We start from the raw sequence: 288,358 nt of genomic DNA on the forward strand, positions 1-288,358 counted from the left end.
AATATAAAGGCACATTATTGCACAAATCAAACAACCCCCCCACCCCCGCCCCCCACAATCATCAAACATCCCACCCCCGCCCCCCACAAGCATCAAATACCCCACCCCTGCCCCCCACAAGCATCAAATATCCCACCCCCACCCCTTAAACAGGAACATAACTTTTGACCTTATGAATCAGGCCAACTTTTTTGTAAACTTCAAAAGTACTCGGCAAACATCGGTCGGCCATTGTAAACATCAAACCTGTTGTGCACAGGCATAGAAAGTGCCCAACTATCAGCATATAAATAAAAAAATAACACCCTAAAAACCCAACCTCCCCCCGCCCCCCTACCTACAAAAGTGCCCTTAAAGCAGCAATACTATTTCAAAATGAAATGTGGGTACTTGTGTATTGTACCCGATGGCATGCGATGCGACGCGATTTTGACCCCCTATACGATGAAAAATCGTATAAGCACCCTAAAGGGTGCTTTTGAGCACCCTAATGGGTGCTTACAATGTTAAATGCACCCCCACGCCACCCCCCCACTATAAACGTGAACCCGAAGCGTGGCGAGCCCGCGAGGGGCGGCGGTACGCGTCCTACGACCTTTTCATACCCCCACTATCCACGTTGGCGTGGAGTTGAGAATAGAATAGTGTGGCGAGCGCAGCGAGCCACCGAGCCCGAAGCGTGGCGAGCGGACGCGGATACCTTCACAGGTAAACGTGTCCCTTCACGGGCTTCACAGGTATCCGCGTCCCCGCGTCGCCATGCTTCGGGCTCGGTGGCTCGCTGCGCTCGCCACACTATTCTATTCTCAACTCCACACCGACGTGGATAGTGGAGGTGGAGGTAGGAAAAGGTCGTATGACGCGTACCGCCACCCCTCGCGGGCTCGCTGCGCTCGCCACGCTTCGGGTTCACGTTTATAGTGGGGGGGGTGGCGTGGGGGTGCATTTAACATTGTAAGCACCCATTAGGGTGCTTAACATTGTAGAAGCACCCATTAGGGTGCTTCTACAATGTTTCATCGCATCGTATGGCATTGTATGCCATGTACAATGGCATACAATTTGAAAATTGTATGCCATCGTACACTATCGAACGATATCGCGTCGCATCGCATACCATCGTATGCGTTATGGTATGCGATGCGATGGGCGCCGCCAAAAGTACCGAAATGTGCCCTTAAAACAGCAATACTATTTTAAACTGCCTATTGCAATTGCCTGTATACAGGGTATTCAGGTGAGCTATGCTCAGGGGCAGTAGGGCCTTGGTTAGCTGGGAGCATGTTGTTACCCACAAAGCGAGGCAGGATGTGTTCCAGGAACTGGAATTGACGGTCTTGGTAGCTGTGCAAGATGCGCTCTTGGTGACCCATTATCTGCGTTACGAAGGTCTGCTGCAGTTTTCTTTCTGCCTCGATGAAACGGAGTTGCCGGGCATCCTCCTGTCGCTGCATGTTGTTGTCCATGTCACGCAGTTCTTCACAGAGCACCCTGGTCATTTCCTGTGCTGCGAGCTCTACTTTGGTTGCTTTGCGCTTCGCGGTGGAACTGTATATACTGCAAGGGGAGTAAAAGAAGGAGAAAAAGGCATAAGAAAAAGCAGTGGTGTGATCGTATGTGTTTGTGGCCTACTCCCACCTACACTTGATACACTCTGCGACACCAAACTTTGCAGTGGACGGTTATGGTGGCTTATAGAGCAGCATTACTGTGTATTGGAATGCAAGTGCTTAGGACATTTAGGCAAGGATAAATACTTACTACTGGTGCGCATCACAGGGAGAGCTTTCTGCGGTGTCGCTTTGGGTGTGGCGGGCACATCACTCTCTTGGATGGTTTCTACACTGGTGCCGCTTCTGCTGTCATCTGCATGGTTAACGGAGGAGTTTAAATCGGTGTCATCTGGGACTAGTATCGGTGATGTTGGCCCAGGTTGGGTACTGTCCATCGAATGATTGTCTTCATCAACCACCGATGAGAGAGTGCCCGAGCTGAAGGATGACAGGCTGACGGGGTCACTCAGCGCAGTGTGGCCAAAACATGCTGTGCACAGCTCGTAAAAGATCCAATATTGCCTTGCAGCCCCGCTGTTATTCCGATTGCGGTCATGTATGCGGTAGAATTGTTTCTTCAGCCCCTTCAACTTGTTCACCACTTGCTGCTGGCTGCGGACGAATCCACGCGATGCCAGGACCTTGGCAATGTTGTGGTATATCTGGGCATCCTTCACAGTGCCTGTAATCTGGCGCAGGATCTCCTCTTCCCCACTGATGGCTAACAGCTCCCTCACCTCTTCATTCGTCCAAGACATGGCACCCGCACTTGCAGGGGTTCAAAACCCACTTTTGCCCACCTTGCAGGGGTTAAAACGCACTTTCCGCAAAAGCACATGCACTCACAGTTTCCCTGCACGCTGTTTGCTGCCTCTGGGCGTGTCTGGGAGCGTCCAGCACAACAGGAAGTTGCCCTGCTAGCAAATCAGCGTTAGCTGACATCAGCAGAGGCAACACGGGAAGCAGGGACATGTCCCTGCACCTTTCACACCAGCCAGTAGTCCGGGAAGGACCCGGGAGTAACCCTGGTACCTAGCCGGGTTGGATTGCCGGCAAATTAGCCCGGGATTTTGTCCCGGGAACCTTTCACACCAGCGCTAGTACCGGGTTGTTCCCGGACTGAACCCGGGAATTTAGGCTGGTGTGAATGGGGTATAATATAACCCAACAGCCTAATGAAGTTCCCTTATGAATGATGGATCCTGTCCATGTGAACGCAATACCGCTAATCAAAGGCTGAGCAATCCCCCTCTCCCCAATTACAAGGCAGGCAATACAACTCCAATATAAACAAACATTCAAATAGCAGATTGCCAGCACTTGAAGGAAAAATTAAGTTTAAACTTAGTCAAGACCACTAAAATCTAGAAAAAATATTAGCACTCTTTAACATACTTGCCTACCTGACCCTCTCCATGCGGGAGAAAATGCTCTGTTTCTGGACTTCCCTGGTAATGAATGATTTCCATCACCTGTGGGGAGTTAGGTAAAGCCGTTTCACCACAGGTGATGGCAATCATACATTACCAGGGAAGTCCAGGAACAGAGCATTTTTTCCCACATGGAGAGGGTCAGATAGGCAAGTATGCTCTTTAATGACCCAATCAATATATTGGATAAACTGCAGGAGCAGACAGGCCAGTATAGCAATATAACGAAAGACATTTGTGATTGGTCCAGTACGTAATCATCCACAAACAGGCTTATTTTTTAGCTCTAATACAAAAATGTGAACCATAAAAGTCCATTACAAATGATAGCCACTGTTTTTTGTGGATGAAACGGTTTCAGTGTGAAAGGTACTAACCCAGTAATGAATGTTTAATATACTGGATACAACTATGTGAAAGGGGTTTAACTTGCTCAGACCCGTTTTAAGAAATGTCTGTAGCAGGTTTTTCAACATGGGGCAATGTCGACAGGTCATTAGGTCGACATGTGCAAGGTCGACATGAGAATTTTCACCGTTTTTTTGAGCCAACGTGCCGATTAGGGCGTGGTGGGAGAATAAAATAGTGCGCAGCGAACCATACGAGGGGACACAGTGCTACATTCCAGTGTCCATGACGACTGTGTCAACATTCAGGCAAAAAAACTGAAAAACCCCATATAAACCTTTTGACTGTCGACCTAATGCTTGTGTCGACCTAATGACCTGTCGACCTTGTCCCATGTTGACCTAGACCCATGTCGAACTTTCAGCATGTTGACCTAGTGGTGTTGACCTAATAACTGTAGACCAACATGCTGTAGACCTAAAGCTAACATTACACCCTATTCCCTCAGAGCCAGAAGGCCCAATGAGGGGAAAAGTGAATCTTCATGTCTCCCTTGCTGATGCTTGGGGGGACCCCTTTTAATCCTTTACCCCCAAACCCAAAAGGCCCTTTAGGGATTCAGGTTCTTCAGGCTTTCTTCTGCCTCATGGCTCAAATTTTCCCCTTTTTCCCCAGGGTTGGTCAAAGCTTCCTGTTGGAAAGTGAGTATAGGACTATCTCCAAAATGAAAGAAAGGAAAAACATCCATAAGAGTGTTGTGTTGTCCAAGCCTTAAAAATCATGGCAAACAAAGGAGCAAAATGAGATGAGGTCAAAGGTGTAATAACAGTGCATACAAATGTGAAAAAAAGTAAAAAAATTATAATAGCCACAGCTCAGAAGCCAGGGGAAAATAAAAAAAATATTGTTGTCCCATCCAGGATTCCAGGGCAAAGGAAAAGTGGTGTAGCGTAGCCTGAAATATAAAGGACAGTGCAAAGTGACATACTATTGCAACACCAGTGCTTGTTCAGGCACCCTGATTCAGGAAACACCAGGGTCAAATAGCACATTGGGATTCAAGCTACCATACTCTTGGCCATGGTATCAAGCAATGGTCCATCACCTACTGGGGGAGTGTAAATGGTTATCTACTGTGGCGGCTGCAGCATAGCCCAAAATTCAAATAGAGGAGAAACTCCAACTGCAAGTGAATCAGTTTGGAATGACAGTTGGTGGCAGTTAATATGTCTCCTTTATTTGAATTTTGAACTGCACTGCAGCCCCCCTCTAGAGCCTCTCTGATTATCTACCCTTTAAACTGAAACTTATGCCGTGTTCTCACTGCAAGTGAGAAAGACACGGCTTTTACCCGGCATTAAAAAAGTTCTACCCGGGAATTTGCCTTTAAACACGGGTTTTTCGGCAGTGCGAACGGGTCAACCCGTGTCTGCATATCCGGATCTCAGACACAGGTAAAAAGAAGGGTTTTACCCTTGTATGAAATCCGGATATGCAACACGTTCACACTGCCAAAAATCCTGTGTTAAAAGGAAAATTCCCGGGACTACATGCTAGACTCGGGAATTTGGCTGCAGTGAGAACGGGGTATAACCTTTAATTTGACTCTCCTCACATGATTGCACATCTTAACTGATCTAAATACCTGTAGATACAGGTATTTCAATCCCTAACAACAAGAATGATTTTTATTACCAGTGATGGCTGCAGAGGAAAGGATGCAGCCCTGTCGGACTCAGTGGAGCCGCAAAGAGCGCTGTTTGTGCCACCTCCTACCTAGAATACAAATAATTGGGTAACAAAGGGAGCTGGCATTACTTGGCAGATTCCATTCTCAGGTGTCACTCCCAGAGAGGGTAGAACCAAAATGCTGGCTTCTGCACATTCTGCACCAGACGTATCAAGCTTCAAAAAGTGATAAAAATAAGAGAGATAAACAGCCAGCCAATCAGCTCCTAACAACAATGTTACAGGCTGGGTTTGAAAAATGTCAGGTAGGAGCTGATTGGATGGCTGTTAATCACTCTTCATTTTATATATTTTTTTAAGCTTAATACATCTGGCCCCCTGTCACAGAGGAAAAGTTGGCACTACAGATAGCCTAGTCTATGGGGGCAACATTTCCAGAGATGGAACAGTTATTCTGCTAGGCCACATCCCCTTTTGGGTCGGACGCATACCTGGCATGTGGGGAGAAATGGAGAGTGCTCACCAAGGAGTTTATTCAATGCGGCTGGCGAGGGGGGTTTTATGGCGAGGATGGCTTGTTTTGGGGGTGGATCGCCGAAAACAAGCCATCCTCACCATTTAACCCCTGCACCGGCCGCTCACCCTATTCAACGTTCCGGGGGAACCCTTGCGGTCACAGGACGGCGAGGATTTCTCCTAATTGGCAAGGTTCACAGCTAATGCACGGAGCCCGCTGCATTTAGCCATGAGCCTCGCCATTTTGGCGGCAGCACTCGCCGTTTCCACCTCACTGTAAAATCCCAGTGAGGTGGAAACGGCGAGTGCAGGGAGGTCTATTGAGTAGTGACCTGCAAGCTGTGACGGCAAGCAATCAGCACTGCTCACTGTCACAGCTCACTAAAGAGCATTGAATATACCTCCAAGTGTCACCAGACCAGGTGATTCCTCTGGGGAGCTCTAGCTTTAAGATAAATGTAAAATGGTAATAGAATAAATGTAACTGGAGGAGAGAGGAGGCACTGGCCATAGGATAATTGTAACGGGGGGGGGGGGGGGGGGTTACTGGCTACAGGATAAATGTAACTGTGGGGAACATTAACCATGGGAAAAATGTTACTAGGGAAGAGGGGACAATGTTTATAGGATAAATTAAACTAGGACACTGGCTAAAGAGTACATGTAACTGGGGCGAGCACTGGCATTAAAACAAATGTAAGTGGGGGCACTTGTTATAGGATAAATGCAACCGTGGCACTGGTTATAGGATAAATGTAACTCAGGGAGTGGAGGAACTAGTTATAGGCATAGGCGAAACTAGAAAGTTGGTAATGGGTGGTCTCAGTTCCATATTTCATAATTTAGAAAGAAATGGCATGGTATCACTGGAAGGGTTGGGAATGGTGGCCAACAGCCAGAATGGCAAACGACGTCTGGGAATGGCGGGCGATGCAAGATCCAGCAGGGGCAGGTGACCGGGAAGACAGGCTTTTATGGACGCACGCGTGACATTAGGTGCACACTGAATAAAAAGGGTGTATAATGCCTGTAGTAGTATCTTTGAGCATCCTCTACCCACCTATACTGGACTAAAGGAACCCGCCTTCTAGTGAGGTCGCCCCTTGCCAACATAGAGTGCAACATCCTCTAGCGGTGAACTTGCGCCATATGCCTGGTTAGAGTCTTAAGTGGTGACGTATACTATCTATTAAGCGGATTTGCACTCAGGGGGGTACTCTATTAATCTACTTCCTACAAAATGACTCATCATTATAGGAACAAGCGGGACCCATGTGTATTCCTGATACGGCTAGTGTAGACTAATCATTGTGTCAATTTTTTTATGAATTACTGTTTTATGTGTGTATACATTCAATTTGCGACTTATATTCCATCTATCCTCTGTTTTAAAAATTACATTTAGTGCTACTCATTTCTTCTTTTTGCTATTTAAGTATTGGGAACTGACTTTTCCTCAAGCAAGCGGGTACCGACAACACACCCCTAAAAAATGCCTGATATTTTACCCTGGTAAAATCTTTCCTGCAACTATACACATAGGGGGTCATTCTAAATTGATCAAAACAAGAAAAGAACAGAAGACCAGTTTCTCAAGATGCACTAACCCCTCCCTTGACAGTTTTAGGGGGTATTCAATCTTGGATCATGGCTGTCGAGCTGGCCTGACAGCCATAACCCTGTACCGTTCTCAGTCTGCTCGACCGAGAATTTGCAGGCGGGATTCAATGTACTGCCTGCACCGTGACGAGAAGGGGGGTGTGGCTGCAAGCTGCGCCCGGGAAGAGGCGAGTTCACGGCCAATTCCCTGCTTGTGAAGTCAGGCTCGTTCTGCCGAGATCCCCTGCTTAAAAAGGATGACAGATATCTTCCAGTTTGATAAGGTACATCTCCTATGATCTCTAATTTTGCTTCACTTGTAGGCGGCAGAGATGTGTGGTTAATGTTGGCAAGGAAAGCCATTGATAGAGGGTGGAATTAATTTTCACTATTGTGTACCTTCGGCACATACTCTGTTTATTTAAAACATAATGGGGCATCTTTCTGGCAAAGAGCACCAAAATATCTAGATAGGGCTCTTGTTATCATACCCCAGGTGCTCTAACTGTACCAGAGATCCATAGATTGACTCGTTTCCTCACTTCTAGTGTTCATTAAGTACCAAGAACAAAATACTGAGACTGCAATGGAAAAATGGGCACAGGCTTACCAAAACTAAACGGTTTAATTTCTGAAAAAAATCATTTCATGGTTGACAAATCTAGATTTATAATTCAGCATACAGATGGTAGGGTCATCGTTTGGCATGATGAAACTGGAATTGGAGAAAAGGTGTGAGATATGATTTCTTGAAACAAATTAATATTTTTTTTCAAATGACCAATGTTTGTATAGCATAGACTACCAGAATATGATTTCTGACCATTTGCATTCCTTTATGGTCAATGTCCACCAAACTTTTAATGTCGTCTTCCAGAAGAAGAATTTTGATTCAGTGACCCTTGGGGTGTAGCAGAGTGAAGTATTTGCAGCAGTAATGTGTAGTTGACAAATTTACAGCAACGTTATAATGCTGTCATCTCAGCATGAACTGTAGCAAAGGGAGAGCTTACCCAGTGCTAGAATGGTGTACCAAATAAAAAGGTAACTGATGAGATTTGCGCAACATTGTCAACACCATGCAGAAAATGCAGGTGTGGAAACATCAGGCATGATTCAGACCCATTCACTGGGCTGCTAAAACATACCTCCCAACTTTCGTAGACGCCGGGGAGGGACAGGGTGTGCGGCGAAGGTGCACTGCAAATTTTGGAGCGTGGAATATCGTAAAGGGGGAGTGACCTATACTCGCGATGCTGCCGCGAGGCCACACCCCCATTTTCCGCTGCGGTGGGGGCATGCCCCCAGCCCCTCTGCCTGCAAGAATAGATGCTGTGCGCATAACTTCTATTCACGGACGACAGGGGGGACTCACAACTGCCCGCCCACCGCTGCCGTGGGACACTGCCGGCGGCGGAAGGGACGCGGGAATGTCCCAAAATACCGAGACATTCCCGCGATAAGCGGGACAGTTAGGAGGTATGGCTAAAATGCAGAGCCCTGTGATCACATAGCCACCCCAGCAGAGTGAAAATGCACCTATAGGCAAGCCTACGAATGGGCTATGATATTATCACAGCCCTATGACAATATCCAAATCTATTCTCAGCATACTCACCATCGAATTATTCTCCCACTGTGTGCTGTGGCTGAGTAGCCTTGGACTTATACGGCCTACACACATGCCGATATTAAGGCATTTTCTAAGCGACTTTGCTTAGTTTTGCAAAGTTGCTTAGAAAATGCCCCTACATCGGTGTGTGTGTGGGGGCTATATCGACAGGAATGCGCGTACCCGCGCATCGCTGCCGCTGGCCGATATTGATGAGCAGTGTCCATCAATATCGGCATCGCCAGTGTTCTCTCACCGGAGAACACTGGCGCTGTCAGCTCGCTCAGCACACAGAGCTGACAGCTCGCTCTGTGTGTGGGCTGTCAGCTCTGTGTGCTATGCTATAGCGGCGCAGCACAGCCCGACCTAGCATAGCTAGGTCGCCCTACACATATCGCCATTACTCTGCGGCTGCGATGAAACAGGCAGATTGGGGCCGGAGCCAACGTCAGAGGGTCTCCCTGAAAATAGCTGTCCACACCTGCATTTTTTCCTGACACTCCCATGAAACAAATGCCAGCCACCTGGCAATCACCTTGCGTACAGCCAGTAAAGAAAAGAAGTTGCTGGCTTTCTTTGCAGGGCAGTGTTCGATAATCGCAGCCCAGTAAACAGGTCTGAATCATGTAAAATATATCACCTCATCAATCTTTAGGGAATTTTATTGCTTTTAAAAAATTATAATTGCGTAGTGTGTAAAGGAAATTGGATGCTCACTATACGGTTGACACCGTTTTAGGTGTCAGCAAAAAAAATAAAAAAATCCACTATGTATTGTTTACTTGTCTGTAAGAAGTGACCACTTCCTGCAAACGTATGCTTTATGCATGGACACACACATACACAAATACTTACAGTAAGAAATGTGATTTATTTATAAATAACATTCTGCAAATATAATTAGAACACAACACTGATTTATTTACACCACCTGTTGTTCTCTCAGCTATAACATAAATGTGTAAATAATGTCTGCCTGTAACTAAAGTGTGGACTTTCGTATAGAATATATAGGACAATGCACTACTTTAAAATAGATGGTTCGTATTAGAATTAACAGAGTAGTCCTTTAAAGTTTACCATATACAAGCTGTAGGTTGAGTTATCTTATATAGGAAACAGAAACCAAAAGGACACATCAAAGAAAATAATTAATGTTTTTACACAAAAAACACTCTCACACACACACCAACTGTATATAGTGCATACTAACCTACTCTCTAAGATACTGTTGGGGTATTCCCCTGTTTGGGGGAGGGCACTTTGTGAACAGTAACCTGTGGCATCACTAGGGGGTCACCTGAAGGAGGTGACACCAAAATGCTTGCTCCTCTGCAGTGACAGGAGCAGATGGTGGAGCCGATAGAGGAAGGTCAGGGCTGCCATCATGATGAACTACCAAGAGTAGGCATTGCAGCCTGAGATCTGTCCATTCATTAGTAGTGCCGCCTTAGGTGACCATTTATTGGGGTCTACCGCCTACCTTTGCTTTAGTGCTGGGTTAGGTACAAAGCAGCACTCCTGGTCTTGGTGACACTTCCCTACTGAAATCTCACTCCCAAGCTGATTCCCCGCTAGACTGGGCATGCACTACTGCTTGGTAATGGCTGCAGTGTGGTATTAGGCACAGTGGAGATGCCTGCAGCAGTGGTGGAATTGTAGGTAACAATCCTCTCAACAATGGCAATGTATAATATGATCATATAATAACAAGCACACTTTGACTTTTTTCACTGTTGCCCCTCTTGATGCCCAGCTTTACTCACCTCAACACAATGCAGGATTGTTGCTGTGTGAGGAGGGGCGCAAGCCCCTGTCTGCCATCAGAAATTTTGCCATGGCTGCCATCAGAAATTTTCAGGCCCGGGACTGACAAAAAAGTCAGTCCCGGCCCTCAAAATTTCTGATGACAGCCATGATGCAGTCTGTGAAGGCAGCCCAGCATCTATTTTATATATATAAAATTAGCTCCCTGTATTGTTCCTTTGTACGGCGCTGTGAAACACTTGTGGCGCCTTATAAATAAAATTATAATAATAATATATATATATATATAGATAGATAAGGTGAGTGTTAAGGTAAGTTAGTTTGTTGTACTGGTTGAGTATCCCGTATCCGAGTATCCGTTATCCGAATTATTCCGAAAACCATACATTCCAGAAAGTGAATAAAAAATATTTTTTTTTTGCTAAAAACTCACTGGGGACATTTGTAACAGCACTACTGGTGACATGATATGTAACTGGCACTATATATGTGCAAGAAAATGATTGCTTGGCATTCAAATTCAATATCTGAGATAGTACACAAATTTTGTTTCATGTTTTGAAACCTTGTTTTTTGAACAAATAAAATATATTTGTGTGTATTTTATGTGGTAATAAAATATATTTGTGTGTATTTTATGTGTTTATACAGCATACATGCAAGATACTTCAAAATACATAATTGAAATATTAAAATATTCCGAAATACGGAATAATCCGTTATCCAAAATTCTCCTGGTCCCGAGCATTTTGGATACGGGATACTCAACCTGTAGTGAGTGCTGGGCCCCCTGTGTTTGTATGTATACATATATATATATATATCGATGGGGGATGAATGATCCGTCACTCAGTAAAGACACATGCAATTGCTCCAGGTGACCCTGCCGTAAATAATACACAGGAAGATGCTCGCAGAGGAGCAGTGGCCGGCACTCACGGAGACTCTTCAAAGAAATCAGCAATCAACACAGCAGTGTTAAGTCAACGTTTCTGAGGTTTTTAATGTACCTCTTTCGTCAGGACAACAATAATCACAATAAAAGACAACATATAAATAGCTTACCCATTGACCCACATGATGCTCCTGCACGCTGCACCCGACGGGGAGTCGCGATGACGTCACAGGGGCGCGCCACGCACCGGCGTCACGACAGACAGCCCAGGGGGCGTGTACAGGGAGCCACAACAATACATCACCATGGGAACTGTAAGGAAACAGCGTAGATACACAGTTACAAATGGCTTTTAGAGCTGAATCTGACATATAACGCAATCTGGAATAGCAGGGTGGTAGCACAAATCAGAGTAAGAAACACAGGAATCAGTCTAGTAAAAACACAGAGGGCAGATTGTACAAGTGAAGAATGAAGGGCAGAAAGATAATTTTATAAGAAGCAATAAAGACTTTGTTTTTCATTAAGCCCTAATGGGGCCACTGTTTGCAATTTGTCTATCCAACGTGCCTCTCGTTGCAGCAATATCTTGCTGCGATCTCCTCCTCTGGTAGATGGGGGGATCCAATCTATCATTTTACATTTGAGTGATGCCAAGGAGTGATTCATAAGGATGCAATGCCTGGCTACAGGCTGTTCATTGCTTTTCCCCTCGATGGCCTTTCTAATGTTAGATCGGTGTAAAGCCATCCGCTCTTTAAAAGTGCGGATGGTTTTTCCCACATACAGTTTACCACACGGGCATTTGATGTAATACACCACGTGTGTACTAGAACAGGTAAGTGGGTAACGAATCAGGTATTTTTTCCCGGATCTAGGATGTGAGAAGCTGTCACCAGGCTCCAGGGAATTACACGTGGTGCAGCCTAAACATCTATAGTTCCCGGGTTTCCTGGTTAAAAAATGAGGGGTAGGAGTACTCTTAAAGGATGAAATATCGTTATGGACTACCCACTGCTTGATATTTTTGCCTATTCTATATCCTGGCATAATAGTTTTATTTTTAAGGGTAGTGAGAGAGGAGTCGTTACTGACTATAGGCCATAGAGATTTGGCCTTTAACAAAATATCAGTAGAGGTGGTGGAGTAGTCCATGGGGAAGATCATCCTATCTGAAAGATTATCCCTAGTGCGAGGATGTAGAGTGTTGGCTCTAGGGGTATTAAGGACCTTCTGTTTGGCTTCCAAAAGATTAGCCCAGCTGTATCCTCTTTTAAGAAATTTGCTCATCAAAGTATCCATCTCTGTTAGGGCATCACTTTCATTGGTGCATATCCGCCATATCCTGAGCAGTTGAGAAAAAGGCAAGCCTCTTTTTAAAGCCGGCGGATGATGGCTGTGGGCCTGCAACAATGTATTTCTCTCGACTGCTTTATGATATAAAGAGGTAACAATTTCATTTTGAACAATAGAGATGGAGACATCAAGAAAGTGAACATTCACATTGCTCATATCAAAGGTGAATTTGGTATCTGCATCTTTCTCATTGATGACAGACAGGAATAACCGCAATGCTTCCTCAGGACCAGACCAAAATAGGCAGACCAGACTAGGGATAATCTTTCAGATAGGATGATCTTCCCCATGGACTACTCCACCACCTCTACTGATATTTTGTTAAAGGCCAAATCTCTATGGCCTATAGTCAGTAACGACTCCTCTCTCACTACCCTTAAAAATAAAACTATCATGCCAGGATATAGGAGAGGCAAAAATATCAAGCAGTGGGTAGTCCATAACGATATTTCATCCTTTAAGAGTACTCCTACCCCTCATTTTTTAACCAGGAAACCCGGGAACTATAGATGTTTAGGCTGCACCACGTGTAATTCCCTGGAGCCTGGTGACAGCTTCTCACATCCTAGATCCGGGAAAAAATACCTGATTCGTTACCCACTTACCTGTTCTGGTACACACGTGGTGTATTACATCAAATGCCCGTGTGGTAAACTGTATGTGGGAAAAACCATCCGCACTTTTAAAGAGCGGATGGCTTTACAACGATCTAACATTAGAAAGGCCATCGAGGGGAAAAGCAATGAACAGCCTGTAGCCAGGCATTGCATCCTTATGAATCACTCCTTGGCATCACTCAAATGTAAAATGATAGATTGGATCCCCCCATCTACCAGAGGAGGAGATCGCAGCAAGATATTGCTGCAACGAGAGGCACGTTGGATAGACAAATTGCAAACAGTGGCCCCATTAGGGCTTAATGAAAAACAAAGTCTTTATTGCTTCTTATAAAATTATCTTTCTGCCCTTCATTCTTCACTTGTACAATCTGCCCTCTGTGTTTTTACTAGACTGATTCCTGTGTTTCTTACTCTGATTTGTGCTACCACCCTGCTATTCCAGATTGCGTTATATGTCAGATTCAGCTCTAAAAGCCATTTGTAACTGTGTATCTACGCTGTTTCCTTACAGTTCCCATGGTGATGTATTGTTGTGGCTCCCTGTACACGCCCCCTGGGCTGTCTGTCGTGACGCCGGTGCGTGGCGCGCCCCTGTGACGTCATCGCGACTCCCCGTCGGGTGCAGCGTGCAGGAGCATCATGTGGGTCAATGGGTAAGCTATTTATATGTTGTCTTTTATTGTGATTATTGTTGTCCTGACGAAAGAGGTACATTAAAAACCTCAGAAACGTTGACTTAACACTGCTGTGTTGATTGCTGATTTCTTTGAAGAGTCTCCGTGAGTGCCGGCCACTGCTCCTCTGCGAGCATCTTCCTGTATATATATATATATATATATATATATATATATATATATATATATATATATATATATATATATATATATATATATATATATATATATATATATATATATATATATGAGGAACAGAACACGGCACTCCAATATATTGCAAAAAACGTGAAGCAGGTTATTTATTTCAGCAACGTTGCAATATCATAACGATATTTTCATCAGCCTGATGAAAATATCGTTATGATATTGAAACGTTACTGAAATAATTAACCTGCTTCACTTTTTTTGCAATATATTGGATTGCCGTGTTCTGTTCCTCCTGTATACAATCAAAGTGGCTGTGCCGGACACCATGGATCATATCTATATATACAGGGCTATTTTTGTGCAGGCTCTAGCAGGAACTGTGGCCCTTATTCCAGTTCACTCTTTCTGACAAAATATTTCTAAGATGGACAAAACCATGTGCACTGCAGGTGAGGCAGGTGTAAAACCCCACCCAAATCTAATTATCTCTGCACAACACCTGCCTCACCTGCAGTGCACATGGTTTTGTCCATCTAAGAAATATTTTGTCAGAAAGAGTGAACTAGAATAAGGGCCACAGTTCCTGCTGGAGCCTGCACAAAAATAGCCTGTTTATATATATATATATATATATATAGCGGAGAATTTGTTCGGCACTCCGGACGAATCGTCACATACCGTGGTGCCTTCCTTCCAATAAACATACAGTCTGTGCCAAGGGCTTGTAACGGACCCAGAGGAATAAGGCGGCACTCCACGGATTTGAGTAAAGTTCAAGTGAGGATTTTATTGTCAGTAGACACAATACATGTTGCCAGTCGTCAACGTTTCAAGGCCACCTGGGCCTTTTCATCAGGACGTGCAAATCTGTGCATAAAGTGCGGTGCAGTGAAAAAAGATGCAGAAAAGTGAATATTCTTACCTATAAGTAGCCTTGTCTGTGTAGCGTGTTACAGCAGCCGCAGCGTCTCTGGGACCAGCTTCCGGGGACTCCGGGGTCCGCCCACTATGACGTGCGTCGGTTCCCCTGGTAACCCTGGACGCTCACCTCCCGTCAGTGCTTGTGCGGCTGTTTTGGAAAAGAAGACCAACATTCAATCGTTGGAAAGTGCTTGTGCAAATAAAACAGTGTTAAAAAATCATTGCGGCATACTTATAAAAGGGTGATGCAGGGGGAAAAGGTTAAAATATGGATGCTCTATAACTATGAAAAAATTTTTAAAAATCTGAAGGCGTACGGTCAATGAGGGGTATGCATGTAAGACTTGCTGCACTTTGTGGACTCATTTGCACACATAGGACGATATAAAAATGTATATAATGCACATAATGCACAGATTTCATAAAGCGCATGGATTAAAGCAGAAAAAATTGAAATCACATTTAGATACATTTAATAAAGGCATTCCAAGCCATTTTTTCATTTAACCTTTTCCCCCTGCATCACCCTTTTATAAGTATGCCGCAATGATTTTTTAACACTGTTTTATTTGCACAAGCACTTTCCAACGATTGAATGTTGGTCTTCTTTTCCAAAACAGCCGCACAAGCACTGACGGGAGGTGAGCGTCCAGGGTTACCAGGGGAACCGACGCACGTCATAGTGGGCGGACCCCGGAGTCCCCGGAAGCTGGTCCCAGAGACGCTGCGGCTGCTGTAACACGCTACACAGACAAGGCTACTTATAGGTAAGAATATTCACTTTTCTGCATCTTTTTTCACTGCACCGCACTTTATGCACAGATTTGCACGTCCTGATGAAAAGGCCCAGGTGGCCTTGAAACGTTGACGACTGGCAACATGTATTGTGTCTACTGACAATAAAATCCTCACTTGAACTTTACTCAAATCCGTGGAGTGCCGCCTTATTCCTCTGGGTCCGTTACAAGCCCTTGGCACAGACTATATATATATATATATATATATATATATATATATATATATATATATATATATATATATATATATATATATAAATGTGGTTAGCGACACTAACCATTAGGTGCTAGTGTAAGTCAAACAATTAAGCTGGAGCCCTGCATGGCTACAGTTGTGGTCAGCCGAGTATGCATAAATTAATGGATGACGCCAGCAGTCTGACAAAGAACGACAGTGAGGCAGGGTCGCCAACGTTTTTGTGCCTATATTAGCATTTTTGGCAGGACATAGCAATACCATTATTGCTTTGTCCACGGATGTAAATATCCCTCCAACAACATAAAGGAGGAGGTAACATTGTTGCCAATGGCTTTATTCAAAGAGATTATCAAACAGCATAAACATATATTATTGTGGATATTTATCCAAGTTTGTGTGAGCAGTGTACACATTGTGACTAAATATTTTTCTCCATGGAACAATTAATATAATAATGTATTTGGAGTACTGACCCAACATTTAGTATTTTAACATTGTTTTTTTTTATTATTATTATTGATGGGTCATTCTTTGCTTGAATGGAGGGGATAATTGGAGTTTTCCATTGTTGGGCTATAGCAGCCTTAGAGGCAATAAGTATATGGCCGAGGATACTACATGTGGATATGAGTAGTGAAATAAAGCTATCAAGGGTCTCAGGGGGACATGATAGCCTGGGATGCAGTCAATTTGCCGGCGGTCGGGATCCCGGCAGTCGGAATCCCAACCGCCGAAATCCCGAAACTTTCTCCCTCCAAGGGTGTCCACGACACCCATAGAGGGAGAATAAAATAGCGTGCCGAGCGTATCGAGGCACTGGGCCCGCTGCGTGGCGAGCGCAGCGAGCCCGCAAGGGGGGGCGCTCCACGTCCCCCCCCATGTCTGGATTTCGACGATCGGGATTCCGACCGCCGGCATTACATATCGGATCCGATAGCCTAGTACATTAAAAATTAGATTAAAAATTGCTGTCCAAAGTGCCTGAATGTGGGGACAGGTCCAAAAAATATGTAGGATGTCCCAGTCTGTCCACATCCCCTCCAACAGGAGGGTAAGGCTTCGGGTCAGATCTTGTGCAAGAATTCGGGGGTAAGGTACACTCTGTGAATGAGTTTGAGAAACCTCTCTGTGTGGGAGACGCATCTCGAGATTTTAAAACAGGAGGAGAAAATCCTCACCCATATTTCTGGGTCAAAAACATCATTGAGATCCCTTTCCCATTTAGTCTGGGAGGGAAATATCAGGCTCATGGACTTTGTTATAATATAGCCATACCATCTTGAGATGCTTCCCCTGCTTGATTTAGCGTGTATGAGAAGGTAAAGTTGTTTCAAGCAATTCCTAGGGGTCACGGATTTATTGTGGAATGTAGTGAGCCAACTTCTAATTTGAAGATATTTGGAAGCGCTCTTGGAGTTGAGAGAATGAAAGTAGGCTATTCTGTAGTTGAAGATCTGGAGAAACCCAAGGCCTCGTGCTATCCAAGAACTTAGGTCCAGGTTTGGGATCATAGACGCAATAGCCTGAAGAGACAAATATGGGGATGGGCCAAGAAGATCTAATTGGGTCTTACATAATTTGTGCCATAGGGATAAGGTGGTGGTAATTGCTTTGCATTTACTAGCTAAGGGAGGAATAGCCGATTGGGGGAGCCAAAGTAAGTCTAATAATTGAAAGGGAGTTATAACATTTTGTTCTATGGTGACCCATGGTTTAGGGAGATCTGTATTGGCCCAGTCTCTAATTTGGCTTAGGATGCAGGCTGAATGGTACTTTTCTAAATCTGGATACGCTTTTCCCCCTATTTCTTTTGGGGCAGTAAGAATAGATCTGGCAAGATTAGCTTTCTTTCCTCCCCAAACATACTTTGAGAGGATACGATTGAAATTATTACAAATTGATTTGGGAAAGGGGTGACGGATGGTTCTAAATACAGGTTGAGTATCCCGTATCCAAAATGTTCGGGACCAGGAGAATTTTGGATAACGGATTATTCCGTATTTCGGAATATTTTAATATTTCAATTATGTATTTTGAAGTATCTTGCATGTATGCTGTATAAACACATAAAATACACACAAATATATTTTAATACCACACAAAATACACACAAATATATTTTATTTGTTCAAAAAACAAGGTTTCAAGACATGAAACTAAATTTGTGTACTATCTCAGATATTGAATTTGAATGCCAAGCAATCATTTTCTTGCACATATATAGTGCCAGTTACATATCATGTCACCAGTAGTGCTGTTACAAATGTCCCCAGTGAGTTTTTAGCAAAAAAAATATTTTTTTTTCACTTTCTGGAATGTATGGTTTTCGGAATAATTCGGATAACGGATACTCGAATACGGGATACTCAACCTGTAAATACATGAGTCTGGGCAGGAGAATCATCTTGGCTGCTGCCATGCGCCCAATCCACGAGAAATCCCACAAAAGCCATTCCGTGGTTAAAGCCTCGAAGGCTCTAAGTAAGGGGTCGAAGTTACAGGTCATAAGGTCCGAGTCTCTAGCAAGATGTACACCTATGTATTTAAGAGATTTTTTTGCCAAGCATATTTGTAGTGGGCTTTCATAAATTGAATGGAGTCAGTAGAAATATGTAAAGGAAGGGCCTCTGTTTTGTTAGTATTTAGCTTAATGATTGTCTCTCAAACCCAGAATCGTCTCTTCCCCGGTTACAGACTAAAATGTCATCAGCAAATAGACAAACTTTGTGTTAGGTCCCCCCTATCAATGGGCCTGATATTAAGGGACCATTCCTAATATGTTCTTCTAGCAGTTCTATAGCAAGGAAAAGTATTAATGGGGAGAGGGGGCAGCCCTGTCTAGTACTGTTGGTTATGTCAAAATTTGTGGATTGGCAGCCATTGGCGAATACTTTAGCTGATGGACATGAGTATAGAGCTAAAATTGCGTCAAGAAAAGTGCCTGTAATATCAAACTTTTGTAGGGTTTGTTGCACATAGTTTCAGTGCAGTCTATCAAATGCTTTTTCAGCATCAAGCGAGAGCAGCAGAAGAGGCTGACCGGAACCACGGCAATGTTCAATAATATTTAGAATTGATGGGCCATTCTTGATAAATGAGTATTTGTGATTTAAGACATTTGTGTGTGAATTCTTCCCTGTCAGCCTATATTCATATATGTCAGAGTATATTAAGCTTGGAGTACTTCGTTGTTGTCTTGGTTCTTTTAGAGACCCATCGGGTCTATTTGACTATAGATTGTAAGCTTGCAAGCAGGACCCTCCTACCTCTATTGGTCTGTTTTTACCCAGTTTGTTTTATCGCTGTTGTTTCAAATTGTAAAGTGCAACGGAACACGCTGCACTATATAAAAAAAACTGTAAATAAATAAATATGCATTCACAGGAATGTCAGTTCTCCAGTTGCTTTAATTAATCACAGCTTATTATTTGAAGCTTTTTAAGCTCAACTGTGAAATTAGACATGGGATGCATTATGAAGAAAAAAGAACATATGGATTTCTTTTTTAAAACTTTGTCATTAAAGAACATTTGTTTTATAATTAGCTTTATTATGTATTTTTATCGCCTACAAGGCGTTACAGCTTAAGGTGGTACGCCACTTTTGCACCCTCTGATACTCTATCTCTATACTTCCCTGACTAACAGGAGGACTCATCTAGAGGTGCTGCAAATTATTCTCACACAACACCTACTAGGAGTTATCGATTTCTCATATATACAGAGAGAGAGAGAGAGAGAAAGAGAGAGAGTTGTGTTGCACTCGGCATGCCTTATGTATAATTGTACATATCTTTTGCCAGGTGTCTTCCAACAGCAAGCATACAGGATAGAAGAAGAAATGCAGCACTCTCTGGCTTTTCAGTAAAGTCAGACCTTTGATGTATCAACGTTCCGGTTTATTTAGAACCTTCATCAGGATAAGTGCAAACAACTGTACAGGTACTGTACATGTATAAATACAGAGTGAAGAAACCTCACCACATCCATGTGCTCCCCCTCCCTCACTCTCCAGTGATGTCATCACAGGTCGACAATGATTACTCATAGGCAAATGATAACAAAAGAGCTTTCTGAACTAACAGAATCAAGGCAGGCAGATAATGGAACAGTGATACATATTCAGTAACTTCTTACAGCAAGAGAAAACAAAAATACATATATACAAAGTATCAGGGTAAAGTAGCAGATTCAAACATTTCCCAGAGAGAAACTGGACAGGTCAAAGCAGGTCATGGCAAATGCTACTTTAAAAATATAAGCACTGTTAAATACAAATAAAGGCTGTAAGAAGTAATTAAACAGCAATTAAACACAAAGAGCACTGGAAAATGCATATTGTATACAGATACAGCAATTAATTGTCTTAAGGTCATAAATCCACTTATCCTCCCAGCAAAGCAAAGCCCGGTCCCTGGATGGGGGTGCACGCACACAAGACACTCGCGTGGCCCCCTCCATCAGCCCACCGCCGCCTCCCGTCGCTTCCCCGTCGCTCCCCCGTCGGTGCTGGCAGCACCCCCCCTAACACTGCCTGTCTCCCTGGGTTTCCACCATCAGATGCTGAGAGAAAGGGACAAGCATGTGCGTGTGAGATGCGTGCATGTCCACATCAGATGCAGCCCCTCTCAGCCAGCTCTTGCCAGTGGAGAGAGCTGGCAGTGAACGAGATCTGTACCTGTACAGTTGTTTGCACTTTTCCTGATGAAGGTTCTAAATAGACCAAAATGTTGATATATCAAGTTACCTGTGAACATCTGTAACTGGCACTACTGGGGACGTAATCAGTGGCTCTACAGGGGTGCAGCAGCACGGGGAAGAATGCTGTAAATGTGTGCCCTGGGCAGCCCTCTCATTCCTCCCTCCCCCCCAGACACCGGAAATGCTCAGGGTGCTGCCCTCTCACCCTGCCAAGACCATGGAAATGCACACCCTGTACACTGTCCCCCCCCCCCCCCCCAGATACCAAGGAAATGTCCCCCCAGATGTCGGAAATGCGGGGAAATGTCTGGGGACGGGGCTGCCATGGACGGTGATCCCGGGAGCAGCTGCAGCAGCTGGACCAGGTGAGCGGCAGACACCGCACAGCACACAGACACTTCGCCGTGCTGGGACACCATCGCTGCCTGACACTGACTGACAGGTGCGGGGGGCACCAAAATATTTTGGCTGTGGGCAGCAACATTTATAGTTATGCCACTGGACGTAATATGTAATTGCTTAGCATTTCAATTCAGTGCCTGAGATAGTACACAAACTTTTTCATGTTTTGAAACCTTGTTTCATGCACAAATAAAATATATTTGCGTGTATTTCATGTGTTTGATGTGCTTATACAGCTTAAATGGTTTTTGTGTTCACACATTGGTTCCATCATCAAGATACTGCATTGAGTGTAAAAATATTCTGAAATACATAAGAATCCGTTATCCAAAATACTTCTGGTCCCAAATATTTTGGATAAGGGATGCGCAACCTGTAATTATAACATTATATGTTATTTTCAGGGCCGGCACCACCACTAGGCAGCTCTAGGCATTTGCCTAGGGCGCCGGCACCTGGAGGGCGGCAGTTCGCCCCTCACCTGACCCCCATGTGCATATAGCTGTCGCTGCGCTGTCACTGTGTATAAAGCTGCTGCTGTCGGCGGCGGCGGGGTCCCTGGAGTGAATAGAGAATAACTAGCGCTATGCGGTGGCGCGGGAAGCGCTTCTGGGTTTGAAAACACTTAAAGCACGCTGATTGGCTGAGATTCAGCCAATCAGCGTGCAGCAAGTGTTTTCAAAATCAGAAGCGCTTCCCGCGCCGCCGCATAGCGCTAGTTATTCTCTATTCACTCCAGGGACCCCTGGACATAGTTGGACATTTACTGGGGACATTCACTGGGGAACAGTCAGCATCCTGGCAGTCAATGTAGTATCATCTCAACTGCTTTCAGAAGATCAGTGTCAGAACTACGAATGATTTAGGATGCCGGTACGGGAATCCCAGCAGACATGATCCCAATCGGTGAGTATGCGGATAGGGTTAGGATCAGGCTATGGAAGGGATAGGGGGTTGGTTTGTGGGGGGGAATAAGGGTTCAGCTGTAGGGAGGTCTTGAAACCAAGGGTGGTCTTGAAAAAGGTCCCTAAATGGACCGAAATGTCGACTGATGCACGATGTGTGAATAAAATGATCTTTTCTGGATGACTAACCAGCCTGGTGAGTGCTCTCTGCAAATTGACTATATATATAAATATATATATATATATATATATATATATATATATATATATATATATATATATATATATATATATAGTCCAGAGGGCTAAGCACACCAATCAAAGTGGTTACTGTCCCGGTGCTCACCAAAGACCAGCGTCGGTCAAATATAAAGATGAGTTCTCAGACACGAGAAGGCAGCACACGGTGAATGAATCAAACTCCGACAGGAAACTTGCAAGTTTCCTGTCGGAGTTTGATTCATTCACCGTGTGCTGCCTTCTCGTGTCTGAGAACTCATCTTTATATATATATATATATATATATATATATATATATATATATATATATATATATATATATATATATATATACAGGGCTATTTTTCAGCAGGCTCCAGCAGGAACTGAGGCCCTTATTCTAGTTCACTCTTTCTGACAAAATATTTCTTAGATGGACAAAACCATGTGCACTGCAGATGAGGCAGGTGTAAAACCCCACCCAAATCTAATTATCTCTGCACAAGTAACACCTGCCTCACCTGCAGTGCACATGGTTTTGTCCATCTTAAAAATATTTTGTCAGAAAGAGTGAACTAGAATAATGGCCTCAGTTCCTGCTGGAGCCTACTGAAAAATAGCCCTGAAAATGGTGAGGTGCCACTCTGCTAAATTTGCAGAAGATAAACTTCAATAAGACGGTGCCCCCTGCGAATAGGCCCTGGATGGGTGGTGGCGGCACTCGCTTTGAAATAAGGACACCAGACAACTGGATGATTTCCCCAACGTTTCAAGGCTGGTAAGCCTCTTTATCAAGGTGCAGAAATAAATATATATAAAAATGATCATTTTTGAACTTACAGTCTAGAGTTACACTCTATAATGCCCTGAAATATGCTGAAGTCAAGCTAAGGGTGGTTTTGCATTAGTCCTGTGGTTTTGCACGCTGCAAAGAGGGACATTAATCCTCCTCAACAGCTGACTACCAACAAGCTTGGACCTGGGTTGTATCTAGTGGAGTGTTATAGCCTATATTGGAGCAATTACCCCTGCTGACGTGGGTTTGTGAATCAGAAAAATCTATGATGTTGGACAACCTTATTTCCCCAGTTTTGAACCCAAAATTTGACCTTAACAATGAATAAATGTTTCTAGTTTGTCAGCCCTTTAGATTATGTCAAAAGTATTTTTCTATAATGATGACCTCATACTAAATATTTCTGGAATATGTACATGCATATAGCAACCAAGTATTATGTAACTGTGACAAAGTGTGAAACAATGAAACCATCCCTAGTCTAAAGCTATCATATTGCTCAGTGTCCCGTTGGATGAAAATGGGAGAAGAGGCAGGGGAAGTTGCTTGCTCCTCCGACTAGCGACCATTAGGGGGCTGAAAACGGGAGCGCACACCCGGCAATTTATTGCCGGTGCACACTCCAATCGCTGGCAATATGCCAGCAATTTTTGCCCGTGTGTACGCACCTATAGGTGGATGTGCAAGCTAAAATCTGTGCTAAGTGCTGATTCGGTGATAGATATGAGCCTCAAATAAAATAAATCTGAGTACTTTATCTGGGAGCAGAGGTATAAAAAAAGCAAGACATAAAATTTACCTCATTAGCATAGTGGTGCCAAGAGAAGGGGGGGGGGAGCGGTACTAATTACCTGGGCTCTGGTGGAGCTAGGCTGCACAGCCATGGAGCAGCCTGTAATGTGAGTGTGCTTTTCTGTATAGTGAAGCACTCTTCAAATATGGCAATATAAAGGCACTCACATGTGATATATATTGCAGGTGCTAAAAACAGCCATTATGTGCACCTGACACCTGCAAGTCCAATTAATCGCAGGGTTGCCGACCCTCCCGGAATTTGCGGGAGTCTCTCGAAAATCGGGTCCCCCCTCCCGGCCCCCAGAAGGGTGGGCAACATCCCTCCCGGAATCAGGGGGACCCCCACTGAGCCCCCCCCCCCCCCGATCGCGGCATTTAAATGCCGCAATCCGCGGGTCTCAGAGGAGGGGGCGGAGCTAAAATGGCACAATCATGTCATTTTAGCTCCGCCCCCTCCACGGAGATAAGTTATTTCGGCTATTTGACGTAGTGGGGGCGGGGCTTAATGACATCACCGTTAAGCCCCACCCCCGAACTCGTAATGAAAGATTCCTCTCCGGGCTTCTCCCGGAGAGGATCTTGTGCAAGTCGGCAACCCTGATTAATCGTACATGCAGCAGGTCCAATCTCCTGGATCGGATGGGATGTCAAACACATGCGATTTTGACACTTTTCATCTGATGTCTCATCCTGATCCATCAGATGAAAGGTGGCCAAACCGCACTAGTGTATGGCCAGCATTATATTTGGGTAAGTTATTTTGTTTCTGTGCAAGTTAAATACTTTATTTTTCACTGCAATTTATATTTCAGTTTTTAAGGGACATCTTGTAATACTAATAAACATGTATGTGAAAGGCACCAGGTCATGCCAAAACTTCCTATAGTTAACAACGATTTACTTTGTGATTGACTAGCATTCACCTGTGGTGTGATAGTCTGTACTGTGTACAACAGGAACACAAATCAGAACTGCGCCTTCATTAGTTTTTCCCTCCAAGCTTTGTATTATGTCACATATAAATAAGCTTAAAAGGAAAGCTATTTATTCTAAGAAAATAAGGGGCTGGGATAATAATAAATAAAATAAACTATATAGACAAACTAAATAATTTCTACTTTAAACAAAACTATACATTAACCTGTTAACCCTTTGAGTGCCAATATCTCTGTGAGAGATGTGCAAAATGTTGGCTAAAAATGCCAGCATCACTCACATTTGTTATAACATAAAATATGTTTTGTAAAAAAAATGATAATATTTCCTATATAAGGTAAACATTACAGGTCATTATGATGAATTAAAGTGTTTGCTTGTCTTTTTTCAATGTAAATTAGACCGTGAATATATATACAAAGGTGCCTTCCATGTTCCGTATTCATAGCAGTTGCTCACCTGTTGGAATTATTAGAATCAAGAAACTCCCCTTGTGTTTGATGCTGCAGTTAGACACATTCTGAAAAATAATGCACCCCATAACCCTAAGGATTGGCTACACTGGCAGGTTTTATTCACCCAGTGGTAAGAGGATCATTTAACTAACATTGCTTGTTTTGAAACTAAGGTGGAGCCCAAAGCTTGGAGAAAGATAAAGTGAAGAAATATAAAGGTTCAACCAATCAGATTTTAAGTCCCATTTAACAGGCTGTGTTTGAAAAATTACAGTTAAGAGCTGATTGGTTGGAACTTTTTTGAAAAAAAATCTCCCAAGAATATGTGTGATGCAATCTTTTTCAGTTTCTTAATGTTGACATTTAAACATCATTAATTAAACCACTGATAGTATAGGTTGGAGATTAACTGGCATTCCTAAAAGATGTTCTTCAATTATTTGGCCAAATTGTTTCATGTGATTAATGAATGATGAAAATCACATCTAATCTCACTGGAGCTAAATTTGGGCGTGGTCTTGGGTAAAGGGGGAATGGCCTACCACCATGACCCCCATTTTTATCATTTTTGGGGGTTTGACAAGCGCTCTCCTAGCGACTGGTCAGCCCCCTCATTACACTCCCTCCCTCCCTGCAGTGAAGATATTCCATGCGCTTGCGCACAGCCTCTCTTCAGCGATCACTGGCTGCTTTGCAGAGCAAAGGTGATCTCTAGCTCCCCCAAATGCTCCCCTGCCCATGGGACATTGCCACTTTTGGGAGGGTCAATGGGACAGTCTCCAAATAGCGGGACAGTCCCGGGACAGTAATCGGGACAGTTGGGAGGTATGTGAATATGAAGATCAGTGGATTTTTCCTAGGGGCTGCAGTGAACCACCAGTGATTGCAGTGACTCCCCACTGGAAACTCTGCTAATTACATGCTAAATGGTGATAGAAAGTCTTCCCATTAAAAGCCTTATCTGACAGCTTTAATATAGTTCTAGGGCTCAGGCAACGCAGTCACTAGAAGCAGCGGGGGAGAAGAGGGGTTGGTATGCGCATGTGCAAGTTTGCACGCCAGCGGTAATGTGCTTCTAGGGGCTGAAGCCGATGCAGCTCCTATAAGCCATTGTGACTACACAAGTCTGTAGGGGTTTTCTCATCTTCACCTTTACCGAGTTTTTTCTTTCTTTATTACCCCTTCCCTCACAGTTTTAAAGTTAAAGTGTGGTGGGCAGCACAGTGGGAGGTGCTGGTGGTGGGCAGCACAGTGGGAGGTGCTGGTGATGGGTAGCACAGTGGAGGTGCTGGTAGTGGGCAGCACAGTGGGAAGTGCTGGCAGTCCCCCTTGAGATGGCAGACAGAAGCTGTCACTGATTGTAAAAGTCTATATAGACAAATCTAAAGTATTATTTAGTACTGCATTGCAGGCCTCAGAGGGGTACTATTATACAGTACAATATTCATTTTTAATAATAAATATAATATATTTAAATATATATATATATATATATATATATATATATATATTTATATATAAAAATATATTAAAAACATCAAGTGTCAGTTTTATTGTGCTAACTCAGTCACCATTGTATATTGGTCTTAATGAATGATTACAACTGCTTTGCTTGGCTATTTCACTTTAGTCATTCAGAAGATCATTTGGAGAGTTTGCTTATCACTCTAATCAAAGCTCCATTTTCATCCTTCAGACGCTGGTTGTCAGATTTCAAGTCTGAGAGAACCTGAAAAGAAGTGGTACAATCAGTTAGGAATGCCTTTATATTACATAATGATGAAGCAAAGATGTAGATAATAAAGCATATGTGTTGCATAATTTTCTATATACTGTAGACGGTGTAATAACAGCACTGAGGTCGTGTGTTCGATTCCCACCATGGCCCTAACTGTGCAGAGTTTGTATATTCTCCCCGTGTTTGCATGGGTTTCCTTCGATACTGGGGGAAATGTATGGCCCGGAGAGTCCCATAAGTCCTGTATAGGGCTGAGATGTAAATCGTCCTGTATGGAACTACAATGATGTGCCCAATTGGGGCAGTAGGGAGGGAGGACCAGATGTGAAGATAAGGAGCGGCTTAAGCTGACACGGGTTGCCGACTCCCTCCGCTGGATGTACTGGAGCGGAAAAGGTCCTCTACCTCTACCTTACTGTAGGAATTTGTAATCCAAATGGAGCCAATGGAAGATGGTATTACCAGACTGGGATCTGTGGATGGCCCAAGGGGACCCCCAGGTCCTGGTGGGGCGTGATAGGTGTCTCCGATGTAGCAGATGGTGGGGAGGACTTGAAGATGTTAATCAGGAGCGGCCCAGGATGGCACAAATAACCGACTCCCTCCGCTGGATGTTGTTACCATATATAATTTTGTTTGCATAGAAATTGAATATTATTTTGATACTATAAAGTAATGTAGTGTAGCTATAAATTGAATATGTATATCATTTAAATGTTTACAGAATGTAGCAATATTTGTATTTAGGTAGTCTGTGCTGTAAGGAGTAAGCAATGTATACACTATGGGCCAGATCCCAGCCATCTGGAGAATGTAGCTGCTAGTACATCATCCAAGTTACATTGCAGGACAGACAGGACACTATTGTGTATTTTGACAACAAGAGTGTAAAATAGATTGATGCACAGGGAGAGACCAGAAACAGGAGATCTCGCAATGGAGATTACCACTAACGTCCAGACAAGCAGGAGACCCTGTCACCATTAGCATCCATAAATTTAATAACGTCATGAGAACAGGGAACTTCAATTCATGTATTTGGGATATAAGGAGAGAGATAGAGTAGACATTCACTCTCACAGACTCACAGACACACGGACAGTCAGCAAGAAACCCATTCAGTGAGTCAGGAGGAGAGATGTGAGACAGGAGCAGGAGAGAGAATGGAATAAATAAGCAATGGGCAGGAGGTGAGGTGAATCATAGGTAGCTATACCCATGTAACTTGTAAGTATGTCCTTTTATGTTAGTATCGTAGCAGTCTAAGTCTGTCAATTGTTTAATGTAATTTTATGTAATATAAGCAAGGAGGCGTATATATAAATATATATATAATAGCATATACATCAATTATTGTGTTAATGTATTCTGTATGGTTTGTTTTGCCTATAAATAAAATCCTCCAATTGGAGCTAAAATTACAAGTCTCGAACTCTCATATTTGGGGAATCAAATTATGACAAGTACTCTGCATATTGTATTGTAAGGTCTATTAGAATATAATTACAGATGTCAAATATATATGTTATTATATCAATCCAAGATATAATAAATATATTTTATATAATATTTCAATCTCAATAACCATTATTGGGATAAAGAGAGATATATGACCCCTAAAATAAAACTCTACAATGGCGACCGCAGCAGGACTTGTGAATTTTGGTATCTGATTGTATGATTATAATATTTATAAGGAGTAGCAGATGCGTGAAGCTGGCTACCTAACCTACAGAATCACAGTGAGGATGTATCTAGGAAAACGTAATACTATTGTGTATTTTTATCTTGCATTGTTTGTAGACCTAGAATAACGTATTGGTGAAACAGAACTGATATTCCATTGTTACCATTATCTGGGAGTGCACGCTTAGATACTGATAATATGGCATTATTCAGAAACATTTTTAACCAATACTATATTTACTAGGCTCAGCACAAGGGCATGTTAGCCTGCTGACACATTGCAAGATCACAGTGGGGTATGTTACTAAATAGGCACATGATAATTGTAAGGCCTAGAATAAAATAGAATGGAAATGAGCATTTCCAAATAAATGATAATTAGTACCAGATATTAGAGTTAACTTTGAGAATCCGGACACTCTCATTGGGAGGATATCTTGTGTACAAAAGTATAAATACAGCATTGTAAAATAAGTGCAATGTTGAAAATGAAAAGAGTTGCTGTAGCATTTAGGAAAATGCACAGAGCAGCGACTTTAGAAGTTAAGCAGGAATGTAAAGATAAATCAGGTTCACGTCTTAAGAGCGCATGCCTGAAAATGAATGCAAATGTGAATTCCTTCTTAAAATCCCTAAAGGTTAAGAAGTGTACTCAGAAGAATTCTGAGACAAAAGTAAATTTTCTGGCAGATTGTGAACAAACTGCCCAGATCTCTCATGAAGGGATCACAGAAGCACCCAGCAAAGTTGTTAGGAGCAGGGATGAGACCACAGAGGGGCTCATTCACAAACAGACTACAAAGTCTGAAATGGTCACAGATGCTAATCAGGGCTCTGTAATAGAGGAAGAAAGTAATACTGTGCCGGATGTACCTATCCTCAAAGCGCACATTACTACAAATAAGGCAGGAGCAATGAGAGATGTCCCCTGCACTGTTTTGATTAAGGGGGGAGATCAGTACAATAAGGAGAGTGATTCTGCAAAATCCACACTCATAGTCCCTATTGTGACAAAAGGAATTGTGTTGCCCTCAGGGAAAAGGGAACTGGCAATAACCTTGTATGCACACACTCCAATTGTAGGTAAAGTTGTCACAGAATTAAATGAGCAAATGTATTCAGCCACAAATATGTCTGAGCTGAGCAATGGCATGAATTTGAGCATGCATGATCACACAAAAGGTTCCACCATCTCTGTAACCCCCACACAGCAGTTAGAGACATCTAGTGGTGGAGCAAATGTCCACAGTCTTTCAGAGAGACCAAATGCAAAGTGTCAATCTAGAAACACCACACCAAGTTTCAGCAATGATACAAAGGGGGAAGTTTGCTAAGGGAAATTTGTGGAGAATGGGTGTATTTGTATCCAGAGATGGACTTGTTTTTGACGTTCACTATCCCGAGGGTGCGACAATTCGTATTCGTATTGATGTGCTATCGATGCGAGTGGGAATTGCCGTGTTTTCGGGATGGTGAATGTCGGAAGTGGGTGTATTTCTGGATACAAATACACCTATTTTTTGCAGGTTTCCTTTAGTAAATTTTCCCCAAAGTGTCACCAGGATGAATATGTTTTTGTACCCTGGAAACCTAACAATTTTGTTACAGATCTGGACAGGCAGAAAGCCCTCCTGAAACCTGCAAAAGGTTTCCGGCACGGATTAACAAGTTTCTCTCCCCACAAGAATATTTTCCAGGGCTGGCAAAATTCTCCAAGGCTGAAGAGTCGCACTGAACAGCAAGCACTGCAGATGGAGAAGTGCTGGATTCAGACCACTTCAGGGAGTGCAAACACAAGTCAGACGGTGGTATCACTTATTTTACTTTTAAAACCCAATGTAGCCATTGTTTGCTTTGAGAGGATCTCACATGTTAAACCAGCCCAGTTTTCCAAGTTAAATTTGCCCAGCATCATATATGCAGCAGAGTTTGTGCTGTCAATGACACACAAAACTACAGAAAGTAAAGACTGCCACGGACCAGCAACCATTGCTAGTTGTTAAGTCCTTAAAAGCATAGTTATGGAAAGTCTGCATCTGGCAGCATAGAGGAGAAAAATGGCACAAACCAGAAAACCTGGCCAGCAATGTTGGACCAGCAGATAGCACAAAAGATATAGCTAGCAAATGTCACACCACTAGCAATGATAGTAATTGTATTTCTTTTTGTTTCAATTTTAGTCCTGCACAGCAGCTTCAATACTGATGGACACAAAGTTTTAAAGAAAGCCCCAAGTCGCAACAACAACCTCTACTAAACCTTTTATTGCTGCAATTATGCAAAGAGCCAGTACCTTGCACAGCTTGTGTTTGTCATCCAAGGAGAATCCACAGTAGCTCTAAAAAAAACTGTCACATGGACAAAAATCAAAGGACTTTTTATTAGTTTATTTTTCTTTCTTCGGTCCTTCAGAGAAGGAAAAGGTTTAAATACAGCAACTATTATTTGTTTTCTGGACACATGGACAAAATCCCCTTTTCTCTTCTTCAGAAGTTCATTAACCCCCTCACTACAGCAATCATTGTTTGTTTGTTTGTCAGGACACTGTGATACATGCACATTCCATTACAGTGTGCATCATTCTAACCACCAAGTATGCAGAATCCTTTTGTACATACATTTTTTTTAATCGCCGATCAATTCACACATATGATCTTCATTCTCATGTTATTGTATATACCTTGTAAATATTTTATTTTTTCTTCATATGAGTATATGCTGATTATATATACGCTTCCTTCTTAAAAAGCTTCAAACTAATTTAAATATCAGACAAAGAATGGTATGCCTTACATCAAATTGTAAAAGAGAAACGTTTTGTTAGTTGTTGAGATGGACCAATCTCTTAATACAGACATAACCAAGTCTAAGAGAATGAATAATAGCATAGATGGGATATTGTAGTTATTTTATATGCACATGGCTGCATATTACACAACACTGGATGGCATTCGATATAGTCAAGCCCATTCTTAACAGATATCTAATATTTGTTTGAAGCAAAATCATAGTCATTTGTTGTATTGATAGGATGTTGTCATAGATACGTTAAATCAAAATATGTATTGATAGGATGTTGTCATAGATATGTCAAATCAAAATATTATTGTTAGTTATTGGATTTAGCTGGTGTATGGTTATTTTAGTTTAAGATAAGATAGTATATAGGAAGGTAGGTAAGAGATCAGAGACTGAATGGTAAATTATTATTTAGTGAGGAAATTTAGTATAAACGGAGTGGATCCTTTAGAATCTACCCCAGACATTTACCTGCCAATGCCTGAAGATAAATGTTCTTATCAACAAGTAAAGCAAAAATACTTGGTTAAAGTTTCAACTGCTGTATTCAACATCACAAACTGTTTTGTTCAACACAACGAGGTTGGGGTTAAAGAGAGACATGGACACTTATGATTGCAGCGCGATAATCTTAAAGGACGCACAAGGACACTTGTCACGATCACAGCGATAATCTTAAAGGACGCACAAGGACACTTGTCACGATCACAGCGATAATCGTAAAGGACATACAAAGCAAACTCGCTAAGGACTGCATTAATGAGGCTTATCAAAGGCCTGTGTTTTGCAAAACTGTGGTGAAGAAATTTATCAAGACCACAGCACTCCAAGGGCCACACATGTAAAGCAACATTTCAAGCAAGTCAACAGTGTCTATGAAGAATTCTACTTCTACGTCCACCATACTGCAAATGTAAAGTGTCTATGAAGAATTCTACTTCTACGTCCACCATACTGCAAATGTAAAGTGTCTATGAAGAATTCTACTTCTACGTCCACCATACTGCAAATGTAAAGTGTCTCCAAGAACTGCAACCCACACAGGTGACAGCCCTCAGCCAGGAAATCACTGTGAGCAACAGTACAAGGAAAGCGTCGTCACTCATCGACCAAACAACATCTACAAGGCAAGCTGCGGCGTGGCATATAACTGTCTGTAGCAATGAAAATATTTTCCTCATGAATACTGAATATAAATAACCTCTGTCCCTGGTCAAATTTAGTTATTATTGGGTAAATCAGGTTAATTAAATGAAGGATATTTCATACCAATGGTTAATTTATGTTTAGGATAGTTTGAAAAAGAAAGTTTGGAAATATATATGAAGCAATTATGATAATTTACTGTGTGACCAATCAAAATAATTTCTCATGGTCACAAGCGGGGGACTGTTACCATATATAATTTTGTTTGCATAGAAATTGAATATTATTTTGATACTATAAAGTAATGTAGTGTAGCTATAAATTGAATATGTATATCATTTAAATGTTTACAGAATGTAGCAATATTTGTATTTAGGTAGTCTGTGCTGTAAGGAGTAAGCAATGTATACACTATGGGCCAGATCCCAGCCATCTGGAGAATGTAGCTGCTAGTACATCATCCAAGTTACATTGCAGGACAGACAGGACACTATTGTGTATTTTGACAACAAGAGTGTAAAATAGATTGATGCACAGGGAGAGACCAGAAACAGGAGATCTCGCAATGGAGATTACCACTAGCGTCCAGACAAGCAGGAGACCCTGTCACCATTAGCATCCATAAATTTAATAACGTCATGAGAACAGGGAACTTCAATTCATGTATTTGGGATATAAGGAGAGAGATAGAGTAGACATTCACTCTCACAGACTCACAGACACACGGACAGTCAGCAAGAAACCCATTCAGTGAGTCAGGAGGAGAGATGTGAGACAGGAGCAGGAGAGAGAATGGAATAAATAAGCAATGGGCAGGAGGTGAGGTGAATCATAGGTAGCTATACCCATGTAACTTGTAAGTATGTCCTTTTATGTTAGTATCGTAGCAGTCTAAGTCTGTCAATTGTTTAATGTAATTTTATGTAATATAAGCAAGGAGGCGTATATATAAATATATATATAATAGCATATACATCAATTATTGTGTTAATGTATTCTGTATGGTTTGTTTTGCCTATAAATAAAATCCTCCAATTGGAGCTAAAATTACAAGTCTCGAACTCTCATATTTGGGGAATCAAATTATGACAAGTACTCTGCATATTGTATTGTAAGGTCTATTAGAATATAATTGCAGATGTCAAATATATATGTTATTATATCAATCCAAGATATAATAAATATATTTTATATAATATTTCAATCTCAATAACCATTATTGGGATAAAGAGAGATATATGACCCCTAAAATAAAACTCTACAATGTGGTAAAGCGGGATACAGTCCTCGACCTCAGCCTTGCTGCTGGGGCTTGGTAGTCCAATTGGACAGAAGATGGTAAGTGTGTGCACAAATAAGCACTTCCGGGTTCTTTAGGGATAACCAGTTTGGTATTCTGGATGGAGATAAAAAACCTCTGACAAAGCTGCCTGGAGCAGCGAAACTGGTCAGGACTCAGGTTTTTTATCTCCATCCAGAATACCAAACTGGTTATCCCTAAAGAACCCGGAAGTGCTTATTTGTGCACACACTTACCATCTTCTGTCCAATTGGACTACCAAGCCCCAGCAGCAAGGCTGAGGTCGAGGACTGTATCCCGCTTTACCACATCCAGCGGAGGGAGTCGGTTATTTGTGCCATCCTGGGCTGCTCCTGATTAACATCTTCAAGTCCTCCCCACCATCTGCTACATCGGAGACACCTATCAGACCTGGGGGTCCCCTTGGGCCATCCACAGATCCCAGTCTGGTAATACCATCTTCCATGGGCTCCATTTGGATTACAAATTCCTACAGTAAGGTAGAGGACCTTTCCCGCTCCAGTACATCCAGCGGAGGGAGTCGGCAACCCGTGTCAGCTTAAGCCGCTCCTTATCTTCACATCTGGTCCTCCCTCCCTACTGCCCCAATTGGGCACATCATTGTAGTTCCATACAGGACGATTTACATCTCAGCCCTATACAGGACTTATGGGACTCTCCGGGCCATACATTTCCCCCAGTTTGGTGAAATATGAATTTTAAGTGATTTTTAGAATAATATAATTGTATTCTGGCTATATGTATTTTAGATAATAAATCCTTTTGTACTAGATCAACCAATCCCTCATTTTTTTCACCCCACTCCACAGGTTTCATAACCTCATTTTTACATAATTTTTCATTAAGCGCAGCGCAACACCCTCTCTTTTTTCTTGTTTATCCAGTGCAGGACTAACTATCCTGTCTCAGAGCAGCAGCTAGGGAAACACAACTCTAGCCAGGCGCACCTGCACCCAGACCCACTTAGTGTGGTCGGGGTCACCTCCACCTTTTTTCCATTCCTTCGATACTGGTAGGTTAATTGGCTCCTAACAAAATTAACCCTAGAATGCCTGTATGTGCGGGTATATGTGGCAGGGAATATAGATTGTAAGCTCCACTGGGGCAGAGACCCATGTGAATGTTCAAACATTCTCTGTAAAGTGCTGCAGAATATGTGTGCCAGGGCCGGACTGGCCATCTGGCACTTCTGGCAAATGCCAGAAGGGCCGATGGCCTTGTGGGCCGGTTTTGTGAAGACTGCATGCCTCCTCCGCACCAGCCCCTGCGTCATTAGCATATTTAGACATCATTAGCATATTGAAGTGGAGGCGCTGGTGCGCAAGCGCTGCTGTCAATGTGTGTGGCTTGCTGCAAGCCCGTGGCAGGTGTTAGTATTTATTGCGCAAAGCTTTTATTTGGAGGCTTTTTAGTATTTATTGCGCAATTTACTGTGTGTGTGTGGTTTGTATATTGCTTTTCCTCCCTGTGCAGAAGATCAAAGTGAACAACATACAGCGCTCCCGATCATCCACGTTGTGCAGAGTGTACGGGTCATCCACCACTACTGTCACTGGACTCCTGTCCATCACTGTGTGCCTCGCCATCCTGCATGTATTTTGCATTTGACGTCATGATGCTGCAGCATCATGACGCTCCCGCACCTGACCTTCTGGCGCTGCCAATGCCATCCAGTCTGAGGGGGGAGTTGAATGGCCAGCCACGTGGGTGGTGTAGTCGGATCCATCCTTCTGTGCTGCCAGTGCCACAGACTGCAAGACTAGCTACTACTAGTAAGTGTCCTGTGCTCTTGATTTGTCTATGACAGTCTGTAATGGACATCACCATGTGTGTCATATTGTGTAATGGGCATTACGGTGTGTGTCATAATATGTAATGGGAAATACAGTGTGCAGCAATGTGTAATGGGCATAATGGTGTGTTCCATAATGTGTAATGCCTCCTTTTTGTGATGCCACGCCTCCTTTCCATGAAGCCATTCACCCTTATCACTGCACGGCTTCGCTGCGCAAGGGTCCAGCCTCCTGCAGGTGGGCCTGGGTGCTCAAAATGCCTGGGCTGATTTCTGGTCCCAGTCCTGCCCTGTTGTGTGCGCTATATAAATAACTGGACTTATATGTTAGTTGAGCGCCCACTAAGCTATTCGCTTAGTTTTCCGCATCCGCTCGCCATGCTTCGGGCTCGCTGCGCTCACCAGACTATATCAAATACACTCCATGCCGACATGGATAGTGGGGGTATGAGCGTACTAACTATAGTGGGTGCCCAACTAACATATAAGTACCATAACTGGTAATAAATAAGTACTCTAGTGATTTACAATTCTCAGATGGAAAGTATTTTGTCAACAGTATAAATTTTGAAAACACTGCAATATGTAGACAATGAATACCAATATGGTTGTAAGATTATTTAAAGGAATTTAACCATGCTGCAATTATAACTTTTGATCATAATGCTTTACCATCACTGTCATCTATCAGAGTTTGACATTAATTGGTACTATTAATAAGTGTAAATATTATATTTAATCTCATAGTACAATGGCAACACAGACTGCTTAGCATTACTGTCTCACAGCACTGAGGTCAGGGCCGGATTATAATTGGGGCACAAGGGGTCAGTACCCCTGGGCCCCCCTCTAGCTAGGGGCCCCCTGTTTTTTTAGCGAAAGGTTTTGTGCATGGGAGTGGGGTAGTGCTGCAGCTTCACCTATCTGCCAATGTGACAATGATTAATGGTGCTAAGCATCGGGAGCCAAGGCACACATTGCACAAGTGTGCAGTGCATTACTGGGAGTTGACTAAGTCCCATGACACTTTGCATCAGAGGGCAGAGACTGAGACATTTGTGCTGAGCTCTGATTGGTGGAGCTCATTACATGCTTCTCAGGCCCATGAAGAACAGCAGCAGCAGCCTAGTCATGGAACGGTTTTTAATCAGAGGCAGCACTGGGACTGTGAGGTCTCCTACAGAGTAAGGTGCAGAGGGAAAAACACAGGCTTTTCATGTGGTATGTATGTATGTATGTATGTATGTATGTATGTATGTATGTATGTGTAAGTGTGTATGTATATATATATATATATATATATATATATATATATATATATATATATATATATATATATATAATGTTAATTATGGAGAACTATTATTTTGTTTTCCAAGGGGAGTTCTTTCTCCAGTGCCGCGGAGTGGCAATGCGGACCCCCTATGCCCCGAGGTTGGCAAATTTGTATCTGGGCGAGTGGGAAGAAAATAACCCTGAAATGAATTGTGAATATAGTGGGAACATTAAATATTTTAAAAGATATATTGATGACCTGGTAATGGTATGGCATGGTGACAGAACCTCCTTTGAGACCTTTATGACCAAACTTAATATAAATACTTCTGAGTTAAGCGATAATAATCTGAGTTTCACTCATGTGGTTAGTGAGACCAGATTAGAATTTTTAGATTTGGTATTAGACTCTAGCAAGTTTTCTGTTGATGGCAAAGTGGACACATATACTCATGTGAAAAAAACATAGTAACATCTATGTGCACTATGAGAGTTGCCATTATAGGAAATGGTTAAGTAATATACCCAATTCACAGTTTTTGAGATTGCCTAAGAACTGTAGATCTGATGAAAAATTTAACAAAGTCAGATATGTTTAGCTCTAGGTTTAGGGAGAAAGGATACCATGATGACCTAATTCAAAGATGCAGAAGTAAAGCGGAATCTACTAATAGAGGAACTCTTCTTGAATATAAAAATCGACAAAAACATAAGAATAGGTTTCCAGTACCATTTGTTACAAAATATAATACTGATGGAAATAAGATTAAAGAAATTCTGGGGAAACATTGGGGGATTCTTAAATTGGACCACTTACTTAAAGCCACTTACTTAAGGATATTTTGCCCGATAGACCTCAGGTAGTCTTTAAGAAAGTAGATTTTGGCACATAGTAAGCTAAAAACATGTGGAACAACTGACTGGTTGTCTTCTGTGAAAGGTTTTTTCCTTGCAATAAATGTAAGGTGTGTAAGTTTGCTAGTAAAGACCGGACTAAGATTTTTAACATCAATAATAAGTCATTGGACATTAAGAGTAATATGTCCTGTCTGTCAAGTCATGTTATTTATTTTATCGAGTGTGGTTGTGGGAAAGGTTATGTGGGGATAACCAAACGTTTGTTAAAAAATACGTACAGTATATTAGAACATATGCGCAATATTCGTAATAATGTACCCCACCATAGTGTACCAAGACACTTTTCTGAATGTTGTGCATCCAACCTGAACAAGTTTACTTTAAGGCCATTGAACAAGTGACCCTTGATGAAAGGAGAGGTGACATTAATAAGAAATTAGGTATCCATGAAACATTTTGTATATATACGTTAGGAACATTGTCACCAATGGGGATGAATGAGGGCTGTAACATCACACCTTTTTTGCATAAACGCGTGTCGACTAGCTGCCGACTGACTCATGCTGTTGAGCGGTGCTCCATGAGTCTTGTCTATAGGCGGTTGGTAGAGGAAGACGCCCGTGTGCATTAGTGTTGTCAGCTCCCCGTAGTAATTAACCACTTTATCGGAGTAATGCTTGCTTTATCTTTTCTGTGATTTAATTGCAACTAAATATTCTCTTCTCTCTTCTTTTGTTCTTCCTCAGTGAGGTTACTATGGAATGTATATGAAACCATTTTATCTATGATATTACTTTTATTATGAAATTAATGAATTTATTCGATGTATAATGGCTTTTTATGTTTTTGTATAAATAAATGAATATTGTATGTATATTACATATTTTTGAGAACATGTTCCGGTCATATGTATTGTGGACATTTGTATATACTGTATGATTTTGTATTTTTATGTATTTCTTTTGTGTGTTATGTGAACATCGGCTAGGATAGATTAGTAATGTAATGATATTGTGACTGCATTTGCTTCTTTGAGGATTAGAAGTAATTGACGGCATTTGGTTAGTGCTAATTGAATGTGGCTATATAAGATCATGTAGCACTGGACCCCTTCCGTATAGCTGACACCTTCGCGGAATACTACGCTGAACTTTATAACTTAAATAGAGATTCGCACACTTCTCAACCGACAAAGGCAGGTATTAATGCCTTTTTAGATAGCATCAATTTGCCTGTGTTAGACTCTGGGACCTGCCGGGCCTTGGATAATCCCTGGACGTTGCTTGAGGTTGAAGCGGCAATAGATAGCCTGCCAAATGATAAGGCCCCCGGCCCGGATGGTTACCCATCAAATTTTTACAAATGCTTCAAGAAGGAACTAGGCCCAGTTTTGCTTAACGTTTTTAATGAGGCCTCTCTGACAAAAAGCTTTCCTAAAGAAATGCTTGAAGCCCGAATTGTAACGATCCCGAAACCTGGAAAAACTCCCACCTCAGTGCAGAACTTCCGCCCCATAGCCTTACTAAACACAGACCTAAAATTATACGCCAAACTGATAGCGAACAGAATGGCCCCCCTGCTACCGTCACTCGTAGGGGATGACCAGGTGGGTTTTGTCCCGGGCAGGCAGGGCCCAGACAACACACGTAGAGTGTTTGACGTTGTTGAAGTGTGTGAACGTAATAAAACCCCACTGCTTCTGCTTTCCCTGGACGCCGAGAAGGTGTTTGATAGATTACATTGGGAATACCTGAAGGAGGTGCTCTTAAGGTTCGGCTTTGGGGGGAGATTTCTGGACTCTATACTCGCGTTGTATTCATGCCCTTCCGCGAAGGTGTTTGTTAATGGCTGTCTCTCCTCTAGTTTTTCAATTTCTAACGGCACTAGACAGGGGTGCCCCTTGTCCCCGCTTATTTTTGTCCTGGCCATGGAGCCTCTTGCGGCTAGAATCAGGGCAGAAAATCGGATTGTTGGTCCGATTATTGGCGGCTTATCTCACAAAATATGCCTGTTCGCTGACGATGTCCTCCTCTGCCTACAAGAGCCTGAAGGATCTCTGCCTGCGTTGCACGAAGTTCTAGAGGCATATTCCTCAGTCTCCTATTACAAGCTAAACACGTCTAAGACAGAGGCTCTCCCGCTAAATATCCCTATTGCCTCTCTAGCCCGCATGAAGGACCTTTACCGATATGCATGGCAGGCGAAAGCAATTAAATATCTGGGAGTGTACGTTACCAAAGATACATATGTAAATGAATGTAACTATATGCCACTCCTGGGAGCACTCAGTAAGCTAATTTCGGAGTGGTCTATGCACGAAATCTCTTGGCTGGGTAGATTGGCGGCCTCAAAAATGATCCTCCTCCCTAAGCTTATTTATCTATTTAGAGCAATTCCTAGGAGACCTCCTAAATCCCTGTTCTGCAAATTTAATGCCCTGTTCACTAAATATATTTGGAAGGGCGCAAAACCCAGAATATCCAGGAAAATTATGGCTCTACCAAAAGTCCTGGGAGGAGTCGGTTATCCCGATGTGGAAAAATATTACTCTGCCTGTAGACTGAGCCAAGCTAGGGACTGGCTAGACACCAAGAAATTGAAACCCTGGGTAACCCTAGAAAATTCTTTAACATTGGGCGTCCCTTTGGGGGACCTCCTCTGGGTCCCCCCTCGGGCCGTTCCTAATAAAACTGGACTTTGCTCGGCCACTAAGACGACGCTGGAGGCGTGGTCGGAGGTGCTTGGAGACTGCGGGGAGATCAGCCTACCATGTGCTGAACTATCGCTATCCGCTATCTCTACATTTATCCCAAACTTAAGACTAGATACCTGGATGAGAGCGGGGATTACCTCTCTGGGGCAAATGGCAAGGGAGGGACATCTGCTGCAGTTCTCCACACTGCAGGAGGAACATGGGCTTCCTAAAAATGACTTTTATAAATATCTTCAGATACGCCACTGGCTTACGTCCATACATACCGGCCCCACGGCGATTCAACCGGCCCCCAAAATTCTCACATCCAGACTGTCACGCCAGACCCATAGGGGGGGAATCTCCCGATGGTACGACCACCTCATATCAAACACTAAACAAGGTAAGCTCCCAGCCCAGTTGAAGTGGGAAATAGACCTAAACGTCTCATTTACTGAAAAAGAATGGGACTCCATATTATACGCAGGCTTCAAAATGTCCAAATGCTTGACTCACGCCGAAATGTTTTTTAAGTTATGTCATAGGACATATTTCACACCCACTAGATTACACGCCATCTGGCCACATGTTTCGCAAATGTGCTGGAGACAATGTGGAGGGGTGGGTACTATACTACATGTGTTTTGGGATTGCCCAAAGCTGAGCCCACTATGGAATGAAATAACTTCCCTTATTAACACTGTTCTCAGAACCACGGTCCGGCTTGACCCAACGCTGGCACTCTTGCACCGCTCTGACTTGATTTCCGGCAGCGACCTGTACATCCTCAGACATATTCTAATTTCTACTAAAGCAGCTATTGGTCAATGCTGGAAATCAGTAGAGGTCCCATCGGCCCGGCAGATAGTTGATAAGATCCATAAACACTTCCTTTTCGAAACCACAAACATCCAATATACCTCAGCAGCCACTTCGATCCACTTGAAATGGCTTAAGTGGAGTGAGTATAGAGAATCCCAGGGTATGTCCCTTGCTGAGGATGACACCTGGACAGTCTTGACCCTAGACTCTCCGAACCACCTATAACATCCTAGACCTTATGCTATGCTTTGGAAGGTACCTATACACGGAGTGAATGCTGTCTTATGGAAATTGCTCTTTATATGCACCCCCCTATGTGTCTGTCTTTCTCTCTCTCTCTCTCTCTCTCTCTCTCTCTCTCTCTCTCTCCCTATACTTCTCTTCCCTTGTTTAAAGTTCCCTAAGTAATACCTGATAAATATAGGTCGTAATATATCTTGTATGAGCATTGCTACCATATTATCTATTATCTCTAATTCCAGTGCAATAGACTGAATTACATGTTCCAATGCCTATCTTATAGCTACTTGTTTGTAATATGTCTGTATGTATATCTGACCTAATAAAAATTTATTATTTAAAAAAAAAGATCATGTAGCACTGGAATGGACACACCCCCCTGATGAAGTCCATTGACGAAACACGTTGGGCGTGGCTCGCGAGAGCAGCTGTGTTTGGGACTGCGGCAATCTGACCATAGACGTGCGCAGCCCTTTTTCGTAGGGGGTGCACCATTGGAGGGGCGAGTTCATCACGCCTACTGGGCGTGTCCATCAAAGCCTACTGGGCGAGTCCATCACCGCCTACTAAATAGAAGGTGACTTATTTATGTATATGGGCTTCAGAATTAATCATTCCCATCACACACACTAGAAACAGGGACAGTGCGCGCTGCTAAAATTTACACTGTAATGGCCATTACACATAATGCCACACACCATAATGCCCATTACACATAATGCCACTCACCGTAATGCCCATTACACATAATGCCACACACCATAATGCCTATTACACATAATGCCATACACAGTAATGGACATTCCACATTATGCAGGGGCTTGACACATTTTTGTAAAATAGGGATAATAGGAACAGTGCGCGCTGAAGGCGCATGCCAAAAATTTACACCGTAATGCCTATTACACGTCACACACCCATTACATAGTATACCACATGCCATAATGCCCAATACACGTTATGCCACACACATTATACCAAACACTGTAATTCCCATTACACATTATGCCACAAACTGTAAGGCCCATTACATATTAAACCACACACTGTAATGCCCATTACACATTGTGACTCACACCGTGATGCCTGTTACACCTCACACTGTGAAGCCCATTACACGTTGCGCCTCACATTGTGATGCCCATTACATTTTGCACCTCACACCATGATGCCCCTTACACATTGACTCAGACCACGATGCCCATTACGACTCACACTGTGATGCCCATTACACATTACGCCTCACACCATGATGCCCATTGCACATTATGCCATAATGCCCAGTACACATTATACCACATGCCATAATGCCCATTACATATTATACCACACATTGCAATGGCTATTACATATGATGCCACATAAGTGTCACTGGGGGCCCCACACGCTGTACACCCTTCACCCATTTAATTCTACTCACCTCATCATTGGTCCGGCAGAGCAGTGGTAAAGACCACTGGGAAAATGGCTGCGTGGTGACCCATATTCACAGCATGCAGTGACCCATAATCACATTACACAGTATGTAGTGATGCAAATTCACATTACACAGCATGTATGAATAGGAATAATAGGAATAATAATTTATTGTCACTACAACATTAAAAAATGTACAGTGAAATTCACAAGGAAGAAAAGAAGAGAAGAAGGAAATACTCATAGTCAACATTCATATATCACAATTCAAACACAAAATAACAGATGGGAAAAAACTGTTCCACAACCTGCTAGTGCGGCAACTCAAGCACCTGTAACGCTTCCCAGAGGGCAACAGGGAGAAAAGAGAATAGCAGGGATGACTAGGGTCTAAAATGATTTTTTTAGCCTTCGCTTTCCCCCCTTCTTAAAAAAATGTCTTCCATCCTAGGCAAAGGTTGGCCAATGACCTTTTCAGCAGCCCTAACTATCCTATCTAGGGATCTACGATCAGAGCACTTTGAATTCCCATACCATACCGCAATGGCATAAGTCAACAGACTCTCGATTACGCAGCAGTAAAAGTTCATAAGCATAGGCCTAGATAGGCCGGCTGCCCGTAATCTTCGCAGAAAAAAAAGGCGTTGCTGAGCCTTTCCAACTGCCACTGCGGTATGTGTGGACCAGGACAGATCTTCCGAGAACGTAATGCCCAAGAATTTTGTATTTGTAACCCTCTACACCTCTTCACCATTTAAAATTAACGGATTAATAGTCGACCTTCTTGATCTTCTAAAGTCAATAACCACCTCCTTGGTCTTTTTACCATTTAGGAGAAGGTTATTAACCTCACCCCATTCAATTAATTTCTGCACCTCTAACCTATAGCTGTCTTCCTTTCCCCCACTGATCAAGCCCACCACTGTAGTGTCGTCGTCAAATTTGACAATAAGGTTGGACTCTGAATCTGAGAAACAATCAGAGGTGTACAAAGAGTACAAAAAAGGACTCAGAACACACCCCTGAGGGACACCTATGTTTAGGACAAGTTCTGACGAAGAAGTGGATCCCACCCTAACTGACTGAGGACGATTTGTCAGAAAGTCCAACAGCCAGTCACATACAGTATGGGAGGATTGTAACCTATCTCCCGGAGCTTCATGATCAACACCGCAGGCACAACGGTATTAAAAGCGGTGCTATAGTCCACAAATAATAATCTAACATAGGAGTCCTTAGTTTCCAAATGACAGAGAATCTTATGAAGGACAGTAAGAGCAGCATCCTCTGTGGATCGATTTGACCTATACGCAAACTGATAACGGTCAAATTCCACCAGGATTACATCGTTTAGGTGATGCAAGACCACTCTCTCAAAACACTTCATCACCAATGAAGTGAGGCAAGTCGTTCAAACAAGATACTCCCGCCAATTTAGGGACAGGAATAATTGTAGTGACCTTAAAACATTGTGGAACAACACAATACACTAATGATAAATTAAAGATCTTTGTAAAAATTCCTGCTAATTGATCAGCACAGGCACGTAAGACCCTACCTGGGATACCGTCTGGGCCAGGGGCTTTCCTAACATTAGTTTGCCTTAGGCACAACCTGACTTCCGATTCTGTTAATTCCAATGGGAAATCTGACCGCTTAAGATTTTTAACTGCAGGGATCAAATTCTCCTCCTCAAACCTGGCATAAAATTGATTAAACTCGTTCGCAGAAGGCCCATTGGATCTACAAGCACCAGAACTAGAACCGCTGCGATTTGTAATATGTTTAATCCCCTGCCACATTGCTCTAGCATCCCCAGATTCTTTAAAGTAGCCTTCTATTTTTGCCAAATAGGCCTTTTTTACTGCCCGGATGCCCCTCCTTAAATTAGAACGGGCAACTATGTATGCTGCTGTATCTTTAGATTTAAATACCTTATCTCTTGATCTTAACAGGGAACGAACCTCACTGTTCATCCATGGCTTCTCATTAGGAAATAAACGTATTCTCTTTTCCCTAGTAACACCCTCTATACAAAATTCGATGTACATCAACACAATGGAAGCCAGTGAGTCTACATCAATGCTGGAACCACGGATTGCCTCCTCAACAAATAGGTCCCAATCCGTGCATTCCAAACACCCCTGCAGACCCAACAAAGCCCCCTCAGGCCAAACCGTAACATTCTTAATAACTGGCCTAGACTTTTTAAGCACTGATAGATATTTTGGGACCAGGAATAATGAAGAGTGATCCGACTGCCCAATATGAGGACACAAAACAGTCTTGTAAGCGTCTCTGATGTTAGTATACACATGGTCCAAGATGTTATTGCCACGTGTCGGGACCTTCACATTTTGAACAAATTTGGGGAACACCAACTTTAGATTAGCCTGATTAAAGTCACCGGCAACAATGAAGGCGCACTCCGGATAAGAAGACAGTAGTTTGGAAACAACATCGAACAAGGAATCCAGTGCTATGGAAACATTGGCCTGGGGCGGGATATACACTGTGGCTACAAAGACCACAGAAAACTCCCGGGGCAGGTAGAATGGTCTACACCTTAATACGATGAATTCCAAATCAACTGAACAATAGGATTTAATCAAGCCTACATCCGAACACCAGTTGTTATGAGTGTATATACATAGGCCACCTCCTTTCTTTTTACCCGATTCAGATGTTCTATCGGCTCTAAACAAAGTCCTCCCAGGTAACTCAAATGGGCCGACAGGGTCATTCATACCCAGCCAAGTCTCAGTGAAAATCAGTAGAGAGCAGTTACTTAGCGGCTGTTAGCAGTCCATCCTCTGCCTGATTTCATCCAATTTGTTAGCAAGTGATCTAACATTAGCTAAGAACACACTAGGCAGGGAGGGTTTAATGGCTGACACCGCAATCTAGCCACAGTGCCAGACCTCTTACCCCTCTTCTGCTTTCTTAGCCTCCGTGGGTGCCGTGGGCAGTGCAAATGGTGGTATAGTTGCTTCCTTTGGTCACCAGCTCCGCTCCGGAATGGAGCTTTTCGCCCCCTGCCATCGTCATGTCGGCTACCTCTACTGCCGCCTCTGTCTCCAGGGAGGACAGACCCTGCTATCTCCCAATCTCCAGGCCCCCTGCTTGGTGCCGGAGACAGCAAGCCTGCCACAGCCTCCGCTTCTCCATACCCGGAAGCAGCACGGGACCCGGCATGCAGCCCGATAACCTCATCTCCCCCTGCGTCACCACACAGCGACACGCTAGGGAAGCCGCCGAGGAAGCCTGATGGACCCGCTGAGCCTCCAACGCTCCACCGCAGCCGCAGGAGCTCATGCTGGGAGTAGAAGATCCGGCCAAGGCACCCCTGGACTCCAATAAGAAGAACCAGGACCGTCCACTGCAGCACCCGCCAGCCCGTCCGCACGGAGCCTCTCACACACAGCTTCTCGCACACAGGTGAGTAGGTTTTCTCCCCCTCCTCCTTCCACAGCTGCTGCAACATAGTGCGCCGCCAACAGAGTGCTCTGGTTAACAGCTGCTGGACTCATGTAGTGATGCAAATTCACATTACACAGCATGTAGTGACCAGCTGCTGGACTCATGTAGTGATGCAAATTCACATTACACAGCATGTAGTGACCAATATTCACACTTAGTGACCGATATTCACATTACACAGCACGAAGTGACCCATATTCATATTATACAGCGTGCAGTGACCCATTTTCACATTATACAGCGAGCAGTGACCAATATTCGCAGGTAGTGACCCACATTCACATTACACAGCACATAGTGACCAATATTCACACGTAGTGACGCACATTACACAGCAAATAGTGACTAATATTCACACATAGTGACCCATAGTTACATTACATAGTGCGTAGTGACCCATATTCACATCACACAGTGCATAGTGACTAATATATGTATTATATGTATACGCTAGATGTACCCTAGGGGCAGTGTTGCAAGTAAGGGGGTACGGCGTGGTACGGAGTACCTGTAAGAAAGATGTTGCAGGTACGCAGTACCACTTACCCCCAGACCCACTGTCAATTCTATTTTTATTTTAAGTCTAAATATAATGCATCCGCAGTCCGCCCACCCAGCGTTATGATTGGTGCTGTATGCAACTACCGGCTACTGCTGATTTAGCCTTTCACATTGACAGGCATCAGCGGCGCCAACAGCATGAAGAGCAGGCTCCACAATTGTAAGCACAAGCTGCCCGGCTCTCCCCCAAGCAAGAGCCAACCCACCCCCAGTCATTCCCTGTTTCTCATTCCCTGTCTCCTGATGCCACGCCACTATTGTCATTTAGTCACTCCTCTAGCTTTGTGTGACCACGCCCCCTCATGACACATGGCCACGCCCATTTTTGGTAGAGGCTATCAGTACCACCAAGAAAAAAATTCTACTTGCACCACTGCCTAGGGGATATAGACGCAAGGGAACATATATTCGCTGAGCAGTGCAGCGCCTAGGCAGCCATCAGCTGCACCACTGGACCCCCAGGTGGGTAACAATATAGGCAGAGACGGTACAGTTATCACACAGGGAACACATACCCACCGAGCAGCACAACACCTAGGCAAACAAAATAGGCAAAATATTAAAAATTCTTCTTTACGGCACCACTGTTCGCCGCAACAGCCAGGCAGGCAACAATACAGCAGGGACAGTACGGTTATCACACAGGGAACACATACCTGCTGAGCTGCACAGCGCCTAGGCAGCCATCAGTGGCGCCACTGGTCACCGAATCAGCCAGGCAGGCAGCGGCGTAGCGATGGCAGAGCCAGTGGAGCACAAACTCTGGGCACTGATTGATCACCTGGCGCCGGAGCTGTGCACCGCCAGCCCGCCTGCCTGGCTGTCTGCCGCTATTTTTAATTCAAGTCTCCTGCTGGACCGAGGCGCTCGCCAATAAGCGCTTACAGTCCAGCAGCTAATTAGAAGCATTGGTGGCTGCTGGACTGCGAGCGCCTATTGGTTAGCGCCGCAGTCCAGCGGGAGACTGGCCCTCTTATGCATCTGGGGCTGGACACACAATTTCACTGCCCTGACGGAGGAGGAAATGAGAAGACAGGGGAACCTGCCCTGGCGCCGAGGCCACGAGTCAACCCTGCTCCCACAGGAGCTGAGGACAGGACCATGGTGCCGCCGGTGCTGAGACCCTGCTCCCATCAGAGCCTTGGAAGGGAGTGGTCTGCGCCGAATGACCGCAGCTGCAGGAGAGCTCCAGGCATATGCATCTGACTGGGGCGAGTCCAGCTACAATATGTACACAATGTACAGTCTATGCATGGTGGCAGTGTGTGTGTGTGTGTTTTGGGGCACAATGTGTGTATATGGGGTCACAGTGTGTGTGTGTATTGGGGCAAAGTGTGTGTATACAGTACTGTATGTGAATGAGGTGTGTGTGTGTTTTTGGGCACAGTGCATGTCTGTGTATTGGGTCACAGTGTGTTTATGAGAGCACAGCTAGTGACAGTGTGTGTGTGTGTGTGTGTGTGTGTGTGTGCAGGGGCGGATTTAGGGAGGAGGGCGCCCCTAGGCACAACAATAATGTTTACGAAGTAGGACAGTTTATAGGGGCAGTATCTGCATGTCCTATCCATTTACACTATTTAAGATGGAATATAGTACAGTACAGTGGATATTTTGCAGTTATTGGTACATTTTGGGCTGACAGTACTATCACAGGCATCCAAGTGCCGCCCCCAAACATGTGCCGCCCCTAGGCCGGTGCCTCACGTGCCTAATGGGAAATTCGGCTCTGTGTGTGTGTGTGTGTGTGTGTGTGCTAAATTACGGTCTTGCCCTAATCCTAGTTTTAGCCCTGCCAGTGCTGAGGACAGGGGGACCCATAGCACAGTAATTAGTGTGTAGGGTGATGAAGCATGAAGGGGCTTATTATAAAGTGATGCATTACAGTGTTTAGGGGGTATTATGTAGTGCAGGCTGTAGGATGATGCAGTGCAAGGTATAGGCAATGTGGAGATGTAGTGATGTAGTGCAGGGTATAGGTGGATGTAGTGTAGTGATGTAGTGCAGGGGATAGGGGGATTTAGTGTAGTGATGTAGAGTAGTTATGTAGTGCAGCATACGGTGACGCACAGTAAGGCTAGTTCACGCTATGAAGGGGCCATGTGACAGATGCGGGGGGGGACATGCCCGTGCTCCGGGCACCGTGGCACCTAGCTACATCACTGCAGGCAGGTAACAATACAGCAGGGACATTACAGTTATCACACAGGGAACACATACCTGTACAGCTGCACAGTGCCTACGCAGCCATCAGCAGTGCCACTGGTCACCGCATAAGCCAGGCAGGTAACAATACAGCAGGGACAGCACAGTTTTCACAGTTATTCGTGGGTGGTGTTATGCTTGCTAAGCATCTTGAAAGAGGCCCCCTGTTCCCCTCACTACGTTCTCACACACAGCCCACTCCCTCACAGTAAATGTCACACTCCCCAGTCTCTGCAAACATTACCTTCAGGCTTCAACCAGGAGCCTGCCCAGTGTTGTAGCTAGGTGCCACGGCGCCCGGAGCAAGGGCATGTTTCGCACCCCCCCCCCCCAATTTGTAGTAGGTGAGGCTCAACATTATACCACACACCGTAATGCCCATTGCACATTTTAGCAAACTTTGTAATACCAATTACACATAAAGCCACATGCCATAATGCCAATTACACATAAGGCCACACATGATGCCCATTGCATACAATATAACACACTGCAATGCCCATCACATACTATATAACACACCGTAATGCCCGTCGCATACTATATAACACGCCGTAATGCCCATCGCATACTATATAACACACCGTAATGCCCGTTGCATACTATATAACACACCGTAATGCCCGTTGCATACTATATAACACACCGTAATGCCCGTCGCATACTATATAACACACCGTAATGCCAAATGCATACTATATAACACACCGTAATGCCCATTGCATACTATTTAACAAACCGTAATGCCCATAGCATAATATATAACACACCGTAATGCCCATCACACACTATATAACACACCGTAATGCCCATAGCATACTATATAACACACCGTAATGCCAAACGCATACTATATAACACACCGTAATGCCCATCGCATACTATATAACACACCGTAATGCCAAACGCATACTATATAACACACATCGCATACTATATAACACACCGTAATGCCCATCACATACTATTTAACAAACCGTAATGCCCATTACACATTTAACACATAAGTGCCACTTACATACATGCTCGATGCCAGGGGCTTCATGCTCGATGCCAAGGGGGACTGAAATTGCTCGTTGCCAAGGGGGACTGAAATTGCTCGCAGGGAGGGAAGGTGGGAGTAATAGTGCGGATCAGGGAGGGTGGGAGTGATAGTGCAGAGCATGGAGGGATGGTGGGAGTAGTAGTGCGGAGCAGGGAGGGAGGGTGGGATTAGTAGTGTGGAGTGAGGGTAAGAGTAGTGTGGAACAGGGAGGGAAATTGGGAGTAGTAGTGTGGAGTGAGGGTGGGAGGAGTAGTGTGGAACAGGGAGGGTAGGAGTAGTGTGGAATAGGGAGGGAGGGTGGGAGTAGTAGTGTGGAGCCCCCCCCCCCCACCAGCTGTCAGGGGAAGTGTGCGGTCGGCACCCCCCCCAGCCGGCAAAGCAGTGGTGCAATCCGCGCACCCCCTGTCACCAGGCCTGCCCGCTCCCGACTCCCCACTGTGTCCGGGAGACACGCACGGTGCTGCTATTTAAAATTCACATCTCCCGCTGGACCACACTAGCTAATAGGCGCTGGCGGTCCAAGACTATTATTACTTAAACCACACCTGACTCTGCTAACAGTTTCTTTCACATACTACCTGAAACACAAGCTACTTTTCTGGGTGTGTGGAACACATCCTATACTCTGCAGCTCCCTCTCCATAACACTCCTACTCCATTGAGCGCTTTTGTCTATCTTTTTACTACTATCTTTCTGGTCCTATCCAGACATACAGCAGCTCAGTCATACGCATTCACATACCACTGTTGTCATATGGGTATTACAGATGTACGCCTCACTAGGGCAGAGAGAGCATCTCTTATACACAATTTAGAAAACAACACCCCCAAAATACCACCAGCTGACTTTTGTAAAAATGTCTGACAATTAGAAAAATGTATACAGATGGCCGCCTTTTAATTCCATCTCCATCTCCCTCTGATCTATCCACATCAATCCACCCTAATAGCCCCCCTATCGGGTACTATTCCTTTACCAGTGGATAGAGGACTGTTCATCGGCCACATCCATCCTAATATCAGAGGGGTTGGACCCACATAACCACCGGAGTCTGGCCTGCAAAATTCGAGGCCTACCACCGCATGAAACAAGAGACGCCATTACTGCCTCCCTTACAAAGCCTTCCCTGCACGTGCTATGATGTTGCTGCATAACATCTCACCTGACAAGGTACTCCTGAGGACACCGCTGCCACCCGTGTAGCCGCCTGCAGAGCGCAGTGCCTTTCCACGACTGGAGGCAGAGACGTGACGCGCGGCGACACTGACGAGACTGCCGGAGAGCCGTCAGCCGCAGGCTCCGTCTGATCCCCAACATCTGCTGTATCGGGCTGCCGGATCGAGGGGCTTAGGACCGCTGACTGCCAGGCGGGAGGCTTTGCGTCTGGTGAGGGCTGCTGCCTGTTCCAACGGGGTTGACGGATGCTGGCTGCGGGACTAAACTGCGCACCACACCACCTGCTTACCCGGGAAGACCCACTGCGGGGACCTGGCGGCCACGGACGGGGAAGCTGCTTTGGTTCACTGTCGCCCACTCCAAAACTGCCACTTCACATCCCTGACTGCTAGTGCCTAGTTCCCCCATGAACTGGCTGGAGCCAAAGCGGCACACTCTTGCAAGAGGTGAAAGCTACACACCGCACTGCATGAAAATCTACCTGCCTGTCCCCCGATTCACAGCCTAATACCCTGCAACAGCCCCTGGGACAGAGATTATCAACATTGAATAGCCCCCATTCACGCTGAGCATCGATCACAAGGACACCGAACCCACAGGCAACATATTACAGCCTGGCTTTAAGGGAGAGGAGGTGAAGGAAGAAGATAGCTCCCTGCAGAACAAAGACAGCAGGGTACTTCTGTACTTTCACGGCGCCAGCATGGCGCTGCGCGTCAGAGTCTTAGTTACTTAGTTAGTGGCGAGCGTAACCCGGAAGTACGCGCGGCGCCATGCTGGCGCCGTGAAAGTAAAGAAGTACCGACAGCAGTATACTGACTCCAGCCTTGCTCCTGAAATACTAAGTATCCCCATTTCGATATCTGTTGTCTGAGACTGTGTAAGAGCTTTGACAATACAGACTTACTCTGATCACTTAAACCTGCATATTGTCATAGACTCAGAGTGCACAATACTGGTACACTCTGCCAACTGCTGTAATTTAAGTACACCTATATATGTTCTATATATGTGAATGATACAGGCTGACCTATAACCTATATGTACCTAGCCACATTATATGTTGAAATGTAACCACTTGCATAGCCACATGTAATCTGTGCCCCCAAAAGCCGACCAGTGTTCCAACGATCATCATGCCTGCTGACATGATTCCTATGCTGTAAACTCTGAGTTTGAAGGGTAACCTATTAGCCTGGTACCAGGCAATTCCGGAAATATTCGCCCTATGGGATATGGACAAATTTATTCAGAAACCGTCCCACACATTTCAAAACATGGTTAAACAAAACAAACCAGGTCCTAAAACACAATACAAAAACCCACTGGTTCAGCACTCTGCCACCATGGAGGATTCACAATCCCCCTCCACACAATCAGATTCTCCTTCACCACAATCTGATACTCCTCCCCCTGAGATACCGTTCTTCCAGCAATTAGACAAAAAATTGGACACCATACAGGCATCCATGGATGCAAAACTAGATTCTATCCAGACATCTCTGGACTCTATAGTTACCAAGATTGACAAAAACACCAAAAGAATAGTCGACTTAGAGTCCAGAACAAGTGAACTAGAAGATTCTGTGGTGTCCATCCAAAACGCAACATACCCTATATCTGCGGCCTTAGAAGAAATGGGGCTTAAAATAGTGTTGATCTAGTGAATGCTCTCAAAGTACCTACTCCCAATGGGTCTATACAAATAGAGCGCTCACACCGCATAGGCCCAGAAAGGGCACCAAATGCATCAAAACCTAGACAAGTCATTGCCAAATTCTTAGATTTTAGAGATAAAGAAAATGTCCTTCGGCTCTACAGAAAAACCCCCTCACTAAAGCTCAGAGATTTCCCAGTATTGATATTCCAGGATTTTTCCGCAGCAGTATCTAATAAGAGGAGAGAATTTAGCCCAATATGTTAATATCTTTATGAGAACAAATACAAATTCACTCTACAATACCCAGCTAGGCTGAGAGTACTGTCAAACGGGAAAACCCTGACATTTAACACTCCCCAAGAGGCGAGGGAACACCTAAAACTCCCTCCAAACGACTGACATGCCAGAGGCAGGCATAATAATTTAAACTCCAATTGTTTAGCCTAATAGGGTATTGAGGTCTATATTCGGCCTTCCCCTGCTGGGTTGCTTTAGCTAGGGATATTTGGTCGGTTAATTATGCTTAATGTGCTGAGTGACTTATGTACTCAACATGGTTAATAGTTCTTATGTTTATTTTGTGTCCCCTATCTTACTCTTTTTCCCACTCTTTCTGCTTTTCCACTCTTTGCGCTGGGCCTCCGGGGCAGAACAACATGAAGAAGGAACAGAGAGGCCCGGCTTGCTGGGACCGGTTGTCTCCTCCATTATACATATCAGGCTCATCAAGACATCACTTTAAAGCAGGTATCGGATAATATGCCAAATTCACCAACACATACTACCACAATACATACTAGATGAGATTTCCGCATTCTATCATGGAATGTGGCCGGGTTAAATTCAGCTGTTAAACGCAAAAAAGTAGTAGCACATCTAAAATCTCTTAATGCAGACGTTATTCTATTACAAGAAAGACACTGGATTGCATAGCAGCACCATATACTAGCAAAAAGCGAGGAGTTGCAGTTCTACTGCACAAACGTCTGCAGTATGAGATATTTCACACAGACATTGACCCAGAGGGGCGCTACATAATACTGTCCCTAAAAATACATGTAGAAATATTTGCAATCATGAACACTATGCACCCAACTCCCCAAACTTACCCTTTTACACCAAAATATCTAACTTACTCAAAAGATACCCACAACCTTATATTAGGTGGAGATTACAACCTCCTATATGACTCTTCACTAGATAGATCCCCACCGCTCCCACAACGAATATCCAGGAAACGAGACGGTCTAACTATACTAATGTCTTCACATAACTTAATCGATCCATGGAGAACAATACATCATAATGACAAAGAATTCACTTATTTTTCCCACGTTCACCAATTATTTACAAGAATAGATCATTTCCTAATACGAGATTCCCTCCAACTAAGAATCACAGAAGCAAATATTGAAAACATACTGATCTCAGATCACGCCCCTATTCATCTGAATGTAAAACTCCAAACTCCTATAAATTCTAACTACACCTGGAAATTCCCGTCATACCTTTTATAAGCAAGAGGAGTTCCGCAAATTCCTTGAGTCAAAATGGAGGGAATACTCAGAAACTAATGAGTGCCACAAATCAAACCCGGTCCTCTTTTGGCCTGATTCCAAAGTGGTTATGAGGGGACACATTATTGCATATATATCCCATAGAAGAAAGGAAAGGAGAAATAAAATCCACAATCTCTCCACAAACCTAAACCAAGCATACCGCACCTACGTAGACAGACCAACAGAGAACAACAAAACAGAGTATTCCCGACACAAAGCCCTTATGGAGTCATACCTTAACCAGGAAGCCCAATTAAAAGTAGACTACAGCAAACAAAAGTATTTTAATTGGGGGCAAATCCGGAAAATTGTTGGCATATATGGTTCGCCAGCAGCAAAGAAAGAGATATGTAACACACTTAAAACATCAAACAGGCTACATCACCACCCACACAGACATTGCTAAACAGTTTCATACATTCTTTTCAAAGTTAAATTCTCTGCCAAATCCCCCTTCATCCCTGGCGGATGCTCTTTATGATGAGGCTGGACTTCCAGAGCTTTCAATGGAACAGAAAAAAAATCTTAGAGGCTGACATATCAGCGGAAGAACTAAGCGCAGCAATAAAAATCTCAAAACTAAACAAATCTCCGGGACCCGATGGGTTCAGCGGAGAATATTATAAAATCCTGAAACATGACATCATACCAAATCTATTGGAGCTGTTCCGGCTTCTTCATAGGGAGAACCCAAGCTATCCGGAGTTCAATGAGGCACATACCATTTTACTTCCCAAGCCCAACAAAGATGCAGAAAAAGTAGACTCATACCGCCCAATAACCCTGCTAAACCAGAACTTTAAACTCTTGGCAAAAATCATAGCTACTCGTCTTCAGACTTTAATGCCATCTCTACTAACACACCATCAACTAGGATTCACTCAAGGTAGACACTCTGTTCAGGGAGTAAGATCTGCGATAACGGCCATAGTATCCGCAACAGTTAACAAACAAAAACATAACATACTATTAAGCCTTGACGCGGAGAAGGCATTTGATAAAATTACCTGGGAACATCTGTATGGAGTACTTGAGCATAGGCAGTTTGGCACACGGTTTGTTAACATCATACGACTTTTTTATACTAATCCATCCACAAAGCTAATAGTTAATGATTTAATAGGAGAACCAGTTAAACTATACAGGGGTACAGGTCAAGGATGTCCCCTATCCCCCCTTCTGTTCAATCTGTCCCTAGATCCCCTAATACGACTGTTAGTCAACATGGCTTCTTTCCAGGGAATACGCATCGGTAACAGATCACTCAAAATTCTAGCATTTGCAGATGATCTCTTGCTATTTTTTGGAAATACGGAGGTTAGTCAAAAATAGAACAATTTGGAGCTATTTCGGGATTCACTATAAATGTACAAAAATCAACAGCCTTATCCTTATCAAATCAAACATGCCCTCCTTGGGCAAGCGCACTCAAATTAACATGGGCAACAACCAGTATCCCTTATCTGGGAATCCAACTTCCAAAGAATCTGAAACTATTATACAGACTTAATATATCTGCAATAATAGAAAAAGTTGTCACGGAACTGTGCCACTGGCAAGACCTACAACTATCCTTTTTAGGAAGAGCTCAGCTCATAAAAATGATATCGTTCCCTAAGCTACTTTACCCCCTCCAACTTCTCCTGGTCATATTGACCAGTAGAGACAAAATTAACAGTGCTTTCCGCAGGTTTATATGGTCAGGCAAAAAACCCAAGATGAGCCTAAAAATACTCCAAAAAAGCAAAAAAGAGGGAGGCATAAACTTCCCACATCTGGCATTATACAACCAGGCGGCAATTTGCAGATATATTAAGGATTGGGTAAACTCCACCAATAGCTACGCAAATTCTACACTAGAACAACAGCTAGTCCCAAACATACACCTCATAGCCCTCTTACATATGGATAAAAAAGACTTACCCCCTTTAACCCCTTACTGCCGCAGCCTGTTTTTGCCTTCCTGACAGAGCCCTTTTTTTTTCAAATCTGACATGTATCACTTAAGTGGGGATAACTTTTTTTTGCTTTTACTTATCCCAGTGATTTTGAGATTGTTTTCTCGTGACACATTGTACTTCAAGTTAGTGGTAAATTTTGGTCGATACAGTCTGTATTTTTTTGTGAAAAATACCAAAATGTCGTAAAAAAATTGAAAATTTAGCAATTTGCAAAATGTTAAATTTTCTGCTTGTGAGACAAATAATCATACCACTCAAAATAGTTAATAACTAGCATAGACCATATGTCTACTTTATGTTTCCATCATTATTTCAACCTCCTTTTAATTTTTTTGGACACTAGGAGGCTTAAAATATGAATAGCAAATTCTCAAATTTTCAAGAAAATTTCAAACACTGATTTTTTTAGGGACCAGTTCAGTTCTGATGTGACTTTGAGGGACTTGTATGTGAGACACCCCCATAAATGATGCCATTTCAAAAACTGCACCCCTCACAGTATTCAAAACAGCATTTTAGAAGTTTGTTAACCCTTTAGGTGTTTCACAGGAATTAAAACAAAGTGTAGGTGAAATTTCAAAATTTCATTTTTTTTTGCAGATTTTCAATTTTAATACATTTTTCTAAGGAACACAGTAGATTTTACTAGAGAAATGTGACTAAAAATTGATTCCCCCAATTCTTTTGTTTACATAAATATCCTATATGTGGCCCTAGTGTGCACGTTGACCAAACCACAGGCTTCATAATAGAAGGAGCACCTACTTGATTTTGGAGCCTCCTTTTTATGAGATTATTTTTTAGGCACCATGTAGGTTTCTAGGCACCATAAGATGCTAAAAGTTAGGAACCCCCCCACAAGTGACCCCATTTTGCAAACTACACCCCTCTGGGAATTCATCTAGGGGTATAGTGTACATTTCAAACCCCCAGGGGTTTCACCAATTGTGGTACAACTGGGCTGTGAAAATTAAAAATTAAATTTTTTACACAAAAATGCAGTTCTGGCTCAAAATTTTTAATTTTCACAAGGAATGAAGGAGACAAAGCACCCCAAAATCTGTGCCCCAATTTCTCCCGAGTACGGCAATGCCTCACATGTGACCAAAAAATACCATTTGGGTGCATGGCAGGACTCAGAAGGGAAGGAGTGATATTTGGATTTTGCAGCACAGATTCTGGTGGAATGTTGGTGGGTGCTATGTCGCATTAGCAAGACCCCCGAAGCACCAATACAGTGGAACCCCCCCACAAGTGACCCCATTTTGCAAACTACACCCCTCAGGGAATTCAACTAGGGGTATAGTGTACATTTCAAACCCCCAGGGGTTTCACCAATTGTGGTACAACTGGGCAGTGAAAATGAAAAATTAATTTTTTTACACAAAAATGCAGTTCTGGCTCAAAATTTTTCATTTTCACAAGGAATGAAGGAGACAAAGCACCCCAAAATCTGTGCCCCAATTTCTCCCGAGTACGGCAATGCCTCACATGTGACCAAAAAATACCATTTGGGTGCATGGCAGGACTCAGAAGGGAAGGAGTGATATTTGGATTTTGCAGCACAGATTCTGGTGGAATGTTGGTGGGTGCTATGTCGCATTAGCAAGACCCCCGAAGCACCAATACAGTGGAACCCCCCCACAAGTGACCCCATTTTGCAAACTACACCCCTCAGGCAATTCAACTAGGGGTATAGTGTACATTTCAAACCCCCAGGGGTTTCACCAATTTTGATACAACTGGGCTGTGCAAATGAAAAATTACATTTTTTTACACAAAAATGCAGTTCTGGCTCAAAATTTTTCATTTTCATAAGGTATGAAGGAGAAAAAGCACCTCAAAATCTGTGCCCCAATTTCTCCCGTGTATGGCAATGCCTCATATGTGACCAAAAAATACCAGTTGGGTGCATGGCAGGACTCAGAAGGGAAGGAGTGATTTTTGGATTTTGCAGCTCAGATTCTGGTGGAATGAATGGTGGGTGCTATGTGGCATTAGCAAGACCCCCGAAGCACGGTGAAATGATGAACCTAATAATCCATAGATGTGTGGTATATTTTAAAACACTCCTTTATACATAGGCCGGGTTTGTTGGGGCAAGTTTCACAGTGGAAAATAGTATCCTTTCTTATTCCCTTTTTATAGCAAACTTTGCACCTTTTTTGTGTCCTGCCCTTTTTTGCAGTGGAGGGGATTTCGTTAGGAAAATGCTGCCCTGGTACAATACGGGGGCCAGTACTAGAAGTACTGGGGCCCTCTGCCTGCTGGTTCCCAAATATTAGGCCCTTTATGACTTCCTCTTGAAAGTGCATAAATGTCCCCCTCTGGCTGGTAGAACGGAATAGCACGTAAGCGTTATACAGTGCCATCTGGATGATATACACGGCCAGCTTCTTGTACCAGATTTTTGTTTTCCGCAGGGCACTGTACGGCTTCAGTACCTGATCTGAAAGATCCACTCCGCCCATGTACTTATTGTAATCTAGGATACAATTAGGTTTTGAGGTGTGGGTACTGGTACCTCGTACAGGGACGGAGGTGGTACTGTCTCCATGAATTGTTGTCAGTATAAGGACATCCCTCTTGTCCTTATATTTGACCAACAACATATTTTCGGTGGATTGTGCCCTGCTTTCACCCCTTCTCAGTACTTGGGCAATGTGCATTTTTGGGAGGCCTCTTTGGTTCTTGCGCACAGTACCGCAAGCTGCTGTACCTCTTGAACCAAGGGCCTTAAACAGGGGGATGCTAGTGTAAAAGTTATCCACATAGAGGTGATAACCTTTATCCAGGAAGGGGTGCACTAAATCCCAGACAATTTTTCCACTAACACCTACGAGGGAGGGGGGGCATTCTGGTGGTTCAATTCTTGAATACTTCCCTTCATATACCCTAAACCTGTGGGTGTACCCTGAGGTGCTTTCACACAGTTTATACATTTTTATGCCATACCTTGCCCTCTTACTGGGAAGGTACTGGCGGAATTTAACCCTTCCTTTAAAATGTATAAGAGACTCGGCGATACAAATAAATTTTTCAGGGATGTACATCTCTGCAAATTTGGCACTGAAATGATCAATGACTGGCCTGACTTTGAATAGCCGGTCAAAGGTGGGATCATCTCTGGGTGGGCACTGTGCATTATCGGTGTAATGTAAAAATTTAAGGATTGTCTCAAAACGAGTCAGAGTCATGGCCATACGGTAAAGTGGGGTGCTGTACAGAACATCTGTACTCCAATATTGCCTAATTTCTGGCTTTTTTACTATGCCCATATGTAACACCAGACCCCAAAACGTCATCATCTCTACTGCATCTTCAGGGGTCCACCTAGCAAATGATGACGTGGGGTTTTGAGCAATAAACTGCTGGGCATATAAATTACTTTGGTCCACCATTAAATTTATAAAATCATCAGAGAAAAATAATTTGAAAAAGTCAATTTCTCTGAGACCTGTTGAATCAAATTGGATTCCTGGGATGGCCAAAAACTCAGGAACCTGGGGCTCAAAATTGTCTGGTGGTGGGGTCCATACGGGATCAATCATTTGGGGCGGGGTCTCAGCTGCTCTACGGGGGCGTCTTTGAGGGGGTCCCTCATCACTAGAGGAGGAAGATGAGGTTAAGACGAATCCTTCAAATTCCCCGCTTGCATCACTGGCTGTGTCAGAGTCAGAGGCAAGCATGGCATATGCCTCCTCCGCTGAATACATTCTTTTGGATGACTGGGATGACATTTGGGATGACATTTGGGATGCCATTTTTATTTTTGTGTTTCTGTAAGTGTAATGTTTCAACACGTGTATAGTGTAGGGGGGGTACAAACTTTATTTCAACACGGGGGGTATGTAGTGTGTAGTGTGTATGTAGTGTAGAAAAAAAAATACTTTATACAGGAATTTGATCCCAATAAAAAAAAAAAAATTAGATCAACCCTGTGGCAAAAATGCTGATCTGTGATGTACGTCACTCAGCAACTTCAAGGCAGCTTTTGGTACAACCTTGAAGGGGTAAAAAAAAAAAAAAAAAGGTCCTGCGCCAAAATTGAGCACAGATGTTGGTCAGTAACGTCCGTCACTGAACAGCGCTCAAAGGCAACAGGAATTTGATCCAAAAAAAAAAAAAAAATAGATCAACCCTGTGCCGAAAATGCTGATCAGTGATGTACGTCACTGATCAGCGCACAGTGGCCACAGGACACCCACAATATCACAGTGTGTGTAAAAAAAATTAAAAAAAGACCCCACAGCACCCTCAAAAAAAAAAAAAAGGTGATCAGTGATGCGATTACCAGTGAGGGGCAGCAGGTGCACAACCTTTGGTGCAACTGACAGTGCAACTGACAGCAACTGACAGGTATATATAAAAAAAAAACCCTGCACCCCCAAAAAGTTGCTGATCAGTTAATTTATACTGATCAGCACAAAAGGGGGGGGCAGCAGTCAGTTGCACAGGCAGCACAACCTTTGGTGCAACTGACAGGTATATATATAAAAAAAAAAACCTGCACCCCCAAAAAGTTGCTGATCAGCACAGATATACTGATCAGCACAAAAGGGGGGGCAGCAGACACAAAATATAGCACTCTCTATCACTCTCTGTCACTATCTCTCACTATCTGTCACTCTATGACACTGCAGCAGCAGCACACAGGAAGTCACAAGATCCAGGAAGCATCTAGCTGCTGGCAGCACGCTACCAGCGGTGATCAGGTAAGTATCAGGCAAGGATCAGGTCAGTATATCATGACAGATTGGCACGGTGACCGCTCTGCACGCAATTCCAGACCGGAATGGCGTCTGCAGCGCAGTCACCGTTAGTTTAAATCACGCGCCATGGCTGTGATTGGTCCGTCGGTCCGACGGACCAATCACAGCCTTGGGGGCAGGTGGGGTGACGTGACCACCGGTGACCCCCTCACACCCCCTCACACCCGGCGGTGATTGATCCCTGTGTTACCGAGCGTCTGATTCGCCGGTAACACAGGAAAACGCTGCGATTGGCTGTTCACATTGAACAGCCAATCGCAGCGATCGCCGACGGGGGGGAGGCATCGCCGCCCCCCCTGGGCATGCTGGGACATGTCTGCTGTCAGGGACAGCAGACATGTTTAAACTGTCACCGCGTCTATAGACGCGGTGACAGTTTAAAGTCATGACGTATATATACGTCATGTGTCGGGAAGTACATCCCGGCCATGACGTATATATACGTCAAATGTCGGGAAGGGGTTAATACAAGATAACCCGATCTTGATATCCTCTAGAGCGGTATGGTTCAAAATTTGTAAATCTTGGAATTTAAATCACAAAATATCTCCCTTTCTCCCATTTTTGTGCAACCCATCATTCCAAGAAGGGAAATTTCCGTTCCGATTATGGTCAAATTCAGGTTTATCATCTATAAAACAACTCATGAATACTGACACTCACAAACCCCTAACGATCTCCCACATTACGAACAAATATACATTTACTACTCCACACACACTAGCAATATATCAAGCACAACATTACACTCATGCAGTCCTTAGTGACCTAACAAGCAAAAACCTTTCCAACCCTCTAGACGCATGCCTCCTTCTACCTATTCAGACACCCAAGCTAATATCCCTCATCTATTCAGCCATTCGTACACCCATATTCTCACGTAACTTCAACACGGGCATTCATAAGTGGATTGAAATTTTTCCACACTTAACCTACCCGGATATATTAGAATCGCTAAAGCAATCATTAACCAACAAGCCAAATATATCTTACAAGGAAATGACATATAAAATGTGTTACCGGAGCTATATTTCCCCATCAAGGGCATCTCAGATTGGCATCACCTCCTCATCTTCTTGTCCTAAATGTACCCAATCCCACACAAACTGCTACACTGCTTTTGGGAATGCCCCAAAATACAAGGTTTCTGGAAACAAGTCACAGACTTTATAAACCAGACTATGAAAATAAAATTCACCATCTCCCCGGAGTGGATCCTTGGGGTAACAAAGTCTTTCCTACATAACAACTTAGAAGAGAAAAGTTCCTTTCTATAGCTGCTGGCGTGGCTAGAAAATCTATTTTGCAACAATGGATATCCCATCTCCCACCCTCTATGCAAATCTTTGAAGACAAACTCTTCTTCTTCAAAATGTCATGGTTAGGGACTCACACACACAACCAACAATCTCACAAACAACTCCTCAATATATGGGAAAATTACATAAAATCACACCCCTCAGACATAACACGACAACTGCGCATATGCCGGCCCTAAAACTATATACCCAAGGCTAGATGTGGCATACAATTCAAGATGAAATAAAACCCAACCCGAACCTGATTAAGCGGAGAGCTAACACAACATGGTCGCTCTGATGTAAGATTTGCTGAAACCCCGGGGACCGGCGCAACCCCCTTTCTCCCCCTTCTTTCCTTTCAACCTCCCTTCTTTCCTTTCTACCTCTAAGTTCCTAATCTAAATCCAATTTCCCTTTTTTTTCAAATGTATTCTATATAGTTTTGCTTTTTATCGTGTTTGACACAGCATACCTAAGTGTGAGACATCCGGCTGGGTACAAGAAATGCTTATCCAAAAGCACTTTATTGTAAAATTTGTATTCTACCTAATAAAAATTTATGGTAAAAAAATAAATAAAAAATGTATACAAAAAGAGACACCTATGTTGGTGGGATAGACAAATTCTGGAATGGTACCAGAAAAAACAACCTCATAACCAAAGGCCTAAGAATATAAAAAAAAAACACCCACCACATAGAAGACAATTCCTTCATGAACAAATGGGACACCATTCTACACAAATGCTCGAGTGACTTAATACAACTTGTGATAGAGCAGCAAAACACCGATCTAAGCACTCTCTCAACACAAATAGAGACGGCCAACAAAAATATTGAACCCTTCACCAAGGAGGAGGGATACCAAACAATAGAGGACATTACTAAATCCAGACTTACCAATAAAGAAAACATTGTCATTAAGTCCAAAATTCACAAAATACAATGTGACATCAATCTAAGACTACATCATACACAGAAACCACAGAAACAGAAAGCTATCCCTCATAAACAAGTTAACAACACATATCAAAAGAAAAAGACCCTTATACATACAGTACCGCAGTTACCTCAACCACTAACTTTTAAATACAAGAAAACACTGTTATATATAACGATACAGATTTGAAATACCAACAGTTCATGACAAAGATACACACCAACAAACAAGGGACACATAGCTTCTTAAGGCTATACGAACAGAAGCCTACTGATACCTCAGACAGTGATTGTTCCATTTCCACCGAAGACTCTGACACCTAGGGGCCTGTCTACAACCCCCTCAGGCAATACCTACAGTAACAAAGAAAAGGCACAGCATGTAGAACAAGATGAGGATGCAGAGGGGGCACACACACCAATAAAAACAAAAACAGACACCAACAGTGAAACAGAATTAGACACAAGTCAAATCTTCAATTTAAGTAACACCATTCTCACAACACCACAGAAGAAGGTACTCTCCAAAGGCCTTAAAATCGCTCCAACAAATAAGACCAACAAATTCAGTACATATTACGATTTACAATCATTTACCAGGAAATTATGTCTCAAGAAGCACTTCAATAGTAATCCCATCGTTAGGAATCATGAACACACAATTGACAAATACAAACACACACTCCTAAAACCACCTTCGACATTTAATCCGATACATCTTAAATCACATCACATAAAAACTTTTGAAACTCTGGTCATCAGAGACATGGATCACCTTGACGACACTAACAAACCAAACAATCATGCTAATCACACCAATAACCTCACCAAGAAAGAAAGGGAAGCGCTATGGGAATTAGAGTCAAACCAGCAAATCATCATTAAACCTGCAGATAAGGGGGGGGGGGGGGGGGTTGTAGTACTCAACAAGTCAGATTACACTGACGACACTACAACATACAAATTGCTTAAAGGCAACCCGACAGATGACTACAAACACAAACTTGACAGACTTCTAAAACAAGGTCGAGACACAGGTATACTGAACAAAATCGAACATACGGTACTTATGTAGTATCTGGGCGTCCGATTTAGAAATCGGATCGGATCGCATCGTATCGCATCGCATGCGACCAAATCGTATGCGATGCGATGGTCAAGATTTTTCCATAGGATTCAATGTTAAAATGGTCTGAGTCCATTTTAACATAGAATTCAATGGGAAAAAGGGGTCCTTTTCCTTTTCCCACTATCCAAGTGGGCATGGAGTTGGATATAAACCTGTGGCGAGCGTAGCGAGCCACCGAGCCCGAAGCGTGGCGAGCGTAGCGAGCCCCGCGAGGGGACACAGAATACTTTTTAAGAAATATGCGTCCCCTCGCGGGGCTCGCTTCGCTCGCCACGCTTCGGGCTCGGTGGCTCGCTGCGCTCGCCACGCTATATAAAATCAACTCTATGCCCACTTGGATAGTGGGGAAATGAACAGGACCTTCTTAACATTGAATCCTATGCAAAATCGCATCGAATCGCATCGAATCGCATCGCATCGCATCGCATCTGATTGTATGCCTTAAGGTAAGGCATACAATCACAAAATCGGAAGCCCAGATACTACATAAGTACCGAACATACATTTTTACAACAAGAACACCCCATCATTCCAGTCTTTTACTACCTTCCAAAAATCCACAAGGACATAAACAACCCACCAGGCCGCCCAATTATATCCGGTATCCAATCATTCACTTCCAACCTAGCTCAATACTCCGAAAGTTTCCTACAAGACATTGTAAAATCACTCCCCTCCTACATCAAAGATAACACAGACATTCTGAACACACTAAAAGACATTACATGGCAATCAGACTTCTGGCTAGCGACTAGTGACGTCACGTCCCTATACACAGTAATTAGGCATGATTAGGGACTTGAGAGCACCAAGTATTTCCTTGACAAACAACCAGATTTACAACTCGAACAAACCAAATTCATTCTTGATGCAATAAACTATAATCTACACCACAACTATGTATGGTTTAACAACTCCTTCTATTTACAGACAACAGGTACCGCCATGGGATCACGAGTGGCACCCAGTTATGCAAATATATTTATGGGCAAGTGGGAGGAGGACCACATTTGGAATTCGCATGGCTGGAGTGCCAACGTGATTCTATGGCGGCGTTATATTGACAACATTATTTTCATTTGGCAAGGTACTGAATCATCCCTCAACAACTTCACTACATATCTCAACCAAAACTATAGAAATTTACACTTTACTACTAACATCAGTCAAGATAGAGTACAGTTCCTAGACCTTGAAATATTCATAGACAAACTAGACTATTATTATTTAAACCACACCTGACACTGCTAATAGTTTCTTTCACATACTACTGCACTACGCATTTAAGGTGAGTGCTTGGTATTATACCTGAAACACATTGTTTAATGTGCAATATAGGTTAAAACAGGGTGCATGAGAGAATGTGACCACAATAAGACTAATTAATTTAAATTTTAACCTATATTGTATTGTTTATGTTAACCATTTCCCTAGATGATTAGTGACAGGTGTGTTGGTAACTGCTCACCTTTAATAGCATAGTCTGCTGTGAGCTTTAGACATATGTATTCTTATATCCAAACACATAATTACAGCAGGCATATATTTATGAAAAACATGAATATGAAATATTTTCATTCAGGCCCTGTGGGGCCAAGGTCCCCAAGCGGAAGATCCACTGTGCCTCACACCTCAAAAGTTTTTTTGACCTATCTCCCCCCCTAATAGAATAGGGGATGTGGTCAATCATCCTATAACGTATGGAATGTACTGCATGGCCCATCTCCAATATATATATATATATATATATATATGTATATATATTTCCACTTCATGTGTGATGGGATTAAAACCTTACTGACTCAGGGTGATCTGACTCTCTTAGCAAATTCTTTGTCCAGCCGTTACCCCAGATCCTGGTTTCTGGCTTCTCCTATGCTCCTTGAACCCATATTCCACATATAAAAAATTAACTTCTAAAACATTTGAGTAAGGGAGCCAAAGAAGCTGGAAATCTGTTACTCCTCTTTCTATAGCAGAGAGGTATTTAATTAATGCAATGCAAATGGTTGGTTTAATTTTGTCTTAATTTAATAAATTGGTTAATCTCACTTCCACCTGGTATATTTGGCTCACATTTAAGGAATCTGACTTATTAATTTTACTCAGGACCGAAACTAAGGTGGGGAGTTTGACTGGGGCGGTACACCTCTCAAACAGTAACGTAGGTGTCCGAAGAGGAGCTCAGTGAGGACTGAAACCTCACATGGAGCAAAGCCGTCACACAGGCCTTCCATAGTTCTATTGTCTCTACATGCTTGGAAACTCCAGGCAGACACCCTGCAGTCAATGGACCTGCTCAGAGCATCGCAAACACAAGACCACCCTAAGGCGGTCAGAGGGCGCTGCTGTGGGGTGTGAGGTCAAAGATAGAGCTGCTACTTGAGGGACTGAGTAGGTCCCTAGGTAAACAATAAAAAAGGAAAAAGAAAAGTAGCGCTCACCAATGAGGAATTAAAGTAAAAAACATTTAATGTACATATAAATCACAATAAAATTACATAGACAATACTAAGTAAAACCTCTCATATACGGCCCTTTGTGTGCCACTGTGTAGATATTGATTAGGATCCGCTCCTATAATACCGCCTAGAAAGTGTACCAATTTGGGGGTACAGTTCTTGTAAGGGAGTGATGGGTTAATTTTCCACTGGATTCAAAAAAGATGTTTGGAGGTAGATATAGTTACCACTGCGGGTCACCTGGGAGTCTTGTATCCATTTAGGATTGCATATGTAGCCGTGATCTCCGTTAGGTGAAGTAGATGAATCTTTTTTCTCTGCTTTAAGAATCACGATGGTATGTGGAAAGAGATGTAATTTTCCCAATAAGCAGTTTTCCAATGTTTTAGGAAGATGAAGGCGGCTGGTTGGATCCAGAAAGTACACAGTGCAATAATGGCAGTTTGGGGCCTTGAGAGTAGCAGCTTCCAACCTGTTTCACTGCCTCTAGGGGCAGCTTTTTCAAGGATATGCTGCTGTTAGTCCATTATGGGTATTTATACCTATGTTTAATTACCAAACATGGTGCACCTGTGTGTTGAAAAACATCTCATTGGTTTTTTCACATATCATTTTAGGATATAGAGGACAATAGAAGGCAACAGAGAAAAGAACTTTCATTCAAAATACAATTTCATGCAAATATAATAAGAACTAAGCTTAAAACATATTTAGGATGTAAAATATAAAGGCACGCTATTGGGCAAAAGTCGGGTGACTAAATTCGTATTTCCTTAAACAAATCATGTTTGCCATAGTAACGGGCCACATGCTGGAGAATCAGCCTAGTGTTAGTGTGGGGAGGGACTCTCTAAGGAAGAGGGGACTGGAACGATAGTGGCGTGCGTTCCAAGCCTCTTTCAAGTGATATAGCATATAGGAGTGACAAGAACCCGGAATGTCCTCCTGCCGGGTACATATACAGACAGAAGTCCTGGAACGCAAGCTGGGTTGCTAGGCAACCCAGCAACATAGATTAAAACGGAAGCATATCACTTGAAAGAGGCTTGGAACGCACGCCACTATCGTTCCAGTCCCCTCTTCCTTAGAGAGTCCCTCCCTATACTAACTATAGGCTGATTCTCCAGCATGTGGCCCGTTACTATGGCAAACATGATTTGTTTAAGGAAATATGAATTTAGTCACCTGACTTTTGCCCAATAGCGTGCCTTTATATTTTACATCCTAAATATGTTTTAAGCTTAGTTCTTATTATATTTGCATGAAATTGTATTTTGAATAAAAGTTATTTTCTCTGTTGCCTTTTATTGTCCTCTATATCCTAAAATGATATGTGAAAAAACCAATGAGATGTTTTTCAACACACAGGTGCACCATGTTTGGTAATTAAACATAGGTATAAATACCCATAATGGACTCACAGCAGCATATCCTTGAAAAAGCTGCCCCTAGAGGCAGTGAAACACGTCGGAAGCTGCTACTCTCAAGGCCCCAAACTGCCATTATTGCACTGTGTACTTTCTGGATCCAACCAGCCGCCTTCATCTTCCTAAAACATTGGAAAACTGCTTATTGGGAAAATTCCATCTCTTTCCACATACCATCGTGATTCTTAAAGCAGAGAAATAAGATTCATCTACTTCACCTAACGGAGATCACGGCTACATATGCAATCCTAAATGGATACAAGACTCCCAGGTGACCCGCAGTGGTAACTATATCTACCTCCAAACATCTTTTTTGAATCCAGTGGAAAATTAACCCATCACTCCCTTACAAGAACTGTACCCCCAAATTGGTACACTTTCTAGGCGGTATTATAGGAGTGGATCCTAATCAATATCTACACAGTGGCACACAAAGGGCCGTATATGAGAGGTTTTACTTAGTATTGTCTATGTAATTTTATTGTGGTTTATATGTACATTAAATGTTTTTTTACTTTAATTCCTCATTGGTGAGCGCTACTTTTCTTTTTCCTTTTTCCTGCTCAGAGCATCCCTAGAATGCTTCGGACAGAGCTCTACTGCCCAAAGTCGCAGCACCACCCCATAAGTCTGCCGTAATGACATTATGGGTTTAGGGAGCAGGGTAGACACAAGGCACACTGCTGTCCTGTAATGGTACTGCTCTTATTTATGACCCTCCCTGGAAGGCTTAAATTCTTATTTCTTTCTGCCAACATTTCTCTGACTATAGCTAAAATTAAAACTGTTGTCACTAGCATGTAGGTGGCCGCCCAGCACAGTGCAAGACTGCCCGGCATGCCGGGTCCCTCTCTGTGAAGTGATTGCATAATTTGCAAAATTTGCAATCACATCACACAGATGCAGGGCTGCCGAGAGGTGTGTGTGTGGGGGTACTAATTACCTGGGCCCAGGCTTGCTGTCAGGGGCCCTGGTCCAACTCCACCTTCCCCCTCCGTCCCTCCCGAGCAGCAGCACAAACCTACAGCATGTGCTGTGCTGACAGCAGGCTCAGCATGAGCGTCTCACTGACAGCGTGTGAGCTCATGCTGAGTCTGCTGTCAGCACACTAGCACAGCACATGCAGTAGGTGCGCTGCTGCTGCTACTGAGGGGGGGCAATAACCCCCCACCCCCTAACTTTCTCTCCCCTCGAACATTTTTTGGCCGTGGCCTAATCGCAGGAGGTGGCCACGCCTCCCACAATTAGGCCATGCCCCCAAAAGTTTCCCTGTACAGAAAATCGATTGCATCTTCCGGGCAGCCTTACCTGTGAAGAAAGGGGCTGTGCTGACAATTTTGGGTCACAGCGCACCCAGTGAGCGGTCCAGACTGCACCCCAATGCTCAACACCTTAGACTTTAGTCATATTTTTTTTAATGCGACTGTTATTTCAGGGCTTGTGAATGTGTTGCTACCACGCGTGTGCATGTTCAGATTAGCAAATATCGCCTCATAGCTATTTTTGATAATCAGCATTTACCGCTGAATTAGCCTCCTTTACCACAAATCTTCTCTGTCTCTCTTGTCACCTTTCATTTCTCTTCAACATTTGGAAATTGACTTCCTCCCTCACAATTTAATCTAACCCTCCCTCCTTCACTCTTACTTCCAACAATACTTCACTTACTGAGGTAGGAGAACAAACTTTGTATTTTTTTTCTTGTAATTTAATTTTATATTTATTCTTCTATATTTTTCATTAGAATTTATGCTTGCCAGAGTCACACAATTGTAGTTTTTGTTGTCCTACAGTATGTTCTGATTTATTGCCATGTGATCTAGGCTTCTCTGTAAGTAAAGAAAAACAAAAAATATTAATGCGCTTAATATTTTACCCCTTTTGATCCCTGCCGTGCCATTTTTACGGCGATCTAGTATGCACAGAGGAGTCTGAGAACTCCACAAGGCTGTGCTACTGCCGGCAGCAATGTGAAAATCACCAGAAAAATGGCCGCCACACCATTTTACTGGAGATCAGTGCATGCTCAGTAGGGTCTGAGTATTCCTACTGTACGGTGCTGCTCCTGGCAGAGAGAAGGGGGCCCAGCCAAAGGAGACTGCACACAGCCCTCCTCCTCTCTTAAAACGCCCCTGGTTGTTATGGTAGCAACATAACAGTAACAGACATAAAAGGGACCTACTGGAATAATATGCACTTAATACTGCCTGGAACACAGAGGGATAAAAGCATATAACAACAGGTAAAAATATAATTGGAAGCATGATAAGTACCATAGAGAATATACAATAAGGGTAGGTGACAGAACCTGAGAAGGGGAGGTCGCTGGAGCTGGAAGGGAATCCAATGCCCAGCGCCAAATCTATAGCTTGTCCCAGCATCTCCTCCCATCCCTGGACAATGATATGAGCTTCCAGATCCCAGAAAGTGCCAGCTTATTTGGGAAATTCCCAGATCGAAAATCCTGGGTAAGAACGATTTCCTCTGCAGCTCACCCAGGAAAGTCCCGCTAAAGCTCGGTACACACCTACAGATTTATCTGTCCAATGTGTCTGGTGAGAACAAAAATCTGGTAATGTATAATTATATATAACAGTCAACATTTGCTCCCTAATGCTGGAAAATGGACAAAAAATTATTATTTGGAAAATGTCTTTTAAAAAAAGCTGCAAAAGCTGCAAACCGCATTGGTTTCGGGCAACTGGATAGCTGATGCTGTGACACCTATTCACCTACAAAAGAAAATTCTTTCCAGTGACTCTACCAGCCCCTGTTTGGAACATCTTTGGGACTGAAATCGCCTAAAGGGTTTGTCTGGACTCCTCATCTGAGTACGACAAAATACCTTGTGGCAGAAAGCCACCTCTCTAATTCAGCCAGGATGAAGAGGAACCAGGACATCAACTATATTGAGATATCTTCCACATATCTCAATATAGGACAAGGACACTGTAAGAGTTGCAGTCATCAGGCTGTATGGTTGACTATTACTAACTTCATTGCATCACTATGCAATTAAAGGCCTTATTATTATTACTAATATTTTAATGTTATTATGATTGCAATAAATGTTTTTTAATATAATTTGCACATCTGAATCATATTAGTGCAACCTACCCCCTCTGTGTTTATTTGTCACACAGCAGGTGAGCATGGAGAGATCACCAACTGTCATATCTTCCACAGCACAATGGTGATGCATTGAAAATAGCAGGTGGATATTTTGTGGGTCATTCTAATTAATTTGTTTCCTGGCAAATTTGCTACGAAGACCAATGTTTTTATTCTGCGCATGTGTATAATAGCTTGTGCACATGTGCAGGGTCCCTGTGCAAAAGGCATACACAGGCCAGGGGCGTGTGGCTGTGGAGTAGGGTGTCACATGGTTCTAATGGTACTTAATATACATAAATCTATACATGGTATAATGGGAAGGTGATTACATTGTAAAACAGGTACAATTTTAGAGATATATTTAAAATCGTAATAGCTGTAATAAACTGTGATTTTAATTACATAGGAATTGGTTTTAAATTTACACACCTACAAAGTTGCACTTAAAGCACAATGGAATTTTGTGCAAATAAAAGCCAAGACTGCTTTAGTCAGAGCCTTTTCTAAACAGCTTTTTACACATATTGAGAAACTGGGCCTTATTCTAGTTCACTCTTTCTGACAAAATCCTTCTTAGATGGACAAAACCATGTGTGCACTGCAGGTGGGCAGCTGTAAAATGTGCATAGAGAATTACATTCGGGTGAGTTATTTTGTTTCTGTGCAGGGTAAATACTGGCTGCTTTATTTTTACACTGCAATATATGTAGATCTCACTTTGAAGTAAAACCCCACCCAAATCTAATTCTCTCTGCACAAGTTACATCTGCCCCAACTGCAGTGCACATGGTTTTGCCCATCTAAGAATGATTTTGTCAGAAACAGTGCCCACAGTCACACACAGATGTACAAATATCGCACACCCCAGTGTCACTCCCAGTAACTAAAGGGGGTCATACACTACAGTGATTTCTCTCCTCAGAGAAGTCGCCAGCTATCACTTATTGAGTTGCCCAGGAAAATTTATTTCTTCATGCTGTTTATATTTAAAAATGCTCTGCGTCACATGTTGAAATATCAGTAAATACAAACCACAAAAAGATTGTAAGCAAATGGGCATAAAAGTATGCAAAATAATGCTGTGTACACACGGTCCGATTTCCTTTCCGATGTTGACGATATAGTCAACATGGGATCGGCATCGGATCGGAATCGGATGCAGATCGCAAGGGTTTTAACCCTTGCGATCCAGATCCGATCCCGATGCGCGTTCACGTATCGGAAGACAGAAAGTCTTGGCTGCCTTGTCTATATAGTGCAGATCTGCACTATATAGTCAAGATAGGATGCAAATCGGATGTGCCTTAAGATCCTATCTAATAGGATCGTGGATAGGATCTTAAGGCACATCTTCCGTGTGTACACACGAGTGTACTTGGACATGTCCTATAACAGAAGCAAAAAAGAAACTTTATAACAGTAGTACAGTGTAGCAAATAAATGGTAGTTTGCATTAGCGACATTTGTGTAAACATGTCTTACTAAACTTTGCCTAGAAGTTTAGAGAGGGAGTTGGTTGAGATCTGCACACAAAAGAAGGATCGAAACCCTATTTGGTAAGGGTATATGCCGCTATATTAGATTCAACTAGCAGGGGTGCTATCCTTTGCGAAATACAAGAGGTTAAAATCTGTGACATACAACACATATATATATATATATAAGTGAAAAAAGGTAAGAATTAAGTCCTGAACAGACTTTAAAATATAGGTAGACAGGGCTGTGAGGTGTGGTGCTTGTTATTGGCTTGGGATTTATATAACCAGGATATATATAGAGATGGTAATATTATTTATATTTCCTTGTGGAAATAAGCCAATAAGAGGCATAATATAGACACACATACCCACAAGGAAATATAAATAATATTACCATCTCTGTATATATCCTGGTTATATAAATCATAAGCCAATAACAAGCACCACACCTCACAGCCATGTCTACCTATATTTTAAAGTCTATTCAGCACTTAATTCTTACCTTTTTTCACTTTGATGTATATATATGTTGTATGTCACAAACCATAGTGGGTGCATCCTGAATCCACGAATTAATAAAGATTAATAGGATTCCCCACTCAAGATATAAATTTGGATAATATTTCCATGAATATAATAATAAACCTAAAAAAATTATTTTGGAGTGCATCCCTTACAACTACTCTTTTCTCTTCTCTTTGTAAACTTTTGCCTATGCCAGAATAACTTTCCCACCACCATTTCTCCTCTCCAGTCAAAAGATTTTTTACATGCATACCGGTCTTCATAGCTGCATATGTATGACAAGTTATAATCAGTGTTAAACTTTTAAAATAAATAAATAAATCTTTTTAACTTCTAACTTTGTCCAACAAGAGTGTACACTAGCTTTATTTTCCAATTTAGGGGGGAATTCAACTTTACAGCATTGGAAACTTGCACAAAATTGTTCCCTACCCTATAGTTTAGCGAGGACGCTATAGTTTAGCGAGGAGTTTAATAAGAAACACAATCTGTCTTTAAAAGGGATAAACTATTATAAACCTAGGTTGAACTAGATGGACGCGCTGCCTCGGTGTCATCATTGACTCCTCCCTCTCTTTCACCCCCACATTCGCGCTCTCTCACAGTCTTGCCACTTTCACCTACACAACATCTCACGCATCAGACCATTCCTCTTCACTGACGCGACCAAAATTCTCATTCACTCTCTTGTCATCTCCCGCCTTGACTACTGCAACATCCTTCTCTCTGGGCTACCTCTCACCCACCTCACACCTCTCCAATCCATTCTTAACACTGCTGCTAGGCTCATCTTCCTCTCCTGCCGCTCTACCTCCGCCTCCCCCCTCTGTCTATCTCTTCACTGGCTCCCCATTCCTTTCCGAGTTCTCTTTAAACTCCTCACCACCACCTACAAGGCTCTCTCCTCCTCCACCGCTCCTTACCTCTCTTCACTGATCTCTATCCACACTCCCTCCCGTCCTCTTCGCTCCATCGCTGACCGCCGACTGACCTCTCACCTAATCACCTCCTCCCACTCTCGTGTCCAAGACTTCTCTCGCGCTGCCCCCCTGCACTGGAACAACCTCCCGCCACCCATCAGGCTTTCTGATTCCCTTACCTCCTTCAAGTGCTCCCTCAAAACCCACTTTTTTCGACTAGCCTATCCCTCCTCCTAACCTCTTTTGATCCTCCTATCCTGCCTCCGTTCCCATCCGTTCCTACTTATCCTATTGTTTTTCGTTCGTCCACCCACCTCCTTTTAGTATGTTAACTCTTATGAGTAGGGCCATCCTTCCTCACGTACTCACCCTACCGATTTACCTCACCGGTGCTCCTGTCCTGTTCTTCCCTTCCTCTACTTCATCTTCAATCTCCTCAACAATTTCGACACCTACTTCTGAACTGATGCTGATTTTAGTTCTACCAGCTATACCCCTATTTATGCTGTATTTCATCAACACACCCTGTATGTTACCTTGTAATTTGTTTTTTTGTTTGCTATGTACGGCACCGCGGACACTTTGTGGCGCCTTATAAATAAACGTACTACTACTACTACATGGACGCAAGTCTTTATTCAGCTTTATCTACTATGTAACTATGTAAGACATTTTTGTCTCCTAGCAAAGGTTGTGAGATGGGGTGTAATTGCAGGTGTTTAATGTTATAGGAATTTGCAGTGGTGTAGGTACCGTCAGGCAGACCTCGCAGCGACTTGGGGGAGCAAGCGCCAGCAGGGTCTGGGGGGGGGGGGGGGGCGCCAGCCCGGTGCACTGACATTGGGCTGCAATACTGCAGGCCGCGGGTGCCTGGGCGCTGGCTGAGCTGACACAGTCTGACTGTCTGTCTGATGCCCGGCACTGCCCATGTGTGCGGCATGAAGTTGCGTTGGCTACCGCTGGCCTGGCCTGTGCATTGACAGTGAGTGACACAAGAATGGATAAATCCCCATTCCCCCCTGAAGCTGTACACAGTAGCCAATGGGCGGGCGGGGGTGGGCTGGGAATCTGTAAACAGTAGCCAATGGGCGGGTGGGGGCGTGCTGGGACAGAGGGGAAGCAGGCTGAGCTGCAGCAGCAGCAGCCTCCGGGTTCTCCATTATGCGTGAGTCATCATCACGTCACACGCAGGCGAAACATGTGGAGAGGAGCCGGGAAGCCAGAGAGTGAGCAGCACGCGAGCAGTGAGCAGAGAGAGACAGTCGCAGTCCACTCCCAGAGTCCCAGACAGTCGTCACAGTCAGTGAGGCTGTCTGTCACTAACACTTATATAATATAGAGCTGTGTTTTTTTAATAAAGAAATGAATATATATATATAGGCACCGTGTGTTCACCAGCATTTACCTATTATTAACGGTGTGCTGCCCACTCTGGACTGTGCATATAGCAGTGAGGATTGCTACATTCTCTACGCTTGAGGCATTAGCACCTGTCTTTTTTATCTGACATCTTGGATCCTATCTCTATTGGGTACCTGATACCTACGTTGGGGGTACACATTTTTAGCATGGCAGAAGGCATCGATAACAGGGATGATGCTATGGCCGATTCCTTCAACATGGCTAAAGTAACCCAGGGCTTGGCCCTGTCATGCTCAGAGTCTGAGGCGGAGAACGTGCTTTTTACTGATATACTACAAGACGAACCACGCTCCTTGGAGATATTATATCGTGATTGGGTTCGTGTCAAACAATGTGAAATAGACTTTCACCTGCATGGTGTGACACTCAGTGACTACTATAAGAGAAAAATTATCCCAAGAGGTTTCCGGGTGCATAACTGTCCAACCATCGGCCGCTATAATAATAACTTTTGCAAACGGTGGATAGCCGTATTAAACAAGTGCAGTTATGACTTGATTCTGCTAGTTATTGAGGAGTCTGGCCGGGAATTGAAGTTAACCCGTGAGAAGCTAGCCTCCTTTGAAGCAGCCAACAAACAGTCCTTTGAGCATGATCCATCGCAGGACTGGCTTGTGAAATTACAGGCACAAGTGGACACTTATAAAGAAGAACTTTTATTATTTAAAAAACAAAAATTGTCCAAAGTTTTGGCTGACTACGACCAGAATCGGGTTTACCTGTGGACCAATGGCGGGCGGAATGATAATAAGCCTCCTCCCCCAGGACGTCCTAGGTTCCGAGCCCGCTACAATGACAGAGGACGCAGACCGGGCTTTGAGACGGCGTCTACAAGCGACTCTGACCATCCATCTTCCTCGACCCCTTTAGGGGTACGCACCCGGCGACAAATCCTCTTACCTGGAGGAAAAGAACTAGGCGCGGTGGCCAAAAAAACTGGAGCCGGCCGCGGCAGGGGAAGCAAACCACCCCCCTCCTTCAAGAAACGGTAATTAACCTTTCTTCACGTTCTTTCAGTCATGATGAACTCTCTGTTTTAAGTCACGGCTTGTCATACGTACCTACATGCCAGTTTAAACCATTTGAATGGGAGGTTGAGAAATAGGAATCGGCAACTCCATTTGCATGAACATTTCTCTAAACAACCCCCTAGTGACATTGTTTCTAGTGTTCCTCCGCAACTCTGTAAACTGCAGAGAAAGTCGACCTTTGACCCTATGAGTAACAATGCATCTTTAAAAACGTTTACCCGTATGCTTAAATCTCAAGTTGATGATGAAGTTGTTTCTGATTTGCCCAAACGTCATGTTATGAATACCGTAATTTATCTGTGGGTGAGTTTAAAGCATTAAAAACCTTGTCCTCCTATGCTGATGTCACGATTCGCCCCGCTGACAAAGGCAGGGCAATTGTGATACAGGATTTGGAGGTTTACAAGGCAGAAATTTATCGCCAGTTATCAGATGCACATGTATATGCTAAACTGGACGCAGATCCCACAGACAGATTTAAAGTGCTGCTGCATGATATGGTTTCCCGTGCTGTTAAGAGCGGGGTGATTGACCAGCAATTAGCTGATGCTTTGATTCCCAGGTATCCTTTGGTACCGTTACTATATACGTTACCAAAGGTTCACAAACATCTGACCTTACCCCCCGGCTGCCCTATAATCGCGGCCCGGGGATCGCTTTTTCAACCATGTGCCATTTATATCGACTCATTGTTACAACCTTGCATCACGAATTCTGAACATCATCTGATTGACACATCTGCTTTTCTTAATAAATTGATGGCAGTTAAAGATATTCCATCTGACTGTTGGCTATGTAGTATTGACGTGGGCAGCCTGAATACCATCATCCATAATAGGGAGGGTGTACTGGCTGTCCATCAATTGATTTCATCGCACCCATCATACACTGGCCCGGACCCTACATTTATCTGTGATCTTTTACAGTTGATTTTGACCTGTAATTTTTTCCTTTTTAACGGCCAGTTCTTTCTGCAGATGTCGGGGTGTGCGATGGGGTCCCCTGTGGCCTCATCGTACGCGAACTCCTACATGATGCGGACAGAACTGTCCATTTTCTTTTCTGATGTATTTATTGCTAACCGCATTAAATTTTTTGTGAGGTATATCGATGACCTGTTCCTCATCTGGACTGGCACTAGAGAGGAATTTGTGTCATTCATTGATACCCACAATGCCACTGTCAGTCCTATCAAATTATCATATTCCATCGATAGGCACTCTGTCAACTTTTTGGATGTGGCTGTGCATTGTTCTGAAGGTAATATTCAAACTACTTTATTTCAGAAACCCACAGATCGTAATACGATCTTGCACTCTGCGAGTCTGCGAGACCTTAAACCCCTTAAGGATGGTCTGCCATTCTAGCAGTTTCTGCGGGCATGCAGAATCTGCAGTTCTAATGAGGAGGCGGTTAAGCAGGTGCAACTGTTAAGCGATAAGTTTGCTGACAGGAGGTATGATGAATCCTTATTGTGTAAGGCACGTACTAAAGCTTTAGCTATTCCCCGTGATAAACTTCTTGATACTAGCACTAGACCAAAAAAATCCAACAAAATGCCATGGGTAAAACATTTTGATGTAGCCAGTAATGAAATCCGGAAAACATGTAAAAAAACTTTGGCCCATTGTTCAAACTGATCCTGATATGCAGTTACGTGATAAACAAATTATGCCATGCTACACTAGAGGACGTAATATTCGGGACTGGGTAGTGAAGCCTGATATTGTAAATAAAAACCCTCCCCTGTCAGGAACTCAGTTTCTTAGGTCCAAAAGCGGGTGCTTCAAGTGCTTGAACTGTATCACCTGCCGATCTTTGGTAGTAGGGGACAGTTTTAGACACCCGTATAGTGGCAAGAAGTTCCTTATTCGTCATAGACTCACATGTACTACTCGGTACGTTGTATATATGATTACTTGTCCTTGCGGACTCAGTTATGTCGGCAAAACCGACAGAACTCTGCGGGAACGGATGGCGGCACATCACTATGCCATTAGACTGGCGTTGTCTAATGGGCATAGTGATCAGCCAGTCTCTAGACACTTTTTGGATGCAGGACATAGCCTGGCTACTTTTAGATACATGCTCATTGATCATGTCCCGGCAGATATACGTGGAGGGGACCGCTCATTGAAATTATTGAAATGTGAATCAAGATGGATTCACCGATTAAATACGTTAGCCCCTTATGGCCTTAATGAGCACGCAGGTCTCCATGCATTCTTATGATTTATTATATGCCTCCATTTCTTGTATGTCAAATTTTATCATGTCATGTTCCCTTTAAGAAATCTGCCATATTCAACTTTGTAACTTCCCATATGTATAATATTGATGGGGTTGGGATCATTTGGTCTATTGCATTATGGTCGAAAGTCATTAGGTCGAATCCATTAGGTCGACATGCTAAAAGGTCGACATGACTCTAGGTCGACATGGGAAAAGGTCGACATGGTTCTAGGTCGAAAGGTCATTAGTTCGACAGGTCATTAGTTCGACATTGTCTATGTCGACATTCACAAGGTCGACATGGGGTTTTTCACTGTTTTTTTACCTGAATGTCAACACAGTCAACATGGACACAGTTTAAAGTGCACTGCATCCCCTCGCATCGCTCGCTGCGCTCGCAATGCGTCGGGCACGGTGCCTCGCTACGCTCGGCACACTATTTTATTCACGCATTGCGAGCGCAGCGAGCGATGCGAGGGGATGCAGTGCACTTTAAACTGCTGTCCATGTTGACTGTGTTGCTCAAAAAAACAGTGAAAAACCCCATGTCGACCTTGTGAATGTCGACATAGACAATGTCGAACTAATGACCTGTCGAACTAATGACCTTTCGAACTAGAACCATGTCGACCTTTTCCCATGTCGACCTAGAGTCATGTCGACCTTTTAGCATGTCGACCTAATGGATTCGACCTAATGACTTTCGACCATAATGCAATAGACCAAATGACCGCATCCCATATTGATGCCTCTGCCTTTTTATTGTGTGTATGGTTTTAGTCTGTATATGCTCTTGTAGTATTGTGGTCTTTATCCATTTTTTCTATATGTATTTTTATTCTCTTACAGGTGATGATCGCTGCTTGATGACGTGGTGTGAGCACGTCTGCAAGCAGTAATTGTTCCTGTGGTACACAGGTGTTCTTTATTAGGGAGGGGATAAAAGGTGTGTTCTAACCCTGTTGTGTTGTATTGCCTGATGACGATGTGAAATAAAAACATTGAAACATTGCAGTGACATGCCGTGTGGTGTGGAGTTTCTTCGAGTGCCGCCTGACAGAATTGTATCTGTGAGTTCCCAAGATATTGAGGAGCCCTATTGGAAGGCACCGTGTGTTCACCAGCATTTACGTATTATTAACGGCGTGCTGCCCACTCTGGACTGTATCACCCAAAGCCTGATCTTCAACTTGTCATCAGTTCCCCTCACACCTGCTGAGACTAAAATACTCAGCCGAGGGTTGAGCTTTGTCCCAACAGCGACACAAGATACGTTCCAACAAAAGGTGGACAATTACAAATTCCAAAGAAAATTGCACTTACGCGAATTCTTTGATAAACAAGGGAACAAAACGGAATCTGCACAAGACACTTTTTCTGCACTTAATAAAAAACTAGGCACTATTAGCACTTTCGACCCCCAATCCTTCAGCCCAACCCTCAAAACTTTTTCACGGATGATGGACTTAAAATGCACCAACGCCCAAACCACTCAACACAACAATGTGACGAAGGAAGAGAGGGAGGCTTTGAGAGCATTGTCCAACCGGAGGGACATAACAATAAGGGGAGCGGACAAAGGGGGTTCGATAGTGATACAGGACATTGCCACATATCGTGAAGAATGTGACCGTCAACTCCTGGACCGACACACCTATACCCCCTTGAGCAAAGATCCAACTTTGCAATATATTGCAGAATTGAATGCCCTACTGACTTCAGCGGTGGATAAGGGACAAATCAATGTGGATCTCAAGAAACGCCTTTTGAGACTCAAGCCAAAGACATCTTTGTTCTACACAATTCCAAAGATACACAAGGACGCCCAGAGACCCCCTGGCAGACCCATCATATCTGCCCGGGGGTCTCTGTGCGAACCCTTAGCTATCTACATCGATCATCATATGCAGGCCTGTGTACAGAGCACGGATACATATTTAAAGGATACTACCATGCTGCTACAAAAGTTGTCAAGTTTTACACATGTAGCAGATAATCTAACCATGGCATGTATTGATGTATGTAATCTCTATACATGTATCCCCCATGAGGAGGGGATAGAAGCTGCTAAAACCCTTATTATGGGCAACGTGCATTATACAGGTCCTGATATAGATTTCTTTTTGGACATTTTAAAGTTTACTTTGACTCACAATTGTTTTATTCATGATGGCAAATTTTTTAATCAGAACAGGGGTTGTGCAATGGGTTCTGCGGCAGCTCCGGTGTACGCAAATGCATTTATGCACAATGTGGAAAAACAGATCTTTTTCACACCTACTATGCGTCAGCACATTGCACTTTACTATCGATACATCGATGATATCCTGGTGTTCTGGACAGGACCCCAGGATATATTAATTAACTGCCTTGAGGCCCAAAATGCGTCTAGCAGCCCGGTAAAATTCACCTACAAACTGGACAACAAAACCATACAATTTCTGGATGTTCAGATTACAATAGAAGGGAATACCATCAATACCCAACTGTTCACTAAAGCCACAGATAGAAACAATGGTACTTATGTAGTATCTGGGCTGCCGATTTTTTGATTGTATGCCTTAAGTTAAGGCATACAATCAGATGCGATGCGATGCGATATCGCATCGCATCGCATACGATGCGATGCGATGCGATGACCCGATTTTTCCATAGGATTCAATGTTAAAATGGACTGAGTCCATTTTAACATGAAATTCAATGGGAAAAAGGGGTCCTTTTCATACCCCTACTATCCAAGTGGGCATGGAGTTGGATATAAACCTGTGGCGAGCGTAGCGAGCCACCGAGCCCGAAGCGTGGCGAGCGAAGCGAGCCCCGCGAGGGGACGGTATTCTGTGTCCCCTCGCGGGGCTCGCTACGCTCGCCACGCTTCGGGCTCGGTGGCTCGCTACGCTCGCCACAGGTTTATATCCAACTCCATGCCCACTTGGATAGTAGGGGTATGAAAAGGACCCCTTTTTACCATTGAATTCCATGTTAAAATGGACTCAGTCCATTTTAACATTGAATCCTATGGAAAAATCGGGTCCATCGCATCGCATCGCATCGCATGCGATTTGGTCGGGTGCGATGCGATGCGATGGACCCGATTTCAAAATCGGCAGCCCAGTTACTACATAAGTACCGAAACAATTTGTTACATCATGGCAGTTTCCACCCTATACATACCAAGTCTGGCCTCCCATATTCCCAGTACCTACGAGTATGTCGTATTAATAATAACACACAGGTGCGAGATCAACAACTAAAGGAGATGACAGCTAAATTCTTAGAGAGGGGCTACCCTCTTAGAGAACTGTCCAAAGCCAGAGATAGGGCATGCGCAAAAACACGAGAGGAACTGCTGTGTCCCAATGCAGAACACAATGATGAGAAAGCTGATATGTTAACATGGGTGACTCAATATTCCACCCAAACAACTGACATAGTAGCTAATGTAAAGTCATTGTGGCCTATGATTAGCACGGACCCGGATCTGAAAAGTCTGCACCAAACCAGGTTAATGCCCAGTTACAAGAGAGGCCCCTATATACGGGACCTGGTGGTCAAAACTGACTTAAGTAGGATCCCCAAACCCAGCACACAGCACTTTTTAAGCAGGAAGGCCGGCTGCTATAAATGCACGGGATGTGCAACCTGCAACCATATGTTGACGGGCAATAACTTCAAACATCCCCGTACAGGGAAGGAGTACAAAATAAAACATGCCCTCACATGTAGTTCCAAATATGTGGTCTACTTGCTGTCTTGTCCATGTGGGTTAAACTACGTGGGCAAGACAGCAAGACAATTCAAGGAACGCATGGCCCAACACAGGATGGCCATCAGGGCAGCGTTACTAGTGGGACATAGTGATCAGGCGGTGGCCAGACACTATGCACAGGCCCAACACAGCATGGCACAATTACGCTACCTCATCATAGACCATGTACCCATATGTCCACGTGGAGGGGACAGAGACAGACAGCTACTCCGATTGGAGAGCCGATGGATATACACCTTAAACACTGTCAACCCAGGGGGACTAAATGAGGCCATCAATTTTAACTGTTTCCTCTGAACATAAATCTAACTATGGAAACATGTGTAGAACAAAATAGCGGGGGGTCCATAGTAAAGTTGTGTGGAGAGACAGTACTGAGCAAGGATTTATAGGATGAATACACCACTAATAGTCACCCTTATTAAAAAAAATAAAACATTTTTTGGAAGTAAAACTTCTTTTAAACTATGTCACCAGCACTAGCACTTTATTAAGATATTAGGGACACAAGGATATGAGGGAAGGATATCACATTAGTGGTGCACACTGCCACCTTGTGGCTGTTTTGAACATTCCAGTATTTTATTGAACCATTAGAGTAACGACGTATTGGATGTCGATTTTTTATTTTATTTTATATATGTATTTTTCAAGTATGTCATGGTTTATCACTGTCATATGCACTGTTTTGTTGACACTCCTACTCGCATAACAGCGAGTCTTCATTCTTGCACGTTTTTGATTTGTTATTTTTATGCCCACAGTTCTGCCCTTACTCCTGACGGCTCCCAGAGCCGACACCATGTCACTTCCGGCCTTCTGACCGGAAGCAGCAGCGGGACACGGACGGTGAGCGTCGGGCGGCGGGGATGGACCTGAATAGCCGGTAAGGTATATATTTCACTCTTGTATGTACTACTGCAAATGTCCTGAAGACGGGCCCAGCCCGAAACGGCGTAGACAGTACGCAGTAAACTTTGTGTTACTACACCAGTCCCGGAGTGACGTGTTTTTGTTCCACTGTATGTGCTGGTGATTCATCACCCTCAGCGCGGGCACCCGGGCAAGATATTGTGCTGCACCTGTCAGCGGGAGGAGTTGCCGGACATTACCCCGACCTATATATATATATATATATATAATATATATATATAAATAAATATATGTGTATAAAATAAGTATATGGTGTGTATATATATATATATATATATATATATATATATATATATATATATGTGTGTCACTCTGGGTCTTGATAAGAAGCGTGATAATTAAGTGTTTATTGTCAACAGTGTTTCAGGCCTGCGCCCATCTTCAGGACAAGTTGTGTGTTCTGAAGACAGACGCAGGCCCGAAACGCTGTTGACAATAAAGACTTGAATTTTTATGTTTCTTATCAAGACCCGCAGTGACACCTTTCTATTGGTACACTGATGCCGCCTGCTTTTTTTTTTTAACCAAGAATGGGAGGGGGGTGATAGGCACCACACATTTTTTTGGCAGGGGGGAGCAGAATTTCCCTCACCATCTTTACCAAATCTATTTTATGTCTAAAATTGGGATGCGGTCATTTGGTCTACAGCATGATTGTCGACATATGAAAAGGTCGACATGGGTCTAGGTCAACATAGGAAAAGGTCGACATGGTTCTAGGTCGAAAGGTCATTAGTTCGACAGGTCGTTAGTTCGACAGGTCATTACTTCGACAATGTCTAAGTCGACAGTCAAAAGGTCGACATGGGGGTTTTCACTGTGCCGACAGCCGCTATTTCATGCCCTACCATCCACTAGGGCGCGGTGGGAGAATAAAATAGTGTGCCAAGCGCAGCGAGACATCGTGCCGGACGCATCGCGAGCACAGTGAGCGATGCAAGGTGATGCGGTGCACTTGAAACTGTGTCCATGTTCACTGTGTTGACATTCAGGTCAAACAACAGTGAAAAACCCCATGTCGACCTTTTGACTGTCGAACTAACAACCTGTCGAACTAATGACCTTTCGACCTAGACCCATGTCGACATTTTCCCATGTCGACCTAGACCCATGTCGACGTTTTCCCATGTTGACCTTATGGTGTCGTCCTAATGACTGTCGACCATTATGCTGTAGACCAAATGATCCCAACCCCTAAAATTACCAAGTATATTATATGGTTCAGTGATTTACAGACATAAGCTTTCAACTTTAATACTGTCCAGTACCCAAGGTCATCAGGAGATCTATCATAACTGATTGCCAATACCAGAAACCCATGCAAATACTATGCTGCTTGATGAAGGCTGTGGGTGTCCAAACAGGCTTGGCCACATTGTACATAATTCACCACCCTCCATCTCTGGGTCCCTGCCCATGCTGCATTTAATAATGTATTAATGAGAAGGCTTTTACCTTGAGATCATCCTCCATATCAGACATTCTACGCTCCAAAACTCTCTTCTCCTGCAAGAGTACGGGTGGGGGGGGGGGGGGGGGGGGGATGGGGATATATAAATGGTTTGTTTTCAACCCGCTACTAATTTACTGCAACAAAACAATAAAGCAATTGATACTTACTCTCTTTTCAGCCTCCAGCAGCCCAGCCTGACTTGATGACTGGTCCTGTTTCTGAAATAAACAACAAGTAAAATAGTGTAAAATTAAAAAATAAAGATAACAGTACTAATAAGTCTCACACTGCTTCATCACTTTCTTTCAACATGACAGATATGACCACTATCAGGCTGTGTGTAGTACTGTAAGTAGTGAAGCGAAAGTAGACCAACCAATTGCTGGCAAGATAAATATTTCATATAAATCCATTTGACTACCTACAGTTTAATAATGTGTTGCCCAGTCCAGCATTTTTAATTTTCCAATATTTTATTTGGGTGAGCAAGAAATACAACCGTAATGTAATTAGCAAGGCAAACATGAATATGACTTATAAGGTATAACTGTAGGGAGCCAAAAATGGCTGTGTAACATTCAGGCTAGAACAGTTATATCAGATATAAGTTGTAACTTGAAAACAATGCGAGATAATATACTGAAGGGGAAAGGGAAGGTGATGGTGTGTTGTTGAGGGCGAGCCTGGGCTGTTGGGAAGGGGTTGTGAATGAGAGGGGAAGTCTATAGGTACAGTTAAAAGGTGAGAGTTACTTAAGGCCAGGGAGAGGGATGTTATGGAAGGAGTACCACGGAGCCCATGTGGAGTGGAATTTCTTAACAAGGTATTCCATATTTGCCACGTACCAGATTCTATTTAGGAGTTCTTGGTGACTCTGTGTTGAAGGTACTTTCCAATTTCTGGCAATCTGGTATTTCGCAGAGCATGTAATGTGTAAGAAAAGTTTATTGGTTTCAGTAGGAGTGTGGTCGAGAGGGGCACATAGAAGGAAATTGACAGGTGTTGGAGGTGTGGGGGGGGGGTGAGTATTTGTGAAACGAGGGAGTGTACCATGTCCCAATATAACTGGATTACCGGGCAGGTCCACCAAGTGTGGTAAAATGTTCCTGGCTGGCCACAATTCCTCCAGCATAGGTTAGAAGAGTCTGGGTACATGCAGTGCAAGCATTCAGGGACTAGATACCATTTGTATGAGTTTTCCCTTATGGCAACGCTTATAGAGCATTTGGATATAGCAACCCATTCTTCATCGTCTAAGTAGCGGTCTAAGTCTGTCTCCCAAGCTTGCTCGTGGGGCTCTAGGTGTGAGGGCTGGTGTGGCGACAGTATCGAGTTATATAGCTGAGAGATGGCACCAGTGTCATTAGGTTGGTAAATACAGAGCCTTTCAAATGGTGAAGGGTTTTGGGGTGTGTTAGAAGTTTGGAGGGAGGTAGCAAAGTGGCGTAATTGGAGGTATTGGTAGTGTAGGGTATCGGGTATATTGTGTTTCCTTTGCAGGTCGGTAAATGTTTTTGGTGCGAATAAACCATATATGTGATGGAGTCTCGTGATGCCAACAGATGTCCATGGAGATGCTGCCGTAGTTGAGAGGCCAGGAGCAAAATAAATGTTGTTCCAAAGAGGGGTGAGAGGGGATGGATATGTGGTCAATTTGAGTTTTCTATTAAGTGTCCAAGGTTCAGAGGGTTATGTCGACGGTGGGAGGAATGAGGGCGGTATTTACGAAAGAACCAGGTCAGATTTGAGATTGGGGAGGTACCAATAAGGTTGCTTTCTAAATCCACCCACCGCTTGTAATTTCTTGGGGAGTGCCAGGCAATAAGTTTGTTGAGTCTAGTGGCTTGAAGATACCGCAAAAAAATTGGCATCCTGAGGCCACCATGTTGGGAGCGTTTGGCTAGGATGCTCTGGCGAATTCTCGATTTCTTGTGGTTCCATACAAATTTGCCTATTGTAGATTGTAAGGTGGCAATGGTTTTGGGGGGAATTGGGATCGCAAGGGTTTGGAATATATATAGTAGTCTGGGGAGAGTGTTCATTTTAATGGCGTTTATACGTCCGGTCCATGAGAGGTAGTAAGACTGCCATTTCTTAAGATCTTTATTGATAGATCTAAAGAGAGGGGGATAGTTTGCTCGGTAAAGTTTGTGATATGATTTAGTGATCTGTATACCTAGATATTTAATGGAGTCTCGTTTTCAGATAAACTTAAAGTTAGACTGGAGTAGGGTTTTGGTATGTCCCGGTAAATGAAGAGGAAGGGCTTCAGATTTAGTGTTGTTGAGTTTGTATCCAGAGCGGGATACATAGGTCCAGTCCAGCATTTTTATTGGTACAAAAAGCATACATAATTAATATATTTGGTAATATTTTTTTTAAACAATAGCAAGCTCAAAAACTTCAAGAATGAAGTCAATTAAAAAAATAGAAAGCAAAGAATTCATAACATGGATCACATTTCTTCTCTTTAACCAACATTGTCTGTGTGTTGTATAGAGAGGAATACACTATATAAAGACAAATACACTATGCTGTTTCTGCTCCAAAAATAGACCCAGCCCTAGGCATATGCAAGCTATGCAAAAGCCTGGGGCATTCAAGCCTGGCTAGGACTGGCAGGGATCCTACTTTGGTGCTGGCTACCATGATTGTATCTCTTAGGTCCAATTGGGCAGCTCAGCCAGGAGCCGGCAGAATTGGGAACTGACAAACTAGTTAACATAGGGGTAGGGTGGGTTTTTTAAGTACTTAGAAACCCCCAAACCTGACAACCACGCCACCCCCATACATTGGCCCAGCTGACTAATTTTATTTTTTAAACAAAGGAGCTGTACATGACAACTGCATCCTCATGTCCACAAAGCAGACAGTGGGCTGAATCTATGGGGAGCTGCAGAGCACAGCCCCTTTACAAGCAGCATTTCCCATAGGACTTTGAGTACTTGGCCGGGAGGAGCACTCTCTTCCTCTGTCCCAGCCGATAGCCACAGCTGCACTGTGTGTGTGTATGTGGCACAAGTGAGGGGGGTGCTGGGTGGCATCTGGAATAATTGATTACAGCACCATTCTGTGGCCTGTGTTTATGTGAATGAATATTTTAAGTGATGGAGGTGTTTTTGTTTGGGAACTTTTAAGTGAAAGAGGTGTGTGTGCGTATTAAGTGAAAGAGACTGTAATCGGGACAGTTGGGAGGTATGGGGTATGTGGTATGAAAGAGGAATGTGTACAGTGAAAGATGTGTGTGCATACTAAGGGCCTTATTTTGGTTCATTCTTTCTGACAAAATCCTTCTTAGATGGACAAAACCATGTGCACTGCAGGGGGGGCAGATGTATCATGTGCAGAGAGAATTAGATTTGGGTGAGTAATTTTGTTTCTGTGCAGGGAAAATACTGACTGCTTTATTTTTACACTGCAATATAGATCTCACTTTGAAGTAAAACCCCACCCAAATCTAATTCTCTCTGCACAAGTAACACCTGCCCCACTGCAGTGCACATGGTTTTGCCTATCTAAGAAGGATTTTGTCAGAAAGAATGAACCAAAATAAGGCCCTAAGTGAAAAAGGGGTGTGTTCAGTGAAAGAAATGGGTACTTATGTAGTATCTGGGCGCCCGATTTTTTGATTGTATGCCTTAAGTTAAGGCATACAATCAGATGCGATGCGATATCGCATCGCATCGCATGCGACCATCGGATGCGATGCGATGACCCTATGTTTCCATAGGAATCAATGTTAAAATGGACTGAGTCCATTTTAACATGGAATTCAATGGGAAAAAGGGGTTCTTTCATACCCCTACTATCCAAGTGGGCATGGAGTTGGATATAAACCTGTGGCGAGCGTAGCGAGCCACCGCGCCCGAAGCGTGGCGAGCGGACGGTATTCTGTTTACGCTCGCCACAGGTTTATATCCAACTCCATGCCCACTTGGATAGTAGGGGTATGAAAAGGACCCCTTTTTCCCATTGAATTTCATGTTAAAATGGACTCAGTCCATTTTAGCATTGATTCCTATGGAAAAATCGGGTCATCGCATCGCATCCGATGGTCGCATGCGATGCGAAGCGATGTGCCCGATCCGACCCGATTTCAAAATCGGGCGCCCAGATAGTACATAAGTACCAAGAAATGTGTGTGCAGTAAAAGAGGTGTGTTGGTGTATTAACTGAAAGAGGAGTAAGTGCACTGAAAAAGGTGTGTGTGCTTTGTGACAAGGAATCACATACACTGCATGTGACCGGAGGCCTGCCCTGCATTGTGGCTATGCCCTTTGGGTCCAGAGATGGTGGTTTCTGGTCTCACAGGACCTGACCAATAGAGGATTCCCTGTTACCATCAGTAACCACCTGTTTCTGAATTCACCCACTACACAGTTGGCAGGGATGTCGCTGCCATCACCTGACTCCTATGTGGCATCTGGAACCATGGATACCTCATCAGGCCCACACGCTGGCACCCGAGTACAACCTGCAAGGGTGTATGCATCGACACACTGCTCACACACACACACAACACTGCAACGAATTGGCTGGATCCCCACTGGTCACTGAACACAGACCAGGTCCTCTACAGTGGCAACTGTCAGAGGGCGGAGCTCAGGGACACTGGACCCTTTACCCAGTACAGCCAGAGAACAGGATTTATTGTTGTAATCCTATTGGTCGCAAGATGAAAAACGGTTGCCTTAAGGCAAAAGGTGTCTATTTGCTAAAAGTTCTGAAATTAACTCTTCTCCTATCTCTAGGAGGCACAGCAAATGGAAGATGTTACTGTTGGCATTTGAGTTTTACCCACAAGGTCAGGATCACCTCTGGAGCTATGCTTCAATCAGTAGGCACAGAGCCGGCCTTAGGCATAGGCAAACTAGGCAATTGCCTAGGGTGTTTGGAATGCCTAGGGGCATCAGCAGCTTCTGCTGATTAAAATGATATGCAGCATGCCTATATTCTGTGTGTGAGTGAGGCTGTATCTGCATATGAAATATTGTATTCATGGAAATCACTGTAACATAGCATTCCGTATGCAGGCACAGCCACAGTCGCACACAGAATATAGGCATGCCACATATCATTTTAATCATCAGAAGCTCCTTGTGTGTGCTGGTCATAACAATGCAAATAAGACAAATTTTCAGAAAAAAAGGCACCCAACGTTAGCAGAACTGGCCAGGAGCTGCATGGCCTATTGAGGCAAGATGTATGAGGAAACATCTGTATTCAAGCAGAGGCAGAGGTCACAGTGTTAGTGGCTGTGCGAGTGCTGTCTGCGGGTGGGTTGGTTGTGCAATAGTGTTCGGCATATGTGTAAGGGGCATTATGTGTGTCATGTATAAATGCATTTATAATGTGCGACATATGTGTAACAGGCATTATGTGTGTCATGTGTATAAAAGCATTAATAATGTGCAACATATGTGTAATGGGCATTATGTGTGTCATGTGTATACGGGCATTAATAATGTGCAACATATGTGTAAGGAGCATTATGTGTGTCTTTATGTGTATGAAGGGCATTAATAAAGGTTGGCATAATGTGTAAGGGGCATTATGTTTATAAGGACATTAATAATGTGTGTTATGTGTAAGGGGCATTACTGTGTGGTATTATCAGGGGTGTCTAGAGAAAGGGGTAGGGGGTACAAGTTACCCAGGCCAAAGTCTGATGGAAGGGCCCAGTGGGGGCCCCAGGCCCCCTCCCCTTAAGTGACAGCAGCAGCTGCAGCTCTTCTCCTCTGCCCAGCTCACACTGCTTTGTGCTGGGTTGCAGTGTGGCCATGGAGGTGCTTAAAATACAATATTTTCTCAGGATTTTTTTCTAAGGGTATAATGTGAATAATGTGAGGAGTAATGTAAATAAGGTAAAGTGGTACTACTGTGTGATGTAACGTGAATAAGGGACACCATTGCATGATATAATGTGAATAAAGTTGCACTACTGTGTGGCATAATTTGAATTGGGGGTACTATTGGGTGGCCATGCCCCTTCCCAGCAAGAACACACCCCTATTTTGGCTGCGCACCATATGTGTGCACTGTTCGATTTCAAATATTGCTGGTAGGAGCACCAAAATGATGACTGCTATGATGAGGGTTGATGGTGCTGGGAAAGGGGAGAAGGGTTAAAGGCGGAACTAGTGGCGGTGCTAGGGGGCACCAGCAAAAATCTTGCCTCGGGCATCATTTAGGCTAGGGCTGGCTCTGAGTAGGCACATGCTGGAAAGCTCATTTTGTTTGTTTAAAAAATATATTTTGACCGATGATTAGACCCTTATCACTACTACAATTAAGTGACATACCCACAACAGGAGTCATGCTAAATACAGGGTGGCCACACTGTATATAGCATGGGAGCTCTACCAGCCCAGTGCTGCACGTTCAGTTTAAAACACATTTTAAATGTGTCAAGCACTCATTGCCATTTAAAGCTGGAGTCGCAGCACAGTGATTAACCCCTTCAGTGCCAAGGCATCCATTTTGTCAATGTGGGACAGGGCTTCAGGCCACACTGTATATAGATAAAGTCTGGGTCTTTATTTTGTAGCAAGTAAATGCATACCAGGTTAACACCTCGGAAAGCAATGTTACAGCATCGCAGTGTTTTCCACAGATTTCACAATCAGGGTACACTCCGAATGTTATATTACATCACCCAGACGCTTTTCAGCATCGGAAGCCATGATCTCCTGTCATCTGGCCATCAGGCACTTTTGTCAAATGCCAGAGAGGCTGATGGCCAGATGGGCTGATTTCTTACCCCAAGGTGGAGGCTCCACTTCCCGCTCGGCGCACAGAGAAAGCTGCTGGACTTGTGGTGGTTCTGACGGCTCTCTGTGTGCCAATGGGGTCCAGGAGGGAGGGGGCATCACATGCCATTATGCCCTTTCTCCTGCTACGTTGGGGTGCCCAATACAAAACAACCATGTAGTACATGCATAGTACATTCCAACCATTATGATTAATGGGGTACATTGCTTATTTAAAGGCTCTTTCTACTGTCATGATCAAGAGTGCATTGTCCCAATTTGCCCAGGAGTTTGGAGGCAGGGCCGGACTGGCCATCTGGCAAATGCCAGAAGGGCCAGTGGCCAGGTGGGCCAATTGTCTGTCAGCTCAACACCGCCTTCTGTGGCCTGAACCACGTAATTTGCATATAACGTGGATTCCCGGCCCACAGCAGCACCCCCTGGAGCAGGCCCAGATTTACTGTGGGGCTCTGATCTTCCACTTCCGCTCTTAGCCTGTGCAGCATGAGGGAGCAGGTGTCTGTAGAGGGACGGCTGGCGCCGGCGGCTACACAGAATGCCTCTGATCATGCGGCCACTTGCAGGTCAGCTCACACAGCTCAGCTGCACCTCCCTTCCCTGCTGCACCACTACAAAGCAGAAAAAAGTAAGCAAGTGTTTTTAAACATTATTGTGTTTTGAACAGATGCCTGTGCTAGTACTGTATATATATATATATATATATATATATATATATATATATATATATATATATATAAATATATATCTAGATATACAGAAGTACCAACACACTCCCCATTCCTAAGGATGGGGTGCAAACAGCACCCACTTACCAGCATGGAGTGCAGTGGCCTGTGACCACACACTCTAGTAAATACAAACACAGGTGGCCCAGCACTCACTACAACAAACTGACTCACCTTAACATTCAAATAATCAATTAAATATATAATGGGGTTTTAGTTCATGAATTGATCAATGCATTTAAGCTTGCAGCCCATCGCCAAGAGACTCCATTTCACTGCAAGTCCTACCCTAACAACTGGTTTTCATGGGAACCTGGCAACTGATTGCACATCATAGCTAAAATGAACATGTGTTTTTTTCTTGGGTTAAAGCTCATCTGCCAAGTACCTTATGGCTTTTAAAGGTGAGACCATCCCAAACACAGCACCTGAATTAGTATTAAAGGGGCAGCTGTCACAGGTTTCAGGTAAATGAGCTTATCTAGGGTGCATGAGAAAGCTATGATCACAGTAACAGAGGTTAATTAAAAATCAACCCAAATATATATATAAAGTTTGGAAGGGCAGCACGTCCCAAACGTCAAAGTGTAACTTCCCCCGGTGCCAAGCCAAAACGTTACCGCAGTAACCTGGATACAGTGAAAGACAGGCGGCACCTGGAGTCTGTTCAAAATAAAGTATGACAACGCTGTTGTTGCAGTGATCAAACGTTTTCGATGCTATTTATTGCATCTTCATAAGGATGAAGATGCAATAAATAGCATCGAAAACGTTTGATCACTGCAACAACAGCGTTGTCATACTTTATTTTGAACAGACTCCGGGTGCCGCCTGTCTTTCACTGTATATATATATATATATATATATATATATATATATATATATATATATATATAGATAGATAGATAGATAGATAGATAGATACAGAAGTACCAACACACTCGCCATTCCTAAGGATGGGGTGCAAGCAGCACCCACTTCCCAGGATGGGGTGCAGTGGCCTGTGACCACACACTCTAGTACAAACACAGGGGGCCCAGCACTCACTACAACAAACTACAACCAACTGTTAAGGTGAGTCAATTTGTTGTAGTGAGTGCTGGGTCCCCTGTGTTTGTATTTACTTGAGTGTGTGGTCACAGGCCACTGCACCCCATCCTGGGAAGTGGGTGCTGTTTGCACCCCATCCTTAGGAATGGCGAGTGTGTTGGTACTTCTGTATCTATATATATATATATATATATTTGGGTTGATTTTTAATTAACCTCTGTAAAGCCATGTACACACAGGGGCAATAGGAGCTGAAATCGCTGGAAATATGGTCGCTGGCGACCATATTGCCAGTGATTGGAGTGTGCCCCGGCGATAAATTGCCAGGTGCGCACTCCCGTTTTCAGCCCCGTTCTAATCGCTGGTTGCAGGAGCTTGCTGACTAGTACTTGGATGGGAGACCACCCATGAAGATCATTACTGATTTGAATTACTGACTACTTTCCTTAATTCCTTTTGCATAGGCGCAACATCTTATCGGCTAGTTGGGCAGTATGCCTGGCATGGTATGTGTACAAGGCACCCTTATCTCTCTACAGACATACCACACTGGCACACCCAACCACGCTCGATCTTGAAGCTAAGCAGTGTTGCCTGGCCAGTACTGGGGAGGGAGACAACCCAGAAATACCAGGTGGTGTAATATAAGGGTTCAGGGCTGGTCCTTTATGATACTGCATGGCATCCTCTCGAACATCGCTGACTACATTGCTATATATACTATCTAGTGCATGGGCATTATTATAGGTCCCTATGGCGATTGCTGTCATCCTTGTTATTGTCGTTAGTAATGATTATGCCCCTAGTGTTGTCTACTGAAAAGATACAGTTATATAAGTATATATAACACTCTTTACAGTTTTATATATATTAAATCCCCCCTCTTTGTTGATATAATCAGTAACATTTTTTTTTACTTATATATTTCATGGTGCTCCTATTTGTATTGCATTGTTTATTCCTATTTTTACTTTCATTTTTATTTCTAATTTTTTTTATTGTTGTTTTTTGTCATTTTTATTTTTACTTTCATTCTTTTATATATATATATATATATATATATATATATATATATATATATGATTTATATATTTCTTATTTGCCTTTTATTTATTTATTTTATTTTAATTATTTATTTTTCTTTAAGCCTCTATTCTTAAGGGCCCCTTACACTTGTGAGATATTGTCAGATTTGACCCAATTCAGGTGGATTGGGTCAATTTATCTGACAAAATCTGCTGAGATTGATCCTCCTGCAAACAGGATAAATCTCGAGTCAATCAGGTCCAACTTGTTGGACAATAAGTTGGACAAGTGTAAGGGGGCCTTTACACTCAACACATTCTGCTTCAGCATTTCAACTGATGACAAAATTCTGGCACCAGTCTCCCTGCAGTAGTTGGGATGTCGGTGAATGTCGGCATCCTGACCCCTGGGATTCTGAACACTTCAAGATGTGACATTATAGTATAACATGTTTATGCAATTATTCTGCTTTTGTCTTCTATTTTTTTTGTATAATTTTTTTTTCTGATTTAGGCTATGAAAATAATTTGAAAAAAATCACTCAATTTAATAAACAAAATTATGTCTACTTTACCTTCACAACTCTTTCTAGCTTGGACTTAATGTTGGCAAGTTCCAATTGTGCCTCTCGAAGGTTGCTTTTGAGCTTCTCATTTTCATTGAAGGCACTCTCGTACATCTGATAAAGAAGCCGAATAAACACAAGAATCATATAGTGAAAAAGTTGTAAGTGAAGTATATGTATCTAAAATAAGTGGCCTAACAACATTTTACCAGTCATAGGGGCTCAATAATGAAGAAATGGATACTATACGCAGGGCTGTAACTAGGGGGGGGGCTAGGGGGTCACGCTCACCAGGCGCTGGAGGGTGGCGGCGCTAGTGTGGTGTCCCGGCAGCGTGGTCCCTGCGATGAGCAGTGGGGGTCCGGGGACTGGTGGGTTAACGCCAGGTCCTAGCGGGGGTCCGTTGACTGGAGAAGGTTAACTCTGGCTCCTAGCGCTGCCGGGCGGTGCGCGGGAAGCAGGTTTTGAAAAGACTTGCCGGACGCTGATTGGCTGAATTCAGCCAATCAGCGTCCGGCAAGTCTTTTCAAAGTCATCAGCGCTTCCCGCCGCCAGGCAGATAGTGAGTGAAGGCTGCCGCTACACCAGTCCCTGGACCCCTGGACGCTGCCAACCCCTGCTGGCTGCACACAGGTATGTTGGCAGCGGGGGTCCAGGGACTGGTGTAGCGGCAGCTTTCACATACACAGCCGCTCGCTATTTTCCTGGTGGCGGGAAGCGCTGATGATTTTGAAAAGACTTGCCGGACGCTGATTGGCTGAATTCAGCCAATCAGCATCCGGCAAGTCTTTTCAAAATCTGCCTCCCACCCACCGCCCGGCAGCGCTAGGAGTGTGAAGTGTTTTACACTCTTCATGCTATAATTGGCATATATATAAAAAAGAAATACAATATAAAAATACATTTTGCTGTTCTTTATTTCTTTGCTGTATACTGCACCCCAATAATATACACCACAAGTTGCATGTGTGATTGTTCGGCCTTCGCACAGCGGTTAGCTCACTTAGCATTCAAAACAAATTTTATTAAAGTAAAAAAATCCAAATACACTTTTCTCTTCTTTGTTCAATTTTTGTGTGTGTAGTTGCACCCATAGTATACGGAGTCTGTCAGAAGGTGTGTGTGTAATTGTTCAGCCTTCAAGCAGCTGTTAGCTCGCTGAGCATTCAAAACAAATTTAATTAATTAAAGTAGAAAAATCCAAATAAATTTTTCTCTTCTTTGTTACATTTTTGTGTGTGTAGTTGCAACCATAGATACAGAGTCTGTCAGAAGGTGGGTGTGTGATTGTTAGGCCTCTAAGCAGCGTTGTACAAGCTGTGCATTAAAAACAAATTAAATTTAAAAAATCCTAATCAATTTTTCTTGTCTTTCTTCATTCTTTGTGTGTACTGCACCCATAGTATACTGTCAGAAGCCATTTGTTTGGCTTAGCATAGTTATCCAGCTACCTCTGTGAAATCTTTTGCCCTAAAAACAATATTATGAGGTGTAAAGTGGTCAAAATTGTCTGAAAAGGGCTGGAAATTAATGTTATTGAGGTCAATATTACTCTAGGGACAAAAAAAAAACGCAAAAATGACATGATTTGGGCGTTTTTTGACCATTTAAAAAAAAATCCAAAGCTTTTCACCATCGCACGACAAAGCCAAATCCAAATCTTGACGACAAATCCAAATCTTCCGCCCCAGCGCTCATCCCTACATAAAACATGAGAACACCCTGTATATATGGTGAATAAACCAAAGCGTAGATTAATAATAACATTTCTTGCTGGCATCTCAGCTAAGGTTAAACAGCAACATGTTACTTTCAGAGCAGTAAAGCAAAGCTTCAAGTTAATTTTGTTAGTACAGTAAACTCTGGCTAGTAAATATTGTACAATTATCGAGTGGTAGTAAAATCACAGCCTAGTTGTGTCTCATCCAGGACAAGGATATTTTCATCTTAAAATAGTAAATAGTTTATTTATTTATTTACAGGTTCTTATATAGCACAGCATATTCGATTGTGCTTTACAGTTGTAGACAGTGATGGAACAAACTGGGTAACAACAGACAGACATGGAGGTAGGAGGGCCTTGCTGCAAGCTTACAATCTATAGGGATATAGGAAAGAAACCAAAGACAGGCACCAGTAATAACATAGCAGCCCCACCTAGTTGCAAGTCCAGAAGGGAAGCTATATAATACATAAGTGCCTCAGAGGGTTATGTGTGTGGTACTTAAATATAATAGGCTTGCCTGAAGAGATGAGTTCAGGGAACACTTGAAAGTTTGGAGGCTAGTAGAGAGTCTCATTGTGCGTGGAAGGGCATTCCATAGGGTGGGGGCAGCCCAATAGAAGTCCTGTAATAGTAAATGGAGCTAGTAATCCATACAGATACAGATGGAGCCTCTGTCAGCTTTGTGAGGCCCTGCCATCCATCGGAAGGGGGCGCGCGTGCACGAGGTGCTCGGATGCCCCGTTCCAAAGGAGCTCCCTGCTGCCATCCACGCCTCCCCGCTCACCATCGCCGGTCCCCACCGCCTCTCTGACCCCCCTAACCCTGCCCATCTCCCTGAAGTGGGATGGGCAGGGTTTCCACCGCCCAGCCGCCGAATGACTGGGACAAGCATGCGTATGAGACGCACGCACGTTCAGTCTGATGGAGTCTCACTCAGCCATCGCTCGTCAGCGGGGACATTCTGGGTTCTGGGAGTGAATGAGAGGGGTTCCATCCATAGTTGCAGATCTTGTGCAGAGCGGAGTAGTCAAGTTGAGAGATATTTAGAGATAAATAAAGAGATATACATTGCAGTAGTATGGTTAATAGCTTTAAATGTGAGTAGAAGTTTTTTTTATTGGATATAGCAAGATACAGGCAACCAATGGAAGGACTGGCAGAGCAGATCAGCAGGCAATGAACATCTTTCTAGAAGGATCAGCCTAGCAGCAGCATTCAAAATGGTGAGAGTCTGTTCTTGGGAAGACCAGTAAGGAGACTATTGCAATAGTCAATGTGGGATATATGAATGCATGGATTAGAGATTTAGCAGTGTCTTGCGTAAAATAAGGTCGTATTTTGGATATGTTTTTTCGATGCATGTGACATGATTTGGGGACAGACTGAATATGGGGAACAAAGGACAGTTAAAGTCGAGGATGACCCCAAGTCAGCGAGCTTGTGGGGTAGGGTAGATTGTCGAGTTGTAAACAGTTATGGAGATATCAGGATGGTAACTGCTCTTGGCTGGTGGGATTATAATTAATTCCATTTTGGAAATGTTGAGATTGAGGTGGCGATAAGACATCCAAGATGAGATGGCAAAGAGACTTGGCACAAAACCACTGTTGACAACTCTGGAGTTGATAGATAGATTTGCGTATTGTCTGCATTCAAGCGATACTGAAATTCGAAAGATCTGATTAGTTTGCCAAGAGATGAGGTATAGAGAAAAGTAGAGTACCTAAAACTGAGCCTTGCGGAACTCCAACTATCAGCGGTAGTAAAGATGAGATGGAATCAGAGAAACGAACACTGAATGATCAGATAGGTAAGATGAGAATGAGGAAAGAGCTGTATCATTAAGACCTAGGGAGTGTAGTACTTGTGAACCAGATGCACTAAGTTTCGAAAGTGATAAAATGGAGAGTGATAAACAGCCAGCCAATCAGCTCATAACTTCCATGTCACAGGCTGTGTTTGAAAAATGTCAGGCAGGAGATGATTGGTTGGTTGTTTATCACTCTCCATTTTATCACTTTTTGAAGCAGAAAGATCTAAAATAATGAGTATTGAGTAATGGCCTTTAGACCTAGCAGTGACCAAATCATTCACCACTTTAGTCAATGCAGTCTCTGTGGAGTGTTGGGTATGAAAGACTCACTGAAGTGGGTCTAATAGGTTGTGATAGTTAAAAAAGTGTGTGAGGCGAGAGTAGAAAAGTCTCTGGAGTCAGGGCCGTCTTTTCGTATGGGCTTAATGGGCACTTGCCCAGAGGCCCCAGGTGTATAAGGGCCCTATGCTGATAGCTGAGGATCCCCTTTTTCCAGGGATACCAGAATTTTGAAAATCGGCCCTGGGGAACTGGAGATATCCAACTTCAAAGCAGCAGTCCACATCCGACCTGTTCATTGCAATTTCCAGTCATATTTCTCAGGTTCTCTCTGACTAAAAGTTTTTCTGAGAGTATATTACAAAAGCTGGGACTCTCCCCTTTCTGTCGACATTAGCGGCTTGTCTCGATCATGCCCAGAACCAGAGATATCAGCCTTCCAGCAGCCGGTCCCTGCTCCAGCTCCAAACATCTGGTGTACAGTTTTATATTTTTGTCAATGGATTGCTCTGGCTCCTGATCTCTGATCCTCAAGTTCCCAGCACCTCCTGAAAGTTGGGACTCTAGGTTTTTATACTATTGAAGGCTAAGAAAAATCTATTTCCAGATAATGGCGATATCTGCAGTCAAACAAGCTGCCCTTCCAGCGGAAAATGACGAATATTAAGCCCACTCCATTATCCAACCCTCCCCTGCATATAAAACACCCCCTACCTCCCTGGAAGTCATTTACAAGGGACCCTTCATTCAGCTCAGTGCCCCCTTCCACACATTAGTGTTCACCCTCCCAGTAAAGGAGGAATTAGCAGAAGTTACTGCTCCAGGTCCTACATGTTGAATGGAAGATAGAACACCCCTGCCACCCGTGGGACATCAAAGCTGCTGCTGATAGCACCCCCCACCCCTAGGATGGGAGAATGCGTAAGGGCCCCAGTGCATTGCTTTGCCCAGGGGCCCACACTGCTGTTAAGACGGCCCTGTCTGGAGTAGCTTGGACAGGCATGGAAGCTGAGAGATAGGATGGTAGTTAGAGAGAGAGTTAGGGTCAGAATTTTATTTTTTCAGAATGGGAGTACTCACTGCATGTTTGTAGTAGATATTTTTATATGTGAAGAAATCACTCAGATTCCAAGATTTACCAGGGACGTGCGGTGAGGTAAATGGCTGAGGAGTCTCTGGCAAATACCAGAGCCAGATTTGCACACAATATATGAGCCTAGGGGTACATGCCGGCATTATACACATGTGCAGCAGAATACACTGCTGGAGTTTTGATAAGAGATGTTCAGAAAAAAAAGCCAGGTGAGGCCCTGACTTACCTGCCATAGACCTTTTACTCCAAAATTCATTAGAATAATAAAAATAAGATTTTTTTATATTTTATTTGTATTTTTGACATATTTTATCAATTCAAAACTCTGGCATATACGTTAGTATGACAGGAATCGCTGTGCCTCACCCTACCACATGCCACTGAGATTTACGCTACTGGTGTTCTAATTTACGTGACTGATTTCGTAGTTGTTTTGTTAACTTACGTGACTGATTTCGTAGTTGTTTTGTTAACTTGGAATGCCCTGGCTGGCATCTAAGCCTGTGCAGGGTGTAGTGGGAAGTTGGAGCCACTTTCTCAAGGGCTGTTTCAAGAGTCTGGTACAGGTGAGACTATGGCTTATTCATGGTTATACAGTATGAGACCAAACAAGATAAGTCATTTTCAATGGTAACTCTGTAAACATTAGAGATCTTCTTTCTTAATCCTGGGGCAATATTGTTCACCTTGTGTTTTAAATCTATATAATCTATATAATCCATATTAAACATTGTATTTAGATGTTATTTTGAACATTCAAAATACAGGCAACATTTTGCCCTTTTTACTTGTTGAAGTACTTTTCTGGGATTATACCCATTCATGTATCCCCGAACTTAACTCACCTGGAACAGAAATTTGCATGTGAACTGGCATACCCACAAAAATGCTGGGTATCCCCATGTGAATGCAGGTGGGCAGCTGTCTGCAGGGGGCGGGCGGCTCATGTCACAGTATGTCAGCCACCCACCAAGTTCTCGGACCTGGACGTCACGTGTCTAAGTCAGCCCAGACTGACTTAAGTTTGCATGCAGGGCAGAAATTATTTGATGGTTATGCAAAACATCCATTCGCAAAGTGGCGAGGACATTCACATGGCGGCAGGGCTTGTTAGAAGGCTCGCTAAGCAGCGAATTACCACTGTTTAGCGAGCCAACCAGAATCACCACCAAAGTTTCATAATATCTTCAATCAGACAGGCTATGATTTATTTTTATGTTCTGTTTATGTATTGCACAAATAAAACTAACCACTGCTAAATTGCTACTGAAACTGGATTGGTGTGCTGTTTTTCGGGCTGCTGTGTGTTTAAAGGTATCCCCTACCCTGGCTATATTACAGTATGTATTTATAAATCAAGCTTGTTTCAGACTAGCGGCTGTGTGCAGGCACCAATGGGCGGGCAGCATGCAGGGACCACCAGCCAGGTGGAAAATCCAGTGGAAGAGCTGTTTCCATTACTCATTACCTGGGAAAGACTCGCTAAAAAGGGTAAAAATCCTGGGTCACTTTACCTGGGATTTTTAACTTGTCACCATTTCCACTGACAGGTTGGTGCCGGTTGGTGCAGGTTCATGTGGATTTTTAGGTCGGTGGAAAAAGGGGTATTATGGTAAGAGGAGGCTTAAATAGGCCTGTGACTCAGGGGCGGAGATAGCGTAAGGCAGCCCCCGCTGCTGCTTGGGGGAGCGGGGGCTGCGAGGGCGCTGGTTGCCGGACAAGTGAGTGTGACAGACAGAGAGTCTGTCACACTACACTCAGTGGGAGCGGGTGCCGGACAAGCGAGTGTCCGGCACACACTACACAGTATGCGGATGTGTGTTGTGCCGACGCCGCCCGCCTGCCGCTGCTCGTGCGCTCGCTGGTCACAGACGAGTCAGCACGGGCGCGGCCATGACAGTGGATCTGTCATTAAAAAAAAAAAATTATTATTTGACGGGCGGGTGGGTTGCCCAATGGGAGGGAGGGAGTGCAGGATAAATATCCAATGGGAGGGCAGGCGGGTGGCCGGGAGCGCGGCCTTGTGGTGTCAATCAGCCTGAGGCAGGGGAAGCAGCAGTGTCTGCTGGTCCCTGCCTCAGCTTCAGCTGCTCCTATGCGTGTGACTGTGACGTCACACGCTGGAGCCTGGAGAGGCCAGAGGAGCCGAGAAGCCAGCTGCCAGCAGGAGAGAGAAAGTGTCCTAGTCATCCCACCCAGTCACAAACTTGTTAATAGCAGAGGTGTTTTTTTTTTTTTACACCAGTATTAATCACCTATACAATATATATATATATACTGTATAGGTGGGGTCAGGCGGCATGGAACATGTTCCCTTCCGTGGGCTGGCGGCTGGCGAATCTACCGCCAGCCCCTGCAAGAATGACGGTCACTCCATCTGTATGTATATATATACAGATGGAGTGCCCATCATTCTTACAGGGGCTGGCGGTAGATTTGGCAGCCGCCAGCCCCCGCTAGCCGCCGGAAGGGAACGTGCGCACCAGATGCGCATGCGTCCCCTTACTACGGTGCTCCATGTCGCCTGATCCCACCTTTCCGCTCCCCCCCCCCTAAACCTGCCCGTCAGGGTTCAAGTCCCCTGCCACCAGGAAAAGGGACGCGCGTACGTGTGGGACACTCGCACGTCCCAGTCTGATGGAGCGCCGCCTCGCTAGCGGGGGTGTTCTGGCGAGTCCCAGCGCTGGCTGAGAGGCGCTCCATATTTGTACATTGTGAACAGGCAGCGCTACTAGTGTCGGCAACTGGTGTGGACATATGTACAGGCAGCGCTACTAGTGTCGGCAACTGGTGTGGGCATATGTATAATCAGTACTGCTAGTGTCGGCAACTGATGTGGACATATGTACAGGCAGCGCTACTAGTGTCGGCAACTGGTGTGGGCATATGTATAATCAGCGCTACTAGTGTCAGCAACTGGTGTGGACAAATGTACGGGCAGCACTACTACTGTCTGCAACTTGTGTGGGCATATGTACAGGCGTCGCTACTAGTGTCGGCAACTGGTGTGGACATTATGTATAAGTTGTGATACTACTACTGTCGGCAACTGGTGTGGATGTTATGTACAGTATAAGTTGTGCAGCTGTCGGTAACTGTGCGTAATGGGCATTACAATGTTATTTGTATTTTTATATGGCCACGCCCCTTCCCAATGAAGCATCGCACATACATTTTGCCGCGCGCCTTCGGCGCGCTCTCTCCTTTTTTAAGTGTGATGGTGGGGCACTCGCCAATTCCCTTTCTGGCACAGGGTACCAAATGGTTGTTACGCCACTGGTTCTGTTGTGCTACTGAGTGTTGTAATTTGGAATGGGATTACTATTGTGTATGGTCCTTGTGAGATGACATGTCTCTCTTTCAGAGTGCACTGTATTTTTTACATGGGGGGGGGGGGGCGCCGCAAAATTTTATGGCAGGGGGGAGCAAAATTTATAGTTACGCCACTGCTGTGACTAGTTAGGTGACCAGTGTATAGAGAGTGACAGGGTCATGGAAACACTTTGTTGTTATGATTGCTGTAGCCACAATTTGATGTTTTTTTGTACCATCCCAACAAATGTTTAAATAAACTACAGCCCATACTCGCCTAACCTCCTAGAATGGGAGACTATGAGGAGGGAGTGGGGATAAATAATGTGATTTGCATAATGTGAGCCCCTCCTTCCTCAAGAGCAGAGAATTGTAGTATTTGAATGGCAAGCTGGGGAGATGAAGGGGAGACTCCTGGCCTAGCGGAAATGTGGGCCCCTTAGCATCTCCCCATTCACCATTTAAATACAGCGATTTGTGACTCTTCAGGGAGGAGGCTGGGGTAAAATGATAGTGACTGTGCTGGCCCCAAAGTGCCCCTGACAGTATCTTCTTCGGGATTATCCCAGAGAAGATAAATAAAAAGTAGGTACGTATGCTACAGCCCAGTGGTTCAACTCAACCTGTGTGGGCATTTGACTATTGTCGTGTGCGCCACAAGAATTTCTGTATAGGAGTCCAGACCAGTGATAACGGACCTTTTTGAAATCTTTTGCATTTTCTTCCTCAGTCTTACTCCCAAGTGATGCCAAGCGATTCTCCCGTCGAGTAGAGGCACTCACTCGAGCAGCACGGTCACTGTTATTGTCTGTTGAGGCAAGGCTAGAACTTCCAGAGTCTAACCTAGAATGACAAAATGGATTGCCTGAAAAACTCACCCATAATAATGTAATATGAACATTTTCATCTGTAATATTTCCAGTTGTCATATTAAAAGGGAAGTAAACATATACAGTTAATCTATATTAGGGCAGATGTATTAAGCCTTAACAAGAGATAAATGCAAGGGTGATAAAGAGAGATAAAAATCCAGCCAATTATCTCCTAACTGCCATGTTACAGGCTGTGTTTAAAAAAAAAAAGTCAGTAAGGAGTTGATTGGCTGGACTTTTATCTCTCTAATCACCCTTGCATTTATCTAGTGTTAAGGCTTAATACATCTGCCCCAATATTGGCTGTAGTCTTCCATACAGGGTTCACTTTACAACATGGTGATTTTAGCATATTTATCATTGTACAGGATTTTATGCAAGGGGAGGGGGGGGGGGGTAATCCCATTTTTTCCCACTGTCCCACCTGCAGGCAGCACTGGATGGGATAAAAAGTAGAACAACTGTGCTTTAGTTTCTCTGACTAATAATAATCACTGTATGGTTAGATATATTCAATGTATTTATTAAAATAACATATAATTAAACAATTGAATTAACACATTATAGCATCAATGGGATTCCCATGCAATCCTAATTAAAACTCAAATATCATGGCTCCTTTTGCTTTGTGTTTGTGGTATTAAATATACCTAGCTATACAATCAGGCCCGGCGACAGGGGGGGGGGTCAAGGGGGACAGTTGTGATGGGCCCCAGTGATCTGAGGGGCCCCAGAGCCAGACACCTCTCAGACCCCTCCATGCCGTGACTGTCCGGGAGCGCCAGAGGAGAGAAGTGCAGCCGCGCCGGGGGTCACACAGCTATCTTCTTCAGCGACCCCCTGATCGCAGCCTAGCAGCCTGTATACCCCCACTTTACCCCAGCATGTCATGGAGGAGGGTCCCCAGTCAGTGCACCGTGGCACAACATACCCCCTAATGCAGTTGGTGGGGGCTCCGCTGCCGCCGCTGCTCGATGCCCGCACAGCATTACTGGAACTGAGTGGAGCGGTAACGCGGCGGCTGCATCAATGACGGGAGGTGAGATTAGCCTGCAGTTCCGCTCTACCGCTGGGAGGCGCGAGCAGTGAGGTGCGGCAGGCTGGCAGTGCGAGTGTGACAGTCTCGGACAGTGTCCTGTGACCTGCCATCATCCTCCTACTGTCCACGGTGTCCTGGCTCCAGACTCCAGTGACAGTCCACCACGCAGACAGCAAATCAAAATTAAAAGTAAGCTGCTGGGCATACCTCATTTCTCAGTAAAAAAAATACACACAAATACATATATATACAGTGTGTGTATATATATATATATATATATATATATGTGTGTGTGTACTTTGTGTGTGTGTTTATGTATATATATATATATTAGAGATGTGCGGGCTCGGATTCCTCAGATCCGAGCCAGCACGGACGTCATCAATCCGGGCCCGGATACGAGCAGCGCTCGGCGCTTCCCGCCTGACTCGAATCCGGGCGCACGGGCAAAACGTCATCGCCCGGCGTCGGATTCTCGCGAGATCACGGAACCCTTAAATTCCGCAACCTCGCGCCGCCATCTTCACTCCAATCTCGGAGAAGGGTAGGGAAGGGTGTGCTGCTGCTGTGTGTGGTCTCTGCAGGGGCCCGTACTGTGTCTCTGCTCAGTGAACAAGACATCACCATTGCAAGGATGACTGGTGCTGTGTTCTGTCTCTCCTTTGTGCTGGGGCCTGCCTCTGCTGAGTCTGCTCCTGTATAGTCAGTCACAGTGTGATAGTCCACTGGTGCTGCTAGTGCCACTGCCTGCCCTGCACTGCCTAGTGTCTGCTGCAGTCTGCTCTCTGCTGTTGCCACTGGCTAGTGCCTACCAGTACCTATTGCAGTGTATAATTCCAGTGTGCTGTTGCCCCTGGCTACCAGTACCTATCACAGTATATAATTCCAGTTTGCTGTTGCCACTGGCAGTGGCTACCAGTATTTTATTTTTTGCAGTATATAATTCTAGTCTGCTGTTGCCACTGGCTACCAGTATTTATCGCAGTATATAATTCCAGTCTGCTGTTGCCTCTGGCTACCAGTATTATTTATCACAGTATATAAATCCAGTCTGCTGTTTCCACTGGCTACCAGTATTTATCGCAGTATATAATTCCAGTCTGCTGTTGCCGCTGGCTACCAGTATTATTTATCACAGTATATAAAAATCCAGTCTGCTGTTTCCACTGGCTACCAGTATTTATCGCAGTATATAATTCCAGTCTGTTGCCACTGGCTACCAGTATTTATTGCAGTATATAATTCCAATCTGCTGTTTCCACTGGCTACCAGTACTATCAGTCCAGGGGTGCCCACATGTGTGCTGTATCCATCCAGGGGTGCCCACATGTGTGCTGTATTTGTCCAGGGGTGCCCCCATGTGTCCTGTATCAGTCCTGGGGTGCCCGCATGTGTGCCGTATAATTCCAGGGGTGCCCCATGTGTCCCATACCAGACCAGGGGAGATGCCCTTTTTTTTTAATGAAAATTAAATTAAGGTGTTTTTTTTTTTTACTGCAAGGGCTGTTAAATGCGCTGTAGTCCAGGGGTGAGCCAAGAGTGCTGTATAATTCATGGGGTGTTGCTAAGTAAGGTGTGCTGCTCTTTTTTATAATTAAAAGAATACACATTTTTATTTTTACTGCAGGAATTTGTCTGCCGTATAATTCCATGCCTGCCGCCATGTGTGCCGTAACAGTCCAGGGGTGCCGCCATCTGTGCCGTATAATTCCATGTGTGCTGTATCAGGTCAGGGGTGCCACCATCTGTGCCGTATAATTTCTGGGGTAAGCCAAGTCTGCCGTATAATTCATGGGGTGCTGCCAAGTGTGCTGTATTAGTCCAGGGGTGATGCTAAGCATGCCATATCAGTCCAGGGGTGATGCTAGGTGTGCCGTATCAGACTAGGGGGATGCTAAGTGTGCCATATCAGTCCAGGGGTGATGCTAAATGTGCCGTATCAGTCCAGGGGTGATGCTACCTGTGCCATATCAGTCCAGGGGTGATGCTAGGTATGCCGTATCAGACTAGGGGGGATGCTAAGTGTGCCATATCAGTCCAGGGGTGATGCTAAATGTGCCGTATCAGTCCAGGGGTGATGCTACCTGTGCCATATCAGTCCAGGGGTAATTCTAGGTGTGCAGTATCAGCCTAGAGGGGATGCTAAGTGTGCCATATCAGTCTAGTGTTTGTGCCGCACACTTGTGTGGCTTATCATAGTTATCCAGCTACCTCGGTGCAACCTTTTGCCCTAAAAACAATATTGTAAGGTGTGAGCTGTTCAGAATAGACTGTAAATGAGTGGAATGAATGTTATTGAGGTTAATATAGCATAGGAGCAAAAAAAAAAAAAAATTATGCGATTTTAGCAGTTTTTATGCTGTTTTAACAAAAAAATCAGAACCCAAAACCCAAGAAATCCAAACACATAACACTTAGGAGGTGTTTTGGCAAAACCCATTAGAACCCAAAACCTCAAGGTAATCAGAACCCAAAACCCAAAACCCGAAAAGTGGACGGTGCACATATATATATATAGTGTACACGATGTGCGGCACTCGTAGCAAGAATAATCATGCAGAGTCAGGATCAGTAATCAGTATTACTGATCCTGACTCTGCGTGATTATTCTTGCTACGAGTGCCGCACATCGTGTACACTATCTATCCCCCTATTAGTGAGGGCACCGGGTGCAGTAACTTCTCAAGAGTGAGTGCCGGACCTACTGTATTCTATATATATATATATATATATATATATATATATATATATATATATATATGTATGTTAAGGCAAGGTGGCACACAAGGTTAAGGTGATGCATGTGGTGCAAGGTCCATACAATAATTTACAGCAGCACTTTTCTCCTTGGAAGGAAAAGAAAACCAGCACTCACGGTTAAGGTGAAGAAACGAGTGGTTTGTATTTCAAACAGTCATGTTAGTCAGCCAGCCTGTCAGCAGTCCCGACAGCTGTTTCGACCGGCAGCATGCCAGTCTTCATCATATGTACATATGTACTGTGTGTGTCTGTGTATATATATATATATATATACACACACACACACACACACATTATATATATATATATATATATATATATATATATACACACATATGTACAGTGTGTGTATATATATATATATATATATATATATGTACTGTGTGTGTGTGTATATATATATATATATATATATATATATATATATGTACTGTATATATGTATATATATATATAAATACACTATTTATGTGTCCTATTTTCCCGCATATGTATGATGTTAGGTTTTTTTTTCACCTTTTTCTGTATATATGTTTCTATATGGTTTGTTTAGATATTATGGGCGAAATGTAATAGGGTGTGATTTTTAGACATGTGCGATTTTTGGTCAAAAACGGCCGAAATCGCACATTTTCCAAAAATCGCACATTTAATAGGTTAAAAATCGCGGTAAAAATCTTTTTACCGCGAAACCGCACATTTTAAAAATGCGATTTTCAGTCACACTGAAAATCGCATCCAGATGTTTTCCCATTGTAAACTATAGAACTCGCATATGTAATAGGATGCGAGTTCTAAAGTCGCATATGGGACCTTACCAAAAAACGCAAAAAAATTAGACCAGCTTCTTGCTGGCGATTTTTACAGAACCATGCACAAATCTTTGTGATCTGTGCATGGTTCTGTCCAAAAAAAGGCTAAAAGTTAAAGCAGGGTTGCCGACCCTCCCGGAATTTCCGGGAGTCTCCCAAAAATCGGGTACCCCCTCCCGGCCCCCCGGAAGGGTGGGCAACCCTCCCGGATTCAGGGGGGACCCCCGCTGACCCCCGGATCGCGGCATTAAAATGCCGCAATCCTCGGGTCTCAGAGGAGGGGGCGGAGCTAAAATGGCACAATCGCGTCATTTTAGCCCCGCCCCCTCCACAGAGATACATGAATTTGGCGATATAACAGCATGGGGCGGGGCTTAGTGATGTCACTCATAAGCCCCGCCCCCTAAGCGGCTGCTGAAACTCTCCTCTCCGGGCTTCTCCCGGAGAGGAGAATCTTAAAGTCGGCAACCCTGAGTTAAAGTAAAAAAAAAAAACGGCGTGGGGTCCCCCCTCCTGAGCATAACCAGCCCCGGGCTCAAAGAGCCGGTCCTGGTTTCATAAAATCAAAGGAACAATCAAGTTGGGGTTCCCTGGATTTTATTAAACCAGCACCAGGCTCAAGGGCCGGTACTGGTTCCCAAAATACGGGGGACAAAATGACTGGGGGTCCCCCGTATTTCAAGAACCAGTGTGGCATCCCAGTTAGAACTGAACCCCGGGAGCGAGGGGTTAATAAAATAGGGCGCCAAAAGAACTGTGCCCCGGGCTGACTGACAGCCTGAGGGGACCAATAGGAGCTGCCGGATGTAGGAGGGGAGAGAGTGCGGCGCGGAGGACGGAGCAGGAGAGTCAGCGTGGGAAGGAGAAAGAGACAGCGTGGCAAGGGGAAGGAGACGGCGTGTAGCAAGTGGAGAAGGACGCGGGGACCCGACAGCGTGAGAAGAGAGGCAGCGGCAACTGAAGACCAGCAGGTGACGGAGCCGGCGCACAGCGGGAGAGTGACAGCGGGGATCCGGAGGTCAGCAGTAACAAGTGGCGGGACCGGAGAGAGCGCCTGAGTGCGGCAACGCTGCAACAGCAGCGCCCACACTAGTGTGCCCTCCGCCGCTGAAGAGACAGCCGCCAGCAGCAGAATCGGGACGGGCAGGAGCCTGCAACTGACTGCCGTATATCAGGTACTTTGCTCTGTGCCCCGCCAGCCCAGCCAGCAGTTAGCAGGCCCCCCACTGTGCCTGGCCAGCCAGTCAAACCCGCAGATCACCCCTGTGCCTCCATATTACTGAGCACCCCTGTGCCTCCATATAACTGAGCACCCCTGTGCCTCCATATAACTGAGCACCCCTGTGCCTCCATATTACTGAGCACCCCTGTGCCTCCATATAACTGAGCACCCCTGTGCCTCCATATAACTGAGCACCCCTGTGCCTCCATATGACTGATTCCCCCTGTGCCTCCATATGACTGATTCCCCCTGTGCCTCCATATGACTGATTCCCCCTGTGCCTGAGACATTGGATAGCACCTGACCCCGTTCAGGTCAGAGCCCCCTCCTAGTTTTCCGACCAGCGTGGGACCCTCCTGTTCTTAAAGGGACTACTAAAGGATCCTCGTCCCTTTTTTCTATTGCGGTGTGGAATTGTTCCCCCTGCAACGTGGAGTACAAACAGCATTTACTGTAGGAAAGGCTCGCAACAGCACCATCTTGTGGACAAAATAAGGAAGGTCCGGATGTTCATCCAAATGTTGGTTAGAAGGGTGTAAAGTGTTCTGTTATCGTATTTGATATATTGTGTTAGGTGATTAGAGTCACCAAGTAGTGACGGCGTTGCCAAGTGAGAGAGTTATTTCCTCCAGGGTGCCACTTGACGGCCGGGGGGATCAGTTCTCTCACTTCCCAGCGACGTGGTAAAGGGTCGTGAAAGGTTAAGTTATATATATTGTCCAGTTGTATAGTCAGCCACGTGGCTAGGCAGTATCCCTAGGTATTCTGTTATATCAGTAACTATTTTGCCATTGTGTATGTAATGTCCCCATTGGATAATTACTGTTTAATTACACTGTCCCGTTAATAAAACACAAGCAGTTGAAACTCTTTAGCGTCTTGCTCTACTTCCTGCGGAGGTGTGATCTTTCCCAACCGGGGCGGTGAAGAACCTGCGGGCGGAAGAGTTATCCAGGAACGAGAAAGGTAATCTCCAAGCAAGCCCCCAGAGTGCGGCCGCTCACACTTGGCGTCACGAACAGGATCCGGATCAGGTTGGGAAGACAACTGAGTAAGGAAAATAGATCAACCACCCATGCAACCACCCGTGCAGCCACCCGTACAGCCACCCGTGCAGCCACCCGTGCAACCACCCGTGCAGCCACCCGTGCAACCACCTATGCAACCACCCGTGCAACCTGCAATACCAGCACCGGCAGGAGAAATAGCACCGGGCAACGGGCTACAAGACCAAGCCACCGCGGCACCGACTACACCGATCACGCTCCCATACTATTTCGGAGCGTCGTGGCTACCCAGCTACAGCGGAGATACGAACAAGCCACCAAATACCACGCTCGTGGAATTTAAGAATAGGATTGAGATGACGTTCATGCTATATACATTGCACGAGCAGCAAAAAGTACAAATCCTAGTAGGACAGCTGACGGGATCTGCCCTCCGAGAAGTGATCTCATGGCCACCCGAACAAAAGAAGGAAGTGGCACAGATATTCAAGAAACTGTCGGTCATGTTTGAAACGAAAAGTTTACCAGAACTAAAACTAAAACTTTACGGGAGGAAGCAACACACCGGAGAGACGCTGCGGGACTACGCCCTCAGTCTGCAGGAAATGCGGAAAGCAATTCAAGCAATAGACCCAGAAGAGATGAGAAATGCAGACGAGACACTGACGGTACAACTAACCGAAGGCGCTAATAGGGAGAGTACACGTGCACAATTGAGATTACTACGGAGACAAATGACGGGCGCAACATTCGCCGATTTCAAAGAGGCTGCAATTAGCGTAGTTGGCAAACACACCGAACAAGAGGTGGAGTACCCTGAGCTGCTGGGTTTCCACGAACCACCGCATCTGCGGAAAACCCACTCCCCCGGCCCAGAAGGGGCGAAGAAGGACAAAGATATAGCAATACAAGCCGCACAGAATTTGCCGGAAGATCAGTTTAAGACCCTGCAGAAGCAGATCGAGAATCTCACCGTCGGTATGGCAGATATGCAGAGGGAGATGCGCCAGCGAGGCCGGCCACCGACCTACAACGATAGAGAATCGGGTTGGAGGACAGAACGACGCCGGGGGACGGGGAATCGCTGGGACCCCCCTAGAGAAAGCGGCCGACGAAGCACGGACCAATTCGACGGACAAGGGCGTCCCATATGTAGGAGGTGCCAAGAACCGGGGCACGTAGAGCGAAACTGCTACCGTCCAGAGGCTTTATCTTCAACACCCCGAGGCCAGGGCCCGAACCTCGGGGGGAACACCGGGAGTAGATCCAGACCCGGAGAAATGGTGGCCCCAATATGTCGGACAATGCCCGATGATTAGAGTCCTGATCAACGGGACAGAGACGCTGGCCATGATAGACACAGGGTCGCAGATTTCTACAATCCAACTGACCACCCTCCAAAAGCACTGGGGAAGAGAAACCCTACTTGCACCGCCCCCGTCGTGGCTACAATTGATTGCAAGCAACGGCTTGGGGATCTCGTGTACCGGATATTGGGAGGCCGACTTGAAGATCGGACAGACCTGTCTGCCCAAACAAGGGTACCTAGTAACCACGAGTGGAGAAGGGAAAGTGGCCCCCATTATATTAGGTATGAATATCCTCCAGCAATGCCCTGAAGAGTTAGTGACCATCCTACGGGGCGAGTTGACCAAAACTATACCACCAGCCACCTCTATCCTCCAGAAGACGATCAGAGTACTGCAAGGGCATCAAAGATTTGTCCGAAGGACTGGAGAAATCGGAAGGGTCCGACTGACAGAAAGTAGGCCCATCAAGCTTGCACCCAACTCAGAAACGATCTTGTGGGGGAAGACCCGATGTGGACCCAGAGGGTGCGAGTATGAAGCTCTGGTGGAGAACTGCGTGATTCCGGCACGACAGGAACTAGTGGTAGCCAGCACCCTGGTGAAAGTACAGAACGGAAGGGTTCCGGTGCGCGTATTGAACCCCCACAACCGCACCGTTAAATTGTATCGGAACCAACCATTGGCCACCTTGTGGTGGACCACTTTCCAAGACGTCATGCAACCCGCCGTAGTCGCAGAACAACTGGTGGCACGGGAGAGACAAGGGACGACGCCAGAGACCTGGTGGGCAGAAGTTCAGGTGGGAGACGCCACCACCAGTGACCAACACCGGGAGGGAGTGCTAGAGGTGGTGAGAGAAAACGCCGTCGCGTTCAGCAAAGACCCGGCCGAAATAGGGATAGTGGAAGGAATCCGACACCCTATACCTACGGGAGATGCCCGCCCTATCCGCGAGAGACACCGACCCATAGCCCCGGCACTGTACCAACCAGTAAAACAAATGTTGGAGGATATGATGAAGAGTGATGTCATCCGGGAGAGTCACAGCCCCTGGGCCGCGCCGATCGTGCTAGTAAAGAAGAAAGATGGGCAATTGCGTTTCTGTGTGGACTACCGGAAACTGAATAGTATCACTCACCGGGACGCTTACCCACTCCCGCGTATAGAAGAATCGCTCACAGCCCTCAGATCGGCCAAGTTCTTCTCTACATTGGACCTAACCAGCGGGTACTGGCAAGTCCAGATGGCCGAAGCGGATAAAGAAAAGACGGCCTTCATCACACCGATGGGGTTGTATGAGTTCAATAGAATGCCCTTTGGACTCTGCAACGCCCCAGCCACGTTCCAGCGGGTGATGGAGCACTGTTTGGGCCACAGAAATTTCGAAACAGTGCTCCTTTACCTAGATGACATCATCATTTTCTCCGACAGTTATGAGGCCCACCTGGTACATCTCCGTGAAGTGTTCCAGCAACTAGCCAGACACGGGCTGAAACTCAAACCCAGCAAATGCTTCCTCCTCAAGCCAGAAGTCCAGTATCTGGGTCATGTCGTCAACTCTGAAGGCGTCTCCCCCGACCCCGAAAAGATCAAGGCGGTCGCGGACTGGCCCGCACCCAGGACTGTGAAGGACATCCGACAGTTTTTGGGTTTCGTGGGATATTACAGGCGGTTTGTGAAGGACTTCGCGAAGATCGCTACCCCGCTAACTGAGACTCTCCGAGGGATACCCAAGGACGACTACCACAAGAAAACAGCGGTAGAGTGGACTAAGTCCCGCCAAGACGCATTTGAACAACTAAAAGAGACGCTGACTAAGGCACCCCTCCTCGCTTACCCCGACTACAGTCTACCATTCCGATTATACACGGACGCCAGTAAACAGGGACTAGGGGCGGTATTGGCCCAGACGCAGCACGGACAAGAGAGGGTCATCGCCTATGCCAGCCGAAGCTTGAGGAAAACAGAACGGAACGACGCCAACTACAGTGCGTTCAAGTTGGAGTTCCTGGCGCTGGTATGGGCGGTGACCGAAAAATTCCGGGACTACTTAGCCGCAACCCCATTCGTGGCAGTCACTGATTGTAATCCCCTCGCACACCAAGCGACCGCCCGCTTGGGCGCCTTAGAACAACGCTGGGCCTCTCGGCTGGCCAACTACCAGTATCGAGTAGAGTATCGGAGTGGGCGCTGTAACACTAACGCGGATGCCCTCTCACGATTACCCCTACCCCCGGAAGAAGAAATAGAGGATGATAGGGAACACGTCGAGCTCCCGACCTTCAATAGGTCGACCCAGAACCCTCCAACCCCAGAGGTAAATGCAGTTTCCGCCAGCAGAGGGGAAGAGGCTGCCGATCAAGAATGGAGAGAGTGGCAACAGCAGTGCCCGCACCTCCAGCGGATCCAGACCCTTCTGACCACCAACGCAAGTCCCGGAAGGGACGAGCGAGAAACGGCCCCAGCAGAATTCACCCAACTGTGGAGGCAACGCGAAAAACTGGAAGTGATTCGGGGTTTGCTGTACCGCCGGTGGATCGATCCAAAGTCGCATTGTGTACGGTACCAACTAGTTATCCCCCGACTGGCCACCAGAATCGTGTTACAGGCGTACCACGACCAATCAGGGCACTTTGGCGTCCAGAAAACCGAAGCAAATCTGAGGCAACGGTTCTACTGGCATAACCTCCGACAGGACGTGGAAGAGTGGTGTAGAGCCTGCGTAAATTGTGCAGTGAGGAAACCAGCCACAGAGCAAGAGAGGGCACCCCTTACCCCTATCCGCAGCAGCCGGCCGTTGGAACTAGTGGAATTGGATCACGTGAAGCTGGAGCCCAGCCAGTCCGGGTTCAACTACGCCCTTACTATCGTAGATCACTACACGAAGTTTGCAGTGGTGCTCCCAGTCCGGGACCTCACCGCCAGAACCACGGCCGAAGTGTTTTGGCGAGCCTTCGTCAGACCATATGGGTTCCCCCAACAGATTCTAACAGACCAGGGACCGTCCTTCGAATCCGCCCTCTTCCGAGAGTTGTGTGACCTATACGGGTGCAGGAAGATCCACACGACCCCGTATCACCCCCAAACTAATGGTTTGTGCGAACGAACGAACCAGACGTTCATCAACCTACTGAGGGCCGTATCGGTGGAGAAGCGGTCCGAATGGCCCACGCTATTGGCAGAGTTGGCGTTTATCTACAACAACACAACCCACAGCTCCACCGGATACTCTCCGTACTTCCTGCTATTCGGACGCCCAGGGAAGCTACCAGCAGATCTCAGCCTGAACATCCCGGACACCCCGGGTCACCCAGAACTGCACGCTCCCTGGGTGCAGGAACACCAGTCGAGACTAGCAGACGCCAGGGCCTTGGTCGACCAGAGATCGGAGCAAACTAGGGATCGCCAGAAGATCAACTACGACAGGAACGCACACGCCGAACTCATACCCGTTGGCACTCTAGTGTTCAAGAAGAATAATCGTCCAAAAAGTAAACTTGATGCTAAGTGGGAAACAGACCCCTATGTGGTGATGAGAGAGCCGCAGGATACGACAGCAGTCTACCTCATTGCCAAGTGTGATGGGACCCACTCTCAGTGGATCCACCGCAACCAGATCAAGACTCACCCGAGCCAGATCCCAGTTGTCGTTCAGCCTAGCAGCGAAGGCAGCCCAGAGAATGAAGATCCCGTCGCAAGGTGGGCCCGAGATCCGTTGGCGTTGATGCTAAGTGTTGGATGGTCCACGCCACCACCTCCGAACCTACCGCCTCAGAACAGCCTGAGAGTCGAAGCACCTGTGCCTGAACCCGCCGAGATAGCACCTCCGGAGGTTGGAGTAAGACGCTCGGTCAGGAGCACGCGAGGCGTGCCACCCCTACGTTACCGCCAGTAGTGCCGTTAGTAAAAAGGTGTATTGGTTAAAAATGTATATATTGCCGTGAAGTTGTCATTGTGTGAGTTAAGTGTATACCCCTTTCCGAGGGACAATGGGCGACTGGGCTCGACCGCCAGCCGCCGGGGACATCTTTATTTGTCCACAGACATTTATATCCGACCCAGTTGATGCCCGAGGACTGGCATCATTTAAGCCGGGAAATGTGTGGCATCCCAGTTAGAACTGAACCCCGGGAGCGAGGGGTTAATAAAATAGGGCGCCAAAAGAACTGTGCCCCGGGCTGACTGACAGCCTGAGGGGACCAATAGGAGCTGCCGGATGTAGGATGGGAGAGAGTGCGGCGCGGAGGACGGAGCAGGAGAGTCAGCGTGGGAAGGAGAAAGAGACAGCGTGGCAAGGGGAAGGAGACGGCGTGTAGCAAGTGGAGAAGGACGCGGGGACCCGACAGCGTGAGAAGAGAGGCAGCGGCAACTGAAGACCAGCAGGTGACGGAGCCGGCGCACAGCGGGAGAGTGACAGCGGGGATCCGGAGGTCAGCAGTAACAAGTGGCGGGACCGGAGAGAGCGCCTGAGTGCGGCAACGCTGCAACAGCAGCGCCCACACTAGTGTGCCCTCCGCCGCTGAAGAGACAGCCGCCAGCAGCAGAATCGGGATGGGCAGGAGCCTGCAACTGACTGCCGTATATCAGGTACTTTGCTCTGTGCCCCGCCAGCCCAGCCAGCAGTTAGCAGGCCCCCCACTGTGCCTGGCCAGCCAGTCAAACCCGCAGATCACCCCTGTGCCTCCATATTACTGAGCACCCCTGTGCCTCCATATAACTGAGCACCCCTGTGCCTCCATATAACTGAGCACCCCTGTGCCTCCATATTACTGAGCACCCCTGTGCCTCCATATAACTGAGCACCCCTGTGCCTCCATATAACTGAGCACCCCTGTGCCTCCATATGACTGATTCCCCCTGTGCCTCCATATGACTGATTCCCCCTGTGCCTCCATATGACTGATTCCCCCTGTGCCTGAGACATTGGATAGCACCTGACCCCGTTCAGGTCAGAGCCCCCTCCTAGTTTTCCGACCAGCGTGGGACCCTCCTGTTCTTAAAGGGACTACTAAAGGATCCTCGTCCCTTTTTTCTATTGCGGTGTGGAATTGTTCCCCCTGCAACGTGGAGTACAAACAGCATTTACTGTAGGAAAGGCTCGCAACAGCACCATCTTGTGGACAAAATAAGGAAGGTCCGGATGTTCATCCAAATGTTGGTTAGAAGGGTGTAAAGTGTTCTGTTATCGTATTTGATATATTGTGTTAGGTGATTAGAGTCACCAAGTAGTGACGGCGTTGCCAAGTGAGAGAGTTATTTCCTCCAGGGTGCCACTTGACGGCCGGGGGGATCAGTTCTCTCACTTCCCAGCGACGTGGTAAAGGGTCGTGAAAGGTTAAGTTATATATATTGTCCAGTTGTATAGTCAGCCACGTGGCTAGGCAGTATCCCTAGGTATTCTGTTATATCAGTAACTATTTTGCCATTGTGTATGTAATGTCCCCATTGGATAATTACTGTTTAATTACACTGTCCCGTTAATAAAACACAAGCAGTTGAAACTCTTTAGCGTCTTGCTCTACTTCCTGCGGAGGTGTGATCTTTCCCAACCGGGGCGGTGAAGAACCTGCGGGCGGAAGAGTTATCCAGGAACGAGAAAGGTAATCTCCAAGCAAGCCCCCAGAGTGCGGCCGCTCACACCAGCACCGGGCCCAACCAGCCAGCAGGGTAATGCCACAGCCGGGGGGAGACTTTTTATACAAGTCCCCCCGGCCAAAGCATTCAGCCCTCTGACCGGTCAGCATGGGCAGGGGTCCTGGGGGAGTGGGGACCCCGCCAAAGAAGGGGTCCCCCCCCCTCCAGAACTTACCAGCCCATGCTGAAGCCCGGGGCTGTCCTCGATGCCCCTGGGCTGTGGGCATCGAGCTGATGATTGGTGTAAAAAATAGATAAAATCCTATTGTGTATTGCTGTGGAACTATGAGTCCCAGCAAGCCTGCACCACATGCAGGGACTTGGAGAACCACAAGTCCCAGCATGTGGGGCAATAAAGGGCCAGCTGGGACTAGTAGTCCCACAGTAGTGCAAATAGTTAAAAAAGTACACAAACACACTGACAGTACAACTTTAATACACACCAAGCCCATTCATCCATACTCACCTATGTTGACACGAAGCTTCGGTCCCCTTGTCCAGTAGAATCCAGAGGGGAGGCTGTGGAGAGAAATCATTCTCACCACAGATGTCTTCAGCGCTTCCCCGGGAGCCCTGCAGCATTTTTCCCACGATCACCGTCCTCCGGACTTAGGGCGGGCCTAAGTCCCGGTCGGGGGGCGGAGCCCCAGATGTCAACAGAACACCGGACCGTGGGAAGAATGCTGCTGGGCACCCGGAGAAGTGCTGAAGACGTCTGTGGTGAGTATGATTTCTCTTCACAGCCTCCCCTCTGGATTCTACTGGACAAGGGGACCGAAGCTTCGTGTCAACATAGGTGAGTATGGATGAATGGGCTTGGTGTGTATTAAAGTTGTACTGTCAGTGTGTTTGTGTACTTTTTTAACTATTTGTACTACTGTGGGACTACTAGTCCCAGCGGGCCCTTTATTGCCCCACATGCTGGGACTTGTGGTTCTCCAAGTCCCTGCATGTGGTGCAGGCTTGCTGGGACTCATAGTTCCACAGCAATACACAATAGGATTTTATCTATTTTTTACACCAATCATCAGCCCCGGGCTTCAGCATGGGCTGGTAAGTTCTGGAGGGGGGGACCCCTTCTTTGGGGGGTCCCCACTCCCCCAGGACCCCTGCCCATGCTGACCGGTCAGAGGGCTGAATGCTTTGGCCGGGGGGACTTGTATAAAAAGTCTCCCCCCGGCTGTGGCATTACCCTGCTGGCTGGTTGGGCCCGGTGCTGGTTCTTGAAATACGGGGGACCCCCAGTCATTTTGTCCCCCGTATTTTGGGAACCAGGACTGGCTCTTGAGCCTGGTGCTGGTTTAATAAAATCCAGGGAACCCCAACTTGATTGTTCCTTTGATTTTATGATACCAGGACCGGCTCTTTGAGCCCGGGGCTGGTTATGCTCAGGAGGGGGGACCCCACACCGTTTTTTTTTTCTTGTTTTTTTTACCCAAAATCGCATATATGAAAATGCGCACATTTTCATGACTGAAAATGCGCACATTTTCATGACTGAAAATCGCCCAAAATCGTGGCAAATCGCATTTTTTGCCGCAAATTCGCATCTCATTACATATGCGATTTCGCGGCAAAAAACGCGATTTTTTAAAGGTGCGATTTCTGGCGAGTTTGGAACTCGTCCAAAAATCGCACCCTATTACATTTCGCCCTATATGTCTGTTTTGTCCACTATGCTTATCCGGATCACCATTATTACATTCTGATCCCAAAGTATTTTGTAAAAAAAATCATGCAAATGGTTTTGGGCGCCTTAGAAACTATTTTGATGTTGGGCCTTTTGGGCTAGGTTGGTTGGGATGAGGACCCCAGTAGTATGACTCCGCCCTTGTATTCAGCGGCGTTTGCGGTGTCTGGTAAGCAACGTGGACTCCACTGGGTGTTCTTCTATTTAAGGTAATTAATGCTTTATGTTCACTGTATCCTGAAACTGAAACGGTGATGTAAAAAAAAAATGTCATTACAGTAGTCGCTGTATTCCTGATGCACATTTATTCCTGACCCCACACATGCTACCCCCACCTTCTTACTCACAGTCCGTCACCCCACACTCCTTTTTGTCTCTACTCATCCTGTCAAACCACACATGCTACCCCCACCTTCTTGCTCACAACCTGTCACCACACGATCCTTGTCCCCACTTATCCTGTTACCCCACACCAATTAGTGCCTAAACCGACTGGGAGATTACGGCTCACAGGGGTGCAGTGTCGTAGCACAGTGAGGGTATCTGGGGAGGTATGGGGGCCCCAGAGATATAAGTGTATGGGGCCCCAAGATTTCTATTGCCGGCCCTGCATACAATGATTACTCAGTGAAAGTATAGAGAAGAGAAAAAGATTTGTATGGATGTGGTTGCACCAAAAGGAGAAAATGATTACAATAAAATGTAACTTTTATTATTTATATTAAAACTGCAAAAAATAAAAAAAAAACACATAAATGAGACAAACAAAGTGAAATTAGAGTGTGTTTAAAAAAAGCATGTGCAGGAAAAGCATGTGTTCAATAATGCCCTATCATTTATAATTCACAGTCTACCTCTGAATATATGTACAGTATTTATACATTGGTAGTCATGGTGATGGGGTGTCAATTGTTTGTATTATGTGCTTGTGCCTTGCGGCAGGCGCATGATGGCATCACCAGGGGGCGCCAACTTCCGAAAGCGGCATGCAGCCATGAAGCACCTTTGTACCTGGATATATGTATTTAAGGTATGTTGTTATATTTGTTTTTAGCAAACAATGATGACAAAGCCGCAGAGTCATTGAAACATTCCATAATAAAATACTGTTTGTTTTTTGAGCTTGGAGTGTTTCACCATTGTATTCATAATTTGTGTGGGTACCCAGCAAGGATCCAGCAAAGCATTGTGCCAGACATCTGGTTTCATATATATATATATATATATATATATATATATATATATATATATATATATATATATATATATATATATATATATATATATATATATATATATATATATATAGCAGGGGGACGCTGGCACTCAGCTCTGTGACAGAGGTAATGGCCCTGTACCCTCAGTAACACACCCCATCAGCAGCATGGTGGGGCTTAATAGACAGACCGGTAACACTGCGGCACTTGGGACTTGGTAAATAAATACACCAGTAGCCAATAGGTTGGTTGACGTCTCAGCCTCCGGCGAGGCTTTTATCAAAACAGCTTACATAACAATAAGGTGTACACTCAACTCTTAAATAGTGCTTGATCCCCTTGTTCATGCCGTAGCAGTGGGGCACTTCCAGGCGCCAGTATCGGGCACTTGTCAATGACGTCACTGCTTAGCCACAAGGTTGCTTAGGCAACCAGTGTAACAATGATGATGCGTGTTGGGGCGTGGGGATTGTACTGGATCAGTAAATCCTGTGTCTGAAACGGGTGTCTAAATGTGAAAACAGGTCTTAATTAATCCTGTATAAAGTGTGCGCATATTATGGCTCCCGCTGATACTGAAAACAAGTGATACAACCAAAATAACAACATCATCGTAACGTCAAAAAGCATGAAAAAATAACGTGACAGCGGGGCATTATATGTGAAATTAATACATGTAAAACTATATATAATTTACTCAAAATTTAAAAAATGTGGAAGGTGTTATAAAGAAAAAATTATGTAGAAATTTTCTTAGGATGTTTCACCTGCTACTGTAGCATACGCTTATTTCTATATGGTGTTTATACACAGTTGTATTCAGTATATCTGGTTATTGAACCTCTAAGACAATTTTAATGTGGAATATGGTTTATAATCCTGATTCTTTAAATGATATAAACAAACCACTTGGATATCACTAAGAGCAACTGGACCTGGAAATGTGTGTACCTGTAGTTGTTAAACTGCATCTGACCTTCGTGAGAGTCAGAACTTCATTGCTTAATGACCAAAGTGGCATGCAGTTAACCTACTATTCCACCACAATGTTATAATAAAAACTCACTATACAGCATCTGTAGTAAAGGGCCTACTTTGTACTCAGAGGAAGCAGTGTAAGCCTAACTGCTCACTGAGACCCCTGGGAGTATCAAGCTTAAATATCCAACGGGTCTCCAACTGTAGCAGTTTCCTCCCTCTGTCATCCCCCCCCCCCCCCCGATGGAAGGGGGCACTTGATCGATGATCATGTATTTTATGGCTGCCAGAGAATGCTTGGCTTGCACGAAATGACGAGCCAGGGGTTGATCGCTTGATCCTTTTTTATGTGCCGCACGGATGGCGGACCGGTGTCCCGCCATCCGTTCCTTAAACTGTCGTTCGGTTTTCCCGACGTAGGTTAATGAACATGGACAGAAGATGATGTAGCCATGTGACATGTAGCAGTGACATCATTGACAAGCGTCCGATACTGGCGCCAGGACGTGCCCCACTGCTACTTCATGAACACGGTGATCAAGCACTATTTAAGAGGTGAGTGTACACCTTATTGTTATGTAAGCTGTTTTGATAAAAGCCTTGCCGGAGGCTGGAACGTCAACCAACCTATTGGCTACTGGTGTATTTATTTACCGAGTGCCGTGGTGTTATCTCTCTCTCTCTCTCTATATATATATATATATATATATATATATATATCCACTCCAAAAAATTATGGCACTCGGGAGGCAACAAGTTTCAACACATAAACAGCGTGTATTAAGGTTAAGCTTTCGGGGTTTGACCCCCTTCCTCAGAACACATACTACAGGAAGGGGGTCAAACCCCGAAAGCTTAACCTTAATACATGCTGTTTATGTGTTGAAACTTGTTGACTCCCGAGTGCCATCATTTTTTGGAGTGGATGTATGGATTCTATTTGGGCACCGGGGCCAGTTGATATTATCGTTTGAGTGCCGGCAGGATTGGACTATTATATATATATATTTATATATATATATATGTAGGCAAATTTAAGAAATGGCACTCCTGAAAATGGTGAAACAGTGGGACCAGGCTTTAATCCATGGTAGTCTATGTTTCAGGGCTTGACCGCCCCGTCTTCAGGACAAAAACAATATATATATACTAGCTGGAGTACCTGGTGTTGCCCGGGATTTGCTTGTCATCACTGACATATCATGCATGTCCTGATCTAGTCTGTGCTGCTGCTGCACCCCTAGGGGTGCTAGGGGTGTGTTACCCCCCACAGTATTTGTTCATAGATTGTAATTGATATGTGTACCAACTTTGTTGTAAATTGCTCCAGCCACTCCAGAGTTATGCTTTCTGCTGGAATAATATGTGCTGCTGCCTCACCCCTAGGGGTGATATGGGTGTCTTACCCCCAAAGTGTTTGTTCACAGATTGTAATTGATATGCCTACCAAGTTTGGTGTACATTGCTACAGTCACCCCAGAGTTATGCCTTCTGCTGAAATAATCTGTGCTGCTGCCTCAACTCTAGGGGGGCTAGGAGTGTCTTACCCCAACAGTGTTTGTTCCCAGATAGGAAGTCATATGCGTACTAAGGCCCTTATTCAGATCTGTGCGGCCGGAGCCGCACACGGTGCTCCGGCCGCACAAACCAATCCCCGCCCACGATACGGATCGCCACGGCCGTCCGTACACGGACGGCTGGCGATCCGCAAGAAAATGGTGGGGCGTACGCCTCCACCATGGTGGGAGCTGCCCCCTGCATTCGATGGTCGGCGACCATCGAAGGCAGGGCCGCACGCCCCACCAGGTCCCGCAAGCTGAGACCACACGGACAATCGTCCGTGTGATAGCTTGTATGGGGGCTGAGAGCTGACATCCGGCGACGTCAGCTTCCCGCCCCCATCACTGGCGTCATACACTCATTAGCATGCATACGCCCCGCGTTTGCATGGGAACGCCCATGAAACGCGGGGCGTATGCATAGGGAAATGAGGGTATGAAGCCCCTCACGCCCCTATACGCCCCCTTTGCGGCGGACGAACTACGTCTGCGGCGAATTGGGCTGCACATGCGCAGATTGACCTCTGCGCATGTGCAGACTGAAAACATCGGCGGTACGGCCGCACGCGGGCCGTACCGCACGATTCAGAATAAGGGCCTAAGTTTGTTGTAAATTTCTCCGGTCACTATTGAGTTATGCTGTCTGCTGAAATACTCTGTGCTGCTGCCTCAGCCCAAGGGGTGCTATGGGTGTCACCCCCACATTATTTGTTCACAGACTGTAAGTCACATGTGTACCAAGTTTGGTATAAATTTCTCCAGCCATTCTGGAGTTATGCTGTCTCCAGATTTACTCTGTGCTGCTGTTCACCCCTTGGGGTGCTAGGGGTGTGTTACCCCCACAGTGTTTGTTCACAGATTGTACAGTAAGTAATATGTGTAACAAGTTTGGTGTAAATTGTTGCAGTCTTTCTGGAGTTATGCTGGAACATACATATGAGCGTACAGCAAAAATTGTGTTTTTTAATTAGTAAAAAATTAGCCGGAATTAATTTTGATTTGGAATTATTTTAGTTGCTTCGGCCGTGTTTTAATATACTCATATGTAAAATGTCACAATCTTTCCTTGTAAACTGTGCATTTGTATAGAAAAACAGGACAGAATTTTTTTTACTTTCATATGTTAGACTATACAGATGGAGCAGCTCTCATCGGAGCTGCTCCTGGCGATAGAATCGCCATCCGACATCTGCCGTTATCCGCTGCCAGCCAACGGAAGGGGGTGCACAAGATGCCACCATACTGCACTGTGCTAATGGCACCCCCAGGGTACTGGCCCATGCTGACCATTCAGGGGTTAATGCTTTGGCTGGGAACCTTATATAAAAAGTTTCCACCGGCTCTGGCATTAACCTGCTTACTGTTTGGGCCCGATGCTGGTTTTCAAAATACAGGGGACTCCTACTCTGTTTGTCCCCCATATTTTGGGAACCAGGACAGGCCCATGAGCTTGGTAGAATCAGATCGGATAGAACTACATGGCCACATAAAGCTGTGTTCTATCAATGGTGTAGCCATTCGTAACAGCCGAATACGGCTGACCAAGCAATATATACATACGACCATTGCAAATCAGCTGGCCACTCGGACCCGGCCGTGCATTTATACCCATCCGATCTTAGTAAATTTACCTCCTGGAATTTCCCTGAAACTACTTTTATCCCACCTTATTAAAATTTTCAAGAGTGCTTATTTTCTCAGCATGATGGAATAAATGTATGCAAAATATGTTATTCAAATAGGAGTGTGCTCAACTCTGTATCAGCCCCGTGTGTAATAATATACATCATAGTGATCTACTTGTAATTTCTCTTCTGTGGGAGAAGCCTGAGGAGGAGATGCTTCACATCACTTTGGGGATGGGGCTGTCTTATCCTCAGGACATGTCCCCAAAATGGGGAAATGCCAAGGGCAGAGGGTGGGATTAAATTATGTAATTCTTTTCTTTAGCCCTGCACCCTTTACAATGTGTTGTTTGGATTTTTCTGCATTTATCTTCATCCTGTTGGTTCATAAGGAAGCGGGCAGGATGCAGCAGGATTCAGGATGATCCCCTTCCCTTCCGAGCTGTAAAGGGATATCCCTAAAATCAGGACCTTTTTGCAGCTTCCAGGAGGGTTGACATATATACACAATAAAAGAATGACATTATCTATTTAACATAGCATCGGACCATTTCTACAAACAAACCAAAAAAAATCTTACCTTGCTAATCTCTCATGCTGTGAAAGAAAGATAAAACAGATTAGTTTGGGTGAAATGCATCATATTATACATTCTAAGTATATACTGTGTGCTCCTAGTAATAAGAAACACAAGAACATTAAAAGTTCCTGTAAGGAAGGTCTGTGTAATAATAATAATACTGTAAGCATACGTGCCTACTTTTGAATACTAGTTTCATGGAGATTATAGTTGGTAGTAGAATTTTGCACAGCGCCCCATTGAGGGGGCATGTCACGCTCCACCCAAAGGGTGTATCTAGTTCCATATATGGAGAGATTGTGAACGTGGCACATAGAAGCGTGGGTGTGCACTGCTGCATCTGAGAGGACTCTTTTAAAATGACTTATATACAAATGTAGGTGAGACCCAAAGCAGTTAGTAAGAGCTACTATACTTGATAAAGTGCTGGGAAATGGTGCTGATGATTCAATGTAAATGTATCTGTCTCTTATTCCTTTTCCCCCAAAAAATGTAACAGTGTAATGTGGGCTAGGTAAAATGAGGTAGATTGCTAGACTAATGAGGGAGAGAGGGAGATTGCTGTTATTTAAGGGAGTCTCCTGCAGAATGCAGAAGGGTAGGCAACTATGACTGTAAGTGAAAGACTGGGGAATCTGGAACTGCATATGTGCATAATGTCAGTTTCCAGAATCAGAGCTGCCGTTGGATGAAGTCTGCTGGAGAGGGATCAGCAGATGGCTTCATAAGGTTAAAGAAGTTTGCACCATCTTTTGAGAGTTTGGTACATACCAGTCTAAATGGCAATTTGCACCCTTTTACATTTGTGATTTTTGGTAAACATGCAAATTCGCCCATTTTTTTACTCAAAAATCCTACTAAATGTCACCCCTAGAGTGCATAATGGACCTAATTCAGCTTCAACTGGAAAAAGTGTGAAAAAATCACTGTTAGATGATTTTGGCATTCCAGCACATGTGCAGCTGCCACAGAGCACATGCCCGAAGGTAGTTTGCAACAGTCGTGTGACATCCGCAAAATGGTGGCCCTGCATCTGCCTTCTTAGCCAGGCTGCGCAGGCAGGGGCAGAGCCTGCCCTAGCCTAAATGACGCCCTAGGCAAGATTTTGGCTGGTGCCCCTAGCACCGCCACTAGTTCCGCCTCTGACCCTGCTCCCCTTTCCCAGCACCATCAACCCTCATAGCAGTCATCATTTTGGTGCTCCTACCCGCAATATTTTAAATAGAAACAGTGCACACATTCGGTGCGCAGCCCAAACAGGGGTGTGTTCTTGCTGGGAAGGGGCATGGACACACAATAGTACCCCCAATTCAAATTAGGCCACACAGTAGTGCAACTTTATTCACATTAAATCATGCAATGGGGTCCCTTATTCAAGTTACATCACAGAGTAGTACACTTTACCTTATATACATTACTCCTCCTAAATCCTGAGAAAATATTGTATTTTAAGCACCACCATGGCCACACTGCAACCCAGCACAAAGCAGTGTGTGCTGGGCAGAGGAGAAGAGCTGCAGCTGCTGCTGTCACTTAAGGGGAAGGGGCCCGGGGCCCCCACTGGATCCTTTCATCAGACTTTGGTCTGGGTAATTTGTACCCCCTACCCCTTTCTCTCGGCACCCCTGATAATACCACACAGATAATGCCCTGATAATGCCCCTTACACATGACAAACATTATTAATGTCCTTATAAACATAATGCCCCTTAAACATTATGTCAACCTTTATTAATGCCCTTCATACACATAATGACACACATAATGCCTGTTTCACATATGCCGAACACTATTGCACAACCAACCCACCCACAGACAGTACTCGCACATCCACTAACACTGTGACCTTTGCCTCTGCTTGGATACAGATATTTACATCTTGTCTCAATAGGCCATGCAGCTCCTGGCCAGTTCTGCTAACGTTGGGTGCCTTTTTTGCTGAAAATTCATCTTATTTGCATTGTTATGTGACCAGGACACACAAGGAGCTTTAATCTGATGATTAAAATGATATGCGGCATGCCTATATTCTGTGTACGACTGTGGCTGTACCTGCATACGGAATGCTATGTTACAGTGATTCCCAAGAATACACTATTTCATATGCAGATACAGCCTCACTCACACACAGAATATAGGCATGCTGGTGCCCCTAGGCATTCCAAACACCCAAGGCAATTGCCTTGTTTGCCTATGCCTAGGGCCGACTCTGATATGCTACCCTAGATATGCGATAGCATAATTTTTCAGCCACTGCTGGCTGCAGCCAGCACCTGATCAGAAAGTGGAGCAGCCTGGAAATCTTCCGGACTGGCCAGAGCCTGCTCAGCCCAATACCACTTAAGTTGTTATCAAAGCATAGATTAACCCAAATTTACTCCTTTTATATATATATATATATATATATATGTAATATTATATATTAAGTATCTGCACTTTTCTCTTCCTCCCACTCTGCTTCCTCTCCTCTTGACCCTATACCCTCACAAATGATAAATCTCTGAGTCCTGTGCTCATACCAATCTTAACTAAAATCTGTAACCTCTCTTTCTCTACTGGTATCTTTCCTTCATTGTTCAAACACGCAGTTTTTACTCCGTTTCTGAAAAAAACTGAATTCTGACCCAAGCTCTCTCAAACTACCATCCCTTCTCTCAACTCCCATGCACCTCCAAACTACTTGAAAGAATTGCCTACTCTCGCCTCTTTCTTAGCTCACAGAACTTATTGGACCCGCTTCAGTCAGACTTTCGTTCCCAACACTCCACAGAGACAGCACTGACTAAAGTTGTGAGTTACCTGGTCACTGTTAAGTCTAAAGGCCACTATTCACTACTAATTCTTCTAGATCTCTCTGTTGCTTTTGACACTGTTGACCACACACTTCTCATACAAACACTACAATCCCTAGGTCTTAAAGGCACAGTCCTCTCTTGGTTCTCATTCTACCTATCTAACCGCTCTTTTAGTGTTCGTTTCTCTGATTCTACCTTCTCTTCGCTACTTCTTTCAGTTGAAGTACCTCAGGGTTCAGTTTTAGGGCCTCTGATTTTCTCAATCTATACCTCATCTCTTGGCAAACTAATCAGCTCTTTTGGATTTCAGTATCATCTGTATAGGGATGATACTCAGCTCTACCTATCTTCCCTGGACCTGTCACCATATGTACTGGGCCGTGTCTGTGAATGCCTTTCTACTGTTTCATCCTGGATGTCATCTTGCCACCTCAAACTTAATATTTAATAAACAGAATGAATTATATTTCTGCCAATAAATAGTAGTTACCAACCTCCATTTCTGTTGAGAATATGACAATCACTCCAACCTCTCAAGCTCCCTGCCTAGGTGTTATCCTTGACTCTGAACTTTCCTTTGTACCCTACATTCAATCTGCCTCAAAATCATGCCACATGCACCTAAAAACATATTCAAAATTCTCCCTTACCTTACACAAGACACTGCAAAAACTCTACTCCATGCTCTCATCATCTCACATATTGATTATTGCAATAGTTTCCTTATTGGCCTTCCCCAATACAGACTCTCACCACTACAGTCCATCATGAATGCAGCTGCGAAGCTAATCTTCCTAGCCAGACGGTCATCTTCTGCAAAGCTACTCTGTCAGTCACTTCATTGGTTGGGATGCGGTCAATTTGCCGGCGGTCGGGATCCCGGCGTTCAGAATCCCGACACTGGAATCCCGACCGCCGAAATCCCGAAACTTTCTCCCTCCGTGGGTGTCCACGACACCCATAGAGGGAGAATAAAATAGCGTGCCGAACGTAGCGAGGCACCGGGCCCGCTGCGTGGCGAGCGCAGCGAGCCCGCAAGGGGGGGCGATCCACGTCCCCCCCATGTCGGGATTTCGGCGGTCGGGATTCCAGTGTCGGGATTCCGACCGCCGGGATTTCGACCGCCGGCATTACGTATCAGATCCCATTGGTTACCTGTTTTCTTCCATATCTAATACAAAATCCTTTTACTTACGCACAAAGCCATAAACCAAACTACACCAACATACATCTCTTCTCTTATCTCAAAATATCTTCCAACCTGACCTCTATGCTTCTCACAAGATCTGCGTCTATCATCCAAACTCATTACTCACTCCAATTCCCGATTGCAGGACTTTTTTTCGGGCTGCACCCACTCTGTGGAATGCCCTCCCAAGCACAATAAGACTCTCCTCCAGTCTCCAAATTTATAAGCGTTCCCTGAAAACTCACCTCTTCAGGCAAGCTTATCAAATTCCAGAACCAGCCACTTAACCTTCATATACCATTCCTATCTAATCACATCCCCACTATACAGTCCACACATATCTCTTTTCTTCACATTTTCCATCCTCCTGACCCATGGCCAAACTGCTGGTTCACCGTATCTTACAGCACACCAGGAAGCTTTGCATTCTGGTGGACTTTATGCAATAAAGAATATCAATGCTTGTGTATCAATGCCTATTTCCCTATAGATGGTAAGCTTGCGAGCAGGGCCCTCATACCTTTGAATGTTTGTAAATACCCAGGTTTTTGTATCACTGTCTCCTATTGTAAAGCGCAACTGGATATGCTGCACTATATAAAAAACTGTTAATAAATAATAAATAAATAAATGTATTGAAAAAGTATTACTTGTGTTACATATGAATAAATATATTGTATCACCCCACTGGCCCTTTCTCCCCTAACACACTAGAAACTCAGCCAAGACTACTGCTGACTGCCCTCCCCACAGGCTACTCACATTTGTGCAGTATGCAGGGTTTTAATTACAAGTCAATGTATTTACTAAGTCTATTGTTTTTATGGTACTTGTTTCCTAGAACTATACTATATAAGGAGGGACAGAACTCATTTGGGAGCTTGCTCATTGAGTGGGAAGCGTGCAGACCAAAGTGAAGTTTGATTACTTAAGTGACTTGTGAATTGGAAACTGAAGCAGGTGAGTTAGAATACTGAAAAAGGTGAGTTTGATCACAGTCTAAATTTTCATATTCTATTTTATTGTAATATATTCATCTTCTTTCTATCTTATTGTAACCTGTTGCTCAATTTTGACATTTAATTCATTTTATCTATATTTTTTCCAACATTGTATTTCATTTTACTCATTCACTATTATTTTCTCTTATCTTTGCCACACATTTATTGCACTCTGTTTCCCTCTTCAAGCCTGCTCACATTTTTCTCACTTCTGACGTTCACTGTTCCCTTCATCCTCTCACTTGTTGTTGTTTCATACTTAATTGGATTACTCAATCAACCTGATTTTACCCACTTGTCTCCTCTCTGACAGTAGTTCCTTGCCTGTTACCTTCTCTCTCACTCTGTTTTCTACCACATCCTCGCAAATCTACTACAGACGCTGTCTGTCCTCCCAAATCCCTCTGTCTGCTTTCACTAACCTACCCTCTCACCTCTGGTCCTCATGGCTGTTAATCTCTCAACTTCACTTTCTCCAACCGCTCCTCCCCCCTTCCATCCCATACCTATCCTGACCACTCGCCCCCGCACCCCCACCCTCCCAACGCCCCCCCCCCCCTTGCTTATGCAATCCCAAAAACCTTATCCACATAAATACACAACCCACCCACCCTCTTTCCTGTGCACTATGGAATGCTAGATCCATCTGCAACAAACTCCCTGCCATCCATGACCTATTCATCTCTAGAGCATTCCACCTCCTTGCTATCACCGAGACCTGGCTCTCCACCTTTGATTCTGTCTCTCCAGCTGCTCTCTCCCATGGTGGCCTCTCTTTCTCTCACACTCCCCCAGGCCTGACAGTCACCAAGGTGGCGGCGTGGGTTTTCTCCTCTCAGCCTCGTGCACCCACAGTGTCATTCACCCTGAACCCTCTCTCCTTTTCTCCTCCTTTGAGTCTCACTCTATCCATCTATACTACCCCTAACCACCTCCGTTTCGCTGCAATCTACCGCCCCCCCCCCCCCCCCTGGCCCTATCTCCCAATTTCTTGACAACTTCGCAGCCTGGCTTCCACACTTCCTCTCCTCTGACCTGCCATCTGTCATTCTTGGTGACTTTAACATCCCCTTGGACAACCCCGCTGATCCTGGCACCTCCAAACTCCTCTCTCTCTGCTCCTCTCTTGGCCTATCTCAGTGGACTACCTCTCCCACCCACATCCAAGGACACTCCCTCGATCTCGTCTTCTCTCGCTCTTGTTCCCTTACTGACTACACTATCTCGACTTTTCCTCTTTCTGACCATCACCTCATCTCCTTCTCCCTCACTGCTTCCCCCTCTCCCACCCCCCCTCCCAAGCGCATTGTCTCACGGCATAACGTCAACACACTTGATCTTGCTGCCTTCTCAAACACGCTGTGTCCTCTTCTCGCCCCAATCACCCCCATGTCCTGCCCGAACCTCGCCGCCTCCCTCTATAATGACACCCTATCTTCGGCATTGGACTCTGCCTGCCCTCCCTCCTCTATCCCCCTTCGATGCTCCAACCCCCAACCGTGGCACTCGCCTATCACCCGATTCCTTAAAAAGTGCTCTCGCACTGCTGAGCGCTTCTGGAAGAAATCACGCTCCCTTGCGGATTATCTCTATTTCAAATTCATTCTTTCCTCCTTCAGCTCTGCCCTTGCTCTGGCCAAGGAATCCTACTTTAAGTCCCTCATCCTTTCCCAATCATCCAATCCCCGCAGGCTCTTCGCCACCTTCAACTCCTTGCTCTCCCCCCCTCCTCCAGCTCTTCCATCCTCCATTGTAGCCGCTGATTTTGCTACCTACTTTTTAACCAAAATCTCCTCTCTCAGGACTGCCATCACTGCTGCCATGACCTCACCCTCTCCCTCCTCCCCTCCTACATCTCCACTCCCCTCCTTCCAACCCTGTCCTCATTTTACCCCACCACTGCTGCTGAAGTCCACTCTATCCTTCAATCCGCTTCTCCCTCCACCTGCCCGCTCGATCCTATCCCCTCCAATATTATCCGTCGTCTCAGTCCGTCAGTCTGCTCTCACCTGGCTCACCTCTTTAATCTTTCCCTATCTTTTGGGATCTTCCCTTCCTCCTTCAAACACGCTCTTGTCTCCCCAATTCTCAAAAAAACAAATCTGGACCCCAACTCTCCATCCAACTACAGGCCCATCTCCCTCCTCCCTTTTGCCTCCAAGCTCCTAGAACGTCTGACCTATAATCGTCTCCTAAGCCACCTTACTGCTAACTCCATTCTAGACCCCCTCCAATTCGGGTTACGCCCTTTACATTCGACTGAAACTGCCCTGACCAAAGTCACTAACGATCTATTATCGGCTAACTCCAAAGGCCTCTTCTCTATCCTCATCCAGCTTGATCTGTCGGCTGCCTTTGACACTGTTAACCACCCTCTCCTGCTCAACACCCTCCGCTCCTTTGGCATCACTGGCACGATCTCCTGGTTCACCTCATACCTCTCCGATCGCTCCTTCTCCGTCTCCACTCCGAGCTCCTCCTCTCCTACTACCCCGCAGCCAGTCGGTGTTCCCCAAGGGTCAGTCCTTGGCCCTCTCCTCTTCTCCCTCTACACCACCTCTCTGGGCACCCTCATCAGCTCCTATGGTTTTCATTACCACCTTTATGCTGATGATACCCTAATCTATCTCTTCTCCCCTGACCTATCCCCATCGGTATGCGTCCTCTGACCTTTTCATACCCCCACTATCCACGTCGGCGTGGAGTTGAGAATAGAAAGTGTGGCGAGTGCAGCGAGCCACCGAGCCCGAAGCGTGGCGAGCGCAGCGCGCCCCGCGAGGGGACATGGATACCTTCACAGGTATCCGTGTCCCCTCGCGGGCTTCACAGGTATCCGCATCCCCTCGCCACGCTTCGCCTAGTAAGTAATCACTGTAAAAAGTTTGTTTAGTAAATCATCACACTCTTCTTAAACAGCTGATTCCTCTCATTGTATACTGTCAAATTTGTAATAGGCAGTCCTTCAGTGTTATTATAAGGGTTAGTAGTTTTAGTATTAGTGATACTGTGAGTTTTATTGCATATATTTGTAATCCCACGATGAAATGACTGAGTATGATGAAGAGGGTTACACTACCAATAAAATGTAAATAAGGGCTGGACCTCAGGGCGCTAAACTATTTTTTCATACTTAATAGTATTATACTATAGTGTACTATAATACTATAGTATCCACTATAGTCCACTCTGGACTTTCTAGTTTATGCTGTTTTTTTTTTTTTGGGGGGGGGGGGGGGGGTGCCACACCCTGCACCTAGATATAGTGCTAGGGACCCCAATATACAGAGAAGCCTTGACAATGGCAAATTTGTGCAAATATATCTAACCAATATCTCCGAATTTAATTATGTAGTGTTCTAGACTGCGCTATATAAGTAACTGTAAATAAATAAATACAAAATAAATAAATTAATTAATGTGATAATAAATAAATAAATAAAGGAAATATAGTATTATTTAAAAAAGGAATGAAAATAGACCAGCCATCTTCAAATCCGCTTCTGCAAGCCTCCCAATGAGTCAAGGCTCTCAGCCGGTTCTACAAAAAAACACCAGTTATTTAAATGTGAGAGATGGAGCATACTCCACTCACATAAGTCGAGGGAAAAACCCCTGCATAAAGTTATCTTTAGGTTCTCCTAATATGTGTCTGAAGACCCTCACCAAAGTGCCAAGAGCAATGCGTACCCAAAGCTCTCCGAAAGATTCAGCTGTTGGAAATTGTTCATAAAACTTCTTTCTCCACTGACGCATTTGTGGAACTCACATCTGCCAGATCAGCCCTCAACAAATTACTATTAGATAAAGTAAAACTATCCTATAATAAGTACTATCGTTGAGGAAATAAACCAGGTAAAATGCTAGCCAGAGTGCTCCATACCCAAAGGGCTCTTTCTTCCATTTCATCCATTAAAAATGCTCAAGGACAAATGGTCCATGAAACAGATTCCATTGCATCGACTTTCTGCTCATACTATTCCTCTCTATGTAATTTACCCTCGTCAGTGGCTTTTGCAGATTCTGCAAGAAAAACAGCGCCATATAGAGTCCTACCTTATGAAAATTGATCTCGAAAGGCCTTTCACTGAATTGGAACTGGAAGAGGCGATCAAAATGACCCCCTCTGGCAAGAGCCCATGCCCCAATGGTTTTATCATCTCCTACTATAAAACTTTCAAGGAAAAATTAATTCCCCTACTTCTACAGGCCTGTAATGCAGTCTCAAATACTTTTCCTTTCTCCCCTCAATCTTTAGAGGCTCACATTGCAGTCCTTCCGAAGGGTGATAAGGATCCCTTTCTATGCCCTAGTTACCACCCCATTTCCCTCAATATTGATGTGAAGCTTTATACGAAACTACTAGCAAACAGACTGAAACACCATCTACCTTCCATCATCCTCAGTGATCAGGTGGGATTTGTACCAGACCGTGAAACCAAAGATAATACAATATAATCTATAATCACCCTTGTACACCATCTGTCTTCCTCTGATACCCCGGCAATTCTCTTATCAACAGATGCAGAGAAGGCATTTGATAGAATCAACTGTGGTTTCAAGAAAGGGGTGTTAAGCCACTTGAGACTAGGTCCAATATGTTTACAATGCATCTAAGCCTTATATGCTTCAACATCTGCCAGAGTTAGGATTAATGGCTCTCTATCAGGGTCATTTAACATTACTAATGGGATAAGGGGCAAGGGTGCCCGCTGTCTCCCTTAATTTTGATTTTATGTATTAAAGCCTTGGCCAGGGCAATTAGGCTAAATACAAACATTAGTAGGATTTCTCTATCTGGCATTGAATACAAACTTGCGTTATTTGCAGACAACCTTCTTGCCACCATTACTAATCCTATGGTTTGCCTTCCCAATCTGTTGGAAGAGTTTAGAACCTTTAGTGACCTCTAAAATAAACTTTTCTAAGTCAGTGGCTTTGAGCATCTCTGCCCCACCTGCCATTGTTCCCCTTCATCTGTCATAATTTCCTCCTCAAATATTTAGTGGTTATTCTCACAAACGACCCCACAGTGGGCCCAACCCTGGCATGCTGCATAATTGTTCGGAAATCTCCCTCGCCCTCATCCCCTTATATGGCTTTCCTATATGACAAACACTTTCCTCCAGGATTTGAGACCAACTATTTTGGTTGTGGTATAGCCTAGTTCTCTTTCACATAGGGCATCTGGTGAGCGGAACATGGACTACAAGATCCTCACCAAGGTACTGGCCAACCTGAAGGCTGTCATTGGGCAGATCATTCATCCAGACCAAACCTGCGTCATTCCTGGCCCTCCTCTGAGACACAGTCCATTACGTGAAAGACCGTAATGTGTGCACGGCCCTGATCAGACTTGATCAGGAAAGGGCCTTTGACCATGTCTCCCATGAGCTGATGGGCAAGGTACTGCATACATTTGGTCTTGGTGAGCTATTCTGTTCTTATGTTAACCTGATGTACCTTGACATTTACAGCTCGGTGTTGTTGAACGGCTGGAAGACTGACCCCTTCTCAGTTATGTCAGAGGTCAGACAAGGCTGCCCTCTTTCACCTCTTCTTTTTGTTTGTGTTATAGAGCTCTTCCCTGTATCCATCAGACAAGATCCAGAGATCAGAGGGATCACCGCACCGGGTACAGACCACTTAGAGGCCAAGTGTTCGCTGTACAAGGATGATGTCACTGTGTTCTGCACAGACCAGAGATCGGTGACGGCCCTCATCCAGACCTGTGAAGAATTCAGCCGTGCTTCAGGAGAGCAAGGGTCAAACTTGGGAAGTCAGAGGCTATGCTCTTGGGAAAGTGGCACCTGTCGTCCTCTGCACCATTTCCATTCACCGTAAAGCCAGACCTCATCAAAATCCTGCGTGTCTGGTTTGGGGGAGATGGAGCGGCCCTGAAGTGCTGGGATGAAAGATTGGCAATGATGCGTCAAAAACTTGGACTGTGGAGTCTCAGAGACCTTAACATCAAAGGGAAAACACTTGTGCTGCGGAATGAGATTCTTCCCGTTCTTCAGTACACTGCCCAGGCCTGGCCACCCCTGGTCACAATCTGTAAGGCCATCATACAAGCCGTTTTCCACTTCATCTGGGGCTCCAAAATGGACAGAGTAAAGCGGATTGGGTATTTGTTTCCTAGCACGGCACCCACGATATTCAGTCGTATGGCATCTTATGCATTGTATCGCATCGCATGCCATATACCCGCATGCGATGCAATGCGATTTTAAATTGTATAAGCACCGTAATGGGTTTTTTCAATTTTAAATGGCCCCCCTATAAGATTTTTAATTGTATAAGCACCCTAATGGGTGCTTACAATGTTAAATGCACCCCCACGCCACCGCAGCTATCAAGGTACGCATACTCCAACCTTTTCATACCCCCACTATCCACGTCAGTGTGGAGTTGACTTTATATAGTGTGGAGAGCGCAGCGTGGTGAGCGCAGCGTGCCCCGCGAGGGGACGCGTATTACTTTACATGTATTCCGCGTCCCCTCGTGGGGCTCGCTGCACTCGCCATGCTTCGGGCTCGGTGGCTCGCTGCGCTCCCCACACTATCTAAAATCAACTCCTCGCTGACGTGGATGGTGGGGGTATGAAAAGGTTGGAGGACGCGTACCGCCGCCCATCGCGGGTTCGCTGCGCTCGCCACGCTTTGGGTTGGCGTTGATAGTGGGGGTGCTTTTAACATTGTAAGCACCCATTACGGTGCTTATGCAATTTTAAATCGTATACCATTGTATATGGCATACAATGCGATGGTATACGATTTAAAATTGTATAACATCGGCTGCCATCGCGTAACATCGCATCGCATCCCATTGTAAGGCTTATGGTATGCGATGCGATGGGTGCCGTGCTAGGAAACAAGTACCGCGGATTGTTATGTACAAAGATCCCCTCAAAGGCGGCAAAGGCATTCCAGACATTACAACTATGCTGAGAGCCTTCTTTGCATGTAACTGTATCCGCAGAACTCTCATTGACAATTGTACCGGTTCTGCAGGGAACTCCATGTCCCACTTCTTCCTCCTACCAATGTGGAGTACACTTAAATGGGACAAGTGGGGCAGCTCCATCCCTTACAACTGGAGTACTCCATGGTTCTCCCTGGACGTGTCCAAGTTTGTGAGGGAACACCAACTGGAGGGATTGAAACCCAACTTGTGGAAGCAAAAAACTGTCCACAAGCTCATCAGAGCCAAAGACATCATGGAACCAATTTCTGGGTTCCCGTCAGCAACTGTCAAGTTTGTCTGGGACTATGTGGCCTCCAAAAGGCTCACAAATAGACATAAGGACATGTCATGGATGGCCATTCAGGGGGGCTTGCCTCACCGGTCATTCATGCACTCCCGAAACTTGTGTAGGTATAGACATTGTCCTGGTGCTTCGTGCATGAGGAAACCTCTATGCACCTTTTCTGGGATTGCACCAACGCACAGTTGTTGTTGGATGCCCTAGAAACAGAATTTAAAGACTCTGTGCCCAGGAACTGTCTTTCGTACCTTTAGGTACTGTATGGACTATTTCTAGGCACCCACATGTATGGGGTGACCCAGGAAGCCTGGCGCCTTATAAACTGTGTTAAGGACGCTTTGTAGTTTGCCAGAAATCGTCTCACACTGCGGAGGGAGAGAATGTCCGTTCAGGACTGCCGCAGGCTGGTTCACAGCCTGTTCAGAGACTATTGCATTCGGGATAGCCCTGAGGAAGAAGAGGACTAAACTCCCTTCTTCTGGTCCTCTCCCCTTGTTTGAACTGTTTTATAAAACTTTGGGACCGTGGCCGCTTCCCCCTCACTTCACAATGACTGTTGTTTTGTTGATGTCTTTCTATTTATTGCCCTCCCTTATATGTGTCTGGTCAATAAAGCTTCGGGCATGTGATTCCCCCTCCATCACCCCCCTACCCTCCACACCCATAGTCTTGTATGCTGTTTTGTAATGTTACCGTTCGAATGCATAGTTCATAGTATAGCCTATAGTGTAATTTTAATCTGTATGTTGTATTATGTACTATACTGTTTGCATGTGTATTGGGGTTTGGCTGTGCTGCGACACGGTACATATGTTTCAATGTTATCATCTGTTTTTTGCTTTCTTTATGTACAATAAAGATTTGCTGGTACTTGTGTAGTTTCAGCGGGGCTTCGCTCGCCCACGCTGCGGGCTCGGTAGCTCGCTACGCTCGCCACGCTATTTAAAATCAACTCCATGCCAACATGGATAGTGGGGGTATGAACTATCCATGTTGGCATGGAGTTAAGTTACTTTTTTTAACATAGTTCGTGGCGAGCGTAGAACCCGGAAGTAGCACGGCGCCATGCTGGCGCCGTGAAACTACACAAGTTCTGATTTGCTTTTTCAATTAAAAAAAATAGCCTAGTTCTCTTTCGCATAAGGCAGCTGGTGAGCGGAACAGGAGTTATCTCTTTTGAGAATTTGGAACTTTTTGCGCTACTTGCAAGCCCGCCATTTCAAGTTGTCCCTTGGCACCACTACTAAACTGTCCTCCACTCTAACTCTTTTTGAACTCCTTTACGTGGCTACAGACCCCCCATCTCGTCTTATCTCCAAGATCTATAACCTTCTGTTGGAGGAAAATAATCAGCATATCCCCTGCTACACCAAAAAAATGGAATAAGGACCTGAAGTTGGATCTGACGGATACCAATTTTCCAACTAACACATGCTTGCTCCCCCAGCACATTAGTGGTGGAAACACAATACAAACTTTTGTCATGGTAGTATAGATGTCTATACTATATCTAAAATGGGGCTGGGTTTACCTAATGTTTGTTGGTGCTGATCCTCAGGCCCTAGGAACCCTTTTCACATCTGGTGGAACTGTCCCTCCTTGCACTCTTACTGAAAAAAAATTGTCTCTATATCTGCTAAGATATTAGGTGAAGCGGTCCCTTCAGGTCCCCTGTTCTGGCTGTTTCATTATAAGCCCGGATCTGTCCCAAGATATAAGAAATCCCTCTTATGCCATCTAAACAATGCAGTGAAAGTGGTCATTGGCGATCTTCCTCTCCTCCAATAATCAAAGATTGGCTCCATAGAGTGGATATGTACGTGGATATGGAGGATATACTGTAGTATCTTCTGCGGAAAACAGCTATGACTCTTTTAGAGGTGTTTGGGCAGCATGGTTAGCCTTTAAGGAATCCCCTACGTATGGGGCGATGCTGGAGTCTACTCCTCTCCCATTACCTTCCTTTTAACCTCGCTCCAGACATTATACCCATTGGTTTCAATTTATATACTTCTGAGGAAATTTATACTCATAATTTCCACCTTTTTCTATATGAATAGTTTATCCTTATTGATATACTGTATTGGATCCGACCCTCCCTTCTTCTCCGTAACCCTAGCCTATTTCACCTCTTACCCTCATTTCCCTCACCTTTCTGTATTTCTTTCTTTCTCCTTTTTTTGTGTGTTTTGTTTACAATTTATATTGGACAATAAAAAAATGTTTATGATAATATCTTGCTGTACTGCAAATCTGTTTTATTACTGTAAGTCCTAAAAATTCCTTTAATAAACATATTTTGCCCTTTTTTCTCATTTTAAGAGCATCCATAACTGCTCCAGTGCATATACTGTATAGAAACCTTATTTGGTATAAAATCTACCAAAAGCAGCCAAGACATAGGTTTCTGGTTGCCTGGAAACCCCCCTCCTCTTGCCTTAAATAACGACAAAAATAGCACAGCTGCTGTACATGCCTAGAGTACCAGCTTCTACTTCCACATTACACCAAAATCCCAGAACTGACCTGGTATTTGGAACACAGTATTTATTTATTGATGATATGTTTAACCTTTTCCTGACCACTTATCTTATTTAAATGTTTGAAACAGCCTATACTATAGACCAGCAGTTCTCAAACTGCGGGTCCTGACCCCAAAGTGGGTCCCGACTTTCTCAGTATGGGGTCGCGACTCCATGTTGCTGACCATCAGATTGATCACTTTTTCTAGTCTGAAAAATCTGTTGAACTGTCTGTTATTTTAGACTCCTCACATCATTTTTTGCCTCCACAATGTGTATGTGCTGTCTGCTGACCACACATGTGATGTGATGACCTTATGCAGTTGCTTGCTGGGGTCCTGTAATTATTTTTATTGTCTGATGGGGTCCCAGGGCAAAATAGTTTGAGGACCCCTGCTATAGACCATCTCTACTGTTAAATATTGATGCTGTATTCCATACAGTATCCAGTGTATAAAAATACAAATTCTAGGCTGCTACCGCTCCCCCAGACACCTGTACTTACTCCAATGTGCTGCAGAGTGGGGGAATTACATTTGGAAACCCCTCTAAAAATCCTGAGTTTGCCACTGTAAGATATAGAGGTACTGCTAAGGCTTTAGCAAAGGCTGAAAGTAATTGTATTTATACTGTACATATAAAACTCTAATTTCAAATGGCCTGAATGCATGGTGCATTCCAAGGATCTTCTTATGCAGTACATCCTAATTAGATAAGCCCTTGTGTAAAATACAAAGTTCATTCAAAAAGCCTAATCTAGAAGTCACGAGATGGAACTTTCAGGCTTCATGATCTTGCTTCGGCCGATGCCGCAGCTTTTTGCTGTCTAGTTACGCCCCTGGCGCAGGGGTTGCTATATTATGAAATTTCCAGGTGTTTAGACCATTACCTTCAACCAGTGGTCCAGTCCCAAAACACTTTTCTTAACGATACCACTGCCAGAGGGCACCCGGGTAGCTGCTATCTAAGCACATTGAGTGCCAGACTGACCATCTTACACACACATATATATATATATATATATATATATATATATATATATATACCTGCACTTTAGCACCCTGCCCTATTGACCCATACTATATTATATGTACTTGTATAAAAGAACATGTAAAATAAAATGTTTATCTATGCAATCATCTGTTAATCACAGGTAATTTCCTCTTTGAAGCCTATTGGCCATCAGACCTTTAAAAACCAGCAGACCCAGCGAAGCCTCTGTGTCTTAAAAAAATGAAGAGAGCGCACTGTGTTGATCTTTGTTATTCATTTTTACTTAATAATTATTTTTAATACAGTAAATACACATTACAATACAAAATTATAAAATACATACATATACACATTTAAAAATAAATTAAACTATAATTCCGACTAGCACCACTAATGGCCCTTATTCTTGTTATAATTGCCAACCATATGAAAAAGTTCCCAAATACAAGTTAGTAGGGTAGATATTACTTCTGAATTAAGGATATTGTAGTATACCGGTTTATTTAGGAAGCGATGTTTGTATGAGTATATATTACCGGCTGATGTTTTGATGATGGGGGCGGCAGAGATCAGATAGCTGTGTGTCCGCTACCACCGGTGTTGCTCCGATGGACTGGGAGCTGGCACCGGGAGCAGACACTCCTGAAGCAGGTTGTGGCTGGTCTGCTGACAACCAGCGTAGCCCCGATGTTGGGGGAACCGGCGCTGGGAGCTGACACAGATGTACGATGGTAAACCTCTTCGGGAGCAAGGAGTAGTGGTTGTTGCTGTTCCAATAAATGGGAGTCGGAATGATAAAGATAGAAACTTGACGCGTTTCTCCGTCTGTTAGTACTGACGGTTTCCTCAGAAGATCCTTGCTGCCCAGTTTCCAACCACCTGGACTGAACTACTCCACCGTTCATCTGATTTATTCATAGCGGCACACCAAAGCAAAAGAGGTGCTCCTTCCATCGCAGATACCTGGGCGTCATTACCATCTTGCTCCTGTGTCAGCTCCCAGCGCCGGCTCCATCTCGGGGCTACGCTGGTAGTGAGCAGACCGGACATCACCCGCCTTCAGATTGCCTGCTTCCGAACAGGTTTACCATCGTACATCTGTGTCAGCTCCCAGCGCCGGCTCCCCCAACATCGGGGCTACGCTGGTTGTCAGCAGACCAGCCACAACCTGCTTCAGGAGTGTCTGCTCCTGGTACCAGCTCCCAGTCCATCGGAGCAACACCTGTGGTAGCGGTTACACAGCTATCTGATCTCTGCCACCCTCATCATCAAAACATCAGCCGGTAATATATACTCATACTAACATCGCTTCCTAAATAAACCGGTATACTACAATATCCTTAATTTAGAAGTGATATCTACCCTACTAACTTGTATTTGGGAACATTTTTACATGGTTGGCAATTATAACAAGAATAAGGGCCATTAGTGGTGCTAGTCGGAATTATAGTTTAATTTATTTTTAAATGTGTATATGTATGTATTTTATAATTTTGTATTTTAATGTGTATTTACTGTATAAAAAATAATTATTAAGGAGGGCGTGGCCTGACTTGGAGTGAGAGAGGCTGGGTTTTTCTGGAGCTCCGGCCGAGGTGCCCTAGAATCAGCCACTTTCACCTCCTATTCATCACTGCCAGCCGGACCTGGTGTGGAGGACTCCCCCTGAGCCTTGGGGAACTTGCAGGGGAAAAGCTGCGGAGTTGGGAGGCCCGCTCGCGGGTCTCTGCGGACTGCGGCCTAGTACCTGCAGAAGCCGGGGCCGCGATTTAGCGTCCAGCCCGTCGCCGAGTCCCCGCACAGAATCCCGCAGCTGGGCGGCGCCTGCGGCGGCGCCGCGATCACTGGGACCCTCCGGAGGGCCCCCCGATACCACCGCACCCCCACTGAAGCCTGTGCCTGCCCGAGGATTAAGGTAGGAGCTGCCTGAGCCTCCTTCACCTCCGGCGGCGGCCATATTGGATTCCGGAGGCGCCGGAGCTGAGCTCTGCCGCTACGCCGGGTGCTCCCCTGCAACATCAGTGGGGTGGTCGCACCCCCCCCTGTCCCACACCTGGCCCCATATAAGGCCCTGTATATTGTGTATTGGCCCCTAAAAAAATATATATAAATAATAAGGAACAAAGTGCGGTGGCCATATTGGTTGGGGCATCAGCTCCTTATATATACATGTGGGGGCTCTGGGAGAGGTGACCACCTTTACCCTCTCTGAGCCCAGTGTTTGCTCTGCACTACTGCTACCCGGCCTGGCTACAATCTGCCTGCGTACACCACAGGCCCCTGCCCGATCTCCTGCTGCAGGCACCAAAAATTTGTGAACATGGCTTTGGGAAAAGTCCCACCATGCTAGTCCCCTAATCTGCTCCTCCCCACAGTGTCCACTTAAATAAGGCGAGATCTTCAGATATATACTCGCCCTCATCAAAGGACTTGCTTGGATATTAAAGTTCCATCCTCTACTTCTGCAGCGAGCCCCCCTGGGTTGTTCAATACGTAGTATCTCTGAACCCCACTGGTATCCAGCTATGCCGTCAAAGAGGAGTAAAGTGTCAAAGGCGGTCTCTCAGGTGCCTTTTTTTAAACCTTCACCGCATCGAATGGGGGGCCAGGGGCCCTCACCCACCGAAGTGTCTACACCCAGCCCTCAGTCTCTGAGCACCAGTGAATCCTCCCGCCCCTCCCATGCAGACCCCCTGACAACTCCGGGAATTGAAGACACAGCTGCCCTGACCGTTGGTACCCTAAAACAGCTACTCTACCAGTTTAAGGAAGACATGACGACGGAATTCCGTACTTCATTCCAAGCATGCCAAAGATCAATCGATGATCTGGGCGACCGCACAAACAACCTAGAGACCAAAATGGGGGAAGTGGTTGGTTCTCACAACACGCTTATAGATGCTCATGCGGCCCTGGAGGACGAAGTAGCGGCCCTTCGCGTTAAAATCAGCAACCTGGAGGACAGATCCCGCAGGAACAACCTGAAGCTAAGAGGGGTCCCTGAGAACGTGTCCAACAGCAGCCTTCATGACTTCACCATGGACATTTTCAGGAAACTCCTTCCTTCGGCGGCTAGCTCTGACCTCCTTCTTGACCGGATTCATAAGATACCCAAACCCAGAAGTGCTCCTGAGGGTGTCCCTAGAGACGTTTTGATGCGAGTACACTTCTTCCATATTAAAGAAGCCTTGTTAAAAGCAGCTAGACCTTCCTCAGACACTGCTGAAGACTTGGGATCCTTACAACTCTTTGGGGACCTATCTAGAGACACGTTGAATAAGAGACGGTCTTTTCACCCAATAACCAGCGTGCTCCGTAAAGCTAATATTTTGTACAGATGGGGATTCCCCACAAAGCTGCTCACCTCAAGAGACAGCTCCACTATTGCTATATCTGAGGTTGAAGAAGGGATGAGTCTACTTCAGAAGTGGAAACTGCTGGAGCCTTCGTCTTCCTCCTCTCCTGAACACCGTCTTCAGCAGGACTGGTCGGTGGTGGAGAAGTGAGGAGTTTATAGTTTATTGCGCTTTATAGTTTGTTGCGCTTTACATATTACCAGCTTCCCTTTAGCGGATCTGGCCTACTATCCAAGTTCTAACATGATGTTTAGGCGTTAACTATGTTGCCCTTTACTCACCTCTTTTTGCCTGCCTTTGTTGTTTTTTCCAATGGGGAAGGGTGATAGTTCTGAACTATGGAACCAGTTTGGGTTTGGATTGGGGGATCTTCCCTAGCACAGACAATATGTGACATTTCTGTAGAACTTTTTAAGTACAGCTTTCGATAAGTGTTATAATGTCTGCAGTGCCTTTATTGAACCCCTTAACTATGACAGTTAGGCCATTTTATGCTTACCTGAATAATTCTCTTGATTGTCTCTTTTCTTTATGTTGTTACCGATAGAAATATATGCCCTTTGTTATGCTGTTATATTGACACTGTGGGGTAGGCTGCCACTACCCCCCCTTTAGAATGCCTGGTGTGGCACCTTATTTTCGGCGCCTCACTTCGACTCTGCTTAGAGACGTTTTTGTGTGTCTTTGTGTCCCCTACCCTTGTGTTTGGTGTCTTCCCTCTTGTTTCTCCCCCCTCCCCTCTCTTCCAGGTCAATCTGTACACGCTGGGTCTCTAACCGCCTTCCGGACTGCCCCATGGTAAATCTTGTCTCCCTAAATGCTAAGGGGCTGAACTCCCCCCAGAAACGGAGGTTAGCCTTAACTTCCTTCGGTACTTATGTAATATCTGGACTCCCGTTTTTCTAATGAGGCCGCGTCCCCTCGCGGGGCTCGCTGCGCTCACCACGCTTCGGGCACGGTGGCTCGCTGCGCTCGCCACACTATATAAAATCAACTCCATGCGTAGTTGGATAGTAGGGGTATGAAAAAATGGGGTGCATTTAACATGGGAGTCCAGATAATACATAAGTACCCTTCCTTCTTTAAAATGAAAACCGATATTGTAGCTTTACAAGAGACACACTTTACTAAAGCGGCTCCGCCCAAATTCTTTGATAATAGGTTCCCCCAGTACTATATGGTGAATGGACCTCATAAAAAGCGGGGGTGGCTATATTGATATCCTCCAAAATCACCTTCAATGTTGAATCCCAGGTTGCAGATCCGGAAGGCAGATACCTAGTGTTGATTGGCAAGATAGAAGATTCCGAAGTAACGTTGGTCTCATGCTATGCCCCTAACACAGGACAACTTAAATTCTGCAGGAAATTGTGTGCTCTAGTTAAGAAACACTCTAGAGGAGCGGTCATCATAATGGGTGATTTTAATATGGTGCTGGATGCTACGATGGATAAATCTAAACCTATTAGTGGGTGCCCCCAGACCTCACCCCTCCCTCCCAACCATTAGGGTTTCGTAATCTATTAGGTGAATACGGTCTGTTTGACGCTTGGAGAGCCAAAAACCCATCAGTGCGAGACTATACCTTTTACTCTAACCCCCACCGCACATACTCTAGGATAGATTTAGTCCTAACTGACAAATGGACTTTACAGTCTATTAGTAAGGCCCATATCTTGCCAATGACGTGGTCCGATCACTCCCCCCTACTGGTTAAATATGAGGCGAACTCCCGCAGAGTACCCCCGGGCTCTTGGAGGCTGGGTGCCCACACCTTGTCAAATCCAGGAGCCTGTGAGGCTATCAAGACCTCTTTGCTGAATTTTCTGGCCACCAATGAACCAAGGGATACTAGTATCTTTAACCATTGGTGCACATTAAAAGCAGTAATTAGAGGCTCAGCAATCCAAGTTGCTTCTAGAATCAAGAGAGCACAAATGGCAGAAGCTAAGCAGTGCGAGTCAGACGTGATAAAGTTAGAGACGGAGCATAAATCCAATCCGGGTAATAAGCAGACCCTCAATTCCCTCCTTAGTGCCAGAGAAAAACTGAATGCTTTAGCTCTTAGAACAGTCTCAAGGAATCTTTTTAAATTAAACCAGAGATTTTATGTGTTGGGAAACAAAGCAGGACGCCTCTTGACTAGAAAACTTAGGGGTCGTCAAGCCAAAGCGAGAATCCATGCGGTTTACAACGCGGCGGGGTTAAAAATATCTGACCCATTTGAAATAGCCAATACCTTTGCTGAGTATTACTCTGGGCTCTATAACCTGAAGCTCGACGATGAGACCCCCCAGCCCACGGTATCTGAGATTGAAAACTTTTTGGTAGATGTCTCCCTTCCGAGCTTGGAGCCCGGTATAGTTGATGCTTTATGCTCCCCGTGGAATTTAGCGGAGGTAGAGGTAGCCATTGACTCTCTGCCTAGAGATAAGGCTCCGGGCCCGGACGGGTACCCCTCAAATTTTTATAAACATTTTAAATCTATTATAGCGCCCATTCTCCTTAACGTATTTAATAAGGCCTCCGAGACGGGAAACTTTCCTAAAGAGATGTTAGAGGCTCGGATTGTCACTATCCCCAAACCAGGCAAGCCCTCTACAACAGTTCAAAATTTTAGACCAATAGCCTTTACCAAACCAATAAATTATACGCCAAACTCATAGCTAATAGATTAGGCCCCCTTTTACCTTCACTTATAGCAGCTGATCAGGTTGGCTTTGTCCCGGGCAGGCAGGCCCCGGACAATACTCGGAGAGTATTTAATATAGTAGAGAGCTGCGAATTTGAAAAGACCCCCTTGTTAATTCTGTCCCTGGATGCTGAAAAAGCGTTCGACGGACTACACTGGGGCTACCTTAATTCTGTACTGCTCAAATTTGGGTTCTCCGGTAGAATTATGGACTCCATTTTTGCACTTTACTCTTTTCCATCTGCGAGGGTGTTCAATAATGGCTGTTTATACACCCCATTTAACATAACAAATGGCACCAGACAGGGATGTCCCCTCTCTCCACTCATATTCGCCTTAGCAATGGAACCCTTAGCGGAGAAAATCAGAAGCGCTGCCCACAAAGAGGGCCCTAAACTGGGAGGGATGAACCATAAAATTAGTTTATTCGCGGACGATGTTCTGTTGTGCTTACTTAATCCAGAGACCTCTCTACGTGAGCTTCATAAATTAAACACCACCAAGACGGAAGCTCTCCCCATTAACATCCCTCCAGAGCTAGTTAGGCGGCTGAAAGATCAATACCGTTATGCTTGGCAATTGTCCTCAATTAAATATTTAGGTATTCCTATCGCTAGAACCCCCGATATCTTTAAGTGCAACTACAAGCCTCTGTTGGGAGCAATGGAAAAACTGATAGGGGAGTGGGGTCTCCATGAAATTTCGTGGCTCGGCCGTATCGCTGCAGCAAAGATGGTCCCGTTTAGGGCTATACCTAGAATCCCCCCTAAATCGTTTTTTTCAGAATTTAATAAAATATTTGCAAAGTACATTTGGAAAGGATCTAGGCCTCGCATAGCTAAGCGGGTACTTATTCTTTCCAAACGACTGGGTGGAGTGGCCTACCCGGACCTGTGGGGGTATTTCTCAGCCTGTCTGTTGAATCAAGCAAGGGACTGGTTTGCGTCTGGACGGGTGAAGCCCTGGGTGACTATAGAACAGTCCTTCTTGCCTAATGTTCGCCTGTCAGAGCTATTTTGGTTACCTAGGAGGAAGATTCCCTCGTGGGTGGGACCAGGCGTAGCAATCAGGGATACCCTGAAGCTTTGGCATGACTTATTGGCCGGGGATTCCGGGGCTTCCCTGCCCAGTCCGGACCTGAATGTCCTAACGATAGCAGCTCTCATTCCAAACCTGAAACTAGATAACTGGGCGTCAAACGGTATATCCACACTCAGGGACATCTGCCCGGCTGGGAATCTCATGTCCTTTACAGAAATTTCAGAGAAATTTAACATTCCAAGACATGATTTTTATAAGTACCTGCAGCTTAGGCACTGGTTGACCTCATGTGTAGGTAAATCGGTAGTGTCACTTTCCTTTCCTAAAAGATTGGTTGTGGTTTTGACTTCGCAGAACAATAAAGGGGGTATCTCGAGATGGTACACTGAACTGGGTAATAGACTACAGCCAGATAAATTAACAGCACAGGCCAGATGGGAGACAGATTTTGGTAGATCTCTCACCAGGGAGGACTGGGATTGCATCACCCTCTCCTGCTTTAAGATTTCTAAGTGTTTAAGCCATTCGGAAATGTTTTATAAGTTGTACCACAGAGCCTATCTCACCCCCCGTCGGCTACATACAATCTGGCCGTCAGTCTCCAACCTTTGTTGGAGGGGGTGTGGATACGTTGGATCTCTCCTGCATATATTCTGGGAATGTCCAAGATTACAGCCACTATGGGAGGAGGTGTTTGCCCTTCTCAAATAAATTCTAGGTACCCATTTACCCATGGATCCTGTACTGGCCTTGTTCCATTTCTCTCCTTCCATCCCAGAACACGATAGCTATTTGATAGGTCAGATTTTAATTGCCACTAAAGCAGCGATTGGCCAGTACTGGAAGTCCCTGGAGACTCCCGATATACATCTTATCTTAGGCAAAATACATAAGCACTATCTATTTGAAACAATTGATTGCAAATATTCTTCATCCGCCAACTCTATACATGTTAAATGGCTTAAGTGGTGCACTTATAGAGAGAAAAAATCTTCCGCTAGGAATCTCATTCCAAGTAGATCTTGCTCAGATTTTATCCACTAATTAAGATACGATATGACATACTGCCCTGGTTTCCCCCCTCCCCCCCCCCCCCCTGCCTGTCTTCCTGTGTGTCTGTCTTATGTGTTTTCTGTGTTTTTCTTTTTTTCTTTCCCTCTATGTCTGTATAGATCCCTTACTCTTTAAATACATCAGTACTTTATTTGCTTGTGTTACTTTGACTTACTTGTACCTAACATTGCCTGTTTGACTGTGTCATTACCTGTCGAGACCTCATGTAAGGTACCACCTGTTTACATTTGTACTGATTTAATAAAACTATTCTGAAAAAAAATAATAATAATTATTAAGTAAAAATTAATAACAAAGATCAACACAGTGCGCTCTCTTCATTTTTGTTGTATTTTGCTTTGCCAGAAAGACTCATTAGTCTTCTTTGGGAGCAGCACCTAAGCTGTGGATTGGAGTTATACCTCTATATAGATTTAACCCATTTTGTATACATATATACCAAAACTGCGCCTGATTTACCCATCGGCAATATTTTTGTGTCTTAAAAAAGGCTATCAATAGAGCTGAAATGCATTGACAGGAGACTCTGCTGAATTAAAAAAAAGTAATATGACTTTAATACACTAACATATTCTGGAACAATATTTTTGTTATTGGATGTCTTTTTTGAATCTAGTTCCCTTTGATTTAATATTTTATGTGTCCAAAAACGAAGTAAACAAATAAATACATTTTGGTGTGATTCAACAGTGCTCACTAAGCAGCGTACATACGCTTTTTAATGAGCCTTTACATGTCGCCCAATCAAATGCCGCCCCCCCCCCCTCCCGCCTCCACATCCCCTCGGTACAATGCGTGGGGATATACATGAACACATCCCTTTGCATGCGGCCGAAAGGGAGAGAATAATTTGATGGTCATTAAAAGTCATAGTTCGCCGAAGATGGGGCGGGGTGATGACATCATGTAACATCCCGAACAGCGAACTTGGGGATGCCCATAAACACTGGATGTTCCCTTCCAGCTGCTCACTGACCGCCCCCCTCCCTCCCCTACCTGTGCGAGTGCCTCGACGGTCGCACAGGGGGATCTGCACATGCGCAAATATGCACATGCACATACCCTTCACCATCAGAACGAGGAAAAATTTGTCTCCTTCCCAGCCATACTGAATCATCCCCTTTATCTGACATAGTACACACTGATACCCATTTTTCTTATTTGGGTATACCGTATATAGAAATGCATGGGAACTAACATTTACAATATATGTATGATGAGCCACAAAGATACCTTGATTTGATTAAACACACATGTTATTACATGAGTGTGGTAAATTATTCTTTAAAAAGATACCTTGACATATACATTTAAGATTAAAAGTGTGAGTTGGGGTACGCATCCCTTTTGACACATTGGTGATGGTCTTTATACACATAGAGTACCTGAAGAAGCTAAGGATACCGTGATGCTCGGATCTTTACATTGATTCATGTGAGTGGGGTATACCTTATCCCTCACATAGAAATAACTGTCCATTTACATTTTTTTCTTTGTTTCCCTTTCACTATGAACACATGAAGGGAGAACCTCAAGGAGGGGATGCTTATCAACATATGGGAATAGACCCAAAGATACCTTGATACCCAAATCTAACTCTCTCTGCACAAGTAACATCTACCCCACCTGCAGTGCACATGGTTTTGTCCGTCTAAGAAGGAATTTGCCAGAAGGTATGAACCAGAATAAGGCCCTTTGGCAAGATGGCACCCGGAGTGCAGATCTGTAGTCTCCCCCGACTATGGCATCACCCTGCTGGCTGTTGGAGCCCTGTATTGATTCAACAAAACAGCGGACCCTTAAGTGTTTTGTCCTCTGTATATTTTGAACCAGGAATAGTGAATGGGTCAAGAGCTCATGCTTGTTTTTTAAATATGGGGAGACCCCAACACACACCCTCCTACCCCCACCCTGCATCAGGATTGGCTCAAAGAGCTCAGGGCTAGTTATGATCAGGGGGACCCCACACCATTGTTTTTATTTTACTTAAAAACACTTTTACAGACAGAACCATGCATAGTACACATTGATCTGTACATGGTTCTGACAAATTCACCATCCAGAACCAGGTCTATTTTCTAGCGACTTTTGGTCATGTTTAGAGTGCGATTTGAAAAATTGCAACCTATTACATTTGTGATTTTGATGTTTTAAATGTGAAAACATCTGGATGAGATTTTCGAGTCAAGGAAAAATGTTGCATTTGTGATTTTTGGTAACCATGCAATTTTTTAAGTTTTGTACCCAAAAAATACACGTTCTTCAAAGTTGCACAATATTGTATCACCCCATGTAACTTAAAGGGAATTTTGACTACAATGAGAAATGCTATGGCTCCATTATTACAACAAGCAGTTTTCTGGATTTCCGAGTTTGTCTAAATATGTGCGAATTAGATGTGCAAATGTGCAAATTATATTTTCAGGGAAAAAGTGCACTTTTGACATGTGCTATTTAGTGCGATTTTCAGCTGTATAAAAAATAGCACCCTATTACACCTCGCCCAGTGTGTCACATACACATAGAACAAACTAGGTGAGGCTTTTCAGGATGTGTCTCTTCATAAAATCAAGGTGCAACAGTTGTAAAGGGATAATTATAACAATGGGGGACAAAACATTTTTTTTAGACCTGATTAAGGCTATTTGTGTGCTGCTGATTCTGAAAATACCATCTACTTTGTTCTAGGAGCCTGTAGTTTTTGCTATATTACTGTACTTGACTAAGTTGATATTCTGTTGTCATAGGCATATGCAGCTCATTTTATTAGGGGTGCATCATCAAAGGGGTGTGTCTAGCAATCAGGCATGTCAACAATCATCTATAAATTTTAAAATGTCATAGAACTTTCGAGCTTTAATGTTCTTTTTCACCCGGTACATAGACGACCTGCTCGTGATCTGGACAGGTCGCGAGCAGGAGTTTATTGACTTGATGGAACAGGTGAACGGGTTGGACTGTACCATCAAGTTCACCTATGAAATTAGCCAATCTACTGTACATTATCTTGGCGTTACTTTACAATTACAGGATGGCCAACTTAAAACTAGTATGTATAAAAAACCTACGGACTGTAACACAATATTACACAGCTCAAGCCTTCACCCCATTGCGATGGTTAGAGGGCTACCATTCTCACAATTTCTGCGTGTGAGACGCATCTGCGATAATAACCTAGATGCAGAAAATGAAATAGAACTGATGATAAAAAAATTCTTGGTCCGTGGTTACAATTACAATGATTTACAGAAGGCTAGATTAAAAGCAATGTCCATTCCCAGAGAAAAAACTCTGAAGCCCAATGTACAAGAAAAATCCATCTGCCATTGTAAAAATTCCATTTGTCCAGAAATCCATAATGCCAGTCAAGAAATCATTAAAGACCTGTGACCGATGGTCCAGAAGGATCCGGCCTTAAGAACATTTTCTAATAGTTCCATTCTGCCTATCTTCCAGCGACAGCGCAATCTCACTGATTGGCTGGTGCGCAATGATGTTACAGGGTTTAACAAATCCCCAAAAACCTGGGTGCTATCGGTGCATTAACTGCACCACATGCAGCTATCTTGAAACGGGTGGTTTCTTTTGTCACCCCCATTTGGGAGTTAAAATTCCCATTAAGCATGTCCTGACCTGTACGAGTACTTTCATTATTTACATCATTAGGTGCCCTTGTGGTCTTTTATACGTTGACAAGACCACTCGTACCCTAAAAGAGAGGATGGCCACTCACTGGTCTACCATCAGACACTCATTGGAGGGCAAAATAACTGTCATAGAACAACCTGTACCAATGCATTTCAGAGAACAGGGCCATAGTCTGGCCACTTTGTGCTATAAAATAAATCGACCAGATCCCGGCCAATATTAGAGGTGGTGATCGCAATAAATTGTTATTGCAGCGAGAGGCACGCTGGATTCAACGACTTAATATGGTGTATCCAGTGGGTCTCAATGAATATTGAAGCTTGACTTGTTTTCTTTGAATCATCGTTCCCTTTGCAGTGCTTATGTGTCCTATAGGAAAGTCTTCCTTCCCTCTGTTTTGAATTATTTACTGCTTGTGAAGTTATGCGTGCAGTTGCTTTAATATAGCTTCTGCCATGTTTAGTAGTCTGTTGCTTTCTCTTACACATGTATAAATGTCTGTTATGTTAGCATTCTGACATTTTTTTCAATCATTCTGACTGTTTTTAAATGTATTGCACTTTTGGTTTACAGGGGTTGCCTAGCAACCGCCCGATAGTCCGAGGGCACCGGAAGGTGTGATGTTAGAGGTACCGGACAACAGGACCGAAGCACGGCGTCCCGAGCACGGTGGAGGGGGTGTATTTAGGTGAGTGTTTGTACATTGTATATTTTGAGCCTGAAGACAAGCATTAAAGCTGGAAACGTTGCCGCATTAAGCCTGTCTTTTTGCCTTTATTCTTACTAAGTCCCATGAGTGCCGTTACTCGTTGCATCTATAGGTATGTCTGGAGTTTTGCCAGACTTTTTGTGCACTGGGGCATTACCAGGTTTTTGAAAAGGGAGTGCCGATCACAGCACACATATACGAATCCAGAAGTAGACACGACTGTCAATGCCAGACTGCTGTGTCGATTACCTGGTTTGGATTGTGCACCCCACAACTATTTTAGCTCCTTCATATGTGCACAATTGTGTACTACAGCCAGAACGGTGTACCAGCATCAGCTTCAAGAGTATGCAGGACAACACCGGATTTAAAAGCATCGTTTTACCGGTGGGTGAAACATGGAGCTTCTCTGATGCGGATGCAGAATCAATCCACTTCAAGGATAACTTGCTACAAACTGGAGGCCAAGAGTCGTGTGAGCAGATTTATATGAAATTATTACGTTTAAAGAAAAAAGAAATTGACTTTTATCTCCACGGCATTACATTATCAGATTACCACAGAAGTGGCCGAATCCCATGTGGATTTCGGATTAGGAATTCCCCCACTATAGGCAAAAACAATCAAGAATTTTGCCGAAAGTGGGTGGCTATTCTGAATAAATGTAGCCTAGACAAAATCGAGACGTCTGAGACTGCAAACCTTGGTTATCTGCAGGAGGACACAGCCAATAAGTGGATCGAAAAATTGTCCACCCAATTAGATGATTATCGTGGGGAATTAATCAAGTTCAATCGCAATAACATTCAGAGGAAGCGGTGCTTGCGCAGGGCACATAACATCGTAAAGGATGGAACTCATCCGGCTAATGGGTTGTTTGTCTTACTACCTTCGGGTAGATGGTATAGTTGTCTGAAGAGTAGGACAATTAGGATGAGGAGTAGTTTTTTTCCTAGGGCGATTTTAGAATTAAATGCTGAATTGGGCTAGGGGAGGGTTTATGGGTGTTAGTTTTATTGTAAAGCCTGTGGATCATTTTGTATTTTATTAATGTCTGTATTTGGATAGATGCTAAACTGAATTTTGTCACCCTACCTGGGGTGATGACAATAAAGACGTATCTAATCTAATAAATTTGAGACAGTACAAAGAGACTATACTGAAAATAACGTTTATACGTGGAGACAGAATTCCACAGTTGGACCCAAACAACTGGACTGCAGAAAGCATTGGAGAAATCGCAAACCTTGGGGTAAAACCGACACCTGCAGTGGAGGCAAATCGACCCAAAGCGAATCAGAAGGTACCCAAAAATCAAAGAAACCCCCTTTAGGGGTCAGTACCCGGGTTCGTATTGCCGGCAAAAATCAAAACCGATCCGACGAGGGGGCCAGTGGCTCCGGCACATCAAAAAGCAAGAAATACACAAAGACCAAAAGAACATAGTCTTTAATCTTGTAGCACAAGAAAGAAAGTATGTCACAACGTGATGCACCTGGAGAAAATTATTTTATTAAAATGTAACTTTTATTGAATGTATTTAAAAAGTAGCGAAATATGGACACACAATTGACATATTGACATACATAAAACACACATGTGATTTAAAAAGGATAATATATCCTAACTCAGTGTGATCCCAGCCAATCTCCCTATTAGATTTAGTATAGTAAATGTATAGTCAGAAACCACTGATGAAGGTAAGTATATAATGGCTAGTAGCTCTGGTTGAATCTCATGTCCAATCAATAATGCACTAGTGGGGGATAAACATTGATATGCCCCACACAAATCTCAGAATTTTAACAAAATAATGTGACCCGCATGAATAACAGCGGTGGGTCCCGGGTTGACCGCACTCTCACTGATGTCCCTCAGTGTGTACGGCATCTGATGTGAACTGCCCCATCACATTCAGAACGCCGCACCACAGCCGAGCCTGGACACGGAGTTGCGGCCGTTCCCCTCTGGTAGGCAGAAAGGGCCGGGGCGCATGTGTGAAGGCGCCGGAGGACCTGTGCCTGTCAGGTGAGCCGGAGACTCGTGGTGTGGACATGTGTCCAGTGATAGCACACCCTCCTTTGTCCTATACACTATTATCAAAAGAATACTACGTATAAATTTAAACAAGATTTAAACAATCTTGTTTAAATTTATCATTAATCCTCCTGGGCGACTGTTCTCACCCCATTCCCCAATAGTCTTTCATCTTTCTGATAGACATTTGACCTCCACTGAAATGACTGTCCTTAGCAAAGGCCTCAATTTTGTGCCAGCCGTTGGCTATGATGATTTTCAGTGGCAAGTTAAACAGAAAACTCTGACTCAAAGAACATTTTGATAAAAAGCCTATTGATGCGCCTGTTACGTCCACTTTGATTGTGCCTGTCACCCTGCAGAAAAGTGCCTCTAAGTTTGATCCGCCCACTAACAATCTAACTCTGAAGTCCTACAATAAGATATTGGACTTTAAAGCGAAGGAGATTGGCAGTAAAACCAAAGTTTGGGGTAATATGTCAAAAGAGGAATATACAGCACTTAAAAATCTTAGCAGTGATGACAGTATCACTATCCGCCCCGCAGACAAAGGGGGCGGTATAGTGATACAAAACATTCAACAGTACCGCTCTGAATTATTATGACAACTTAATGATACGGACATTTACAGACTTTTACAACAAGATCCTACAGCACAATTTAATGCTGAATTATTCAAAATACTGGAACAGGCCTACAAATCAAATATAATCACAGCCGCCACGGCCAAAAAAATGTATGAGAAGCATCCTACAGCACCGGTTCTTTACTCCTTACCAAAGCTCCATAAGGATGCTGTGAATCCCCCAGGCCGGCCAATAATTGCCGCGAGGAACTCCATTTATTACAAGATTTCCAAATATTTGGACATACATCTTCAGCTGACTATCCAAGCCCAGGAAACTTATCTTAAATACACCACCTCTCTTTTAGTCAAACTTCAATACCTGCCAGGAATACCTAAAGATAGCTTCTTGTGTACCATGGACATTGTATCATTATATACCAACATTCCGAAGGAGGCAGGTGTTGAGGCAGTCAGAAGGCTGCTGTCTTCCAGTAGCCTCTATACGGGACCAGATTTGTCTTTTTTCTTACAACTTCTCATGTTAACCTTGTCCCAAAATGATTTTCTTTTTGACAGGAGCTGGTATTTGAAACGCCAGGGCTGCGCAATGGGTTCTTGCGCAGCTACGGCGTTTGCAAATGCCTATATGTTTGATGTGGAACATGATTTTTTCTTTAACAATCCTGCACTTAGTTCCGGGGGCGTGGACCTAGCTGACGGACGCGTTTTACGGCTCTCCGTAGTACAGGCGACCGAAGGAGGTATCCAACGGAGAAACCTGTGGAAGGCACTCCGAGAGTGAGAACCGGGAGGTGCCGGGAGATAAGCGGCTGGCAAGAGGAATAGAGAACCAGCCACCCGCTGAAAAAAAAAACCCGGAAGGATCGGGCACTGATACAAGTGCCGAGCAGAAATTGCCTCCGAACGCCATCTTGGAGGAGGCATACAGACCAGCTTACCGTAAACAGAGGACCCCGAGAAGCGGACCGGGACGGGCGGTGGAGAGGATCCCCAAGAGACTTGGTCCACAGCAAAAGAAAGACGGAGAGACGCTGACTTTGATCCTAGCTGGGGAGCTGACGCTGATGCTGACCCGAGCCGTGGAGCCCCTGCCGGGTGTGACTCTCAGCAGGAGTGTAGCCGTGGAGTCCCTGCTAGGCACAACACAAAGGAGCACTGAAGGCTGAATGGGATAGAAGCTGCCCAGGGGAAGGAGCCAGCACTACCACAAAGCAGCAGACCCTCAGTGACCGCAGAGAGTGACAACAGTACAGTGAGTCCACCGTTGTTAATGCACACAAGTTTAAATGTGGGGCGAAGTTATTGAAATGACTTATCAAAGCCACACCTAACTATATTTAAAAAAAAAAAGGGACACACATAACTATAGCTTAAAAAAAAAAGGGGGGCTGAGTGTAGTAAGCCACAGATATAGGATAACCCACGCTGCCACAGACAGAGGGCGGAGGGAAAAGGTGACTGTTGTGCATTGAAATAGTGAACAATCACTGAGTAAGCTGCGAGGTTAGAGGGACACTGACTGGACTGGACTACCAACACGGCCTGGGGATCAGCCTATACCTAAAAAGTTAAAAAGTGGAGGTGAAACTGCAGAGGCAGTCCCTTGAAAGGGTTAACTAGACATACCCAGAGAAGGGACATTGAAAGCTAAGATCACAACCCAGATAAAAATCTGGTGAAGCCACAGGCATAACACAACCCAGGCCACCACAGGCAGGTGGCAGCTGCCTGGAGGAACAGAGGGAAAAGGGGGGTAGTTTAACTGTTTAAATTCTTTAAAGCTAACAGCAAACAATTAAACTCCTAAAGACCTGTGGGGACGGCATAACAACGACTGGGCCAATAATATTAGAACTGCCTTAAAAGAGACATACTAAATACGCCTCAACCATTGACTAAGTGGCGGGGACGGTGAGACATCATTTGGACCACCAAGACTGTGCACCCTACTTGAAACACAAAGCATAAAAGGGGAGGTGAAAACTTAAACCTCAAACGGTTCCCAAATAGTTCCCAAGTGATATATAAAGTGAAAGATAAAACTACAACCTAGAGACAATAAAAAAAACAGTGAAGCCAAATAATAAGCACAATACAATCCAAGTTGCCACAGGCAGGTGGCAGCTGCCTGGTGGAACAGAGGGAAAAGGATGGTGTATAACCCGGACAACATTCATAGCCAACTACCATTCAAAGACCCGTTGGGAACTACCCTGAAAGGGATATATCAAAAACACTTTAATAAAACAGTGAGACCCATTAAATAAAGTACAACTCCACCTACAGTACAATAGGTGTAAAAAACAAAAAGAGGGTGAAAATGGACAAATATGTGGCAAAAGCCCCAAAAGCCCCCAGAGGAGCACAGGCACAAAAAGAGGTGGGGAAAAAAGATAAATCAATACTACTGCCTTCAACATCAGTACCCAGCTCACCCAGTAACATTAGCACCTCAGAATCACTGGACGATACGCACACAATGCTAACACCCGCACAGAGGGCCAAAGAAATTCTGGAGGTCCTGTCACCACTACTAGATGCTAAATTAGCTCCACTGGTAGAGGCAATGAACAAAGTGGTAGAACAAACGGCTCAACATTCAGCAAGGCTAACTGAAGCAGAAGAGAGGATATCTGCACTGGAGGACAATCTTAGAACAATAACCACACAAACACAAACTCAAGAAAATATCATCACCACACTAATGGATAAAGTGGAGGAACTCGAGAACAGAAGCAGAAGAAGCAACCTGAGACTTATTGGCCTACCAGAGAGCGTCAAAAATCGAGACTTAATGGCATTTGTCTCAGAATGGCTACTAGATAAGCTTGGATTACCAAACAACGGAACCATTGTAATAGAACGAATACATAGAATAGGACCCGAACGACAAAATATTCAACAGCGCCCAAGACCAGTGATTTTTAAGTTGCTCAACTACTTGGATAAAATCAAAATCATGAATACATACCACAAGAGCACAGAAATAAAATATGAATCATCTCGGCTATTATTATTTCAAGATTTCTCGTATCAAGTGTCCAACAAAAGACGGGAATATTCAGAAATATGCAAAGAACTCTTTACAAATAAAATCCGATTTGCATAACTTTTCCCAGCGAAACTGAGAGTGAGCCATGAGGGAAAGATATTTTTTCTGGAATCCCCAGAAGCAGTGAAGAACTTTCTACAATCAATAAAAAACACCGCCCATGGATCAAAAGAGAGGGATAACACCAAATAAACCCGGAAGATACCCAACAAGCAAAAAAAATAAAAATATTGGACAGTGAAAAAATGAATGTAATAGGGTTAGGTTTAAAAAAAAAAAAAAAAGATCAAAACATTTGAAATGTATGGTAAATGTACAATTTGCTGGTATGGCAAAAAAATTGAAAGAAAATAATAAGGAGGAACCAATTGGTATGTTAGAAAATGTATAGGTTGAGTAGACAAGTGAATAACACCATACAAAGGTTATATTACACAACACAATACAGAAAACCTGGTAAGCTAAATTATAAGAAAACAAAAAGAAAACAACAACAGCGACAAAGGCCGCTGTCTTGGGTTAAATAAAAATATAAAAAGTTCGATAGGGATAAGATGTATGTTGTTAGTTTGAATAGAACAGATGCACCTCTCCACCAGAAGAAAATTAGGATAACACGAATAACAAGGTGTACAACCCCCATATTTAGGGAGATAGGAGGACAACAGAAATATGGGAAACATATAACAGAAATATGGGAAACCCGATGTTATGTTCCTGCAAGAGACCCATTGGAGAATTACAGATTTAAATGTATTGAGAGATACATGGGTGGGGGAAAGTAGATCGGCGTCTTATATAAGAAAAACCAGGGGAGTTATGATAACATTTAGGAAAGCATTGAATTATACAATACTATCAGAATGGGTAGACACAGAGGGTAGATATCTGTTCCTAAAGGTTAATATAGAGAATACACTGTACACTTTGGCATGAATTTATGCACCTCCGGGAAGCAATGCGCAATTCTTCTCAGATGTTTACAATAAGCTTCAGGGATGGAAAGAGGGCGCATTGATTATTGGAGGAGATTTCAATGCTATAATGGATAATCAATTAGATGTGAAAGTGGTAAGAGACAAGAGCATGGGAATGAGACAGACCCCCACAACCCTGGCTATGTTAGTAGACACGCTACATCTGATGGATCCTTGGCGGCTTGCAAACCCTGATGCCAGAGAATACACATTCTTTTCCCATCCCCATGGCTCTTTTTCCAGATTAGATTACTGGTTGGTAGAAGATAGTATAATCCACAAGATAGAAGAAACTGAAATAACAGACATATTGATATCTGACCATGCCCCGATTATAATTAAGGTGCGACTAGATAAAGATATCAAAAAATCATATAACTGGGGGTTCCCAGAATATCTGAATGGCTCATTAGAGTTTAAAAAATATGTGATACAGACGCACCTTAATTATTTGGAAGATAACAGGGCACAGGAGGAAGATATAAATCTGTACTGGCAAGCATCTAAACCGGTGATGCGGGGATACGTAATGGCCTACACTGCTAGACAAAAGAAGAAACACCAAACACTACTTAAAAAAACATCTACCGAGGTATCTCTAGCATACTCCAGATTGCTAGCTAACCCCTCTACATTGAATAGACAAAATTATAAAGAGGCAAAACTGGCCTATGACAACATAGCCACAGAGCGGGCTAACATGTATATACAACATAAGAAGAACAAAATGTTTAGATGGGGCAATAAATCCGGAAAAATGCTAGGCAACCTAGTTAAAACAGCTAGAGGACATAAGCGTTTAGCTTTAATAAAAACAGAATCCAACAAAATAATAAAAGAACAAACTCAAATAGCTGAAGAGTTTATAACTTATTTTAAAAATTTGTACACAGCCCCAACGAATGACCCTATAGAAATTGCACAATTTTTGACACGAGCACAACTAGGACACATAACTATAGAACACAAAGAAATCCTAATAGCACCAATAACGGAGGTAGAAATAGAGAAAATAATTAAAGCATTACCATTTCACAAATCTCCGGGCCCGGATGGCCTATCGGCCTCCTATTATAAAATATTAAATACACAAATAACACCCTACTTAGGTAAATTATTTAATTCAATATTAAAAGGACACAAGGCACCAACATCATTTAACGAGGCACGAATTATAGTTATCCCAAAGCCAAATAAAGATCACACACTAATAACATCATACCGTCCAATTTCACTCCTCAATCAAGATTTTAAAATATTCACAAAAATTATAGCATCACGCCTCCTGATTATTCTTCCTGCACTATTAACGCCCCAACAAACCGGATTTCTTAAAAATAGACACTCATAGTACACAATGTAAGATCATTGATTGCGGCTATGTATAAAACACAAATAAAATCAAAGCAAAAATACAATTATCCTCAGCTGCGATGCAGACAAAGCTTTCGACAGGGTGTCCTGGCAATACTTAGAAGCTCTGTTCCAAACCCTAAATTTGGGAGGTTTCTGTCCTCCCTGAGCTCGCCTTAGGGAGAACCGGCTTTCTCCGTTGCCTCTAACAGCTTCTGTAGCGCTGTCGCAGTGCTACAGAGGCTGAGAGCGCGATTGGCCGATACGTCTCCATGGAGACGCATAGCTCAGTCCTGATTGGCTGAGCTATGCGTCACCATGGAGACGCATAGCTCAGCCAATCGCGCTCTCAGCCTCTGTAGCACTGCGACAGCGCTACAGAAGCTGTTAGAGGCAACGGAGAAAGCCGGTTCTCCCCGCTGCCTGTCAGTGCGGGGGGAGCCGGCTGTGAAGCAGCCAGACCAGCGCTGGATCCAGGAATGGTAAGTAACGCTGGTGTAAAAGTGAGGTGTGTGTGTAATACATGGTGCCCTGCAAAGTGCTTCCAGCACACTCTTTTAAAACTTCAACATTGATTAATGTCTTAAAGTGATGCCTTTAAAGTGTTGGGCAGTGAGGCATTAAACACACATTAGTTAAAACAGCAGGCAAAGGGTTACAGGGTCTCTCATAATGCAGCATACCACCGTGCTTTGTCAAACTGTCAAGCATATCGATCGAACATGCGTACACACTTCACTTTTGTTCCGATATGGAGCCGTCCTGTCGGATGAAATATTAAGCAGCAAAGAACCTTCGACCGACCGACCGTGGACGGCCAAGAGCGTTTTTGGCCGTTTATCGATCGCACAGCAGCAATTGGGACAGCGTACACACCTATACAATCGAACGGCCGTTTGCCCCCGTACGCGTCCTACGACCTTTTCATACCCCCATTATCCACGTCGGCGTGGAGTTGAGAATAGAAAGTGTGGCGAGCGCAGCGAGCCACCGAGCCCGAAGCGTGGCGAGCGCAGCGAGCCCCGCGAGGGGACGCGGATACCTTCACAGGTATCTGCGTCCCCTCGCGGGCTTCACAGCTGTCCGCGTGCCACGCTTAGGGCGCGGTGGCTCATCTCGTCGGTCGCATCGCACCCGATTTATTAGTGCATTCAATGCCCGAGATTTTTTACTAACGATGCCCACGATCAAAATCGTGGGCGCCGTTCTAAGTAAAGAGTACCTAAATTAGTGTGCCGAGCGTAGCGAGGCACCGGGCCCGCTGCGTGGCGAGCGCACCGAGCCCGCAAGGGGGAACGATCCACGTCCCCCCCTTGTCTGCATTTCGGCTGTCGGGATTCCGGCGTCGGGATTCTGAACGCCGGGATCCTGACCGCCGGGATTCAGTACTGAATCCATGCAGAGAACCAGGCGCAGACCTGATGCACTGCATATGGTCATGCAAGGCGGTACAAGAAATATGGCGAGAATTGCAAGAATACATTAAACAAGATCTGAAGTTGAATTTTATCATTTCTAAAACATGGGTACTCTGGGGAATGTATTCGCCATTGGAACAAAAAAGACTTATGCCGGGTAATAGGAAGTTACTTGTAAAGATGGCGGCAGCAACAAAAAAGACCATACTGGCCCAGTGGATTACAACCACTACTGTGTCGATGCCCCTGGTCCATCCGAGACTAATTCATCTATTTCTCATGGATTGGACGGAGACATCGACACAGAAAGAGAAATTCACAAAAAAATTCATGGAAGTATGGCTTCCTTATATAAAAACGATGTCCCCATCAATGAGAGTAAATTTAACAAATTCATTTGAGGATACAACATGGTATATTCAAGAAACCCTAAACAATGAACCCCCATTTTAGAGAAATAAGGGAAGGTATGTCATAAAGCGATTAACCTTGTATGTTAAATGATGTTGAATTGTGGAAAATGATAAAAAGAAATACAATGTAATATATTGTAGAGAAGGAAGGTGATATGTTCTATTTTCAAATGTTTTATTTTTAAATGTATTGTTATATATTGATAATAAAAATTATAAAAAAAAAACAATCCTGCACTTGCCAAAAATTGGTTCTTTTTCACCCGGTACATAAACGACCTGCTCCTGATCTGGACAGGTCGCGAGCAGGAATTTATTGACCTGATGGAACAGGTGAACGGGTTGCACAGTACCATCAAGTTCACCTATGAAATTAGCTACTACTTTATCTACATTATCTTGACGTTACTTTACAATTACAGGATAGCCAACTTAAAACTAGTCTGTATAAAAAACCTATGGACTGTAACACAATGTTACACAGCTCAAGCCTTCACCCCATTGCGACGGGTAGAGGGCTACCATTCTCACAATTTCTGCGTGTGAGACGCATCTGCGATAATAACCTAGATTATCTAACCACCACCCCCTCGCTTGCACCTCTTGTAATCTGTCTGTCTCCCCTTCCTACTAGATTGTAAGCTCCTCTGAGTAGGGCCCTCTTCCCTCCTGTTGTCAAAGCCCACTTCTCTTCACATTTCACTCACAGCTCTCCTTTACTCCAACACTCAGTGACCATCTTTGTCTGCATACTCATCTCCATCATTGGCCTCAAGCTACTAGTTGTATGTTGATTGAGTCCTCACTACTTACATTTAAACTGAAATGTGTATTGAACTGTGGCGCTCTTTATTTGTACTGTATTTTTGTTATTTATTCAATGTTATGCCAAGTTTTGTATCCCTGTATTGTTCCTTTGTACGGCGCTGCGAAACACTTGTGGCGCCTTATAAATAAAATTATAATAATAATAATAATAATAATGCAGAAAATGAAATAGAACTGATGATAAAAAAATTATTGGTCTGTGGTTACAATTACAATGATTTACACAAGGCTAGATTAAAAGCAATGTCCATTCCCAGAGAAAAAGCTCTGGAGCCCAATGTATAAGAAAAATCCATGGTACTTGTTTCCTAGCAGGGTGCCCAGATTTGCTACGTACGCAAACGTAGTCAAATCGCATTGCATAACGCATAGTACTAGCATGCAATGCGATGCGATTTTCACGTTCCCGCTCCCTGTCAATCCCGCCCCCTGACAAATCCTGACAGAAAACACTCTGAGGTGATTTTATGAAGAGAGAGGAAGCATAACTGAGAGCTGGTGATTTTTGGAGTGTTACGACTGATTTATCGCTATTATTATCGAGATGGCTGGATCAATTAATATGTTTTCACTGCCGCAGACGGAGGAGGAGGCTGTCACGTTTTTCCAAGCCCATGGTCTTCTTCCTGTGGTGATGAATTGCAAAAATGGGCATGCCATGCGACTTTCTTTGAAGGAGTCAATGTGGCGCTGCCATGTCCGAGTGTGTCGGCTGAAGGTGAGCCTGAGAGCGGCACACTGGTTTCCAGGCTGCAGCTTGTCATTTGTGACAATGCTACGGTTTATTTATTCATGGGCACTGCAGCCAGCAGCTGGACATCTCTTAAAAAAAACACTGTCCTCTATAATCGGTGGATGGGAGAGGCATGCGCTCTGGATATAATGGCGCAGCCCCAGCGGTGGATTGGAAGACCGGGCCTAATCGTCGAAGTGGATGAGACCCTCTTCATGAAGAGGAAGAACAATGCTGGCCGCATTCTTCCACAGCAGTGGATATTCAGAGGGATATGCCGGGAGACAGGCCAGTGCTTTCTGCAAATGGTGCCCAGGCGGGATGCCACTACCTTGATGGACTGCATCCAGGAGAATGTAGAGCCGGGCAGGACAATCTATACAGACTGTTCTACCGCCCAACTTGAACTGGCTGGATATCAGCACTTTCTGGTAAACCACCGGTTCAATTTTATTGATCCGGCAACAGGGGTCCACACCCAAAATGTGGAACAACTTTGGGGTGCGTGTAAGTGGCGCCAAAGAGGCACTGCACGTCATGAGATGCAGTCATACCTCACAGAGTTTATGCGGCGCAAAACTTTGGGGGCTGAGGACCCTTTCCTCCGTATAATTGAGGCCCTGAAGCTCCTACCAAAGGATGATTAAACATATTCTCATTTATTATTATTCTTGCTGTTCTGTACTCATTCCTGTTTCTGATTTTAAGGCACGCTGGATTCACCGACTTAGGCCCTTATTCTGATCGGTGCGGATATTCCCGCATTCTTACGGTGCGGTCCGCACGCCACGGTGTTTTTCCGCATGCGGCCATCGTCCGTAGAAACGCCCACGTGTCCTCCGCATTCGGACGGACTCACTCTTTAAGAACAGGGCGTGTTTACGGACGACATACAAATCATGCGTGTGCGGGAGAAACACTCCGATTCGTCACGGTATTACAGAGTATTACAGAGTATGCTCGGGAATACCGCATCCGAACGGGAGCCAAGCGGTGCTACCGCACGTAAGCGGAGGATTTCCGCCAAACAACCCACTATGAAGTATCTTCTGCAATACATCACATGACCCACTTATTCAATTACCTACCCTCATAAAAAACAGCTTATTTGTAATTGGAATCAATTAGATTCCAATATATCCTTACAAGCATGCCTAACACATGCATAGCACACATTAACCCTTACAGCAATGTAAGTGCAATGGTTTCTATTACACCCTGTGTCAAACATTATAAACATTCTACACATATACTATTTAAAGTGCTAATAAAACCAACAACTGTGAACTTGCATAAAGAATTTATTAAAATATCTATTTAACATAATGAAAAAAAAAAAAAAGGAAACATTAAATGAGCAGGTCTTTTAGGTCCTGCAAGTCGGCTTGAAGGAGCCGGAGATGGTGCTCTGCTCGCAGGAGGGCCCCACGCACCCCCTCATCTGCCGGTGTGGTGTCATCTGTGGGCATGTCAAAGGGGCAAAAATTAGTCATGTTATTCCTGCATACATTTCACATACTACGACATAAATTGCACAAATGCTAGGTGACATGTGTGTATATATATATATATAGAGATATATATCTATCTATGTAGAGAGATAGAGACACACATAGATAAATATATATGACACATACATATATACATACATGCAAACTTATTTACTACATACTGTCTATTTTGCCCTCGACCCTTAACTCTGCAGAAGACATAACAGTCATATTGTTTCTTCTCAGTCACAACCCACCCATGACTAACCAATGTCAAGCAGGTCATGGCCTACGTCAATAACAACTTGTCACAATCTGCTCAATCTAAGTTCAGTGATGGTTGGTGGCATGGGAGTTATGCAAATGTCAGGAATGCACAATACACATCCTCTAAATCATAATTCTGTCTAAACCAACCTACAATTCTGTGAGTGACAAAAATAAATCAGAACTACAGGGGGGGTTTAGGTAGAGGAGGCTCCGGGGACACTGCCAACTTGTGACGCCATTCCAAGGTAGGCCGGCCCATACTCCATTTCGAGCATACATCCTACAGTTTATAAATAACATTCACCAACAATATCGATGCCACTATTTGATGGGTCATAATCTACGCTTGCAGCAGGTGATTTTAATCCACAAATGATCCACTCATCCCTTTACTCCTGGATCCTGTTTAACTACAACGGTTATGTGGCAGTCCAAATGGACCTCCAACCCATCCCACAAACCTGTGTAATTGAGAGGTGTCCTGGATGAAAGTGATGCCTTGGACTCCCCATCTAACCCGTACCTGTATCTGTAGCTACCCACTTTGGGGTCTATATGATTAGTATGTGCCCAAAATTTTTAATCAACAGTGCTACATAACATATACCAGTACAACTACTTCATGAATGATGCATTATGTAAACATACCGATCTGCGGCGAGTCCGGTGCCTGGCACGCCTCCTCCCCCTCGGAACTTGATGTGTCCGGGGCAACCGTGGCCTCCTCAGCCCCCTCCTCCGCCATCTCCTCGACCACAACAACCTCCTCCTCCAACTCCTCCTCCACCTCCTCCTCCAACTCCTCCACCTCCTCCTCCAACTCCTCCACCTCCTCCTCCAACTCCTCCTCCACCTCCTCCTCCACCACCACCAGCACCTCCTCCTCCACCTCCTCCTCCGCCACCAACACCTCCTCCTCCGCCACAAACTCCTCTTCCACCTCCTCCTCCTCCACCTCCTCACGCACCACCTCCTCCTCCACCATTTGCTCCTCCTCCACTTCCTCCTCTTCCACCCTTGCCGCCACCTCCTCCTGGGGGTCTTGGGCCTCGTCCTGGGCCAGGCCTGCCTCCGCCTGTTCACGGGCCTGTCGGGCTCGGGCTCGTGCTGTGTGGTAGAAAAAAACATCATGGTCAATGTCGGCTCATTGGGGCACATTTATTCATCCATAACAAGACATACATGGAAGGGTGATAATGATGGCAAACGATGCAGGAAAGTAGCTCCTTACGGTTAATGGACTCCAAATTGTGACATTTAAATTATTATGTGATTGTTAGTCATTTGTTCACACATTACAACCCAGGCATTTATCAATGTGTAACACATATTAGATTGGGCACATTGTATGCATCAGAATCCTCAATGCTATGTCATTACATATAAAAGGCACATGACTGCATGTTAACCAGGAAGAAGCACACATAACAGTCTATGGACTTTTAAACCCATGGACACCCACTTATCATGAGACACATGTTATTGTTTATATATGCTATGTTGTAAGTGCGACATTTCATAGCTAAAATACTCACATTCAGCAATTTCGCCCCTGATTTGCTCCAAGAGCTGGGGCTGGCGCCTGCGGAGGTCCGACCACCGCCTCTCAAGCTGCCCGAGGGACCTCCGCACCCGAGTGCGGGCGTAAATTCGGCGCCCTGCCGCTGTGTACGCCCTCCGCTTATGGCGGTTTGTTATGAAGGGCCCCGCACGGCCCAGCCTTGTCTCCATGACGGAGACAAGAACCCTGAGCTCCTCATGCGTGAAGGGTTCTGCCCTTCGTGTCTCCGCCATGTTGACAATGGCATCTATCAACCAATCAGGTGGTGGCATTGGTTGATCACAGTTATTTGTGATAATAACTTTATTGTTCATTTTTACATTAACAGCGTCTCTGCGCCAACACAAATGGTGAAAATTTCGCATGCCTTCAAAACCGTAGTGTTGATGTATGCCAATGAACAAATCTGATATATATAAAACACAGTGTGTATGCCCTTAGCAAATCAAATAAGGCCGCGCTCCGCCAAGCAACGCGTGCTATAGCTTAGCAAGGCATAGCTGTAGTTAGCATTACTTACTCTATGCATATATGTGTATGCGTACATTTATGTGTAAAAGACACATACACACACTTGCAGGTATCCTGAAACCAGCATTATACACCAGCCCTGCCTGCCTGCCTGCCTGCCTGCCTGCCTGCATGCTCCTTGAAATGTTGAAACATGTGAATAAATTCCAACATCATATATAGATATATATCTATATATGCAAACAAATCATACATCAACACAGGAAATAATCCCCAACACATGATAGAATAAATCAATGTACTCACCAGTCATCAGGGATAGTATCAACTACAATAATGAAGAGATAACAAACACATAAGATCCCTTGTCCAAGGTATAATAATTAGCACCTATATTGAACTTCCCCCCAAACTAAGCACATATGATAAATATCTCCTATTTCTTTGCCATTAGGAGGGCAGGCTGGCTAATTTTCGTGTTGTAACACTGACAACTAACACACTGTACTTATTTGAAGGGGTGATTTGTTCAATAATTGGTGTGTTCTGTCAACTCAATAACATGTACCTGAAGTATCTTTGCGCCACAGAGTCCCGCAGCTGGTATCCCCTCCGGCATTCAGGGGCGCGGGATGGGCGCATGGGCGGATCTTGCGGCTCAGATGGTACCTCCCACTCATCAAAGGGTATCTCACGCCGCACAGCAATGTTGTGGAAAAATATACACAGGCCCACGATCCTCGACACCATTTCAGGCGCATATTGTAAGTCACCACCAGTGCGGTGGAGCACTCTAAATCGACCTTTTAAAAGGCCAATTGAGCGCTCCACCACTTGCCTGGTGGCAACATGCGCCCGATTGAATGCCTCCTGTGGGCCCGGTGCTGGGTAGCTGTACGGCGTAAGTAGCCAGGGCGTACATGGGTAACCGGAGTCACCCAGAACCCACGCATCACGGCCTTCCAGCTCTTGGAGTCTATGCCATATCCCGGTTTGTCGGATGACATGAGAGTCATGGGCACTTCCGGGAAACTTCGAGTTGAAGGCGAGAATCTCCATGGATGGGCCACATACCACCATCACGTTCAGTGAGTGGAACAATTTGCGGTTCCTATATATCTTCTCACTTCGAGATGGAGGCACAAATGGTACATGGGTGCCATCCACAGCCCCTATCACATTAGGGAAGCCAGCAATTTGATGGAAGGCCTGCTGGCTTCTGCGCAGGGTCTCGGTGGCAAATGTCATGGCCATGAAGTGCCCCTTGCGCCTGAACATGGCCGACGTCACACGCCTCAGGATTCGGCAGAAGGCCGGCTGAGATATTCCAGCAAGTACTGCCACTACTTGTTGGAATGATCCTGAGGCGCAGAAATGCAACACCGCCAGCAGCTGTGTGTGAGGCGGAATTGCTGTCGTGATCCCGTGTAGAGGTTCCAGATCGCTCTGAATTAAGGTGAGCAGATCCAGAATGACATGTGGCGGTAACCGGTACCTAGTAAGTACCTCATCATCGGGCATAGCAAACAGAGTCACCCGTGTGCGATAGATTCTAGCACGTCCTGGCCTCCTTGGCCGACGAGTGGGGAGAGCCGCAAGTGCCCTTAGCCTCCTCTCCATGTAGCGCATAATAGCTTCTGCAACCTAAATACTGATGCACCTATGCACATAATGGCCATATCCCACTACAAATAGATTTGTAGCCTTCAATACGTACAATAGATGGCCGCCCCATGAAATCCCGCAGATCCATTTGACTCTCTAATGATGACACAATAATATGAACTCAATACACACCGTCCAAAACACACAGATAAAGGTGTCAGCATTTTTTGCCGACATCATGTACTATGACACATTTCATCTATTGCTGGGACATGTTGTCCTGCAATAGATGAACCCACACAGGTTTAAGCCCTGTGAGTGAAATAGTGAACATGTGACATGTTGCAATAATAATACACCACTTTGCTGGCCCAACAATCTGTAGTCAGTGAGGCAATAGTGCATACATTCATACACTTACATTGTTAATGGATATCATATCTACAAGGAGCATGGAAGAGCTTACCTTAGACCCTGACAAGTCCAGATCTGAAGACAAATGATTCTAGCAGGAAGACATTATTTATAGGGCTCTCACATGTGTGGTCTATAACAGTAGAGATGAGTATTGCATGACTTGTGGCCTGGATTCTCTAAGGGAATGGGCTACTTTTAGCTTGCACTAAAACGCCACAATACCACAGTAGTCATGAATGAAATGTCATGTCATGCTAGCAAATAGCATGTGTATTGAGCAATAGTCACAGGTGTATCAGAAGATTCTATGCAATGTTAGCATTGGTGACCAGTATTTCATGTCGAACTTTCGCCAGGTTTTACACAATGGAATTTCCGCCACCGTATGCGGCGCGAAAAACCAGCGACGTACGCTCACGCACGGAACGCAGCTGCCGCTGATGTCCGCCAAACAGATTACACAAACAGTATATAAAGGGGTATTAGAAGGTGACAATGTTGTTGCTAACATGGCTGGATCCCAACCAGAGGTGGACCCAGTGCTGCAGCAACTATTTGACCAGATGGACTCCAGCACCACCTATGTGCCACTGCACATGCGGGCAGTGGGTAATGAGGAGGCTGCTGGCCCTTCTCCAGCAGGGGAACCTGCACCTGACCATTCTACAGCAGGGCAACCTACACCTGGCCCTTCTGCAGCAGGCCAACCTGCAGCTGGCTCATATCCACCATCAGCAGAATTGTTTGGAACACAACAGGGGACTTCACAAGGTAGTACCATGGCCAGCACTTCAAGTGCAGCGACTGGTGCCAGGGGGCGTGGCCAGGGACGTGGCAAGGGGCGAGCCAGGGCAACAGCGGAACCACCCAAAAAAAATAAGGCATATGAAGCACAGGAGCTGGCCATCCTGGTTCCCCGAGCACGTGATTGGATAGAGTGTCCATCCGAGAGGCTGACACACACACGCAGATGGAAGATTTGGGAACAGATAACGGCAGAGATTAATGAAGTAGCGCCACAAGTTCGTGAGACGGACCATGTGAAGAAGAGGCAAGTTGTTTTGTGATACATGTGGCCAGTAATAGCCAAGTAATGATTGAATTGATGCTTAGATGCATTTAGCAAATGGCCCGTGAGGTTGTTACGATACACATACATTATTGCCATGTAATTTCATTGTGAGTTAGAGTACGGTGATTGTGAATGTGTATTGTAACGGTTGATATCATAGTTGCATGTAATATTATATATGGGACAATAATCACATGTTGTAATATGTAGCACAGAGCAATGGCTGCAACAGCTAACATTGGGAGTGACATGTATTAATATGTCAACTTACATTGCAGGTGGCAGGACTTCAAAACCAACCTGAAGAGGAAGCTGACCAAGCGGTGGGACCACAGCCAGACATCTGGGGCCGGCCCCATGCCATCAGGGCTAGAGCTCACCCCCCTGGAGGTGATGGCCGAGAGCTGCATATCAGTTGAGGAGATCCGGGGGGTGAGCACTATGGATAGCGAGGCCCCAGCTGAAGTGTTTGCGTCTTTTCTGGAAGGTAAATATTGGTCATGCCATAAACTTGTGCAAGTAATTATCGTAGAATGTCTCCTAATTGTGTTTATCTTTGCCCACAGACACCCCACCGCTTGGTGACGACTCTGTTCAGGAGGTGGAGGAGTCCGTGCCACCTGGCCCCAGAGGTAGGCCTGTGCAGCAGCAGGCATCGGGCCAAGCCGATTTGGCCGCCTTGGCCGAGGTGCTTGGGGACATCAACCAGCAGGGAGACTTGGCATCAGAACGGGTGCGTAGGACCGAGGAGATCCTGGCGAGCTTGGTCAGCACCCAGCAGTCCATGGCTGCGAGCATGCAGGCCATGGCTGCAAGTGCTCAGGTGCTGGCCGAGCAAGCCACCCGCCAAAATGATCTCCTCCTCCACCATAATGAGCTTATGGTGGAGCTGGTTACCAGCAACAGGGTCCTAATGGCATCCGTTTCTGGTGCATTACCAGCGGCAACACTCCCTGCTGGCAGGAGGGGTAGACCAGCCAACCCCTCCACATCATCTGCTCCACCTGCCCCAGCATCTGGCCGTCCCCGAAGAGCTGCTGCACAGGCCAAGGAGCCTACCAAGGCCAAACGTGGTCGGAAATGAACTTGTGGCTGCATTAATCTCTGCCGTTATGTGTTCCCAAATCTTCCATTGTGCTGTGTGTGTCAGCTTCTTGTGTCCAATCACGTGCTGAGGGGAACCAGCTGAGGCCTTGCTTCATATGTCCTTTGTGGTTCCCCTGTTGCCCTCTTTTGCCTGGCATTACTGTCAGCTGTACTTGAAGTGATGGCCATGGTAGTATCTTGTGAAGTCCCCGGTTGTGTTCCAAATGATTCTGCTGATGGTGCATATGAGCCAGCTGCAGGTTGGCCTGCTGCAGAAGGGCCAGGTGTAGGGTGCCCTGCTGTTGAATGGTCAGGTGCAGCTTGCCCTGCTGTAGAAGGGCCAGCAGCCTCATCATTTCCCACTGGCTGCATGTGCAGTGGCACATAGGAGGTGCTGGAGTCCATCTGTGTGCAATTATATTTGTTTTGTATTATTATTTATTTTGCGGCATTCCTGCCATGTTGTTTATTGTTTGTATGTATTATTTTATGGTCATTGCATCACACTGCCATTGACTGTGACATGAATATAAATAAATGTGTTTACTTTACCCAAAATGTGTGGTTTCATGAGTACATGTCAAATACACATGTGTATTGCTAGTATTAATATTCTGTCATGTCCATTGTTAGCAGTTTGAAAGTGTCTGACAAGTACAGCATATGTGGGTGTTTAGTACGGGTTCCTTGAAGCAGCAATGGTTTCAATTAAAGCACTGACAAGCGTCCTATTAGTGAGTAATGAGTAAAGGAGTAGATTCTATTGGGTTCAGGTGTTAATGGTTGTAGTCATTAGGCGTACGTTCGCCTACCGCATGAACGAGTGGTGTCCGCAAAGCAATAGTACACTTGTGGACACCGCACATTTCTGCCCTTTTTTCATCGCGTGCATTCGGAGTGGTTTCCGAATGTACGCCCCCCAACATAAGTGTACTCCCCCGTGTCCGCCCATGTTTCCGCCCCGTTTTGCCCACTTTGAAACTACGCCCATGTGTCATTCCGCATGACGCCCATAATACGCCCCTATTTCCCGACTGATAGCGGCGAACAGTTTTGGACGGGATTTGGCCGAACTGGTACGGAGTCAATGCGTGGCACATGCGCGTAGCGTTCTCCACGCATGCGCAGACGTCATAAAGACGCGATCCGTAAGTACGCGGTAAAGTCCGCATCAATCAGAATAAGGGCCTTAATACGGTGTATCCAGCGGGTCTCAATGAATATTGAAGCTTGACTTGTTTTCTTTGAATCATCGTTCCCTTTGCATTGCTTATGTGTCCTATAGGAAAGTCTTCCTACCCTCTGTTTTGAATTATTTACTGCTTGTGAAGTTATGCGTGTAGTTGCTTTAATATAGCTTCTGCCATGTTTAGTAGTCTGTTGCTTTCTCTTACACATATATAATGTCTGTATATGTTAGCATTCTGACATTTTTTTCTATCATTCTGTTTTTAAATGTATTGCACTTTTGGTTTACAGGGGTTGCCTAGCAACTGCCCGATAGTCCGAGGGCACCGGAAGGTGCACGTCGCAGAACGTGTGACGTCAGAGGTACCGAACGACGGGACAGAAGCACGGCTACCCGAGCACGGTGGAGGGGGGTGTATTTAGGTGAGTGTTTGTACATTGTATATTTTGAGCCTGAAAACGAGCATTAAAGCTCGAAACGTTGTCACATTAAGCCTGTCTAGCAGCAAGAAAAGAGGCAGCACTCAAGACTTAATATAAATTAAATAATGCTAGTGCATTTATTCTGTAATGTTTCAGGGACCAATCCCTTTCCTGACAGGGGCTCTGTAAGTAACATAATTCTCTCCCCCTACCCGTCTAACCTTAACCCTCCCCTCTAGCAGCCTAACCCTCCTCACCCCACAGTCTGACCATATCCTTTCCTGCTAGTGCCCAACCCTAACCCCGTACCCTGCCACATAAATCTAACCCCCTGCCCCATAGCCTAACCATAATCCCTCTCCAACATGCCAGAGTTTATCCCCAACTTTACCCCCTAAGTCTCCCCACTAGTGTCTAAACCGAGAACCCCCTCCAAGTTTGACCCTAACCCATAAGTTTGTATGAGTCTATGGGAAAAGGGTATACATGTGTGAGGTTATAGGGGCCACATGTGTATGTGCGTGAGATTATGGAGGCCATGTGTGTGTATCTCTATAGGGGGAACAAACATTTATCTTGCCTCCGGGTGACTTTGACAAACTAACACCACTGCACCATAATCTACTGCCTATTTCAGTTTTAGTCTTCTAATTACTCTGTGGGGGGTATTCAATCGGGGTCGTGCTCCCGCAGCCATCTCCCGACGGGAAAAATGGCTGCGGGGCCCTATTCAATGCTGTCTTCCCCGACAGCATTGAACAGGGGTTCTGCACAGAACGAGCCCGACGTCACAAGCTGTCGGGCTCGTTCTACCGAGAAAAGCCGGAAATACGCGAGCACCTGGCCGGAACTCGTCTATTTCCGTCATCAACTCACGGCCACGCCCCCTTCTCGCCGCTCGGCGGCCGGGACATTGAATCCCGACTGCCGAGCTCCAGGCGAGCTGACCGAGAACGGGACAGGGGCACAGCTGTTGCGCTAGCTCGACAGCCGTGCTCCTGACATTGAATACCCCCCTAAGTAACAGTAGATGCAAAAAAGGCAAAAACATATGTATGTAGTGATATGACAATGGTCTACTCTAGTACAATTAATAATACAAAAAACACATGCAAGCTATGATCGGCTCAGAAGCCGGTGCCACATTTCAAATGGAGGAGGGCCATTGGAAGCCCTGTAGCTAAAGCGTCGTAGCGGCAGGGAGGTGTTCATTAGGGTGTGCACAGCATTAGGGTGTGCCTGCGCACACCTAGCACTCAATGTGCACACACCTATGTCTGTTGATGTTTGAGTGTGTACATTAGAGATGAGTGGGTTCGGATCCTAGAGATCCGAACCCCCACGAACTTACCTGATCCGAGGCCAGATCCAGGGAGTTCGGCTACATCATCTATGAGCTGCTGGCCAGCCCTCAGCCCCTCTGCCTGCAAGAATAGACGCTGTGCGTATGCGCACAGCATCTATTCACGGACCACAGGGGGGCTCCCAACTGCCCCCCCGCCACGGGACACTGCCGGCGGCGGGAGGGACGTGGGAATGTCCCAAAATATCAGGACGTTCCCGCGATAAGCGGGACAGTTGGGAGGTATGCATCTCCCCTCTACAGTCCACATAACTTTACATATTCTTTCTTTATGTTCACATCCACTTAACCACAGGTCAACATTGCTGTGTGACAGTGGGGTTTATTCTAGTTCATTCTTTCTGACAAAATCCTTCTTAGATGGACAAAACCATGTGCACTGCAGGGGGGCAGATGTAACATGTGCAGATAGAATTAGATTTGGGTGAGTTATTTTGTTTCTGTGCAGGGAAAATACTGACTGCTTTATTTTACACTGCAATATAGATCTCACTTTGAAGAAAAACCCCACCCAAATCTAATTCTCTCTGCACAAGTTACATCTGCCCCACCCACAGTGCACATGGTTTTGTCCATCTAAGAAGGATTTTGTCAGAAAGAATGAACTAGAATAACCCCCAGTGTCATACAGCCCACCAGTAACATTCTGTAACAGTAACATCTGGTTGGACCATATGGTATAGGTAGCACAGTGTATTAATGCGTATTTACCTATAGACTGTAAGCATGTGAGCAGGGCCCCCTTATTTCTATGGGCAGTATTCAATGCCTTTTTTCTGCATGTGCAGCGAATTCTGTTTAGGATTCGCTGCACATTCACCGCATTCTGGAGGGTTTGTAGCATTCGCTGCCAGCCCTCCCTGTCACCCTATTCAATGCCACAGGGGCTCGATGTCCCTAAATGCGATTTTTGACGGCAGCAGGCAGGAAGATGGAAGCCTCCCTGTCTGCGCCAGAATGTGTGGGGGGGGGGGGAGGGTTCCCAGGTACTCAGGCAGCAGAAGCTGAAAAATAGTCCCATTTTATACATACCTGTTGGGACAGATTTTTATGTTTGTGTTTACCCTATGATCTTATCCACCTCATGATGATTATGTATACTCTATAGCAGGGGTTCCCAAACTGCGAGCCTAGGCTCCCTGGGGTGCCTCGGAGCACTTGCAGGGGTGCCTCAGGTTGGTGGTCCAGAACCAATTCAAGTTATTTATAGTCAATGTAATAGACAAAATCAGTGCTTGTGGCTTCCAGTTTTAAAATATAAGGATAAACAGAAGTGAATCTACATAACTGGACCTAAGGATGACCTATAAGCACAACATATTTAATTTAATATTGTTTTCTGAAATTCTCAGTAGCAAACTTTGGACGTAGGGGTGCAGTGACAATTATTCTTATAATCTAGGGTGCCGTGATGCAAAAAAGTTTGGGAACCACTGCTCTATAATATATGAGTTATGTAATATATGAGTTACGTATATTCCCGATGCCAACCATGCAGGAAATGATGGTCACTTCTGCCAACCATCCCTTGACAATAGGGATATAGCTTTTGCTCTGCCCCCTTAAATTGTCACAAATTTGAGATAAGATTCCGGAACATCATTTCCGCCAATAATAATGTATATGATCTAGTACTATGACCGGGCACTTCCGCCCTTCCCTTACATCACCTCCGCCCTTTGCAGCGGATTACATTTATGATAGACCCTGAATGTAACTTCCACCAAGCAGAACTATGGCACTTCCGCCCTCCTCTTACATCACTTCCGCCTATTACGGCGGACCTCTCTTGAAGCCAAACGGCTTTACTTTATATAAATGTAGATTCAAATCTCCACTATACCACCAATGATGATCTAACTCTGCAACAAGCATCAATATTTATCTAAACGTAATAGACGTTTCTTTCTTACACTTACTCACTATGCCTACATTCACTTCCGGGATCATGTGACTTATCCTGGTCACGTGATACATAACTTTATCTACACTTTTGTTAACAAAACTTAATTTTTTGAGGTATTTACATTGTTTCACTGTGAATAATAGTTTTATGTTTTCCTCTCCTGTGCATCCTTTGATAACCAACATCCTTATATATTTGTATATTCATTTTAACCTGTATTTCATTATGACAGTGGTTCCCAAACTGTGTGCCGTGGCTCCCTGGGGTGCCTCGGGACACATGCAGGGGTGCCCTGGGTTGGTAGTCCAGGACCAACTCAAATTATTAATGGTTAATTATTTATGAGCAAAAGCAATGCTGGTGGCTGCCATTAATAAAATGTGTAAAAACCGAAGCAAATCCTGTCCTTTACCACATACCTGACCCAAAGAATCACATATAAACCCAATCTTATAAATTTATTTTTGGCCTAGGGGTGCCGTGAAAAATTTTTGATACTCTAGGGTGCCGTGATTCAAAAAAGATTGGGAACCCCTGCATTATGAACATAATGTGCTCACATGACACCAGTGAACACTCCCCCAATCAATCCAGGGGGTATATATACATCCTCCCTGAGTCTATCAGTCACCACTGCTCCTGATGAAGACGTGTTGACACGTCGAAACGCGTTGAGTCCCATAATCCACTCTGCTCCAGCTTATACCTCAGTGAACCAGTTTTTCCGGACCAGCCTCTTTTTCACTCAAGTGATTCCACAAAACCTCAGCATCCATCTGCAGTGATCCAAGGCAGTGCCCTTCATTCTAACTTACCTGCCTAACATCCTCTGAGCTTATCTGGATCCAAATGCTGGGAAATATCCCGGAACCGTTGTCATCACTTTTCTCCATAGGAGATCTCCACATTTGATTGTCACCGTTGGTAACTATAATAATCACGTTGATACCCATGAACTGATACTTTTTTCACTGGAGCAACCATGCAAGCAATGAATGTTTTTTAATATTTATTCAGTTTTTTATCTTCTTTACCCCCATATTTTTCCCATTCCCATTAAAAAACAACAGCGAATTGCAGCGAGCATGAAACAGAGAACTGTCCAGCATTCACTTTTCGCTTTCAGCGAACATTGAATAGGTCATTCAGATTTTCGGTGAAAAAGATTCACCACAGGGAGTGAAAACAGCTAGATTCCCCACCACAAATGGTGAATCCTGAGCATTGAATACGGCCCTATGTCTATTATACCCCTTTCACACCAGAAATGCAGAGACAAACCCGGGAATGGACAAGCAGGGACATTTCCGGGTTGGGACCCATTCACACATGCTTTTGAAGCAGGGACAACCCGGGTCGGTACCTTTCATACCAAAACTGGGTTGACCCTGCATTTATCATTGAAAATTGCCTTTTTTAGGCCCACATTACATTATTGATTATTAAAAATTAGACACCAAACAGTTGTAGTGTTTTAACCTTGTTTACTTCAAGAAAACAAATGAGAAGGCATATATAAAACTTTGCCTATTTCTAGGCACAATAGTGCAAGATAAATACAAAAAATATAAAGGCACATTACACAAATCAAACAACCCCCCCACCCCCGCTCCCCACAATCATCAAACATCCCACTCCCGCCCCGCACAAGCATTAAACATCCCCCCCACCCCCGCCCCCTAAACAGGACCTTATGAATCAGGCCAACTTTTTTGTAAACTTGAAAAGTGCTCGGCAAACATCGATCGGCCATTGTAAACATCAAACCTGTAAAGTGCACAGGCATATAAAGTGCCCAACTATCAGCATATAAATAAAAAAATAACACCCTAAAAACCCAACCTCCCCCCGCCCCCCTACCTACAAAAGTGCCCTTAAAGCAGCAATACTATTTCAAAATGAAATGTGCCTTTAAAACAGCAATACTATTTTAAAATGCCTATTGCAATTGCCTGTATACAGGGTATTCAGGCGAGGATGGTGGCGGGTTATGAGGATCATAGTATGGACCTCTGGAATACGGCTGGTAGCTATGCTCAGGGGCAGTAGGGCCTTGGTTAGCTGGGAGCATGTTGTTACCCACAAAGCTAGGCAGGATGTGTTCCAGGAACTGGAATTGACGGTCTTGGTAGCTGTGCAAGATGCGCTCTTGGTGACCCATTATCTGCGTTATGAAGGTCTGCTGCAGCTCTCTTTCCGCCTCGATGAAATGGAGTTGCCGGGCATCCTCCTGTCGCTGCATGTTGTTGTCCATGTCGCGCTGTTCTTCACAGAGCACCCTGGTCATTTACCGTGCTGCGAGCTCTACTTTGGTGGCTTTGCGCTTCCGCTGTGGAACTGTATATACTGCAAGGGGAGTAAAAGAAGGAGAAAAAGGCATAAGAAAAAGATTGTATGTGTTTGTGGCCTACTCCCACCTACACTTGATGCACTCTGTGACACCAAACTTTGCAGTGGACTGTTATGGTGGCGTATAGTGCAGCATTACTGTGTATTGGAATGCAAGTGCTTAGGACGTTCAAGCAAGGATAAATACTTACTATTGGTGCGCATCACAGGGAGAGCTTTCTTGGGTGTCGCTTTGTGTATGGCGGGCACATCACTCTCTTGGATGGTTTCTACGCTGGTGCCGCTTATGCTGTCATCTGCATGGTTAACGGAGGAGTTTAAATCGGTGTCATCTGGGACTAGTATCGGTGATGTTGGCCCAGGTGATATTGGCCCAGATTGGGTACTGTCCATCGACTGATTATTGTCTTCATCAACCACCAATGAGAGAGTGACCGAGCTGGAGGAGGACAGGCTGACGGGGTCACTCAGCGCAGTGTGGCCAAAACATGCTTTGCACAGCTCATAAAAGACCCAATCTTGCCTTGCAGCCCCGCTCTTATTCCGATTGCGGTCATGTACTTGCTGCTGGCTGCGGTGCCAGGGCCTTGGCAATGTTGTGGTATATCTGGGCATCCTTCACAGTGCCTGTAATCTGGCGCCGGATCTCCTCTTCCCCTCTGATGGCTAACAGCTCGCTCACCTCTTCATTCGTCCAAGACATGGCAGCCACACTTGCAGGGGTTAAAACCCTCTTTGCCCGAGTTGCTTGCAGGGTTTAAAATGCACTTTGCCAACAGCACGTGCAAGCTGTATCTCCCTGCACGCTGTTTGCTGCCTATGGGCGTGTCTGGGAGCGTCCAGCACAACAGGAAGTTGCCCTGCTAGCAAATCAGCGTTAACTGACAGCAGAGGCAACACGGGAAGCAGGGACATGTCCCTGCACCTTTCACACCAGCCAGTAGTCCGGGAAGGACCCGGGAGTAACCCTGGTACCTAGCCGGGTTGGATTGCCGGCAAATTAGCCCGGGATTTTGTCCCGGGAACCTTTCACACCAGAGCTAGTCCCGGGTTGTTCCCGGACTCAACCCGGGAATTTAGGCTGGTGTGAAAGGGGTATTACTATTTGTTCACAAATGTAAAACATCAGAATATTCTGGCACTATAGAAGTAGTTGTTAATTAATAATAGATCTGCACACTCCATGGCTCAACAAGCTTATTTCAGCCCATAATTTCCTAGCAAACACTGTGCCGACTGACTGACTCTCCCAGGACCTAATCCACCTACTGCTGGACCCCATTCTGCCTGATGCTGACCCTGCACCATAGACCTGTGCATTTAATGCCATTTTGCTATACATTCATACATTTACATTTTCTTCTCCTGTTACCAATCCTGTGGCTCCTGGCAAGGATGTAACTACCATAGGTGCAGGGGGTGCAGCTGTTATAGGACCCAGAGCTGAAAGGGGCCCACTTTGCCTGTCAAAGTATCATGTGCTGTATACATTTTTCAGCATTAGGTGATAAATAGGGGCCCTTCCAACCTTCTATGGGGCCCACATGTATCTAGTTACGCCACTGGCTCCTGGTTTCTGATGATTTTTGGTGCTTAATAAGCTTTACTTAAAAAAACAGATGGTCCTCACCTTTTCTTATACCATATAGGCAGCATTTCCATCTTGGCTCCTTCTGTACATTATCCATATATTAACCCCTTGAGTACCAACATCTGTGAGAGATGTGCAAAATATCTGATAAAAATGCCAGCATCACTCACATTTTTTATATCACTTAAAATAAAAAAAATTTGTTTATAAAAAGATAAAATTTTCAATATAAGGTAAACATTACAGGTCATTACGATTAATAAAAATGTTTGCTTGGCAATGTTTCACACCTATTTTCACAAATTCACTTGGCACTCAAAGGGTTAAAGAACTTTAGCTCTAATATGGACAATTAATAACATTGTGACTCATACCAACTACAATACAAACCAGTTCTTCAATGTTAAAATTGTATTAGATTTTTTGTGTGTGTGTGTTTCAGAACGCCTATCATTTTAAGAATAAGGGGGAGATTCTCTAAAGCAGAAATGCGGTAAAAACCCTGTTATCGGGTTTTTACCGCATTTCTGTATGCTGTATGGCTCCTCCGCAGTGGCATCGCTGCGGAGGGAATCGCCAGCAAAAGCTGGCGATTCCCTGCAGAAGCCTATGGGCTTCTTACCGCAGTGCTGTTTGAGGGATCCGTCAAGGATCCCTCCCAGCATGCCCTGCGGCCGGCGCGTCACTCTGCGCATGTGCAGATGGACTCCCGGGTCACAGACCTGGAAGTCCAGTGCCGCCACCGCATTGCAAGGGACAGCTCTTATCGCAAGAGCTGTCCCTTGCGTTAATAACTGAATATGTTACAGCATATGCTGTTATTATAAATGCGGTGGCCGGCGAAGGGGGGCGAAACAGGGCTGTGGATGTTACAACATTCCGCCCATAGTCAATAAATAAGATAAAGGGGGAGATTCTCTAAAGCAGAAATGCAGTAAAAACCCCGTTATCAGGGTTTTTACCGCATTTCTGTATGTTGTATGGCCCCTACGCAGTGGCAGCGCTGCGGAGGGAATCGCCAGCAAAAGCTGGCAATTCCCTGCAGAGGCCTATGGGCTTCTTACCTCAGCGCTATTTGAGGGATCCATCACGGATCCCTCCCAGCATGCCCTGCGGCCGGCACTGCATCGCAAGGGACAGCTCTTATCGCAAGAGCTGTCCCTTGCGTTAATAACCTCATATGTTAGAACATATGTGGTTATTAATAATGCGATGCCCGGCGATACAGGGCTGTGGATGTTACAACATCCCGCCCAAAGACTTGTCAACTTTTGCTAAAGGCATCTCTTATAGGTCACACATGGCTCAGTGTGTAAGCTATTGCTGCCATCTTGTGCTTAGTCAGAAAAAGTGCATGGTACTGCTTTACAATTTAAGTTGCCATCTTGTCATATCTATCACGGAGACACTGTGGCTAACAATTGGATTGCTGATGCTTGCAAGATGGTATTGATGCCTCAAATTCAAATAAAGAGCTTATATTGACTACCTCTCATCTTGCCAGCTTGTTATCTCTTGTTCATTACTGCCTACAACAATTACAGGTTGTTTTTTTTACACTTTTCTTTATATTCTCTATTGTGACATTCCTCTTCTACTTCAAGTTCATCCATCAGTAAGCAATTCATTGCACTGATTCTTTATTTAGTTTCAGTAAATGAAATAAAATCCAGATATTGCTGCGATAGTAGCACACACACACAACAAAAGGATGGGGGCATTAGAACCCACTGATATGACACTTACAATGCTAAATCAATAACCAAAAAGCCTGATGGAGGCAGAGCAGAGAATTTAAAACGTAGAGGGCTTCAAATAAAGAGGCTTTATTGACTTCCTCTCATCTTGCCAGCTTGTTATCTCTGGCTGCTTGTTCATTACTGGTTACGGTTGATACTGTAGATCTACAGTGTCTAGATAGACAGTCAATAGATGTACCCCAAAGGTCGACGTGTAATAGGTTGACAAGAACAAGGTTAACTGGTTCAAAATGTTGATATGAAAATGGTAGACACATAACAAGGTTGACTTGAGTTTTTCATGATTTTTTTTAACCTGCTTCAGGGGCAAATGCAGGATTTATAAGGGATATTTCTATGTGTGTGTGTGTGTGTGTGTGTGTGTGTGTGTGTGTGTGTGTGTGTGTGTGTGTGTGTGTGTGTAAATATATGTATATAATACATATGCAATCCCATATACCAGCTTTTTAAGTACCCTAACCCTCTCCCCTTACCCCTCAACTCTACATGCTTGCCTAACCCTATCTATTCCCCTGTTAGATGGGGGTGGGGGGAGGGAATGAAGGAATCCACTGATGCAACACTTACAAAGCTACCGTAAATCAATAATTAAAAAGCATGCTGGAGGTAGAGCAGAGAATTTAAAAAAGAGAATGTTGATACATCGTGCAGCTTCGGGGGGATGTGGCTGGCTGGGGTGCAGGAGGGATCACAGCAGGGATCAGAGATTCATTCAGGTGATACTTAATATTTGTGGCTAACCCCCCAAAAACTGGTGTTTTCTGGGATTAGCTGCAAATATTAAATTATATTAAATGATAAATGGGACCCAAAATCCACTTATAATTGCATGAGACCAACTGAACTGCTGAGGATACTATTACCCTATGTGACACATGGATTGTAGTATGTGTCTTCCCTCCTAATGTCAAAATGGGGGATTGCAATTTTGCTTAATAAATCCTTGATGTATAATTTTAATAACAAATTGGTAGATCACAATGACAGATATTTTGCTCCAATATCATTATAGGTAAAACAATGCATACTATAATAAACTTGCATTTACCTGTTAAATTGTACGCGCAAATTTTCTGCACTGAGTACTTTTCTAACTGAAGTAAAAGTTACAAAACAGTGTTATTATTAAAGCCAGCTATATTCAGGCTAAGCAACTCTATGACACTCTCCTAAATGAACCAACCCTGAGCCACTACATAAAAAAAAAAAAGTTTCACAATAGGGGTATTAAGCCAGGGTATATCCATAATTGGCAATACTCTGTAGTGTGAGCTGGGCCAAAATGACAGGACTGGTAGCAAATGACAATGTCCCCTCTCTGCAACTAACTTGGGCCCCTTTTAACAAGTCCAGGCCCATGTAAAGAATACCCTCCCAGTGGTGCACACAGGGGGGTTTCGGAGTACCCAGAAACCCCCCCTTGACAGGCCAGGATTGGAGCTGCGTGTGCGCAGATCCTCAGAGAGGGCCTTATTCTAGTTTACTCTTTCTGACAAAACCCTTCTTAGATGGACAAAACCATGTGCACTGCAGGGGGGGCAGATGTAAAATGTGCAGAGAATTAGATTTGGGTGAGTTATTTTGTTTCTGTGCAGGGTAAATACTGGCTGCTTTATTTTTACATTGCAATAGATCTCACTTTGAAGTAAAACCCCACCCAATTCTAATTCTCTCTGCACAAGTAACATCTGCCCCACCTGCAGTGCACATGGTTTTGTCCATCTAAGAAGGAATTTGTCAGAAAGAGTGAACCAAAATATCCCCCAGAGTTCCACCAGCAGCAAATGGTGGAGGGGAGCTCCTGACAACCGGCAGAAGCAGGAAACGGGAGAGGCTTGCGTTCAGCTGCAGTCGGTAGCTGAGCAACAGGCCTGTGCGGCTCAGCAGCTATGACATACAGAGGCTGGCCACAGCACTGACATGAACAGCAGGGGGAGCAGAACAACTCCTATCTGGCTTATCACAGAGAGAAGCAGCAGCAAGTGGAGAAACTTCTCCCCACGGCAGCGCTGGCTGTATCTCCTGTGTGCAGCAGAGAGGTGAGGGGGCAGGTTGTCAGCTGTATGCAGTAATAAACTCTCATACACTGACATTTTTAGTGTGGTGAGTGGAGCAGGGGGGTGTATTCTCATGCTGCTGTTGAGGGGAGGAGAGGTGAGAATGGTGCCTGTACTGGAATGGGATCATTCGTCAGACTGCATTTAGGTCTACAGTCATTAGGTCGACCCCACTAGGTCGACTGGCAGGAAGGTCGACCTGACTTAAGGTCGACATGGGCCAAGGTCGACATGACTTAAGGTCGAATTTGCATAAAGGTCGACATGAGGAAGGTCGACTGGTCATAAGGTCGACATGGGTTTTTCACTGTTTTTTGATCCGAATGTCGACACAGTCGACATGGACACAGTTGGCAATGAGAATCGGACCCTCGCATCGCTCGCGATGCTTCGGGCACGGTGCCTCGCTGCGCTCAGCACACTATTTTATTCTCCCACCACGCCCTAGTGGATGGTAGGGCATGAAATACCGCCTGTCGGCACATGTCGGCTCAAAAAACAGTGAAAAACCCATGTCGACCTTATGACCAGCCGACCTTCCTCATGTCGACCTTTATGCAAATTCGACCTTAAGTCATGTCGACCTTGGCCCATGTCGACCTTAAGTCAGGTCGACCTTCCTGCCAGTCGACCTAGTGGGGTCGACCTAATGACTGTAGACCTAAGTTCATTCTAATAGATGACCGCATCCCCCTGTACTGGTGGGGGTGGAGGTGCGATAGTGCCTGTGCTGTTTATTGGGAGGAGGTGGGTGATGGTGCCTGTGCTGTTTATTCTGGGGGGGGGTGATGGTGCCAGTGCTGATTATTGGCGTGAGGGGGTGATGTGCCAGTGCTGTTTATTGGGGGAGGGGGGTGATGGTGCCTGTGCTGATTATTGGGAGGTGATGGTGCCTGTGCTGCTTATTGGGGGGAGGGGGGTGATGGTGCCTGTGCTGTTTATTGGGGGGAGGGGGGTGATGGTGCCTGTGCTGTTTATTTGGAGGAGGGGGGTGATGGTGCCTGTGCTGTTTATTGAGGGGAGGGGATTTATGGTGCCTGTGCTGTTTATTGAGGGGAGGGGGGTGATGGTGCCTGTGCTGTTTATTGATGGGGGAGGGGTTATGGGGCCTGTGCTGCCTGTTGTGGGGGAAGATAATGGTGCTGTCTGGAGTGGGGGTGAAGGTGCCTGTAGGGGTAGGGTGAGTGATCGTGCATGTGTGGGAAGGGAGGGGTGTTATGGTGTCTGTTCTGTTTGTGTGTGCGTGTGTGTGGGGGGGGGGTTATTGATGGTGCATGTTGTATCTTGCGTGTTTTAATACCATTTCTGTGTTTCACATTGCAATCGCATATGCATTTGTGACTCACGAGGTGTAACTGCGTTGTAATGGGGTGCTTTCAAATGTGTCAATGGAACTGCTGGAGCTAAATAAAAGCATAAAATGTCTGTTGCCAGTGCATGGTGGTAATGATGGCTAGTAGCAAACCATGCATACGTATATTGAGCAGGATCACAGCAAGTTACATTTGAGCGGATATACACATTTATTTAATGCATTAATGCAGTATACTTGCATTAGGCTAATGGAAATCAGATGGTGCTCTTGGCCACCTGGAAGAGTAGACAAGGCTCCATGAGCTGCCCACTACCGCCACAAACTTGGGTGTGGGTAAAAGCCGGAAACATAGTAAATGCATTGAAAAAGCCATAAATCATCTAAAGTGTATTAAAAGGTCTTTAGGTCGACTCTATTAAGGTTTACATGCATTGGGTCAACCACTGAAGGGCGACAGGCATTTGGTCAACACCTGAAATAGGTCAACATGGGTAAGGTCGACAAGGTGTGAAGATCGACACAAGCTTTTCACAGGTTTTTCTTTAGCAGACATGTGCCGACAGGCGGTATTTCATGCCCTACCATCCACTAAGGCGTGGTGGGAGAATAAAATTGTGTGCCTGAATCATGATGAGAGGATGTGTTATGTGGTACATTTAGACAGTGTACATGTCGACTGTGTTGACATTCAGGACAAAAAAAAGTGAAAAACTCATGTTGACCTCGACTGTCGATCTTCCCATTGTCGACCTAATGCTTGTGTCGACCTTCAGACACTGTCTACCTATTTCAGGTGTCGAACTAAGGCCTGTCGACCTTCAGTGGTCAACCCAACGCATGTTGACCTAATTACCCATACCAATCGGAAAATTTGGAAATCATAGCATTGAAAAATTTGCCATAGACAACATAATAAATTGTCTTAATACATGAAGAAGGTTTAGGATGCAGTAAACTTTACTACATTTAACTCTACCTGCAGGGTGACGCAGAATATAATGTGACACTAGTGATGTTAAACTCATGGCCCTCTAGCTATTGTGGAACTACACATCCCAGCATGCCTTGCCACAGATATCCACTACCTAATAGAAAAATCTGCTGCAGGGCATGCTGGGATATGTAGTTACACAACAGCTAGAGGGCCATGAGTTTGATACCTTTAGGCTGGTTTCACACACTCCGGCTCCTGCCGGACAGTGAAAACCCGCACGGCCAGGGAGCCTTGCCGCACACAGTATTTTATCATGGAGGGGATGGCTACAGCCCGGCAGCCGTCCCTTCCAGTGACGGGATCCGGCTGCAACCGTGCGGCCGGGCCGTGGCTGTCCCGTGTAAATGGACACAATAGTGTCCATTCACAACTACTGAGTGCAGCACGGCTCCCTGGCCGTGCGGGATTTCGCCGTCCGGCAGGAGCCGGAGTGTGTGAAACCGGCCTTAGTGTCACATTAGATTCTGCACTACCCTGCATATAGAGCTAAATATAGTAGTTTACTGTATCCAAAACTTTCTTCATATAATGTGACAATTTATTTATGATTATGGCTAAAATTTACACGGTTTCCGACTTTTTCAATGCATTTACTATGATTTCCAGGTTTTATAATATACTTTACATGGTTTACAGATTTTCTAATGCATTTACCATGATTTTCGGGTCTTCTAATAAACTTTACATGGTTTATGGCTTTTTCAATGCATTTACTGTTTCCGGCTTTAACAAACTTAACAATTGAAGTGGTCAGTTTGTTGTCCTGATTTTCACTGAATCACATCTTCTTAAGGTGCCCATACACGTTACAATTATTGTATACGTTATCGCATCTCGGTTTTGCAATGAGATGAGATGAGATCTAGTACAAAAAGTATGTGCCGCACATACTTTTTGTACTAGATCTCATCGCAAAACCGAGATGCGATGAAATGCGATATTGTATACAATAATTGTAACCTGTATGGGCACCTTTAGCCATGTTTTCATTGCATAGTGGAGGGCTTGGTAACAATGACATGACTGCAAATGCTGTGCCAGCAACCCCCCCTCACTGCCCCCTACTATGCCCATCTGGATGTCTCTAAGAAGTCAACAACTATTTAAGCAGTTATTGTAAGATGTATTTCATAAAGAACTACACTCACTATATATAGCCTTAGCAAGTTAAGGTTTGGTAGTAAGCCCACAACTTGGACCCCTTCTTTTGGAATCTAATTTTGAACAGAAGCTGAAGTCATTATTTTCTAAAACCACCAGGAGCTCTGGAGATACAGTCCCTTTTTTTAATTCGCTCTCAGAGGCAAATTCCCTCTGAAATGGACAAAACCATATGCACTGCAGGTGGGGCAGATGTAACATGTGCAGAGAGATTTAGGTGAGTTATTTTGTTTCTGTGCAGGGTAAATACGGGCTGCTTTATTTTTACACTGCAATATAGATCTCACTTTGAAGTAAAACCCCACCCAAATCTAATTATTTCTGCACAAGTTACATCTGCCCCACCTGCAGTGCATATGGTTTGTTCATTTGAGAAGGAATTTGCCTCATAGTGAACTAGAATAACCCCCACAGTCTTCAGTTAAAATTAAAAGGGTCTTTTATCAAATAATACTTGCAGCACAGTCATTTTAAGGAGTACCCGCAAGTATTAAAGATCTCCTGGATGTGCCATGAGACCGTCAGCTAACAACATTGTAGACAATGAGGGGACTTGTCTCAGGTACTGAGTAAAGATACATCCGGGTAAATAAGGATTTCTGATTACTGTGAATGGCGGACATAATGGATCCTTATTTTGGGGGATGACTGCATAAATTACTGTATATGCCCCAATGTGTATAATAATATGCCCCAATAAAGGTAAAAAAAACAACAACTCACCTGCTTGGATCCTTAGGGCATCTGTCCATTCAACTGCCACTTTCCATGAAAACTACCCACTAAAGCAGCGGTTCCCAAACTGTGTGCCTTGGTACCCTGGGTGCCTCAGGACACTTGCAGGGGTGCCTTAGGTTGGTGGACCAAGATCAATTCATATTATTTATGGTCAATGTACCAGGCAAAACTAGTGCTTGTGGCTGCCAATAATAATATATGTGGAAAAACAGAAGCAAATCCTGTCCCTCACCAGATAACTGTGACATATAAACACAATGCACTTAGTTTAATATTTTTTTATGAATTTCTCAATAAGAAGCATTTGGCCTAGGGGTGCCTTGAAAATATTTTGATGCTTTAGGGTGCCGTGATTAAACCAATGCAGTGTTCAACATTTCTACTTTTCCACTTTTCCAGAATATAGCGTAGAATATAGCTATAATCATTTAAATGGCTTTTTTTTAGCATAATATGCATATTTACTCAAATTCAGTTGTCATTCCAAAACTCCCCATTATGAAATCAGTGACTGATTACTGCTAGTTTTGCATATCGGAATAGCAATTACTTAATGTACATCAATTTGAATCAATATTTATTATTACTATCTATCTACATTAAATAAGTCATGTTGTGGGTGTACGCCTTGGATGTATTTTGCAGCTAATAATACTCGGTACTGTATGATGCTGAATAGTTTGTATTCTACACTGACAATTCCAACCTGAGCCTAGTTGAGCTCCAAATTGGCTGTGCAACTCTGATGTGAGGATAACTTGGTAATGAAACCTGCCATACAATTCCAACAGCACAATTGAATTGCTCCAAAAAACTGACACAAACAACATTGACAACAGAGCAATTTGGATTTAAGTACATTTTAAATGTAAAATGCAAAAACACTATGTAGTTACCATAACTCCCAACATAACCCTCTCCAGGAGGGACACAATGCTCTGCTCCTGGACTTTATGCATGATTGCCATCACGTGTTGAACAGGTTAATTGATAAGAAAGGTGCTTCAACACAGGTGACAGCAATCATACATTAGGAAGGAAGTGCAGGAGCAGAGCAATGTGTCCCTCCTGGAGAGGGTCATGTTGGGAGGAATGAATTACATCATGAACTACAAACTGTACACTATGCACATCAAGATGAGAACCGTGGATGGGGTGTGGTTACTGTAAAACATTTTTATGACAATATCATACTAAGGTAAAGGCATTCTACATGTTTTTGAGCCTTACAAAACAAATGTATAAACACGTTGCAGATTCCAAACGATCATTAGCATGTAAAGCAAATATACATCATTCCCCCCAAAAGTGAGAGAGCAGCAGTATGATGATTTAATCATTATACAGGGAGGCTGTGCAGTGTCTGCACCAGGGCAGCCTCACACGACTCTTGCTAGCAACTCCATATTAGGGCAAGAGACAGGCATGCTAGGCGAGGGAAATGGATTAAAAAATAAGAAAACAAAAATAATATGCCATGTAGAAATAAAGCTACTTTAGTAACGTGTTGCTGTGTGTGACAGTGGTGCAGAGAAGCGTGCTGTGGGCGTCACACCCGGAGTGTGGAAAGCCGTGACCAAAAGTGCTGATGCGGCGGCTCCTCGTGCTTTTAGACATACAAGTGACGCTGTTAGAAACATGGCGCATAGCTGTAGACATACAAACTTATCAGGGAAGACATGTGAGTTCCGTACACGCAATGTCTTTGCTGTCGGAGAAGGAGAGGAGGGTGGAGAGTCCGACTGGGACATCCGCGACCTGGGGAAATCCTTAGATCTGTTATACATTGAGGACATCTTGCTCCTATAGAAAGTCCCAGGCAGTTTCCAGAGTCTCCTTACGGGCACAGCAGACTAATGTGTGCGGCCACACAGTGTAGTATGCTGAATACTCCAGCTGCAATACAGCATAGAAGGGTAGGGGCTCAATAAGACCACCCCTGAAACATCCGAAAATGAAAAGAAATCAAATAAGAGTCGAGAGGAAGGGAATGGCAGCTGTGGGATAACGTGAGAGCAACAGGACGAGGCTGGAGGCTGGAGACAGCAGGACGCAGAAAGCTCTCCAGTTGGAGAAGCCAGGAGGATACACAAAAGTAATAAACACAGACATATAGGGCAAGGCACTGCTCACTTGGGTGGGAGGTGCTGGGAGAGAAACTCGCATAAGCTATCTGCTGCTAGCTACTATGCAGGATTATACATACATTGTGTTACTGGAACATAGGACGAGGCTTCTTATTCACTTCTTATTCGAGCTCCAGCTTCTTATTCAGGACAATCACTTTTACAAGGGATAATGAGTCATCAGCGTGCTGCCAGTGTTTTCACAACAGAAGCGCTTCCACATAGCCCGGCGGATAGCGCTTGTTATTTCTAATGGACTGCAGGGACCCCCGCTGCCTCCGCCGCCAGCTTTAAATACACAGCGCCGCAGGACAGGTACCCCCCTCCCCCGGCACCGGACAGCGCCGCAGGACAGGTACCCCCCTCCTCCGGCACCTGACAGCGCCGCAGGACAGGTAACCCTCCCCCCCTCCCCCGGCACCGGGGTGCCCCCACCCCGACTCGCCTGGGGCGCTCCGGTGCCTTGCACCGGCCCTGACAAAAAGTATGTGCATCACATACATTTTGTACTGTACGATGAGATGCCACGGGAGTGCGCATCTCAAAGTACAGAACGGACACCGCCGCATCGGAGCGTGTATGGTTTCAAGTGTCATATTTTTTGACCAACGCTGTTTTTAACCCTTGCAGGACATCAGCTACTTATTCAATATCATATCTGGCACCTATACCCATTTTAGTGCCTGATTTCTACCCAAATCCTTGTTGGTCAAATGAGATTGCAAGTGGGTCATATGTACGTGAACCCCCTGTGCGGGTTTCAAGTGTAATATTTTTTGACCAACGCTGTTTAACCCTTGCAGGAGACCAAAACACTGAATGAGTCTAAGCAGCCCACGCCAAAAGACTGCAGCACTGTAAACACCAGGGATTACCACTCCCTAAGAACAGGATCCAAATACAAAACGAAGAGTACACTTGCACTGTCTTATGGGGCCTACACACATGCCGATTTTGTGCCATTTTCTAAGCGATTTAGCAAGGTCGCTTAGAAACTAAGCATACATCGGTGTGTGTGTGGGGGCTAAACCGATATAGATGCGCGGCCCCGCGCGTCTAAATCGCATTAAGATGAAGAATGAGCATGTCCCATCAATCTAGCAAAATCGTTTAGCAAGACCCTGCATATCGGGGTCTTTTGTGTGGTGTCAATTTGGCATGCTTAAATCGCTAAGCAGAATCGCTGAGGCATATCGTTGACACATTTTGCACGTTCTAAGCAATATAGATGATTTTGTGCTCAAAGGAAATCTGCTATGCTAAATCTGGCATGCTATATCTCTGGCCAAAATCGGAATGTGTGTAGGCCCTATCAGACTGAAAACGGTCTGTCTTTCCAAAACCGGCGAGGATTCATCCGATTATATGTGGGCAAAGACAAGGCAGAACTGGTCAGTACTTATCAAACAGGGGCGGATTGGCCTGGCGGGAGACAGGGACACTTCCCGGTGGGCCGCCCCAAAAGACTCTAAAAAGCAGCCGCTCTCCCCCCACTCAGGGCCGCGGACCGCGCAACCGCAATCTCAGCATTTTGCCCAAATCAATACGGGGCCGCCGCCGTTTTGACAGTAGTCAAAATGGCCGCGGGAGGGCTACTGCGCATGCACAGCCGCATGCAGCTCCTCCCGCAGTGCAGCACCGCCCTTCACCATTCCCATGTCTCTCCCAGAGTCCCCGGACCGGACCCCTGGCACTGCGGCCACAACGTACCCCATAAGCCGACTTCTGCTCTCCCACTCTCTGCCACAGCATTTCTGGAAGTACTGCCAGTGCCAGTACAGAGCAGAAGGGCGCGACCCCGGCACCTGTATATTCAGCTGTGTCTCAGCCAAACACCTGCAGACTGACGGCAGAATGCAGGCTGCAGGGCTGCCTCACCACCCCGGAACCTGTGTGAAGCTGGCGTTTATTCAGGAGGCCAGGGTGGCCTGTGCTTCTTATACAGCAGGCAGGCGGGGCTGGGTTGTGACATCACCGCGGGGGCAGTGGAATTGATACAATAAAGTGGATGAAGACTACTCAGCACTTTTCCCGGTCATACAACCTCTCCTGGTAGTCAGTGAGTCATACATTTACTCCACAGTGCTGTACGATGTGTGTGTTTGGGGTATGCATATACAGTATGTGTGTGTGGGGGTGGATGTGTGCATAAACAGTATGTTTGTGGGGTGGCATATACAGTATGTGTGTGTGGTTGGGATGTGTGCATAATGCATATGCAGTATGTGTGTGTGTGTGTGGAGGGGGGTTGTGTGCACATAAAGTATGTTTGTGTGGGTAGTACATATACAGTGTGTGTGTGTGTGTGTGTGTGTGTGTGGCAGGGTGTGCATATACAGTGTGTGTGTGGGGGGGGAATGTGTGCATATACAGTATGTTTGTGTGTGTGGTTGGGATGTGTGCATATACAGTATGTGTGTGTGGTTGGGATGTGTGCATATACAATATGTGTGTGTGGTGGGGATGTGTGCATATACAGTATGTTTGTGTGTAGGGTGCATATACAGTATGTGTGTGGTTGTGATGTGTGCATATACAGTATGTGTGTGTGTGGGGGTTGTGTGGATATAATGTATGTTTGTGTGGGGTGTGCATATACAGTGTGTGGGAGGGTGTGCATATACAGTATGTGTGTGTGTGGGGGTCTGCATATAAAGTATGTTTGTGTGGGGTGTGCATATACAGTGTGTGTATGTGACAGGGTGTGCATATACAGTATCATACCCTCCAACTGTACCGATTTAGCCAGTACAGAACCTTTTTTAACGGCCTGTACCTGCTAAATCAAAGTGTACCGAATGTACTGTTTTTTGGGCTGTTCCCCCACAGCTGTCACAGTTGAGGCAGCACGGAGGTAAACAGCTGAGCGGTGGTGTCACTGAAAGTGGCGCTGGGAGAAGAAGGTTTGTCTTGAGGGTCTGGTTACAGTTCAGAACTAGGCGTTTACACTGACAACACTGTTAGCCAATGGTAGCCACTTTCGATGAACCACAGCCAATCACCGCACAAGCATCACGGCCAATCATAGAGCCGTGTGGGGGTGTAAAAGATGATTCAGTGTGAACAGTACACATTCGGAAAAGGGACGTGGCCACATCCACTTTGCCCATGCCCACGCCCCCTTTCTGAATGTGTACCGGTTACTGCCCTTCAAATGTTGGAGGGTATGCAGTATGTGTGTGTGTGTGAGGGTGTGCATATACAGTATGTTTGTGTGGTTCTATAGATTGTAAGCTTGCGAGCAGGGCCCTCCTACCTTTTGATTCTCTGTAAATACTCTGTTGTATCACTGTCTCCTTTGTAAAGCGCAACGGAATATGCTGTGCGATATAAGAAACTGTTAATAAATAAATAATTAATATGTGTGCATATACAGTATGTGTGTGTGGGGGTTGTGTACATATAAAGTATGTTTGTGTCGGGTGTGCATATAGAGTGTGTGTGTGTGTGTGTGTGTGTGTGTGTGTGTGTGTGTGTGTGTGTGTGTGTGTGGTAGGGTGTGCATATGCAGTGGGTGTGAGTCACTAAGCAGAAGTCCCAGCTCACGGTTTTCCCTGTTCTTTGTCTTTGTGCTTCCCTGACTTTTGCCGTCGGAGTAGTGCAGCTGCTGGAAGGGACCGGAAGTACATTGGGTCAGCGATGGAGGGAACTTGAGGCCACATGGTGAAACTAAAGCCAGGTTAGTACACTACACTACACTACACTGAACAAAATGTGTTCAAACCGTCAAGGTTATCTAAAGATGCCCCTCCTGGCAGCTCAACCCAAACCATATACCACCCACCCACAGCCTATAGGCCCATACACACTGGGCGACTTTGAGCTGAAAGTTGCTCAAAACACCCAGTTTCAGCGGCTTTCAGCTCAAAGCCGCGCAGTGTGTATGGCCCGGTGAGCGCTGCTGCATGCTCCTGCAACATCGCCGGGAAAGCCGCTCATCTGCTGGTTATACCAGCAGACGAGTGGCTTTCAGGACGGCTTTGCATAGCGCTGCGCTATGCAAAGCCAGCCTCCCGCCTCCGACGGCACCAGGCAGGGGAAAAGTCGCTCAGTGTGTAGGCATCATCGCTGTCCATACACGCTGGGCATAGACACCCAGTATGTATGGACCTTAACGCTAACCATACCTCCCCCTCAGCATAACCCTACCCATACACAAACTTCTGCAGCCTAACTAACCATAAACTTAGCTCCACAGCCTAACTCTACCCATAAACACACTCCCACAGTCTTTCTCTACCCATACACACACCTCCACATACACACACTCTACCCATACACACACTCCCGCAGCCTAACTCTACCCATACACACACTCCTGCAGCCTAACTCTACCCATAAACACACTCCTGCAGCCTAACTCTACCCATACACAGACCCTTGCAGCCTAATGGTGTGTACACATGGTAGATGTGCCTTAAGATCCTATCCACGATCTGATCAGATAAGATCGTGGATAGGATCTTAAGGCACATCCGATTTGCATCCTATCTTGACTATATAGTGCAGATCTGCACTATATAGACAAGGCAGCCAAGACTTTCTGGCTTCCGATACGTGAACGCGCATCGGGATCGGATCGGGATCGCAAGGGTTAAAACCCTTGCGATCTGCATCCGATGCCGATCCAATGTTGACTATATCGTCAACATCGGAAAGGAAATCGGACCGTGTGTACACAGCATAACTCTAACCAAACACACTTTTCAAGTGTGAGATTAGAAAAAAAAAGTTATGTAGAATTAGTTTAGAAATATATAGAGTGAAAATGTAATAGGGTGAGAGATTTAGTAAGAAATCTCCAGTTTTTTTAAAGTGGCAATTATTTACACTGCAAAACCTTTTGCAGTGTAAATGATTGCCGCTTTAAAAAAACCTGGAGATTTCTTACCAAATCTCTCACTTTCTGATTTTCTCACCCAATTGCATTTTTCCCATAGTATTAAATAGAAAAAGGGAAGTACTTTGGCAAATACAAGATGGAGAAAAATATTGCACACTGTATTCTAGTTTATTAAAATGACCACGCCCCTGTCCACACCCCCTCAAGAGATCCCGCCCCCACATAAGGGCTGCTTTGAGAACTTTCCCGGGCTGGTTTTAAATCCCAATCCGCCCCTGTTATCAAATGACAAATAACAATATAGGGGAATTGACCCCTACAACTGACCTGTCTGCTGTGCCCTATAGTCATATAAAGGCATCTTTAGCAGGTTAATCTGGTCTTTCTCTCCAATGAAATTAGAGCTCACCATGTGCAAGTGCCCTATGTTCCTGGAAAGGTTTCTTTCATGCCGGTCAGCAGGAAGATATCCCAATCATAAACGGTCCAGAGTGGGTAAAGCACAGGCTTTTATTCGGAATATAAGAAGTGCACAATTTCCAACGGTAGTAAAAACTTAAAAAATGAACAATAAAAAGTCCATATAGCAATGGGGGCCCACGGAAACAATCCTCCACCTCAACTCACCCGGGTTAGAGAAAAAAGTGGGTGCCAACAAGATGAAAATGGTGACACTGGAACCCCAAAGTTTATGGACACAGATCCTCCTACCAAAGCGTTTTGGGCTTCACACAGAGCCCTTTTTCAAGGTATATATGAGCAAATTATTGGCAAACATTGGCAAATTCTTACCAAATTCTTATCAAATATATTAAGAGTAATCCCAAATTTGTATACAGGAGGGCTAAAAATTTGAAAGAAGCTATTGTCAGCAGTGCCATTAATGCAACGGCACCATATAATCCCATTAAATCGAAGGGTTTTCATCGATGCAGCACTTGCAGTCCCTGCCGATTGTGTAAGAGCCCCACAACAGTAATTCAACAATTCAAATCTGCTGTGACTGGAAAAGTATATGATATTGAAGAATTTATTTCCTGCAACTCTAAGTATTGTATCTATCTACTGGAATGTGATTGCTCTAAACAATATATAGGTAAAACCAAACGGGTTCTAAAAGTGAGAATGGCGGAACACGTCAGAAATATCAAAATGGGCCTTGAATTGCACAATGTGTCTGCACATTTCAAGCAATCGCATGGTTGTGAGATCTCACACTTAACATCATTCTGTGGGATCCAAACTGTTAAGACACATTGGTGTTAGGATCCGCCTCCAGCGGATCTGTGTTATGCGCAGATTCACGTATTCCCCTGCGTGTTGGCTCCCTGTGTATTTTCCTGTCTGTGTTGGAATTTGCTCGTTGGTGACCTCCGGTGGTCAGCCTGGGCCATTGCAGCTCACTCTGTCTGTGTGGGTGTGTGATTAGGGCTCAGGTGTTCTCATCAACTGCTAGCTTGCTATGCTCACCTGCAGGCTATGTGTGTTGATCACTTCCTGGTGTTCACTATATAAACCTCCTCATCTATTACTTCCTTGCCGGTTATAGCTTCTGTCTTTGCTAGAAGTGTTCCTGTGCTCCCATCCTGTTCCTGAGTCCGTATCCAGTATCCAGCCCATCCTTGTGTCCATGTGCAGCTTCCAGTTTGTTCCAAGTGTCCATATCCAGTATCCAGCCCATCCTTGTGTCCATGTGCAGCTTCCAGTTTGTTCCAAGTGTCCGCATCCAGTATCTAGCCCATCTGTGTGTCCGTGTGCAGCTTCCAGCTTGTTCCTGAGTCTGTATCCAGTATCCAGCCATTCCGGTGTCGGTGTGCAGTCTCCTGTCCTTCCTTGGTTCCAGCTGACCTGTCCTGCTGCGCACAGATAAGTGGGGTATTCCCCCAAAACCTCCTTTACTGTGCTTTTGGTTATACTGAGACACCCCTGTGTATTTTTACACTTGCTTTGGATTTATGGTACACCTTTGCGTATTGTTACGCCCGTAGTTGAGCCATTGTTCTCAGTGAGATTAGGGCCCCTTGCCATCTCAGGGTTAGTTAGGTTATCCCCTTGCGCTCTCCTGGCCTCGGCAGCAGGTGTTGTCCCCCCTTAAGACCTGCCTGTAGCGGAGCGGAGCGGGCCTAACTCGCTCCCCAGCCGAGACGAGCCCAGGCGAAGCCTAGCTCTGCACACAGCTGCCGACTCCTGTCTGAGGCAACGGAGTTAGGGTCCGGCAGGGGTCCCCTTCTCATAACATTATAACCGGCCATACAGCACTCTGGAGCTGGGTTCTGCCCTCTCAGTCCAGAGATTTTCAGCCGTGTCAGTTTTTTGCCCGTGTCAGTTTTTTGCCCGTGTCAGTTTTTTGCCCGTGTCAGTTTTTTTGCCCGTGTCAGTTTTTTGCCCGTGTCAGTTTTTTGCCCGTGTCAGTTTTTTTGCCCGTGTCAGTTTTTTGCCCGTGTCAGTTTTTTTTTTTCTTGTGTCAGTTTTTTCTTGCTGGTGTATAAACTTGCATGGCCATATCATGCAGGCCATGCAAGAGTCATTAGTGGCTCTAAATTTGGCATTCAATGCCTTTAAACCTGGGCAGTGGGAGATGTTGCAGCAGTCTCTTCTGCAGCTGCAAAGACTCATCGCTGATATTTTTCTGATCCTCCCAGAGGTCACTGGGGTTCGTTCAGCCCCTAATGAGGCCCTGCCTAAGGAAGTATTAGGCAGCAAGTCCTCAGACCCAGAGGGTCAGGTAAAGCATAGAAGTTATCTACGGCCGAAGCTTCCGTTAGAGGAGCGTCAGCGGCGTAGAAACCTTAATCTATGCTTATATTGTGGAGATTCTGGCCACTTCTTGCAGACGTGTGGCTTGCGTAATTCCGGTGGTGCCGACAGGGTATCTCCTCTGGCCAGGTCTGAGCAGGTTGTCAGATCTAAGCCTGTCTCCACTGTGGCAGAGGAGCTCTCTGCCGAGTCTCCCAGTAAAAGCACTCTGCCTTTTTCTACTGGTCCCAGTGCTGATGTTTTAATGACCAGGGAGTCAGAGTTGCAAACCCTTGAAGGGAAAGCCCAGGTGGTTGAGTCATGTGCCGGGGGCCCGCCGTGCCAGTCTGATGCCGGGGGCCCGCCGAGCGAGCCAGATGCCGGGGGCCCGCCGAGCGAACCAGATGCCGGGGGCCCGCCGAGCGAGCCTGATGCCGGGGGCCCGCCGTGCCGGTCTGATGCCGGGGGCCCGCCGTGCCAGTCTGATACCGGGGGCCCGCCGTGCGAGCCAGATGCCGGGGGCCCGCCGAGCAAACCAGATGCCGGGAGCCCGCCGAGCGAGCCTGATGCCGGGGGCCCGCCGTGCCGGTCTGATGCCGGGGGCCCGCCGTGCCAGTCTGATACCGGGGGCCCGCCGTGCGAGCCAGATGCCGGGGGCCCGCCGAGCGAACCAGATGCCGGGAGCCCGCCGAGCGAGCCAGATGCCGGGGGCCCGCCGAGCGAGCCAGATGCCGGGGGCCCGCCGAGCGAGCCTGATGCCGGGGGCCCGCCGTGCCGGTCTGATGCCGGGGGCCCGCCGTGCCAGTCTGATGCCGGGGGCCCGCCGTGCCAGTCTGATGCCGGAGGCCCGCCGTGGGAGTCAGATGCCGGGGGCCCGCCGAGCGAGCCAGATGCCGGGGGCCCGCCGAGCGAGTCTGATCCTGGGGGCCCAAAGGCCGCAGCCCCGAGTGGGGGTCCAGAGGCCGCAGACCCGATTGGGGGCCCAGTGCCAGTCTGATGCCGGGGGCCCGCCGTGCCAGTCTGATGCCGGAGGCCCGCCGTGGGAGTCAGATGCCGGGGGCCCGCCGAGCGAGCCAGATGCCGGGGGCCCGCCGAGCGAGTCTGATCCTGGGGGCCCAAAGGCCGCAGCCCCGAGTGGGGGTCCAGAGGCCGCAGACCCGATTGGGGGCCCAGAGGCAGCAGTCGCCCCAGAAGGGGACTCTGTCTGTCTTGTCGCCCCAAAAGGGGACTCTGTCTGTCTTGTCGCCCCAAAAGGGGACTCTGTCTGTCTTGTCGCCCCAAAAGGGGACTCTGTCTGTCTTGTCGCCCCAAAAGGGGACTCTGTCTGTCTTGTCGCCCCAAAAGGGGACTCTGTCTGTCTTGTCGCCCCAAAAGGGGACTCTGTCTGTCTTGTCACCCCAGAAGGGGACTCTGTCTGTCTTGTCGCCCCAAAAGGGGACTCTGTCTGTCTTGTCGCCCCAAAAGGGGACTCTGTCTGTCTTGTCGCCCCAAAAGGGGACTCTGTCTGTCTTGTCGCCCCAAAAGGGGACTCTGTCTGTCTTGTCACCCCAGAAGGGGACTCTGTCTGTCCTGTTGCCCCAGAAGGGGACTCTGTCTGTCCTGTTGCCCCAGAAGGGGACTCTGTCCGCCCCGTTGCCCCAGAAGGGGACTCTGTCCGCCCCGTTGCCCCAGAAGGGGACTCTGTCCGCCCCATCTCTCAGAAGAATCCTGATTGTCCTGCTTCTCAGCTAAGTTCCAGCCTTGCCGGTGGCTTCGAGAGAACAGCTGTTGATCTACCTTGTGCTGTTCAGCCAGAGTCTCACTATCGTGCCGCTCATTCCGAAGTATTTCGTAGCACTGCACAGCCAGAGTTTCTCCATGGTGCGGATCAGCCAGAGACTCATCATCGTGCTACTCACTTAGAAGCACTTCACAGTGTTGCGCAGCCAGAGTTTCACCCTAGTGCTGCTCAGCCGGAGATTCACCATTGTGCTGCCCAGTCAGAAATGCATCACTGTATTGTTCAGCCAGAGACTCATCATAGTGCTGCCACACGAGAAGGACCATCAGACTTTAAAGTCTCAGCCCCACAGGCCATAGTCCCAGATATGCAGTCCAGTCAGGTAACAGAGAATGAAACGTCTGATGTCTTGGATGATATTTCTACCTCTATAGTCTTTGATGGGGACTTAGCCCAATTTGTTGCATTATTAGAACATTATGTCATCATCATGGAGTCCAGACCGTTTTTAGGCATCACTTCTGACAATGTGGTGTTATATCTAATATATTCCTTCAGAGGTGTGCCTTTCAGATGGGCGTCCAAATTGGTTCAGTCTGAGGATCCCTTGTTAAAGAACTTCTCAGCATTTAAGGATGCTGTATTAGAAAGATTTGGCCCCAATAAGGTTGATTCAGATGTCTCTGGGCCGACCTCCTGGCCGGCAGAACCTTCTTCGGAGTTGGGAGATTCAGCCAAAAGATCTGCTCATAAGGCCATATCCTCAAGGGGGGTCCCTATAGCCACAACCTCAAGTGAGATCGTTGGTGATGTTACCCCCGTGAACAACTCATGTCATTCAGCGTGGAAAGCCCAGCCCTTAGCTATTACCGCGGGGTGTGCTTTCTTGACTCCGTCTAACAGATATATCCCTGAAATGTTAGCTTCTAGAGCACTGAGGTCTAGGCTTGAGTCTGTATCTGATTCTGATTCGGAGATTGATGGTTATCCGGTATATAAAGGCCCTATGGTCTTCGAAGAAGCTTATTGTAAACCAGGGACGGCTTCCTTTACCAATTTACCAAAGAAGAAGAAGAAGAAAAAGTCTCATCGGAGACATTAGCTCTGTTCTGTCTTTGTCTTATCCTACTTAGGTGTCCGAAGGCCACCTTTGAAAGGGGGCACTGTTACAAGCTGCAGTCACAGCTTGTTCCTGTTTGGTTGTTGTTACCCCCATGCCAGGGTTTGGTATTCTCCATGTAGTGGAGAACCTGGTATTGGGGTCCCTTGACCCCTCTTCAAGGGGGGGGGGTACTGTTAGGATCCGCCTCCAGCGGATCTGTGTTATGCGCAGATTCACGTATTCCCCTGCGTGTTGGCTCCCTGTGTATTTTCCTGTCTGTGTTGGTATTTGCTCGTTGGTGACCTCCGGTGGTCAGCCTGGGCCATTGCAGCTCACTCTGTCTGTGTGGGTGTGTGATTAGGGCTCAGGTGTTCTCATCAACTGCTAGCTTGCTATGCTCACCTGCAGGCTATGTGTGTTGATCACTTCCTGGTGTTCACTATATAAACCTCCTCATCTATTACTTCCTTGCCGGTTATAGCTTCTGTCTTTGCTAGAAGTGTTCCTGTGCTCCCATCCTGTTCCTGAGTCCGTATCCAGTATCCAGCCCATCCTTGTGTCCATGTGCAGCTTCCAGTTTGTTCCAAGTGTCCATATCCAGTATCCAGCCCATCCTTGTGTCCATGTGCAGCTTCCAGTTTGTTCCAAGTGTCCGCATCCAGTATCTAGCCCATCTGTGTGTCCGTGTGCAGCTTCCAGCTTGTTCCTGAGTCTGTATCCAGTATCCAGCCATTCCGGTGTCGGTGTGCAGTCTCCTGTCCTTCCTTGGTTCCAGCTGACCTGTCCTGCTGCGCACAGATAAGTGGGGTATTCCCCCAAAACCTCCTTTACTGTGCTTTTAGTTATACTGAGACACCCCTGTGTATTGTTACACTTGCTTTGGATTTATGGTACACCTTTGCGTATTGTTACGCCCGTAGTTGAGCCATTGTTCTCAGTGAGATTAGGGCCCCTTGCCATCTCAGGGTTAGTTAGGTTATCCCCTTGCGCTCTCCTGGCCTCGGCAGCAGGTGTTGTCCCCCCTTAAGACCTGCCTGTAGCGGAGCGGAGCGGGCCTAACTTGCTCCCCAGCCGAGACGGGCCCAGGCGAAGCCTGGCTCTGCACACAGCTGCCGACTCCTGTCTGAGGCAACGGAGTTAGGGTCCGGCAGGGGTCCCCTTCTCATAACAATTGGAGAATTGGCGATAGGGATCTTAGACGGTCACAGTTAGAAATGAAGACCATATACGAACTTAGAACCTTGGAACCAAGGGGAATTAATATGGACTTTGAATAAAAGTGCTTTTTATGATCAGATATTCTATTCTGCCTTTGTATATATTGATGGATTGATACGTGCTGGAGAAATGGTAACCATTACAACATGAGTATGCGGCTCACAGCTACGTTGCTGCGTTCCAAAGAACCGGAAATTAAAGTTGCCTCTACTCCCGGAAGCTCTGATGCGTTCCACGGATCACGTAATGTCATATCCGCTTCCGGAAATGAGAACAGCAGCGTGAACTATGAAACCCCGTTCACGTCACTTCCGCCTTCCGGCGGGGTTGCCTGACATAATATTATCAGCTGTTTCCATCAATGGGTACCTCCAAAACATGGAGATTTATATTGTTTCTCAGAGCTGTTTTTTTCATTATAAATGTTATTGGTACCATCCGCATTATTAAAGGAACGTATGTGTTAAGGCCCATACACACTTGACGATTTTCAGTTGAAAATCGGTCAAAACAGCCGTTTTAAGCGATTTTCGGCTGAAAATCGCCCAGTGTGTATGCCCCAGCGATTGCCGACTAGCGATGATGCGCGCTCCCGCATCATCGCTAGTTAAGTGGTTCATCTGCTGGTTTTACCAGCAGATGTGGCGATGATGGATGGTTTTTCATCCATCATCGCCATGTGTGTACGCTTGCCGGGCTGAAAGATTAACCACTTTCAGCCCGGCGGACCGCCCCGCTGCCCCCCCGCCGCGCCGCCCCTCGCCTGTCATAATACTCACCCTGCAGGATGTGTCCACGCTGCCCCGCTCAGACTGCTGCGGCTGAGTGCCGCAGAGCCACGCTCCCCCGCCGTCCTCCTGTTCTCCTGGGTCCCAGCTCTGCCGCCCCGGCCACATTGACTGACACGCTGCCGCCCCGCCCCCCTACACCATGCTCCCTCCGCCTCTCTCTGTCCTGCTCCACACGGAGCACCACTGTCCACCAATGTTTTCATTTTGAAGCGAGTAATATATACATTGCTGGTATGTGCCAGCAATGTATGTATTACTGGCACAGCTGGGCACCAATGGGTTCCTTAAACCAGTAATATATAGATTGCTGGCACGTGCCAGCAATCTATATATTACTGGCACCGCTGGGCACCAATGAGTTTCTTAAGCCAGTAATATATAGATTGCTGGCACGTGCCAGCAATCTATATATTACTGGCACCGCTGGGCACCAATGAGTTTCATAAGCCAGTAATATATAGATTGCTTGCACGTGCCAGCAATGTATATATTACTGGCACCGCTGGGCACCAATGAGTTTCTTAAGCCAGTAATATATAGATTGCTGGTATGTGCCAGCAATGTATGTATTACTGGCACCGCTGGGCACCAATGAGTTTCATAAGCCAGTAATATATAGATTGCTGGCACGTGCCAGCAATCTATATATTACTGGCACCGCTGGGCACCAATGAGTTTCATAAGCCAGTAATCTATAGATTGCTGGCACATGCTAGCAATCTATATATCACTGGCACCAATGACATTCTTAAGCCAGTAATATATAGATTGCTGGCACATGTCAGCAATGTATATACTACTGGCACCACTACCCACCAATGATTATTTACTGAATTTATTAGCCAGTAATATATACCCGGCTGTCTCAGAGCAGGTCCATCCATCTGTGGCACGGCTATTTCAAATGACGCACCGGCTCGCGACTCCTTAGCCAATCGGAGCTAGCGGCCAGGCAACCAATCAGGCGCTGCCACGCTGTGAGCTTCGATTAGCTTGTGAGTCACGAGCCGGCACATCATTTCAAATAGCTGCGCCATGGACAGATAGACCTGTTCTGAGACATCTGGGTTTTCCACCGCTCTGCCCCAGCTTACTCCTTTAACACGGAGTGCAGTGCACAGAGTAACTTCCCCTGGCAAAGAGCATGAAACCCCTTGCAAAGAGCATGTAACCCTTGGCAAAGATAAAGAAAGCCCTAGTTAGCAGCATAGGGTGGGGTTTACATTAGTTCTGAATCAGGCCCCAAAAACAGAAATGCATTAAATACAATGGCCCCCTGCTCCCGCCCTTGGAATTCAAACCCAGCCCATTATGTAAATCGCCTTTTAATGAAAGATTTTCAGCAAAGTCTTTCGCATCCTGAAAATCTTTTGCTCTTTGGGAAAATAGCTCAGTGTGTACACACTACTTTGGTAAAAGATATATCTATCAAAGATTTTGCCAAAGTCTTTTGAAATGAAAATCTTCTAGTGTGTATGGGCCTTTAGAAGTAGAAATATTGTTTTGTATTAGGATAGGTGTGTGTGGGAAAATCCGTTACATGTTTTTGAATGTTCTTTGGTTTTATGCAAATCAGAACAAATGACCACACTTCCTCCATACCTTGAAAAAGGGCTCTGTGTGAAGCCCAAAACGCTTTGGTACAGTAGGAGGATCTGTGTCCATGAACTGTGGGGTTCCAGTGTCACCGTTTTCATCTTGTTGGCACCCACTTTTTTCTCTAACCCGGGTGAGTTGAGGTGGAGGATTGTTTCCGTGGGCCCCCATTGCTATATAGACTTTTTATTGTACATTTTTTAAAGTTTTTACTACCGTTGGAAATTGTGCACTTCTTATATTCCGAATAAAAGCCTGTGTTTTACCCACTCTGCACCGTATATGATTGGGATATCTTCCTGCTGACCGGCATGAAAGAAACCTTTCCAGGAACATAGGGCACTTGCACATGGTGAGCTCTAATTTCATTGGAGAGAAAGACCAGATTAACCTGCTAAAGATGCCTTTATATGACTATAGGGCACAGCAGACAGGTCAGTTGTAGGGGTCAATTCCCCTATATTGTTATTTGTCATTGGTAAGTACTGAACAGTTCTGCCTTGTCTTTGCCCACATATAATCGGATGAATCCTCGCCGGTTTTGGAAAGACAGACCGTTTTCAGTCTAAGACAGCGCAAGTGTACACATCGTTTTGTATTTGGATCCTTGCAGGAGACCAGCTACTTATTCAAAATGATTAACCCCTTCCCGACATTTGACGTACATGTACGTCATGGTCGGGAAGGACTTCCCGACATTGGACGTACATGTACGTCATGGCTTGTAACTGTCACTGCGTCTATAGACGCTGTGACAGTTAGGAGATGTCTGCTGTCCCTGACAGCAGACATCCCCCCTCGCCGCCCAGGGGGGGCAGGGGTGCCCCCCCCGGTCGGCGATCGCTGTGATTGGCTGTTCAAATCTGAACAGCCAATCACAGCTATTTCTGTGTTACCGGCGGCTATGCCGCTCGGTAACACAGAAATCGGTGGTGATCGGTGCAGCACCGATCACCACCGATCCGCAGACACCCCCTCCCACCCCCCCGGCAGCTCACCGTCCAGGGCAGCAGGCCAGCAGCACCCGGCAGTCGCAGCCGGAGCGCACGCAGCGTGCGCTCCCCCCGCCCACCCCCGTACCCACAGCAACAGCAGCAGCAGCAGCATGAGCTGCTAAAAATAAAAAGAAATCAAATCAGCTCAATTTTATATATATATATATATATATATATATATATATATATATATATTATATATATATATACACATGTGTATATGTGTGTGTGTATATACATATATATATATATATATATATATATATATATACATATATATATATATATATATATATATATATATATACATACACACACACACACACACACACACACATATATATATATATATATATATATATATATATATATATATATATACATATATATACACACATATATACACATATATACATATACATACACACACACACATATATATACATAGATATTCCCGACGTATATATACGTCATGGTCGGGAGGTACTTCCCGACCGAAGACGTATATATACGTCATGGTTTTACTGTCACCGCGTCTATAGACGCGGTGACAGTTTGGAGATGTCTGCTTTCCCTGACAGCAGACATCCCCCCTCGCGGCGATCGCTGCGATTGGCTGTTCAAATGTGAACAGCCAATTGCAGCGTTTTCTGTGTTACCGGCGGCTAAGCCGCTCGGTAACACAGTGATCGGTGCTGTACAGCACCGATCACCACCGATCGCCAGCCCCCCCCCCCCCCCCTCCCACCCGGCAGCCCCCCTCCCTCCCACCCACCCGGCTGCCGCAGCGCCAGCACCGCTCCCACCCCCCCGCCAGCCGCAGCGCCAGCCCCCATCCCAAAGCTGGTGACCAAAATGGGGTCACTTGTGGGGGGGTTCCACTGTATTGGTGCTTCGGGGGTCTTGCTAATGCGACATAGCACCCACCATTCATTCCACCACCAAAAATCACTCCTTCCCTTCTGAGTCCTGCCATGCACCCAACTGGTATTTTTTGGTCACATGTGAGGCATTGCCGTACTCGGGAGAAATTGGGGCACAGATTTTGGGGTGCTTTGTCTCCTTCATTCCTTGTGAAAATTAAAAATTTTGAGCCAGAACTGCATTTTTCTGTAAAAAATTACATTTTTTTACAGAAAAATGCAGTTCTGGCTCAAAATTTTTAATTTTCACAAGGTATGAAGGAGAAAAAGCACCCCAAAATCTGTGCCCCAATTTCTCCCGAGTACGGCAATGCCTCACATGTGACCAAAAAATACCAGTTGGGTGCATGGCAGGACTCAGAAGGGAAGGAGTGATTTTTGGATTTTGCAGCACAGATTTTGGTGGAATGAATGGTGGGTGCTATGTTGCACCAATACAGTGGAACCCCCCCACAAGTCACCCCATTTTGCAAACTAAACCCTTCAGGGAATTCATCAAGGGGTATAGTGTACATTTCAAACCCCCAGGGGTTTCACCAATTTTGATACAACTGAGCTGTGAAAATGAAAAATTATTTTTTTTTATTTTCACTGCCCAGTTGTACCACAATTGGTGAAACCCCTGGGGGTTTGAAATGTACACTATACCCCTAGATGAATTCCCTGAAGGGTGTAGTTTGCAAAATGGGGTCACTTGTGGGGGGGTTCCTAACTTTTAGCATCTTATGGTGCCTAGAAACCTACATGGTGCCTAAAAAAGGGGCTCCAAAATCAAGTAGGTGCTCCTTCTATTTTGAACCCTGTGGTTTGGTCACCGTGCACACTAGGGCCACATATAGGATATTTATGAAAACAAAAGAATTGGGGGAATCAATTTTTAGTCACATTTCTCTAGTAAAATCTACTGTATTCGTTAGAAAAATGTATTAAAATTGAAACTCTGCAAAAAAAATGAAATTTTGAAATTTCACCTACACTTTGTTTTAATTCCTGTGAAACACCTAAAGGGTTAACAAACTTCCAAAATGCTGTTTTGAATACTGTGAGGGGTGCAGTTTTTGAAATGGCATCATTTATGGGGGTGTCTCACATACAAGTCCCTCAAAGTCACATCAGAACTGAACTGGTCCCTAAAAAAATCAGTGTTTGAAATTTTCTTGAAAATTTGAGAATTTGCTATTCATATTTTACGCCTCCTAGTGTCCAAAAAAATGAAAAGGAAGTTGAAATAATGATGGCAACATAAAGTAGACATATGGTCTATGTTAGTTATTAACTATTTTGAGTGGTATGATTATTTGTCTCACAAGCAGAAAATTTAACATTTTGCAAATCGCTAAATTTTCCATTTTTTCACGACATTTTGGTATTTTTCACAAAAAAACACAGACTGTATCGACCCAAATTTACCACTAATTTGAAGTACAATGTGTCACGAAAAAACAATCTCAAAATCACTGGGATAAGTAAAAGCAAAAAAAAGTTATCCCCACTTAAGTGAGACATGTCAGATTTGAAAAAAATGGCTCTGTCAGGAACGCCAAAACTAGCTCTGTCAGGAAGGGGTTAAATCTGGGACCCATGCCCACTTTAGTACCCAATTTCTGCCAAAATCCATGGTGGTCAAAATAAATTGCAAGTTGGTCATATGTAAGTGACCCCCCTGTGTGGATTTCAAGTGTAATATTTTTTGACTAATGCTTTTTACCTCTTGCAGGACACCAGCTACTTATTCAAAATGATGACATTTGGGACTTACAGTATACCCACTTTAGTGCTCGATTTCTGCGCAAATCCTTGTTGGTCAAAAGATATTGCAAGTGGGTCATATGTACGTGACCCCCCCTGTGCGGGTTTCAAGTATCATTCTATTTGACCAACGCTATTTAACCTTTGCAGGATACCAGCTACTTACTCAAAATTATAAAATCTGGAACCTATGCCAACTTTTGTGCCCAATTTCTGCCAAAATCCATGTTGGTCAAAAGAAATTGCAAGTGGGCATATCTAAGTGACCACCCTGTGTGGATTTCTGGCGTCAAATTTGTGGTCCAAGACTCATTAACCCTTGTAAAAGTGATTGTCCTGAATAAGAAGCTGGAGCTCGAATAAGAAGTGAATAGGAAGCTGGCCGAATAAGAAGCCATCTTCAGCCTGGGTGAACAGAGGAAGATTTTCCAACCAGCAACCTACTGTAAGTGGGTCATATGTACGTGAACCCCCTGTGCATGTTTCAAGTGTAATATTTTTTGACCAACGCTGTTTAACCCTTGCAGGACACCAGCTACTTATTAAAAATTATGACATTTTGAACTTATGCCCACTTTACTACTCGATTTCTGCCCAAATCCTTGTTGGTCAAAAGATATTGCAAGTGGGTCATATGTAGGTGACCCCCCTGTACGGGTTCAAGTATCATACCGTTTGACCAACGCTGTTTAACCCTTGCAGAACACCAGCTACTTATTCAAAATGATGAAATCTGGGACCTATGCCCACTTTTGTACACTATCTCTGCCCAAATCCTTGTTGGTCAAAAGAAATTGCAAGTGGGCATATCTAAGTGACCACCCTGTATGGATTGTCCTGAATAAGAAGTTGGAGCTCGAATAAGAAGTGAATAAGAAGCTGACCGGATAAGAAGCCATCTTCACCCTCGTGAACAGAGGAAGATTTTCCACACAGCAACCTACTGTAGGTGTCTGGTTAGAGCCCATACCACCCAACTGCCCCGATTTCCACGGGAATGTCCTGTTTTTTTGGGGACGTTCCCGCATCCTGCCCCCGGGAGGCTGTGTCCCTGTCACCTGGCTGTGGGCATGGCCAGAAGCACACAAAGCCGGTGGCCATGCTCCCACAGCGGCAAAATGGGGGTGTGGCTTCGTGGGACTTTTGCATTTTTTTAGTACACGACCCATTGCCACAGGCCACACCTTCACATTTTGGGCGCGCACGAAAGTCTCACCTGAGACATTTCTAAAGTTGGGAGGTATGTCCAAGGGGCACCATAAGGATATTCACGACATCAGAAATGTTCTCAGAAGACCACATGTACCGGCCCACACTTTAAAAGTACCTTTGATGTTCTTTAATAGGATAAAAAAAAGTTTGGAAACACAAAGGACGAGATGTAGCAAAGTAAAAAATGCAACTAAGGGGGAAATTTACCAATATGAAAAACCTAGTTTTTCGTATTGGTATTTTCCCTACGACTGCATACGACTGTTTAAGTCGTATGCAAAGTCGTGTTCCGGAGGATCAGTTACAAAGCAGTCAGATACGACTGCTTTGTAACCCTCCGATGGTGTAATGATGCGTATTAGCGGCCGTATATACGGCCGCTAATACGAATTATTTCTAGCAGTCTGCACGGATCATTCAGATCCGTGCAGGCTGCAAGGTGTAAAAAAAAATAGAAAAAATAAATAAATAAAAAAAAAAACGGCGTGGGGTCCCCCCCACAGCCGAAACCAGCACCAGGCTGAAGGAGCCGGGGCCGGTAATTAAAAATCAGGGAACCCGACAAATAGGGGTTCCCCGATTTTTAACAACCAGCCCCAGGCTCCAGGTCCGGGGCTGGTTCCCAAAATACGGGGGACAAAATGAGTAGGGGTCCCCCGTATTTTAAGAACCAGCCCCAGGCACAACCAGCCGGCAGGGTAATGTCACAGCCGGGGGACACTTATAATATAAGGTCCCGCGGCCAAAACATTCTCCCTACCGACCAGTCAGCCTGGCCAGGGGCCCTGGGGGAGTGGGGACCCCCCCAATGAAGGGGTCCCCCCCCTCCAGGACTTACCTGACCAGGCTGAAGCCTGGTGCTGTCCTCGATGCCCCTGGGCGGTGGGCATCGAGCTGATAAATGGTGTAAAAAAAAGATGAACCTATTGTTTTTTACTGTGGCACTACAAGTGCCAGCAAGCCTCCCCAGCAAGCTGGGACTTGGAGAACCACAAGTCCCAGCCTGCTGGGCATTAAAGGGCCCGCTGGCACTTGTAGTTCTACAGTTAAAAAAATAGTGCACAAAACACACTGACACACTTTTAAAATAAAACTTTATTACACACAAAGCCCACACATACTAATACTTACCTATCTTCTTCCCATAGGTCGCCCTGGTCCTGTGTCGGCGTCTTCTGGTCCTGTGTCGTCTTCTTCCTCCATGTCGACCGTCGCTGTCGCCGTCCGGATCCGACGAAATCCATTTGGGAAGCTGTGGAAGGAAACCATACTCACCTGTCCCAGCGCGACGTAGTCCAGGTAAGTGTCTTGGCAAAAAAACAAACCGACACCCCGAAACCAGACCGGACTGACGGAGACGCACGTGTGTTTGTTTACATCGTGCGGCTCCGCCTCCCGAATGCCGCTATTGGCCGCCTTGCGGCCTAGCGGCCAATCAGGAGCCGCTAGGCCGCAAGGCGGCCAATAGCGGCATTCGGGAGGCGGAGCCGCACGATGTAAACACCGTGCGGCTCCCTGCTTGTCCGGCTGGATTCGGGTGTTCGTTTTGTTTTTTTGCCAAGACACTTACCTGGACTACGTCGCGCTGGGACAGGTGAGTATGGTTTCCTTCCACAGCTTCCCAAATGGATTTCGTCGGATCCGGATGGCGACAGCGACGGTCGACATGGAGGAAGAAGACGACACAGGACCAGAAGACGCCGACACAGGACATCAGGGCGACCTATGGGAAGAAGATAGGTAAGTATTAGTATGTGTGGGCTTTGTATGTAATAAAGTTTTATTTTAAAAGTGTGTCAGTGTGTTTTGAGCACTATTTTTTTAACTGTAGAACTACAAGTGCCAGCGGGCCCTTTAATGCCCAGCAGGCTGGAACTTGTGGTTCTCCAAGTCCCAGCTTGCTGGGGAGGCTTGCTGGCACTTGTAGTGCCACAGTAAAAAACAATAGTTTATCTATTTTTTTTACACCATTTATCAGCTCGATGCCCACCGCCCAGGGGCATCGAGGACAGCACCAGGCTTCAGCCTGGTCAGGTAAGTCCTGGAGGGGGGGGACCCCTTTATTGGGGGGGGTCCCCACTCCCCCAGGGCCCCTGGCCAGGCTGACTGGTCGGTAGGGTTAATGTTTTGGCCGGGGGGACTTGCATAAAAAGTCTCCCCCCGGCTGTGGCATTACCCGCTGGCTGGTTTTGCCTGGGGCTGGTTCTTGAAATACGGGGACCCCTAGTCATTTTGTCCCCTGTATTTTGGGAACCAGCCCCAGAGCAGGAGCCTGGGGCTGGTTGTTAAAAATCGGGGAACCCCTATTTGTCGGGTTCCCTGATTTTTAATTACCGGCCCCGGCTCCTTCAGCCTGGTGCTGGTTTCGGCTGTGGGGGGGACCCCACGCCGTTTTTTTTTTAAATTTATTTATTTTTCTATTTTTTTACACTGAAGCCTGCACGGATCTGGCTGATCCGTGCAGGCTTAAAGCAAATAGAACAGGAAAATGGTGTTCTATTTTCCTGTCGTATTTGCGTGGGTGTTTCACACCACTAAGCAGCCGTATTGTCAGTACGGCTGCTTAGTAAATCAGAAACCACCATTCTTTGAATGGTGATTTCTGTCGTATTCTATCGATGGTGTAGACATTCGTATTTGTAAATACAAATACGAATGTTCCATCTTTAGGACTACGATTTGTTGTATTTTTGGGATTGTAAATCCCGAAAATACAAATTCGTAAAAAAAAGGTGTATTTCTCCCTACGAATACACCTTTTTTCTACGAATCCATTTTGGTAAATGTCCCCCTAAATGCCTTTATCTGAATGCTAGGAGTTTAAATGGTAAACTAGTTTTGGAACTAGAGAACCTTGTTTTGGGGGAAGATTTTGATCTCGTAGGTAGATACAGTGGCGTAACTATAGCACCGCAGCCCCCGCGACCGCGGGGGGGCGCTATGCATGTGCGGGCGCCGGGGGCTGCAGTGCTATAGTTACATCCCGCCGCCCGCCGCACCAACCCCCACAAACCCCCCCCCATCCCCAGTCTTTACCTGTGTTCAGTACGCGCTGGTCCCGGCTCCCTTCTTCTGCTGAGGACCACCACAAAATGTCCGCCCCCATATAGCACACAGTTCTCTGAAACTGTCTGCTGTATGGGGGAGGACATTTTGTGGTGGTCCTCATAGCAGAAGAAGGGAGCCGGGACCAGCGCGTACTGAACCTAGGTAAGACTGCGGGGGTTGGTGCGGAGGGGCGGGTGAGTGGCTGGGCACCCTCCCTTTAACGGCGGGGGGGGCGCCCAAAATGTAGTTACGCCGCTGGGTAGATATTACCGAAACTTGGTGGGATGAATCACATGAGTGGGAGGCTAACATAGAAGGTTATAGTCTGTTTAGAAAAAATAGATTAGGTAGAAGGGGATGGGAGGGGGGAATGTTTAAACCATCCTTAAAGCAATACATAAGGGAAGACCTATACCAGAGCACAATGGAGTCAAGTAGAATCGGTATGGGTAGATTTCACAGGTAATATTAAAGGGGATAAAAAACTTATAGTAGGATCATGTTATAATTATAAATCACCCAACATAAATACGGAGGAGGAAAAAGCCCACTAGCTACAAGTGGCAAAAGCGGGCAGCTTAGGGGACATTATTATTATGGGTGAATTTAACTACCCAGAAATAAATTGGAAAGATACTGTAGGTTAAGTAGTACCACTAAGGGAAATGTTTTATTGGATGCCCTAAATGACCACTATTTGTATCAATTTATTGAAAGTCCAACCAAAAATAACAATATCCTGGATCTCTTGATAAGCAACAATGGGGACATTCTTACTAACAAAACCATAAGGGAGACATTGGGGAACAGTAATAACAATATGATCATATTTGATTTCAATTTTAACAAAGATAATTATATTGCAACAACTAGGTCCTTAAATGACAGAAAAGCAATCTTTGGTAAGTTTGAGGAGTCCTTAAAGTATATAAACTGGAAGGAATTATTTAGAGGTATGGATATGGCAAACTTTAAAAAAAAATTCTGCAGGAGGGCACTGATAAATTTATTCCTAGGGCAAATAAAAGAACAAATGTCAAAAGGAAACCGATGTGGCTTAACAGCAAAGTCAAATTTGAAATAGCTAAAAAAAAAGGAGGGCAGATGTAACATGTATAGAGAGAGTTAGGTTTGTGTGAGTTATTTTGTTTCTGTGCAGGGTAAATACTGGCTGCATTATTTTTACACTGCAATTTAGATTTCAGTTTCAGCACACCCCACCCAAATTTAGTTCTCTTTGCACAGGTTACATCTGCTACACCTGCAGTGCACATGGTTTTGCCCATTTTAAGAACAAATTTGTACTGAGCTCAGATCAGAATAAGGCCCATAGTGAGTAAGATTACAATATTTGAGGACAACACAATATTGAGTAAGGAAAGGATGGGGAAACACTACAAAGTGACTTAAATAAACTGAAAAGGTGGGCGGAAAGGAGGAAAATGCAGTTTAATGTTAATTTATTTGCTTTATTGGCCAGGCATACTTGCGTATACTAGGAATTTGTTTTTTGCTGTCCAGCAGCCAGGTGGGTAACAAGTAAACAGCATACAGTATAAACAATATAAACAGGTGCAGTCATATAGAAAGTTATTCCGAGGGGCACCGTGTTAGATTATGTGCAAAGGGTTTGGCGCGACTAGAAAGGGAGGTGTTCATGAGTTCACGTGTCAACAGGTGAACCGCTTGAGGAAAGAAACTTTTTAGGCTTCTGGTGGACCAGGTGGGAATAGCCCTGTAGCATCTGCCTGATGGCAGCAGGTTAAACAAGCCATGGCCAGGATGTAGTTGGTCCTTGACTATCTTTGTTGCCCGCTTTTTTGCTCTGAACAGGTACAGGTCCTGGACAGAGGAAAGGTCTGACCCGATTATCTTCTCCGCAGTTCTGACTATCTTTTGGAGTCTGCATTTGTCTCTCTCGCTGGCGGAGCCGTACCAGACCAGTATTGAGGAGCACAGTACAGACTCCACAATTGCGGAGGGATGTTGAACTTCCTCAGTTGCCTAAGGAAGAATAGCCTCTGCTGCGCTTTTCCAACAATAGTATCAGTGTTGGGCCCCCATTTAAGGTCCCGGGAGATTGTGGTTCCTAGGAACTTGAAGGAGTCCACTAGCAACACCACACTGTCAGCAATTGTGTCACGACTACCATGGCTGCTACCCATGCCTCCCATACTATGGTTACCCCTGGGGTCCCTAATAGGGCAGTACATGCTCTGGTGCTTACCTCCGCTGTCAGTCCCCAGGTTGCTGGGATGTGTACTGTCGCGCTGTCACCTGTTGGTGACATTGATGACGTGCTCACTGGTGACATGCGGGTACTGCTCAGAGTGGGGCCTGAGGCTCCATGATGCCATGTGCCTCTGTTTGGGCCTTGCTGGACACACAGCCTGGAGTGTGCTGCACATGCTTCCTGCAGGCTGGGAACAGTCGCCGCCCCTAGGCGGCGGCCATCTGGTTTCTCCAATGGGACTGCACTGCCAATCAGCTCCAACCAATTGCAGTGCAGCCTTCCTGATAAATACTGACTGACTAGGTCTAGGAGTCAGTCAGTACAATGATGTCCTTCCCTAGACATCTGACTCCCTCCTGCTGACAGAGCTGCTGCCTGCCAGGTATCTCCAAGAGGAATCCTTCTGCTTGCCTGCTGTACTCAGCCATCCACCTGCAGGACCCTGCTGCCGCCTCTACGGTCCGGACAAGGTTAGCCCCCCAAAGGGGATCACCCTTTTCCTCACCTGACGGTCACTTCACCTGCAACCCTCCTGGTCACAGCTATTCAGGCCTGCTATTATTCCTTCCGGATTCCAACTTCCAATCATCCAACCATCCAATCGTCCAATCATCCAATCTTTCATTCAATTCTTCAATCATCAATCCAATCATCTTTCCAAGTATATTCTTCAGTTCGATTATTCAAGTTTACGTTTATTATCCAATCTACACTTCAAGCCATCTTCACATATCAACCTCGTGCTCCACCCACTACGAACTTTACAATAACTTTTATATATCATTGACTTTGGTTATGGCATATCTTCAGTATTACCTTTGTGCCACTATTCATCTCCTGTATTACAGTATCTTTATTAAAACTGGTTTTCTATTATCCAATTACATCACTCCCTTCTGTCGTTTATGCAAAAACCTTACATCAAGGCACCTAGCCTCCGTTACACTCCAGCTGGTGCCAGTGCTAGCGTGACAAATTGTTAGCGGAGGAACAGCCTTCTTCCTAAAGTCCACTACCATCTCAATGGTTTTGAGTGGGCTGTTGCTGCAACACTGGGCCAATCGGTCCACTTCTTTGTAGGCCAATTCGTCCCCGTCCTTGATAAGGCCAATGATGGTAGTGTCATCTGCGAATTTGATTATCTTTACTGATTGCGCCTCTGAGGTGCAGTCGTTGGTGTACAGGGAGAAGAGCAGGGGTGAGAGTACACAGCCCTGGGGGGCTCCTGTGCTGATGGACCACACGTGGGCGGTGAATTCCCCCGCTTTCACAACTTGTTTTCTATCATTCATAAAGTCCACAATCCAAAAACATGTAGCTTCAGGGACTCCTAGGCAGAGTAGTTTGGGGTGAAGGATGTTGGGGATAATTGTGTTGAAAGCCGAGCTGAAGTCGACAAACAGGACCCAGGCATATCCAGGTGCTGCAGAATGTAGATGAAAAATTGGGAAATAGTGCAAAAACAAACAGGACACTGGCATGCATTAAATGTGGAAGGATGCCAATGCGATAATGCCTCTTTACAAAGCATTGGTGAGACCACACTTGGAATGCTGTGTTCAGTTCTATGCACCACACCTTAAAAAAGGACATAAATGAATTGAAACAGGCACAGAGAAGGGTGACTATGCTAGTAAAAGGTCTTGAATCACTAGAATACAAAGATAGGCTATCCCAGCTGGATATGTTTTCACTGGAGAAATGGAGGCTGAGAGGACACATGATTAGCATGTTCAAATACAGAATTGGGAATCATATGGAACTGGGAGATGATTTGTTCACTAACAGGTCTATAATTAGGACATGTGGGCATGTACTGAGGCTCGAGGAAAATAAATTCCGTACTGAATTAATAAGAGGATTCTTCATCATTAGAGCAGTAAAATTCTGGAACTCATTGCCAGTGGGGTTAGTTACAGCAACTATTGTTAATGAATTTAAATCAAAACTTGATAGATTTTTGGCCACTAAGCGAATCATTCAGATATGACTAAAGCTGGGTACACATATGTACAATTTCCTTTTTCTTGCGACCGTTCGATCGACCGAATACGCGTTCGGCCGTCCAAAACATACGACCGTTCTGCGCGTACACATATGTACAATTTTACTTGCGACGTCCGATGTACTCCCGTCCAAACAATCGCAAGAAGATATATGAGAGACCCTGTAACCCTTTGCCTGCTGTTTTAACTTGTTTAATGCCTCACTGCTCAACACTTTAGACGCATCACTTTAAGACATTAATCAATGTTGAAGTTTTAATAGTGTGTATGGTGCCCTGAAAAGAGCTTCCAGCCCACTCTATTAAAACTTCAACATTGATTAATGTCTTAAAGTGATGCCTCTAAAGTGTTGAGCAGTGAGGCATTAAACACACATTAGTTAAAACAGCAGGCAAAGGGTTACAGGGTCTCTCATAATGCAGCATACCACCGTGCTTTGTCAAACTGTCAAGCATATCGATCGAACGTGCGTACACACTTCACTTTTGTTCCGATATGGAGCCGTCCTGTCGGATGAAATATTAAGCAGCAAAGAACCTTCGACCGACCGACCGTGGACGGCCAAGAGCGTTTTTGGCCGTTTATCGGTCTCACAGCAGCAATTGGGACAGCGTACACACCTATACAATCGAACGGCCGTTTGCCCCCAGATTGGAAGAACGGCCCGACGATTGTATATATGTGTACCCAGCTTTACTCAAGTCAGTTGTTACAAGTCAAATAGGTTGAACTCGATGGAGTAACGTCTTTTTTCAACCTTAATTATTATATTACTATGTATTAAAGGACCATACAGTCATTTTGGCCTGAGAGCAGCTCAGTTTTGTCATTTGAGCTGCTTTCAGCTCAACAGCCGCCCAGTGTGTATGAAGTGGCGGGTGCTGATGTGCACTCCCATATCGCCGGCGTTGACCTGCTGACTGAACGGCTTTCCATAGCGTTCTGTTATGGAAAGCCATTCACATTGTCGAAAATCGCTGAGCAGGGGGAAAATCGATCAGTGTGTATGCATTGAGTGATATTCAGCCTTGAGATTCAGCAATCATTGCTCTGGATAAACGCCTTTTTTCTAAAGACCTAGGGCCAGATGCACGAAGCTTCAAACAGTGATAAAATGGAGAGTGATAAACAACCAGCCAATCAGCTCCTACCTGCTATCGTACAGGCTGGGTTTGAAAAATGAGTTATGAGCTGATTGGCTGATTGTTTTTCGGGGATGCAGTTACAATCCCGGCGGTCGGGATCCCGGCGTTCAGAATCCCGACGCCGGAATCCCGACTGCCGAAATGCCGACACATTCTCCCTCCGTGGGTGTCCACGACACCCCTGGAGGGAGAATAAATTAGTGTGCCGAGCGTAGCGAGGCACCGGGCCCGCTGCGTTGCGAGCGCAGCGAGCCCGCAAGGGGGGGCGATCCACGTCCCCCCCTTGTCGGCATTTCGGCTATCGGGATTCTGAACGCCGGGATCCCGACCGCCGGGATTCAATACTGAATCCGTTTTTCGCACTCCATTTTATCACTTTTTGAAGCTTGGTGCATCTGGACCCAATAGCCTGATTCTGATTTTTACACAATGCTCATGTTCACACAGCAGAACATTTATAAGAATTCTTGCGCCAAAGTATTCTATCAATGCCACCTGCAATCAGCATATGATATAGCAAATATAGTGCTATGGATTGTTGTAGGGCCCTAAACCGGTATGTTGCCTATGGCCCCATGAGGACTAATTCCGCTTCTGCATAGGAGCCTTTCCAAATAACCCACGTGGAAGATTCCTTAGGGTGTAAGAAGGAATACAGTTTCCAACAACTTGACAGTAAAAAGAATAAACAAAAGATGCAGAACAGAGAACATTCAATAACAAGAGCCGGCAGGAAAGGAGCCAACCTGGGAAATCAGGCTCTGTCAGTACACGCAATTATTTCTTCCACCCAATAATTATCTGATGAAATCTAATATGCAGGTTTTCACATGACCTTCTGATATTACACTCGGCATCAGACAGTGCATTGCTTGCCTGCAGTAATCTCTAACAATTCAGCATCATACTGCACGTTGTCATTTTGTACAGATATGCATATTATAATTGCTGATATATGTACCAAGTGCTTTCTGCTATGTAGAGGAAACAAATAGGAGGAATGATAGAGTAGATCACACAGAAAATACCAAATTATGCAGTCACATCAAGAATAATAAAGTGCAACCCAGAGTATAGTGTGTACGTACCCAGCTGCTCCTCAGACTCTCTGCGCTGCGCACTGCCTTCTCCCCACTGTACAAAGCTAATCCCTCATAAGCCTGTGACCTCCACAGCCAGCGGTTCTCTGCCATATCTCAGCTCCTCCACATCTACCTCAGTTGTTCAAGCTGTCAAATGATATTGTAAGTGTATTTACACTAAGCAAGCAGCCTAAGAAGTGATTGCTGTGTCAGGTGTGTCTGTCAATGCATCTCCTCCCCCCATTATACCTGCAGATTAAAGAGGTAGCTAATTGCTATGTGTGTCATTGTATTAGCTTTACCATCAACATGCAAAAAATAAAATAAAAATCTTAAGCCTTTTTTTTGCTCCTGTACGCAAGAATCAAACTAATCAAGTTAAAAAGGAACAGTGTTTAGCTTTCTTGCCTCACATTTCTGAGCTCATGGTTCTTTTCCTTGCAGGAACAATTTTGGACTACCCAGGAGTAGTCTGCTTGGAAGACTGCCCTTTATTGTCACTACTACAGGGTTGCCGACCCTGCCGGAATTTCCGGGAGTCTCCCGAAAATCGGGTCCTCCTCCCCTCCCCCGGAAGGGTGGGCAACCCTCCCGGATTCAGGGGGGACCCCCGCTGACCCCCGGATCGCAGCATTAAAATGCCGCAATCCTCGGGTCTGAGAGGAGGGGTCGGAGCTAAAATGACACAATTGCGTCATGTCACAAGTGATGTCACACTTAAGCACCGCCCCCTGAGCGGCTACTAAAACTCTCCTCTTCGGGCTTCTCCCGGAGAGGAGAATAAGAAAGTCGGAAACCCTGCACTACTACTGAAGCCCTTTACATTATACTGTCTGTAAGAGGGGCCTCAGTTTGTAGTTTCTGGATACAACATTCATCCCAGTGTCTTGGACTTAGAAGCCCATTTATTATTTAATACTTGTGTCAAATTACCCCAAAACACCCATTTTTGAGGGTTAGCAGCAGGAATCTCCTAATGCTGTACGATCCCTCCTGTCCCTTCCACAGCCACATCGCCCATAGGTTTCTATGGGGGATGTAATGCTGCCCGATGTATCAATATCAGGAAGCCTTGATTCAGCTCCCGCAGCTACCACCATTCTGAGATGGATGTAGCCCATTTTAGCCTATGGCCTACTTACCGCATTGCCAGCGGGGCAGTATGGTCAGCTGGGGGCCCCTGTCCATGCTTCTGCAGAGACATTAGCCATTAGGAAAGCATATTACAATTTGATGCTGGGTGGATAGATCCCACCCAGATCACATTGGATATGCGATACAAAATAAATGGGCCCCATAATATTTAAGGGTCTGTAAACCAATAATCCTTATATTGGCTTGAATAAGTTTTTGTCAATATTGTTGCAAGTATAACTAGGAGTCACTAGGCATAGGCAGCCCTAGCAGTCACAGAAGGGTCACTCACTCACTGCCTGAGACACTTACGGTAACCTGCCTGGAATGGACAACTGACAGGCTGACTCTCCAGGTCTGTGTCCCTTGTTGTGGGTGCTAGCCGCAGGGCCATGGGCAGGGGGTGAAGAGTGTGGGCACCATTAATGTATGCTGGTGGCTTAGTGAGCACAATCAGGGCAGCTGAGAGGGGGGGGGAGGAGCGGGTACTAATTCCCTGGGCCCAGGCTTGCTGGTCCGACCCCTCCCTTTCCCCTCCATCCCTCCCGGGTAGCAACAGCAGCACACAGCATGTGCAGTGCTGAAAACAGGCTCAGCATGAGTGTCTCACTGACAGTGTGAGAGGTCATGCTGAGCCTGCTGTCAGCACAGCACATGTTGTAGGTGTGTGCTGCTGCTGATATTACAGTTTTTAGAGTTTTCTTTCACCCTCCTCTAAACATTTTGGGGGGGGGGGGTGGCCTAAGTGTGGGAGGTGCCCCCACATGTAGGCTACCCCCAAAAAGCATTCCTCTCGGCTGCCCTGAGCACAATGATGTATTGGTAACTGCAGTGGGAAGGGGGAGGGCTGGGTATGTGGAAACTGGGTGCCCTTCATTGCGTGTGGGGGTTATTTGTTGTAGTATTGGTGTTTGTAAGTATGCTGTGTGTATGTATTCTATGTATGTACAGTATGTATGTATACTTTGTTTAAATGCTATGTGTGTGTGTGTGTGTGTGTGTATGTCCTTTGTGTATGCTATGTGTGTCTATAGCTTGTGTATGTTTATAAATATGGTGTGTGTATGTATGGTATCTGTGCCTGTATGCCGTGTGTGCGCGTGTATGTCCTTTGTGTCTATGGTATGTGTGCGTGTATGTCCTGGGTGTCTGTATGGTAAGTGCGCATGTATGTCCTGTGTGTCTGTATGGTATGTGTGCGTGTATGTCCTGTGTGCCTGTATGGTATGTGCGCTATTAACCAATCACACAGTTTTCTCTGCACGCGTGCGACAGGTTTTCTATGCTTGCGACACAAAAGAATCTTCAATCAGGTGAAATACGTGTACGTAAACAGCAGAATACACACTCTTCCTTTCACGCTTTCCTTTGGTGAGTACAGTTATGACAAATGCTGTATTGATGTATTGTGTGTATCATGAAAGTAATGTCCATTATGTTTTATTTTTGAACAGACATTTCGACAATGGCAGAGAAGAATGTTGAGTTCATGAAGGAGTTTATTGAGGCCTACAGAGACCAGAATTGTCTCTGGAACAGCAAATCCAGAGATTATTCCAACAGGCAGAAGAGAGCTGTCGTGCTGGAGGAGTTGGTGAAGGTCAGCCTCCCTTATTACCCCATGGCAAATCTAGGATAGGTGCGGGCAAGGATTGCCAACATGAGGACCGTGTTCAAAAAGGATCTGAACAAGGTCGAGGGATCAAAAAAATTAGGGGCTGGTACGGACCAAGTGTATGTGCCCAGGCTCTGGTACTACGACCTGCTGGCATTCACGGTGGACAAAGAGCTGCCGAGGGACTCCATTGGCAATTTTGCTGCGGCCCAGGCTGCCCCATGCGCCACACCCTGCACCCCTGAAGTTCCTGAGGAAACCCTCTCTGGCACAGTAAGTAGACAGATTACACATATTTGAAATATTTATTGAAAATGAAGATAAAAAGTACAAAGAAAGTACAGTACAAAGTTAGCATGTTATAGCAATTTTTAGCAGATCATGTCATCCTGCCAATCCACTGCGCCTACACCATTAAAGTACTGCAAGTACTCTTCTCTGGTCAATTTTGCACGCATAGTAGCATTTCTTGTGTTTAGATTGGTCTCCAAACATGTCAATCCTACTGGCTCCTCAACTGTTTCACTGTCAGCCATGGTTGAAACATTGCTTAGATAGTTGTGCAGCACACAACAGGGCATAACTACCTTGTCTATTTTATCTAGTCGCAGATTTATGGCACTATGAAAAATCCTAAATTTATTGCTAAGTATGCCAAATGCTCTTGACAGGCGGTAGTTGAAAATTCTACGTTCTCTGTTAAGCGACCTTTGGGGGTAGGGTTTCACAACATTGGTGTGCAAGGCAAAGGCCTCGTCCGCTACAAAAACAAATTTCAAACCATGCACATTCTGTGTCCGCTCTGGTAAATAAAGTCCATTGTTTTTAAGTTTGTCATGGAACATGGTCTTTTTCAAAGCCCCACCGTCAGAAACCCTGCTATTTTTGCCAATGTCCACAAAGATAAATTAATATTTGGCATTGGCAACAGCCATTAAAACAATGCTGAAGAAGCCCTTATAATTATAGAAAAAAGAGCCACTATTAGCAGGGGGCATGATTCGGATATGCTTTCCATCGATGGCACCACACCACAATTGGGGAAATTCCAAAGATCCTTGAAATCTTGGGCATTAGCTTGCCACTCCTCAGTAGTCGTAGGGAACTGAAATATAGAAGTAAAGAGGTTTTACAAAACAAATCAGTGATTTTGTTGTTACATTATATTTTACATCCTTCTCTATTTGCGGAAGAGCAGTGTTCACCGACACTTGATGTGCCCTCACAGCTGCCTTCATCCCTCCTCTGCTTTCCCCCTACACCCACAACCAGCACTCAGCATGCCACTCAGCAGCCTGAAGCTGCATCAAGGAGAGGCCGTAAAAGGCCAAGACAGACACCAGATTCATCTGAGGTCATGACCCGACAGATTCTGGTGTCTGCCAGTCGACTCATGGCATTGGATGAAGATGAGCAGGACCACGTGGGGAACAACGTTGCAAAAAAAACTGCAAAAACTAGATCCTGCAACAAGGACAGAGGCAGAGCGGCTGATCAACGACACCCTGTACCGGGCCAGTGTCGGGACCCTTACCAGACAAACCCGGCTCACAGATGCCATTCCAACCCATGAACCCTATCCCCAGTACCACACTTCTGGGCTACCATGGCAGCAACAAACTGGAGTACCACCAGTTTCATCCAGTGGTCCCTTCCACGGTTTGGGGGAAACACCATCTACCTCCCAAACAGTGATGGAGACAGATACTTAAAAGGGGGCGTCCATTGTTTGAGGGATATTTTGTCATAAGGAGCTAAGAGGATGCTAGGAGCGCCGGGACGCAGACAAAGTAAGGTCCCGGCTCCCAGCCACGAACACGGCATAGCTCCCGCAGACCCCGACCACATTACTCAGTGCCTCCCCGCCACCACGGGATTTGCTGCACAGTGGTTACGCCACTGGTAGGTGTGTGCTGTGCTGCTGAATTGAGGTGCCTTAGGTTAGTGGTCCAGGACCAATTCAAATTACAAACAAAAGTGAATACTGTCAGGGTTGCCTACCCTCCGGGAATGGCCGGGAGGGCCCCGGAAATCGGTTCCCCCTCCCGGCCCCCTGGAAAGGAGGACAACCCTCCCACATTGTCCTGCAACCACCAGCAAACTGCCCCTTGTGGGTCAAATTACGCGATTGCATCATTTTAGCCCCGCCCCCGCCGTGCAATGCATAAAATACCGGCATTGCACGGCGGGGGTGGGGCTAAAATGACGCAAGCGCACTAGCCACCCCCCACCAAACAGTACACCCCGGCCGTGGCTCCATCCCAGCACCGCCACTTTTTCATCCCGGATTTGGCCTAGTTCCCCTGCCATACTGAGCTGGCTGCCAGCCCCCGCCAGTGGCACGCGCGCACGAGATGCTCACGCGCCCCGTGGCTATGGAGCTCTCTCCGGGTCCTGCCACCTTCCCCGATGCCCTTTGCTGCCCTGACGCCCCCCCCCCCCCCCTTATTCCTACCTGTCTATCTGAAGCGGAGATGGGCCGCGACCCGCAGCGCCCACCGTCCTGAAACTGGGACGCGTGTGCGTGTGAGACGCACGCGCCTCCCAGTCAGATGGAGCGCCTCTGCACAGGCGATCACCAGCGAGGACATTCTGGCGATCCCCGGCCAAGGAAGAGAGGCGCTCCATCTGAATATGCATGAGTAAGCTAGCAACTTCAAGCATGATTTGGGCTTTCAGTCCAGCTACTACATTTTTTTTCACAAATATATGTATTTGTATTTTTTTTCTTTATCCCATCTTACTCTGTCTCTGTTCTCATGCTATCTATCCAAATTTCTTTCTTCTTCCCCTTTGTCACTCTGACATTTTTCCCCCTCATTTTTTTTCATTCTCTATATACCCTCACTATCTTCCCCTACTCAATCAGGGTATGGATCATTGGACAGACAGCAACTAGGTCGACAAGCATTAGGTCGACGCCACTAGGTCAACATGACCGAAGGTCGACATGACTGAAGGTTGACAGTGTTATGACATTTTGACTGTCAACCTTCTCCATGTCGAAAAAAAGGGGGTACCGACAATATTCTTGAGCGCTGATCCTATGTGTGTCTCTCAGCAGGTAGATACCCAAAACACAAAAGAAATAATACCACAATAGTGCATTATCACACAAGATATAAAACAATACACAGGATTATCCTTTTTAAATAAAATACAGGCGGACTCGTACCCTATGGTTTGGTCTACTAGTGGGTAGACCAAACAGGCTTTGGGGGGAGCGGTTCTTTTTGCCGTCAGATCCACAGGTGTTCAATTTCGCTCCCACATGCGAAACAATTAACACACTGGTATGGTATGATATCGCTTTGATACAATGTAATGGCTTTTTTTACACAATAACAAGCAGCCTCGTACCGTGTGTTTTGGTCTACTTTTCACGGCAGACCTCAATTGCTTTGGGGGGGAGCGGTTAGTCACCGTCGGGTCTCCTCCGAATCCCACAACCAGTGGTGTATATAAAAGAGAAGAAAAGCTGGTATGGTGTAATACCGCTTTATTTGCAAATAACAATAAAAACAACAGTGTGAGGGGGGTCAAATCAGCAGACTCTCACCGATTCCAAATGTCCACAGGGCATGCAGACAAAGAAGGCAGATGGTTAAACCAGGCCTCCCTGTAGCCTTTCCCGGTGAAGGTCTTGTGTGTGTCCCCCTCTAGCTCCACGGCCAACGCGTTTCAAGACCACAATGGTCTCTTTTTCAAGGCATGTGGAGCTATGAATGAATGCACATATTTATACCCCCTTTCGGGGGAGCCTATTTCCAGACATGGATTACCTAACAGCTAAATCCCTGTGTGTAATCCGCTGGATCAGAATGTCCATGTTTTTCTCCTTCTCCCTCCGGTCTTTATGTCACGATCAGCTGGCGCTTGTTACAGCTGAATTTCACTGTGATGCTGGGCGGATGTGACGTAAACTTGTTCCCGTCTGACTTGGAACGCAGGACTGATTCTCCGGCGTCGGCGGAAGTGACTTTTCTCCCCTAGTTCCGCCGGCTGTATATGACGCGATTTGCGTTCCATTTCACCTTACTTCCTGGTTTAACGCCAGTTCTGCGTTCCATCTCTTTATAATAGTTCAATTGCGCCCAGTTGATTTCCAAAACGTAAGGGAATATGCATATTTCTCCCGATGTTAATATAAAATATAGAAGAGATATGAAATTAGATACTTTCAAAACATTTTAACTATAGGTATCTTAAAGTGACTTAGTGCATACACGGGATTATTAAAGTGACAGCGTGCATTATGAAAGGTATCCATGATATTCAATAATAAATAAATAAGTTAAGATGGAAAAGGATAAAAAACATTGATAAAAACCTTTAAAATCTTACTACATAAACCACTTTAACTCGAAATCTTTATTAAGACCACCTGGGGTAAGGGTTTGTAAGTTAAAAATTTACAGATGGTATCGGTCTCCCACTCACCCATAAAGATGTTGGCATAACTTGGGGCAAACCTGCTGCCCATGCCTGTGCCCCTCTTTATATTCAATTTTATATTCAAAAGAGGGGCACACCCCCACTCTGATTGCCGCTACGGCCCTCCTGCTCAGACTGACTGGGCTCTTTGATACTCTACTTGGAAGTAGGGATTGCCATCGGTGCAGACGCCATCGATGGCAATTCTGCACCCAGCCATCGATAGTGGCAAACTATTTGATGGATAACCATCGATAGTTTTAGCTATCGATGGTCATCCATTATATTTCACTGAATGGCCCGTGAGCCAATCAGAACACGGGGGCGGGACTTCCGGGTATCGGGGGCGGAGCTATGCCCCGTGTCCCAGCACCTTGAAAACAAAGTAAAAAAGGAAACATCGCTTCTCCTTTGCCATCGATGTAGGGAAACCATCTGGTACTCCCACATCGATGGCAAAAGTATTCGACATCTGCCACAAACCATCGATGATTTTAAATCATCGATGGTCGATGGCCATCCCTACTTGGAAGTACACATTGCACGCTGCATATTGTCAGGTTGGTCTTGTGATAGATTATCTGACCAATTCCTTTATCTACATCTGAGGAAGTGTGGCTTCTCCAGTCCAGTATTAGCTCATGGTATGACAATGCCTCTGCAACCTCACTGTACAGGTTTTTGTTTCTCTGTCGATAGTCCCCCTCCTCCTACTTGTTTCTTTTTCTACATTTACCTATGTACATTTCCCCAGTGTGTTGTACAACACCCTATCCTCTATTATTATTAGTTCTATTGGGTAGCTATGATTTTAAATTCACTCACCTGGTACTCCAGATTTGTCTCCCCCTTTCTTTCTTTCTCCCCTCCCCTTCTAGTACACCTGCACCCTTGGCTCACTCATTTGCTTCTCCATCCTCCCTAGGTTTACCACCTCATCCCTTTCATTCCGGACACATATCAATTACACAGGTTCTGTCGCTGATTAAAACAAACTGAAATGGAGTCTTGTAGTCGGCCAGGAATTAAAGGGATAAGGTGGTAACCCTAATCCTCCCCCCTTCCACTATCTACTCTCTGTCATCATGCCTCCTTGTTGCGCTCCGCCGTCCGGCGCTCCCTGTGCCCGGACGGACGGCGAGTTGTGCCAGCAGCAACGTGCTAAGCAACGTCCCCGACTTCCGCCCGGCCGTAACGCGGCGAAGGACGGCAGCACAGCTGACACACGTCAGCCGCGTTGCAAGCCTCCTTCTGAGGCAGAGAGTCGGGGCGTTGCTAGGCAACGCTCCCGACTTCCGCCCGGCCGCAATATGCGCGCACGTCATCCAGGCGGCGCGTTATTCAAATAAATAGCCGGCGTCTGCTGGGCACAGACGCCGGTTATAGCGTTTCTTTCTGCGTGTTCCCGGCCTGGAGCTTGCCAGCTCCCCTTGCTCCTAGGACCTGTTCCAGAGTCTCTGTGCCAGTCCTGCTCGTGGTTCTCCTCTCCTGCCTCCCCTGTGGGATATCTGTTTGCCTGGTGTTGGTGCTCGCAGGTGCAAGTAAGTGCTCCAGTGGAGCCTGGTGTCTTTCTTTTGGGGACTGCCTAGTTCCTGCTTTTATACCACCTCTTCTAGACACCTGTACGGTTCCCTCAGGAACGCTGGACTAGCCCCGCCGAGGGCTTCAGTCTTCCTCTTTGCCTGTACCCTGCTCCCCTCTTCTCTCTTGTTCTCCTCCCTCCTTTTAGCCTTCTTCATAGGTAGGGATCTTTTGTATTTTCATCTCTGTGTGTTTGTTTTGGGGATTCGTACTGTAGGTGTCCCCCAGTATTGTGGTGATTCCCCATTTCTTGGTCCCAGGTGTTTGCGACTGGGTCGCCCTCCCGGTTCGGGCCAGGTGCCGGCAGATAGGGGCTCTTCCCAGTCAGGCCCTGTAGTCAGTACATCCTTTTGAGTAACCCCTGGCGATCCCCTATCCCTTGTCCTCACATAGACCTAGCTGCATCGGGGTTGGAGCGGGCATAACTCGCTCCTTCGGACGCGGCGGCCACAGGTGAAGCCTAGTTCCCGCAGGGATTTGTCATCTGCCCGGGGTTCTCAACAGAGTCAGCGTAGGTTTCGCCGTGGCCGTCCTGACCGGCGGTCCCGGCTGTGGGCTCACGCCTAAACCTCCAATCCCCGTTTCCCTGTATCTGCACTCCGGGCTCAACGGCAGCCGTAACATTATAACCGGCCAAAACAGGTCATATAAAGAGGTCTTTATATAACCAACCTTTGCCTTGAGTTGCCGTGGTTTTTATTTTGTATTATGAATCCCACTTCCCAGTCTTTTTCGGACCAGCTCCAGGGATTAACCCAAATGGTCCGAGATCTGTCCTTGAAAGTGGCATCCCAAGAACAGAGGGTGCGTCCTCCTGATCCTGTTGTGGTAGAGCCTAAGGTAAACTTGCCTGATCGATTTTCTGGAGATCGAAGGGCTTTTTTCAACTTTAAGGAAAGTTGTAAATTGTATTTCCGCCTTCGACCCCGGTCTTCCGGATCTGAGTCTCAACGGGTAGGCCTTATCATGTCTTTATTACAGGGGGACCCCCAGACGTGGGCCTTTGGCCTTCCCTCCGATAGTCCGGTTTTGTCCTCGGTTGACAACTTTTTTAGCTCATTAGGGCTGTTGTATGATGACCCCGATCGAGAGGCCTCTGCGGAGACTCATCTTCGAGCCCTTAAACAAGGGAAAGATCCCGCAGAAGTATACTGTACTGAGTTCCGCCGATGGTCAAATGATTGTGGGTGGAATGATTCTGCCTTACGTAGTCAGTTCCGGTGTGGTCTATCTGACATCATCAAAGATAGTTTAATCCAGTACCCTGTTCCCAGTTCCCTTGATAAACTTATGGAATTAGCTATCAAGATTGACCGTCGTCTCCGGGAGCGAAGGTCAGAACGGGGCGTTCAAGCCCGGGTTCTTCCTTATGTTTCTCTGGGTCCAGACGAGGTTGACGAACCCATGCAGATCGGGGCAACCTGTATCTCTCCGGAGGAGAGAACTCGTAGGTTTAGTTCTGGTCTCTGTTTATACTGCGGTAACAAGGGACACATTCTTAAGAACTGTCCCAATAGGCCAGTAAAAGCCTTGGCCAAGTGAACGAAGAGAGGGTTCACTTAGGCCTACAATTGTTTTCCTCTCGTGATTCGGTATTAGTCCCATGTAGCATTTCCTTTCAAGAGAATGAATTTTCCGGCACAGCATTTATTGACAGTGGCGCGGCCGGAAACTTCCTTGATATCAGTTTGGCCCAGAGAATGGGTATTCCTCAGTTGAAGCTCCAGGGCCTCGTCACCCTTCGGGGTTTGGATGGTAATGTCCTGTCCAATAGGGCTATTTCTTTTCAGACCCCCCCAGTCCTTATGACTGTAGGGTTATTTCATAAAGAGCAACTTTCGTTTTTTCTGACGTCTTGTCCCCTCGTTCCCATAGTTTTGGGATATCCTTGGTTAGTTAAACATAATCCCAGTATCGACTGGAGCGCGGCGCAGATTGCCCGTTGGAGCTCTTACTGTACACAGCGCTGTCTTAGTAACTCGGTCTTAGTGGCGTCTGCCTCCCTCTGTGGGATACCTCCCCCTTACAAAGACTTTGTGGATGTGTTTTCCAAAGGGAAAGCAGACAGCCTTCCGCCCCATCGCCCATACGATTGTGCCATTCAGATTATCCCCAGTGCTCCCTTGCCCAAGGGCAGATTGTATGCTTTATCCATCCCGGAGACTAAGGCAATGGATGAATATGTACAAGAGAGTCTCAAGAAAGGGTTCATCCGCCCGTCAAAGTCCCCTCTCAGTGCGGGTTTTTTTTTTGTGGCCAAGAAGGATGGTTCCTTAAGGCCTTGTATTGATTTCCGGGCCTTAAATAAAATCACGGTAAAAAATACCTATCCCCTTCCTTTGATCACGGTGCTTTTTGATCAGTTGCGGTCGGCAACAATATTTTCTAAAATTGATTTGAGAGGCGCTTACAATCTCATCAGGATCAAGGAAGGCGATGAGTGGAAGACGGCTTTTAGTACTCAGACGGGGCATTATGAGTACTTGGTCATGCCCTTTGGTCTCTCTAATGCCCCTGCCGTGTTCCAGGACTTTATCAATGATGTCCTTCGTGATTTTTTAGGCCATTTCGTAGTCGTGTACCTGGACGACATTTTGATTTTTTCACAAGACGTGAATATACATAGAACTCAGGTTCGACAGGTCTTGCAAAGATTGAGAGAAAATCAATTATTTGCCAAATTAGAAAAGTGTGAGTTCGAGGTCACACAGGTTTCTTTTTTAGGCTACATTATTTCCTCTCATGGGTTTCAAATGGATCCCAAGAAGCTTCAAGCGGTGGTGGACTGGGCCCGTCCTACCAGCTTGAAGGCTGTCCAGCGTTTTCTTGGCTTTGCCAATTATTATAGACGCTTTATCCATTCGTTTTCCTCTATTGTCGCACCATTGGTGGCGTTAACCAAGAAGGGTGCTGATCCATCTCAGTGGTCTCCGCAGGTGGAACGGTCCTTTGAGCTGTTAAAGCAGGCATTTGTCTCGGCTCCTGTTCTGAGACATCCGGATCCAGACCTTCCCTTTGTTGTGGAGGTAGATGCTTCCGAAGTAGGGGCGGGAGCAGTGTTATCTCAAAGAGATCCAGAGTCACTTGAGTTACACCCCTGTGCTTATATGTCTCGGAAATTCTCACAAGCAGAGGCCAACTATGACGTTGGTAATAGAGAATTGTTGGCCATCAAGTGGGCCTTTGATGAGTGGCACCACTGGTTGGAAGGAGCAGTACATCAGATCCTTGTCCTCACGGATCACAAAAACCTGCAATATATTGAGTCTGCTAAAAGGCTTAATGCTCGACAGGCCCGTTGGGCATTATTTTTTATGCGCTTTAATTTTGTCATCTCTTATAGACCAGGCTCAAAGAACATTCGAGCTGATACCCTGTCTCGGTGTTTTTTGCCTCGGCATGACGACAAGACAAGCAAGAGTTCGATAGTGCCAACATCTTGTATTTTGGTCGGAGCTCAGCAGACTCTGGAGGCCCTCATACATCAGGCTCAGAGTCAAGCACCAGCCCGGACCCCCATCAACAAGTTATTTGTTCCTACATCTCTTAGGCGAAGGGTGCTTATGGAGTTCCACGATTCTAAACTGGCCGGTCATCCGGGAGTCATCAAAACCGGGAAACTTCTCTCTCGTACTGTTTGGTGGCCTGGTATGGCACGAGATACCAGAGAATTTGTTTTGTCTTGTCCGGACTGTGCCCGGCATAAAGTTCCGAGGTCTCGGCCCACGGGGGAACTCATTCCGTTGTCCATCCCTGTCAGACCCTGGTCGCATCTGGCGATGGATTTTATTGTAGGGTTACCAGTGTCCGCCCATTGCCAAGTAGTGTGGGTCGTGATTGACAGGTTTTCTAAAATGGTACACTTTGTAGCCTTGAGGCAATTACCATCGGCCAAGGAGTTGGTAACTCTGTTTTTGCAGCATATTTTTAGACTGCATGGGCTACCATCAGATATTGTGTCGGATCGCGGTCCACAATTTGTAGCACAGTTTTGGAGACTCTTCTGTGCGGCGTTAAAGGTTAAGACCAGCCTGACCTCGGCCTTTCACCCTCAGTCCAATGGACAAACGGAGCGGTTGAACCAGTCACTCAAACAATATTTGAGATGCTTTGTGTCCAAATGGCAGAATGATTGGGCAAGTTTCTTACCGCTTGCCGAATTTGCATATAACAACTCACACCATTCTGCTTCCAGGACTTCCCCGTTCTTCACGGTATACGGATTTCATCCCCGAGCAAACTCTTTGGGTCCCGAAGTTTCTAGCTCCACCTCCCCTTCGGCTTCTCGACTCAGAGTCATTTGGAGGAGTGTTCACGTGGCTCTTAAAGAGGCGGCACTTAGGGAGAAGGTGTCGGCAGACAAGGGCAGACGTCCCTGTCATTTCAAAGTCGGGGATTGGGTCTGGTTGTCGACCCGCAATATCAAACTTCACCAACCATCAGCAAGGTTGGGTCCGCGATTCATTGGTCCCTTTCGGATCATTAAAAAGATAAATCCAGTCGCGTTTCGCTTGTCCCTACCCAAATCCCTCAGGATTGCCAATACCTTTCATGCCTCCCTGCTTAAACCAGTCTTCTTTTCTCAAAAGTTTCCTCGCAGAAGGGACACGGGATCTTCCTCAGTAATGGTACAGGGACAACAGGAGTTCCCGGTAGAAAAGATTCTGGACTTCAAGTTCATGAGAGGTTCTTTGCAGTTTTTGGTTCACTGGAGAGGGTTTGGTCCTGAAGAGAGGTCATGGGTTCCGGACAAAGATCTTCACGCGCCCAACCTCAAAAGGATTTTCTTTAGAGAATTTCCTAGTAAACCCAGTGGTAAAGGGTTGTTAACCCTTCCTCAAGGGGGGGGGTACTGTTGCGCGCCGCCGTCCGGCGCTCCCTGTGCCCGGACGGACGGCGAGTTGTGCCAGCAGCAACAACGCGGCTGACGTGAGTCAGCCGCGTCCCAGGCCTCCTTCCGAGGCCAGGCGTCGGGGCGTTGCTAAGCAACGTCCCCGACTTCCGCCCGGCCGTAACGCGGCGAAGGACGGCAGCACAGCTGACACACGTCAGCCGCGTTGCAAGCCTCCTTCTGAGGCAGAGAGTCGGGGCGTTGCTAGGCAACGCTCCCGACTTCCGCCCGGCCGCAATACGCGTGCACGTCATCCAGGCGGCGCGTTATTCAAATAAATAGCCGGCGTCTGCTGGGCACAGACGCCGGTTATAGCGTTTCTTTCTGCGTGTTCCCGGCCTGGAGCTTGCCAGCTCCCCTTGCTCCTAGGACCTGTTCCAGAGTCTCTGTGCCAGTCCTGCTCGTGGTTCTCCTCTCCTGCCTCCCCTGTGGGATATCTGTTTGCCTGGTGTTGGTGCTCGCAGATGCAAGTAAGTGCTCCAGTGGAGCCTGGTGTCTTTCTTTTGGGGACTGCCTAGTTCCTGCTTTTATACCACCTCTCCTAGACACCTGTACGGTTCCCTCAGGAACGCTGGACTAGCCCCGCCGAGGGCTTCAGTCTTCCTCTTTGCCTGTACCCTGCTCCCCTCTTCTCTCTTGTTCTCCTCCCTCCTTTTAGCCTTCTTCATAGGTAGGGATCTTTTGTATTTTCATCTCTGTGTGTTTGTTTTGGGGATTCGTACTGTAGGTGTCCCCCAGTATTGTGGTGATTCCCCATTTCTTGGTTCCAGGTGTTTGCGACTGGGTCGCCCTCCCGGTTCGGGCCAGGTGCCGGCAGATAGGGGCTCTTCCCAGTCAGGCCCTGTAGTCAGTACATCCTTTTGAGTAACCCCTGGCGATCCCCTATCCCTTGTCCTCACATAGACCTAGCTGCATCGGGGTTGGAGCGGGCATAACTCGCTCCTTCGGACGCGGCGGCCACAGGTGAAGCCTAGTTCCCGCAGGGATTTGTCATCTGCCCGGGGTTCTCAACAGAGTCAGCGTAGGTTTCGCCGTGGCCGTCCTGACCGGCGGTCCCGGCTGTGGGCTCACGCCTAAACCTCCAATCCCCGTTTCCCTGTATCTGCACTCCGGGCTCAACGGCAGCCGTAACACTCCTAACTTCTACCTCTGCTGTCTCAGCCAACCCTCACCTCAGCATAGCATTTTTTTTCTATTTTTTTTGTGAGGGGGCATGGCCTCAAATTGCATGTAGGCGTGCACTGCTCCCTTGTTTATGCAGGTGCTGGAATAAAAGGCACATATATAGCAGGCACAGCCAGAGGGGTAGTAATAATAATAGGGCCTCCTGCTTCAGGAAACCCACAAAGGTTTGAACTGTCCCTGGGTACACAGAAAGGCTGTGCACTTAATCACCCCTAATGATTCCGCCAGTGATGGCAACATAGTAAATAGATTCTTAGCAGAAAAAAACACGTTAGCCGTGCATGGCAAACTACTACTTTATTTCCTGCTGTGAGACCAGGGGGTGATTCAGACCTGCTTGTTGTGGGCTGAATTCAGTCCCCCAGTCGATGGTGGGGGTCTGCGCATGCGCATGTGACAATCATGTGAGGTGATCTTGGAGTGGGGCCCTGTCTGTTTCATTTGACCTGGGTACAGGGGATGCCATTGCTATTCGACCACAGCCTACTGCCAGGGCTCTGTATTCCCTGCACTCCTGTCATGTCACTGAGCAGTGACAAGCTAGAGAGGGAACCCAACAGAGATGAAACTTACATGTATTAACATAACAGCATGAGACCTATCACTAGATACTGAGCAGGTACCACAGAAAGTGCTCTGAAATTACACAATGTAATGTTGCCCCATGGTTCCAAAATTGCTACATGCTGGAAGCTATATAGTATAATAGTATTGGAGGGTCTCTGTAGTTCACTGAAAAAGTTGATTAGGTGTGTGGAGCACTACTTTGACAAGTTAGTCAGTTGGATGATTGGAGGAAAGTTTTGGGGTCACCTTAAGCCTTCTCTATCACCAATGTCCCCAGGTAAATTGATGTACTAATTCAATCCTGGCTATTTGGCCCCAAATAGCCAGGATTGGAGTTTCCAATCACAGAGTTATTGGATAAGACTGTGCATGCGCAGTCTAATGCCATGCAGCATCTGAGCACCCGCTCAAACACTACCCGGCTGTTTTTGATCTCCTGCATGTAGCTCTGCATAGCGTGACACACTGCGCGGTCAACTTTTTCCCGACCCCCTCCGGCGTAACACTTGCACCCGGCAGGGGTTGACATTTTTAAAGGTAGCTGCTAGTCACACCCCATGACACAAGCCACAACCCCTATATAGATCACACATCACACATCACTTGTCACACCCCTGCCGCGCTGGTCACACCCCCTGTGGTGGCATACAATAGGCCCTTTATAAATTTCAGCTTCAGGCCCATTTGGACCTTAATCTCGTACTATTTGTGCATGAAATAACATTTTAAAACATGATACAACACTGAATTTGAATGCCAATATATATTTTTCTTGCACATATTTAGTGGCAGTTACATATCATGTCCCCAGTAGTGTCAGTTATAGTACAAGGTGTGAAAAAGCTGTATGCTAAACAGTGAAACTCGTTAGTGGACAAGTGTTTTTCATACAACCCAGTCACCTGGACACCCTGATCCCATTGCTGACCCGCTTTGAGCCCACTTGCCCCCACAGTACCATTGGGACTTCTTCCCAGGAATCCACCCTCCACCCTTCCCAGGAATCCACCATAATTGGCACAAGGGAGACCGGCATATCCAGTCTACTGCAACCACACAGCAATCTGCCATCTCACCGGAGGAACGCCTCCACACAACTTTGGGGACCTACCAATTGCCACATTGGACTATCCAGGATCAGAGGTCATGGGTGACTATTTTACTCACACTATGCACCTTTTTATAACCTATTGATTGAGCATGTTTTTTGTCAGTTTATATATATTTTTATTTTTGTTTTTGATATATGTTCATTAAATGTCATCATTATTTTAAATTTATAACCTACACTGTTTTATTCATATTTTAAAATGCCACAAGTTGAGGCACCTTTTTGCAGTAATAGTGTGTGAATGAATTATTATAAACCAGTATTTCTAGTACAATTAATATAATACTGAAAACACTGTTGGACAACGCAGTTTTACATTTCTCTCAGCCTAAAGTTGTTAGGTTTTCTGTTTTTCATGCATTCTCATAGACAAGACTGCACTCTCTCTTGGGGGCATTCCTTACCATATTTGGCATCCTGGCAATAACATGGGGAAGATGTATCTCCCCCCCAGACTTTTACCTAAAAGGGGAAAGTTGTGCTACTCAGGGAAAGTGAATAACATAAGCATTATTCACAGACTCTAACAAGCAGCAACAATGTCTCTGCAAAAATAGGGAATGTTAGCTTTGTTGTTTTTGCAAATGATTTTGTTCTGCAGCCAAACAGAAAATTCATCAGGTTTTCTTTTACCACTTAACCATTGCTCATCAAACTTGTTTCCTCCTCATCAGCATAAAAAAATAAAATTAAAAGGAATGTTTATATGGAACAGTGCTTTTTCTCTGGTGGCATGCCATTTTGGCATCTTTTTTTTTTTGGTATAATCTTTAATTGTTAGGGCGAGATGTATCAAATGGAAAATGCGGTAAAACCCCGGTTTCATCGCATTTTCCAATGTATCAAAAATGATACCGCATTGAAGGGTATCGCCACCTTTGGGTGGCGATACCCTGTAGAAGCCTATGGGCTTCTTTTCGCCGCCCGCCGTGTCGCCGCAACCCCGCCGCCTCGCCAACCCCCCCTCTCCCCCTCCCTTGGGCTTACCTTCTTGCAGGTCCTCCTGGACCCCGGAAGGTAAGCCCTTCCTCCCCCTATCAACGCAGCCGGACGTCCTTCCGGCTGCAGGGGGGAGGAGGAGGCGCCTGGGACAGCCTGCTTAGCTGTCCCCGGCGTGAAAGCAGCAGAAGCCAACTGGGAGGTGACGGAGACCGCAGACCACAGTACAGGTATCGCGGGGGGCCTCCGTCACCGCATCGCGATGCCAGCCGCATATGTTAGTACATATGCGGCGGCATCGCGGCGGGGGGGGGGGTGCGAAGGGCGGCGATGTATTTTAATACATCCCGCCCTTAGTATACTTCCAGGCACTGGAAGATACTGTATCAGCACAATAATATAACTTGAGTCAAGTTGTACGAAGCTGTAATTATGAGGTATACAGTATGTAAGAGGATCCGAGTTTGTCGGAGGTGATGGATGCTGGATGATTAATGCGGCAATCATTTCAAGCCAAAACAATGCCTTAAATGATAGCAACTTTTATAAAACATTTCCAAGATAGTCAAGCATTCTGCCCCTCCAGCAAACTCAGACCCTATTACATATGCCCAGAGGTTTCCACCAGGATACTGAGCAAACTCTAATTGGGCCCTTGTTGGGCTGTTTCACACTACCTGCTGCGTCTGACGATAGGTAGCACTGGTGAGTGAGTTTTTCCTGTCAAACAAAAATGACTGCCCGGAAGAGGAGCCACAGGTCCCTAGAGAGAGGAAAGTAAGCAGGAGGATATCCCATCACAGGGAGCGGGGGGGGGTTGGGGAGTGAGAAAGAGGATGGGTTGGTACAGGGACATCAGGGGGGACAGTGAGCATGAGCATGGGGTGTCACAGGGGCCTTGATAGGGACAATGAGCAGCAGGATGGTGTGTCACAGGAGCCTGCAGAGACACAGTGAGAATGAGTGAGCATGGGGTGTGACAGGGGCCTAGAGGGGGACAGTGAGCAGGAGGATGTGGTGTGACAGGGTCCTGGAGGGGGACAGTGAGCAAAAGGATCGGGTGACACAGATCTGGAGGGAGACAGAAGAATGGGGCAGCAGGGATCAGGAGGATGAGGTTTGACATGGGGCTGAAGGGAGACAGTGGGAAGGAGGATGGGCTGACATGGATCTGAAGGGGGACATTGAGCAGGAGGATTGGGTGTCACATGGAGCTGTAGGAGGACAGTAAGCAGAAGTATGAAGTAACACGGACCTGGAGGGGGACAGTGGACAGATGTACAGGGTGACACAGTGGTCTGGAAGGGGACTGTGAAGAGGATGGGTTGACACAGGGGACACAGGAGGCTCGTAGCTGAAGTGACATAGGGCTGCAGTGGAAACAGAGCTTGTGGCTGGAAGAAACACAGGAAGTGTGAGGCTGTAGTGATATAGGCTGCTAGGGACAAATTGGACTGGAAAGAATCGGGTGTGGTACAGGGCTCCGACAGTCGGGATCCCAACGTCTGGATCCCGACTGGCCGGACCCAGACAGCATGGTGAGCGCAACAAAGCCCCTTGCTGGCTCGCTGCTCTCGCCATGCTGTGGGCATGGTGGCTCACTAAGCGAGCCATCTATTCTATTCTCCCTCTATGGGGGTCATGGACCCCCACGAGGGAACATAGCCGACGGCCCAGTGTTTTGACAGTCGGGATCCCTACGTCGGGTAAATGCCTGTCGGGACCCCTTCCGGCACCCAAAGAATCAGGGGTCTGGAATGACACATGAGAAAAGAAGCTTTGGGAGACACATGGCAGGAAGTGACACTAGTCTAGTTGAGAAAGCATCTTCCAGACCATTTGATCTACTGCATGAATAGTGTATATCAGGAGTACTTTTGCAGAGAACCACCATATCGGAAAGGTGTATTTTTATTTAATTCACACAATGGGCAGTATTCAATGCTCCCGGGTTTTATTTTGGCAAAATCGGGTTGTTTTCACTCCTTTCGGTGAATCTTTTTCACTCTAAATCTGATTCACCCTATTCAATGTTCACTGTTCGTCGAAAGTGAACCGTGAATGCCGGCCAGTTCTCCGTTTCATGCTCGCTGCAATTCGCTGGTGTATTTCAATGGGGTTTTCACTGGGATTCGCCGAGAGTGTATTCAATGCTAGGATGTTGAACTGCTTTCAACATGATTTTCGCCATGATTCACGTTTTGCATTAAACATCTTTTTAAGGTGAACAGGAATGTGTTTAAAATAAAGGGTTTTTTTTTTTGGTGTAAAAAATCAGTAATTTTATTTTGTGAAGGGACATGCTATTTTTAGTTATGTGCTTTCAGCACATGAATATATATTTAATTTTTTTTTTTTACACATCTGCCAGCGGGGGGCGGGGAGCTGCTCATTAAATATTCACTGCACACTGGTCCCGCTCATTACATATGCACGAGCAGGACCAGTGCAGCTGCTCCCTACCCGGATCCCCTGCCAGCTCTCCCTCCTTCTCCCCCTCCTTCTCCCCCACACATTCTGGGGCTTCCATCTCCCTGCCTGCTGCCGTAACCTGGGCTTCCTGTGGCATTCGCCGCAGGGGTTAAAAATCACTGTAAGGGGCAGCGAGCCCCTGAGGTGTTGAATAGGGTGAGAGAGAGGACTGGCAGCGAATGCTCAAGCACTCTGGAATCCTGTAAATGTGCAGTGTTAGTATATCTCAATGGCACAGTTTACATTTTCCAGGTCACTCAGCAGGTGCACAGGTGTATTCTCAGCAGGTGCACAGGTGCATTACTCCCTGACTCCCCCCACAGGGGGAGCTAATTAGTTCACTTTTAATTATGTGAGGAGACCTACAAAACATGTATTGTGTGTGGTCCTTAGGACCAAGTTTGATAACCTGTGGTGTATCTATCTAGAGCAGTGGTCTCCAACCTTTTTTGTGGCGTGAGCTACTCGCGGCCAAATAAACCACCCGAAGAGCTACTAAAAAATAATAATAAAAAAAGAAATCTGCCTAATAACAAAATAATGCCCTTTACACATTATGCCACATACCATAATGCCCCTAACACCATATGCCACACAGCCCATTGCCCCTAACACCATATGCCACACAGCCCATTGCCCCAGACACCATATGCCACACCACATTGCCCGACACCATATTCCACACAACACAATGCCCCTGACACCATATGCCACACAGCCCATTGCCCCTGACACCATATGCCACACACCGCATTTCCCCTGACACCATATGCCACACACCGCATTTCCCCTGACACCATATGCCACACACCGCAATGCCCCTGACACCATATGCCACACACCGCATTGCCCCTGACACCATATGCCACACAGCCCATTGCCCCTGGCACCATATTCACACACCACATTGCCCCTGACACCATATTCACACACCACATTGCCCCTCACACCATATGCCACACAGCCCATTGCCCCTAACACCATATGCCACACAGCCCATTGCCCCTGACACCATATGCCACACTGCATTGCCCGACACCATATTCCACACAACACAATGCCCCTGACACCATATGCCACACAGCCCATTGCCCCTGGCACCATATTCACACACCACATTGCCCCTGACACCATATTCACACACCACATTGCCCCTTACACCATTTTCACACACCGCAATTCCCCTGACACCATATGCCACACAGCACAATGCCCCTTACACCATATGCCACACACCGCAATGCTTTGCCAGGGGGTTACATGGTATAAGATGCAGCTTACACATGTTACCCCCTGTAGTGAATGCCTCCTGCAGTTCCGCTTCAAATAAATAATGTGCCCCATAGTGCCACTTCATAATGCCCCCTTATGGGTTAACTCAGTAAAACTTACAGAGGGGGAATAAGGAAAACCTGTCCTGCGGTGGAATGAGCGCCATGATGTGGAGACAATGGCGGCTTGTGCTGATTTGCAGATAGAAAGGCAGCTATAAGTGGCTGCCAGCCGCGAGGCGAGCTGCGGGGAACCAGGTGATATTCACATCTCACTGTAGTGTAGTCTCTCAGTAATTATCCTCTACCGCTGCCGCTGGCTGGAGGAGAGCAGAGTGCTGGAGAAAAGCTGAGCGCACGCTTCTCTTACACCCCCCGGCAGGCCATTTAAAATATGGCGCCGCTGGCACTGGAGAAGCCTGCGCTCCTTCGCATAGTAGCTCGGAGGGGACAGTGCAGGCATGGTGAGTGTGCGGAGAATGGCTTCTAGGGATGGTCAGGCAGAGGAGCTGTACGGGCAGGTGTGCAGAGCAGTGGTCGAGCTACCCAGATGGTCACTGCGAGCTACCAGTAACTCGCGAGCGACGGGTTGGCGACCACTGGACTAGAGTGTAGAATCTCTATTAGACACTAACATCCATCATTGCATCCCCTCTCTGTCTGTCTCTTTCCTCTGTCTCTCTCTTCCATCTGCCCTCTCGCATACTGTCTGTTTGCCTGTCTCTTTCCTTTATCTCTTTATCCCCTGTCTGTCTCTGCCCTATTTCACTCTGTCACTACCCTCTCAAACCCAGGAGTTTATTTACTAAAATGGGAGTTCTATTAAAGATAGATGTTGCCCATAACATCCAATCAGAACCTATATCTTATATATTTAGCACCTTCTAGAAGATAATATATAGAATCTGATTGGTTGCACATAGCAACATCCAATCTTCCTTAGAGCTCCCATCTTTGTAAATTTACCCTGCACAGTCTAGGAGGGGAATTTACTAATACACGAATACTCATATATGACCATAAATTCAGTGGTGCGAGTAGAAAAAACGACTTAGTGGTACTGTGCTGCGCGCCTCCGGCGCGCAGCGAAAAATGGGCGTGGTCAGGGGAGTGGCCATGGGCGTGGTCATATGACACAAGGGGGGGTGGTTACATGCCACCGCCCCCCCCCCCCACAGAGTCTGTACGCCCGCTGACATACTATATAACACCACAATGCCCATGACATACTATATAACACTCCGCGATGCCCATGACATACTATATAACACTCTGCTATGTCCATGACATACTGTATAACACACCATAATGTCCATTACATACTATATAACACCGCAATGCCCATGACATACTATATAACACCGCAATGCCCATGACATACTATATAACACTGCAATGCCCATGTCATACTATATAACACCGCAATACCCATGACATACTATATAACACAGCAATGCCCATGACATACTATATAACACTGCAATGCCCATGTCATACTATATAACACCGCAATACCCATGACATACTATATAACACTGTAATGCCCATTACATACTATATAACACACTATAATGCCCGTTACATACTATATAACACACTATAATGCCCATTACATACTATATAACACTGTAATGCCCATTACATACTATATAACACCGTAATGCCCATTACATACTATATAACACTCCGCGATGTCCATGTCATACTATATAACACACTGTAATGCCCATCACATACTATATAACACACCGTAATGCCCATTACATACTATATAACACAGCGTAATACCCATTACATACTATATAACACACCATAATGCACATTACATACTATATAACACACTGTAATACCCATGTCATACTATATAACACTACGCAATGCCCATGTCATACTATATAACACAGTGTAATGCCCATCACATGCTATATAACACTACGCAATGCCCATGTCATACTATATAACACTACGCAATGCCCAACACATACTGTATAACACACCATACACATTTGACACATAAGTGCCACTTACCTACATGCTCAATGCCAGGGGCTTCATGCCGATGCCAAGGTGGACTGAATTTGCTCGTTGCTCAGGGGGATAGATCTGTGCCACTGTGCTCATTGCCCAGGGGGATATATCTGTGCCACTTTTCTCGTTGCCCAGGGGGATAGATCTGTGCCACTTTGCTCGTTGCCCAGGGGGATATATCTGTGCCACTTTGCTCGTTGCCAAGGGGGATATATCTGTGCCACTTTGCTCGTTGCCCAGGGGGATAGATCTGTGCCACTTTGCTCGTTGCCCAGGTGATAGATCTGTGCCACTTTGCTCGTTGCCCAGGGGATAGATCTGTGCCACTTTGCTCGTTGCCCAGGGGGATAGATCTGTGCCACTTTGCTCGTTGCCCAGGGGGATAGATCTGTGCCACTTTGCTCGTTGCCCAGGGGGATAGATCTGTGCCACTTTGCTCGTTGCCCAGGGGGATATATCTGTGCCACTTTGCTCGTTGCCCAGGGGGATAGAACACCCCCCCCCCCCGGCAGGCAGGCACATACACAGCCCCCTGTGCCTGCCCGCCCGCACGCTCTCGTCTCCCCCGCTGTGTACGCGGGGGAGACGTGCTGCTGCTGCTGCTGCTCCTGATAGTTACAGCTCCTGCTGCTGGACCGCGCGCTAACCAATAGCCGCGCGCGGTCCAGCAGCAGGAGCTGTAACGAAATCATGAGAGCAGCAGCAGCAGCACGTCTCCCCCGCGTACACAGCGGGGGAGACGAGAGCAGGGAAGACCCGGCGGGGGGGAGCGGCGCTAGCGCGCATATGTAAGTGGCCACGCCCCCCGCCACTTACATATGCGCACATGCGCAGTAAATATTTCGGCCTATTTGTTATGGCGGTACGGGGTACCGGCACCATTTGTTTTAATGGTACGCCGTACCACCCCGTACCGCCATAGTTGCACCCCTGCATAAATTCGTATTTCAGATTTTACAAAGGCCCGTATATGAGGATTCATATTCTTTACACAAGTTTATTCTGGAATATGAATGCATAAGCCATTGAAAGAATCCGAATCCCCATTCATTCAAATGGTGATTCCAAATTTACTAACCGGCCATATGTAATATACAGCCAGTATTTGATCTGAAAATACACCTGGAAAATTCTCCTCATTTTCCAGGCGTATTTGGCTGAAGCCTGCATGGATCAATAAAGGGGTCCCCCCTCCAGAATAACCCCAGCCTGGATTGAAACCCGAGCCTGTCCCTGGTGCCCCATGGCGGTGGATTTGTGTAAAAAATAGAGAGAAACTATCGTGTTTTGTTGTGGAACTACAAATCGCAGCAAGCCTGCCATGCGGGCTTTCACTATTTGTTCTGTTGTAGGATTACAAGTACTGCTCCCCATGCTGGGACTTTTGGTTCTCCAAGTCCCTGCATGCATTTTTTTTTTTTTTTGGGGGGGGGGGGTTTGACACAGGGCAGCATTGCCCAGATCTCATTGATCCGTGCATTGCTGCCACTTCGTACGTATTTGGTGGCTGTAAAAACAGCTACATACTGTAGGAATGGGATTGAATATGATCAACTATTTTATTGGAAAACACAAATGCAGGAAATATGGCAGATTAGTAAATTTGGCTATTTCCATATTCCTATTTTCCCCAAAATATGGCCGATGCCGGTCGTATCAATTCGTACCCGGGATCGGCCGTTTCCCAGGAGCTTAGTAAATTTCCCCCTATATCTTTCTCCACAATCCCTCTCTCACTCTCTCTTCGCCTTCTCACATCCTATTTCTGAAACCTGTGTGTCCTTGACAGCTGGCTGAGCCCTGGTTTTAGTGCAGATACAGATGTATATGGTGGCACTGGGCATTATGAGTGTGCCAGATAGACAGACCTTTTCCTTGCTGTCCATGCTGTCACTGGTCTGCATTCACTGTGAGAGTTTAACTGTGCCACATTGTGACCGGTTTATACTGCCATTAACAGACAATTCCAAGAGCCCTCCTGACCCGCAAATGCCTCATAAATGGATGAAAGTGGTGTGGTGGTTGGCTGGACCTCCTACCCCTATCCTATCCACAGGGCAGCAAATTCGCAGTGACCGACCCCACTACAGTAAATTCCTGCCTTGCAAATTAACGTGCTCACTCTGTGAAAAGCTGTGTATGGCTACAAATCTATTCACAGTAAACACTCTCTCCTAAAATGCTCAGAATTTTCCCAGACACTAGAATTGACATTGACTCTCCCTGTGTTTTCCTAGGCATGCCTGCTTTTTTCTTAGCACTCCAACTAAACGGCTGGTTTTCACGCCGGATGCCTACTTCCTGTCAATCACCTTGCAAACAGCTAGCAAATAGAAAAAGTTGCAAGATTTCATCACAGGACGGCCTCGTGCATGTGTACTATAGTCTGTACACATGCACAGTGTATCGATAATCGGCCACCATGCAAATATGTCTGAACTACCCCCTTAGTCACAAAAGGTAATGTCCATTTAGATAACCCTCTCCTCCAAACTTACCTTTCACCCTTGCTGAAATTAGGGCAGATCCCAAGTTAGTAACTGAGATTGCACTGCTTCAACTGACAGAACATCCGGCATTAGACAGAGCATGCAGCAACCCTTGTCCCAAGCTGCTTTCGTTCACTAGTTAAATAATTTGATAACAATCTACATTTTTGGTCTTCATTTTAACCTAACATACTGTACACATTTATAGTAGTGGAGTACTTGCTTCACCTATTGGTGAATGGTAAGAATACATCCTACATACTTTGAGCATGAATAGTTGAACTTAAGAACTCTTTCAGTGCAATGCTCGATGTCACAATGAGGGTGTAAATAGCACATTGTGGGCCTCATAGCAAAATCTTGAAAGGACCCCAACCCCCATTGTTACTACAGAAGAAAGAGTGAGGCTATTGAGAGACATAGAGGGTGTTGGGAAAAGAGAGAAAGAGACAAGGCGAGACACAGGGAGTGAGACATGGTGTCAGGGAGAGAAAGGGAAGTGACGAGGAGTGAGACATGGTGTCATGGGGAGAAACAGAGTAAAAGGATGTCAGGGCGAGATAGGAAGTGAAAGAGGGTGTCATGGGGAGAAAGGGGAGAGATGGACTGAGAGGGGGTGTCGGGAAGAGAAAGGGAGAGAGAGAGGGAAAGAAAGGAGGAGAGATGGGGAGTGAGAGAAGATGTCATTGGGAGAAAGGGGGAAAGAGTGAGAGGGGGTTTCAACAGTGTCTTTTTTTATGGCGGGTTCGCCGTGCAATGGCACAGGATGGATGCCAACTGACTACTAACTGACGTGGCCCAAGAGTAGCAGCAGCAAGTTGACTCTCGCATGCGAGTTGACTGCTGGTGCAGGGTACAAAGCCTCTCCTGGCATCTGATCTAAACCGCAAAGAGACCAGGCTGAGCAAATAAACCTTGAGTCTGGGGCTCTGAGTGGCTCACAAGCTGGTGCCACTACTGGGGTCATCATGGCTATAGCACTACGGGGGTCATTATAAATATATACAGTGGGGCAAAAAAGTATTTGGACAGCCACCGATTGCGATTGTGCAAGTTGACCAACTTAAAAACATGAGGGAGGACTGTAATCCCATCATAGGTACATTTCAACTGTGAGAGACAAAATGTGGGAAGGAGGGGGGGGCAGGAAATCACATTGTATGATTTTTAAACAATTTATTTGTATATTCTTGCAGAAAATAAATATTTGGACACCTACCAACCAGCAAGATTTTTGGCTTTCACAGACCTCTTCTTCTTTAAGAAGCTCTTCTATCCTCCACTGTTGTATTAATGGCACCTGTTTGAACTGATTTTCTGTAAAAAAGGCAACTGTCTACACCCTAAAACAGTCAAACTGCAACCTATCCACCATGGCCAAGACCAGAGAGCCGTCAAAGGACAACAGGGACAAAAATGTAGAGCTGCACAAGGCTGGGATGAGCTTATCGACAATATGCAAGCAGCTTGGTGAGACGAGATCAACTGTTGGTGCAATTATGAAAAAATGGAAGAAATACAAGATCACTGACAATCTCCCTCGAACTGGGGCTCCATGCAAGATCTCACCTCGTGGGGTATCAATGATCTTGAGAACGGTGAGGACTCAGCCCAGAACTACACCGGGGGACCTGGTGAATGACCTCAAGAGAGCTGGGACCACAGTCACACTACGTCGTCATGGATGCAAATACTGCAGCGCCTGAAAGGTCCCCCTGCTTAAGCCAGCACGTGTCCAGGCCCTTCTAAAGTTTGCCGGTGACCATCTGGATTATCCAGAGCAGGATTGGGAGAATATCCTGTGGTCAGATGAGAGCAAAATAGAACTTTTTTGGCATAAACTCCACTTTGTTTTTGGAGGGAAACAATGATGAATGGAATCCCAAAAACACCATACCCACTGTGAAGCATAAAGGTGCTTCTCTGCAGCATGCCATTTTCAGCATCACCAGATTTCCCTCCAAAACACCAGCATGGGCGCAGCCATGTTGGACTGATGCTTCTCCCCCACTCAGAGTGCAGCTCCCAAGTCACCTGACTGCTACAGCAACAGCTTCAGTTCAACCCAATAAATTCTATTCGCCGCCTGGCTCAATTTGCCAGTACAATGTTGCTTCTATTGAAGTCAACATGCAGGGCTGTCTTCTCTGTAATATGGTGTGATAATCATAAAGTGAGAGATTTTGGGAGAGTTTTCCTATTTTTATTTAAAGTGCAATCATTTACGCTGAAAAAACAGGTTTTGCCATGTAATTGATTGCCACTTTAAAAACAAATTGGAAAACTCTCCCAAAAATCTCTCCCTTTCTGTTTCTCACACCCTATTAATGTGTCCTTCAGTGTCCCTATGGCTCCAGCCCGTAGGAACCAGTGAGTTCAACCTTCTCTTCCCAAGGGAAATCCTTTCCAAGGTTCACTTTGGTAATTAGTCTGGCAAAAGTCCAGCTCCCAGTACTAGAATGATTTCAGTCAAGCCCCCAGCACTAGTATGGTTCCAGTCTGGCTTCCAGCACTGGCCAGTTCCAGTCTGGCTTCCAGCATCTCATTCTCAACTCATATATATCATCCTGCACAAAAAAGTTGTCCTCAGCCCTTCGGGTGACTCTCTTCTCAGTCATCCCACTCCATCTCCATGAGAGTTTGCTAAGGCTACCTACCTTCATTCTCACTCGTAGAACATCTACTTCTATAGCCCACACCAACCCAGACCAAAACCAGGTCCTCACAGATACCAAGTAGAGCAATTTAAACATTCTTGGCATAGGCATGTATAACTAAGGATCAAATAGATTAGAGGTAAAAAAAAAAAGGGAAGACTAGATGGGCCAAGTGATTCTTATTTGCCAGCAAATTCTACCTTTCTGTGTAAAGATTTTTAATACAAAAATGTAGTAAACAAAATATTTTGGATTGGAAGGAGACAAAATGCAAAAAAGATACAGCAATAAACAACAAGTGTCACAGACTCACTACCACTACACTGGAACTACACTTCAATTATGTCCTGGGACATTTTTGCAGATGGTGCATACTAAAAGTGGGCAAGTCTTCCAGTGACAGCCCTACTTACTGAGTGAAGTCGGTGGTCTGAAAGGCTGAATTTGCACTGAATTGCATAATTTTATCCCCCACTACCTGTGTATTGCCTGTAATTTGAGCTTTGCATAGCAGGGACATGGTCATGATGACACAATCAAGTCCACCATGCCCCTGTACTACCTTTACATGTCATACTTACCCACATCGCAATGCCTGATTGACGGTGTTCCAGGGTGGACACCGGGCATTTCCCTGCCTGCTCGGGGATGACATCATTGCCCACCTGCAACTCGGCCATCAGCGTGCAGCAGAAAAGTAAGTCCTGGCTTACCTTTCTTCTGCCAACAGAGGAAAAGTTATTTGATGGTGAGCATCCATCAAATGATTTTTCCTGTGTGAGCACTTGTGAGCAGATGTGTAAGCATACACAAGCACTCGATGCGTAGCGAGGGGATTCGGGCGGCGTTGTTAGCATGCGTTTGCTGGGGCAGAAGGGCAGCGTTTACATGCTGGCTAGGCTCTGAATATACGCAGCCTAGCGAGCAGGTTTGAATCAGGCCCATAGTTCTATCAAAGCCCTCGAGTTATACTTCTCTGGACCTGGTGATTTGCTTTCATTTTGCAAAGCCTTTTGAGGATCTCCTCTGGGGTGAACACTATGTTTAGTTCTAAGGGGCTCATCCCTTTTGAGGTGCCTGTAGATTCGGCTGATTGCTCCTCCCTAGTGAAGATGAGAAAAATGTATTTAACAGTTCTGCTTTATCCTTGTCCTCAGTAATGCTAATTCCGTTAGTATTGGTTAAGGGGTCTACAGTATGTTCTTTTTTTATCAACCATTTGCTATTGATGTATTTATAGAACCTTTGGGGATTTGTTTTGCTTGGCCATTAATTTATTCCTTTTAGCTGCCTTGATTTCCATTTTACAAATTTGAATTAACTCTTTGTAATTTGTGAATGCCTCCTTGTCCCCATTTGCCTTATATGTGTACAGTGGATCATGCGGGCGCCGGCGGAGAGGCGCTGCCTCTGTCTGAGACACAGGTGAATCTCAGACACTCCTGCATCTCCGGGCGGCGGAGAGGGGATCATGCGGGCGCCATCGGAGAGGCGCTCCATCTGTCTGAGATGTAGGAGCATCTCAGACACTCTTGCGTCTCAGTATATATTGCGGCAGGGTACGGCAACCCTGCCCGTGTCCGCTTCAGGGAGACAGGGTTAGGGGGTTTGGTAGCACGTGCGTCTCGTGCACAAAGAGTGGATGCGGGGGCAAGTGCGTCTCATGCAGAATAAAGGAGGCATTTGCCAGTGCTCCATGTTACATACTGGAAAATGCCTTCTTTTCAAACTCCCACTATCCACGCCAGTCCGAAGCGTGGCGAGTGGATGCGCTACGCATCCTCCTGTCCTGTTCATATCCCCACTCTCCACGTCGGCGTGGAGTTGATTTTATAAAGTGTGGTGAGCGCATTGAGCCACCGAGCCCGAAGCGTGGCGAAGGGACGCGGAATACATGTAAAGTAATCCGCGTCCCCCCGGCTGGGTTTCGCTGCACTCCCCAGCCTTCGGGCTCTCCACACTTTATAAATTCAACTCCACGCCGGGGTGGATAGTGGGAGTAAGAACAGGTCAGGCTCGCCACCCTTCGGGCTGGCGTGGAGTGGGGGTATTTCAGAAACACATTCACACCTGCCATATCATACATCTGAGACAGTAATGACGACATATGTTAACTGGTAACTGGATTTTATTGAATAATAAAGAAAAATAACACTTAACAAAGTACAATAATATCAAATAACAAGACAAAGATTAATAAACCAGTTATTCTTCAGTTTCTGCATTCACGGACAATGCAGCTGAAGTTGATGCAGCTGTGTCTGCATTTGTGTCGTCTGCTTTGTCAGCCTTTGGTAGCAGAGTTAGGGCATATAGAATCCACTGGAAAGCGTTTTCTGCGCCGACAGTTTTGCGCCAAATGAATTCCTGAAGATAGGAGTCCAGATTTTGGCGCGCAGTGCCCCTTTGCCTTTTGTTACGCCATTTACAAGATCCCCAAAGGCTTTCGATTTTTTGAGTATGAACCTCAGTCTCCGTATCCACAAATTATACCGGTGGCTTACCTGTGCATGGTGGTACACTGCGTGCTCCAGCTGCTCAGTATTTTATGCATGCCATCAATCAGAATATATAGTCGTACCCGGTTGTATATATTTGTTGATGGCAGACATCATGGTGCTGGCGTCACGTCTGTTCACAGGCGTTACAAAACACTCACCAGTGTCTCGGGATATGTCTCCAAACAACCACTGTTGAGGCAGCACGCGTCCAACATGACTATTTCTCTGGACAAGAGACTCTCGTCCACCTCCACTATTTTTCCCGGACTGATGGCCTCCCACATAAGGTTATTATACAGCACAGTGTTTTGTTCGACAACTTTAGTTGTCGCTCACAAAAAGGTATGCTTGTGAGCTCCTCTGCCCATGAAAATATAAAACGAAGTAGGGTCAGACATGGGATACGACAGCCTGGAAACCAATGTGCCGCACGGAGACTGACAATTCTTTCGGGATGTTTTAATGTGGCAGCGCCACATACACTCCTTCATACTCAAGCGCATTGGGTGGCCATTAAGACAGGTTTGTGTCAGTGGAAGCAAATGGTGTTGTCGAAAAAATGCCACCGACGACTCCTCTGTCTGTGGCAGGTTAAACATCGTCAGAGGTTCTGCAGCCATTCCAAATTAACAAGGAGCTTATACAAGCCTCAGAAATAATACAGTCGCAGTCACTTCACCTTCACCTCTGACTCACTACGGTAACTGTGTAACGCTGACTGACTACGCTGGCTGCGGGAACACTACGCTGAATCTGACATGGATGATGACTATACGCTAGCCGCGGGAAAACTATGCTGAATCCGACAAGGACGCTGACTACGCTGTCCGCAGGAACACTACGCTACTTCTGACAGGGACACTAACTACACTAAGCGGCCGCGCGAACACTACGCTGATTCTGACAGGGACGCTACGCTAACTACATAACGGGCGCCGTGCTATTACACAAGTACCGAGAATTTTTTATAGGCTAGGCACGGATTTGTTAACTGTGCTGAAAACCAAAAAATCTTTCACCTTTCCTTTAAAGAAAAAGTATACAGTATATAAAATGGCTTAAAATGGCTTAAAATCAAATGGAGCCAATGTTGTTTAAATGGGAATTAAATAAAAATAATTATATAGAAAAAAAGCCTCAATACATTTCAATGTTCAATAAATGTTCTGCAAACCTGACAGGCTATATCCAGTCAAATTCTATCATTTTCTTGCATGCAATAGAGAAACAATAGACATAATCTGATACTGTGGGTTGCTATGGGCAACATCACTTTTCATTTTTAGAAGCTTTAGTAAATATTGCCCCTTAGTGTGCCTTGAGGACCGAGGTTGGGAATGCCTGGCCCATATACTAGGAAGGTATTCTCTATTGTTTTCTTACCTTTCAATAAATGCTTATCTGAAAACCCTTGTCCAAACCGCATCATGCAGTAGAATGTTAGGGACCATGAAATTACATAACTAATTTCCTCCTTTTTATTAAACCTTGTACTTATTTTAGGTGGAAGCATAATTAAAAGGACAAAATGCATCGGTATAATGGCACTAGGGGCCAAGGGCGTAACTACCATAGGTGAAGGGGGTGCAGCTGCTATGGGGCCCAGAGCTGATAGGGGCCCACTTTGCCTGTCAAAGTATCATGTGCTGTATACATTTTTCGGCATTGGGTGATAAATAGGGGCCCTTACAAACTTTTGCTATGGGGCCCTCGTGTATCTAGTTACGCCACTGCTAGGGACCATAGTTTCCACTACTCTGAAGGTTGTTTTTAGGGATATTATTGGTATGCTGTATTAGGTTTACACATGGTGATGTGTTTGTTAATAGAACTGTCTGATTCACCAGTGATTAAAGCAAAACCTTACAGAACTAGGATATTCAAAACCCGAGGGTAACTTTGACAAAATTTTACGTCGGCAAATAACAAAAAGAAAAAAATTGTGATGAAAACTCTTTAAGATACAGTATGAGCACAAGCCGTTCTAATTATTTTTGTTATGACTTTTTCTGACCATTTCTGCAGTATTTCCTTTCTTCGACTAATAGAACAGTCCATGAGTGATAAAACAACTGCCACCTGAACAGAGATGAGTGTATGTTAAGCATTTTTGGAACATTTAAAACGGACATTCTTACTTGTTAGGTGTAGAGCTAAATCTATACGCTTATTAACTTGGCATAGTTTAATTATTCAACAATCTTTTCAGTGACTCAGTGACATTACCGATTACAGATTACAGATTACAGATTATCATTACCATTATCCAAAGATCTAATTTCCTAGGTCTTTTCTAATCACCATCAAATGATTTCTCTAATGTATTAATTGCAACTGATGTAAGCAATAGAGCATAGGTCCTCGAACTCTGGGGCAGATTTATTAAGTTTGGCTTAAGTGGCTGGTACTGTCAAGTTGCAGGCTGGGTTTCAAAAATGACATAGTAACACAGTAGTTGAGGTTGAAAAAAGACGTATATCCATAAAGACCAACCTTTAACAGGACCTATTTTAGGGTGTGGTCTTGATGTGAAAGCCCCATTTTAATTATTTGAATTACTGCATTTACTTTCGTTTATATTTGGGTTAAAAAAAAGATTGTGCGCATACCCCTAGATTTCTTTTTCCAATAAATGCTTATGCAACCTTATTATAATGGTTATTATTCATTATGGCTGCCAAAACCCTCATTATGGCTGCCAAAACTCTTCTGGAAGGGGGTTTCACACCTTTACTGCCCTGACCGTAAAAAAGCCTTTCAATCTAAGGGTACGAAACCTTTCTTAAAGTAAATAGGGTGCCTGACAGTTCCATAAATTGTCCCTGATATATTTGTAAATTTTAAGCATGTTTCCTCTTAAATGTTTCTTTTTCACAAAAAGGGGAAGGGGGAAATGGGAAACATCTCGCACAGACTAAAAGATTGAAATTTTCATACATAAACCAACATATGAGAAAATTTGTTAGACTGAGATGTCACAGATATCCTAGTTGGTGGTGCTCCCTTGAGTCATAAATGTGAACATATAGACAAAGGAAGAGAGAAATATGACCCTTTTTCTTGGGGCACTGCTTTTATATTGTAATATTTTTTTTTATATAATATTTTATTTGATATACATTAAAATTATTGACCGCATCATTATGTTCCTAGGGGTGCACAAGCCTCTTTACAGGTGAACGCGAGTCCTCTATTTGGTGACATGTATATCATTGATGGGATCTGATCGCAGACACGGACTGGGGAGAAGGCAGAACCTAATACTTAAGGCTAAGTGCATTTAGAGATTAGAGATTCAAATCATATACAAACGTTGGTATTTAAAGGGACATTTCTGAATATGTTATTTATGTTTATGTAATTAAAGGATATAAAGTGATTTTACCACTGTCACTTTTCCTCTATTATTAAGGGTACTCTCATTGCGGCCAGCCCAATGGGTGATCCCTTACGCTGGGTAACCAACAGGGGCGCCATTGGGTACTGGCATGTAACAGCAGATCCCCATTTCTTTCTTCACTCCCCCCCCCCTCCCTATTCTTAATTGGGCTAATCTCTCTTCATATCTTAAAGACTCCATCCCTTTTATGAGTTTGGTTGCCCCTTTTTTACAGTTCTACAATGTCTTTTTATTAGTGTGGAGCCCAGCATTGACCTCCAAATTCTAGATGAGGTCCAACCAGTGCCTTGTGTAGTGTCATCACATTATCATGCCCAGCTTCCATGTCTCTTTTATACAAGCTAGTATCCTGTTGCCATTAATGGCTGCCCCATGACACTGAGCACTCCACCCCAGTTTGTTGTCAATTTGGACTTTTTCCAATTCTGATTCACCCAATTCTACCCAGCTATCCCTGCAGGACTTAGAGGTCCCAGAAAGAGACCTTATTCACGGACACCAATTTGAGAAGCATTGACTGTCATCTTTGAAATTGGTCCAGACAATGGATCCACAGGATAACTAAAAATATAAAACTTTTTGCCTTAAACCCTTATGGTTAATTTTAAATAATCAATATACATCTATTAGTATATTCAACTACCAGATATATATCCACCCTCATTGAGAATAGGGTTAGTAGAACTCCTGTCCATTTCAAGGAAAAGGATTAATCTCTCAAAGATAATCAGAAAACCCTTGATAAATCTTTGAAGAAACCAATAAAAAAAACTTTATTGATAACCTTTGGAATTGGAACTTGTGGACTTCTATAAATTACAAGCGCTATACCACTATTGGGGAGTAAAATATAAAATATACATGTTTATCATGTTTATACAATCCACATAATTGGATATCACATTTGTACATGTTGTATTTTTTATATATTATATCTGTATATGTTGTATTTTTTATTATTTGTGTGTAACAGCAAGTTTTACCACTTATATAGATTGGTTCATCGCCCCTGATGAAGTCCTAAGGGACGAAACGCGTCGGGCCGCGGATCTACATTATATGTGGCACTAGTCAAAAACAGTGAAACAAAAATGCATTGTTGGATTAACCACCAATAAATGTTTACTTGTTTTTATCTATTTTATTGATTCATTGTATGTAAAGCCACATAGTGGTACACTCAGCGCACCCCTATTCTCTCCTTTTTCCATCCTTATCCCACTTGTACCTTCACTAGCAGCGAGGTACGATAGAGGTGCTGCTCTTCCAAGCGCATTATTGGGGCCACTATCTTCTTTCCATATATATATATATATATATATATATATATATATATATATATATATATATACGAAGGTGGTTAGAGCCGGCACTCCCGATGATCAATGGTGACATGCCCCGGGTGCCATCCAAAGAATATTCAGGATTGGAAGGATAGGCGTCACTCCAGAGGACTTTCAAATCATTTTTTATGCAGGTATAATAGAAATCAATACATGCTCATCACCGCAGTCGCAGTCTACGTTTCAATCTCACACAGACACTTTTATCAAGACACGATGTGCATGAAAAAGAACAAGAGACATCGTGGATAGTAAAGTAAATATAACTTACATGTCTAGCAGCGTCCGCCCGGAGGCCGGGTGCACGCCTCCCTGCCCCCAACATAGCGGTGAATCAGCGTGCATGACGCCAGCTTCCTGTTCCTGTTGCCGGGAGACACATCAAGCAGACGCCCCCAGCCGACGGACGTCATCCTGTGGATGACAACAATAACAAATGTATGAATGAGTAGAATACACACTACGGCTGTTCAGCACTGACAGTCCGCGCCGCATATACACAATGCTGACAGGGTGATGCACTAGATCGTGCTGCCCAGAAAACGACATGTGCCAACCGAGATAACATGAATACATATTGAGCACACAGTAAATTAAAACAGAACACTCCAATTGAACCACTCATTCAGTCCTAGAGGTTTACATGTATTTAATTTGTAAATCCATCGGGATTCCAGCTTGATCATTCTCCCACCCAGGCAATAACACCAATTTCCGGATTAAGCATGTTCTAACCTGTATGACTACCCACGTCATTTACCTCTTATTTTGCCCGTGCAAATTACATTACGTGGGTAAGACCATCCGCACCATCAGGGATCGGATGGCCTTACACAGATCCACTATAAATAATGCCATCAAACACAAAACTGCGGATCAACCGGTTGCCCGCCACTTTTTAGAAGCGGGCCACACCATTAAAGATTTAAAGTTCATCCTCATTGATCATGTGCCACCATTCCGTCGTGGGGGTGATCGGGATGGAGCTTTGCTCAAGCTAGAATCCCGATGGATTTACAAATTAAATACATGTAAACCTCTAGGACTGAATGAGAGGTTCAATTGGAGTGTTCTGTTTTAATTTACTGTGTGCTCAATATGTATTCATGTTATCTCGGTTGGCACATGTCGTTTCCTTGGCAGCACGATCTAGTGCATCACCCTGTCAGCATTGTGTATATGCGGCGCGGACTGTCAGTGCTGAACAGCCGTAGTGTGTATTCTACTCATTCATACATTTGTTATTGTTGTCATCCACAGGATGACGTCCGGCGTCTGGGGGCATCTGCTTGATGTGTCTCCCGGCAACGGGAACAGGAAGCTGGCGTCATGCACGCTGATTCACCCCTATGTTGGGGGCGGGGAGGCGTGCACCCGGCCGCCGGGCGGACGCTGCTAGAAATGTAAGTTATATTTACTTTACTATCCACCATGTCTCTTGTTCTTTTTCATGCACATCGTGTCTTGATAAAAGTGTCTGTGTGACATTGACACAGTAGCTTGCATGCCCCTTGAAATCAGGACGGATTAAATCCCTAATAGCACTATAAAGTACCAGAATTATTAACATGCATAAACTGGGATCCGTCAGTATAGAATAAATAATTGATTTCTTGTTTTTAACGTTTGGGGACATTTGAACTAGTGTGGAGCCAGCAGGTCATATAGTTTAAGTTTAAACACACAGACCCATCGGGTCTGTTCAGTGTGAGCGGCAAATGAAGATTTAAGATATAGCCGCTAATCATGAGCAGTCTCCCACCGCAGCGCATAGTAGATTTACCACCTTACTAGTTATGCGACACTCAGGGGCAGAATAACAGCAATAGCAGAACATTCTGCCATAATTGCAGACAACCCATATGAAATGGGTGCCCGCTACAGATTCTAGTTACCCGTGCAATACAATAAAACACCGGCTTGGTTTTCACGTCACTTAATTAGTGTGGTTACTTTGTACACTGAAAGTTCTCACTTTTTTTTCACAGTCCGTAGCCCCACAGTGATGTCATGGGGTCACATGATGTGGAGGCGGAACACTGCATCCGTCTACCCGGAAGTCCTGTGGACCAGCTACAGACGCTGCTCATGCACGTTCTAATTGAACACTGATATAAGTCTCTCCTGAGGTAAGATACTCTTGCTTGTGATTTTGCACTGTATTTCTGCACAGAGACCTGATGAAAAGACCACTATGGGTCTTAAAACATCGTCTTGATCTGCTTTAATGTATTTATCCTTTATACAAATATAAATCGCTGAATCTAAAGTCCGATGAGTGCCGCCTCCTTCTTCTAACAGAACACGCGGCTGGGTACTGGAAGAACCTGTGTGTATATATCTCTCTTTGGGAAGGCACCCCGGCAGAACCTATTCACCTGGAGTGCCAAACAACTTTTTTGATAGATATATATATATATATATATAACGTGTAACAGGAAATAGCTATTTCCTGTTACACGTTATCTTGAATTTTGCTGAGGGCACCGTGGGCAGCTGACTACTGAGAGGAGAGTGCCGGGCCGATACAGAAACTTATATATATATATATATATATATATATATATATATATAGATAGCCAAGATGCGGGTGGCACTCAGGTTAGAAATCACAATAGACTGTACTTAGTTGTCAACGTTTCAGGGTTGCTTCTTTTATCAAGACATGAATAATATAACAAAAAGAAAACATTTTATACTTACAAACTCTGTGCGCCCTTCACCACGGTGCACGCTCCCACCCGGGACCTGGTAACCTGTATGTTGAACCCAGTCCTCTACCGCTTACCGTGGATGCTATCGGCGCGTCTGCCAGATGCTTCCTTATTCACACGGGGGTGGCTGGTTACCTGTGGAGGGTACACATGGAGATGCATGTTACGTGAAAAAATATATAAAAAATATGCAACATGAATAAAAACACAAACGGGATGCCAGCAGATCATGATACTATATATGATGTGGCAAGAGGAGAACAACTGTGTAACCTCAAATAATGACATCTTTGGTGGGGCTGCTGACAGTACGGGGGGTGTATAGGATGCTGAAGTGGCAAAATGTGGGATGGCCGGGGGGCAGTGTACTAAATGTCCAAAAAGAAGGGACAAAAGGTCAAAAAATCAAGACAGTCACAGAAATGGCTTGTGGACTCGCTTATGTTTTGGTGATTGTGGACACACTACCACCATTCTCAAGGCACCCTGGGAATTTATCGTTAAGACAAACTTTCTGTGCATCATTGATTGACATCCCGTGTCGACACGGGACCTTGAGGGATGTCGGCAGTAGAAGATACCATTGGCTTTACTAATATTGTGCTACCACTGGGAGAGGTGCTGACCCACACAGATTCGGAAGCAGAGAAGATTTTGTTTGAGGATAATCTCACTACCACCGCTGGCGAGGATACCATACAACAACTCATTGCACAGCTCACTCGTCTGAAAAAACGAGAGGTGGACTACTACCTTCACGGGGTCTCCCTCTCAGACTATTTCAGGGACAAAAAAATCCCACGGGGTTTCAGAATACGCAATATCCCCACGATTGGGCGGTATAACACAGATTTTTGCAGAAAGTGGGCAGCTGTTCTTAATCGCTGCTCACTGGACCTCATACTTCTTGTCATAGAAGAATCACGCAGAGAGCTAAACCTCGCCACCGATTGTAATGCAGAATTTGAAAAGAAACACATTGCGAAAATAAAAGCAGACACCTCACAAGATTGGATCACCAATCTGTCAAAACAAATTGACCAATACAAAACCGAGCTCATACAATTTAAGAAATCTAAGTTTGACCGGGTTAACAGAGACTATCAAGAGCAGAAGGTGTACAGCTGGGCCTATCACAGAGGACCCCAGCGAGAGCGTAACCAACGACACAGAAGACAAAAACGGTTTGCTCTAGAGACAGACCAATCCAGTGGAGCAAGAAAGGAAAAAGAAGTGTACCAGCGCTGGCTGAAATTACTTTTATAAGGAATATTAATAATAATGTAATAGAACGGTATCCTTTACAGTATTTAATATCAATAAAAAAATGCTAAAATAGCTGTACCAATAATAGGTAATATATAAATAAAACAGGGGGTTACAATAAAATCATAATAATGGACATTCAATCAGCATCATAGTATTGTGGGCATTGGTGTATATATTACCACACAGACGTCACAGATGGTAGTCCCATAAAGCAGCAGATATCCAGGTGGCCAAAGGCAGTCCCAAAGCACAGAGTCCAGTTGGAAAATTAGGTTCCTCTGGTGGGAAAGATGGTAAACCTGGGGGAAGAATGGAATATCCAGTCGCTGCCTCGGATAATGAGTCCGGATGGGGTGGTGCAAGTGCACAGTACTTGGTCAGCTGTGGTAGAAATTGAGCCCAATGGTGATGCGATAAGAGGGAATGTCCAACAGTGGGTGGCTCAACGCGTTTCCCTGGGTCAAACACCCAGCTTCTTCAGGAGCAGGTATCGTCCAGTGGAGCGGCATCCTCCAGTGAGGCAGAATGTGCCCCGCGTACGAATCAACAAAGGCAGGGGGCCACTCTGGATCTAAGGCACGAACCCACACCAGGTGCGGAGGTCAGTGGGCTAGGGAAGCGAGGAAGAAGACAGAACAGGAGGACATAGTATTTAACCTGTCCTCTCGAGTCCTCACACCCATCGAAAACAAAGTCCTGAATTTAGGACTATTATTTGTGCCTACGCACAGTGCTCATGACTTCCATGAAAAAATTGATTTATTCAAGTTTGAACGCAGATTAAAATTGCGTGAACATTTTGGAGACGGCAGCATCAATATCACTGCTAAACAACAAATAATAAAGAAAAAATCGACATTTACTCCAGTCTCGCAAAACGCCACCATTAAAAGCTTCATTAACCACATGGATTCCACGATCAACAAACTTACCAACATGAGCCCACAGACCCAGAACAACTTGTCTAAAACTGAGCGCCAAGCCATAATAGATCTTGGCTCATACAAAGACATCATTATTCGCCCCGCCGACAAAGGCGGTGGCATAGCCATACAAGATTTGGAAGTCTACATCGCAGAAGTCGACAGGCAATTAGCCGACACAACTGTTTATAAAAAAATACCGAATGACCCAACCAGCATTTTAAAAAAAGAGTTGGATGACATTCTTGAGCAAGCAGTTAAAGACCAATTCATCACTGTGAATGTCAAAGACGCCTTACAGAAAGAATGGCCAAAGATCCCGGCACTGTACACTATACCCAAATTACATAAAGATGCCGCCCACCCGCCTGGCAGGCCCATCATCGCTGCCAGAGACTCTCTATATTATGATGTCTCTAAATTCCTTGATCAATACCTACAACCGCTGATACAAGTACATCCCAGATTCTTGAAAGACACCACCGCATTCCTAATTAAATTACGTGAATGGTCACCATTACCTGCAAACTGCCTCCTCTGCACTATAGACGTTGCTAGCCTATACACTAGTATACCGCAACAGGCAGGAATACAAGCGGTAAGGAGATTTCTAAGCAACAACCTCAACTACAAGGGGCCTGATTTGGGTCTATTTCTACAATTGTTAGAGCTGACTCTTTCTCGCAATTATTTTCTTTTTAATGATGCTATATACATACAAGGCTCGGGGTGTGCGATGGGATCATGCGTAGCCCCGAGCTTTGCAAACATCTTCATGTTTGATATTGAAAACGACTTTTTCTTTGCTAATCCGGACATCTCGAAATACATCGTAGGATATACAAGATATATCGATGATATTTTTATGCTGTGGTCGGGGACCAGAACAGAATTTGAAACAGTCATCCAAAATATCAATCAAGCTGATTTTCCTATAAAACTAACCTTTGACTGTAGTCATCTGACAGTCCACTATCTTGATGTACAAGTCACACAAATGGAACAGGGTCACATCACCACTTCAATGTTTTACAAGCCGACAGATCGGAACACGATCTTGCATGGGGACAGTCATCACCCTTCGTCATTAAAATCTGCTCTGCCGTTCTCACAATTTCTAAGAATTGTGCGCATTTGCAGCAACTCAGAAGATGCTGTAATCCAGACAAAAATCATGCTTAATAAATTCCTCAAGCGAGGATACCATCATAAAACGCTGACCAAGGCACGCAATAAAGCTTTAGCCATCCCTAGGGACGAAGCTCTTGTACCTAAAACTAAGAAGACAGCTAACTCCAAAATCGTATGGACACAAGAATTCAGCACGAGCAGTGCAGAACTGATGCGCACAGCTAAGACATTTTGGCCCATGGTGACTAGCGATCCCACACTTCCATCCATAAAAGAACTATCCATACTGCCCTCATTCCGTAGAGGCAAGAATATAAAGGATACCATCATTCACAACGATGTCTCAGGAAGAAGTATACAGAAACCCGAACATTTTCTGTCACGAAAACCGGGGAACTACAGATGCACGGGGTGCACGACGTGCAGTTCAATGGAGATCGGAGACCAATTCACACATCCACGGTCCGGGAAGGTATTCAAAATTAAATACCCCTTAACATGCAGCAGCCGATTTGTCGTATATCAAATCAAGTGTCCCTGTGGACTTTTATATATCGGCAAAACCACCTGCCAATTAAAAGAAAGAATGGCCGGACATCGCTCACACATACGTGCTGCCCTGGAAGGGAAACCAATGGATCAACCAGTGGCCAGACACTGCAGAGAACATCACCATTCCATTGCCAGTCTAAGATGTAAAATGATAGACTGGATCCCCCCGAGTAACAGGGGAGGCGACAGAGGCAAGATTCTTTTACAACGAGAGACAATATGGATATACAAATTGGGGACCATACACCCCTTGGGACTAAATGAGATGTTCACCTTCTCGCCATTTCTGTGACTTTCTTGATTTTTTGACCTTTTGTCCCTTCTTTTTGGACATTTAGTACACTGCCCCCCGGCCATCCCACATTTTGCCACTTCAGCATCCTATACACCCCCCGTACTGTCAGCAGCCCCACCAAATATGTCATTATTTGAGGTTACACAGTTGTTCTCCTCTTGCCACATCATATATAGTATCATGATCTGCTGGCATCCCGTTTGTGTTTTTATTCATGTTGCATATTTTTTATATATTTTTTCACGTAACATGCATCTCCATGTGTACCCTCCACAGGTAACCAGCCACCCCCGTGTGAATAAGGAAGCATCTGGCAGACGCGCCAATAGCATCCACGGTAAGCGGTAGAGGACTGGGTTCAACATACAGGTTACCAGGGTAACCGGAGATGCAGGTGAGGCCACGCCCCCCCGTGATGCTGTGCTGTCGGCGCGGACGCGCCGTGATGACGTCATCAGGTCCCCAGGTGGGAGCGTGCACCGCGGTGAAGGGCACACAGAGTTTGTAAGTATAAAATGTTTTATTTTTGTTATATTATTCATGTCTTGATAAAAGGGGCAACCCTGAAACGTTGACAACTAAGTACAGTCTATTGTGATTTCTAACCTGAGTGCCACCCGCATCTTGGCTATCCATATCATTCATTTGGCTGGGCACCTGGACAGCTGTGGTTTCCATCGGGGAGTGCCGGAGCTTGTGGACTCGCATATATATATATATATATATATACGCATTTCGTCATTGATTGACTTAGTCAGGGGGTGTTGGTGGGAAATGTAATGACGCGTTTCATCATTGATTGACTTCGTCAGGGGGTGTTGGTGGGAAATGTAATATTCTTAAAAGGATGTTGAATAGCGCCCCCTATCCACAACTTTTACTGACTAAGAGAAGAGTCTTAGCAGTTCCCAGAACCCAAACTTTAAAAAGAAAATCACGCAAAACCTCTGGTAAGAGAATTTTTTCCAGGGGTAATAATTTGCGAGATTTATTAGTACATAGTGACATAACCCATTTTGAGAAGTCCAGCAGTGCTACATTCCATGGTAAGACTAAATCAGGCTGTGTCAAATGTACAGGCTGGGTGACATGCAGCTATATGTGGACAGGGGACACTATTCAGCATCCTTTTAAGAATATTAAATTTCCCATCAAATTTAGGGTCTCCTGCTCCACTACATTTGTGGTGTATGTATTTGTCTGACCATGCGGCAAATACTACATTGGAAATGGAATAAGAACCTGTTAATAAATAAATAAATTTAAACATAAAATTATTGACCATGTTCCTCCGACAGTCAGAGGGGGTAACAGCGTGAAGCGGAGTGGATTTTTAGACTGGGGACACTCAGTCCACAGGGGTTAAATGAAACACTTGGGCTGCAGTGTTTTTTATAAACTGTTTTCATATAGTTACCAAGGACATGCCCTCCTGTTATTGATACCCTTTTTCCGCATTTTACCAATATTGGTTTATTTATATACCAGGCATTCATTATGTCTTTTATGCAATAAGTTAATAATGATACTATTATTCTATGCATATATCTGTAGCAGTATCTGTCTGTGAACAGTATTTATTCGATACATATTATATCTTTGTTACAGTTTGATAAAGTTGTTTTGGTTTGGGAGCACTGTGATGACGTCACGGCTTGGCGTGTGTGCGGGCACTGACAGACTCACTTGGTAAAGGGGAACACATAAATGGTGAGTAGAATTTGTTTTCTGTATGTCCTGATGAAAATAAGTAAATCTTATTGAAACGTTGCCAGACATTTGCCTGTGGCTGTGTTTCATTGGTGTTGGTGCCTGAGTGCCGCCGGACTTTGCTTTATGTAGGGACAAGTTGGTTCCTGAATGCGGATGGCAACAGGCCAAGGAATGCTTTATAGCGAGTGCAAGAACCCACCAGCGTTTCTATCTATCTATCTATCTATCTATATATATATACTGTATACTCCATCGGCAAAAAACCTTACGGTTTCACATGTCCCATTAAGGCTTCTTACACATGATCTGGCATTTCAGAAACCCATTGTAACTCTTCCACTCAAACTCCAAAAAGCAATGCAATTCCAATCATTAAGGCTGACGCCTTAATGGAAGTGTTCCTTGTGCAATACAGATATGGTATGCCAGCAGTGCGCTGTAAACAGTTGCTGGGAAACACAATGTTCTAGTGCAGGGGTGGCCAAACCGGTCTTTGAGATCTACCAAGGGTCCCTGATTTCCAAATCACTTAGCTGGTGCACAGCTACATTCATTCCTACAATAGATCCACAGGTTGCCTGATACACATGAACTGTTGGTAGATCTTGAGGACAGGTTTGGCTACCCCTATTGTAGTGTGTACCCAGCATAAGATAAGCCTGCAGGAATCCTACCTGTTGCCAATTTCATTGCAAAGGACTTGTGTTGTATATGCATGATATTCAGCTAGTGGTGGTTTCGTTAGACCCTCTTGCGCAAATGTTGCATGTTTTATTAAGCAGGAAAATGTTGCACATAGAGGGACTGAGAGCAGAAACTAGTGTGGTTCTCCTGTATGCACAGCCACACAGCATTCATGCTTACATAATCTACCCTGTGTTCTGTAGGCCAGGAATTGTTATTTGCCTTCACAGCATGAGCAATTTTTAGAAATAATTGCACCTTCCATATCATGACTAGCAATACTCCCACACGTTGCAATTTTAATGGTTCATATTATTATTGGGCTGGTCACAATGGAAAAAGAAGTGTAGTCCCAAATGTGAACCGAAACAGCCTGGGTTTACTGGGTGAAGATCATGTCAAACAAATCTTATTAACTTTTTTGACTGGGTGACTAAAGTAATAGATCAAGGTGGGGCTGTAGATGTAGCTTATCTAGACTTTAGTAAGGCTTTTGACACTGTCCCACATCGCAGACTGTTAAATAAACTTGAAAGGTTTGGATTAGATTCTAAGATGGTTGAATGGAAAAGATCTTGGTTGCAGGACAGAAAACACAGAGAGTTGTAGTAAACAGAGTAAAGTCAAAGGAGGGAAAGGTTACAAGTGGAGTACCCCAGGGATCTGTACTTGGACCAGTGCTTTTTAATATCTCTATTGGGGATATTGCAAATGGAATTGAGGGTAAAATGGGCCATTTTGCAGATGACACAAAGGTATGCAACAGGGTAGACACACCAGGAGGGGTAAAACAAATGATTGATGATCCAGAGGAATGGTCAAGAGCATGTCTACAGTTTAATGCCAAAAAATGCACAATCATGCACTCGGGTCTCAAAAATCCAAAGACTAAATATAGTATAAATGGCACTTTAAGTCCCCTGAAATAGTGACACCTAGATCCCTCTCTTCCTCACTAGTTTCCATTAAAGGCAGGTAGGCAATGTAAAAAAGCAATGAAGAAGGCAAGCCAGATGCTTGGTTGCATAGGGAGAGGTATCAGCAGTAGAAAGACATAATAATGCCACTGTATAGGTCATTGGTACAACCTCATCTAAAGTACTGTGTTCAGTTCCGGAGGCCATACAATATCTCCAGAAGGAGATAAATACAGTAGAGACTGTACAAGGAAGTGCATAGCCTACATCACAAAACATACCCAGGAAAGACTAAAATATCTTAATATGTATACTTTAGAGCAGAGAAGGGAAAGGGGGGACATGATAGAAACTTTCAAATATATCAAGGGTTTTAACAAGGTACAGGTGGGAGACCTTCTTAACAGGAAGAGGAGCAACAGAACACAAGGACATGCACTGAAACTAGAGGGAAGAAGATTCCAGGGAAATTTGAGGAAGAAAGAGTAGTAGATAAGTGGAATATCCTTCCATCATATGTGGTAGAGGCAAATACAGTAGAACAATTTAAACATGCTTGGGATAGGCATATTGATATCCTTACAAAAAAATAAGGATCAAATATGGTTTGAGGTAACGTGTTTAAAAAAGGGGCAGACTAGATGGGCCAAGTGGTTCTTATCTGCCGTCAAATTCTATGTTTCTATGTAACCATTTGTATGCTTTAAACTCCACATTGGTAAAGGTACCCATACACGCAGCAATAATTGTATCAGTTTTGGACTATATCGAATCGCATGCAATTTGCATGCGATGCAATGCAGTCCAAAAAGCACAGGCAACACATACTTTTTGTGCTGTGCGATGGGATGCACGCGGGAGCATCGCAGGAGAAAAAAACGCAGTGTGTATGGGCACCTTTAGAACTAAAACATTGGTCATTCATGTTCCTCCAAAATAATCACAGATTTTCTTCAATGTTCCATTCTTTTATAAAGATCTCACCTCTTATATAACTAATAAGAGTATTTTTAAAATTAAATGTTATTTCACTAGACCAGCTTGGGAGTAAGGCATTTTTCACCGCATGATATCCCTTACACTAATTACACTAAACCTAATAAGGGCGTGCCAGTGCAACACAGTCCCCTTACAATGTCATTGCACATTATAGAGCTGTGAATGTATATGTCCTGCAGTAACCCCACCAGCATCACGTACGCAGCTATTTTATATGTTTATGTTCAGCATCAGCTGATCAGTTGCACGGAGGCGTAGATCAGAGGAGGCCTGTGATTGGCCACACAGAGCGCCCTTGGTGTTTCTAGTGTCCGTAAGGGGGTGAGGCCAGAGATCCTCACTGATTGGTCGGCAGTCAGAGAGGTGGTTGGAAGGAGCTCCATGCAATGAAAGAGAGGGGCTCCATCTGTATAAGTGATATGTACGAGCATGCAAGCAGGGGAGTGCGGTGTGTTTTATATGTGATCTGTATATCAGAAGACTGAGGTGTTTGTGTTATGTACATGCTTGGGGAGGAGTATTGTACATGTAATATGCACATTTAGAAGAGTGGGGTACATGTGATTATGTACATGCAGAGAAGTGGGGTGCATGTGATATGTACTAGCAGAGGAGTTTGGTGCTTGTCATAATGTGTACGTGCAAGGCTGCATGTTATGTGTACATTCAAAGGAGTGGGTTATGTGATATGTACTAGCAGTGGAGTACATGTCATGATGTGTATGTGCAAAATAATGGGTTGATATGTGTACATGCAGAAGAGTGAGTGCATGCGATATGTACATGCAGAGTGGAGTACATGTGTATATATAGAAGAATGGGGTGCACGTGATATAGGTGTACATGCAGCAGTGTGAGGTGGATGCTATATGTGCATGCAGAGGACTGGGGTGAATGTTATATGTGTATATGCACAGAAGTGGGGTGCATGTGACGTGTGTGTACTAGAGAATGGGGTGCATCTAATGAGTATATACAGGAACATGGGGCGCATGTTCATGCAGATGGAGTGTGGTAGATGCATCATGTACATGCAGAGTAGTGAGGTGCATACAATACGATATGTGTACATACAAAATAGTGGGATGCATGTAATATGTACATGCAAAGGAGTGCGATACGTAATATGTACTAGCGGAGGAGTAAAGTGCATGTCATATGATGTTTACATGCAAAAGAATGAGTTGCTATGTGATATGTGTATATGCAAAGGAGTGGGGTGCATGTGACCTGTATATATGGAGGAATTGGATGCATGTTATATGATATGATAAGCGGAGGAGTGGAGTGCATGTGATATGTGTACATGAAAAGGAGTGGGGTGCAAGTGATCTGTACATGGATGTTGAGGGCAGCACTGTACACCAGGGCAGTATGTTGGTTGGGAAGGCTAAGTTGGGCTGGCCCCGCCCACTCTGGCTGCTGATGCTAAGATTTCCCCCCCAGGCCCTGCGCTCAAACAGGTATTATTCAGGCCACGGGTAGGAACCCAAGAGCGGCGGAAGGAGGAGCAGAGGACGGGAGCGTGGCAGATATGGCAGCAGCATTATCCTGGGTGACGGTGAGCGCTGCTACTGGGGGATGTGCAGTGGTGTAGTGTTCACTCTAGGATTTTTTTAAGGGCAGGGTGCTGGCTGAGCAGATATGTACATGTAGAGGTGTGGGTGCATGTGTTATGTACATGCAGAGGAGTGGGTGCATGCGATATGTACATGTAAAGGAGTGGGTGCATATAATACATACATGCAGAGGAGGGGAGTACATGTGATATTTGTACATTCAGCGGTGTGAGGTGGATTTTATATGTACATGCAAAGGAGTGGGGTACATGTGATATGTGTATATGCAGAGGAGTGGGGTGCATGTGATATGTGATTATGCAGAGCAGTAGGGTGCATGTTATATATGTACATGCAGAAGAGAGGGGTTCATGTGACCTGCATACAGTATATGGAGGAATGTGATATGTGTACATGCAGTGGAGTGTTATGTGTATATACAAGGTGCAGCATGTGTATAGGCAGAGGTGCAGCTGCATGTGATATGTGTATATGCAGAGGAGTGGGGTGCATATGATATGTATGTGTTATGTGTGTATATATTGGGGGATGGGGTACAGCATGTGTACAGTATATGCAATGGAGTGGGGTGCATGTGATATGTGTATATGTAAAGGAGTGAGGCGCATGTGACCTGTATATACGGAAGAATTGGATGCATGTTATATGATATGTGTACATGCGGAGGAGTGGAGTGCATGTGATATGTGTACATGAAGAGGAGTGGGGTGCAAGTGATATGTACATGTATGTTGAGGGTGGCACTGTAAGCACCAGGGAAGTATGTTGGTTGGGAAGGCTAAGTTGGGCTGGCCCCGCCCGCCCTGGCTGCTGATGCTAAGATTTCCCCCCAGTCCCTGCGTTCAAACAGGTATTATTCAGGCCGCAGCTAGGAACCTGAGAGCGGTGGAAGGAGGAGCAGAGGACGGGAGTGTGGCAGACATGGCAGCAGCATTATCCTGGGTGACTGAGCGCTGCTGCTGGGAGATGTGCAGTGGTGTAGTGTTCACTCTATGATTTTATTTTTGCGCAGGGTGCTGACTGAGCAGGGCACCCCCCCCCCCCCTCACCTTAATTACCAGAGCAGGGTACATTCTTCACCCCCCAGTAGCGTCTCCCCTCGTGCCATCCAGTCACCCACCCACTCCCCTATTACAGCAGCATCTCTCCTCAAACCAGCCTCCTATTCCCCTTATATGCCAGCCAGCCTCCCCATTCACTACCCTATTCCAGCAGCATCTCCCCTCATGCCAGATCCCTATGTCCCTTATATGCCAGCCAGCCTCCTCACTATATTCCAACTGCATTTCTCTGATGCCAGCTGCCAATGCCCCCCTAATCAACTAGCCTTCTTACCCATTCTGGATCATGCCAGCATGTGCCTGGTCACCTAGGCACAGAGCAGCGTGTCAGCTCTTACAGCTGCCCCGCCACACTGATGTGCCTATCTCAGGAGAGGAGTTCAGCTGGGAGTCAGGGGCATCTGAAATAGCTGACAGCCACGCATAATACAGTCCTCAGTGATAGATCATCGAGAAAGGGGGAAGCGGTGGGGCAGGGCGCATTTAGAAGCCTAAATAACGGGCACGGGAACGCTAGTGGTGAATGTATTACCTCCCTGTGACCCATGCGCTGCAGGACAGGACAGTATATTTGCGCACTCACAGAGCAGCTAGTGATGCCTATTCGCCACTACATGGATGGGACTTACCCGGCGCCAGCAGCAGGAGTACTGGGCCGAATGCGAATTAGGGTAGTGTGACTGCTTTCAGACACATAGGGGTAGGAGAGAGGAAATGCTTGTCTCTCTATATGTATACTGTATGTGTGTATATACACAAATATAAGGTCATGTGATGTGGGCAGCGCACGCACACATGCACCCAGGGGAAGCTCACTCTGTGTACACCCCCTGCAGGCGCAACAAACTAAAATACCCAATCTTTATAATGGGGCATATTTCACTAAATTAAAAGAAAGCTGTAACTGTCTGAAAAACCTAAACCCCAAAAGGCACTACACTGGGACAAGCTCTAGCTAATAAAACAAACCCCAACTCTTAATTCTTCCTCTACCCTATGCCTTCCCAAATATCCCCTCATAGATTATTTGGAAAAACAGTGTCAACAAGCCAAAACAGGAGGTGGCAGAAAAAAACTGACAGATAAAACTTTAGATTACTTCCAATTCCTAATTTTTCTATAATTTGCCCTGAAATTTGGCATGCACGGCATGAGGATTCTACATGTCCATACCAAATTTCACCTCCGTACGTCCAATCACTTTTGAGGTGTAGCCCCTCAAGCACCATGCTCAGAAGTTCCCTATGGGAGAATTCAGTATGTTCGATTCAGCCTTAATAGAAGGGCTATATATCCGCTAATTATTGGGTGCAGGACTGCTGGTGGGTAAACGACCAGGGATGCAAAGGGGGGGGGGGGGGTACTGGGGAAGCTGCTAGGAACAACAACTGCAGGCATTGGGGTTTGAGGGGGAGGATATACCGCTGCCGGGGGACAGGTGGATGTCGGGGACTGGTGGAAGCTGCCAGGGGACAGGGAAAGCTGCCGGGGGGGGGGGGGGACAAAACTTATCTGGGGCTATGCAGTGCACCAGAGACGGACTTCTCCTGGACGCAGGCTGCACTGCAGCGGTACCCTGGAAGATGTAGCAATTTAATGGCTGCTCACGGCCGTCAGTCATGTCTCCCCCTCCTCTAATCACAGCTGCCAACCTCACGCCCCAGGCAGGAGGCGCACACACACCACCCCTGCCAAACTTGCGCCCCAGGTAGGTGTAGCACACACCACCGCTGCCACATTTGCGCCCCAGGCAGGGAGCACACACCACCACTGCCACATTCTCATCCCAGGGAGGGGACACTCATTGCCACCGCCACATATGTCCAGATAGGGGGCACACACCACTGTCGTCACGCAGCTAAGACACCAGTTAATCAATACACTTCCTGCTGTAGGGATGGTCATCGATGATTCAAAACTATTGATGGTTTATGGCTGATGTCAAATACTTTTGCTATCAATGGGGGAGAACCGATGTTTTGAGTTTGTTTTTTTCTTTCAATGTTCTGGGACACGGAGCGTAGCTCTGCCCCCGACACCCGTGAAGCCCCGCCCATGACCATCAATATGTAAAACTATTGATGGTCATCCATTGCATAGTTTTATCCATCGATGGCGATGGCAATGATGGCCATCCCTATCCTGCTGTTCTACCACTAAGTGCAATGATAGAGACTGGAGGAAAACTGTGCAGGAAGCCCTTATGAAATCCACTCTCCCCATACAGCTTCAGGAAGTAATCCATTAATTGATCAGTTGCCATTACAATTGAAACATTGTCAAACTATGTTGTAGTTGTTTGATTTTCTTTTTATACTGCTCCAAGTGCTGCAACGTCATCTGAGATAGAGGTGTATTAAATCAAATGTTCCACTTTTTCAACTTGTAAAAAGATCCTAGTCTCTTACAAGAGGAGCAGTTCTTCACTTTGGTGCATATAGCATCACGTTGGTGACCACACATGGTGACAAATCTCATTCAAATGTGTAACTAAGTTTTAACATTTCTGTATTAAAGAACTGTATTAAAAAGGTGCCAGACTGGTGTGTCCAGTTACCTAGCCAATTCTGTTCTGGTTTGCACAAGAATGGTGCAAGGCTGAAGGCTACAGGAGCCTGCATCTGATCAGGAATGTAACCACAATTACACTGTAATGCTTGCTTGCTTGCTTGCTTGCTTGCCTGCCTGCCAAAAAGGCAGAAAAAGGAATTGGGGCTGAGTCCTCCTTTGCCCTAATTCCTTTTTCTGCCAAGAACCTGACAAGCAGCTTTACAACAACCTGTCTAGAATGGAGTTAACCCACTATGAGGGTTATTATGGAGCACAGAAGAAAGACATAACATAAGCAATGAAAAGTGCTCCATGCATACTACAGATGTAAACAGGCCAGGTGACAAGTGTCAATAATAGGTAATCAGCACACACAGAAAATAAGATATACCATTCTGAAATACATTTTTTTTATACACAAATATAATATGGCTGGTGTTTGAGAGAGAAACCTATTTCACATTATATATTTTTCATTAACAGCTAAATCATACAAGTTTGACAATTAAAAGGAATACTGAATTCTTTATTGACTAGAAATTCAATACATTTAACAAGAAAACAATTGAGGTTATTTATTAAGAATCTGTTCAGTCTTATCTGTACATCTGAACATGTTTTTAGAGCACCAATGAATGGAGAACTCTATTACTTCGGGTAGTAAAACTACAAACCAATTAACAAAATTGTTCACTGCTCCACTTTCTGTTGAAATTTTCATTGCTCCACTTTCTGTTGATCATCTGCTTTAAGATCTTGATGGTATCTGAAAAAAAAAATGCCTTGATATAGAGCAATGCCTGATGTCTGATAGCATGAATTTTAAAAACACAGCAATTTGAAAATTGGGTTTAGATATTGTAGTTAGTAGGGAGGGGGTAGATTGTTATTGGGATCCAAGTATGCCTGGGATGGGGGTAGGCTATATAGGGGGGGTTTGCTTTAGGGGGGGGGTGTTGTGTTTTTGTCCTAATGTATATTTTCCTTATGTCAACTGGACATTCTAATACTACTATGATACCTATTCATTATGTGGACATTCTGTTTAAATTTCCTGTAAACTGGTCCTACAGTATATGCCCTACCGTAAAACCGATATCTCCTTATAAGTTATTGTTTACGACTAGTCTGATGAATCCAAACGGCACCTTTGGCTAGTCGTGCTAATACAGCCTGCCAGTGGCATATATACATATAGTTCTACAACATCGGTTTGTTTCATGCCAACTATGTCCAATGTATATACTGAGATAATGGGAGGGGGGATTCATGTTATTTACTTTTTGTGTGTGTTTATTGCAAAATACAATAAAAAAAAAATGTTTATACTACACATAAATTTACATTTAGTATAATACAAACCTCCAGATTCTAAAAAGTTGGGACCCGCCTGCACAGCCAACAAAAAAGTTCACAGCAAACAGAGACCAATTTTTAGGAATAATCACAAGAGAGTAACGAGACCATATGAGACCTGTCAGAATGAAAAATAAATACACAGACATTTAATAATGCAAAGCCATCGTTTGAAAATGTGCAGCAATGTTAATGATATAAAGCAGAATGTATAGAAAAGAAACATTTAATGAAAACGGGTTTAACCAGTCATACATTTTCCATAAAACAGAACATAAGCAGTACAAAACTTCTATAGTACTCTGACACAACTGAATATTTCCTACCAAATTACATGCACATTTGTAAAAGCTTCATATACCAAGTGCATCAATATTAGCAAAAATGTGTTGGAGATTGCTTACACACAATTACAAATATCTAATTTATTGTTATACAATTATTTCTGGTCTTGAAGCATATGTGGGCTAACATATGAAAGGTTAGTTTAAAAAAAAAATTAAAAATAAAAAGAGTCCCCCAGCACACTTTAAGTGAAGAGGGATCACAATATACAAAGATGAGTCCTCATGCACTTAGCCTCAATACAGAGTGTGATACTTGGTGCTAGTGACCTGAATTTGCATGTTAAGCTTTCAAAAAGCCCTTTCTGAAAGAGATCTTTCACTTTATCTTCTAGTATAGGTGTACACTCAATATTGTTAACGACCCGTGCTCCCATGCATTGTTAACGACCCCCTCCCTCATCCAGCATGTTCGGGCAAGGGAGGACCTTGTTTATAATGGCCATGCAGCAGCAGCAGAACGAACACCCCCCCGCCATTGCTCCCTGACGCCGATATTGGCAGCAGCGGGTTGCCTAGTGTGTATGGTGCTTTAAGCATAAGGTTACCAAATCACTTCAGGAAACTACACTGATATATTTGATAGCAAACTCTTGCAAAGCACAATGAAATAATAGATTTCAAATCAGTCACACCAATATATAGGTATAAAGAAGGTTTTTTTGTTAAAGAAAAACCTATACCATGCAAGACCCAAATTCAGGTGGAAAAAAAAATAAGGGAAAATAAAATCTTTGCACAAGTCATGGAGTACCAATTAGAATGGTTTGACACAACTGCATCAACAGTGTATGTGGCCTTACTTATATAAGTGTATGTGGAAAATAGTGTTCAATGTAGGTAAGTGGTGATGAATAATTTTCAACACAAAATAGCACATGTAAAGCTACGTTCGCTCTGGCGATACAACCAATCAAAATAAACTCTCCTTAGAATTCAGCATCTTGAAGTAAATGTTCAGTGACTGTAATCCAAGCTGAAAGGGGCATACACACGTGGCGATTTCCACTCCATGTGTAAGAGAAATATCTACATCTGCTTGCACTGTCTTTCCTGCTAGATCAAGGAGCATTGCCTATAAACAACAGGCAAAGCTCCGCTCTACACAGATTTCTCATCACACATTGTGGTGTGCATTGGAGTTGTACCATGTGTGCTGAGCAATAGTGATTAAGCGGCTTAATTGTGCATGTACATGGGTGACATTAACGATTTTGCCAACAGATCAGAACAAAGAGCAGAATATCATCCAGTGTGTCTGCACCATGTCACTGATGATGTGCACTCACACACGTAGTCAGCGACATCCTCCATTGCCTGTGCATGTAGGACGATGGAGAGTATCAATAACAAGAAAGTGGCCAGCAACAGAAAGAGCAAGTGTCGATATGTGTGTCACAATGGAGTTTCCGTTTGAGGCCCGTAGACACCTCCCACTCTTTGCAGGCTATATGACTTGTGGATCGACAGGAGGAGGAAACCACTGATCGCAGGACAGTGTGTGCAGTTCTATGAGGGGGGGGGGGGGGGGGGGGTGTTTGCAGCAGTAGTAGAATCCAGCCATGTATAGGCAATTCCCTCCAGGAATCTCCTTTATTGTGAAATGAAAGGAGCAGCGGTAATGGGAGTATTCTTCAGCCCTCCGCTCCGCAATAGTGCGGGGTCCTGTCAATAGGGATGTACAGGGGGGAGAGTTGTGGTCAGGTGGCAAAACTGCTGCTGGGGTGGAGCCGGTAAGCTGACAGCAGGGCGCCGTTCACTTGTGCTCCGGGTCCCACTTCACGACCCCAGATTCAACAGTAATAGGAACACGGCAGCAGTGCAGGGTCTCGTCAGCAGGAAAGGACAGTGAGGCGGGATGTGGTTAGGTGGCAATCCGGCTTACCGGCTCCACAGGCAGCGGACGTTCCCCCAACAGCAACCAGTAGGGTGCTGTTTACTGGTGCTATGGGTTACACCCTATGGTGTAGCGGTGACAGGAGCACTCTCTAGCCCTCCGCTCCGCATGGCCGCAGCGCAGGGTCCTGTCAGCAGAGATAGACAGTGGGTTGTGACATGGACAGGCAGCAATCCAACTCACCGGCTCCAAGGGCTGCCAGCGTCCTCCCAACAGCAGCCAACGCGATCCGCGGACCCCCAACCTCTTGGTGCAGCAGCACCCAGGCAGCGATGGCCGGCTACCCAAAGTGCTGAGTCTTCAGCCTCAAGACAGCAGAATCTGGTAACCAACGGGTGGGGTAGGGCAGCCACAGGGTCTGCTGGGTTCAGGGGGCTCGATTGGCTGGTAGCTTCTTTCATCCGCCTCCAACCCGAACACAGCCAAGAGGCCAGTTAGACGAGGTCCATCATGGAGCTTCCAATTACTGTAAGGGTTAGTGATGGGAGCATGACACTTAGAACAGGGGTGAAGTTCCAAAAGAAGCACCTACGCACCAAAAGTTCGGCAACCATTGATGGCTGGACTCCAGCAGATATTTGGTTCTCCCTGACACCAATCAGGTGAATCCTGAAGGTGTTCGCAACACGATAACAGACAGTATCACGCTGTTTAAAGCCAGGAAAAGGCAGATGGAGGCAGGTTATCAGGATGGCGTGTGGAGATCTAGTAAAAAGCAACCATACTATATGTCCCGCCTACCCAAAGTCAAGAATACTACTTTTAAAGTAATGTGGTTCATTTCCACAAAATTTAGGGGGTCAAAAGGGAGTTTTCTGAAGTACATCAAGAACTTTACATCCCATACTGGAACAGGAGAAACAGAAGAAAGAGTAGTTCATGTACAACATCCAAGAATAGTATGTATCTCTTTAATAACAGACAATTTCCTCTGAAAGTTTGGAAAAATGTGTCCCTTTATAGAAGACCATTTCATCCCTGTCGTGTAGACAAATTGTAAGAAGGATAACAAATGGGACAAATTAAATTTAACAGCTTTCAGATTATGTTGTTCACACTAGGTTATATAGGTTTACCAAACTATGATAGCTTTGAGGTGAATGGTTTACCAGCCTGTATCATGGTTTCTAGAATTGCTTTAGAAAACCCTTTTGTTTGTAAAATCATGGTGACAAGAACTATCACAGCCAACGGATACAAATTAGGGTGAAGACAATGACCTTGAGCTAACAAGTCTGGACATAGAGGCAGGCGCATTGTCTGCCAGCAGGTCGCAAAAAATTATGAACCAACGGCATCTGGTGACACCAGAATCACGGTTCTTCACATTTCTAAAATTCTTCGAGGAACCCTTAAAAGTCTGCCTCCCAGTTCTCTACCACTGGGATATTGCCTGCTAAAATGATCGTGACCCAAATTTCTTACCATTGCATAATGTGAGATACCTCTCGTTATTGTGCAACTACCGGTGAGCCACTGCTTGTTTCTAGAATTGCTTTAGAAAACCCTTTTGTTTGTAAAATCATGGTGACAAGAACTATCACAGCCAACGGATACAAATTAGGGTGAAGACAATGACCTTGAGCTAACAGGTCTGGACATAGAGGCAGGCACATTGTCTGCCAGCAGGTCGCAAAAAATTATGAACCAACGGCATCTGGTGACACCAGAATCACGGTTCTTCACATTTCTAAAATTCTTCGAGGAACCCTTAAAAGTCTGCCTCCCAGTTCTCTACCACTGGGATATTGCCTGCTAAAATGATCGTGACCCAAATTTCTTACCATTGCATAATGTGAGATACCTCTCGTTATTGTGCAACTACCGGTGAGCCACTGCTTGTTTCTAGAATTGCTTTAGAAAACCCTTTTGTTTGTAAAATCATGGTGACAAGAACTATCACAGCCAACGGATACAAATTAGGGTGAAGACAATGACCTTGAGCTAACAGGTCTGGACATAGAGGCAGGCACATTGTCTGCCAGCAGGTCCCAAAAAATTCTGAACCAACGGCATCTGGTGACACCAGAATCACGGTTCTTCACATTTCTAAAATTCTTCGAGGAACCCTTAAAAGTCTGCCTCCCAGTTTTCTACCACTGGGATATTGCCTGCTTAAATGATCGGGACCCAAATTTCTTACCATTGCATAATGTGAGATACCTCTCATTATTGTGCAACTACCGGTGAGCCACTGCTTGTTTATGTATGCCACTGCTGTGGCATTGATCGATTGTATGCGGACTGGCATATTTTTTAACCAATCTTGTGCCTGAGTTAAAGCATGTCTTAATACTCTTCGTTCCAGTATGTTTCTGGGAAGAGACACCTCCTGGCTGGACCGAAAACAATCCAATTGTTTCCATACAGTGGATAACCCTGGTTTAGATTATCCTCCTGCAGCCTCCATCTGAAAGATAGGTGTCTGCTGAGACAATCTGAACATTTGTTTTCCTAATCGTGGGTCTGATCTATCAAAGATGGATTAACTAATTCTTTAAAAGGATGAAAAAAAAAAAAAAAAAAAAAAGTAGAACAGTGCTTGTACTATACTGAGGTATGAAAACAATGACACGGCTAGGTATAAAAAGAAAGTGTAATAAAGCATATTAATAAGTATATTTGCATGCATGAATAAGATTATAAATTATTTTTTTAAATTCATTTATAATCTTATTCACGTATGTAAATATACTTATTAATATGCTTTATTATTACATTTTCTTGTTATACCTAGCAGCGTCACTGTTTTCATACCTCAGTATACTACAAGCGCTGTTCTACATTTTTTTTCCTTTCATTTATTTTATTTATTGGGGGGGGGGGGGGGGGGGGGGGAATCAACACACCCCTACTTAAAAAGCTGCTAATTGATTTCACAATAATTTGGTTATAGTACATTTGACTGGAATATTTATAAGATATGCAAACACCACTGGAAAATTTGAATTGTTATGTTTGTGTAATACACATGCAATAAACAGAAAAAAGTTCTTAAAACTTAAACTATTTTACCATGCAGGGAAATTTCCAGCACATTGCTTGGAATTTGTGTGCTAGCATGCATTAACCCATTGTTTGTGAGAATTAAAAAAGGTACTTGTTTCCTAGCACGGCACCCATCGTGGGTCATCGCATACCTTAGGTTAAGGTATGTGATGGACGCGACCGACGCGGTATTTGGGCTATTTTTAGCCTTTTCCCGACAATTAAAAAAATCGCGTCCATCTCATGCTATTATAACGGCATGCGATGCGACCGACACAATTTAACATTGAATGCATTGTATTCAAATGTTAAATTCCTATGTAAAAATCGGGTCCATTGTATGCCATTATAATGGCATACAATTCGACCGATGTGATGGACCCGATTTTACATAGGGAACAATGTTATATGCCCCAATGGACCCAAATTTTTCATTGTATACCCACCCTGATGGGTAATTTGTATGTGAAATGCCCCCCATTGTTAACGCCACCCCACAATGAACGCCAACCCGAAGCATACCCCCACTATCCACATCGGCGTGGAGTTGATTTTTTATAGTGTGGTGAGCACAGCGAGCCACCGAGCATGAATCGTGGCGAGGGGACACGTAATACCTGTGAAGTAATGCGCATCCCCTCGCCACGCTTCGGGCTCGGTGGCTCGCCACACTATATAAAATCAACTCCACACTGACGTGGATAGTGGAGGTATGAAAAGGTCAGAGGACGCGTACCGCCGCCCCTTGCTGGCTCGCTACGCTTCGGGTTGGCGTTCATCGTGGGGTGGCGTTAACAATGGAGGGGCATTTGATCCATCAGTGTGGGGATACAATGAAAATTGGGGTCTGGGGGGCATTTCACATTGGAGCCAATGTAAAATCGGGTCTCAGGGACCATTTTACATTGGTTCCAATGTAAAAATCGTGTTGATCGCATCACATGTGATCGACGCGATTTTTTAGGACACGATGGATACAATTTTAATCGCTGGCGCCGTGCTAGGAAACAAGTACCGAATTAAATGCTGATTAATTAAAGAGCTCATGTGTGAAAACCAGAGCTATTCCCCACAAGGCAATCCAGTTATTTTTCTGAACTTTATTCTTACCTAAAGTTAAATTGTTGCAGTTTATACTGCCAACTTCAGTCAACTATTAACTGATCATATAGAGCATTGTTGTACTTTAACATTAGTTTGTGTACTCTGGAGGAGTCTTTGTGGAAGTTATGAATGTGTTCCTGTATTTACAAGCCAACAAATATATAATCAAGAATCATTTAAAAAAAATAAAAAAAAAAAAGGCCATAAAATACAATTTTACATTCAAAGTGCTAATTTAAAAAATTATAATTTGAATGTATCACTTCTGTGAATGCACATTTATGTGCTTTTAATATAAAAGTACAATACATTTAAAAAAATTATTAACTATAAATTTGACATAATGACAAACTTTTTACAAAGATCAATATACTTTTTCCTTTTGGGTGAAATTTGAAAATGTGAAGTCTATTGAACGGCTTAATACTTGCCTGTAGCCATTAAAACTCCAGACTGTGCTGGGCTAAGCTTCTCTGCTGGTCTTGTCATGTCCGCTAATCCAGCAAGCACCAACCCCTACAAGATAAAGAAAAGATGAGCAATTACAATAATACAAAAAAAAAACACAAAGCTATACAGATCGTGTCATAATCTGGGTAAAGTATTAAAATCATTATTTCTATTTAGTGTCAGAAGTGTTACCTTTGGCAGGAAGGGCAAGAAGCTTTTGGAGACTTACAGTGCATACACATGGTTAGATTTCAATTTCTACTATATAGTCTTTTCTGGCAAGACTATTTTTCTTTTTGATTTCCAATAAATGTGAACGCGCATCGGGATCGAATCTGCATCGAATGCTGCTAAAAGTATTCTATGTGCATTCAATTTCTTCTATAAGCAAAATCGAATAGAAAAATAGTGGAAATCTCACAGTGTGTAAGCCCTATAAGATGACAATGTTTTCCCATCAGGTAGTAAATGTTTGTAGCACACTCAGGGGGCAAGTTTAAACAACTGTATACTTAAGAGTCTCCCTTTCCCTTACCAGTAATAGTGGGTGTAAAGCTGCCCATACACCTACAGATTTATCTTCAGATCTGGCTGGTTGGAACAAAAATCTGGTAATGGATCAGAGTAAGTGACAGTGGACCTTGGAAATGCTGGAAAACTGACAAACTGTCATTCTGCAATTACCAGATTTGGTACTTGTTTAGTTTCACGGCGGCAGATATATTGCATGCGATGTGATCAGATGCGATTTGGTATCTGTTCATAATCTCACTATCCACTACGCATTGAGTTTATTTTATATAGTGTGGCGAGGGGACGTGGATTACTTTACATGTATTCCGGGCCGAGTGCAGCGAGCCCCGCTAGGGGATGCGGAATACATGTAAAGTAATGCGCTCGCCGCACTTCGGGCTCGGTGGCTCGCCACACTATATAAAATCAACTCCATGCGAAGTGGATAGTGGGGTTATGAACAGGTACAAAATTGCATCCGATCGCATCGCATGCGATTTATCTGCCGCCGTGAAACTAAACAAGTACCTCAGATTTTGTTCCAACCAGCCAGATCTGAAGATAAATCTGTAGGTGTATGGTCACCTTAAGATGTGCAGTTTTAATAAGCAATGCTTTTATACACGGTTTAGTTAGTCAGAAGTTATTTTATTGTGGAGGGGGTTATATTAGCCATAGTAATTTACTACGGGCTAATAAAACAATGCTACAACTTTTCATACAATGTAAACTACTGGGTGTAATTGATCCCCTATAGGGGGTTGATTTTTGATTGATGAGGAAGAACTAAAAAGGGGATTTTTGTAAGAACTTACCGTTCAAATCCCTTTCTCTAATTTCATCCTGGTGACACAGCTCAACCTTGGGAAGTAGGAGGGTGTGAAGGAACCAGGCACCTATGCTTAAGCTTTGAGAGGCAGGCTCCTCCCTTCTCAGCATTCCTCAGTACAACTTCTAGAGCACACTAGGATACATTAACTCAGTACAACGCCTGAACATATTAATATGGACAATCAATTAAATTCAACATTTTAACATGACAACACATGAAATGGCATTACTTACTGAGCGTAAAGGGAGGGAATCGCTGTGTCACCAGGATGAAATCAGAGAAACGGTAAGTTCTTACAAAAATCCCCTTTTTGCTTTCATTCATCCTGGCGACAGCTCAACCATGGGACGTTCAAGAGCCGGTCCTTTGGGAGGGTACGCTCAGTACTGCAGTTCCCATCACTGCTCGCCAGAATGATGCATCCTCCGACGCAAACTCATGGAACCAGTAGAATTTTGTGAATGGGTGAACAAGGACCAAGTGGCAGCCAGGCAAACTTGATCTGCAGAAGCCCCGTGGCGCACAGCCCAAGAGGTAGCAACCGACCTGGTGGCATGAGCATTGATTCTGGAGGGTACTGGTCTGCCCACTTTAGTGTAGGCATAAGCAATAATCGACCTTAACTAACAAGCAATGGTCTGCTTAGAAGCTGGCCAGCCCCTTTAATGTACATCATACAAAACCAGTAAAGATCAGTCTTAAGGAAAATTCCTTCACTCAGTCCACATAGATGCGCAACGCGCAGACCACATCCAAATTCTTTATTCTGTCCCTATTCCTGACCTCCTCAGAAGGTGAAAACACCGGAATAACAATTTCCTGGTTTAAATGAAATGAGGAAACAACTTTTGGCAAAAACTTAGGAACTGTTCACAACACAGCCCTGTCCTCATGGAAAACCAAAAATGGCTCCTAACTCTAAAACCCTTCTAGCAGAAGCGATAGCCAACAAAAAGGTCATTTTCCAAGTAAGAAACTTCAGGTCAGCCGACCTTAACGGTTCAAACGGTGGTTCTATAGAACAGATAACATTAATGATAAATCCCAAGGGGCCACCGGTTGCCTATAGGGAGGCTTCAGCCGAGTAACCCCCTGAAGAAAAGTCTGCACTTCTGGCAGTAAAGCCACCTTTTTCTGAAAGAAAATAGATCAATTTGACAATTGCACTTTAAGAGACTGAAGACTCAGCCCTGATGAGAATCCATCCTGCAAAAACTCCAACAGCCTTGAAATCTTGAATCTAGACGTGTGGACCTTCTGTCTCTCACACCATCTAATGTAGGTTTTCCAAAACCTGTAATAATTAGCCGCAGAAACTGGTTTCCTTGCACTAATCATGGTACGTATAACCTCACCTGAAAACCCTTTCTTCTTTAGAATGGAGGTTTCAAGATCCAGGCCGTCAAATTGAGCCGAGGAAGGTCTTGATGAAAGAATGGACCTTGCCTGAGAAGATCTGGTTGGAGCGGCAGATGCCACGATTGTGTTGACAAGCTCAGAATGTTGGAATACCAAGATCTCCTTGGCCAGTCCGGAGCTATCAGTATGACACATGATCCCCGTGTCCTCACCCTCTTGAGGACCCGAGCAATCATGGGAAAAGGTGGGAAGACATAGGCCATCTCGAAATTTCAGGGCACTTTCATGGCATCCACCGCCCACGCGAACGGATCTCTGGTTCCGGCACAGAACCTGGGCACCTGGCAATTGTGCCTGGACGCCATCAAATCCAGATCCAGCATTCCCCAACGATTAACTATTTCCTTGAATACCTCCAGGTGTAGAGCCCATTCTCCTTCCAGGAGGTCTTCTCTGCTTTGGAAATCCGCTTCCACATTCCGATCTCCTGGAATGAACACTGAAGACAAGGCTGGAGCATTTTCCTCTGTCCATTGAAAAATCCTGGTAACTTCTTCATCGCCACTTTGCTGCGAGTACCCCCCTGATGGTTCAAGTAAGCCACAGCATTGTCTGATTGGATTCGAATGGTAGAACCGCTCAACATTCTTTCCACCTGTACCAGTGCTTTCCTAACTGCCCTCAATACCAGCGCATTGATCGCAACTTCGATTCCTCCCTGGACCACAGGCCCTGTAATCTCAGCTCCAGGGCTACAGCACCCCAGCCCTGAGACTGGCGTCGGTGGCAACCACCAGCCACTGCCATGACTGTAGGGAACGCCACAACTGGAGGGATTCCACATCCATCCACCACAGTAAGGAAGACCTCGTTTCCGCAGTCAATAGAACACTTTGGGGGAAATTTACTAAGATGTGATATACACTTCACAGGTCATGTTGCTATGGGCAACCAATCAGATCCTGTCTACTATCTCCTAGAGGGTGAAAAAGGAATAAGAAGTAGCTTCTGATTGGTTGCCCATAGCAACATGACCTGTGAAGTGTATTTCACATCTTAGTAAATTTCCCCTTTCCGTTTTCATGGTCTTGGAATTTCCTGACCAACACGCCAGGATGTTCCAATGGAACGGCCTGGAATGGAATCTGGGTGTACTGAAGGTTGCCACCATCTTGCCTAGGAGTTTTAAGCAATGCCATACCGATGGACTGTTCGACTGTAAAATATTCCAAACTAGCTGACATATGTTCATAACAAAAAAAGGGAGGGGAAAGGAAGTATATTGCAGGTACACTGAAAGTCATTTAATGTCGCATAAAATTTAGCTTTTAATTGGTATGCAATAAAATCAGTGAAATATTAAAATTTATAAGAAAGAAATAAGATTAAAATTTGATGGCCACAGTACTGCTCTGTCCTGTATTTGCAGGGTTAATAATCCCTGTGTGTTGTCACTTGTGTCCTATTGGGATTATATCACCTCGGATTATTTTCCGTGATACTTAGCTCCTTGCTGCATATATTTACAGTGGGAGAGGTAATAGTATCCTATACTTTACAATAACTTTCGTTTAGGCTACAGTGGCCTTCCAATAGGATTTGTGTTACTTCTGTGTGTCAGGGCTATTATGGTTTTTACTTCTAATGTATGATTTCTTTAAGCTTTTTCAGTGGAGAGATGTCTCCTATCACCCATAAATTCAAGGCTATCTTTTGATTGGACAGTGTGTATTCATGCCGTCGTTCATCCAATTCGTTATTGAATGAGGCTTATATATACACGGGTCATCTGCTTGTATTATGATAAAGAGGTGGTGTATCTCATTCACAAAGTGCAGTGTTGTTTGAGCTAAGGGAGATAAAGTTTATAAACCATTTAATACTAGATGGTAGTTACCCCACTCAGACAGTACACTTATATGTCTGTCACTAATATTGTGCAGTATGTGTTAAGGCCCCCATACACTAGCCGATTTTGGTCAGATTTCAGCCAGATCAGTCGGATCTGGCCGAAATCGGACCAAAATCGGCTAGTTTTGATGTCCCCTCAGATCCGATGCGCGGTCCCGTGCGCATCGGATCTGCGTCGGGTGGTCGGACCTGCTGCACGTCCGACCACCCAACTTGGGACCTAGTGGGGCGGCGAGGCGGTAGAGGGAGCAGGGGGGGCTGGGGACGCTGCGGGGGACACAGGCGGCATAGAGCCGGGCAGGGGGAGCCGGCGGGAGCTGTCAGTGATGAATAAAAAAAAAAAAAAAAGCCCATACAATGCATGGGCGGCCTGTGATTGGCTGAGTGCTCTCTCAGCCAGTCAGCAATTGGCTGAGAGAGCGCTCAGCCAATCACAGGCTGCCCATTCATTGTATAGGCTTTTTTTTCTTCTAGCACTGACAGCTCCCGCCGGCTCCCCCTGCCCGGCTCTATGCCGCCTGTGTCCCCAGCAGCGGGGCACACAGACGCTGTCCCCAGCAGCGGAGGACACAGACGCTGTCCCCCGCAGCGGTGCACACAGACTCTGTCCCCCGCAGCGTCCTCAGCAGCGGGGCACACAGACGCTGTCCCCAGCAGCGGGGGACACAGACGTGTCCCCCGCAGCGTCCCCAGCCCCCCTGCTCCCACCTCTGTAGCCCCCCCCCCTGCTCCCCGGGCTTTTTACATGTGATAAATCGAGACGATTTATCGCATGTAAAAAATGGCACATCAAGTGCCAATCTAATCAAGCTCCCCCGGGGAGCAGCCGGGGAAGCTCAGGGGGAAGTTGGGGGCGACTTGTCCTAAGGACAAGTCGCCCTAGTGTATGGGGGCCTTTACTTCCACCAATCCTCCAATCTGCAGTTTTACAATAAGGCTTTAGTTGAACAAATGTTTTATAGATTTTCTTATCATCTATTGACTTTTAGAGAGAAATGTTCATATTTCACCTATATTCATACTGTTTAGTTTGGGGTGGACACAATTTTTCAGCCACTTTCTATTTATTGGCTAGTGTCCCCCTTAGACAGTATCTTTCGATGTGTATGGATGACAACAATTCTTCAATCTCTAAGAAACCTGCTTGTCAGAATAGAGCCTTAATTGTACAGGTATTCTTCGCACTTTCAGGATAGATGACCAGTGATCAATATTACACAGAAATTGTTACTATTGAGTTAAGGGAAAGTGATTCAGCCGTCACTTTATATTCAATGGTTATTACCCCACTCAAACAGTGTCTCTGTGTAATTGTCACTGCTTATTGGACGGTGTGTTTGGAGAGCATCAATCATCCAATTTCTGTTATTTTCAATCATACATTTTCAATCAGAAAATAACAGAAATTGGATGATTGATGCTCTCCAAACACACCGTCCAATAAGCAGTGACAATTACACAGAGACACTGTGTTCTCTGCCAAAGCCAACGCTTCAGAAATAGGCTGGAGCAGTGAACATAAGGTGTTTGCCCAGGTAATCATGGCCTTAGAGACCCAGGCTGAAGCAATAATTGGTCGAAGTGTAAAGCCAACACTCTTAAACACAGACTTTAAGCCACCCTCTAACTTCTTATATACAGGGTCCGTAAATGCAGCACCCCTTGCACAGGCAAAGCGGTAGCTTTTGACAATCTAGCCACTGGAGCATCCACCAGTGGAACAGTCTCCCACAATTTTAAGTGTTCTTCCGGTAATGGGTATAAAGTCAGAAACTTTCTGGGCATACAGTAAGAGGCTTTTTATCTGGCGATTTCCATGCTCCTCCCAGCAATTCCTGCATGCCTTCATCTGAAGGGAACGTGACTGCGTCCCTGCGCTGTCTCTTAAACACACCCTGCTGTGGGGCTTTATCCCCTTCACATAAATTCAAGACTTGTCTAACTGAGATGATCAAATCATCCACACCAGGGACAGAGACATCCTCTTCTCTCTGATCCCATGCTATATCATCTACACATTCCCCTTCTTCCTCTGACTCCACATTAGGGACAGGTGGGGAGGATACGGAAAACCTGGGAGAGCCCTCAGACTCCTTAGTAAACTGCTCCATAAGAGAATTACATTTTTGCATTTCTTGAGTAGTATCCTGCATTACTTGCAGAAAAGCAGGGTTCCCTTGTGAGGGGGGAATGGAGCCCATAGAAATCTGAGAGGATGACAATGGCCTGGGAGTACTCCCCAA

At 45.2% G+C, this 288,358-nt stretch overlaps 2 protein-coding genes across 5 annotated transcripts in view; both read right to left on the reverse strand.

Moving 5' to 3' along the window:
* Positions 1-24,346: 24,346 nt before the first annotated feature.
* LOC146060197 (protein phosphatase 1 regulatory subunit 12B-like) lies at positions 24,347-192,906 on the reverse strand. Of its 4 annotated transcripts, none has more exons than XM_083173167.1 (7): positions 192,525-192,906; positions 126,330-126,346; positions 104,724-104,868; positions 95,812-95,916; positions 85,834-85,884; positions 85,669-85,719; positions 24,347-27,063 (listed from the first exon to the last, which is right to left on the reverse strand). In XM_083173167.1, exons 1-7 carry the CDS (start codon positions 192,624-192,626, stop codon positions 26,977-26,979), a joined length of 558 nt encoding a protein of 185 aa, XP_083029293.1. In that variant the 5' UTR covers positions 192,627-192,906; the 3' UTR covers positions 24,347-26,976. The 4 variants fall into 4 exon arrangements, with proteins under 4 accessions (XP_083029293.1, XP_083029292.1, XP_083029295.1 ...); XM_083173166.1 differs by having other exon boundaries at positions 192,492-192,906; XM_083173169.1 differs by lacking the exon at positions 192,525-192,906 and adding an exon at positions 191,727-191,813.
* Positions 192,907-273,866: 80,960 nt separating this feature from the next.
* The window catches only part of MPC2 (mitochondrial pyruvate carrier 2), a 22,806-nt gene continuing 8,314 nt past the window's right edge, over positions 273,867-288,358 (reverse strand). Inside the window, exons 3-5 of the mRNA XM_083173171.1 lie at positions 281,482-281,566; positions 274,724-274,835; positions 273,867-274,127 (exon numbers count right to left, since the gene is read on the reverse strand). Coding sequence (XP_083029297.1) covers positions 274,079-274,127; positions 274,724-274,835; positions 281,482-281,566 — 246 coding nt within the window. The 3' untranslated portion in view covers positions 273,867-274,078. The remainder of the gene's footprint in view (positions 274,128-274,723; positions 274,836-281,481; positions 281,567-288,358) is intronic.

This window comes from Crinia signifera, chromosome 2 (genome assembly GCF_055691185.1).
Source record: "Crinia signifera chromosome 2, ASM5569118v1, whole genome shotgun sequence".
NCBI lineage: Eukaryota > Metazoa > Chordata > Amphibia > Anura > Myobatrachidae > Crinia > Crinia signifera.

Excerpts from the sequence above, each read along its gene's own strand:
- LOC146060197 (XM_083173166.1), bottom strand. The coding sequence starts at position 192,626 with ATGTCCTCAATGTATAACAGATCTAAGGATTTCCCCAGGTCGCGGATG. Across the intron at positions 95,917-104,723 it reads ATGCAAAAGATTTCAAAAAG|ATGTACGAGAGTGCCTTCAA; the intron begins GTCCGTTATCAC and ends CTTCTTTATCAG. Across the intron at positions 85,720-85,833 it reads TGCTGGAGGCTGAAAAGAGA|GAGAAGAGAGTTTTGGAGCG; the intron begins GTAAGTATCAAT and ends GTACTCTTGCAG.